The following is a 246,182-nucleotide window of genomic DNA, read 5'->3' on the forward strand; positions in this document are numbered from 1 at the left end:
TACTGAGATTTGTTTTACTTGATATGCCGTATGTCTTTCTATTTTTCCTGCCTCATCTTGCGTGGTTTGTGTTCTCACAGTAGCAGCGGGGCAGCAGAGATGCTACACAGGCTCCTGAGGGGCCCCCGTGGCCCCCCTGCTGGGAGCGTCTTGGACCGGGGACAACGCCTTTGGTCACGCTTCCAAATGTTTCCATCGACGGCCAAAGAGGATCCTCCCAAACGCCGCTGGAGCCAAAACTCAATCAGGCTCGGACTCTCGGCGAGCGGTCGGGCTCTGTTGGCAGGAGGGCGGCTCGTGTTGTGAGAGCGATTCGGCCGTGACAGTATGAGCATGAATTATTGAAGGATTAGTAATGATGATGATGGCCAAGCGTTTGTATTTGCTCCTTCCCCTCCTGGCTGTGGACAGAACCGAGCAGATGCTCCTCTGGTCCAGCTCGTATGGTTTTTTTGGGAAATGACTGTGATGATGATAAAGTGGTGACATCATCTTTACAGCTGGACAAACTGGGATTGATTGCTTTGACTCATCTTCAGGCTTGAATAAATCTCCAGGTCTCACATGAACTCTCTCTCTCTCTCTCTCTTGCTCCCCCGGTCTGTCTCAACTGAAACCAGATCTTTGTCATGTGATTAGTGAGCGGACCGACTGATGATTCAGAAGCTGGATTCACTCACCTGTCCTTTTCAATAAAATACCGTTCTCCGCTTTAGAGCAGTGAAACACATGTAGAGAAAAGTTTAGATGGTCGACAGCCGACTTAAATCCTGCAGTCAACACCACGAGCAGCCAATAAACATGAAAGTTGGCCACTAGTTACAGTTTTTCTCCATTGCTTGATCACCATAAGCAGGCTTTTGAACTAAAATTTCAAAACCATGACTCCATTTTTCAAAAAAGCACACCCATTTCCCTAAACTCTACACACAAATCCCTTCATTTCTCATTGCCTACACCAGAGGTCACTAATAGGCGGGCCGCATCCCGGCCGTATTGACCCGGACCTACAGCCGATCTATTATTGAGAATTACCACCTCGTGACGGAGCGTTTCTATTTTAAAACTTGAAGCTTTTCTAGCATTTACTGTCCTGGTTTAGCGGCCCAGGAAACTCACAGACCAATCGCATTTGTTCTAATCGTCTCATGTGATGCTGCTCAGCCAATCAAATCTTTGATTTAAGTATTGCCAGAGCAGTTAAGGGCCCTGAGCATTGCAAGTCGAGTCCGCCAGTGAGATACACAGAGGAAGAGAGGAAAGAGAGAAGAGACTTCACGTGGCTTTTAACCAAGAATGTGCAGATTCTTCCCACGGCCAGTTCAAAACCAGAATATCTCATATAGCTCCAATCTTAGCCAGAGCTCACATTTCTCACTAAACAAGAGAAAGTAGGGAAGTGGTAGCTAAATAAGAGGGAATGAAAGAGAAGAGGAGGAATTACAGCTGTTCATTTGTGGAGATGTGTTGATTATAAAACTGGTTGCGACTGAACTTCAAACACTAAAAGCTACAGTTTTTTTTATTTTTTCTGAAACTGAGTAACAAATAAAATTTATTTTAAGATGCACATTTACAAAAACGTTTTTTAAAGGCAGCCTTTAGATTACTTACATTTAGAATTTATTATTAGAGTAGTTATTAATTATTATCCCTTCAGTTTTATGTGAAAACTGACAGTAAATATTGTTGAAACAGTAGGTCTGATCTGACGCTCAGTTGTTGACTAAAAACATGTTGATACAACTAGGCTAAGCATTACGGTAGCTACTGAATGATAACGCAAGTTAATGCTCCGGACCTTTGCTTCGTGAAATTTTCTCTAACTGGACCTCTTTGAATTTTAATTGAAGACCCCTGGCCTACACCATGTGCTCATTGAGAAAGCACAAACATTCGATATTGTTCAATTAGCACACAGCTACCCAGGTGGACACAGTGAAAATTGATAACACACCCATCAGAAGCTTCAGTAGAAAGATAAAAGGGCTGGAGTCAGTTCATTCAGTTTTGGAACAATGGATCCAGAGAAATCCGAAGGAAGAGTTGTAAGACACCAGAGAGGAGGAAGAGGAGGAAACGCAGTGTGGAAAGGAGTAAGAGGTGAAGAGGAACAGTAGGAGGAGGAGATGGAATAGGAGGAAGATGAGGGGTTGGAGGAGGCAGAGTAGTCAAGAGAAGGAGGTGAAGAACAAGAATCTGTGGCCTGTTCCAGACCCAAGACAGGACGCTGGGGCAGAATAATTAGTTGTGCTGTTCAGCACACTAAAGACTAAAAAATGTGTGCAAATGTGGTGTTTTTCCTTTTGTTGTGTCAAAAAAGATGAGGGAAGAATCACAAGCAACATAACTAATAACCGTGTTTTGAATTTATCTCGCATGTCTGCCTGTCGACAAGTTTGGTTTTTCAGAACGTTTTGAGTGGAGAGCTTCATTTTGACATGAAAATAGGATGTTTGGGGAATTGGGTGAGAAGTTGTGTATTTGTGTTTAGAGTTTCGAAAAAGAGGCATAATTTCAAGAAATGTGTTTAAGCAGGGTGCGAATTATGCAATGTCAACTTTTTTTCCAGGTCCTAAAGGATTCACAGTACAGCGCTAGAGCAGGCTTCAGTGAACTGAATTCTTACTATGCTTACAATATGCTTGCTTATTAAACTAATGTGTGCAGTCTGTAGATAAGTCAAATTCACCAGTACCACACGACAGCTTCTGTAGTCAGAGGTCACTAAGTGTTCTGAGCAAAACTGCAACAAAGTCAGACCTGCACACACAACAGGTCATCAAGACCGCTCAAAACAGACCCCGTCAATGCTGAACCAGAACCAAAGACACTGGAAAAAAACAGGCTGCATTATCATCTCTAATTCCACATTTTTATCAGTTCAAGTTTTATATTAACTTTCCTTCCTTCTCTTACTCATGTGGATTGTGAATGAAATTATAATAATAATAATAATAAAGCAGTAGTCATTCGGGAATTGGAGTATAATCAGCTTATTGTCTACACTTGTTCTAAAAGTGCAATGAAATGCCTTTTGTTATGAATTGTTGCTATATAATTAAAACTGAATACATTTGAAAATAACAAACCTGGATTTCAACATTTACCTGGCCAGGTAAAACTCCTGAATTCCAGAGTAAAAACAAATATCGTGCTTATTGAAAAAAGACTCACTATATTGATGTCAAAATGTGTATCTACTATAACTAATCCTCAATTTCTCTGCTCATGCCTGAGCACCAGTGTTAGCTAACAATCTGTTTAAAAATATGACATTTTACAATAGTAATGAAATGACAGGGTGGGCTCTCAGCTAGCTAACGTCACATAGCTCATTTTTAGTAACAGAAATGCTAATTACGAAACTCTGAAGGTAGGAGAGTTAAGTGTGATAGCTCACTGCTGACATTAACCTGCAACGTCTCCACCGGCGTGTGACGCACCTGACTGGAGCAGCTGCTGTGAGGGATGTGGGCAGACGAGATGTTTAACTAACGTCAGGGTTAGGAAATGGTACGGTCCATTTTAGGGGTGTATGAAATCATATTTCAAGATTCTTAATTATAAGGCATAAATATGGGAAATATATTGTAATATTTGCAATTATAATCAAGAAAGCCCCACCTGAACTGTTGTTTTTACCTCTTTTGGGCGGGTCAAAGCCTTAACTAGGGAGGTCAGAACCCCCCCAATCAAAACTCGATTGCTTAATTCAAACCATGTGTTTAAGCAATTGAGAAAAACTGTAAAAGCAAAGTTAGTATGTGGACCACCAGGTGACCAGCATTGCCATGAGCCGAACCCCTGGGACGGCTAAAAGGAAGACATTGTGGTTATTAAGAACATTCTGGTGCAGTGACTGGAAATATTTCTTGTCGAACAGCCGGTGTAGGAAGTCCAAGTAAGAAGGTGGTTGGGGCGGACGGGTTGCTCAGAAAGCGGACCTTCACCCAGAAGATCCGTGTTGGTTTCCCGTGTGAAACAAAATGTCAACATTCATTGTTTTTAGTTTACCCTGTAAGACCTGCGGTTGTAAAATTACAACATCGCTTTTAGCTTTACCAAAAGCACATCTGCAAATGTTTTTTTACATAGTAAATGGGTCATCCAACGAAGGTTAAAATCAAGGGCAACTGGACTTGGTTGAAGATACTGGAAGACGTTTCGTCTCTCATCCAAAGGACTTCTTCAGTTCTGACTGACTGGCAGGGAAACTCAGCTATTTAACCTCAGTGGGGTCGTTGGCCCGGGTAGTAAATGGGTCCTATTGTTTAGCCTCACAATGCCATTGGATACTAAATGTGTATATACAGTGGGTACGGAAAGTATTCAGACCCCTTTTAAATTTTTCACTCTTTGTTTCATTGCAGCCATTTTCCAAAAATCAAAAAAGTTCATTTTATTTCTCAGTAATGTACACTCAGCACCCCATCTTGACAGAAAAAAACAGAAATGTAGAAATTTTTGCAAATTTATTAAAAAAGAAAAACTGAAATATCACATGGTCATAAGTATTCAGACCCTTTGCCGTGACACTCATATTTAACTCAGGTGCTGTCTATTTCTTCTGATCATCCTTGAGATGGTTCTACACCTTCATTTGAGTCCAGCTGTGTTTGATTAAACTGATTGGACTTGATTAGGAAAGCCACACACCTGTCTATATAAGACCTTACAGCTCACAGTGCATGTCAGAGCAAATGAGAATCATGAGGTCAAAGGAACTGCCTGAAGAGCTCACAGACAGAATTGTGGCAAGGCACAGATCTGGCCAAGGTTACAAAAACATTTCTGCTGCACTTAAGGTTCCTAAGAGCACAGTGGCCTCCATAATCCTCAAATGGAAGACGTTTGGGACGACCAGAACCCTTCCTAGAGCTGGCCGTCCGGCCAAACTGAGCTATCGGGGGAGAAGAGCCTTGGTGAGAGAGGTAAAGAAGAACCCAAAGGTCACTGTGGCTGAGCTCCAGAGATGCAGTCGGGAGATGGGAGAAAGTTGTAGTAAGTCAACCATCACTGCAGCAATCCACCAGTCGGGGCTTTATGGCAGAGTGGCCCGACGGAAGCCTCTCCTCAGTGCAAGACACATGAAAGCCTGCATGGAGTTAGCTAAAAAACACCTGACGGACTCCAAGATGGTGATAAATAAGATCCTCTGGTCTGATGAGACCAAGATAGAACTTTTTGGCCTTAATTCTAAGCGGTATGTGTGGAGAACACCAGGCACTGCTCATCACCTGTCCAATACAGTCTCAACAGTGAAGCATGGTGGTGGCAGCATCATGCTGTGGGGGTGTTTTTCAGCTGCAGGGACAGGACGACCGGTTGCAATCGAGGGAAAGATGAATGCGGCCAAGTACAGGGATATCCTGGACGAAAACCTTTTCCAGAGTGCTCTGGACCTCAGACTGGGCCGAAGGTTTACCTTCCAACAAGACAATGACCCTAAGCGCACCGCTAAAATAACGAAGGAGTGGCTTCACAACAACTCCGTGGCTGTTCTTGAATGGCCCAGCCAGAGCCCTGACTTAAACCCAATTGAGCATCTCTGGAGAGACCTGAAAATGGCCGTCCACCAACGTTTACCATCCAACCTGACAGAACTGGAGAGGATCTGCAAGGAGGAATGGCAGAGGATACCCAAATCCAGATGTGAAAAACTTGTTGCATCTTTCCCAAAACGACTCATGGCTGTATTAGATCAAAAGGGTGCTTCTACTAAATACTGAGCAAAGGGTCTGAATACTTATGACCATGTGATATTTCAGTTTTTCTTTTTTAATAAATTTGCAAAAATTTCTACATTTCTGTTTTTTTCTGTCAAGATGGGGTGCTGAGTGTACATTACTGAGAAATAAAATGAACTTTTTTGATTTTTGGAAAATGGCTGCAATGAAACAAAGAGTGAAAAATTTAAAAGGGGTCTGAATACTTTCCGTACCCACTGTATATACACATTTAGTATCCAATGGCATTGTGAGGCTAAACAATAGGACCCATTTACTACCCGGGCCAACGACCCCACTGAGGTTAAATAGCTGAGTTTCCCTGCCAGTCAGTCAGAACTGAAGAAGTCCTTTGGATGAGGGACGAAACGTCTTCCAGTATCTTCAACCAAGTCCAGTTGCCCTTGATTTTAACCTTCGTTGGATGACCCATTTACTATGTAAAAAAACATTTGCAGATGTGCTTTTGGTAAAGCTAAAAGCGATGTTGTAATTTTACAACCGCAGGTCTTACAGGGTAAACTAAAAACAATGAATGTTGACATTTTGTTTCACACGGGAAACCAACACGGATCTTCTGGGTGAAGGTCCGCTTTCTGAGCAACCCGTCCGCCCCAACCACCTTCTTACTTGGACTTCCTACACCGGCTGTTCGACAAGAAATATTTCCAGTCACTGCACCTGAATGTTCTTAATAACCACAATGTCTTCCTTTTCCCTGAATACTTTCCGTACCCACTGTAGGTCCCAAAGCAAATTCCTCGTATATGTAAAACATTACGTGGCAATAAAGCTCCTTCTGATTTTGATACGTAACAATATTAACATAGTAATCAGTAACAGAAGACATTTTGCTAACCTCTATGTTAATATTGTTACGTATCAAAATCAGAAGGAGCTTTATTGCCACGTAATGTTTTACATATACGAGGAATTTGCTTTGGTGGTAAGGTGCTACACGTAGACAAACATGGAGTAAAAACATGGAATGAACAAATGCAAGTTATATAAGGATAATAAAAGAGAAAATAATACAACTATTTGCAGAGTGTAGTAACTTAGTGTTTCTGCATTGTGGTCTGCAGCCACATTAAAATCACTTCATGATAAATGAAGTAACAGATTTGTCCCCCTGCCGTCTTCGGGGAGTTTGCTTTCAGAGCCAGGTCTTCCTCCAGACGGGAGCAGGTCAGAGTCACGTCTCAGCTGCAGTGTCAGACTCTTACCGCCTCGGCCCAGACGCGAAGGAACAATGTGAGTGACTGATGTGTCTATTATGGAGAACAGTGATGGTGAGATAAAAGCAAGATAAGTCTTTTTGCAGCAGACAGCTCCCAGTCGCTGCTGATGTTCTCCTGCAGGTTTGAGTGAATGGGAGGTGCTGGGAAGATGGCTGACCCATCGGCCCGGAGAGGAAAGGGGGGGGGGGGTGATGAGCATCCACACAAACTCCCCCAGCCGTTCTCCCAGTTGGTTTTCATTTGTGAATGATAGAAAAGAACAAACCACCACCCACAAAATGGATTTCAACTGTCTGGTTGGCAGCTGGGAGCCACTGGCACTTGGCACTGTGTATATATGTTTGTGTGTGTTTAAAGCAAGTCCATGATGATAGAAACCAATTTGAAAAATCTGTCTGTTTTGTAGCTTAACGCTCTCCAAACATATTGTCTAATTGAATTGCCTGATATTCTTACTTTGTAATTGTACTTTGAGAGAACCAGCAGAGAAACGGCCGTCCAGCAGCTTATTATGACCTATAATTAAGTTTTTTGTTGGGCTACCTCTTGTAGCAGAAGAAGTCAGGTGAGGCAATATAAAGAGCGCTAAAGTCGGGATTCCTGGAGTCACTGATGAGATAAACCTTGACGGTTTCCCACGTCTGTCTTTAAGGAGATAGGACAGAAATACAGAATGTGACAAAATGTGTATATTCAGTTTTGATGGCTGGATTAGTTTCAGCTGCTAGAATAATTTTGAGACAGTGAAAACTACCGCACACATGCAAGACTTTGAGAATGGAAGGTGCTAATTAACAAAACAGTATCATATGAGGTAATGTGGCCGGGATAGAGGGCAAAAGTGTGTGTGGCATCGCCAAAATTTTAAATATCGGCAAAAGACGTTATGTTTCTGTCACTGAGTGTCGGGACGTCTGGTTAGTCTGGAAGTTCAAACTGTGAAGCGTTTGCATCAGTGTTTTAATATGAGATCCGAGACGTGATCATCTGTCCACACGTGTGCATGTGTTCCTCGTGTGTGTGCAGCAGTGTTCGCATGCGATCCGCCTCACCGGCAGATCAGTTAAAAATGGTGAATGAATAAATGAAAGGTGTTTGGGGCTATTTAAGCTGAGATGCCCATTCAACTGAGAACAGCAACCAGGCTCTCTGGCAACATCTGGACCCCTCTGGCCCCCATCATATATATATATATATATATATATATATATATATATATATATAATAGATGTATTGCATCTCTGAGTGGCAAGCGTGTCGAGACCTCATGTGAGAACAGGCAGCTTGGCTCACTTATGTGCGACACGCTGCTGCAGGTTTGAGATCACGTTCATGTGAAAAGCTCACATCTTTATTTTTACCTTTTTATGAAACATCAAACCTGACGTGGCTCCTCTGGGGTGCTGAACATTAACGCAAAACCTTTTGTAAGTCCAATAAAGGCATAAAAGCAACAAGGGGGAACATAAAAACACATTTAAATACAGTTCTTAAAAGAGTTAAATAGGAAATAATTAGGAGAATAAAAGTTAGTGTAAGTGCAGTGTAAGATATAATTCAAATGTCTTATATTTGATTTAATAAAAGGCAGAGGTATAAGTTCTTTTTAAAAGTTTGCAGTTTTCTGGGAGTTAAAAACTGAACGCTGCTTCTCCAGGTTTAGAAAGCAGACCTGATCCCAGACGACCTGAGAGGTCTGGATGGTTCATAACGTAGCAGAAGATCAAATCATTTAGTGCTTTATAAACCAGCAGCAAGATTTTGAAATCAGTTATCCGTGATGTGATCCACTTTTTTGGTCTTAGTGAGGACTTGAGCAGCAGCTGTCTGATGGATTTCTTAGGGAGCCCTGTAAAGACACCGTTACAGTAGTCGAGTCGACTGAAGATAAATGCGTGGACAAGTTTTTTCCAGGTCCTGCTGAGACACAAGTCCTTCTATCCTTGACATATTCTTCAGGTGATAATAGGCTGACTTTTTAATGGTCTTAATGTAGCTGCTGAAATTCAGGAGTCCATGACCACACCAAGACTTCTGGCTTGGTTTGTGTTTTTTTTAACATTTCTGATTAAAGGTTGGCTCCAACAACAATGACATTTATCTGTAATTAAAGACAATTCTGGCACATCCAATGATTTGTTCAACTCATTTACTCAAGGCTTATATGGCATCAGTCACCCCGTGATATGGTTATGTAAATGTGTGTGTCGTCTGCATAATTGTGGTAACATATTTTGTTTTTCCATAACCTGAGCCAGTGGAAGCATGTAGATGTTAAACAGAAGAGGGAGAATGGAGCATTAAGCCCCTGACATACTTGCTTTTTAACAATGCATGGGCGTAGACAGGCGTTGGCAACACAAATGGCATTGTCCACTACTTGCCTGCGTACTTTGCGTGTACATAGAGGATTAAACGTGATTCCACTAGGGTGGAGACCAGGACAGGATCATCACTCGCCGACACCAGATCAGCTTCCTTGACAACCTCCAAATCTGCACATCGTAAACAAACCAAACATAGCCAAACTCGAGGCGGTCGTGATTTTAATGAGACATCATAACGATCTCGGTAATTGCGGACTAGCTCCAGGAGTTTTACTGTAAACATCCCCACCATAAATGTCCTTTAAGTCTGACCACCTTCTTCTTTTGCGTTTAATGGCTGTGACGGAAAGGCAAGAGCAGTAACTCCACCCGGATTTGAACCCGGGTCTACAGGGTACCAAACATGCAACTTGGTTGCATTGGTCAAGTTGCATGTTTGGTACCCCGTAGACCCGGGTTCAAATCCGGGTGGGGTTACCGCTCTTGCCTTTCTGCTATAAATGGTGTCAGAAGAGGGATGGCTTGCTGTGAGGTCATCGGAGGCAAGAAGATGAAGAAGGACCGGATTTTTTTTTTTAAATATACCCATATACAAAAAGCATGGCTTTGAGTTTTCACATATTACAAAAAGGATCAAGTGCATATCAAAAGAGAGGGAAAAACAAAAAAGATCAATGAAAATGAAATAAAAGGGAAAAGACTAGGGTTTTTAAAAAAAAATCATATTCTGCTGTTAGACTAAAAAGTCTCATTAGCTTCTTTGTTTTCATGACATTAAGGGCTTTTGTAAAGGAAAGAAACTGCTGGTTTCCCTTTCAAAAACTAGTGAATATAAAATTTCCCAAGAATGACCATGTGATTAATCAGAAAGTCGTCTTTGTTGTCCATGACACAACCATAGATAATGTCCTTCAGAGAAAAGTTATTGAGATGAAAAACCTTTGGGTGAAGCCGGTCATGTATATCAAGCCACAACGCTTCAGAATACATACAATGGAAAAATAAATGATCAGCAGTTTCATTGTCATCACAAAATACACAATTATTGGTTTCTATTCCAAAACACTGTCGAACCAAGTCTCTGGATGGATAAACACCATTTAGAATGTTAAAATCAATTTCTTTGGCTTTGGGAAATATAGGGAATTTTAAATATTTGGAACGTAACGAGGGAATAGTACATTTTGAGATTGAGTTTCTAAAGGATATTGTAGGGTATGAGATGTTATCAATCAAACTCCTAATTGTTTTGTTTGGGATTTTTACCTCATTAAAGTCCACGCCTCAACTAAAAGAAGAGAGACGAGGGGTGACAGGAGTGGATTTCATTAACACACCCTTATTTAAACACATGAAAGAGTTGGGGATGGCATTAGTGATGGAGTTCACGGTTGCCAGTTAGGTCGTGTCTTAGTCAGAAGTTCTCATACGACATGAGACAGCCATTCAGTCCTTGTTGTTAGCTGTAATTTATCTATTTTTCCCTATTGGGGAGATTCGGGGTGAAATTATGATTATATAAGAGTTTCTAATATATCAGAACGTGCTGGTGAAAAGGGGATAATTTAATGGGAGGTCTTTGAAAAGTGAAATCACAATTAAGTAAGAATTCTACACCTCCTGTTTTCTTGAATATCTCTCTGGGGATATTTCTCAGAAAGGATTTTAACCAATTGATTTTTAAGGTCGAAATCAATAGCTTGCAGGCCACCATCTTTAAATGTTTTGGTCATCTCTGCTCTCTTAACTTAGCAGGTCCCATGCAGGGTGTGTTTTCTGATTAAAGATCTTCTCCTGTGGTCTGTTTAGACTCCACGCCGCTGTATTAACGACCAATCAGGAGCTGTAAACAGAAGTCACACGGACTTGACAGGAAGCTTGTTCATTCATTCACAGTTTTGGTGACATCATGGCTGAGCCTCAGCAGAGTTAATGATTTAATGATGCTTTATTCATTGGTTTATTTAACAGGGAATAATAAATGAACGCTGATGTGAGTGCAGTGGAGTTGGCGAGTAGGCCCCTGAACTGGTAACGAGTTTTATTATAGAGGAAGGAAGTGGGATGTTCTCGTGCCCACAGAAGTCCTAAAGAGGTCAGGTTGGTAAGTTATTAGGTTAAAGGTACTAAACCACTCGGCTGAGGTTAAGAGAAGAGAGAGGTGTCTTTCTGTGCACCAAAATCACAGCTCTATAATTGTTGGAAACTTTTTGACTCTATAAACACCAAGTTTTGGACTCAGGATTGAGCAACTGAGATACAAATGTCTGTAACAAATAAGAATCAGAATCAGCTTTATTTTCCAGGTATGTTTGCACATTGCACACGATGTGCTTACTTAAACAATAATACAATTGTAGAATAAGATCAAATAAAATCAGACGCACGCCACAGTAGAGAGAACACATATATACACACACTATAAACAAAAACAAAATAGACAGATTGAGACAAAAGTGCAATGACCACAGTGCAAAGGATGCCGGAATAAATAAGTATTATGTGCATTAAGTGGTAACCAAGATCGGTCGAAACCATCCACCAAAATATCTTTGCAAAGGGCGGGGCTTTGCAGGAACTCATTAAAGACTTGTCCAATCATGATTAATATTGGGCAAATATCTTCAGTCTGTGTTTGGCATTTTGAGCCTGACCCACAGATGGACAGTATTTCACCAGTTTCGGCGCACTTGTTCTGGGAGAAAGTATTAACCAAAATCTGAAATCGCAGCTTCAGTTTTGAGAAATTAAGCTGCTTCCCTGTTGAGCGTAAAAGGGCTTGAACCCAGAAATATATTTAGTGTTTCAGATTTTCTTGTTGATAATGGTGAAAATGAAAATACTGCTAAATTTCCAGGAGCTGATATCGTGGTACAACAAATACACACATTTATGTGAATATTTAGAAAAATCTTTTCCTTGATTTAAAAAAAACAACAAAACAATGTTTCCTACAAAACTTATTCATTAGCAGTATTGTATTTAAATTGTACATAGTACAAAGTGTGTGTATATAGTGTGAATATATTTATAAAGTCATGCTGTAATTTTGCGATATTGTTTTTGGCATAGGTGTCATTTACACTGGGGACCCTGGGGACATGAAATGGCTGATTTTGTCCCCATCACTTTTTCACAGCTTGCAGTTAACTAACAAATGAAAATGCCTTTTGAAAGGTTTATTTGCACATTAAAAAACGTGCAATTCAATTTACATATAGAAGAAACAAATGTGCATTGTCCAAAAAAAGTAACTTAAGCTACTTCTTAAAACTTCTTAAAAGTTTCTTTTGGCCAAGTTTTACGTTCTCTACCTGTGAACATGACAAAATTGGAGGGAAGACTAAATCAGGCCTCAGCAGGGACAATATTACATGAAAAAAGTTGCTCTGCAGGAGAAACAGATCTGAAAGCGGCACAGAATGACTGAGAGCTGCACTCACTTAGATTCACTCCGCATTGAGGACATTTTTAAAACACTGTTTAAGGATCTTTTTGTCTCATTCTCGTGAGCCTGATATCAGGTATCGTGATGTCTTTCGTCCTCTATTCTGAGCCCCTATGTCCCCACCACTTTTCAACACAAAGAGACGCCCTTGATGCAGCAGCACAGGGGAATGTGAAAAGAAAAACCAAATAAACCAACTTGAATTTCAATAAGGAACAATAAAGGAATTTTCAGCAAAATCAAACAATAAGTGCATAAAGTCTGGCGTTGCTGGTGGTCGTTCTTTCTGAGCTGATTCTTAAAATAATTTTTACCTGTATTTAAAAGAATATTTTGCCCTATTACAACATTGTAAGATGTTTCTCTTTGTAGGAGTTTGAGATTTTACACACATCAGACAATCTGCCTCTGATCATGCTGTTTGTTCTTTTTCTCTACATCTTCACCAGCTCCTGTTGTACTTCCAGTCGGCGGAGCCACAAACCTGTCCACTGTGATCCTTTCCAGCTTCTTGTAAACTCTAATTATTATTGTAATTGCATGGATTCATGTGTGAGTGTAGATGTGTTTCCAGGCCTGCAGCAGCGTTAACTGATCAGACTGTCACATGCTGTTGTCGGACTGCGAGCTGCGACTAATGACCGCCTCTGTATTCACATGTTTCTGCAGAGCTGAGCCGCTGTGTCACATGGCAGTTGTTCAACGTACCTCCGACACGATTTCACATCAGTCCAGCAGGTTTTTTTTCTTCTTCTTTCCTTTTGGATCCAGATGAAGTGGCCTCAGGCTGATATGTGACCTAAATGAACACAGAAACCATGAAACCAGGATCAGTTAAGAATCACTGCGATAAATCTGAGTGTAAACAGTGAATGTGGGCTGGATTTGTGTAAAATTTCACTTGCAAATGAACAAGAGGGCTCCGGCATCAGCCGTGCTTGTAAATCAAACTGTGTGTGTGTGTGTGTGTGTGTGTGTGTGCAACTTGTTAGCTGGATGTTGGAGCTGCAGTCGTGTTTTCTGGCTGTTTCTGCAGGTTTGTTTCTTACTGCTGAGTCTCCTCTCTGTCATCTGAGGCTTCACCAGCAGGAGGAGCTCTGCTCATAATGCTGCAGGCCTTCACACACACACACACACACACACCCTTACAACATAATAATAAATAATAATAATAATAATAACTTTATTTATATTGAACTTATCGAACAAAAGTACAAAATGCTGCACAAAAGACAACCAGAGAAGATGACATGAAATACGACCGTGGAGATTAAAATATATTAGGTAAAATAGAAATCACAATAAAATATAACATTTGACTACACAGGATATTAGAGAAGATAAATTAGGATAAAAATCTTAAAATAAAATAGCATCTCAGATAAAATCAGACCCTCGGGGCCCCGACAGTAAAAGCTCTGTCCCCTTTAGCTTTTGACCTGGGCACAGGAAGAGGCAGAGGTTCATAAAGTTGTAAAATTTAAGCTGGAGTCAGGCCATGGAGAGCCTTAAAAGTACTCAATAACATCTTAAAATCAATCCTAAAACAGACAGGGAGCCAGCACATTCATTCATTCATTCATTCGTGGTTTGATGCTGAAGCTTACGTTTGTGTTCTTTACTTTACTGTAGAAAGCTTATCTCAGCAGACAGAAATCATTCATAAAAATCTCAGATAAAACCTTTAATTTAAGGCCTCATTGATATTAAAAGTGCAAAAAACCGATGAGTTAGATGCAGAACATGTGACAGAAAACACAAAATATACAACAAAATGATATCCTGAATAAAATATATAAAAAAAAGATCTAAAACTAAAAGCCATAAAAATAAATGAGACCAAACTAAAATATCTTGAATTCAATTATTTAAATTTACAGACAGGAGGAGTGGCTTTCAGAAAAGCTCTGGTACTGTGCCGACTTTGGGAACTGTTAAATGTTGGAGTAAATTTATTAAGTGAAAATGTTCATGACTACATTGGGGGTTACATCTGAATATTTTCTGATTTGGCTTTATGTTGAATAATATTCATTTTTGTTGCTTTGCATGTTCTTCATGTGCACAATGTCTTTATTAGCCATTTCCTGCCACAGTTTAGTAAAGTTTAATGCTGTTCTGACACTTCTGATTGGTTCTGATGTATGAATTTGCAGCACCAGTTGAACTGCCCCTCGAGCTGTCTTTGGAAAATGGATAACAGCTGAAAACAGTCATTAGAAATTTAGAAAAAAGTAATTAAATGTAATATGTAACTTGTAATTGGTATCCTATTACGCATTAACGTTCTGCTTGAAATCGCCTTATGATTGGAGATTTTTTTGTAGCAAGAAAATCTGAAACTGTTTTACAGAAATAATTTGTTTTTAAAAGGCACAAAAATTCACTCACGTCAAAATGTTTTGTTGTTTGATGCTTTTGCTTGAGTTGATTCATCATGTCCAGTCTGATTAAATGTCTGTATCAAGTCGCGTCAGTCTGTAAGGCCTTCAGGATAGAAAGTAAAAATATAACCTGCTTCCAAATTTACTAAAATCAAGTTTTTATTGCAGTACAGCAACATGCCTTATTCTTTTTTCTTTTCTAGAAAGTTTCTGCATCGGATCAGGTCTTCCAGAGTAAAGTGATTCCTAAAAAAAACGACTTGATGGTTTCAAAGATTATCTTACTTTGACAGGAACAGCTGAGCAGAGACAGGAAATGTGGGAGAGAGGAGAAAAAGTTTTTACAGATATTTTCTCCTGGTTCTCGCGCTGCAGGTTTCTGGCGGTGATGGAACTTTTTAAATCCCCTAAAGTAAGAATAAAATGTAAATTTAAAAATGACAAATGATATTAAAGGTGAAGTGATGATCCCCCCCCCCCTTCGTCAGAGTGAACAACAAAGAAACTCCTCCTCAGCTCGGGGTCATGAAGCCGCTGTGGTTCTGATGAACAGTCCGCCAGTAATTGATTAAATTAACCACCACATTAACATAATCAAGTGTTTTTATATTCTCCTCTGTGGGTGAGCGAGGCCCAGAGCTAATCCCCTCTCTCTCTCTCTCTTTCTGTATCACCCATCCATCCATCCGCTCTGTCCGTCAGTCAGGCCGTCCGCCCTGTCAGTCTCCATCAGTCTTCTTGGCGAAGGGATGCTGGTGGTAACCCGCGGTGATGGGAGGCCACTCTAATATGTAAAGCAGGCCGTCTGGACGCGGGCCGAGCTGTCAGGCGTCCCGGCTGCCTGTAGCTGCGAGGGAGGCCGCCGCTCGGGTCAACCCAAATCTATGCTAATTTGACATTTCCAAACTCATTTGCATATGTACACATCAAAGTTTTTTTTTTTTTTTCTTCCTGTAATTTCTCCCTTTTTTCTTCTTATCCTCCTTCCTTCCTGCTGCTGCTGGAAACAATTTGGAGAGATTCACACGCGTCTAAACACAAAGCGACAAATCTGAACGCAGAAAGGATGAGGAAGAGCTGGTTTGAAAACTTAATTTTAAACAAATTAAAGCTGTTAGTTTGCAGCTGCGGAATATCTCACCATTATGTCAATAGTTATTTCAAAAGAAAACAATAATCATATTTAGGATTTTACCAATAATTATTTTTTGCTGTTGTAGGACTCTACATTAATCGCATTTCTGACGGCCCAAAGGTGCTCGAAACCTCATGAAATTGCACAAAACTCAAATGTGGTGGAAATTTACGTGTAATATGGATTGTCCTCCTCCTTGTTCCTGTGGTCCATGTCTCATGTCTCAGGGAGCGATGCCCTGAACCCATCAGGAAGTTGGCCATTTTGAACTTAATAGTCATTTTTAGCGATTCACAGGGTACGTACTTCAACAAACTCCTCCTAAAGAATTAATCCGACCAACATCAAATTTTCGCCGTGTTATCTAAAGGCATTGACGATGAAAAGTTGTGCTATCTGTGAGTTTTCTTCGAAGGGCGAGTCCGTGGCGTGGCGTTGAAAATTGATGATTCGCCATGAAACAGGAAGTTGTTACAGCTTAAGTGTTCTGCATCTATTATTTTGTAAGTCTTCAAAAGAAGAGTCTCTTCTACCTTTTACTATTATTACTATTTACTATTATATTTATCAATACCATGCTCTTGTCACTGCCAGCACGGACCTTTAGCCTTACTTTTCCACCTGTCAGCCTTGTTAACCAACGCCGTTGTAAAAGCTTATTAGGAGTCGGCTGTTCTTTTTTTTTCAAAAATTGGCATCCTGGATTATATAATGTAAAGTTAACATAAAGTACAGATGCACCTAGCTAACCACGCTAGCTAGTCCAAGTCTTGTCCAAATATGGTCACAGACGGTGCCGGCTGCAGAAAATGAACATGGCGGCAGTCAAAATGCCAAACTTGAGGCTTCAAAACGGCGGTCCACAAACCAACGGGTGACGTCACGGTGATTATGTCCACTTCTTCAATACCGTCTATTTTCCAGTAGGAGAAACTGCTTTTGCTTTCAGTGCAGCGCTTTCTAAAAGCCTCTGTAACCGTTCTTAATAACAACTTTATTCACTCTTGGTGTTCACTCTGACTGTTGCTCATATTTTTGTGTATATTTAAGACTTTTGGGAGCCTTTTCTTGTTTGTCAGAAGTGTAATGTGTTCCACAAGTGCTTTTTATTAAATCATGATATGGTGTTAAATATGACGGTGGATCACCTGCAGATCATCCAGCATCCATCACAGTCTGACATGCAGCCATCTGTGGACGCATCAGTCCGGAGGTGGGCGCTGACAGAGCGCTAACAACTCTGGGCGAGGACGCCTCCTCCTACCCAGAAAACCTTGCTGCTGGTGGCGGCGAGGAGGCTCTGGCGGAGGGAGAGCCTGATACAAGTACGGCACTCAGGTACAATCTTGACTTTGAGTAGTACAATCAAAAAATAAATGACAAAGTAAAACTTTATTGATCCTCAGAGGGGAAATTCACCCAGAACAATATAAAGACAGTAAAATGAGCTCCAGCTGCAACATTAAAGATTTATGCATCAATAATTATAATCCAACTATATATATATGTATTTATATATATGGACCATTGTATATTATGTAAGTATATGTTGATGCTAATACTTTTATACTTTCACTTAAGTAAAAGATCTAAGAACTTTCAATACTGTGGCAATTTTTAGTAACTAGTACTAATTGCACATTTTTGGCTTTGAAATCTACGGGGCTCTGCAGTTCAGATATCGTCTATTCATCAGTTACTAGTAAACTGCTGATCTACTGGGATTTTCACGCATAGCCATCTCTGGGGTTCACAGAGAATGGTCTGAGAAAAAGAGAAAATATCCAGTGAGCGGCAGTTGAATTGCCTTGTTGATGTCGGAGGAGAACGGGCAGACTGGTTGGAGATGACAGAAAGACAACAGCAACTCAAATAAGCACTCGTTACAACCGAGGTGTGCAGAACACCATCTCTGAACGCAGTGTGACCACAGTGTCTTCTGATGGCTGCTTCCAGCAGGATAATGCACCATGTCACTCAGCTCAAATCAGCTCAAACTGGTTTCTTGAACATGACAATGAGATCACTGGACTCCAACGGCCTCCACAGTCACCAGATCTCAGTCCAGTAGAGCCCCTTTGGGATGAGGTGCATCGTAGATGTGCAGCCGACAAATCTTCATAAACTGTGTGATGCTATCACGTCAATATGGACCAAAGTCTCTGAGGAAGGTTTCCAACACTTTGTTGAAAGTATGCCAGGAAGGATTAAGGCAGTTTTCTGAAGGCAAAAGGGGGTCCAACCTGGTACTAGCAGCTTGTACCTAATAAAGTGGCAAGTGGCTGTTTGTTGTTGTTGTTCTGTAATGAAATACTGATTCATGTGACGGACACAGATGTGTCATTTCTGTGTGATGCTTATGGTCTGTGTGTTATGAGTGCCAGTGTTTGCTTTCTGAGGGAGAATTGCTGACAGTGTTTTGGTTGAATGAGTTTATTTTGAGGCACGTATGAAGTGTTGTCCAAGATGCATGCTGGTAATGCAGACTGTATGAAAAGTGGCTTCAGTTTTGACCGATTCTTGTTAGCACCTGAAAAAAACCTGCAATATGTGCTGATTAAAAAAAAAAAGAGCGTTTTACTGTGACGCTTCTTTTCACGAGCGATTTGAATATGACCTGAAAACCTCCTGCTAATGTTTCCTGTAACCTCTGCTGTGATGTGGTGCGCTACAGTGGACAACACTGCATAATGAGCGTGTAGTAAACAGTCGGGGGTTTGGTTTAATCCTGCGTGCTCGTGTTCGACCTCAGCACGCCGATTAGAAACATGATCACGGGTCCGTCGTCGTGTCTGTTTGACATTCAGAGGTTTATTCAGCTGCACCACGCCTCGGGGCGACCGCCACGCCGCACCACGGTATGTTAGCATTCATTAAGATCAGGACAGTGTGGACAGCGAGGCTCGCTCGGGGATTTAAAGCTGGAGAAAGCAGCAAGAGAGCGAGATTCTGAGAGTATCCAACAGGAAAAGTCCCTGTCAGGCCTCCCTCCAAAGCCACTCCCCCATAACACGTGTTCATGTGCAGTATGTGCACACAGGTGGGCAGGTAGGCCGTGATTACCACAGTTCTGCTACAGCCACAGATTCTGTCCACGTTTGTGTCAGAGCATTTGATTTGTTGATCGCCTGCCCCGGGCAGTTTAGGGTTTGTTTGTGTTTTGTGAGTGAATATATTAAATTGTGTGGATTGACTTGCCTCCTACTCTGTGAATTTCCACAACATGTCATGACTTTCACTTTAAAGGGGGCCGTGACGCCTGATTAATCACTAGAATGAACAATGATCTTGCTGCTGGATGATCAGTAACGTTTCAACAACGTGTCGTTTTAGCAGCTCCCATGGCGTCGGCGCCGGGGCTTGAGGGTAGTAGTGGCGTGTAACAATTAAAATAATCTTTATTTATAGAGCACTTTTCAGAACTGTGATACAAGACAATAAAACACTTAAAAAACAGATAACAAGAAACACTTTTTAAATTAAAATACAGCTAAAAGAGAAACAAATAAATAAAATCAGTTAGAATCAGGAAAGGTTCTCTTTAAGAAGTTTTAAGAAGGGGCTTAAAAGAGTTCACTGACCCAGTCACCATGATTCCCTCGGGGCCCCGACAATCCCAGCTGACATCGGGCGAAAGACGTGGTACAGCCTGGACAGGGCGCCAGTCCATCACAGAGAAACAAATGTTCATTGTCCAGAAAAAAAAGTAACAAGCTCAAAAAGCAAGCAGCTGATTACTGCATTATATTCCATTATATTTTATATATATTCTGAATTTTCTCCTGCCACCTGTTGCTGCCTGCCGCCCTGCAGCAGAGAGCTGTTCTGGGATTTTATAACTGAACATTTTTTGTAAAACACATAACCACAAAACAAAGATTTTGTACCCACATTTTGGTTAACTTCCATTTTTTAATAAGAACTCCTGCTGAAAATGCTCTAAATAATGTTGAGCACGAAGCCACACCGGGGATTTAACAACCACAGAATCACTGGGGATGTGAATGTGACGCCGCGCAGCTGCTGTGTTTTACCGGCCAAACTGTCATCATGAGATGTTTTCACACCTTAAAGATCTCGTTCACACACACACACACACATGCTGGCACAGTGCTGCAGCGAGCGGCTGCAGAGAGTCTGGGGAGAGGCGGCGGACGGACGGGTCAACCGACGCGGTTGGCAGCTCGGCTCGGGCCTTGGCTCTGCTCGCCGTCCGCATGCACTCATGGGGTTGGCAGGTCACACTCAACCCCCTCCCCCGTCCTTCCCTCCCCCTCCTCTCCTGGCTGCAGATTACACACCTACATGCTGGATGGGAGGTGAGGGGTGGAGGGGGGGGGCGTTGATGGGGGGGGGAGGGAAGCCCCAGCTCCCACGATACCTCACACAGTCCTGATGTCAGCTGGCTGTGAAAGGCGGAGGCTGACCGCTCGCTGTGATTAAGCACCAACTGGGCTCCGGCCAGCGGACTGGAGCCTCGCCATGCTGCCCCGTCCTGCTCCTCTACCAGCCAACATCCTCCTCCTCCGTCTCTCTGAGGACATGTGGCTGAGTCTGAATCTTTTCCTACGTCTACAAAGTATTTCACACCCAGCAACAGAGGTTTGATTCAAACTGACGGTCACCTGGTTCACAGGTAAACTCAGGAGCAGTGTGGCAGTCAGCGAGAGCGCAGGGTAGCAGAGGAAACGCTAAACTATAAAACAGGCATCAGAATTTTATAAGACATACATGAAACTGGTGAGAAATGTTACAAGCTCATGGTGGTTAGAGGTGGGAACCTGTAGGCGCCTCATGATTTGATTTAATTATGATTCAGAGGACGATTATAAAACGTTTATCAAAGCATCTTGATCTTGAGTTTGGCATTTTGGCCGCCTCCATGTGGATTATTTGCAACCAGGCAGCTTCATTTTCTCCTGGACTTCTATACAATCAGACTTCTCTTTGCAGCAAAGGCACCACTTTGAAACTTTGAAACGTGGTGGGGACATTTGAGGGCTCATATGAGGGACGTGACGAAACACTTAGAAATGTGAGAAAGCAAAATATTGGAGTCTCGAACGAGACAAGATGCTCCAGTGCTATTTAGAAGAAACATTCATTGATGAACAAGGCAACTCGATTGGGGGGTCTGGGGGTCCTGCCCCTTCCTTGCATTCTAGAGACATTTTCTGCACCAATTTATTGAGGAAATTTACATGAAAGGAAACAAAATTCATGTGGCTGGTGACAATTCATTATATAAAAATATTATTGAATATAATGCAGTAATCAGCTGCTTGTTTTTTTAGCCTAAGTTACTTTTTTTGGACAAGGCAGATCTGTTTCTTCTGTATTTACATTGCATTTGATGTTTTCTTATTGTGCAAGTAAACCTTTCTCATAGAATGTTTATTTGCTATTTAACATTTCTTGTTGCAAGTTCATTTTCAGAAAACGTTTAGCAAATGCTTTCAAAAAGTGGTGGGGACGTGTCCCCAGCGTCCCCAGCGTCCTCAGCGTCCCCGGTGTAAATGACACCTGTGCTTTGCAGCTAGTGGAGTCGCCACCCGCTGGCCGTTAGAGCAGGTTTAAGGAACTTTAGCGCTGCAGTGTTTCCCGCAGAATAGTATACTGCACGACAGTCGAGCTGCCTTTTTTTCCGGGAGTATTACGCCAATAAAAGATACGGAGCCAGAATGGGGGGTCACGTTGGTAGTAACAGAGCTACAGGTAACCTGACGGAACAGGTGTGGCGTTTCAACGCTTTCAACGCTTTTGTTTTTCACGGTCTAACCTGGAAAGCGGCATCAGTATGAATGAGCGAATGCATGTTGGCGGTTGTTGTTTCCGTGTTTGTTGCGGGATCTACGTATGAAAGCGACGAACTTTTAAGAGTTGACTTAAATTAATTTGTTTATTTAATCCGTGCAGATACTAACCAATCAACTCCGGATCGATTCAGGAATCTTCCCTGCTTGGAAACGCCGGGCTAATCACAGACGGGTCGTGTTTGTGAGAGAGAGAGAGGGATGAAAATGAAATGGCTAAAAGGAAAAAAAACAAGTCTATATGTTGCGGTCAGCGTAAACATTTGCTGAATGGACTGATTCTGACTTTTATCTTGTCTCTAATCAAACCACAATTTAACCTTAAAAATATTCACGCTGTATAAAAAACCTGTCACTGATCTAATATTCCATCAATATAGCATCAATCAAAAGGCATCGCAGCAGATCAGAGGTGAAAGCACACGTCTGTGTTACATGTCAGCGGAGAGAGGGGAAGATGGCGTCCTGTTCAAAGCAGAAACACACACACACTCAGCAGGATTCTGGCTGATGATGCATGAAGCCCACACTGCAGCCAACTCCTCTCCAGCCTCAGCGGGCTAATCTGAAGCTACTGCTCGCCTGCTGCTTCACCGAGCGTGCTCTGTAGGATACACGCCATGCAGCCCACCGCCGCCGCTCTGCCTTGCCCAGCTCTGTAGCCTCCGGTCCATCCATCCCTCCGTCCGTCTGGGCCGGGTCAGCCTGAGCCCACGCCGCCTCCGCCACGCACGATGGCACGGTTTCAGCAGGACCCCCGGGGACGGATGGAGAGCACGAAGACGTCACGTCAGAAGGAGTTTGTTGTGGTGAAGCTGACGTTGACGTGAGATGGAGGAATGAATCATTCTGAGGAGGGGACACGGGGTGAAGTGTCCTCTCAGAAGACAGAGACAGTTTTTAATGCAAATAGTTTGTCATTTTAATATCACCTGGCTGCAAAAACGTGATGCGGGGCCCCCCTGTTGACACCCCTGTCCTCTGTTGCACACAACAAACCAGCCTCACTGTTTGTTCACGGACCCCAAAACAAACAACCGGTGTTATGCTGCAGTAAAGCAAGATTTTATCTCTTAAAGACAGAATGTCACAGCACGAGCTGACAAAGTTTCACCTGTTACAGCTGATTACAAATTCGAAGTTTGAAGATTTGCAGAACCAAGTGACATGCACTGAAAACGTTTTTTGCGAAACTAACCTGCTGAAACTTCCAGCTATTTGCCCCTATTTCCAGGGAAAACGCCTAAAATAACAAACCCAAAATAAATCAGAAATATCTCCTCAACCATCAGGCCCAGATGCATAATTTTGGTCTCCTTTGAAAGGTCAGATGAAAAGGAATATAGATCCATTGTACATTAACATATTTATTTTACCATTACAGACTACATGGAGTCTGCAATAAAGAAAAATCTGATATTTTCATCCTCGCCTGGTAAAAAACCTACATTTTTAATGCAATAAACCAGGGGTATTCAATTAGATTTCAAAGAGGTCCAGTTAGAGAAAATTTCCTGAGGCAAAGGTCCGGAACATCAAAACGACGAACTTGCGTTATCATTCAGCACTATAACCTATAGTTGTATCAACACATGTTTTTAGTCAACAACGGACTGTCAAATCAAATAATATTTCAGTCAGTTTTCACATCAAACTGGAGAGATAATAATTAATAACTATTCAAATAATAAATTCTAAATTTAAGTAAACTAAATTAAAGTGCCTAATTTTTTGAACAAAAATGTAATAAAAAGTGTAGCTTGAAGTGATGAAGTGTAGTCTTAACCAATTTTATAATAAACACTCAACACATCATAACAAATGAACAGCTGTAATGCCTCCTCTTCTCTTTCATTTCCTCTTACAGAGCTACCACTTTCCTACTTTCTGTTGTTCAGTGAGAAACGTGAGCTCCAGCTCGCATATTGCAGATCTATGAGATATTCTGGTTTTGAACTGCCCGTGGGAGGAATGTACATGTAAATATCTGTACATTCTTGATTAAAAGTCATGTGGAATCTCTTTTATCTTTCGTCTCCTCAATTCAGGTGTGTTTCCAAAACGTCTCTGGTGAATCTCGCGGACTCGACTCGCAAGCATCGGTATGCACAGATTTGATTGGCTGAGCAGCGTCACATGAGACGATTGGAGCACATGCGATTGGTCTGTGAGTTTCCTGGTCCTCTAAACCAGTACAGTAAATGCTAGAAAAGCTGCGCGGGTTAAAATAGAAACGCTCCGTCACGAGGTAGTAAGTCTCAATAAATGGGCTGTAGGTCGGTGGTCCGGAGAGGACGGCGGCTGGGTCCGGATCCGGACCGCGGTCCGCCTATTAGTGACCTCTGCAATAAACCATCAAAACCATCATAAAATAGATTATAATACAACTGAATATCTTCTAATCCACCTGGAATACAGCTGTAACTGTAAATCTGATGAAAAGAAACTAAAATACAACAGTTATCATACAATATTTTCAAAATATAGCAGGCGAATGTCCATATTTTGGCCATCTTTACTGTTTAAATGTTGACTTTTATTGGGAGTTATCTTTAAAACTCTATTTATGTACATAATATCCAAATAACATAACATTGAAATGTTGGTAAAAACAGTGAATATTCATCAACATTCCTTCACCAAAAGCACACCCATGCTTTACAGGCCTGTAGTTTGAGACCGGAAACAGCGGGATGAGCCAAACTACACCCTTTATATGAAGTTTGGACAAGGTTGTTTAACTAGAAGGAAGTTTGTGGTCACTTCTCACCGGTGGGTCGTCTAAGTTCTGCTTTAATCCAAAACCCCGTCTTCCTTTGCCAACGACTGTATTTCTGTCAGAGGGAACTTTTTTGCCCAAGACATTTTTAGGCAACCAAAATGTGTTTGCAGCTGGTTAAATGTTTACTGAGCAGCGGATACGAGTCAATCAGCTTGTAGCCCCGCCCTAAAGCCTCCCCTGCTTCCTGGTCTCTGTTCCTCTAAACGGGACCATAATTTACTAAATGAACATCACGCTGTGTTGAAGAAGACTTGAAACTAGCGACTGAGACCAGAAACTCATCAGGAAAGTGTTTACTGAGGGAATAAATCAGCTGACAAGTAGAAACATTTCTTTCTGCAGCCGCTGGAGTCGCCCCCTGCTGGCTGCTAGAGAGGACGCAGGTTTAAGTCGCCCCCTGCTGGCTGCTGGAGAGGACGCAGGTTTAAGTCGCCCCCTGCTGGCTGCTGGAGAGGACGCAGGTTTAAGTCGCCCCTGCTGGCTGCTAGAGAGGACGCAGGTTTAAGTCACCCCCTGCTGGCTGCTAGAGAGGACGCAGGTTTAAGTCGCCCCCTGCTGGCTGCTGGAGAGGACGCAGGTTTAAGTCGCCCCCTGCTGGCTGCTGGAGAGGACGCAGGTTTAAGTCGCCCCCTGCTGGCTGTTAGAGAGGACGCAGGTTTAAGTCGCCCCCTGCTGGCTGCTGGAGAGGACGCAGGTTTAAGTCGCCCCCTGCTGGCTGCTGGAGAGGACGCAGGTTTAAGTCGCCCCCTGCTGGCTGCTGGAGAGGACGCAGGTTTAAGTCGCCCCCTGCTGGCTGCTGGAGAGGACGCAGGTTTAAGGGGCTTCAGCACTGGCTTCACTTTTCAGACCTGGAAGTTGTCACTTGGTGTCAATCGAATAAAGATGTTTGTGAAAATGAGAGAGTTTGTCCTTTAAAAATAAAACAAAATAAAAAACAGTGTTCTATAATATGGACTTTATTTTAGAGGCAAAACATATAAGATCAAAATATTAAAAATAGATATAATCCGGTCAGTTTAAAGCCACCCCAATTTTTTTTAAGCCTGAAAATGCAGTTAGGAGCAGAGACTGTTTGTCTGAGTTTCTGCTCATCGTCTGTCTTCTTAAATTTGACTTTGTGACGACAGAATCCATCGGTCCAATGCTTTTTCCACAGCTTTCGGAGTGTCCTTGAATGCACCTACAGGAAGAGTTTTCAGGACAGACCCTGCTGGCACCTGGTGCTGCTTCACCACATGGCAAAAAGTTTGACTGGAGATGAAGCTGAAAGAAAAATCTGCAGGAAGTTTCGAGCATCTACAGACATCAGCGGCTGCTTTATGGTTTGAATTCATTTAGTTTTTGTATGTTTAATTACTGACATCATGGACAGATCTTAGTTAAGGTGTGTACGATCATCTAACCAGGACTTTAGCGCTGCCGTCGAAAAGTCGAATGTCCTTTTACCATGTCCGTTTCCTTGACCTCGACGTCACGAGGTCAAACAAAGTGTGAAGGTGAATTCAAGAGGACCGCGGTGCTCAGAGAATCCGACTGCACTTACTGTATGCTTAAAAAAAAACAACCTTTATTTATAACGTACAGTAACAAACTCAATGCTCTACAAAAAAGCATAGCCTACATTTAACCATCACTTTAGGAAGTAACAACAAGATAGATGGTTGTTAAAAATCAAAATAAAACAAATAGGATTGAATGTTGAAATTATTAATATAATGGGGAAAGTAGAAAGTAATATACAAGCCGAAAAAGTTGAGTTATTTAAATATTAATTAAATAAAAATAAGATTTTGAGCAGGGGGCTTCAGTAGATGATAAAGTTTCCTGGCGTGGGCACTTTGGCCTTTTTAAATAATTTTATAAGTTGAGAAAATGACTCCTTTTTAGTGCATTTCACGACATTTAAGTGACGGCCTACAGAATTTTGTTACAATGATGATATTGTTAACTAGAAATTCAATATGCTTGTGATAAGACATTTCCACAAGTTTTTGATCGTTCATTTCCGTGCATCTGCGTTCTCCCTCCCCAACTCTCAGTTTGTAACGCACCGGGGATCCCTGTAGCGCAGGTATGATATTTAACAGGAAAAACGTGGAGGTGGTTGGGCTGGATTTACAAAAAGTCAACCTTAAATATTTTTATTTAAATTAGGCAAGTTACGTAATTTGCTTAAGTTACGTTAGCTGACATGTTAACCGACGTACGTAGTTATTTTAACCCAAACCAGGATCTCTTCCGAACCTTAACCAAGTAGTTTTGTTGCCTAAACCGAACCAAATTGCAATGTTTCACAACTTTAACAACGTGCCGTTTCAAAATGGCGATGTTTCGAAACTCTAGCATTTTATTTTTTAAAGTCTAACCGGACGTTACATATTTATTGTGGCTAAGCGTTGCTAACTTGAATGCGAAGCCCAAACGTCGGCCAAAATGACGCTAAAGGCGATAAAAAGCTTTGACCATAGGCGTCAATACGAGTCGGGAGTGAGAATGTGTTGGGGTCTGCTGCGGTGAAACTAAAATGTTGCCGCCGCAAAAGAAATTGTGGGACGGCGTTATCTTCTTTCCTTAGGTAAAGGATGGCCCGGTGTTCCCTATGCTGAAGGAGATAAGAAAGGAAGAATTGAAGCGCCTTTCCTCAGCTTTTAGAGAACTCGACCAGCTCTGATAACGGCTGCCGCTTAAATTCTTCCGGGTCATTTCACTCACTTAGAGCCTTCCTAAGCAGAAAAGACTATTCGACCGCAGCCTGGCTCTCCTCTCCAAACCAAAGTTCATGTAAGTTCACTTAACAGGCTGGAAGATTTCACGAAGCTATTTTAGACCGGCCCATAGTGTTAGACTAGTCTAATGCAAGTTAGACTGTTTCACAAAAATAAAGACTCACTAAGTTTAGACCAAAGAAATTCGACACCTCACCAACAGGCTGTGTTACCTTGGTAACCACCAGTTACATCACAAACGGCCACAAAAAGGGAAAATGGCTGCTGAATGCAGACGGATGAATTATCTGAAGCCCTGAGGCCTGTCTCCTCCCGATATTTCCTCTTAAATATTTCTTTTTCGGCAGCTTGTACCATGTTCTTGGATCTTTTCTGTACATCAGAATCAGAAGTACTTAATTGATCCCCGAGGGGAAATTCTTTTGTCACAATTGCACACTTGTCAAAGCTATAGATAGATAAAGAGTATATAAATATAATAGTATAAATATAAAGACAAATATAAAGGTGTGTGGGTATATACAATATTTAAAATTATTAAGAATTATTATGGTGAACCAAAAAGGACTAGTGAATAAATAGCAGCAGAGAATATTGCGCATTAATTATTAAACAGGGTTAGGGGTTAGATAACGAGGTCTAGTTTAATAACACTTAAAGGGGGAGGAGTTATAAAGTTTGATGGCCACGGGCAGGAATTACTTCCTTCGGTGAGTCTTGCACTGAAAGTTCTCCTGTGTTGGAGCAGCAAGTACACCTTTGACGCTCCGCTCAACGGTAGGGTTAACGCTGTTTACTGTTTTTATCAAATCAAGCGTTTCTCCCACACTCTCCGCTAAATGTTCCAAGTAAAATGTTGTTATAACTCCAACGAACGCCGCCTGGCTTTGCCATCCTTTCACACAAAGCAATCCGAGCTACCGCACGCCATCAGAGCAGGGGCGTCCCTCTCTAACTTCAAGAAGCTCTTGAAAACTCATCTCTTCCAAGAACACTTCCTCTTATAACATCTCTAACATGCACTTCCTGTGCTCTTCTTCTTCTATCCCCTACAATGATCTTGTTTTGATTGCACTTTTTGTTAACTCTTACTTCCTTTCCTCGGGTATCTACCCCATTGATGTGATATGTACTGTGAGCTCTTACTAGTATGTATTGTCAGTTGTAGATCTGTAGTTGATGCTCTGTTGATGCTTGTATGTTGTTCCTCAAATGTAAGTCGCTTTGGATAAAAGCGTCTGCCAGATGAGTAAATGTAAATAACTATTATACTGCTTCAACAAACACATTTTTTCAGCTGGGGTAAACTGCACTGACTGCTTGGATGCGCCTGCTCAATCAGACATTTTTTTTGTTTTGCAAAGTGTCTTATTTTACCCAGATTTCACTGCAGTATAGTCCTACTTTAGATGTGTTTGTGCAACAGTCTGATTTAGACGGCTATCTGAAGTCGGACTATCTACTATATTTAAGCCATAGTCAAAGTCTGTGTTTGTGAAACTGGCCCCGTGTGCTGCGTGTGTTTTACTTATTAATCCTACTTAAAGGGAGCCAAAATGAAACCCTTTTGGGCTCTGACCCAGAAGTGAGAAAGGAATAATTTGGTGAATGTTTTCTCCATCTGATTGATAACTGTAACGATCGCGCAGCAGGATGCGTTCAGGTCTGCAGGGAGTTTTGGCCTCTCAGTGGGATTCAGCAGGTCTCTCAGGCTACAGGACGCTATCACAACTCAAAAACACTTTAATATCATGTATGTGTTTGGTTTTGTGCCCAGGTTATCCTGCCATGTGTCTTCTGCGTATGATACTGAAAGCAGACTGCCAAGGGCCCCTGGAGGCCCCTGAAGGGCTCACTGTTAGCTCACTGCCTCTCACTAATGGCCCCCGTTCTCATATTCATCAGATCCACGGACTCCATCACCGCTGACAGGTTGATGAAAGAGCGTGTGGGTGTTCATGTGAGTGCGGTTGGTGGGTCGATGACGGGAGAGGAAAGGTCAGAGGTCATCGCTCAGTAACAGAGGAAGAGGAGGAGAGGCCGGCTGTCCTCGCGGCAGTGAACGCACCGTCGAGCCGCTTCCTCATTTCATGTGGAAAAACCAACTAATTACGTGGAAATATGATAATGTATAACGCTGGGGGAGCCGCCCGCCCAGCCCCACTCATTACCCAGACTCCCCTGCCCCCCCGCCCCCCCCACCCCACCGCCTCCCTCTCTCCTGGTATTTCTCCCAGGGAGTCTCGCCCTTTCACGACTGGAGAAACATTAGCGGCCAGTCCGGCTTGTTTTGCATCAAAACGACGCCTCATTTGCATAATCTGAGGATGAGCTCCTCCCTCCTCATCGCTGCCAGGGAAGGTCAGACCTCCCCAAACCCCCACCCGTATTCCTCAGGAGGTGATACCCCCCTCTCTCTCCTCCTCCCCCTCTTCATCTTCTCCATCCAGTCGTCTAATTCCTCCTCGAGTCCGGCTTCACCTGACGCTGCCGGCCAGGCTTCAGGCCGGCGTGTATGCGTGTGATCCATTTCCCTTTGTTGACCCCACCCGCCGCCCGACGTCACTCCGTCTTCGAGGGAGGGAGGAGGGCGTCAGTCAGTCAGTGATTCTGACATATTAAAGCTGACAGGTCCCCAGTGTGACTGTGAACCTCCCAGTGGTCACCAGTATGACTCTTTAATGGGACTGAAGAGAGAAGATCAAGCTCTACTTACACACTGAGACGCTCCGGCCAGAGTACAACGTTTCGTTTGAACCCTTTCACGCACAGCGGTCACTACAGCGGGCAGACGTTCTGATAGTCTAGTTGCACATCAGCCACTGCAGTGGACGCTAGTGTGTCATGCCCAGTGTGGGGGTAGTTACTCAAAAAAGGTAAAATATTACACATTACTAGTTTTACTACTACTTTTTTTTAAGTAATGCCTTACTTTACTAGATTACTCACTGCTTAAAGTAACTAATTACACTACTAGTTACATTACTTTTTGATTACTGCGTAACATCACCTGCGATGCACAAATGACAAGTTCCACCTCAGATATGCTCAGATCAACACAAATCCTTATTATAATGAAAATAAATAATGAATTTCATTACAACACAACATAACTTAAAATAAGTTGTCCTTCCATCCAGTGCAAATATTAATTTGTTGAAAATAATATCAATTAAAAAAATAAAACACTGGCCCTCATCACAATATCAGATGATGCTGAGACTTCAAAGGAAAAACTCAGCATATGTAATGTACTTTAAAATGTGCAGTTAACAGACCAAACCCACACAACACACTTACTGTAGCTCACCAGCCGAGCTGTGGCTTTAAAGTAGATTTGTCCCTCTGACTGGACACGCTGAGCAGGAGTTTCTCAAAGCGTTTGTCAGACAGCCTGTTCCTCCTCAGAGTCAGCACGAGACAGCCCAGGCTACAGAGCCTCGCCGTCCTTTCATTAACACAATATGAAGTGACACCTCCACCCCTCGAAAGACGTCTTTAGCAGCTCTGCCATTTCTGCGTCCTCATGAACTGGCGCTGAAGTCAAAAGTGAGGTCGGAGAAGTGTTACGCAAACACGCACGTATGATTTATTTTTCTCTCCTCCCGTTAAGCGGATAGTTAAAAGAACCAGTATGCACGTAACGTTTGTTATTAGTAACTGTAATGTGATTACTGAAGTTATCAACAGCAACGCGTTCCATTACTGCGAAATTATAATTAATCATCTGTCCGCTAAATTGGACATTATGCATCGCTGGCTATATTTCAACTACAATTAAGTATGAGACTTTGTTTTTCTTGAAAATACTTCATGTGCACCGACTGTTTTGGATGCAAATCAGTGGATTTATGGTATTAGAATGTAAAACTTTTGTAACAAAAACAACATTTTGTGCAGACTAGTTCTATTATGTGAGTTGCATTTAGTGTCCTGCAGCAAGTAATAGGAAGACATTCAGGACAGTGGAGCAAATTCCATCAGAATCAAGTGAGGGTAACACTAGTGGCAATGATGATGAATGGCTGCCAAATGCTAGCAGCAGTGATAGTGGAGCTGAGGGTGCTGAGAAAGAGAGAGGCTGAGGATTCAACTTTTTTTGCATTGCATTAAACTGTATTAGAATATGTTAATAATATGTGACCACATCAGTGCATTAAAAATATAGTTTTCACATACTATATCATTTAATTCATTGGTTTGTTAAATACATATTTCTACAGATAAAACCGGACGTGCATGCTGTCCACCTCAGTGGACATGTAAAAAAAACTTTAATTTTATTTTTTATGCCTAAAGAGCAATAAAAACACACAGGAAAAAGCTCCTGACAGAGGCTGACATGATACTTGCAGAACTTCTGCTACGTTTCTGCGGACGCTCACGTGTGGCTTCCTGATTGGCTCTTATCAGTCATGCAAAGCAGAAACACGATGCTGCTGACGGACTTTGGTGTTTTCATTAAAATATGTTGTACTGTGTAAATAACACTTCTGCACTTGTACTGTTTCCCGCCGCCACCTTCTCTCTGTCCTCCCGTGTTCCTCTCAGTAACGGTTCCACCTCGCTGTCGCTCCGTGCAGAGAAATCTCTGCTGTGGTTCTTCACCATCGCCGTTCTCCGTTCCCCTCGAGTAGAACTTTCTTCTTTAGACGAACCTCGTGATGTGCGTTTAATACAGACGGAGATCAATTCTAATACGCAGCTAAAATAGCGTGAGGGCTGTTTTTTTGTCACTTTGGTTTAAAAGTAATCAAGCTGTAATGTTGAAGTAGTTTACCGTGTGGTTCAGGTTGACCAGCCAACCCGTTCTCACTCCCCGACTCTTTGTAACGCGCTGGGGATCCCTATAGTGTCATAGTTTGCCCTGTAGCGTCAGCTTTTGACGGTAAAGGTGTGTATATGATATTTAACACAAAAGACTGAGTAAGGAGGTGGATGCAGGGCCAGAACCCCGAGTTTGAACCAGGAGACCGGGGTTTGTGTCCCCTGGGAAACAAAAACTCAACATTAAATATTTTTATTTAAGTTAGGAACTTTACTACGTTAACTTACGATCTTTTCTGAACCTTAACCAAGTAATTTTGTGCCTAAACCAAACTGCAACGTTTCACGACTTTAACAACGTGCCGTTTCAAAATGGCGATGTTTCGGAACGCTAGCGTTTTATTTTTAAAGTGTAACCAGAAGTTGCACGTTTGCTGTTGCTAAGCGATGCTAACTTGACCGCGGAGCCTAAAACGTTTAAAAATGACAGTAAATGAGTAGCCAGGGCGTTAAAAAGCGACGCCAAAAGGCCTTGATCAAGCGTCCGTATGTGGCGAGTTGAGAGTGAGAACGTGACGGACCAGTTGCAGCCTTATCGATCGATCATTAAATGGAGGATGATCAGCAGAAGCAGAGTGTGGACGTATGTTGAGTTCTACAGTTTATAGAAAAGGGACCAACAAAGATGAGGCTGTTTACGGACTTCCGTTATGTTTAGATCATTTAAGAAACATAGCCAAGTCTTTTATTTCAGATCTGGAGAAACCCATCCATGACTTTATCTCCTCCAACCTGTAACTCCCTTTATAACTGCACCAGAAATCAGTTTAACTCCTGCAGTTAGTCCAAAACGCTGCAGCTCGACTTTTTAAACACAGCATCCTGCTCTGGCTGCCTCTTTGCTTTAGGATTGATTTTAAAAATATTTGAATTACTTTGAAGGCCAGACATGGGCTGGCACCTTCATCTATCTCTGAGCTTTGATCCCCCGAGGAGCCGGGACGCAGACTCTCTGACCCTCTGGTAGGGCGCTGCTAGCTATTCCAAGGTCTAGGCTAAAAACCGAAGGGGACAGGGCCCCTGCTGTCAGGGCCCCTCACTTCTTAAGATTACATTACATTATTTGTATGTTGACGTGTTTGTTTTATTTATTGAATTCAAACCTCATTTGTTTTAATTGTACATGGATTAGTGTTTTAATGGTTGGATTTGTATTTGGCTGTAGGGCTGCAGCTAACAATGATTCAAGCTTCAATAGATTTCAATGATTCATCGATGCGTCGTTTAAGAAGTACTACACCCGGTAATGGGATCAGCCGTGCACGTTTAAAGGTGATAGATATTTATTGGTCCTTTCAGAAATTCATAGCGTGTCATACAGCAAACATCAGACCAACAACCCGACAGCTGCTTTACAAACACGAGCTGACAGCGGCTGCGTCACCCGACGCTGGTCTCCAAACCACGTTTTGTCATGAAAACACACGTGACGTGTGAAACGGGAAATGACGCGATCCTGAACACGAAACAGCTGTTTGTTATTATAAAGATACCAGTTATAAAGACAAAGACTGAAGGGTGAAAGGATGGATTAGTACACGCAGGTAGCAGGGATCATCTGAGCTACAGAAAGGTGCAGCTCCCCGACATTAACTCCTGACTTTGAGGTAAGAATTCACGGCCCAAAAAGAACAACAAACACACATTTTCTCACAGCTGAGGACTGCGGCTTACTTTGGCTTCAACTCAACAATCAGTCATGACTTCAGTTAGATGCTAAAGTTGCTGTTAGCTTGTCTGTGGTCCGCTGGCAGAACACCGGCTGCTTTCTGATCAGGCGCAGTCGTGCTGTTGCCGAGGCGACACCAGTTTGGTTTCACGGTGGACGGACGGTAACATTACAGATGTTGTTGTTGTCTTCAGCTTGAAATAATCCCGGACTTTGGAGCCTTTCTTCTTCGTCCTTCGCTGTTTTCTGTCTCTTCCTCCACTTTGCAAACAGCGCCATCATAATCACGTCGTGTTCACAGCGTAAGCTCGATGTGCGACAGTAATAAATGTCCGTGTGAAACACTGTGCTGTAAAGTTACATGGATTAAACGAAGCTTCGATGCAAAGAATCGATAAATCGTTTCAGCCCTGGTTGACTGTTTGACATTGATTGCTGTAAACCTGTATTGAAAAGTGCTTAACAAATAAACATTATTATTATTATTACCAATAAAAAGATTTATTTGAAGGATATGCGCTTATAAAACTCTAAATTTAAGGATTCATTTTGTCTGTAAATGTCAGAAAATGATTAAAAATGCCCAAAGACATCTTCAGAGGTCTCATTTTGTCCAACAAACAACCCAAAACCCAAATGATTATCAAAGTAGTCTCTGACATCAGTGAGTCAGCTCTACTCTTTTTGCAGCTAGTATGAAACAAATCTTTTTTTTTTTATATTAAGTACTTACAGGAAATGCGTTTACTGTTTCAGTTACATTGTTTTGTAGCATAACTCTGCCACCGTTAGTCTGTGCACACTACAATGGCAGCTCCAGAGGCGAGCCAGGTCAGGTGGTGACGCACGACGCATCAGATAGAACAGGATCCTGTGTGCATGTGAAGAATCTGCAAATTTTTCTTCTGCGTTGGGAAACGTGCTCTTTATATGTGTGATGGTGATGTGAGAGTTTGTGAGACTCTTAATGAAGACGTCCTCCTCTCGCTGTGGGAGGGAGGAGACCGCCTGTGGACGCAGCTCTGGCTCTTCGTGGGCTGAACGGATGCCACGAGGCTGGCAGCGGCCCGCCGCTCTGATTCTCCTGCCAACACACCGCCGGTGGAGGCTTCAGAGGACGCCTCTAAGCCCGAGCTGCTTTAATCTCTCACTTTATCTGTGGCTGTAAAGAGGCTCTGCAGAAACCCTCAGCTTCGGCTGGAAGGGTGTCGGCTGCTCACCTGATAATTACTCAACTCCAGAAAACTGTCTTTCAAAGCAGCAGCACGCACCGACTCTCACTTTCTCGGCCAACAGATCTGTTAGAAGGCGCTGGCCGCCGCTCCTTCCAACACACAGCTTCACCTCTGCAGATTCAACACCCAGAGAATCCGCGAGGACAAAATGTTCTCCAAGTTCATGGCCAACAAAGTCGAAAAGAGGATTCTTCTTCTTGGTTTCTTTCCCGCCTCCGCACTCGTCATTACAGACTGTTCCAGGATTAAATTATGGGTCAGTGAGGAAGGGGAAATTAATTTCAGGCGGTGGAGGAGTCACGGCGTCAAGCTGACAGGGGCCCCGGGGCCGAGGAGGTGGGCACGGGGCCAAACGCCATGGCAAAGTCTAAAGTCACCACGCAAAGGGTAGCAGTCAGATGTGATCAGAGAGCGCCGGACAGTCGACTGGAAGTCAGTCAGAGCTGCAGCGACGTTTCTGGCAATGAAGCCTCTGAATAAACTTAAATCCAGGGTGACAGACACGCCTCAACTTCAGAACAACTTTCTTCATCTGACCTCTCACTGCGAAGGTCACGACACGGAGACATGTGGAGGGATTTTAAAAAATATTTCTTTGTGCAATCTTAATGATATTTAATAGTTTCTAATGTTTCTATATATGGAGCCACACTGAAGCTGCTTCCAGTTCTTAAATGTATAAAACCAGTAGGAAGGACTCACAGCTCTGTAAATACATCCCTTTTATTTATTTATTTATTTATTTATTTTCTTTACATTTGTACATTTAATTATAAAAAGTTCTTAGTTATAATAAAGTAAAACATGTTAAAAGGGGGATTCTACAGCGTACATTTAAAGGAATAAATATGAATATAAAGTATTTGCAGCCAAAATATACAGCTGAAATTTCATTGACCATTTGTGTGCATGATAAACACCAATCAGCTGTAACATTATAACCGCCTGCTGCTCAGGATGTAGGTCTCCTTTTTGCCGCCCTGACCCGTCGAGGCCCGGACTTCACTGTGTGACACCTTTCTGTCAGAACCAGCAGTCTGACCTCAGCGTTTCTCATTGTTCAGCCATAGTTTCAAAATGAACTGAAAATATTTTTCACTCTTCTCACAATAACATTTAAGACCTCCAACGCGACTCGAGACGACCACTTGAGGACACAACATCGTTTGAGGATTTTGACTAAGGGTTTGAACATCTCTGCGTGTTTCCACCGTCGCTCGTTTGTGAGAACACGGTCAAGCTAGTCGCAGCTAAATTTGGAGTGCACGAGTATTCAAGCGTTTTTAATCTGTACGTCGTTCGTTCTTTGATTATTCCGTTTTTCAAAAACGAATCGGAAACACGGGAAACAAAAAATTAAACATCGGTTATTGTTTTTCTGTTTTAACCAGAGCTGAAAAATATTGATTTTTATATTTGACGTGTCTGATTTTGCGTAGCTTTTTGTCTTGGACTTTATGAACATGCAGCAAATACACGTGGGCGATGGCGGTGCCTTATGTAATGAAGATTAGCTTGAACATGTTTGCTGCGTGATATCTTGTGAGTTGTGATCTTGTTTTTAGCACTGTGGAACGTTAGAAACAGCATTTTGTTCATTTGTATACATGGTATGTGGATGAATGACAAGCATAAAACAAAATATTGGGAAATTACTTTTAAAAATATTAAACAAATGTGGCGACTTTTTCTTTCGGTGTCATCACCACTCATATCTATACGATGTGTTTACTGGAGTGCAAAATTCGTAAAGAGCGCCAGGTTCTTGATAGGTCTGTTAGGGAGCTTTCACACCTGAAAATCAGCACCAAGGTCCGAACCAAAGTTCATGTTTTGATACATTTTGATCCATTCGGAAAATGCATTTTCAACAGTCAAGATGATCAAAAATCACACATCATTCTGCTGGTTTTGGGTGTGTTGTCAATTATTTTGATGGCATTTGATCCAAAATTGAACAAACAAGAAAATGTTGTGCATACTGTACAAGTTACAGCAACATACTAAATATGACTGCAGACCCGTTTGACCGATCTGAAAACCCTTTGAAACACTTGATACTGGCCATCTAGAGAATGTCTGTGTTGATTTTGGTAGCGTTTGAAGAAAGACTTGTGGAGATATAGATGTTAATTGATTTAGCATCAGAGCGACTGACTTCTGATTTGACCATAGGTTGCAGTGAGGCAAACGTTTGTCACAAAATTTCAGCTCTCGAGCACGTACGCGTGATTTTCTTAGATTTCTTAGTTTTGAATTAGAAATGTATAGAAATTTACATTTATTGTAATAAGCCACGCCCACTTTGAGCAATCATTACCAAATTTGATGCATCAACTGAGTAGTAGTAGTAGTAATAATAATAATAATAATAATAATAATCCTTATTTGTAGAGCACTTTTCAAAGACAAGTTACAAAGTGCTTTAACAAGTGTAAAGACAAAAATACCCAAGAGACAATACAAGATAAAAGCAAGAAAACATTGAAAAGACTAAAATACAGATAAATATAAAATTAGTAAAATAAAAGGGATAAAATAAAGTCAAATAAGATCGGTAAGGCTCTCCTATAAAAGTATGTTTTAAGAAGGGACTCTAACTGATTTCCTCGGGCAGGCTGTTCCCGAGGAAGCTAGTGACCCGAGATCGTTCAAATTGAATCTTGTATGAATCCGTGCAGCGAATTACGAGGTATAAACATTTTGCTAGTGAAGCGCCCCCTAGTGGAAGAATGTCCCAGTACAGCTCAGCGAAGCTCGGGCGAGCATCTGAACAGACGCGTCAAGTTTGGTTACAATAGCTTAAGCCGATTTTGATTTACGGGCATTTATGTAAATACACAAAAGTAAAAATTTATGTCAAAAAAACAAGTTGACGTGTCCAAATTCACGATTACATGATTGCTTTTGAGCAGCGATGTCCGTAGATGATCCTCTAAAACCGTCTGGGACGAGTTTGCAAAAATAGGTTTTGGAGAAAAGTGGTAAAAAGTCACATAATTTGACATTATTAGACCAGTGAAGCAAAGATGCAGATGGATCCAGAGATTAAAATGATTTGTAAATTTGATTGTCATAGCGGCACTATGAGGTCTACCGGTGCCATTTTTTTTTTTTTTTGCCTGAGTAGTGGGTGGAATTTGCAACCCATCTGCCAATTTTGTTGAGTTTTCGTCCAGCAGTTTCTGCTGTGCAAACACTTTTAGCGGATCCCTAATTATGGTATGCCGTACAGATTGTAGAGTTGTGATTTTGGGCTGTATAAATAATGAATTGCATAAGAGATGCGTGTTGGAATGACAGAAAAGACAGAACATCCTAATTAGTGTTCTTCTGTCCAGCAGATTTCCTTCCTCCTGGATGGTTTTCCCAGCGATGGAACCCTCCACAGACCGAGCGGACGACATGTGTTTAAACAGTCAGACATTGAAGAGACTCTCTGCATGCTGATCTGAACACCAGCAAACTGCTCGGGGAGGAAGCAAAAAGGACCGTGCAGCACAGAGAGGAGGTTTTTATTAAACTTTATGATCATGATGCATCCAGATTCCTCAATAACTGATGGTTAGGTTCCCAGGAGACTTTGTGACCCCTAACTTTACCTCTAATGGACAAACCACAAGAAAGATAAAAACTTCTGTACGGTAAGTGAATCCTTTAGATACTGTTTCACCAGCCTCAACAGAAAATGGCACCTTTTTATTGAACACATTCCTGCTCTCGAGAGGATGAGCACTACTCCGCTCCAGCACGCCACGCTTTATACAACAAATGATTTTGAGAAGCCGTCATCTACGAAATGACTAATGCCTTTTTATCCTGTGTTAAGCGGCAACCTCCGGCTCTGACGACTGAAGCCAGTGAGCCTTAAACCTGCGTCCTCTCCAGCAGCCAGCAGGGGGCGACTCCAGCGGCTGCAGAAAGAAAATGTTTCTACTTGTCAGCTGATTTATTCCCTCAGTAAACACTTTCCTGATGAGTTTATGGTCTCAGTCGCTAGTTTCAAGTCTTCTTCAACACAGCATGATGTTCATTTAGTAAATTATGGTCCCATTTAGAGGAACAGAGACCAGGAAGCAGGGGAGGCTTTAGGGCGGGGCTACAAGCTGATTGACAGGTCTCTACCATGACGACCTGTCAATCAGGATAGAGGCGACTCGTATCTGCTGCTCTGTGTACATTAAACCAGGGCCGGCTGGTCATTTTTCAGTGCATTTTGTTTTAAGCCTGTTTGTTGCTAGCCAAAATTAGCATCCCAGCTAAAATTGCACCTTGCTAACCAAGCTAGCTAGCACCACCATCTCGTCCAAATATGGTCACGTCCGGTGCCTGGTTGCAAAAAATCAACATGGCAGCGGTCAAAATGCCAAACTTAACATTCGTTGTCTCTCGCCGTTGACTACCATACATATTTTTTCTAAAATAAGGTCCCACTGTGGTCGAGCGGAAGAGGAGGGGCTTAGGCTCTGACTAGAAGAATCATCTTTCACTTCTGGTTCTTCCATTCAGTTTTCTTTTTGCTGCAGAAGTTATCCACTGTGTGTGTGTGTGTGTGTGTGTGTGTTGGCTAACGGAGGTCAACAGGTCAACTCGGCTCTGCTTCTGTCGCTCACTTGTGAGCAGCAGCTCAGTGGGAGATGGACCTGGGAATTAATGAGGGCAACAGGCCATAAAGAGCCGTTTGGTCCCCTCGTTTAGTTCAGAAGGTTTCCACAGGGGGAAAACAACAGCAGCAGCATGGAGAGGTCAGAGGTTATTATTCTTTAGGTGAAGCTAAGCTAGTTGTTTGTCTGTGCAGACAGTCTTTGTGCTAAGCAGTGGTGGAATTTACATTTACTCAAGCAACTACGGGGGAGCCAGGGGGAGCTTAGCTCCTCTAAACGCATGACGTGTGATATTTTGGGGGTCTCTAAAATATTGACAGCATGCTTTATTGACATTAATGTCAATATTTCTCTGTCATCATGGATCCATGCGTAATATCAGGAGCGTCAGACTTCACGATCGCGACCGTCCGTATCTGCCGGTGTTCTGTCGATTTCTGCTTTATGATGTTATAATATAATCAAAAAACAGAAGATGTCATAATACTGTGAGAGTTATAACTTTACGGGATTGGAAAAGGAAACGCATAAGGTAGCATTTTTCGAAAGGGCAGCATATATCGGTCGCTCCGCGATCTCCTGGCCCTGTACGCTCCACCGCCCCATTCCCTCTCCGGTATGTGTTGTGTCGCTATTACGACTGACGCGCTGTGAACGGTTCGTGATCCTTCCCTCTGGCTGGATGAATATTACCAGAGATGTTTTATAGAGGAGACACGCCACTCAATCACATCCTCAATACAACTCTGTGGGGACAGCCCGTAACGGCAAAGATGGCGGTTATCCTGCCCTTCCCGCTAGAATAGGGTGACCAGACGTCCTGTTTTTAACTGTGTGTTAATCATAGACTGTATAAGGTGTTAACAGACCTGAAATCAGATTTTACGTGGCCAGAAAGACTGGACAGCAGAGCAAACATATTTCAGCCAATCATTTGGTTCCGCTGCCTTAAGGGTCTTTTTAAGTTCTACTGCACATGCGTGGAAGTGGTGACGCATGCGTGGCAGAAGTATAACCGTTCGGGAAAAACGCTTTTTAAACCTCATTTTGGGGCTTCAAACTTTTCCAGTGATTTTTATCAGATTTTAACGCTGATTCTATTCAAGTAGTTTTTGCCTGTGAAAGTGCAGCTCTGGCTCTCTGCCCATTCATTCAGACAGGAGCCTGGTCTTGTTAGTCTGAAATAGCTGCCCGGAGGCGTTGCCAAGATGGCGGCCGAGTGGCTGGACTTGCCTGTAAGGACTTTGATATTACGATTACTGCAGCTGGGGGCTCTCTGCAGCACAACTTTCTAAATTCTTCCCTCTCACGGAGAAAAGAAAGGTCAGGTCGCAAACAGCCACAGCTGCTGTTCAGATAATTGATCCTGTTTCTGCAGTTTGACTGAAGTTTAATCTAATCGAAGAAGTTGTGGAATGTAACTAAGTACGTTTACTTCCAAGTACTGTATTTAAATACACATTTGAGGTACTTGTAATTAATTGTCTTTTCTTTTCATGCTACTTTCTACTTCACTACATTTACTGTATCTAACAGCTTTAGTTATTTTACAAATCTTTACACACACAACACATGAAGACATAATAAAATGATGTTTTGGTTATAAATTAAACTCTCCAACAGTTTATCCAAGTACAGCACAAACGATTAATCAGTCACTCGCTTGACAGAAAACATTTGATGCGTCAGCGTCTCGTGTGAAAATTTGATGCTTTTCCTATGAATGATCGTAATAACTGTAATGTTTGTTAACAACGTTGAGCTTTGGACTCAACAAGTCTTGTGAAGGTGTCGCTCTGGGTAACAAACAAAACAATCAATCGGTTCAGAGAGGAAATAATCCGCAGATTGATCCAGGATGAAAATAATCATCAGCTGCAGTCCGATAACAAACAGTTCAGAACTACAGCAGCAGAATCCTGCTTAACTTTAATGATGAGGAATAATCATCTGATGAGAGGAGATATAACAAGACAGGATTTTATTGTTTTATACTGATTATACTCACATACTTTTTTACATAAGTAACATTTTTACTGTAGGATTTTACTTATAACAGTATTATTAGTACTTTTACTGCAGTAAATGATCTGAATACTTCCACAACCTCTTGTTATCATGACCAACAGTCAGAATGGATGTAAACATGATAATGACACCCACTTTAAAAAATACCAGAACGTCTTTTTACAGCTCAGGTCCCGTTCACACTACTGCACCTCCCGTCCAGACTGAAACGGTGAAAACGAAGACCTAACATGAAGAAGTAAGAAAACGCCGCCGACCCCGTTTTTCATTTTAAAACTCCTGGGAGCAAAAACGGAGGACTTTAGATACGATGACGCAGACGCTCACGCTCGGCAAAGCAGAAACACGATGCTGCTGACAGAGTTTTTGATTTGGTATTTTTATTAGAATATTTTGTACCGGGCAAATAACACTTACAGCCTACACTTGTACTGTGCATGTCACAGTATTTACTTTCCGACGACGCCCAGTCTGTCCGCCACTGCCGCTTTTAACTCCCGTGTTAGATTCCGTAACAGTCCCACCTCGTTATTGGTCCATGCAAAATAAAATCTGGTAGTAGTACTTTATTCTTTTGCCAAATCTTCTGTAACTGTTGAACCGACCATCTGCTACATGTTTACACCGGCACGTGCGTCCCCAGTGAATGTGAACGGACACTAATGTGCGTTTTCAGAGATCAACTGGTCCGTCGTTTTAAAACTCCGTTTTGTAACTAAAACGGAACAGTGTGGATGGGGCCTCAGTTCTTCAACTCTTCATGACCTCTTAATTAGAACTTTTAGTAAAGATGCTCACACAATCTCTGCATTGTTGTCACCGTTTTTACGCTGTCAGACGACTGCAGAACAATAAAACGGGAACTTCTTTCGTCCTCCTTTTGATGGTGAAAGGAGGTCAAAAACATTGATCTGCGTCACAGAGAGAGAAGTAAAGACAGAGTTGGAGGCAGGGGTCTGTAAAAATAAAAGTTCTGGAAACCTCGCAGCACATTTCCTGTCTGCTCTCTCTCTCTCTCTCTCTCTCTGTGGTTTTGGCTTCTGGACAGACTCAACCAGTTGAGGAAACTGGCTCGTCTTTTGTTCTCCCTATCTCACAGTTTACCCCTCACTCTCTCTCTCTTTCTCTGTGTTGTTGGATGCCAGACGTCTCGGGGTGACGGTGAGCTGTGGAATAAAGGGGGGGTTGGTGGCAAACAGAGAGTGTGAAGTGTGTGTGTGTGTGTGTGTGTGTGTGTGTGTGTTTGTGACAGCATTCCTCTTCCTCTGAGCGTGTGCAGAAGGTGGAGAAGACGGAGACGAAAAGAGAAGCTTCCAACAACTGGAGGTAGGTGCCAACCAACTTCACAAACACACTTGGTTTTTGCTCTCTTGCGCCGACACACACCTCCCAACAGGCCTCGAAACAGAAAAGAAACACAGATTAGAGGAAAATGAGGGGATTTCCTTCCTCTTTTATTCTCTTATGCTTCTGTGTTTTTGCTTCTTTCTAATCTGAAACACTCACACACTCGTGAACTTGTGTGTCCCTTAGGTTTCACAGGCTGAGGATGTGATTAAAGTTCAGTGGAAACTTTCTCTGCAGTATTTTGTTTAACTCCTGCAGGGCTACAGCTGCTACCTGCTGCAACAACACAGAGCTGCTGCAGACCTGCATCAGACCTCTACATCCGCTATGTAGAGAAACTCACGTACAAAAAGCTCACATACAGACAGATAAATTTATGGACAGACAAGTAAACTCAAGTATAGTCAGACAAACTTGCGTACGAACAGACAAACTTGAGTTTGGACAGATAAACTTAAGCTCAGACAGATACATTTGCTTACGTGTGGACAGAAACTCAAATGCAAAAAGATAAACTCAGGTACAGACAGATGAACTCAAGAACGGACAGATAAACTCAAGAAAGGACAGAAACTCACGTGCAAAACATAAACTCGAGAAAGGACAGAAACTCACGTGCATTAAACAAACTCAAGAAAGGACAGAAACTCAGGTGCAAAAACAAACTCAAGAAAGGACAGAAACTCGGGTGCAAAAACATAAACTCAAGAAAGGACAGAAATTCAGGTGCAAAAACGTCTCGGGTTACGTATGTAACCCTGGTTCCCCGAGAAGGGGAACGAGAGACTGCGTCGGTTACGACACTATGGGAACGCCTTTAGGCGTAGCAGGTCTGAACGTGAATGAAATCACTCCAATCCTATTGGCTTGTTGCTAGAACGGTAAGGTGTGACGGAATAACTGGAGGAGTATAAAGCACACCTGTACACACTCATCATTAGCTTAAACTATGAAGCAGGCGCTTCAGGCGGGGAGAGAGGTGCGGCGGGCCGACGCAGTCTCTCGTTCCCCTTCTCGGGGAACCAGGGTTACATACGTAACCCGAGACGTTCCCCTTCGAGGGAACTCGAACTGCGTCGGTTACGACACTATGGGAACGAGATACCCACTAAACCGTGCCGAAAACCCCGCCTGCCCCTGTGTGCAATAAAGTGGCACGACTAAGAGGAGAGCGCACGAGTGCCAGGTGCCGAAGGAAGGTCAAGACTGTAAAACCGAATGAATGTGTGCGGAGTGGCCCAGCCAGCCGCTAAACAACATCCTGCAAAGAGGCCCCGGAAAGGAGGGCACGAGAGGCCGCCTTGCCTCTGGTAGAATGAGCCCTCACAGCCACAGGTGAAGGCAAACCGCGCACCTGATAGGCCAGGGAAATAGTCTGAACAATCCAGTTGCTAATAGTATGTTTGGATGCAGGGAGTCCGGCCCTGGGAGACCCAAAACATATTAGCAGCTGGTCAGCCTTCCTCCAACGGGAGGACCTCAGAGTGTAAATACTCAGTGCTCTGACAGGGCAGAGCAGATGAAGTCTCCCGTCCTCCGCCGTCACATGAGGTGGAGGATGAAGTGCCTGCAGCACTGTGGACCCTGCCGCACAAGAAGGCACTTTAGGGATGTATCCTGAACGAGGGTGCAGGATAGCCCTAATATTCCCCGGGGCAAACTCAAGGCTTTACGGAGAAACCGAAAGCGCTTGGAGATCCCCCACCCTCCTCAGAGAGGTGATAGCAAGGAGAAAGGCCATCTTGAGGGTCAAGTGCTTAGCCTCAGCTGACTCCAGGGGTTTGAAGGGGGCCTCAGCCAACGCCTCAAGAACCACTGCCAGATCCCAAGTGGGAACCTTGGACCGAGTCGCAGGTCTCATCCTCTGGGCACCACGGAGGAAACGTACAACCAAGGGAAGTTCCCCAAGAACCCCTCCCTCAGAGGGGTGTGGAAAGATAAAATAGCTGCCACGTACACCTTGAGGGTGGAAGGGGAAAGACCAGCAGAGAACCAGTCCTGGAGGAACTCAAGTACCTGAACCACCGGGCAGGTAACCGGGTCCGCCGACCGCTCCCTACACCAAGTGGAGAAAACACTCCACTTCAGGCCGTACATCCTCCGTGTGGACGGGGCCCTGGAGCTCAGGAGGGTCTCGACTGCTCCGGCTGTTAGACCCGCCTCTAGGTACTGTGCCCCCTCAGGGGCCAGACCCACAGTCGCCATACGGCGGGGCAAGGGTGAAGAACCCGGCCCTGCGCCTGGGACAGCAGGTCTCTCCTCAGAGGGACCCGCCACGGCGGGCCGTCCAGGAGCGACATGATTCCATGACCGCGCCCCAGCCCGTGAGGGAGGCGTCTGTCGAAATAACCAGCCGGCGATAAGACCCTCCCAGCACGGGCCCCTGGGACAGGAACCAAGTTTCCTTCCAAACTGATAGGGAACGAAGACACTTGCGCGTAACCCAAATCAGACGGAGAGGATTTCCCCTCGGGGAAAAACCCTTGTTCCTCAGCCACCACTGCAGGGGTCTCATGTGCAGCAGTCCAGATGGTATTACGCTGGACGCAACCGCCAGGAGACCCAACACTCGTTGAAAGTGTTTCATAGTGATGGCGTGGCCTAACTTCACCCCTTTCACGGCAGCCAATATGGTGTCGACACGTGCCGGAGACAATTGTGCCCGCATCGTTGTCGAATCCCATGCAACCCCTAGGAACGTAGCCCGTTGGGTGGGCGCCAGCACGCTCTTCTTTGCGTTGAGCCTCAGCCCTAAATGCCGCAGACGAGCCAGAACGACATCTCGATGCCGAACCGCCAACTCTCGAGACTGGGCTAGGATGAGCCAGTCGTCGATGAAGTTGAAATCCGGATGCCCCGGAGCCTCAGCGGGGCCAGTGCTGCATCCATGCACTTGGTGAATGTGCGAGGTGAAAGTGCCAGGCCGAATGGAAGAACCCGATACTGGTAAGCCACACCCCCGAAGGCGAACCTCAGGAACTTCCTGTGAGAAGGACGGATGGAGACCTGGAAATAGGCCCCTCGGGGCTGGTGGTCGGTGTCTCGTGTGATCTTCTGGTGGACCCCTGAAGCCCCAGAAAGGCAGGGGGGAGCCGCCGAAGATCCACAGTGAGTGAGTCGGGATGCCGTCCGCCTGCAGACCCTCGGGGAGGCAGTACGGCGCGGACTCGTTGGTGGCAGGTGCGTCCTGAACGTGTAAACGGCGGGATAACATCACCTGTTGCCACGGCGGAGGGGACCTCGGTCGGCCTCCGGGGGGGGTGGGGGGGGGGGGTGCGGGAGGGGAGAAAAAACTCCCCTACCCCGGTCTTCAGGACCTCTTCCCTGAGCTCCGTCGGGACTGGATGACGGTCCTCAGATCGCGTCTCACAGAAGGCTGAGGTTGAGAGCGCCGCCTCGCTGCCCTAGCCCCTCGGGGGGGGCCCCCGAGAAGCGACACTCTGCTTCCTCTCCTCTCGGTAGGAGCTCGTAGAGGGAAGGGACCTACGCCCGGCAGCCTCAGCTGCCTGGGGTGCAGACCGGCGAGGGAGGTACCGGCGGAACGCATCGCCCTGCGTCTAACGCTCCGTGGTTCTGCGAGGCTCCGCCAGATCTTCCCTAGAGGGACCCCCCCTCTGAACCATCTCCTGTAGCAGGTCGGCTTGGTAGGCTTGAAGCACCGCCATGGTGTGCAAGCTCGCACCTGCCTGGCCCGCTGCCATGTACGCCTTCCCCACGAGCGTGGATGTGGTGCGACGTGGTTTGGATGGTAACGCCGGCTTCTCCAGGGAGGACGCAAGTCGAGGGGAGAGATAGCTCGCAAGCGCATCCTCCACCCGAGGCATCCTCCCATAACCACGGTCCCTAACCCCCATCACATTACTGTAGTTCAGTGATCGGGGTGTGGAAAGCCGTGTAGAGAAGGGTCTGCCCCATGATTTACTCAGTTCATCATGTAAATCAGGAAGAGATCGGCGTGGAGGTGGTGCTTAAGAAACCTTTCATCAAGCTTACCACTAGCCTGTGGTGTCTGCTCCTCCTGTCTCTTGGCCCTCTAGTTGATGTTGAGCTTAGCCACGGCTCTAGTCACCACCTCCAGCAGCACGTCATAGTCGGGCGCGGCCAGATGTCGCCGCCCCGACACCCGGAAGTCATCGTCCACTGCGCTGAGCAGGTCCGCCTCCTCGGAGTCGGATTGCTGCCGCGTCTCCGGATCCAAACCGCGAGCGGGAGAAGCCGAGAACGGGCTCCCGAACGAGGAAAGGAAGCGTCGGAGCCAGCGGATGAAGGTCGGGAAAAAGCCTCAGCCGTCCCGAAATCCTCTGACAGATCACGCTGTGAACCCATGAGTGAAGCCGCCGGGCTGCCTCAGCGGCCGCAGGACCCGCGCCACGGGGAAAACACATCCGACCATCCTCGGAAAAGAGAGCCATGCTGTACCTCAGTACCCGCACGGAAAGGGCTTCGCAACGGGCGCAGGCAGCCCCCTCGAGAGCTGCCCGGGCGTGCTCCATCCCCAAACATGAGACACACATCTCATGAGAATCTCCATCCGTGATGTACGGAGGGCAAGAAAAAAAACACACCTTCTGTACATCTGGTTGCCGGACATGCTGGTAGACTTCTTCTTCAGGTAAGACATACTGCTTGTAGGACTGGAGCTTTCTTCAAACAACATACAGAGCGCCTGCTGAATAGAAAAAAGCTAATGATGAGTGTGTACAGGTGTGCTTTATACTCCTCCGGTTATTCCGTCACACTTTACCGTTCTAGCAACAAGCCAATAGGATTGGAGTGATTTCATTCACGTTCAGACCTGCTACGCCTAGAGGCGTTCCCATAGTGTCGTAACCGACGCAGTTCGAGTTCCCTCGAAGGGGAACTCAAGAAAGGACAGAAACTCAGGTGCAAAAACTCAAGAAAGGACAGAAACTCAGGTGCAAAAACTCAAGAAAGGACAGATAAACTAACGTGCAAAAAGATAAACTCAAGAACGGACAGATAAACTAACGTGCAAAAAGATAAACTCAAGAACGGACAGATAAACTCAAGAACGGACAGATAAACTCACGTGCAAAAAGATAAACTCAAGAACGGACAGATATACTCACGTGCAAAACATAAACTCAAGAAAGGACAAACTCAGGTGCAAAAAGATAAACTCAAGAACGGACAGATAAACTAACGTGCAAAAAGATAAACTCAAGAACAGACAGATAAACTCAAGAAAGGACAGAAACTCACGTGCAAAACATAAACTCAAGAAAGGACAAACTCAGGTGCAAAAAGATAAACTCAAGAACGGACAGATAAACTAACGTGCAAAAAGATAAACTCAAGAACGGACAGATAAACTCAAGAACGGACAGATAAACTCACGTGCAAAAAGATAAACTCAAGAACGGACAGATAAACTCAAGAACGGACAGATAAACTAACATGCAAAAAGATAAACTCAAGAACGGACAGATAAACTAACGTGCAAAAAGATAAACTCAAGAACGGACAGATAAACTCAAGAACGGACAGATAAACTCACGTGCAAAAAGATAAACTCAAGAACAGACAGATAAACTCACGTGCAAAAAGATATAAACTCAAGAACGGACAGATAAACTCAAGAACGGACAGATAAACTCACGTGCAAAAAGATAAACTCAAGAACGGACAGATAAACTCAAGAAAGGACAGATATACTCACGTGCAAAACATAAACTCAAGAAAGGACAAACTCAGGTGCAAAAAGATAAACTCAAGAACGGACAGATAAACTAACGTGCAAAAAGATAAACTCAAGAACGGACAGATAAACTAACGTGCAAAAAGATAAACTCAAGAACAGACAGATAAACTCAAGAACGGACAGATAAACTCACGTGCAAAAAGATAAACTCAAGAACGGACAGATAAACTCAAGAAAGGACAGATAAACTAACGTGCAAAAAAATAAACTCAAGAACGGACAGATAATTTCAAGAACGGACAGATAAACTAACGTGCAAAAAAATAAACTCAAGAATGGACAGATATACTCACGTGCATAAAGATAAACTCAAGAACGGACAGATAAACTCACGTGCATAAAGAAACTCAAGAACGGACAGAAACTCACATGCATAAAGGTAAAATCAAGAACGGACAGATAAACTCACGTGCAAAAAGATAAACTCAAGAACGGACAGATAAACTCACGTGCAAAAAGATAAACTCACGTGCAAAAAGATAAACTCAAGAACGGACAGATAAACTCAAGAACGGACAGATAAACTCACATGCAAAAAGATAAACTCAAGAACGGACAGATAAACTCACGTGCATAAAGATAAACTCAAGAACGGACAGATAAACTCACGTGCATAAAGATAAACTCAAGAACGTACAGATAAACTCGCATCCAAAAAGATAAACTCAAGAACGGACAGATAAACTCACGTGCAAAAAGATAAACTCAAGAACGGACAGATAAACTCAAGAACAAACAAACTCAAGAACAGATAAACTCAAGAACGGACAGATAAACTCAAGAACGGACAGATAAACTCACGTGCATAAAGATAAACTCAAGAACGGACAGATAAACTCAAGAACGGACAGATAAACTCACGTGCATAAAGATAAACTCAAGAACGGACAGATAAACTCAAGAACGGACAGATAAACTCACGTGCAAAAAGATAAACTCACGTGCAAAAAGATAAACTCAAGAACGGACAGATAAACTCACGTGCATAAAGATAAACTCAAGAACGGACAGATAAACTCAAGAACGGACAGATAAACTCAAGAACGGACAGATAAACTAACGTGCAAAAAAATAAACTCAAGAACAGACAGATAAACTCTAGTGCAAAAAGATAAACTCAAGAACGGACAGATAAACTCAAGAAAAGACAGATAAACTAACGTGCAAAAAAATTAACTCAAGAACGGACAGATATACTCACGTGCAAAAAGATAAACTCAAGAACGGACAGATAAACTCACGTGCATAAAGATAAACTCAAGAACGGACAGATAAACTCACGTGCAAAAAGATAAACTCAAGAACAGACAGATAAACACACGTGCATAAAGATAAACTCAAGAACAAACAAACTCAAGAACAGACAGATAAACTCACGTGCATAAAGATAAACTCAAGAACAAACAAACTCAAGAACGGACAGATAAACTCACGTGCAAAAAGAGAAACTCAAGAACGGACAGATAAACTCACGTGCAAAAAGATGAACTCAAGAACGGACAGATAAACTCACGTGCAAAAAGATAAACTCAAGAACGGACAGATAAACTCACGTGCAAAAAGATAAACTCAAGAACGGACAGATAAACTCACGTGCAAAAAGATGAACTCAAGAACGGACAGATAAACTCACGTGCAAAAAGATGAACTCAAGAACGGACAGATAAACTCACGTGCAAAAAGATGAACTCAAGAACGGACAGATAAACTCACGTGCAAAAAGATGAACTCAAGAACGGACAGATAAACTCACGTGCAAAAAGAGAAACTCAAGAACGGACAGATAAACTCACGTGCAAAAAGATGAACTCAAGAACGGACAGATAAACTCACGTGCAAAAAGATGAACTCAAGAACGGACAGATAAACTCACGTGCAAAAAGATGAACTCAAGAACGGACAGATAAACTCACGTGCAAAAAGAGAAACTCAAGAACGGACAGATAAACTCACGTGCAAAAAGATGAACTCAAGAACAAACAAACTCAAGAACGGACAGATAAACTCACGTGCAAAAAGATGAACTCAAGAACGGACAGATAAACTCACGTGCAAAAAGAGAAACTCAAGAACGGACAGATAAACTCACGTGCAAAAAGATGAACTCAAGAACGGACAGATAAACTCACGTGCAAAAAGATGAACTCAAGAACGAACAGATAAACTCACGTGCAAAAAGATGAACTCAAGAACAAACAAACTCAAGAACAGACAGATAAACTCACATGCAAAAAGAAACTCAAGAACAGACAGATAAAGTCATGTATAGATTAAACAGAAACTCAAGTACAATTTGTAAAATTGTAAAAAGCAAGCTGATGTTACGATCGTAGTAATGGAAGTTTTTGTAGTGGTGAGGTAGTGACAGTAATAGTAGCAGCAACTTGAATAGAAGCATCAGCAGTTGTAGCTTTAGCGGTGTTTGTTAACAGTTACAGTGGATATTTACAGTTGTAATAGCACTAATATAAGTATTATGTGTTTTTGTGCCAAGAGTTTTAGTTTCATGTGCTGCTTCACTGTTTAAAACATAGAAATTTGAAGCAAACTATTCTCATTATGCTTTGGATTTGGGAACAGTTACCAGCTAAAGACTGAGCCTGAGACCAGAAACTGTCAGCACCAGTGTTCAAAGGCCTGTGTGGGACTAACAAACAGATCTGAAGTTAATTATCATGTTTCATTCAGAACCGTGTCACTTCACCTCAGAGCTGCCGTATGTTTCCCATTCAGAAGCAGTGAGTCACTTCCAGCCATCGCAGCAGCTGGCGGATCATTTAACAGAGGTCCTACCTCAGCCCGAGTCCTGTTGTTTGGATCTGTCCCGTCCAGCGCTCATTTCTGCCGAGACAAGACGCCAATCCACAGGCTGTGCAGGTGAGATTGGAAAATGAATTCCTCCTTTTAGAAAGATGGCAGGCAAGAGAAATGAGTTGACTCTGCAGAGGAGTCATTTGTGCGATCTGTCATTTTGTAAAACATTATTCTACCAATGCTTTTTCCAGTGTGCTAACCTGTGTATGCTAGGCTATAAACACTAAGACAGCTGTGAGGCTTTACAGCAGTGCTCTTGCGAACATGCTAACCACTAGAGGAAAAGTCAGAAAATCACCAAAGTCGTTAGGAGTCATCCTCTGGGGAACACGAATGTCTGAACAAAATATCACATCAATCCATCAAATAGTTAAGATATTTCAGTCTGGACCAAAGTGGTGACATTGCCGGTGAATGAATTCCCTTTATTTGTTGTGTAATGTACGGAAGCCCCAAGAGGCCGTATATTTATAACATTTATTTACTCAGATTTCCCTTGAAAATTAGTTAATTTAATTAGTTTTCTCGAGATTTCAAGTAATTTATGTTATTATTCTGAAATAAGAAATATAAAGTGTTGTTTTCCTAAGATAATAGGATAACTTTCTTGAGATCCCAAAACATTATTTTCCTGAGATGATGACATAATTAATTTGACATCTTAAGAAAACAATAATGAATATATGTGATAGGCCATGTGAATATTATCTGTAACAGCAAGACATATTTCAGCCCTTGTCAGGCCTTGATTGTAGAGATAATTAACGTGGTGATCAATATTCTCCTACTCCTCTGACATTGCTAAACTTACTGATTTTTCATGGAATCATTTAATGTACTAGCCTATCGTTTTGTTTTCTCGAGATCTTGAACTAATTATGTCATTAAATTATCCGAGTATCTCGGGAATCTGTTATTTGGAGATAATGACATAAATATATCAAGAAACTACCATAACGCTTTATCACGGTAAAACTGAGTCCATAAAATTTATGAATGTATGGCCATTTAGGGCTTCCGTAATAAGAAAATATAAACAATAGTTAAAACAAAACTAATTTTTTCATAAGTGACCCATCCTGCTGTTTTGATTGTATTACACTCAGTAATAGTTGTGTAGCAATTAAAAAGAGTTAAGAGTTAAGTTTTAACCTTGGCTGCTGACCATATTTGGACGAGAGGGCGGCGCTAGCTTACTTGTTTGGCAAGGTGCATCTGTAACTGCGATTTTAACTGTGATGCTAATTTTGGCTAGCGACAAACAGCCCCGCCCTAAAGCCTCCCCTGCTTCTTGGTCTCTGTTCCTCTAAATGGGACCATAATTTACTAAATGAACAACATGCTGTGCTGAAGAAGACTTGAAACTAGCGACTGAGACTATAAACTCATCAGGAAAGTGTTTACTGAGGGAATAAATCAGCTGACAAGTAGAAACATTTTCTCAGAGACTTCTATACAATCCAGTGGAGTCGCCCCCTGCAGGCTGTTAGAGAGAATGCAGGTTTAAGGCACTTCAGCACTGGCTTCACTTACTTCAACCTACTGGTTCAAACCTGTACTGAAAGCGTGTTCAAAACTGCCTGTTGAAATTTAATTTAATTCAGCATATTCACAAAGTTTTTCTGTAACAACGTCATGAAGCTCCCACATGTCCTCGACGCCATGTAAGGTCCCGTTTGCACAGAACTGCAGCTGAGCGTCGCTGCGAGCTTAACACACACACCCAGCTGAAACCTCAAATTAACGAGCCGACGCTTGTCTGGCTGGATGAGAAGTGACACGCCGGCTCCAGTTGGTGCCCCTGCTTTGATCCTGAAAACACCCTCCTCCCCTCGCCCTTCCCCCCGCTCCAGCCGTCCCATGCCATTTGCAGCACCTCTGTGGGGTCACACAGATTAACCCCTTGTTTCCTGCAGTGGGCTTTAGTTTGAAGTGAAATGGAGGGTGAAAGCGTTTTCCGGTTGGGAGTGTGAAGCAGCGGGGGGAAGAAGGCCGGGCCAGCTGCATGCTGGGAGTTTTCTTTATAAGGGTTTGGAGTATTTAGAGGAATTTTGGTGTTGCAGAAGCAGTGGTAGAGATTCAGACAGGGCCGGCCCTGGCCAATTTGCTGCCCTAGGCAAGATTTCACCTGATGCCCCAGGATTTTTGTTCATAAACTTACACAGAAACAAACTGCACAGGTTTGTCTTGTTTTTCTTTATTTTGAAAATATTTTGGAAACACAAACACACAACGTATTATAGATACAATATAAATATGTATATATTATATTATGTTATTGCAGAAAAAACTATATTACAGAAACCTTGCTTTCAGCATATGTAACATTCCAAAAATTATAAATAAGACCATTGCACAAAAAATAAATAACTATACACAAACTTGAATGCACTATGCAAAATGTTTAGCAAATGTTCTACAGCCTTACTCGCCTTGCCTTTCTAGCCGCAGTCATCTATGATATCATCATAAGACAGCTGTTGTGAGACCACATGATTTATGCTAATGACTGAAAGTCCACTGAGACGTTCTTGAGCCATTGTAGATCTCAGGTAGTTTTTAATCAGTTTGAGCTTTGAGAAGCTCCTTTCAGCAGCAGCGACTGTCACAGGTAGAGTGGCAGAGATTCTCAGAGCGACCCACATATTGGGGAAAATTTCCATCAGCTTCTTCTCGTGCAGGAAAGTCAGGAGCTCAATGTTTGTCATAATTTTTGATGGCAGATGTGGAAAGTTTTGCATTTCTAATACAAGTTTCAATTCAATTTAGCGAACGTTACAGGCATCGTGATCGTAGAACTAACTTAATGCAACACAGATAAACTGATCACACATCATTACCTACCTCTGTCTTTTTCGCGTTTTTCTTCCTCTTCTCTTCTTTTTTTCTTCCCTGGGCACCAGATGGTTTCGGTCTTTTTGACATAATGACAACTTATCAGTGTCAGTGAATTCGGCCATCCGTCACTCACAATCACACACAGGTAACGGATGGGTTTTTTTTCAGCAGGGCGGGGGCGATGGAGATTGATGCGTCACTCAGTCGGACCGGGGGGATCGGGGATTCAGGATTCCCCCCGGATTCACGATCGCTTTTTTAAATCCATAATATTTAAGTTGTATTAGTAATAAAAAAAATTATAAAAAAATAATTTGGGCGCTCGGGCCCCCCAAGGGGTGGGCGGCGCCCTTAGCATTTGCCTATTCCGCCTATGCCCAGGGCCGGCCCTGGATTCAGAGCTAAGTAGCTGATCATTTTTAGCAGTGAAAAATGTGAGTTTTAATGTGTAGAATGTTGGAGAAGGTTTAGAGCTGTTCAGTATTTTGAGCATGAGGGAAGAAGTTTGCGTGTTGGAAGAGGTCAAGGGTCAGGTTTACAGCTGTGTATTTAGCTTTTGACTGGAGAGACTCTGGAGTTGAATATTATAGATTTGCCTTTTTTTGGTTTGAACTGCAGACAGACAAACCATCGTTTTATAATGCTGATATCAAAACAAAGAAAAGTCATGTACAATCTAATCTACATGTTATCTCAGCAGTAATGAGTTGTTTCAGATGGAAGCTTTATTAATGAATGAAACAGGAACATACTTTGGGTTCTGCTGTAGATTTCAGAGTGTGGCTAGGGCAGCTGCAATATTATCTACAGTATAACTATATATATTTAACTCTAGCTGTTAGGTTAGGGCTGCTGTCATTTAAGATGATATATCGGCCTCATGAGCGCAGGTATCGGCCCGATGCCAATCATCTTAAAATGTCAGGTATCGGCTAGTTTGAATCATATTCAAACGTTTTTCTATAAAAAAAAAAATATGGTCCGAGGCAAGAAAACTGTTGTGAAGTGAAAAATAAAATGATAAATGATCATTTTTTGGTTTCTCATAAAATCTAATCATGGCTCTTTCACTGGATAAGATTACATTGGTTCCTGAAACAACAAACTCCCCCTTGCATTTTTTTAGCACAGTAAACACGGTAAAAAAAACTGGCTGAATGCAAATTTTCCACCACCTTTTTGGCCAAAATGGAGCTGTTTGACTGCTCTGTCCAGCTGCTTATTGTGTTGGAAAATGATAATGTAAATTATGAGACTGTTTCTCAGTCTGCGTTCTTGTCTGTTCTTGTGAAACGCCATCAGTCGCAGCCAAAGTACTGTTCCAATGCAAAGTCCGCATCGAGCCAAGTACAGTCAAATACCCGGTCGTGTTCTCGCTCCACCCTTTTTACCGAGCCTGCATCGGCGGTGACTTGTGTGGACTTCGGATAGCCAAGTATCCCAGAATGCATTACGCTGCCAAAAACTCATAATCCTGCTGTTCTCGTGTCACATATAGTAGTTTTAAGAGGTTTTTTTATGCGGGAATATAGTTGTTTAAACTCTTCAGACAGAGCTGATATAAAAAATCGCCACAACATTTTGCTGAATGACGGACAGCGTGCTCCCGTTCCCGGGAGTTTGTACTCCCGAGCCGAACTTGCCAAGTCCGAACTTTAAAGTACAGAAGTCCGAACTTGGCAAACTTGGTATTGAGAAACAGACTCCATGTGTGGATGGAGATGCTAACTACGGAAGCCCTAAGCGGCCATCGAACCAAATATTATTTTACTCCGTTTTCCCGTGATAACAGGATAATTTCCTCGTGATCTCGATAACAAACCATAGCTGAATATTGGGGTCGGCAGGTGCATTTCTGTAGGATAATTTAGAAATATTTCCAGTGTCACTGGTTAGCTGCAGGACTCATAATCCAAGGATTGTGTTTTTAACTCTTGCTGTCAACCATTTTTTTCCTCTTCTTTTGTGTGTTTTTTATTATCCTCTTCAGCCAGGTTGTTATGAAGAGATTCAGGAGAATCCAATCACACACTTCCCGACGGCTATTTCAAAGGTTTTGAAATAGCCATCAGGAAATGTGTAAAGTTAAATGGATTCCTCTGCCTGGGAATGATCCAGTTGTCCATACGTTTATTAGATGTGGACCAATCACCGGGATGCACATAGTCTAGCACGGGCTTTATTGTGAGCATGTGAAACAGTGTCTTCATAAGAACTTCGTTGAAGAGGATTATAAAACAGAAAAAAAAAAGAACAAAATATGTGGTCTTCAGTGAGGATTGAACACACAATTGAACACGAAATTACAATTAACAAACGCTCCTGCTGACCCTGTGTTAACTACTGTGTTGTTATGTCGAGATCATGCAAAAATTATCCCATTATCACAGGAAAACGGTGTGAAAAAATATTTGATTCGGTGGCCGCTTAGGGCTTCCGTACCTAACAGCTTAGTGTGAACATACTCTCAGTTGAATTTATTCTTAAACACATTAACTTAAACTATTCTCTCCTGCAGGTTGTAGTGACACGAGACTAAAGGAAAGGATGTGTGTGTATAAGCAATGTGAATGGAAACACTGAAGCCTTCATCCTCCATCAGCTGTGGTTCACAATAAAACTTTTTAACTGAACCTGTGCAACAAAAACAACTGCGCTAATCCAAAATGGCTGCTGTCAGCATGTTGCTGCTGCTGCTGGCGGCGGCAGCGGGCGTCTGCAGCGGGAGTCTGGTTGTGACAAACTCGGGCGTGGAGGTCAGCAGGGGTCGATCGGCGTTTGTCACAGAGAAGGAGCTGAAGATCAGCGTGGATGCGACAGCAGACTGTAAGGTGGAGGTGGTGATGAACGAACCCGTCACTCAGAGAGTGGGGAGGCTGACTCCACAGGTGAGGACGCACCTGCTGTAGCTGGAGAGATAAAAGTGAGGTCAGCTGACACTGGGTGGAGTAACTGGTGTTTGGCTCTGTGGTGTCTGTTACAGGTGTTCGACTGCAGCTTCCTAGAGGACGAGGTGAAATACGTCCACAATGGCAGTCCTCAGCTGGACGAGGACACAGTGATGCTGAGAGTCTACAGGTCAGTGAGCAAGTGTTAGCATTAGCAGCAGTAATGCCAGCAGTGGCATTAGAGCCGACACATAACATTTATCTCAAATGTACAGATCTTCACTAAGAAACCACCCAGATAGAAATCTTGTGATTAAAGGTGGGTTTGTCAAATTCAGCAAACATCTCCTGATGGTCCGCTAGCTGTCCGCTCTGTGTGCGCTGAAAATAATCAGCGCTGGATCTCTAAATAGGAACAAAAGAAAGTGCCAGACCTCCCCACACAACACTATTCTGTTCCAGCCATGACTTGCGTGTCAGTAATGTTTAATGACTCGCCCACGGACTTCAGCTTACTTTCTAGTTCACCATAACATGCTGTTGTTGTGATGTTGGCTTTAGCTGCCGGAGAGCCGTTAGTATGGCTGTCTGGAGCTGCCGTGCTGCTCTGGGACCGTCTTGTCCTCTCTGCATGTTAGCTTCACAGCAGTAACTTTAGCGACAGTCTGCAAACTCACAACTTGGCTAACATTACTTGCTGTGTCATTATTCGCTTTAGATCATGGTAAGTGCCCTAGTGTTGGATTTCTCCAGAATCGCTGACTCCACCTATTAAGAATCAATATTGTATAATCGCCCGGGAGGCAGTTTAAGGGTTTAAGGCCTTGCCCAGGTGCACCTTCTGTAGTAGTCCATGCTGGATCAAGCCAACTCCCCATGGATTTGAACTACTTGCCGTGAAAGCAAAGACTGAACGCGCTGAAATGCAAATAAGCATCTGCTCACGCACCAAAGACAAAGTAATTTAAAAAACAGTTACACTCTAGTGTTTGCATGACAATTTTGAATCATATTTGTGTCACATAAAGTTTGTATTATCTGTTTTTTTATAAATTGCATTCTCACCTGTTTTTTCTTTAAAGGAACACTCTCTGAATGTGTGTTTGAGTTTTGAGTGTTGTCTTGTTGTACGCTTAAAAAAGTGGCTCTGAAAAGTTTGTATCCTTCATGGAGAGCAGCAGTGAAAATAGAAACCACAGAAAGTTTAATTTGTTAGATGAACTCTTCCCAGCAGAGCTTCAGAGCTATGGGGAGGCAGACTATTTAAATATGTTGTGGAGAAACTAAGTGTTTTAAATAATACATGTTAAATATGTGAGTTAAACTTGTGCAGAAGCCTCTGTTCTAACATTCTGTATCTGTGTGGAGGTTCACGTCCTCGGACACGCTGGTGGAGACGGTGGTTCTGCCGGTGCGGGTGGTGGATTCTGGGTCTGGTGTGGTGGAGTTGGGCAGCGCTCCGCTGGTGGTTCCTCAGTTCTACGGTTTATCCAACGTCATCGACAGCTCCGTCCTGAACATCCGGACCACAGCCAACACGGTCTGCATCGTCAGACTGATGACCACCGACGCCAGCGTCCCCTCTCTGGGTCAGCTGGTGAGGGAGGAGGACTCCGCTCAGAGGAAGGGTACGTCACATCTCGACACAACGTCTATGTAACTTAATGACTTTAAAACCATGGCCACAAAAAATACAAGCTTCTGATTGGCTGACAGATATCCATTAAAAATACAAATAATCATAAGAAACTAAGACGTTTTATTTGAAAATCATTTCATTATTTCAAAAACATTGTCTGTGATTTGTTGAAACGTTGACATAAATTAAATGCGTGTAAACACTTGGCATTAGCTCGCTATTAAAGTCAAATAATAATAATAATTTGTAGATGTCGCACTTTTTAAAAGACAATAGCAAAGTGCTTTACAGTAAAACACAGCTAAACAGAGAAACGGTCAAATTCACTGAAATGATCAGATAAGTAAAGAAAATAGGAACAAAACTGTAACGCAGATATTTTTCAAATTAATAGATAATACAATAAAATAACAATAACAGTCAAAGAAGTAAATAACATACACAAGTAAATAAAAGCTCCTCTATAAACATTTTTTAATAAAAATTAAAATGAAATCAGTTCAGTTAATTTATTATTACCCCTAGTGGGAAACTTGATTTGCAGTCAGGGCACAAGATAAAACAGGATAATCAACACAAAAATAAACCAACTCCAGGTTTTAAACAGTGCCCGGTCAATTGTACTGACTGAAGACCTAACATGTTTTTGATGGTGGGGGGAAACCCACACAGACACAGGGAGAACATGCAAACTCCACAAAGAAAGGGCGGGACGAGGGGTTTGAACCAGTGACCTTCTTGCGGTCAGGCCACAGTGCTATCCACTGGACCACCGTACCGCCCCAGCAGGGTTGTTGCACAGGGAACAAAGGAGTTTTTGCTCCTATTGCACTTGATTCGTGGAACTTTAAATCTACGACCTGAGGGAAGAATTTCAAACTCTAGTATAGATCTGGACTTACGGAGCACCTGCAGCAGGGGAGTCTGAAAATAAAGAACAAAATACCTATAAGATATATATTTTAATGATTTATAGAAAATGTAATAAAAATAACAATTATACTAGACAAATAAAGAGAAACATTTAAAGATAAAGATTAACAATAAAAAAAGAGACAATATAATCAAATGGAAAATAAAGAACTAAATTCAAGAAAGAGGAAGAACAAGACAAAATATATTAAGTGAATTGAAATTTCAGTAAAAAATAATGCAAATAAATCAATAATAATAATAGACGAAAACACGAATTAAAGAAAAAGAAGAAAATACCGAATGTTAAAATGTGTATGCCTGATGTTTTGTTCTGCACTCGTTCTGTTTGTCGTCCTCCTTCAGGCAGAGAGACGGCGGCGCTCTGTCCAGGAAACAAACCCTGTCTTCACGACACCAAGGAGGTTCATTTCCTTAAAACCAGCTGCCAGGACTTCCTGAGCTCCGGTCTGAAGTACCAGCACCTCAGCCCTCCGTCACCAGAGCTCGACTACATCCCCATCAGCGTGGAGCTGAGGGAGCAGGGCACCAGGGCGCTGCTGGAGGTACAGGCAACATGCAGAAATAAAACGATTGATATTACTGTTATCCAACACTCACTCTGCAGCTGAGGAAACAACTTTGTTTTCAATTAAAGCACATCTAAGTTGCTAAACTGCAGGTTTAGTCATCTCCAAGGAGGCGAGATTAGCATCTCAGACGTTGACAAGTTTATTGGCAGAATGTGTTTCTCAGCTCTGTGGAGGTGGAAAGATGTGGAGCTGGAGGTTCTGCAGAGCTACAAAAACCCCTAAATGTTAAAACCACTTGTTGGCACATGAACAGCGTGCCTTTATTGCAAGTAGCTGTCATTTCTAACACATCTGATTGTTAGTTCTTGGGCATCACTTGCGTTTCTCTTCAACACCACCATAACAGTAAAGTTGTGGCAGCATGTGTTGATTTCTACGTGTTAAAACATACAGGCGTACCAAACACGAGTTGGAAAACAAAAAAAGAAAAGAAGAAAGCTGCTGAGGATTAAAACATGTAGGACCGAAAGGCAAGGCGATTTTCTTTTACCTTCACATCCCGGTACGTGTGGGATTAGTTTCTGGGTTTTGAGGGAAAGCGTTGCATCTGAACGTGAAATCAATAAATCATCCTCTCAGATTAAAAGACCACACTCTTGAATTAAGATAATGATCCCATATGTACTCCGCTCCCAGACAGAGTCAGTGTGGTTGCCGGTTCTGATCCACGGTGCGATACAGAATCAGCCGCCCCAGGCCGCCTTCATGGCCTCCTTCATCCTGGAGGTGGACCAGTTCATCCTCACCCCACTCACCATCGCCACTATAGACGCCAAGGACCACGAGACGCAGCAGGAGAGGCTGGTCTTCAACATCACCGCCCCACCCACCGACGGCTACGTCACCCACCTGGACGACCACACTAAGCCCATCCGCTCCTTCACCTGGCTGGACCTCCATGAGATGAAGGTGGCCTACCAGCCGCCCAACAGCAGCCAATCACACCGCAGGAACTATGAGGTACTGGAGGTTCTGCTAATAAAGACAAAGGTTGAAGACAGACATTAGTATCTTTAGTAGGGTTAGTACAAAATAAGTTAATTCGGATGCCATTTTTACAACTGGAGGGTTTGAGTCCAAAATGAAAAAATCAAAACAAAGTGTTCTAATGCAGCTGCAGAAATTAACCTTTAGCTAACCTGAACCAGGCTTTTTAGCTGCTACAAACATAACCTTTAGCTAACCCGAACCAGGCTTTTTAGCTGCTACAAACATAACCTTTAGCTAACCTGAACCAGGCTTTTTAGCTGCTACAAACATAACCTTTAGGTAACCTGAACCAGGCTTTTTAGCTGCTACAAACATAACCTTTAGGTAACCTGAACCAGGCTTTTTAGCTGCTAAACAGAACATTTAGCTAACCTGAACCAGGCTTTTTAGCTGCTAAACAGAACATTTAGCTAACCTGAACCAGGCTTTTTTGCTGCTACAAACAGAACATTTAGCTAACCTGAAAAGCTTGTTAAAGTGAACTGTTGGCTAACTTGAAAAACTTTTTATTTTCCACACAGATACGTGGGAGACATTCTGAATGTGCAGAAAGTTTGAACATAAGCAGATAATTTATAGGCTTTTTAGCTGCTAAACAGAACCTTTAGCTAACCTGAACCGGGCTTTTTAGCTGCTAAACAGAACATTTAGCTAATCTAAACCAGGTTTTATTGCTGCTACAAACATAACCTTTAGCTAACCTGAACCGGGCTTTTTTGCTGCTACAAACAGAACATTTAGCTAACCTGAAAAGCTTGTTAAAGTGAACTGTTGGCTAACTTGAAAAACTTTTTATTTTCCACCCAGATACGTGGGAGACATTCTGAATGTGCAGAAATTTTGAACATAAGCAGATAATTTATAGGCTTTTTAGCTGCTAAACAGAACATTTAGGTAATCTAAACCAGGCTTTTTAGCTGCTAAACAGAACATTTAGCTAATCTAAACCAGGCTTTTTAGCTGCTACAAACAGAACATTTAGCTAATCTAAACCAGGTTTTATTGCTGCTACAAACATAACCTTTAGCTAATCTAAACCAGGTTTTATTGCTGCTACAAACATAACCTTTAGCTAACCTGAACCGGGCTTTTTAGCTGCTACAAACAGAACATTTAGCTAACCTGAAAAGCTTGTTAAAGTGAACTGTTGGCTAACTTGAAAAACTTTTTATTTTCCACACAGATACGTGGGAGACATTCTGAATGTGCAGAAATTTTGAACATAAGCAGATAATTTATGATAAGTTATTTACAGATGAGCTAATAAAGTTCAGTCAGTAACTGAATTAAAATGGATTAGTTTATCACTGAGGTGAAAAGGGGCCACAAACACATTTAAATATTGAATATATATATTTTAAATATTAAATTGGTTAAAATCTTCTGAGGGAGGACCCACATACAAAACCCCACTTATTAAGTGCCCCATCCAAGAAAACCGTCTCTGGCTTCACACGCAGTTTCTGGGAGGAACATTCACTTATTAGTTAAATATAATTACTTTTCACATGGATTTTTTGTTACCTGGGAAGTAATTAATGTGTTGTTTGTCATTCAACTATGTGATTTTTAACAATATATTTTAAATTTTTAATAACAATAGTAGCAACAACAATAAAAATGCCCAGTGGGGCAGTAGCGAGCAGTAGAATCAGCACGCTACACAACACATGAACCATTCCAACACAAAAACATTTTACTCTAGATGGCTGACAGCAGCAGGGACAAGTGAGTTTTTAAATCACCTTGGAAGGTTATATCTACGACCAGATGGGAGCAAACTTTGTATATTTAGGAGAGGTCATTCAGATTTATACCTGCAATTTTACTGCACAGTCTGACAATTCCTTCCAACCTGTTTCTGTTTTGTAAGGACGAAAGAAAAGTTAGAACTGACTCAATAATTCAATTTCATAAAAGTGGTGTCGACATTAAAACCCCTTTGCTTCCGATAAAAATACATATGCTGATGGGCCTTTGCACAAAGAGCCTCAGTATTTGGTTCAAAGGTTAACTTCTTATCAATAACACTTAAATAACAGCAGGAAGAATAGGTAGAAGCTTCTTCCTAAAGTTAATTACCTGTATATGTGTATGTAGCTTCCTCATTTATCATAATGCAAAAGAATAATATTTACATTTTCTCACTCAAAATGCAGAATTTCATAAATTAACAAATATTACATTGCCTATCGTCTTGTTAATCCCATTGATCTGTTTTATGTGAGGTGGAGTTCCAGGCAATAGACGGTTCATATATGACTAGCCCGCCCATCATGGTCCACATTTCCATCAGGGTGGCTGAAACAAACGCACCCAGAGTCTCCTGGAACATGGGTACGTAAAGTCATCGCAGCATCTCTTTTCATTGTTTTAGTCTATCTAAACTGTTTAACCGATCATGTGTTCGTCCTCTGACGTCTCAGGCTTGGACCTGTTGGAGGGTCAGTCTCGACCAATCACGTGGGAGGAGCTGCAGATAGTCGACAGCGACAACATAGATGCGGTCTACCTGGTGGCCGTGGATGGACCTCTTCATGGACGCCTTAGTGTCAGAGGTGAGGTCAAAGTCACTGGGTATCTCTGCCGTAGGGGTTTGACAAGTTCCGCGAGATCTCGAGAGATTAGATTTCTTGTCGGATAAAAAGCTGTCTCGCAAGACTCACGCAATTTACTTTTTTCAAATACTGTCAAGCCGCACATTAGTTTTCTCACGGAGTGAAATACAAACACATTACTGATAAGATCGCGAAGCTAATCAACAGCATACGTCCTCACGCTGTGAATCCAGACAGCTGTGATGAGTGGTGACGTAGCTGGTAGAGTTTTGCAACATAAAACTCTAAAAACTGAAGTGCAACTTTGCTCTGTTTGGGACTGTGAGCTGCAGAAGTTAACGTATGTGGATTTGTGGTGAGGTTTCTGCCTGATCAAAAGTAATTCAGTTACTTTCGGTTTCACGTGCAGCGTGCAGTCCCAGACTGGGTTGTTCAAACGGTCTGAAGGGGATAACGTTACTACCAGCGGATCAATAACGTAACGCACAGCAGAGTAAAGGGCAGGTAGACGTCTCATAACATTCTGCCTTTTCTCTGGACCAGTCGGAGACACAGATCTGTGGAGAGATTCTGAAGTTTTGAACATGAGCAGAAAAACTTCTGAAACACAGGAGCTGTTAAAGTCCAGGAGTTTGTATCTGAATTAAAATTAAAATATAATTTCTCATTGAGGTGAAAAGGAGCCACAGTCACATTTAAAGAGGTCAGTTCCCCAAACAAAGACGCAAAAAGGAGGGAAGACTGAATCCTGACTGAGCAGGGATGAGATTACAGGAGAAAAGTTCATCTATAGGCGAAACGGATCTGAAAGCAGCACAGAATGACTGAGATCTGCACTGACTTAGATTCTGGTATAGTTAGGTTATAGATTTTGAATCATCACCTGCCATCTGAATTTTGTTTTCTCTTTATATAAATAAAATAAATCATCATAAACTGGTGCAGAAACATTCATCAGAATGCAGGAAATGAAGTGATGCTCAAAATGTTCATGTAATTTAGCATGATTTCTTAAAAATAGTGTTAAAATCTCGTCTTGTTTCGATCTCGTGGGTAAAGTCTGAGTATTAACATGAATGTGGTGAAATTTGGGTATAAAGTTCAAAGCAAGACAACAAGAAAAATCCCTGCAGCACATAAAGTGAGTGTAGCCTGAGGATGGAGTCCAGTTACTTTAAGAAAGAACTCCAACCTGATCCTGAGCTCAGGCTTGAACCTAAAAGTCTTTTAATCCCGTGCTGGTATTCCGACACACTCTGCCCTGGGAATTCCCAAAGAACGTCGTCTGGCCTTTTCCGCCCTTTTTCCTCCATGTGTTGCCCATCCGCCAGGGACCGTTGTGTGGCAGGGGAAGCATATGTCTAGTGGCCGTGCATGTGTTTCCTAATCAGGTGTAAAATGGGGCCGCGGCCACTTCGCCAGGGGCCGTGGCAGCGTGGATGCTGTCCCTTCCAGCCCAGCGCGTTGGGAGACGGCCTCTTTGTCTCAAATGGCGAGCGGGACTGAGCAGATTGGAGGGACTTATGCCATTTCATGCCGCCGTGCACAGGGAGCAGATGCACTGTCCCCAAACAGGGTTTCCATGCTACCAGCTAGGAGGAGGCAGCGAGGGAAGGAAAGGGGGGGATGAGGTGGCAGGAGTTGCAGGAGCCCCAAGGGTTTCAGGCACGGAGTTAACCTTTCATGGCTGCTTTGGACCTGTAGAAACACGGGGGAAGCTCAGACAGAGAGGAGGTGTTTGATTTTCTGTCTGGTTTTATCAAACAAGCAGATATTTAGTAATAAAATTACAGTAATCGTGACTTGCAAAAGCACCTCGCAGTGGGCTTTCACTAATCTGTGTTTCCACATTAATTCAGCTTTAACGCACTTAATAATGCACAGCTGTCTTCTGGCCAAAACTTTCTCCTGCTTCCTCTGACGTTTACAAACCATAATTAACACACAGGAGTCTTTTACACTGCGGACGCTGGGGACATGTTCCCACCTCATTTTGCAACGGATTTTGTCCCCATTACTTTTTGAAAGCATTTGTTAAAAATGTTCTGAATAATGGTTTGCACCACGAATATAACAAATTTCATTTGTCAAGAAATGTTAACTAACAAATGAGATGTTTTGACAAAGGTTACACACGGTAATCTTGAGAAGCTGCAGAGCTGCAGTCTCTATTTATTCAACTTGCACTGTAAAGTTCTCCTGTCATTCACGGGTCTTGTGTGAGTTTTGCATGCATGCCGTGCTGCCGACAGCTGCCTGCACGTCGCGGTTCCTCGCGGGTCTATTTCAAGTAGCCTGCTGTTTTAAAAACGATAAAATATTCTCTGTGTGGTTCATCAGCGGTGATAAATTATCCGAACATCCCGCGAGGTGCGAACAACATGTCTCTTTAGCAAGTCGCCACCACACACGTCCACGCTACGCCTTGTTGCATTTAAACGTTTTTATTTTTATATTTCCCTGTTGCTTTTGTGTTTTATGTAAAGCACTTTGAATTACCTTGTTGATATACAAATAAACTCGCCTTGCCTTACACATGCACACTGACGCCTCAGGGTTAGGGTTACAATTTAGGATTTATTCAAACACTTTAAAAACATTTATTGAAAGTTTTATTCTTTCTACATGTTTATTTACAGCATTAAACATTGAAATGTGTCTTGTAACAGGCTGTATATTAATTTATTGGGAGAAAACTGGTAGTTCTATGTACAATCAGACGTTGAGCACCCCCATATCTCCAGAATGGCGTGATCCTCGTTTCGCGAAGCTTCGACTGTGAGATTGACAGTCGAATCAGGCTCCGCCCATCGAAGCATCAAGTCTTCCACTATTGGGGGTCAGCCCTGATGTATTCTCTTTAGCTAACCTTGTTATTCCTTAAGTTGTTGTTATGTTTTGATGTTTTCAGGCTTGTTATCACTGGGCTGACTTGCTGTATATGTACCGGGGGTTTCGGTGTTGTTTGATTGACCTGGTGTTGCAGCTGTGGGTGTGATCGACGGTTCTTACTTTTGTGGTCAACATTGTGCATATTCTGCTGATTTATTTTTTTTTCTTTTTGACTGTAGTATCCTACTCTACGCCCTTTTGGTGCGCCGTTGAGCAATAATTTCCCGGTGTAATTTGTAATGAACTACTCCAAACTCATACTGATCCCCCGTTCCATTTTCTAAAATCACAATATGTTCATCTGAGCCCTAATGTCCCCTCCACTTTTCAACACAAAGTGTAATAAACACCACACCTGTGACTACGGCTGGGCACGGTACAGCAGAGTCGACGATGACAACACTTACACGAGCAATCTGTCCAAACATTTATAAAAAGTGTCATATCCAATCAGAGAAACCCACAGTTTTCGACAGCTCGTAGTTCATCTACCTCAGGTATGTTTGCGAGCAGCCTAGAGCCCACACAGAGTTAACTAAATAATACGAACATGATTAAAAGTAACCATTAGCCAGCTGATCGTCCAGCTGTGGGTAGTTCATAAATTCATGCAGTAAATAATTATACATTTCATTCGTTTTACCTTTTACATCATCTCAGCATTATAGTGATTTGTTAAAAATATTGCTGTTTCTTTTGTTGTAGCTTTTAATAATGTGTTTATTATTTATTTTACATTTCAGAAAATAAATAAATACATTTTTGTTTCCTTTTTTTTCTCTTAAAAACTAATAAAAAGAATGAACGTATATTTCATTTGAAGGGTTTCGGAGGCCTGAGGAATTGAGCATTTTGAATACGTCAGCATCATTTTGTGTAAAAGAAAATATGATTTGTTCTTTAATTTCACTCATAATTATCTCACGAGGGGTCTGGAGCCACGGGTTTAGAAGGTTGCCCAAAAAGTCTGGTTATGAGCCAGTGTACAGTTATTTTAGGGAAGGATATGAATTTAATTTAACTCCACAAACAGACAGAAGCCTGCATGTGTGGGTGAATGAGGGAGGGAGTGTGTTTGTAGACTGAAGGACAGAGAAACTTTTATTTGGTAATCATTGTATTTAATTCAGTGTAATTCTGTGGTTGGTTATTGGAGGGTATAAGAACGACTGTCTCATGAAATGTGTCCAGCCAGGTTTTTACTTGCATACAGCAGAAATACAGCAGTTTAACAGGTTTAATGTGATGCGTTGACCCGGAGAGTTACAGTTTGGTTTAGTTGACAACAAACATGTTTCTGTGGCTTAATTGTTTAGAAAAAAAAAGTCAACTTCCAACAGCAGATTTACTGTAGAAAAATACTCTCAAGTCATTTTGAACCAGCGTTTCTAAACGACTGTTGACGCAAGAAATACAACTTGAAATGATCTTGTGAATAATGACTTTCGTGGTCTCCTGCTGGAGAGGAGGTGAAAAGGGAAAGTTGGGTCAACAAAAGACCACTTTTCATTTTCTGTTTACTACAAACAGTCGACGCTGGTTTCTTTTAACCTTTCTGTAACCACAATCCAGTATTTTATTTCCTAAACATAACCAAAATCAGCCATCTGGACGTTGGGTTTGTGAGGAGAGGACAAAATAAATTGGACTCTTTCCCTCCTCCTGAATTAAAAAATGAACCCACCAGTTCCTCTCTTATGATTTTAATAACCTTCTTTGCCTTTTTCCTTCTTGTCGCTTTATTTTCTTTGTTCCCTGCTTCTCATCGGGTCTTTCATCTTCTCTTTAAACCACAAACCATGACAAAAACCGAGCAAACCATACATAACAGCGCAGTATAGCAGTTGGATGGTTGTTGAAACTTTTGTCCCACTAGACCAGTCCCTCCCCCCCCCATGTTGGACTGTGTCATTTTATCTCCTCAGTTCTGGACTCTTGTTAAGAAGGAACAAAGCTGACGTTGGCTCCGCTCTCCATGCATGTGTGGGGCCCTGTAGGAAGCAGTTAGTGGGTCCTGTGGTGGAGCTGTGTCTCTGAGGAGAGCGCCGCTGAGCCTCCATGCTGCGACTCGGGGGCGACGGCGCTGCAGCGCGGGGACAGTCACTGCAGGCTCGGTCCAACGCCTTCAGCCAAATGGATGGCTGCCTGTCCCGCCACACACACACACACACACACACACACACACACACACACACACAGTCTCCCATCCTTAATGGGCCTGTTGCCCAACGCCACCTTTGGGCCCAATTACCAAGTTGTTTCCATCAGTTGGACCAGTAGCCAGTTTCCCTCAGTAAAGTTGCTAATGAGGTTCGGGCTCGCGACCGTTCGTCTCTCAATCTGTCTGCTGACCTTGCCCTTCTGTCTCTCTGGCACGCGCAGGGAGGCAGGAAGCCCCCATCCTGGCAACCGGGCGGGCACCGGGAAGGACGCCATGTTTTTACCCCACCGGTGTTCACAGCACAAACCCCAGCCAGCGCCTCGCGGTGCCTTCAGGCGCTAAGAGAAACTTGTTATTTCCAAGTGACAATGGGAGAGAAAATGGAAAAACGGTGCATGTGTTGGAGACGGCGGCTGAATCAAAGTGCGAAGCTTTGGCTGAGAACGGATCCGTCCTCTGACAGCAACACATGTCCGCCAGTCATGTGACGCTGTGCTGTTAGCGTTAGCATGGTGTAGAGTGTGAGGAAGGCCAGCCAGCAGCAGAGAGCTGGCAGACGCTCACGGCCTACATTTCATTAATGTAGGACAGAGAAGTTTCTCATGTTCAACTCTTCTGACTAACAAACGCTAACAAACACTTCAGACTCCACGGTTTGTATTTGAAGCTATAATCAGCTGTTCAGGAGAGAATTCTAAAAACATCATTTTGTGGAGTTAAAACTACAAAAGAAATTTAATTATGATGATACATCTTTGAAGTATTTGTCCAAATATTTCTTCTCTGAATCTGAAGACATAAATTTACTTTTCAGCTGCCTCTATGATTGCAACGTTGGTGCGTGGTGAGATTGTTAAAATAAATGTCATGAATATTTCTCCAATATAGATCGATATAAAGCAAATGCATGAAGTCACATTAAAGACATAAATCTAATAAATAAAATTTAAATAAATGTATTTCATCCAGCGCACTGTGTTTCAAAGCTTTTCTTTAAATACATAATGTGATCGTATCATCACAACACAGTTTCACTGAAAGGTCAAGTAATGACAGCTGCAAAGTTGCTCTTGTGAGTTTTGTTTTAAAGCTTCTGATTTAACTCAAATATGAAAAGTCGAATTCACGTTTTAATGTTTACATTTGAATTTGTTCTATATCTAGATATCTATCTGTCGGTCTGTCTATACAGTATCTCACAAAGTGAGTACATCACTCACATATTAGTAAATATTTGATTATATCTTTTCACAACACTGAAGAAATGACACTTTTCTACAGTGTAAAGTAGTGAGTGTGCAGCTTGTATAACAGTGTAAATTTGCTGTCCCCTTAAAATAACACATCACACAGCCGTAGATATAATCAAATATTTACTAATATGTGAGTGATGTACTCTCTTTTGTGAGATACTGCATATCTAGATACATGCTGTATGTACCACACACAGTCACAAACTCTCGTGGTGTTTCCTGTTTTCCGCCAGGTGGGAAGGCGTTCATGTTTCGTGTGCGGGACCTGAGGGAGGGCGTGGTCGTCTACCATCACTGCGACAGCGACACCACCCGAGACCACATCGTCTTCCGCATCAGCGACGGCCGTCACAGCATCCGCCACAAGTTTCCCATCAACATCCTGCCCAAAGACGACTCTCCGCCCTTCCTCATCCACAACGTGGCGGTGGAGGTGGAGGAGGGCGGGGCCGTGAGGCTGGAGGAGTACATGCTCTTAGCCTCCGACCTGGACTCCAGCGACGACTACATCCTCTACCAGATGGTCTCCAGCCCCCGGGCAGGGCGGCTGGTCAGGAAGACCTCCACCCACGGGACAGGTGAGGGAGCGGCGTGTTTAGATTGATTAAAGGATAAATAAGAATAAATCTTTAAGTGAGTTTAGATGTGTGTAAATGGTGTCAGCAGGTCCAAAACATTGTGTAAATATCAGGCCATCAAACGCGTTATGTTTTTAATTTTACATCAGATTTATTGTTTTTTTTCACCATACAGTTATTAAGAATCTTTCGTGTAACATTAACTTTTATAGTTTATACAAATACTGTAGAAACTGCCAGTGTAAGACGTTACAAGTTCTCTCTTTGGCCCCATGTTTTATTTAGAAAAGCATAGAATCGTCCTTAAAATCGTTTCTACTCTCAGCTTAAACTTTCACTAAAGATAAGATGTTCCTTTATTGATCCCCCCTGTGGGGGAAATTCAGATTGGCCCAGCGGCACAGGGGAATGTAGTGCGAAGAGGACTGAGAAAGAACAAAATACAATAAAACAGGGTCTTAAATTAACTGCCACTAAGAAATGTTATCTGCCACTTTTGAAATATATGGACAAACTGAAGGAATAACATTCAGCTCATTCAGGCATCATTTAATGTAAATAATGTCATTTAAGCTCCATTATCTATTTAGACAAAACAATAAATGCATGTTTGCATGCACAAAAGGACAGATGTCTTTCAGTACAAGACGATCACCCCACTTTACTGAACAGCCAGGTATTTCAACTGAAGATAAATGATAATAGTGGGTAAGACACGTTCCTTTGGTGTGAGAGACCTGAGTTCGAATCCACTGTGAAACACCAGTGTGTCCCTGAGCGAGACACTTTCCTCCAGAATCTGACACATATAGCAGCAAGCGTCAGCCAAATGAATAAATGTAAAGTAATTATGTGAAGATGCACAAGCAATATAATATTATTATTATTATTATTATATATGTCAGCCATCCTAAAAAGAAAGCGGGTTGGAAAGGGACAGAGTTAAATGGGTTGCAAGATGAGCAATGGAGGAGATGACATATATTATTATACATTATGTTAATTTCACAGTAAGATCATTTGAGAGTCAAGTCATAGCATGAAATAATATCAAGCAAAGACAGGAGACAAGAAACAAAAAGGTTGTGTACATGTGTATTTCTGTTGTGCATTTTCCCGTATGGGGAAAAGTAGGTAGTAATTAAATAAAACATACAGTTGCCAGAGCTTGTTTTAAATGGTGTTAATTGTGTTGTAATTTTGATATTAAGAAAATGAAATGTTTAGCCTTAATAACAATCTATAGAATAAAATCTCTGAGTTCAGCCTCAGGTGTTGACACAACTGTAAGGTGGTTGGAATATCATGCAGGTAATTGTCTGAGAAGCACTCACACATCTTAATTCTTTTAGTTTCTTACACCACACTCTTCTTACACCTGAATGTTGGCGCTGATTCATGCAAAGGATTGGAACTCAGCTGCGTAGTTGGCCACTTAATTTAATTTAATGCACTGTTATCAGTCACTTCCACTGCCACCAAATAACAAAGTAACTATTTTTCTTTCTTCTTAGAAAGCTCATTAAATTTAACAGTTTAATAAATGTTTGTGGCTGTCTTTTCTTTTTCAGGATGGCATCATTTTACTACCTAAAATATAAATTACGATAAATAGAAACGATTACATTAGTTACCATAAACCATCAGTCTTTCGGTACAAGAGCCAAACTTCACACTCTCTCAGCCTCATTTTCCAAAACACAGATCACTTCCGTTTCACATAAATTCTCGGGTCATTTCTAAGCAAAACAGAAATCCAGATTGATGCTCGTCGTCTCATCGTTCGGCTCGATCTGTCCGTACAGGATCTCCAGTGGACAGTTTCCTGCAGAGAGACCTGATCCAGGGTCAGATCTACTACCAGCACTCAGGGGAGGAACAGTTTGAAGACTCCTTCGACTTCACGCTGTCCGACAGCCACCAGCCGCCCAACCTCTCCCAGACATATGTGAGTCAAAACTAAATCTACATCTGGCCTGAAAGCAGCGCAACACAATATCAACACTTTCCTCTCATCGGAAAAGAAAAGTCACACTAACCCCCCTCCCCTCTCTGTGGATCCAGACCGTGGTGGTCCATGTTTTCCCGGTGAAGGACCAGCTTCCGGTGGAAGTTTCCGGCAGCGTTCGCTCTCTGACGGTGAAGGAGACGGAGCTGGTTTACGTCACTCAGGCTCACCTGCACTTCACTGACAGAGAGCATCCGGACACGGACCTGACCTACGTCATCACACAGCCCTGCTTCAGCCCAATGCATCCTGGGTAAGGACGGGGCAGGACCGATTTAGCCTGTTTAGTCTAGCTTAGCACAAGGTAGGGCTGCATGATTTGAAGAAAGTCATATTGCGATTATTGTGCACGATTTGCGATTCGATTATTAACAAATGGAGTCTGCTCGCTTAGTTATCAAAATACAAAATACATTTTGAAACGTGTATTTCTCAACTTGAACAAAGGTTTTAAATAATAAACAGTATTACGGTAGGTTGTTGTCCTAACACAAGGGCTGGAAACTGATAATCAGGCTCAGTCAAAAGCTAGAAAATAAAGCTTCCTGTGCTGTGGAGAAGAAATACGTATTGGTCCTGAAATTAAACCCCCTTTTTATTCTCTTACTTGTTTAGGCTGATGGATGCAGGACGATTGTTCTACACAGACAGCACCAGCAGCATGAAGAGAGACCACATGGTGCCGGTGTTAAAGTCCTTCACACAGGTTTGAAATCCTGAGATTTACAGGCAGCACGACGCTGCAGAGATAAATGTGATAATTATTGACTAAACACTGATCAGAAAACTGACCAAACGATCTCGCCTCAAGGTCCATTTAGTAGCTGCTCTGGAGCTTTTGATCAGCAGGTGGAGTTTGCAGGTGACAGAATTGCAGGACTTCTCATCTCCCTGATCTTGGAGGTCATCTCTAAGGTTTACCAGCTGTTCTGGAGCTGTTGATCTGATTTACATCTGTCAGGGTTCTCGGTCATCCAGGTCATAGTTATCCAAGGAAGGTTAAAATCAGGGGCAACTAGTTGAAGATACACGACAACTTTTCGTCCCTCAACCGAGAGACGTCTTCAGTTCAGACTGACTGGTACGGAAACTCAGCTATTTAACCTCTGAGGGTCAAGAGGATTTATAAGAACAGCATTGTAAGGGGGGGATAAGTGGTTTCGTGGACCTCCTCACCTGTTAAGCGCAGGTTTCTAAACCCAGGTGTAAATGACTTCCTTGACACAAAACCATTCATCCTCTCTGTCTAAAATAAGAGCAAATTAAAAGCAAACACTAAAACCACAACTTTACACTAACAATGTCTATTTAGAACAATAAAGCAACAGTCCGCTTTCATACAACTGCTGTAGTTTATTTTTCAAAAGTGCTTATAGGTTTTATAAGTGGAGAATGTTCTGCAGGCTGCATCACGAGCCACATGTTCCTCGATGTACTTTAAACCTTAACTTAAAACTTTTTTAAAGCTGGGTCTCCGACGTTGCCAGTGTTGCGTTGGACAGATTAGTGCTGCGGTGTTTATGAGAGAGAGAGGATGTGCTGCGCGAATGCACTACGGCGCTGATCTGCAATCAAATAAGATTTTAAATGGGCCTAAAATAAAAACAAAATCAGTATGTGGCGGGCCGCCACAAATAAATGAACGTATAGGAAACACTGCCTTTCCTCTGTGACTGGCCGACCTGTCTAACCTCACGGGAGCTTGTGGAGTTTCTCAACCTCGAGCACATTTTCAATTCGCCTTTGGTAAAACTGCCAATATTCAAATTCTACACAGTTGATTTCTCGCCTGAAAACCGCTCACAAGTGTATTTAGTGATGAAAATGCGGACAAAACTTGTAACGAAAGCCGTTCTGCTGTTCGCCTCTTTCTCCTCGCATGAAAGCTTCTTCTTCGTGAGTCTCGCAGTCAAGCAGACAGTGGAAGCGGTACTGCCTGGTACTTCCTGTAGTGTAACGACGCGGCGTCAATGAAATTTGACGTCGACAATAAGAATTTGTATGGTTGCAGCCCTCCTGTCCTTAACCAGTCCAGCCTGCCTTGAATCTTATTTGCAAAACATTTTCCACTCTGTGTTAAAACTGCATTCCAGCGGCCCCAGGTACATATATTCTGCAAAAGTCTAAGGTAGGTGCTTCGGTATTTGCTGAGTCGAAGGCAGCTGGACTGGATTCTTTAAGATGTTTCACTTCAGACGGACAGGTGTGGAGGCCTTTAATCACCGTACAGTTGCTCACACATGCAGAGTTGTTGAGGTCAGGAGTTTTCTTTGACCTGGGTGGATCTTCAGACATACCGTCCGGTCTTTGGGGAGGTTCGTAAAGAAATCAAATCAGCTGTATTGAAGAAAAGCACTTGAATAAATATACTGAGTTACTCTGCCCTGTGCTCTCCCAGCACGCAGTGAACCACATGAAGGTGGCCTTCATGCCTCCCGTGGAGGACATCGGCCCGGAGCCGCTGTTCGTCCAGTTCGTCTTCTCCGTCAGCGACCACCACGGCGGCACCGTCTCCGGCCTCCTCTTCAACATCACGGTCACCCCCGTGGACGACCAGGCGCCAGAGGTCAGAGGTCAAACAGAGGCCGAGCTTTGAATGATGACGATCGTTTTTGATTAAATGTTCTTGCACCTTGAGTTTGAAGATCCAGATTTGCTGGTTGATCCTCTGTGTGCTCGTCAGGCCTTCACCAACCTGCTGCGGGTGGAGGAGGGCGGAGGGGCCTTCGTGACGGAGGAGCACCTCCTGGTTCAGGACCGGGACAGCCGGGAGGAGGAGCTGAGGGTGGAGGTTCAGAGGACGGCTCGTCGCGGCCGGCTGGAGCTGCAGGGCCGAACGCTGCTGCAGGGAGACGGGTTCACCCTGCAGGACCTGAGAGGACTCCGGCTCCGGTGAGACAGAGCTGGTGCTGGACTTGGCTTTAGGTTCAGATGAGGGTTTGAGCTTTGTGTTTAAGTTGAGTGGAATGACCCTTTAACCATCACAGCTACAGTTTAATACCAGCTTTTTATGAGAATCTACGTTATAGAACAGAAAAGCTGAATTATAGATTGAAGGTGTGGATTTTTACAAAGCACTAAAAAGTTAACGGAAGTGTTTTAGTTGCCTAAAGTCCTGGATATACTTGCTTTTTAACAATGAGTAGACGGGCGTAGGCGACGCAAACGGCATTGTTCACGTACTCCTGAATCCACTAGGGAGCAGATCAGGACCGGATCATCTTCCTTGACAACCTCCGAATGTGCACATCAAACCAAACACGGCGACACTCGAGCAGGTTGTGATTTTAATGAGACGACATAACGATCTTGGTAATTGCGGACAAGCTCCAGGAGTTTTACTCTAAACATCCCGCCTTAAATCTCCTTTTCTTTCAACTGACCTTCTTTTTCTTTTGTGTTAAACGGCGGTTGGCAAACCAACTTCTTACCGCCACTACCTGGGCTGGTGCGTGGAGCAGGAGTTTGCTGCTGACATACTGCCCCCACGTTCATGGGCTGAATTACATCTCGCCGACGCGTAGCGTTAATTTCTGGGGACGTGCAGAGTGCGGGATGTCCAGGGCTTTAAGTGAATCATCGCTGCCATGTTTTTATTAGATGTTAGAGAAACTTGATTGGAGATAATCTGGAGGTTTCCAGAATCTTCTAATATCAGCGTTGTTTCTGATAGTAGGGTCGATGGTCTGGAGAAGAAATGTAGGGTCCAGTGTTTTTTGTACAGTCAGACTAAAAGTGAGGAAGTCTCCACGTTTGCTGCTTCAACTCTGACAAGTGTGTTTCTCACAAAACGTTTTCATGAAGGTTTAACTCCCAAACCGTCCTCACTGCTCGGCAGAGCTGCGTCAGGTTTCATTTTTAAAACAAAGGTAACAGAAAGTTTAGATGGTTTTCTCCCCCACATCACTGGTTCACATTAAATAGTGTCATGGACTTGGAAGAAAAAAAATTTCAAATAAAACCCAGGTTTTGATAAACAGAAGAAACAGTTAAATACAGTCAGATAATGCAAAGCGGATGTTGGCAGGCATGATCAAAGCTGTGTGAATATTACAGAGAGCTAACTGTAATTAGATGCTTAGATGGTTGAGTTACATGATTAGACACTGCAGACGTGTAAACGCTGACCCACATGCACTGATTCCTCTGTAAACTGTAAGTCTGCACCTTATTTGTTTACAGTGTTCACGTCACCGCGATCCAGCAGCTGAACCCACAGTAACATAAACCGAAACCTCAGCAGGAAATAACGTTCGGAAGAGCGTATTTAAATGTAGGAGCGTGATTGGTCTCTGTGTGAGTTTATCCTTGTACCCACAAATCTTTTGAAACGTTCTCGTGTGCAGCCTCAGTTCACTCCAACAAACCTAAAGAAATGATGCTTTTGTATGGTTTTCATTTTGACAAGCTCTCTTCTGTGCTTTATAAAGAGACTAAAGAAAGACTTTGACTTGATTTAGGATTGTTGTTGAAGGCCATCGTTACGATTTTTCCGGTGAAGTTTGATGCACCAATTTGTGCTTCTGACCAAATAACTCGACAGAGCGAGCCGACCAACAGAGACACAAAGTTATGTTGTTGTTTTAGTCAATGGTACAAATACTTCTTTTTAATAAACCGTTCTTAATAAACTTCTTGTCCACTTAGCAACCGAGCGGCTCATTCATTTCCCCTCTTCACTAACTGTTTTATTGGTGAATCAACATCAGATTTCTCAGCCCGAGCCGACTGAAGCCTGTGTTGTGTTTGTTTTATCCTCCCCATAACAAAGCCTATCCTACTGTTGCAGCCATTAAAACTTAGTTCACTTCAGTTTTCAAATAGCAAAGTGGTTTTATCCCGTTTGGAGCGTTTTTGTTTGTTAAATTAATGTCGTCTTTGTTTAAATGATGACCAAGCAGCCGACAGTGAGTTGACAATCAATTTAGCCTCTCAAATCAACACACGATTTGCCTACAATAACAACACAAGCAGATCACAATGTTAGTTTAAGCTTTTATTATCACTACCAAGGCATTTCTTTATTTACATGCTGAGGCAGGCGGCAGCTGCTGCTGCTCGCAACGGCGTGCTGAAAAACAAACGGACTACAATCTAAACAATAATAAAAACATGCAGCTTGTCTTACCTCAGTGTTTCCTCCAGAATGACAGTGTAACTGTGGCGGGGGGGCCGTCCATATGGACTACCAGCTATATACAGCGTGCTAGCTTTGAAAACCCAGCTGTATTCTCACATTAGCTTAGCTCTACTTATTAACTAGGCTGCTTACATGCTGGCTAATAACTTATTTTCAGCTGTCCGACATTGACAGCGTCGTGTTGAGCGAGAGGATGTGCTGCGCAATTCTAATAAATAGCAGTTCAGCCACCAGCCTGACTGTAGTCACTGTGTTCAGACTGCAGGCCAATGTGACCCAAATCTTTTTATGACAGTGTGAACAGGCCAAGTCACACGGAATCTGATCTTTTCCAGTTCGGAATTGGGCCACTTCCATATGTGGTCCAAATCCGATCCAGATCGGATCTTTTTAAATGAGTCTGGACACTCAGGTCGGAACTGATGCGACTTTGACGTCACTCTAGAGCAGCTGTTGTCACAGTTCTGCTGCAGACGGAGCCGCGCTGAACGAAAAAGCTCCACAAAAAGTCATAATTAAACATGCGGCTCTCTTCCTCCTCTACCTCGCTGTCATCTGCTCACAAACTCCCTTTCTTCCACCTGAAATCCAGCGGACCGCCAGCTCTCTGCTGAGTTATGTGCATGCTACTTGTCCGAGCGGACACAGTGGCGAGACGGAGACGGAGTTGTGGGGCAGTTGCGTTGTCCAGCGCCAGAAAACGTAATGAAAAGAACAGAAAGTTGTGAACACTTGTCATAATCAGGGAGAAATGTGACCCGTGAGAGGACAATGAAAAACGGGAGTCTCCTGTGAGCTAACAGGATCTAACTTCTTCTGAGCATGCGGGTCACTTTCAGGCCGCGGACAGTTCACACTGGAGTCTGATATGGGCGCATTTAAACAGCAATTAACTGTCAAACAAAAAAAATAAATTAAGCATTAAGGCCTGGAGTCTGAACGCAGCCTAAACGTCTGGAATTAGTCGCTTTAGACGGTGTGACAACAACAAACGTGTCAGTTTATTTCATGTAACACCGTGTGAGGTGACTCTAATAAAATCTTGTTCACAGTCTGTGTCAGGCTGTACGATGTCTGTTTGACGCTGTCAGACTGTGAGCGCAGCAATGCGCCATCCCCTCGCGTCACCCATCTGGTACGTCTTCCGACTGTGCTCTTTGTGTCGCAGGTACATCCACGATGACTCCGAGACCACTGAGGATGAAGTGGATCTGAAGGTGACGGACGGTGTGAACTCAGCAGACGTCGTCCTGCTGGTACAGGTGAGCTTCCTGCTGCCAAAACAGGAAATACTTCATCAGTCAGCTTCCTGTCAGAGCTCCTGTTTCTATCTCACATCCAACTGGAATCCACTTGTCCTTCATATTATGCAAATGTCATATCTTATTATGAACCAAAGTATTGTTAAAGAGGTTCATAAGAACTGGGTTTTAAAGAGGAGTTTTGAATTCTGTAATAATGACTATTTGGACGCGCGCGGGCGCCATCCCGTGAAACTGTCGCCTCACGCACACCTGCTGCCAGAGTGGAATTGTCTTGAACTTTTATCTATGAGACTGATCTTGCTGTTTGTGAGTTTCCTGAATTATGTAACGGTACATAAACAGGAAATGACCTTCGCTGCCGTCTCTTGTTCAATAAAATGATGTACATTTTTTCATGCTGCGTCTGTGATGGGAACCTCGCGCCTCTCCTGGTGTCCTCAGGTCCTGCCGATGAACGATGAACCTCCCCAGCTGGGTGGGGGTCTGCGGGGGGAGCTGAGCTGCGAGGAGGGGGGGCAGGTCCAGGTGACGGTGGACTACTTGTCGGCCACAGACCGGGACAGCGATGACTCCAGACTGACCTACATGCTGGCTCGGAGTCCAGCCAGAGGGGAGCTGCGGAGAGCTGGACTCACCGTGGACAAGTTCTCCCAGCAGGACCTGCTGCAGGGACACATCCACTACGTCCACACAGGTGAGGGGCATCATGGGAGCTGGGTGGGAAGAAATCATTACTCATTTAATCAGAGTCCTTTTGTGATTGTTTTGTAGATGCATTTTTGATGAACGACGGCGGTCAGTGCTAAGCTCACTGACAAACACATTGCATTTCCTGTGACTACTTCATAATAAAAGTCAACTTCTGTTTTGCCAGTTAAATGCTTTTAATGTGAAGCTACTGCAGCAGGAAATGTTTATTTTGCATTAGCAGTAACTTAAGACAGCTTTTTCTGGGAATTTTGTGCCACAGATACACAGTTCATAATATAGCAAATATATGAATATTGCAATACTTTGATCAGTGGCCACTCTTTGGGCCGGATGTGGGCCACGGGCCGCCAGTTGATCACTGTCCTGCAGTATCATTAATAGGGGTGTGACGAGACACTTAACCCATGAGATCAAGACGAGATTTTAACAATATATTTAAGAAATCTTTAAAGCTGAATTATATGAAATTTTGAGCACTAAACACTTCATTTCCTACATTCTGGTGAAAGTTTCTGCACCAATTTATGGTGGAAATGTCTTAATTTATGTAAAGGGAAACACACAATTCAAGTAGCAAGTGACATTTCAAAATATAAACTATGAAAGTGCTGCTCTCAGATCTGTTTCTCCTGTAGATCAACATATTTATTATCATCCCTGCTGAGTCTTCCCTCCTCTTTGTGTCTTTGTTTGGGGAAGTGACCTCTTTAAATGTGCATGTGGCACCTTTTCACCTCAATAATTAATAATTCATTAAACTCCTGGACTTTAACAGCTCCTGTGTTTAAGCAGCTTTTCTGCTCTTGTCCAAAACTTTCTGCACGTTCAGAATCTCTCCACAGATCTGTGTCCCCGACAGGTGCAGAGAAAAGGCAGAATGTTACCAGACTAACGACATCATTTGATGAGACGCCTACCTGCCCTTTACTCTGCGTTATCCCCTTCAGACCGTTCGACCGATGCAGGTTGGGACTGCATGTTGTAGGGCTGGGCGATCTGGACCGAAAAGTCATATCCCGGTATTGTTGGGGCCCGTGTCCACCAAAGCGTTTTATTCTGACGCCAGCGTCTTTTTTTCAATTCATTGCAATGGGAGCGCCATGTTTTTGCAAGCTGGCAACTCTCGGCGACTGGAAAAAAACACCCAGCGCCTCATCACGCTGCTGCCGTTTAATTTCCAGTCGCCGAGAGTTGTAAAATGTTCAACTTTGGGAAAAACGCTGCGCTCGTCACTGTCACTTTTTACTCAGCCGTCCAATCACAGTAGAGGAGGGGCGGGAGCAACGGTTACTATCCTGGAACCGAGCTTCGTCCAACCTCAGCTCTTGGACCAAACTTGGACATACGGCGAGTCCGTCCTCTCTCTCTACCCGCTTCAGCCTTCTCTTCATACAGAGCGAGCGCTCTACTCTGTGATGACATTCGTACATCCAGTAAAGTTCGGTAGAACTACTGGCAACAAATGTATCGTAGCAACCAAAGCCGTCTGAAAAAACGCTGCGCCTCAAAAACGCCCCTGCTGTGCGTTTTCAGAAGAGCAGCTGGCGATTTCAGCTGGCAAAAAACACTTTGGTGGACACGGGGCCTTGGGCAGAATTCCGGTATAAAATATATATTGGTAGACCGGGGGGTGTCTGTCGTAGTGACCATGTTTTTATTATTTGTAGTAATTTAACTTGCATCTTATTTCACCATTTTAATTATACTTGATTTTCCATCTTAGGTGTCACTTATTCATTGTCCTTTCGTAGGATTTAATATATTATTTATTCACATTATAATTCACTCTGTTAGGTGTGACCCTGATGTTATAGGGCAGCACAGGTAACGTTCCTGTTGACGTCAGTGTTCAGTGCTTTACCCTCAGGACTGTGAAGTGTTCGCGATGCACGAGCTCTGGCATCCAAACTCTGGCCCATATCAGTCAGTCAGACTTGGCAAGTGTCTGAAATTCAGAAAGCCAGAGATACAAACAAGTTGGCGGACGAGGCTGAGGGCAGTGGCGCTGAGGTTGGCACAACAAGCTGATCGGCGTGCGAGCCAGTCACACTAATGGAACAGCGGAGCTGGAAGACGCGCTGCAGGTTACTGGTCAGTGAATGTTACAACAGCAACGGAGAGACAGGTGTGTTTGAGACGAGGACGGGTCTGTGTGTCGCCGTTGCGCCGCTGTTGTAGAGTAACGTTATATGAATGGAAACATCAAACTAACGCACATTAAACTACATCCCCGAGATGCATCACAGGAAAAAACAAACTGGAGCCAAACTCCTTTTCCCCCGTTGCTTTCAAGCCAAAACTATATAACACTGAATTTCAAGCAGCCTTTAGAAGCTTTACAAAAACAGAACAGGATGAATAATCACTGAAGCAGCTGCCATAATAAATTACATGACCTTATCTAGCCAAGGTGTAACTAACTCAACTCATTCTGCACAATTTGTTTGTATTTTTGATTTCACCCCTTAAGAGTTCTTAATGCACAAATATTGGATTCATTTCATAGGTGTCATTCACACTGTGGATCCTCGGGACATGTCTCCATCACTTTTTTTAAAGCATTTGTTAAATATTTCATGAAAAATGGTTTGCAACAAGAAATGTTAAAAAAAACAAAGGAAAATACTTTGAGAAACTTTTATTTGCACAATAAGAAAACATGTAATTTAAAGATAAAAGAAACAAATGTGCATTGTTCAAAAAAAGTTTAAGCTAAAAAAATCTGAATCACTTTATTTAAATAAATTCTACCATAAATTGGTGCAGAAAATGTCTCCAGAATGCAGGAAATTAAGTGTTTAGTGTTCAAAATTTTCTAGGGGAGCCCCACTTATATATTTCAGCATTGAATATTTCATCAAATAGTGTTAAAATATCGTCTTGTCTTGTTCTCGTGAAGCCAATATTGTGAATTGTGCATGTGAGCTAAGTGCATCGTCACACCACTAATCTGAACCCACCAGTTTTCAACACAATGAATCAAGGACGTCACTTGATTCATTTATCTTATCAGAGTACAGACACACCCCAAAAAGCTATAGTGTTAAATATGAATGTATTATAATAAAATGTTTTATTAAATTCATGTAACTTTGTAAATAATTTTCTCGGGTTTAAAATGAATACAGATTTTCCATTAAATGGCAGTAAAGTTGGTATTAAATTTCATCCTAGGTGGTATTAAAAGTCTTAAATTTAACTTTGAGAATCCAGGGGGTACGCTGTTATTGAATCCGCCTCCTTCAGTTCTCTTCACACTCACAGACCTAACGTTGTCTGCTGCAAACACGTCACGTCCTTTCGTTGTTGGATCTTAGCTTTTGATGCTGTGGATCACTGTATTCCTTTGGACAGAATCGAGAAACACTTCGGCATCTCTGGTCAAGTGGTTGAGATCTTACCTTTCAGAAAGATCTCAATGTGTATTTCATAATAACACATTTTCCGACCCTTCGCCACTCCAGCACGGGGTTCCACAGGGTTCAGTCCTTGGTCCACTGCTGTTTTTGTTATACTTGGCGCCATTGGGTCAGATCATTCGTTCTTTTGGGACTGCTTTTCATTGCCTGTGCTGATGATTTACAAATATACATTATTATACAGTTATTGCAGGAAATGCATCTGATTCAGTTAAATTATTGACTTGCTTGGCTGCTGTGAGGAGCTGGTTATCGGCAAATTTCTTGCTACTCAACTCAGCAAAAACTGAGATGATCACTATTGGACCAGCTGGATTAGCTCATTTGTATGACAATTTTACTCCATCCATTGATTCGGCAGCGGGGCGGAGTTGATTCGCTCCGTGAGTCTTATCAGTTTAACATTTGTATTTCACTGCATAAGAATTAATGTGTCTCGCTTTTTACCTGACGAGAATTCTCGTCACAGTTTAATCTCGCGAGATCTTGTCACACACCTAGTCATCAAGCGCCTTGATGTTCTCACAGGAGACAGAAATGTTTGTGTTTCTGTGTTCAGGCGGGGAGATCGGACCTCGGCCCGTGTTTGACACAGTCACCCTCATCATCTCTGACGGCGAGGCTGGAGGGACGGACAGCTGTTGCAACGGAGACGCCCCGCCCCCACCCGTGCCTCTCCACGGCACGCTTCCTGTGTACGACCTCAACGTCACCGTTCATCCCGTCAACAACAAAGTCCCCGCCGTCACTCTGGGTAGGATACCTCTTTTTTTACCCCTGACAGGTGACACACGTGCGGAACGGTTAACTTCCAGGTTGTTTCTGAACAAACTGAAAAGGCTTTTGAAAGTCTTTTGGCTGCAGACGTTGGCTATAAAATGTTTGTGTGTGTGATTGCGGACTCTCAGGAGACGTTACCCCTTTTTTAAGTAAAAGTTTCAGTCAGCACCATCAAACCTGCAGCAAACAGCCAACTACAGCTTTTATCTGGGCCCAACTCGTTGGTCCAGATTTACAAAAGGTTTGCGTGAGTAAAAACGTGTGCAAACTTGATATCACCAGCAAATTAGCACGTAAGCGGATCTACTAACGGCGTGCAGCAGAATGACGTCTTTCATAAGTGTTTCAGTTTTATTGTGAAAAGTAGCGGGAGGGTAACATGCAAATATATTGATTTACTACGTGCAGTGTGATCTAACAAGCCTAAACGCAGTTTCATGCGAGTGCAACAGCGTCTGTGTTTAATACGTTTGACAGGAAGGTGCAAACTGCAAAGTGCTGCAGAGGTGGCTGCTGTTATCGATGTGAGGAGACACAGCTGTAATGAAACAAGATGGAGAGAAATTAACAATATTAGATAATAATCTATATCCAATAAATTGAAATACAATTATTTTATTTATTGGATGAACTATATTAATTGAATAGTTTTTTTGTAACGCTGTTATGTTAACATTCATGTCAATAAAGCAAATTTCGTTTCGACCTGACTTCTTTTCTTGGTGAGATGGAAGAGTTTAGAAAGTTGCGTGGCGCTGCAGAGAGCCCCCAGCTGCAATAGTGCACGGATCACGCGTAAAATCCACCCAGCCAGAGATCCCCAACTGTTCACAGCGCGCCGGTCGTAACGGCGACATAACCCACTGTAGGTGTCGGAGAGCGAATGGGGCGTTGGGGCGTACAGGGCCAGGAGATCGCAGAGCGACCGGGCACGCTGCGGACGGTCGGTGGTCGTTCCCTCTGGCTGGATGAAACGCGATCTGCTGGCACTTCCTGGCGTCCGGGTCATTGCAGCGTACTGTAGCCGTTTCTGCTGGGGTTTCCCAAAGCGGTTTTCAGGGTGTGCTGTCCCAAGACGATTTCCACTGAACGAAACCAACCGAGGTTTTTAGTCAGCGGATGCTTTCCCTCCCGACTCTCCACGGCGGAAACCATTAAAACACGCGAAACCCTCATTTGAATACTGCCGCCTCCGTTGTGTTTGCACCTGTTGTCTTCTACGCAATAATTGATAGCTGATCACCCATAACAGGTCCTACAATTACACCTGCAATATTTTAGAATGCACACGCAGTTTAGTACGCTTTCTCCGGGATGTTAGTAACTATCTGACCCACTCTTTTGACAAGATCTTGGAGTTTGTCTGTGGTCGAGGTCAGGGCTCTGAGTGGGCCAGTCAGGTTCTTCCACTTTGTGCACTTTGTCATATTAAAAGAGGAAAAGGCCAAACACAAACAGCTGGAAGAACTATGGTCTAAAATGGTCTGCTGTAGTATTAACATGAACAACAGCCCCCTCACATATAGTGTAAATTATCAGGAATTATTCTTATAAACAACTGAGAGCGCCGAAATAAATCTAATAAATATTTTTATATATAACAGATGTTCAATAAATGTTCACAAATTAGGACTTCATTTTTTTTTTTTCATTTTATTTAGTGAAAAAGAACTGAAAAAAGCTTTTACTTAATTTTACTCGTGCATATTTGTTGACAAAGATTTTATCATAATTGTTTTGAATGTTCTGCCTCAGATTTGAGAAGTTATCCGCTGTTTGGAATCAAGTGTCCCATTTTGGCCATAAAGAAAAGTCGACCAACATAATTAACCATCAGGCTTCAGCCTGTAAACTCGAAAGAAATAACGATTTGATCCTCATCTTGATAATTATCGATATCGAAAGAAATAAAACTTTTTATCGTGATGACATTTTTGGCCGTGTGGTCACGTCATCTCCACACTCTCATATTTTCAGTCTTTGGAGGGTGTGACCTTGATGTTAAACGTGACTCTGTGTGATTATTTAAAAGGTTTTGAAAAAGTCTTAAATTCGACTTGGTGCCATTTTTCATAGATTTTTATTATTTCTGTTGGATCAGGTGAGAGTGGACCTGAGATGATATAAACATTAATTTCTAATGATTTGAGGAGGTTTTCTTCCTCCCCGTGCGTCTGCATGTGTCGGTCTTCCTGCCAACTCCTCCTGCTCTTCGCCGCTGACAATCCTCTTAATGCAGCGGAGCAGCTCTGACCTCGACGAAACGCCGTCACCTATCAGCCCAACGCACACTCTGCACGGGGGGGAGGGGGGAGGGGAGGTATTCACTCACACACAGTCTCTCTCTCTCCTGGGGAGGATGATCGTTCTCGCCGGAGTCGGAGCCAAGAAGAGGGATTTGGAGGAGCTCTATCAATGGAGACCAGTGACCACTGGGACACACAGTGGGACGACTGGGAGATGGTGTGTGAGAGAGAGAGAGACACACATTTCACTGGCATGTTTGTTCCTGAATTCTATAAAAATCTTTTATTTCCTAAAAGGAGAAATCTGCCAGAAGGGTGAAATAATTTCAACAGAAATCAGCTTCTGTGAAGAATATTGTCAGACTGAGGAGCATTTTCTTGATTCTTGTCTTACAGATGTGAGACAAAATGACTTGTGAGGACAGATTTTGTTCGCCACAGTGATATATGTGTATAGATAAGTTTTCGAGTCTCATTTTCAGACTATAGGCTTTGGGAAAATGTCAGAATGCTTCACAGTAGAAAGCTCAGGTTTATCAAGTGGTCTTAGTCTCTTAGGATTTTATTTCCTGTTTCTTTCTTCGTCTGCCGCATTTGGTTTTTGCTGCTGGTGCCGAGTTCTTTGTGTCGCACCTTTTAGTGAGAGAGTCGTGGTGGATGGTTTGTTGGTTGTACAAATATTTCACACAGCTGCTCACATCTCGTCTTTGTTGAACTTTAAACGGCCTTAAAAGTACCAGATAAAAACATCTGCAAGAGATCCTGCAGGTCTGAGATCCTGAAGCTCTAAAAACGTCCAGTGAAACTAAACGAGTGGAATTTTTATATTTCTCATTTTAAAACAATAATTTGGAATATTGAATTCAACCTCGAATCTCAGACCAAAATCCATTCTGTCGTGTTCTGTTTGCAGCGTGGGAGTGAATCTGCAGGGTTTAGCTTTACAGTCCAAAGGCTCATTGTTTGCACATTGCATTGTGGGTGTTTGTTGGCGTGTGTGTGTGTGTGTGTGTGTGTGTGTCATCCTCAGCTTGTCAGCCGGGCTAACGAGGTTGGCACTGACGTGTTTTAAGTGAAATCTGTCTATTGTCTGCAGGTATTACATGTTCACAAACACACACAAACAGCCGGTGAGATTATCACTCGCGCGTGTGTGTGTGTGTGTGTGTGTGTGTCCCAGGAGACGGTCGGACAATGAGCGTCTGTACGAAACAAAAGGGGGAAAGAAGCGCATCCCTCGTTCACAATAGCCGATGTGTCCTAGCTCGCCTCGCTGGCCGGATTACCTCGGCGCTACCAGCGGCGGGATGACACTCTAATCCTGCCAGCATATCTCCCCATTTACTCAACACCAGCTCCGCCGAGCAGTGCACGGTTTAGGATTTGGGGGTTTGGAGTTAGGGGGCCTCGGTCTAATTAATTAGCAGTGACTAAAAACGCAGAGTAAGAGCATTAGCGTGGCGAAACAAGAGGAATCCGGCTTTACCTTGTTTCTTATTTTTCGGCGGGCGCTGGTTTATCAGCAAGATTCAGGACTGTCCGTCGTTAATGCGCACACACACATTCACACGGCGTATACATACAGCACATGCACGTGGATTACGGCAGTATGGATCCAGGTGCAGAGGTGATTGTGTTTGTTAATTAACAGCATTAATGAAGCAGCAGCGTGAAGGAAGAGGAGCGAGTGATGGATTCATTAGCATCTGACAGAGGGAGGGAGGGAGGGAGGGAGGGACGGCGAGTGGCCGCCTGGCTCAATTCATAGTTTTCAGTCACGTGACATGCGCGGTGACCTGGAGGCCAAAACAACGGACCAACATAGCGGCTCACAGCGTGACTCCCCCGTAGAGAAGCTGCAAAAGCAGTCAGATTTTATTTGGACCTTTCAACTCAAGAAAAAGAAAGATATGAACACAAACTGCACGTGCTTCTGATCCGTCTCCTCGATTGATCAGAAAGCACGACAACCATCCAGCGTTTTGGCAACGCAAAAGTAACAAACTCAAAGTAACACTGAGTCACTTGCTTCCTGGTTGGCGAGCAGCGTCTTTTTGCCCTCCAAGGGAGCTTTTTCCTTGGAATGGGAGATTGTGATCTCCGTCCGGTCATCTCCGTCAGGTCATCTCCGTCAGGTCATCTCCGTCCGGTCATCTCCGTCCGGTCATCTCCGTCAGGTCATCTCCGTCCGGTCATCTCCGTCAGGTCATCTCCATCCTGTCTCTCCGCCGTTCCCACGTCCAGTTACCTGGCTGGATCCAGTAACATTAAGCTGGAGGAACAGGTGTCACTCGGACACGCTCGCATGTCTCTTACTTTTATACTCTTATATATTAGCAGTGTAACATACGCGTCCACTCGGAGGCAGCGTCACGTCTAGCAAACAACAAAGATATTCAGAAAACTCATGGGCAGCGATTTAAAGCGGCAGTACGACGCCGAAACGTAAGGACGCCCAATCAGCTCAGGATCGGGAGGTTGTGTGTCTCCTCCTCTGCGGTTACCCATAGACGTTTACTCAAGGACTATAGCTAGGTACAATTTGAGGAACTTTTTGTGTCCGTGATACTTTCTACGTCTACTCTGCTGCATCTCAGAGGGGAACATTGTGTTTTTCACTTCACTACGTTTATCTGGCGGCTGTAGTTCACAAATTAACACACGAGGAGCTTTTAAATGATGATTAGTTATAAATAAACTCCCCAACAGTTTCTACAAGTACAGCTGAAACGATTAGTCTTTTAATTAATGCTGCTTTTCCTTTGGAATGTGTTTAGAATAATTTAAGGGTTTTAACAGAGTGGTATTAGTGCTTTTACTTCAGTAGCGTCCTCCAGCAGTACCCATAATACCCGTCTCTGCAAAGCTAAACGACTCTTGCGGATTTCATGTGACTGTTGTTGTTGTCTCTTTCCAGGTGAGTCTATGTTGGTGGTGGACGAGGGCTCCTCCGCCTGTCTGTGTGGCGGGTTCCTGGGGGCCTCGGACCCTGACAGCCCCCCCGACCAGCTGACCTTTCACCTGGAGACTCCTCCTCGCCACGGCTTCCTGGAGAACACGCTGCCGACGCCCGGCTCCGAGAAGAGCAACGCAGGAGTCCGAGTCGGTCAGTGTGTTAGTGTGTGTTTGTTAGTGTGTGTTTTATGCATGCGCCTGACCTTTTAAACGTTTCCCAGAATCCTTCAGTCTCGTCCACTTGACCTCCGGTTTCATCAACTACGTCCAGTCGGAGAGCAAAGGGGCGGAGCCAACTGTCGACCAGCTGACCATCAGTGTGAGTGACGGGCTGCACCGCTCCGCCCCCGTCCCCTTCTACATCATCATCAGTCCAACTAATGACGAGGCGCCTTCGCTGCTGCTCGCCAACTTCACCGTACGTTCACCGTACACCCCCCCCCCCCACCTCCCCGTAGGGCTGTAGATCTGAGAGTCTTGTTCTCCGCCTCCCGCAGGTGAAGGAGGGCGGGATGAGGGAGCTGACTCCGTCCATACTGAACGGTTTTGACCTGGACGCGCCTCTGGACGTCCTGACCTTCACCGTGCTGCAGCCGCCGGCTCACGGCAGCCTGATCAACGGCATCTACGGCACCGAGATGAGCCGCTACAAGCAGATGGGAGCCGACCTCCTGCAGAGGAGCCTCCCCGTCACCTCCTTCACCCTGCAGGAGCTCCGACAGGGTGAGATAGACGCCAACTCGTCGCCCCTTCATGCTCACAAGAAGAAGACTTTTATGTTGGGATCTTGTCTCGAGGTTTAAAAACACTATGTGTAATTGAACTTTTGAGCTTGATCGTGATCTTCTCCCACGTATTCAAGGTAGATGTTTATAAATCCTCTGAACATATAAATAGCAGCATTAAAACGACACTCCTCGTAATCTTTACTGAACATCTTGCCCAATAATCACTAGAGGTGTGAATCTCTTGGCACCTCTCCATCCGATTCGATAACGGTTCAGATGCTGCAATTATAAAACATATAAAGCATCTTTTTTCGAGGTGATTTTTGGATAATTACTAAGCATTTCATTTGTACATTAAAATCGTCTCTTCATCAGCTGAAAAGGACAGATTTGCATCCCTAATTTACTTCACAAACCTCAGCTCCTCCTGCTCAACACCCACCACTTTTTCAGACTCCTGAAAGATGAAATATAATTGAACTAGTATCAGGATGTACAGTTTGTGTGCTGTACACCAGTTTACTTTGTACCTGATGACACTGTACAAGTACGTAGTAATGACATACAGCTAAGTAACATTACATAGCAGCCAAAAAACGTGCTGTACAGGGAAGATGTCGGCGCTAACCGCCTTCACTTTCCAGCAGTTGGTGAAACGACAGACTTTAATTATTGGTCAGAAGCAGAGACAGAGTCAGACGCTGTAAACATTCAGGACTTGGCCCAAACCTAGAGGGGTCCGGGAACATACCTCCCCAGGGAGAGTTTTTCCCATTAAGCCGACTAAATGCACTATTTTTAACTCTGTTTAAGATGGTAGAATGACTAAACACTATCTAGAAAAAGATGAATGTTTCTTTGGAAAATAATCGTCCTGTAGAGCTACAACCTATTTTTTATTTAATCGTTCTCCTGCTGTAGTTAATGTAAATGTTGAGGATCACTCATTTTCTCTCCTGGCAACTAAAAAGAGACAAACTGTAACTTATGTGATGTTACTATTTTAAAGTTACATAAGGTAGAAATATGGTGTAACAGTTTCTGATCATCATTGGATGAGCATCATGATTCCATTTGATAACGATTCAGAGGGCTGCGGTGCGATTTATAAAACGAAATCTTCCAATAATCTCTTTTTCTATTACTAAGCATTTCATTTGCACAATAAAATCCAAAATAAAATGTTCTCATTAGATTAAAAGGACTAGTTTGCATCCCTAATTTACTTTAAGGATTTCAGCTCCTTCATGGTCGCCACCGTCCTTCTCTGATCAGAAACTTATCATCATAAAGATGCAACAATATTAAATGCATATCTTATTCTCTAACATTTACTTCTGGCATCATTAAACATGATATTAATTAAACTAGCCTATTATTACTTTTGTTACATCAGTACGGGAGCATCTCAAATCTCAAAAAAAAATTGAATATGGTGGAAAAGTTAACTGTGAGCACCAGAGTCTCAAATAAATGATTTATTCTGAAATTCTAATAGATTCTGGGATACTAGGGTTTTGATTCCATGAGCTGTGAGCTCTAATCAGTCAAACAACACAGACACACCACCTATCAGGACGACAAAGAAGAAGAGTTCTGTTTTTCTTCTTCTTTAGTGTTTATTAGCGGTTGGCAAACCGGCTGAAAGATGCATTACCGCCGCCGCGGTAAAAGTGCTTTTGCTTCGTTGTTTTGCCGCTCCAGTCAGAAAGACGGAGGGGATATGAAACAAAGTTGAACATATTTTAAAAACCTAAAAGTTCCAGAGCTTTTGACAAAACATTTGGGTCTTAGGCCCAATTATCTGTCTAATACAAACCACGTGTGGCGCTCTCACTGTAGGTTACAAAAGGTTCTCCCCTTCATGTACATATGACAAACATATCTGCTTTGTGTTTTATTTCCTGTTCATGCTTTTTCAGGCAGTTCATCAGAATGCTGGACGTTAACTGCCAGACTGACAGCTTAACTTACTGCTAATATTTTCCTCTGTTAGCTTTCAGCATCACCTTCTGCCGCTCGCGCTCTCTCATTCGCTCGCCCCCACACACAGGACACACAGGGAGCTCGCCAAGCGTGGAGTGTTACCGTGCCCGCAGCGCATTGATATTAATGATCGTGTGAAATGTTAGTTATTCATGTAGCGGGGGTGCACGCCACAGACGGTCCGGGCGCCGCACTTCTGCACAGAGCGTTCTGTCAACATTACTTTTTGACATTTGTCAATCGATTCAGAATCTTTCACGTCCGCATCGCGATGCATCTGAGAATCGATTTTCTCTCCCACCCCAAATAATCACGTTTTCTTTCAGTATTCAAAATAATCCTGTGACTGTTTCCTACAACGTGACCTTAAATATAACAGACTAAGGGGATATAAATATAGACTAAAAGTGACGGCGGTCAAGCTGCGCTAACCCCAACCCTAACTCTCAGACTACATGGCAGCATTAAACGTCCTGTTAGCATCACCCAAAGCATGTTGGGAACTGTAGTGCCAAAACTCAGAGCATTGTTTATCCCGTATAAACAAAATAAAAAATATTAGGAGTGACAAATCCATGAATATTAGCTTTTTAGCCACACTAGCATCTCCCTCTGGGGATGCATGCATGTCAGTATAAACCAAAGGCAATGCATCCAGAAGTTGTTGCCCACACATACCGCCTGGTGGGGTTTAGAAACGTTAAACAGAAGATATACAGGAGCGCCCCAGGAAAAAAGGGGGGTTTGACAGGTGTGGCCCAAAGTGGTGGATCAACTGACAGGCAGACATTCATAGAGCCATGCTGCTAGAAACATCTATAGCACCACTGACCTGCTGACTGATGACCTCATGGCGCTTACCCACTGCTGGTGTCAGCTCAACTCGCCTCGACTCGGTTTGGCTGTCTTCTGTTTTCCATTGTGTACAGACAGTACACAGAGATCGTACATAGCGACACACACACCAGCGATCCACACACCTTCCTCAGAACGTAAAGACAGATAAGCGGTATGAAAAGCTTCCAGCTGTGTTCGTTGCAGTTAATGGGTGTTTCTCAAAACCAAGAATGCAAAGAACGGACTTGTGGTCTTGAGGAGAACGTTCTTGCAAGGTCACGAGCACGCAGAACGCTGCTGACGGTGACCTCCAGCACAGACGCCGCCTGCAGAGCTCCAGCTGTTATAACAGCCAGGCTTTAAAAGCAAGTAGCGTAAAGTTGTGGTCACAGTGCTTGCTATTTATTTGCTTTTATTTTATATAATTTTTACTTAATTTACAAATATATTTTGGTAAGTTAAAACCTACGATAAACCCGGTTCTGAGATATTTGTTTCAGAGGATGAAGCCTGGCTATTATAATAATTAACTAACGATGTATGAATAATAATAATAATAAAAAAGACAGTCCCCTTTCATTCTATTTATTTTTATTTTTTCCAAAGTTTCACAAGACCAGATATTTATGTACATCATCCAGATGTCTCTTGATTTAAGTTAAAACCTTACTCCGAATCTAATGACAGAATAACAGCGGTACACGTTAAAACCATCTTACAGCTGTGGGTCAACTCCGAAAACGTTTGCGCACATCTTCAATTCGCCATCAATGTTAGTATAACTGCCAATATTCAGCATCTACACAGTTAAATTTTCGCCTCAAAACTTCTCAGAAGTGGATTTAGAGATAAAATAACGTACGAAAATAGTAAAAAAACGTTCTGTTGTCGGCCTCTCTCAGCTTCTTTAAGCCGAAGTGAATGCTGGGATGTCTCTGCTGTCAAGTTCACACAAGTTACTAACAGATGCATCCTCGGTAAAATGAGCGTGCCGAGAACTGTTCCGGGAATTTTAACTGTTATTGCCAAAATGCAAACTTGTGTTTTGGGACAGTACAGTAGTTTCACAGTACACAGATTGAGAAAGGCCCCATATCTCACAGTCTCTGGTAAACTATTTAAAAATGGGGGGTTTGTTCAGGTCTGGCACACGCAATGATGATGCAGTGGACAGTGTCGATTCTCTCTGACCAATCAGAAGTCTGCAGTGCTTTGAGCCATATATACTGTGTCTTCCTGAGATGTAGGGACAAAATAAAGGCGAGGATTTAAAGGTAATCAATCAAAATTTGTCTTTCTAAGGCGAAGCCCTCAGCGTCCTGCCTGTCCTGCACTGTGTTGTTATGTACATGTACAGTATGTGTGTATATGGAGGTAAAACTGTTATATTAATACTATTTAAAATGTGTTTAAGTAACAGAAGCTGTGCATTTATAACGAATCCTTCTTCCTCCTCCTTGTCCTCCTCTTCACCTGCTGTCCTTAACAACCCCCCCTCCCCCCCTGCAGGCATGAAGATCGTGTACATGCACGATGACACAGAAACCCTGAAGGACGCCGTGGCTCTGCGGCTGACAGATGGCGTCCACACAGTCCAGGGGACGGCGTGGGTCACCGTGCTGCCGGTCAACGACGAGACGCCGCGACTGCTCAAGTACACACACAGGAACACACACACAGGAACACACACATAAGAACACACACACAGGAACACACACACAAGAACACACACACACATACACGCGTACCTATCCAACAGTGCACCGTCGGAGTAAACTGCCAAGTGTGGACCTGTGTTTCCAGTCCTTTTGAAGTAAAATAAATATAATACAAAATTTACTTTTACTGTCTTTTAACATAATATTACTGCAAATTTGCTTTTTTTGGCTTTTTAAAGAAATTGCCAAGAGGGGACTTAGATCCTTAAACGATAGCTACCTATCCAAGAGGGGACCTCCATTGTTATGCAGTGGAACTGTCTGTGCTCATTCTCACCTAATGAGTGTTTTTACCTTCAAAGACTTTCTTTGTTTCTTTCAAAAATGGATAATTTAACTTTAATGTGAGCGATGTGTAAACATTTCACCGTGATCCAAACTTTAATCACTTTAACTGAAAATAAATAAACTTTAAACTTTAATTCAGAAGTAACTTTGCTGCATGCATTGATATCAAGCACTACAGTATTACCAACAAAAATTACTTGATCTAGGTTTCAAATACCGTTTAAATAATAATAAAATATCTTATTACACTAGTGCACTTATTTTAACTTTCTCTTAGGGGAATTCATATTCTTCTGTGTGGGATGGTCATTTTTATGACCTGTGTGGAATGGTGATATATGCATTTTAAAGAGTTACTTTGTATTTGCTCTTAATAACTGAATCTTAGACTGGTTTTGAATCACACATCCACTACACTCTGTTAAGGCTATTTGGATATCTTTAGGGGCTAAAGTCATTTATGAATATAATGAGGTCAGACAACAGATAATGAGTTATCCTTTTTCTAATAAGGATAATTTGACATTCAAACTATAGCATGTATGACAAACGAAAGCAAAAACAATAATACTTATAAAAAATATAATCTCAACTAAGCAGTCTATTGACACATGATTTGATAATATGCTTTTGAAACAAAACTTAAAGGCTCAGCAATAGTAGATTTCCTAACTAGTATTAAGCTTCAGACTGTAAGATAAAAGGCTACCCAAATAAATTGATGTCCTGATGGGTTTTCATCAGGAATGCATGGTATTTTCATGTTTGCATTAGGCCTACAGAAAAAAGGTCCACACTTGTATGGCATTTAATGACATGAATCCACTGTTGGTTGCTACATAACAACACATGTCCCCTCTTAGATAGTATGGAGCAACAGTCACACTCCAACATCCAGCATCAATAATTATTCCGCATGATTTGTTATGTTTTTGTAATGAAATATAAAGTCTCAGCTTTAATGGATGGCTTAAACATTTTCACTCTTGACACTGTATTATAATGAAGGGCTGCCCACAAGTTTAGGGAGTCATAAGTAAAACTTTACCAACTTAAACCTTCAAGAGCCTGAAGTTTGATCCTCCACCTGAGAAGCTGCTGTCCTTTGCTAAGAAATGTGTAACCCACATTACCCATGAGAAAAAGACTATTACCGATGACATGACATCCAGAGGCAAAGTCGATCCCTTGTTGAAGTGTGGAATGAAAATGCTGGTTTAGTTACAGACTTGCAAGCTTCGATGCACCTGTGTACTTTATGGCAAGCCCTAATATAAAGGGCTACCCAAATTAATTCATGAAGCATTAATGTCCTGATGAGTTTTCATCAGGAATGCATAATATTTACTGGTCCGCATTGCCTACAGAAAAAAAGGTCCACACTTGTATGGCATTAAATGACAGGAGTCCACTGTTGGTTGCTACATAACGACACATGTCCCCTCTTAGATAGTATGGAGCAACAGTCACATTCCAACATCATTAAATATTCCTCAAGCATGATTTGTTATTATTGTTTTGTAATGAAATATGATGTCTCAGCTTTAGTTGATGGCTTAACCATTTTCAATCTTGACACTGCATCAAAATGAAGGGCTGCCCACAAGTCAGGAGAGTCATAAGTACTTTAAGATAAATAAATAAAAAGTAGGAACAACATGGTCACAGCAAGATACTTTGTATAATTTTTTATTAATTGCTAAAAACATATTTATTAAGTTTTACTAGACCTTTGAAATGGTTTAGCCCCCAAATCTTCCAAATATGATATTGACCAATTAGGACATGATTTTAATCAATTTTACAATGTACTTGTTTCTTTAATCTATATTTATAGGTGTGCATTTTGTTTGTTGATTTGCATTACAGAAATGTCCACTGTTGGCTGGTATATAATGACACAAGTTCCCTCTTAGATAGCATGAATCGACACTCACACTGCAACATGGATGAGTAAAAAAGAAATGTATGATTCTTAAAAGAAAATTATAATGTAACCTAAATAGAATCTTTAGTTATACTTGTAAATAAGGTCTATTGTTATGTAACAAGTAATAGTTTCCAAATAACTCTCAATTAAGTCTTTTCCAACTCATAATATGTTCTTCATTCAAAAGTATTGCTCATAACTAGTTCACTGGTATTTGACGCTTATTGACCCACACACATTCCCTATTCTGAACTTGCCTCCTTTCTCCAAACAAAACATTAAAGCAAAAAACTTTACCAACTTAAAAATTCAAGAGCCTGAAGTTTGATCCTCCACCTGAGAAGCTGCTGTCCTTTGCTAAGAAATGTGTAACCCACATTACCCATGACAAAAAGACTATTACCGATGACACATTAAATGACAGGAATCCACTGTTGCTACATAGGGCACATGTCCCCTCTTAGATCCTATGGAGCAACAGTCACACTCCAACATCATTAAATATTCCTCAAGCATGATAAATAAATTTCAATTAGGAAGTAAATGGTCAGCAGGAAGATTCTTAATGTTCTTTTTTTATTTGCTAAAAACAGATTTATTATGAACTTTCACCAGCCCTTTGAAAGGATTTAGCCCCCCAATTTTCCCAGTATATTGACCAATTATGACAATCACAGGATTTCAATCAATTTTACAATGTACATGTATCTTTAATCTATATGTAACGGAATGCATTTTGTTTGTTGTTTTGCATTACAAAAATGTCCACTGTTGGCTGGTACATAATGACACAAGTTCCCTCTTAGATAGCATGGATTGACACTCACACTCCAGCATGAATAAATAAAAAAGAAATTGATAATTTCTAAGAGAAACTTATAATTTAAACTAAATATAATCTGTAGTTACTTGGGGTTTGAAGAGACACTAAGTTTACAAGACTAGGCGAGACACAATATTGGGTGCAAGTGTGAAATGTTAAGTAGTTCAAGTTCAAAGGCCTAACGATCATCATTGGTCGCAAGAAACCCTCCCCACACTGCAGACAATCAGACACAGATTCTCACTGCAGACAATCAGACACACGTTCACACCCCTCACCTGCTCCAGGTCACCTCTCAGAGACCGCACTCACACTTTCTCCAGGATTTTGTATTTAGCTTAACTCTGCATTGGATGCTAATTCATAACACAGTTTCCTACAACCACAAAAAGAAAACGGTAGAAATATATGTAGAACATATGTTTAGTAAAAGTGCCCAAACACCCAATTCTAATAAAAATCTGATGATGGTACAGCCAAAGAGAGAAAATAAATACAGGAGAGAGGAGATGCATGCTAATAAGCCACAGGTTTGATTAGAACTGGGCCACTGCAGTAAGAACTCATTTGTGTATGGTGCACATGCTCCTGAAGACACACGCTCATAAACTGAAAGTTTCTTGCTCTCTTCTCTCTTAACTTTGACCCTCAATTTACTGTATACTGCACTATAATGGCCACTCTACATTTTGGGTTTCAACAATACACTTAAAAGAAATGTATGCCAGTTTGTATAGCATATTTACAATATTGGTAAGCCTGAGAGAAGTTCTCACCACTGTTAAATTATAGTATCCCTGACAAAGTGGCATGTAACACAAAATAAATTAAACACTCAATAAACACAATTAAGGCAAATAAAACAGAAGCCTTTTAACTACATAGCCTAAATACCTATGGTAGAAGCACAAAAAGCAAGGACAAATGACCAAATAATAAAAATCTGAGCAAGATAATAAGGCATTATGTTGGTTCTGAGACAGGCTGTAGGTAACTCCACCACTACACTTAATGTACGTAGAAGTTTAAATTCATCAGAAGAGAGTGACCTAGAATTTGAATGACTATGAATGCCTGGTTGACATTCATTGTAAGCCTTACATATTAAATGATTCCCACTGCTTGTAAACCTTTTCAGTGACTTTAAGCATTGTTGATCATGTGTCAGACCAATCAGAGAGACCATCAGTCTTCCTTTTTTGAGATAGATTTCCATCCAAATACACTATATGGACAAAGGTGCTACCCCTGTCCTAATAAATTTGGTAGGGGCTGTGTTTTCATGGGTTGTTAAGGGAAATCTTGCCTATGGATTTAGAATGGGATGTCATAAAAGTAATGCGTAGGTGTTGCTGTATTTTTGTCCATACTAGTGTAATAAATTAACTCCATATTATACACAATCGCTTTAAAATTAATTTGGTGATATTTTAAAAGTTATTCAACCCCATTATTTGGGGGGTGTACTAAATCGCACATATGTATGGTTATTATACTAATTCTTAGTAGATGTTTTCTGGTATAAAACACCTTATTTAGCTACTTTTTGTGAGTAGCTTGTAACATAGGGTACAATTTTCAACAAAAGTGGAGTATTGTCATCCGCTCTTTACAGTTTCAAAATATCTCCCACAAGACTCCAGAGAAGTTGCATTACTAAAGGCCAAGTCACTGGTTTGCGATCTTGACGCCCTAACGACCATCGTCAGCAACAAGAAACCATCCCCCACGCTGCACACAATGGAGAACAATGACTGAAACTTCACAACCCTCACCCAAGATGACTTCTCAGAGACAGCTCTCAACATTTCAACCTTAAAACATTTGTGAATCACATAGGCTCTAGTCACTTAAATGTAGAGGATTCTTTTAAATCTACATCATTAACTGAAGACATGTGTAACTCTTTCTAAAAAATCCACAACAATACCTTCAAGCAGTATGTCTGACATGTCTACCACAGTAAACAAAAGTAAATCAAACCTATATCTAATTGCCAGAGAACATTTGCATTACTATGCCAGCAGTAGTTAGCATTTGATGTCTTATCCTAAGAACCAATCACTGTCCAGATAGCTAGTCAGGATTGTGTATATATATTCTGGGCTCCTCAGAGAAGGTGCATGGCAGTCTTTGGTGTCTTGTGGAAGTGTTGACAAGTATGCAGTTTTTTGAAGGAGAAAACCAACTTTAAAATTTCTTTACTATTAGTAAGTAGTAGTCATCCATTTATCTGTCTATCTTAACGGTATGTAGACATATTTCACCTGTGTTGTTCTTTTGAAAAACTTTTTCATCTTTCCATCCTGAAGACCAAAGCGAGAGGTAAGTTGAACATTTTTACCAATACCCCTTGTATGTTTTCATCAAGGCTGTTTGTAACTAAACTATCAAATTTAAATATAATATATATATATATATATATATATATATATATATATATATATATATATATATATATATGTATAACATAGTATATTCTGACTGTATCAGATTGTACAGATAGTTTGTTATTGTATATTGATTGCTTAGTGTGTAAATATTTTTACACCTATGTAGAATGTTACCTGTATATTGTATATAGGGTGTATATAGTATGAATATTATTTATACTAATACATAGAATTTTAACTGATTCTACTTTTATTGTATTTTATTCCTTACATTCCTATATACATATATGTACACAGAAAAAGTACTGATAGCTTATATTGTTTTACAAAGTCACCCAAGTTATCATGCTGTTCTTCTCATTGTATAAACAATAATCTTAAATTAACTTGTTATAAGTCAAGACACCATATGATGTATAATATATTGTAAAACATTTCACTGGAAAATGAGAACCAGAAGGGTTTTTCCTAAAAAGGAAGCCTTGCAACTTCACTGCATCTGAGAAAGAAAAAGCCAAATTTCAGAAAGGATTCATCTACAAGGAGAAAGGTATTAGATCAGAACATAAGATTCTCTATTCAATACTGTATTTAACTACAACTTTCTTGGTTGCTAATGAATTATAAGGAAATGGAGCATTGTTAAGTGTGTGCATAGTATTATACACTATATATAGTTATATGTTGCCATGTAAGGTGCAACCTGAAAATGGTTTAAAGGCATAGCTTGATTTTGTGTTCAGATATGAGAACAATATTGATCTTGTCATTCAACTCTCAGCAAGTCAGTCAAGCTAAGCAGGCAACAATTAAAATAAGAAATACCCACTGCCATCATACATAGTGTACAATTTTGTGTGTATTATATAAATGTAGATACAAATCCAAACCCTTAGGGTGACATTGCATAAGATCCTCATCGAGTGTTAGAATGCTGAGATAGTGTTGGTCGTTCATGGAATTTGATGACAGACAGACTGACAGATAATTCATTTATTCAGTATAAAAATCACCACCAAAAACACTGAGCCAGGAGAATTCTTGCAGGAATATATTTGAAGACACATCACTGACTCCAAAGAAGGGGCCCGGTTCTGAGAGTACTCCTTGTTATGGTACTAAAGAAGTCCTCAACGATTACACAGTGGCATTAAAGTACTATAAAACAAATGTCTGGGTTTGATAACAAACCGATTCTCTATTCCCTCAACAGCCCAGGACCTCCACATCCAGCATCTTCACCACCAAGATTGTCTGAGACCAGCCAGCCGGACAGCTGCTGCAAGAATCGTTTAGCATCCTCAAATAATTTCTGCACAAACTGTCAGGAACCATCTCAGGGAATCTCATCTGCATGCTCGTCATCCTCTTTGGGGTCTCGACCTGACTGCAGTTTGCCATCATAACCGACTTGAGTGGGCAAATGCTCACATACGATGGCGTCTGGCACTTTGGAGAGGTGTTCTCTTCATGGATGAATCCCAGTTTTCACTGTGCAGAGCAGATGACGTGTGTATGGCTTCGTGTGGGTGAGCGGTTTGTTGATGTCCTAGTTGTGGATCGAGTGGCCCATGGTGGCGGTGGGGTTATGGTATGGGCAGGTGTGTTTCACGGACAACAAACACAGGTGCATTTTATTGATGGCATTTTGAATGCATAGAGATACCATGACGAGATCCAGAGGCCCATTGTTGTGCCATTCATCCACAACCATCACCTCATGTTGCAGCATGATAATGCACGGCCCTATGTTGCAAGGATTACAATTCCTGGAAGCTGAAAACATCCCATTTCTTGCATGGCCAGCATACTCACCGGAGGAATTGGGGCAAAAACAAAAGTGTTGCGTTTATAATTTTGTTCAGTGTAAGAACACAGAAGAGGGTGGGCACATGAGGAACTTTCAGTTTAGGAGTTTGTGTGTGTCTTAGCTTAAAAGCACATTCAATAAAGTTTGCTTCAACATAGTTCTGTATATTTTGTACTGTTTTCTATTTGTGGTTGAACAACTTGTGTTATGAATAGCCATCCAACGTTGTGATGGTTCTGAGATGATCTATAGGTAACTCATCACTATTTCAATGGCTATTAAAATCACTAACACACATTTAAACTGTACATGCTAAAGAAAGAAGTTGAAAATACTGAGATGTAAAAATCTATAAAGACAAATACCTGCCAAATATCAGTGTGAACTTAATGCAGCACTGGTTGTGTGTTCTCCAGTTGATGCAAACTCTAAGTTCCATTGTTACGATGCTGCACCATTTGACAGCCCTCAAATATGCTTCTCTATTCGCCAACAAATGTTTAACCCCACATTTCAAAAAGCTACAATGAGAACATTGCTGGTGACACTTTTCTAAAAAACAAAAACAACAACACTACAGCTTATATATTTGGTTTAGATTATAATTTTCGAATTGTCCATTTTGCTTATTTCATATTATTTGTAAAGTGTGTCTGAATGTCTCTGTGGACCTTTCTCTAAGGCTAAGAACAAATGTACTGCCGAAGCATTTTAGAAAGATTTTCAATTTTTCAGAGACAGGCTTCATTTAGCCCCTTAATTACCACATCATAAAACCTAAACACGCACATATGAACTTGTTCATTTGTAGCTAAACTAACCTTTTCAACATTTCACACTTTAGTTTGACATGATGTGATTTCAACTGTATAAAAGTAGCTCATCTCGGCCACACCTACTGACTACCAGTTATGCACAGCGTTCTAACTTTTCAGCTGTATTCTAAAACTAACATAGCTATCCTTATTAGCTAGGCTCCTTACATGCTTGCTGATAACTTTTTTGAAGGTGGGTCTCCGACATTGACAACATTGTGTTGGATAGATTTGTGCAGCGGTGTTTAGGAAACTAACTATTCAATTGACAGACAGGTCTGTTGTCAATGTGTTTGCGAGCAACAACTTCCTAAATATAGATTTAGGACACATACAAACACTGGTCATGTATCATGATAATTAACAGCATTAAATCCATTGATTAAAAATTAAGAGATCTTGCAGCTGACCTTTGTATTCATTTTGTTTTTACTTTCACTTTTTTTGTGCTTTTAAAATACTCATTCTGCTGTCTACTGGGTAGTCTATCATTTTAGTAGTCTGAAGCTTGAAACAATTTAGGAATTTCACTAAAACTCAGCCTTTGTATTTTGTTGAAAATAACTTCAATAAAAACTCAGGCTTTATATTTTCTTACAATAACAGATTATACCAAATAAAGACACTCTGTAATTAGTTTCTTCTCATAAGTATGATTAAATTTGCTTATTTATTTTTTTCTCACAAGTTGGAGTGTGATTATCGCTCCATGCTATCTAAGAGGGAACTTGTGTCATCATGTACAAGAGAACAGTGGACTCCTGTCGTTCCACACAGTGCAAGTGTGGTCCCTTTTTCTGTAATTCAAATCAATAAATAAAATGCATTTCTGTAAGTGTAGACTAAGCACATAGATATGATGACAAAATGTATTGACATTCAGTGGTTGTGAAAACTGGTCAGTTTGGTGTTTTAGGACTGAACAAGTTTAAAGCTGTAGTCAAAGTCTGATGTGAAATACTTTTTAACAATTAATTAAAACTGAATAGAAAGTATCGTACCTCTAATCATTTAATTAATAATTCAACTCTGGTTGTTTTTCTATTTTTGTTCCTTTTTTTGGAATCTACAATTCATTTTACTCTCCAGGCCTTCAGTGTAGCCCTTTATTTTAATACATGTTGATCTTAAAACACAAGACATCCACTAAAACTCAGCCTTTATATTTTGTTTTAAAAGAATGTATAGAAAATAAAGAGACTATTTAGTTAGTTTATTTTGTCTCAAAAGTATGATTAAATTTGCTTATTTATTATTTTCACACAAGTTGGAGTGTGATTATCGCTCCATGCTATCTAAGAGGGAACTTGTGTCATCACCTACAAGCGAACAGTGGACTCCTGTCGTTCCACACAGTACAAGTGTGGTCCCTTTTTCTGTAATTCAAATGCATATCTTTAAGTGTAGACTAAGCACACAAATATAATGAAAAATTTTTTATTGATGTCCAGTGCTTGTGAAAGCTGGCCAGGTTAGTATTTTGGGACAGAACAAGTTTAAAGCTCTAGATGTCAAATGTCAAATATTTTTTTATTAATTAATACATTTTTTTATAATTAAAACCGTAAAGAAAGTATCTTTATACTGACCATTTTATTTCTAATTCTACCCTGGTTGTTTTTCTATTTTTGTTCCGTTTTTTAGAATCTACAATTCATTTTACTCTCCTGGCCTTCAGTGTAGCCCTTTATTTTAATACATGTTATCTTAAAACACAAGACATCCACTAAAACTCAGCCTTTATATTTTGTTTCAAAAGAATGTATAGAAAATAAAGAGACTATTTAGTTAGTTTATTTTGTCTCAAAAGTATGATTAAATTTGCTTATTTATTATTTTCACACAAGTTGGAGTGTGATTATCGCTCCATGCTATCTAAGAGGGAACTTGTGTCATCATGTACAAGAGAACAGTGGACTCCTGTCGTTCCACACAGTGCAAGTGTGGTCCCTTTTTCTGTAATTCAAATCAATAAATAAAATGCATTTCTGTAAGTGTAGACTAAGCACATAGATATGATGACAAATGTATTGACATTCAGTGGTTGTGAAAACTGGTCAGTTTGGTGTTTTAGGACTGAACAAGTTTAAAGCTGTAGTCAAAGTCTGATGTGAAATACTTTTTAACAATTAATTAAAACTGAATAGAAAGTATCTTACCTCTAATCATTTAATTAATAATTCAACTCTGGTTGTTTTTCTATTTTTGTTCCTTTTTTTGGAATCTACAATTCATTTTACTCTCCAGGCCTTCAGTGTAGCCCTTTATTTTAATACATGTTGATCTTAAAACACAAGACATCCACTGAAACTCAGCCTTTATATTTTGTTTTAAAAGAATGTATAGAAAATAAAGAGACTATTTAGTTAGTTTATTTTGTCTCAAAAGTATGATTCAATTTGCTTATTTATTATTTTCACACAAGTTGGAGTGTGATTATCGCTCCATGCTATCTAAGAGGGAACTTGTGTCATCACCTACAAGCGAACAGTGGACTCCTGTCGTTCCACACAGTACAAGTGTGGTCCCTTTTTCTGTAATTCAAATCAATAAATGAAATGCATATCTTTAAGTGTAGACTAAGCACACAAATATAATGGGGGGAAAAAAAGTATTGATGTCCAGTGCTTGTGAAATCTGGTCAGGTTAGTATTTTGCGACTGAACAAGTCTCTAGATAACAAATGTCAAAAAATTTTTTGTTAATTCATTCATTTTTTATAATGAATTAAAACCATAAAAGTATCTTTATACTGACCATTTTATTTATAATTCTACCCTGGCTGTTTTTCTATTTTTGTTCCCTTATTTAGAATCTAAAATTCTCCAGGCCTTCAGTGTAGCCCTGTATTTTAATACATGTTGATCTTAAAACACAAGACATCGACTAAAACTCAGCCTGTATATTTTGTTAGAAAAAATTAAGAAATTGTGTTTTAAGAGACAGCTTTCTTTACTGAGTAGCTTGTATAATAGCCCCTCTACAGTCTGATAGACTCCCTGGGGCTGCAAGCCATTCACTCTATAGGGGAGTGTTAAGAACGACGTGTGTGAATGAGTCGTTAAAATCTTTGCTTGATCCACTAGAGGCACTGCTGAGTATGGACTTAAACACTCACACACCTGCAGGTCCCCTCTTGACAATAGTTTAAAAAATTTACCAGATGGTTTTAGACATGATTTTAGCATGATTTAAAGCATGTCCAACAGGGGACCTAAAAAATGTCCCCTGTTCACTTTTTAGTCCCCTCTTAGTGGGTGTGTAACGACGTCGAGGTCCACTGTTAGATAGGTTGGTAAGTGCACAGGAACACACACACAAGAACACACACAGGAACACACACACAGGAACACACACACACAGGAACACACACACAAGAACACACACACAGGAACACACACACACAAGAACACACACACACAGGAACACACACACAAGAACACACACACACAAGAACACACACACACAGGAACACACACACACAGGAACACACACACAGGAACACACACACACAGGAACACACACACACAGGAACACACACACACAAGAACACACACAGGAACACACACACACAGGAACACACACACACAGGAACACACACACACAGGAACACACACACACAGGAACACACACACAGGAACACACACACAAAGAACACACACACACAAGAACACACACAGAACACACACACAAGAACACACACACAGGAACACACACACACACGAACACACACACAGGAACACACACACACGAACACACACACACAGGAACACACACACAGGAACACACACACACAGGAACACACAAGAACACACACACACAAGAACACACACAGGAACACACACACACAAGAACACACACACAAGAACACACACACAAGAACACACACAGGAACACACACACACAAGAACACACACACAAGAACACACACACAGGAACACACACAAGAACACACACAGGAACACACACACAAAACACACACACACAGGAACACACACACAAGAACACACACACAGGAACACACACACACAAGAACACACACACACAGAACACACACACAGGAACACACACACAGGAACACACACACAAGAACACACACACAAAACACACACACAGGAACACACACACAAGAACACACACACAAGAACACACACACACAGGAACACACACACACAGGAACACACACACAGGAACACACACACACAGGAACACACACACACAGGAACACACACACACAAGAACACACACACACAAGAACACACACACAGGAACACACACACACAAGAACACACACAGGAACACACACACAGGAACACACACACAAGAACACACACACAGGAACACACACACACAGGAACACACACACACAGGAACACACACACACACAGGAACACACACACACACAGGAACACACACACACACAGGAACACACACACACAGGAACACACACACAGGAACACACACACACAACACACACAGGAACACACACAGGAACACACACAGGAACACACACAAACAGGAACACACACACACAGGAACACACACAAACAGGAACACACACAAACAGGAACACACACACACAGGAACACACACACAGGAACACACACACACAGGAACACACACAGGAACACACACACAGGAACACACACACACAGGAACACACACAAACAGGAACACACACACACAGGAACACACACACACAGGAACACACACACACACAGGAACACACACAGGAACACACACAAACAGGAACACACACACAAGAACACACACAAGAACACACACACAGGAACACACACACACAGGAACACACAGATGTGGGTTTTCAGAGCTTGTGTGAGGATTTACTGTTTAATCCGTGTTAATATGATATTTCTGGAACTACGTGACTGAGTGAGGTTTTAGGTCAGGGTCAGACACAGATGTTTGCTCTTTATGCTGATGGCTTCTATTTTATATATTTTATATATATACAGTGTGTATATATGACAGTTTACATATTAAGCTTGAATCTGTCAAACAAAAGCTTTTTTCTCAGAGGATATGTGAACCAGTTGCATGTAGGCTCAGGTTACTGGTTATGAGTGTTGACCCGTCTTTAGAGTTAAGCCTTTCATGAAACTTGCACTTTAAGCTGTTTTATATTTAATCTTAAACATCATGTGCAGAGTCAACACTGAACATATCCACTAACAAGTCCTGTGTGTCTCTTCTTCTTCTTCTTCTGAAGCTACATCCACACTGCTTCGTTTTTGTTTTCACTTCTGCTACGTTTCCGCCTCCGGTCCAGACTAAAACTGAAAAGTTTGAAAACGTCGCCGACCCCGTTTTGGTTTTAAACTCCGGGGTAGCGTGTTAGTGCTGACACGTGAAAACAATGACGCTCACGTTTGGCTTCCTGACTAGTTCTTATCAGTCTTGCAAAGCAGAAACACGCTGCTGCTGGCAGAATTTATCTTTTGGTGTTTTTATTAAAAAACTTTGTACTGTGTAAATAACACTTCTTCACTTGTCCTCTGCATGTCTCCGTATTTACTTTGCGGCGCCACCGTCTCTTTGTCCTCCCGTGTTCCCCTCAGTAACAGTTCCACCATCGCTGCTCATTGTTCGTCTCTAGTAGAACTTTCTTCTTCAGACAAATCTTCTGCAGCTGCAGAGTAGACAACCTGCTTCCTGTTTACATTGGCACGCACATGCTCAGTGTACGTGAACGGTCACATGATTTTAAAGAGGCGGTATTCTGCTTTTTGGCTTTTCCCCTCTCCTTTGAGTTTATATCTTTTTTGTGCTGTAACAGGTTTGCAGAGTGAAAAAGCCCAAAGTGAGTTCCCATCTCCCACAGAAAACTCTGCTCTGAACTGAAAACAGCTCGTTTGTAGTCCAGCCGCTTCCCTTTCAAGCTAAACGCGCCTCATATAACGCTCGCCGAGCGGCTACTCCGACACGCCTTCAGAAACAGCGAGCTGCAGCACACAGCTCTCCTCTCCCTTCCAAACACTAGCTACCCTCCAGGCAGTCAGTGGACATAAAGTTGTTCCTGTGATGTAGAGACAGAGCTCAGTTAAAACTTTATGGATACAGATTAATAACTCACCGCTCTGAAACTCTCGCTCCAGTCCGTGTTGCCGACCGGCTCGGCAACACGTACGGCTGAACCCGAGCTGTTTACCGGCTTCTCGCTGACCCGCCCTTCTCTGCTTCTGATTGGCTAGTAGTCTTTAACTAGGAACTGAGCATGTGCAACTCCCAACAAAGATCATTTAGAGACCAGATGTATCACTCCATAGCTAAAACGAAGCTTTCAACACAGGCTGAAAAGAGGAGCTGCAGCAATGTGCAGTATGACAAAAATATAACCATGTAAACTTGTTCTGGTACAAACTCTAAATAAGATCAATCTGAACCTGAAAATTAGCAGAATACCACCTCTTTAATATAGCCGGAGATCAATTCTGATGTGCAGCTAAAACGCTGGTGTGGACGGAGATCGTTTTCGTTTTAAACGTTAGTGTGGATGCAGCCTGAGCCATAGAGCTTCATTGTTGTCCAGAAACTGTTAAAAGCCATCAGTGAGCCTCACTGCTGCACTGGGTCACATGTTCCTTCATCACCATGAACACACACACTGTAGTTTATTCTGACATCCCATGTGGATTCATCCATCGCTGAAAATTGTCCCCAACAAATGCACTACTGCCTCCTATTTGTCTGATAGAACCTACAGCGAGCAGCTGTTTGAGGAAATTACTGAGCTTTTTAACCTCTTAAACACAGACACCTATTTCCAGGAAAAACGCCTAAAATAACAAACTCCTCGACCATTTGGCCTAGAGGCATAATTCTGGTGATGCAACTGAATATCTTCTAATACACCTGGAATACAACTGTAAATTTGATGAAAAGAAACTAATATACAACAGTTATCAGTGAAACAAGTTAATAATTATACAACCGATTTATCGGCCGGGCGATATTATTGGCCGATATGAGCTAATTGCATTTAATAGGCATCGACCGTTTATAACAGCAGATGTATGACTATTAAAAAAGAAACATAGATTTAGATACTTCACTCATGTCATGGGTGTTGCATAGTTTGCCCACCAGAGGGCGCGCTGCAGCTGTTAACAGCACTGCCTCACCACAAAAAACACAGAAGAAAACAATCAGCTGACCGCAGTCTGCCAGTGTTCTGTCTATTTATGCTACCTATCGAGATGCGCTACTTAGCGGTTCTGTGCATGCGTAAGACCCACAAGCGTGGTCTGTTTCCACGCCCATAAATCTGTGCAAACCTTGCTGTTGGGCACGCCGTCGAGACAGCGGCTGATCGTCAGCAACATCAAAAAATAAAATCATTATTACGGTAGTCTGTCAGAATACGCTACCCCTGAAAATGTTATAAAATATATATATATATATATATATATATATATAAAATCAAGAAGACGTCATAATACTAAGAGTTATGCCTGTATGGGATTGGTAAAGGGAACACATAAGGTAGCATTTTTCAATAGGGCAGAGCGACTCGATAGACTCTGCTATCGATTTGCGCTACAATAGCATTTTTCGATAGGGCAGTATAGATCGTCAGAACACTGTGTTTATCAGTGGAGGAGCGCTAACGTTAATGAGCCGCTAAACTATAGTTTCTGGTCTATTCTAAATATATCTGCCTGTCTGCAGTTAGTCGGCGTGTCTGAAATTATTAAACCAGCGCGGACATGTAAATAAACGTGAGCTAAACAAGAATCTAACACGGCTTCCTGTAGCTCGTCTCTGTGTGACATTGCAGATGTGAAACGCTGTAGTCTGAGCCGTAACTGCTCTGGTTGTAGTGATAACGTTAGTTAAATGAAATCTCAAAGTTGCAGACAGTCATGTTGTATTAGAGTCATTCAACAGCAGCTCACTGCATCATAGACGGCGTGATTTATAACGAGGGTGGTTAAGAAATGGTTTCTCGTAGCTTTGGTTGGAATTAAAGAGTGCTGGTAAAGGGATGAACTAGATGTTACAATGCTACATTGAAATTATGGCAGATTATGTGTAAAGTGAAAATACACATGCTTATTCTCTCACTAGTTATTGATGTGCAACTGTTTACATGTTCACCTTTTGAGACTGTAATCCATTTTATTAACATAAATCATTTAGGAAAAGGTTTTATAGCCCACATACGTACCAGCTTTCAATATCAGTGTAGTTTATACAGTAAAGGGGTCTACCATCCAAATCGAAATATCGGCTCATAAATCGTCTCCTTTTCACTTTAATATCGGCATTGGCCCCCAAAAAACCCATATCAGTCTATTACATATTACACAATATTTCTAAAATATACCAAGCGAATGTCCATGTTTTGGCCATATTTACTATTTATATGTTGTCTCTCCACACAACCACGCACCAAATAACATAAAGCTTCCAAAACACTGACATACTGATAACAACAGTCAATAATCCTGTAACCAAAAGCTCTCCCACGCTTTACAGGCCACAGCTTGAGAACAGAACGTCCTACAGGGCTGTAAGTGGGCTCTTTCTCTTCGTCTTGAAGAGACGAATTGTTGTCGTGTCTGTGTAGAGGCCGAAAAAGACCGTCTGTTCCAAAGCAGCACTTCTTCTCTCCTTCATTTTGACGAGAGAAACGAAACCTAAGAGCTCAGCTATAGTGCGATGCCATTATGGCGGCCTGCAGGGATCTTTTCACACACAGAAAACAGCAAATGTAAGTCAGCGGTTGTAACTGTAAATGTATATTGGTGCGTTTGTTGTTGTTATCTGTAATAGCTCTGTGAGTTTTGGGATTTGAGTGAGCTTCCTTGTGGTCGGTCTCGATGTGAGATGAGAGATATCTGGAAGGCAATAACTGCAGCCATGTACAGTGATTAGCCATTTATTTTGTGATATAAGCTCATTTACATGTTTGGTGTTTGATGTGTGGATAAAAATGGTCGGTTTCAGCTGACGTGGATTTCGCTGGCGAAATTCGATCTACCTACCTGATAAACCAGGCAGGTCCTTGCTTTAAACATGAAACTATAAATCTGTGAGGTGTTTTTAAAAGATTTACATCTTCAGGAGAAACCAGTTTCCTCTGAGCCAAGAGACGAACTAACAAGTTGTTGGGATTTAAGAGGAATTATTTAGGATGTCACCAGAATTATGCTTCAAAATAAGACCCTGTTTGTGATGCGAAAGCCACTGAGGAGTGAAAGATGTTTAGTAAGAAGAGAAATGATCAGATGTCAGTTAGTTGCTTTGTGGGGGGGGTCAGGGGAGTCGGCACGGGGCAGAAGGGGGGAGGAGAGGGGGAGGCAACCTGTTTGTGTGCACATGTGGCGGGTCGCTTTGCTTGAGTGGGTGTGACCCCACCTCCTCCTCCTCCTCCTCCACCACCCATAATATTTTCATTTGAAGGAGAAATTGGGCATTTGCATGCTTGACTGCCCCCCCCCCCCCCTTCGCCTGTCCTGTCCCAGTTGATCTGCGCTGTCCCCAGATCAGTTGTTGGTGTTTGCGTGGGTGCGTTGGCACAGGCCGAGCTGGTACTGTAAAGGCCACCGATGCAGAAGTAACGCAGAGACTTGGCAGATGCCGGCGTCCTTGTTTTTGCGTTCCTGCAGGATGGACGTGGCAGCTTCTCTCCTGCGTGGATTTTAGTTCCGAGTGAAGAAGCAGCCAGACGGTTTCTGATGTTAACCACCCCCCCCCCCCCCCCGATCCCAACACCACCCCAGATCTCCATGATCCCGCTGGGAAAATTCCTGCTCTCACACAAACTTTCAACTTCTTCCAGCTTTGATCAAAGATCCTGCAGGTCGGAAAACTGGGTTTTATTTTACACACAAATGCTGTACATATATTTACATACATCAGCGGACAACTTAGTGAATACGAGAACAATATTCACTAAAGCAATTGTAAATTACTAAAAAACAAGATGTTGCTGCTGAAACATTGTGTGGAACGAACCCGAAGCAAGAGGAAGATGGACTGAGGCTGCGCTCCAGTGACTCTGATTGGCTGTATTTTTCTAAGTCTGGTCAAACGCTGTTCCTGCGGCATCTTGTAATAGTTACAGCAGCTACCCAGAGAGGCTGAAAGGACAAGTACGATTTATTCTCTTTCCAAAACCTAAAATAAATCCAGAAACATGTCAACTAACTGACCGAGGTGAACTTCAAGTGTCTACCAACTCGCATAGTTCTTTAAAGAAATTAGGAAATTACAGACCTGTGAAATAAAGTGGGGCTGCAACTAATGATTATTTTCATCCACTTATTTTCCTGATTATAGATTAATTTCCTATAAAACATCAGGAAACAGAGAGAAATGTGCATCTGAGTATCCCAGAGCCCAAAGTGATGTCATCACGGGGCTCTAACCTAAGACCGAGAAAATCAGCTAAACTTATTCACAATCACACAAACTAACAGATCGAGGCAGCGGTAGACCAGAGAGGTAAAATTACTGTTTACTCTCTGCTGGACTAATCTCAGAAAATGCCCAAATTAGCCACAGAGACACAAAAACATCCCTTTTTTAGGGATTAGGATCCAGAGGACAGGTGGAGCGACGACTCGAGAGCAGACGTTTGGAGACATGTGCATCGTGGTTGGGTGATCCTGTGAAGTGGCCACTAATGGATGTTTGTTAACGAAGGACCCAGAGTCATCAGCTAAGAGAGAGGCGGCTGGTGGGCGGATCTTCCACCCATCCATCCATCGTCAGCCGCTTATCCTGCGTACAGGGTCGCGTGGGGCTGGAGCCAATCCCAGTTTACGCAAAGAAAAATCAAGTCTTAATCTGTAAAATGCATCGTATTTTATTTGTTGATCAGAAGTTTTGTGTCTAAAATCTGAACCTGCAAACTAGATAATACCTACAGCTGTCAGATGAATATGGTAGAAAGTGCAGTATTGTCCTTTTGAATATGTAGCGAGTAGCTCGAGTTCCCTTCATCATCAGCAGCAGCCATCATGTTCTAGATTTGTTGATTTCTAGTTTTGGCCTCTCTTTTTTTTCAGGAGGTTTGGTCAAATTGGTGTTTGTTACCACTTGGAGATGTGAAGGAGGTTTCAGACGCTCCTTCAGTACTTTTTACAACTCTGTTGTTGTGTTGATGTTCCCCTGTCTATTCCCACCACAGAAGAAGAGTGACTGCAGTCAGCTGAAGCTATTCTAAACCTAATCCCAGTTCTGAACCTGTTTTTTCTTCGTCGGTGCGTCAGGAACGCCGGGTTGGAGGTGGACTCTGGCGAGCGCAGGGTGATCTCCAGTGTTGCTCTGGAGGCCGAGGACCTGGACACGCCCCCAGACCAGGTGTACTACTTCCTCACTGCTGCTCCACGCTTCGGCAGACTGCAGCTCAAGGTGAGCGCTAAATCACAGATGCATAGTCCAGACAGCCACCAGGCTTGTGTCTACACTGTTTTATGGTACTTAAAGGAATATGTAGGTTTTCAATGAAATTACTTATTAATAAATCACATTTTCATTGCCTTATTGTCAGTGGGCTCAACGTAAAAAGTATATGTGAGAGATTTGTTTTCTAGCCTGCAGTGATGCAGGGCAGCAAGCTAACGCTACGTGAGCTCCGACCTGCCGCTGTTTGTAGATTTATTGTGGTTTTACCGATACTCAGGTAGACTCCAGCTTCTCCATCTGTCAGTCGCCGTAACTAACGTGACCCACTTAATATACAACACTGCAACAAAACCGGGACAACAACCCAGAGGAAGGAAGAGCCATCTGCTAACACTACAGTAAAGTTACTGACTGCGGTCTGACTGTTATAAAGTGACACAGTCTCATTATAATATTCAGTCCAGCTCACTAACAGTTTCATTATCATCCAGTACATGTAGCTGTGCCGACACTGCTGAGCCTCCGGTGACAGATTCACAGATAGTAAAGGTGGTTACTGAAAGCAGCAGGCGAGCTAACGATGTAGCACGTCGGCTAAATGCAGTAAATGTAACGTCATCATGTAACGAGCGCAGATTAGTTCAACCTGCAGCTGATAAAACTATTACTGTAACGTTATAGTGGGAGTTCAGCTGAGTTTCCAGCTCTGTCTATAGCTGCTGTCACTCTGCCTTTTTCCGGGAGGATTGTGCCGACGTTACGGCGCCGGTGTTGAGACGGGAACGTTGAAGTAACAGAGCCTGAACATGTCTGGAGAAAAGCCACAGCCTGCACGCTGGTGTTTCTGCGTTTATTGCAGGATTTCTGTTTGAGAGCGGTTGTGTTTCGGATTATACTCGCTCATGATGAATCTTAGAATCGCACGGCTGAAAACTCCATAATGCCCCTTTAAGGGCTCAGCTGAGGTGTTTCTAGTTTTGAAAAGTAGCAGTGATGTTCTGTACTTGCATTAAATTCTCAGGAATGCACCAATAAAGATCTCTAAAGACCCAGAACCCCCGACAAATGTCTGGAGAAAGTGGGCTGACCGGAGACAAATTTACCCTGTAAGCACGGTAACTTTACAGCATGGGGTTATAAATTTACATTTATTCATTTAGCCGACGCTTTTATCCAAAGCGACTTACAATTTCTTTACATGTCAGAGGTCGCACGCCTCTGGAGCAGCGAGGGGTTAAGTGTCTTGCTCAGGGACACAATGGTGGATGTGTCACAATTGAACCCGGGTCTCTCACACCAAAGGCACGCGTCCTGTCCACTGTGCCATCGCCACACCTTCATAAATGAAACATAACTCTCTTTTTGGGGATTTTGCCGCAGCTTTTCTAAAAGATTGCGATGAAAGTTCTGATGTTCTGTGGTGGGTTTTTTTTGGCAATGAAATTGTGTGAATAAGTGAAAATTGAAAAGGTAGATGTGATATTTTTAACTTTAGAATTGTAGTTGAATTATCAGGCTGTGTTGAAGAAGACTGAGACCATAAACTCATCAGGAAAGTGTTTACTGAGGGAATAAATCAGCAGCCTCATTTTACCACAGACTCACTTTTCAGACCCGGAGGTTCCCGCTGTCTCTGAACGCTCGTGTTACTGGTGTTTTTATGATAAGATTAATTGACTGAAAAGGTTGTTAAATAAGCGTAATGTTCCTTTAAGGTGGGCTCATGATGACGGCATTTATTTAGCACTTGTGATCCGCTCACTGTTGGTTCTGACTGCAGACGGACTCGGGCTGGACGGAGCTGTCTGCCGGCCAGAACTTCACTCAGGACGACGTGGAGATGAACCGCCTGTGGTACGCGCACACCGCCGCCGCCAACGCGGCCGGGTTCAAAGGTCACGACAGCTTCCGCTTCACCCTCGGCGACCTGGACAACGAGAGTCCCGCACAGAGCTTCTTCATCTCGGTCCACGCCGTGCAGAAAGGTGAGAGGTCGAATTTACAGTTCAGAAGGTAAAATTCATTAGACTGATGGAATGACGTCATGTTCAAGGAATAAGATATCCGGAGGAAGCGCCATCAATCAGAGGTTTCTTTATTAACGAGATTAAAGCCTCACTTTGAGCGGTTGTTCCCACCGTGGGACGAGTAAAGACTTCATACGAATTCAAACGTCTGGCGAACATCCTGGAGTCTTTTACAGTCGGCTTTAGACGTCAGGTTTTATCCACCACAGACGAATTAAGTGACTAAAGCTACGTTCACTCTGCAGGGCTTGATGCTCGATTCAGATTTAACTTTTTCAATGCAGCCCATATCAGACTCCACAGCGAACTGACCACGGCCTGAAAGAAAGACGTATTTCCCGCTGTATTTCATCGCCTGCTCCCGGTTTTGCTCCCGGTTTTCCTCCCGCGCTCACATTCCTCCTGATTTATGACAAATGCTCACAACTGTCGGTCCTTTTCATCGCCTTCATTACATGTTCTTACGCTGCACATCGTGTAACCACTCTGTCTTTACGTTTCCGCCTGGATCTGTACATGATGCTGACCACGGCCGCTCTAGAGAGACGTCAGAGTGGCGTGAACTCCGATCTGACCGTCCAGACTGAGGTCACATTGCAAAAAAATTCAACCTGCATCGGATTTGGACGACATATGAAAGTGGCTGAAAACCAAAAGAGTCCGACTGTGTGACCTGGGTTTGTTAAAAACCAGTGTCCTCTGTCAGAACAGCTTCGGAAACCTCGCCCCGCACAACGTTGGGGCGAGCTGTGTTCGGTAACTATTTCTGTCACTTCTCACGTTGAACAGCCGAGTGAAACGGCTGAAAAAGGAAGGATAATTATTGGTAAGCACGTTAGAAATGGCCGACTGGTTAACAATGCAGACGTTCATCACACCAGAGAAAGGAGATCTTTAGGGCTGAAACGATTCATCGATTACTAAAATGCATCGATGCTTCGTTTAATCCATGTAACTGTACAGCACAGTGTTGCACACGGACATTTATTACTGTCGCTCATCGCGTTTACGCTGTGAACACGACGTGATTATGATGCCGCTGTTTGCAAAGTGCAGGAAGAGAGAAAACAGCGAGGGACGAAGAAGAAAGTGTCCAAAGTCTGGGATTATTTCAAGCTAAAGAAAACAACAACATCTGTAATGTTACCGTCCGTCCACCGTGAAACCAAACTGATGTCGCCTCGGCAACAGCACGACGGCGCCTGATCAGAAAGCAGCCGGTGTTCTGCCAGCGGACCACAGACAAGCTAACAGCAACTTTAGCATCTAACTGAAGTCGTGACTGATTGTTGAGTTGAAGCCAAAGTAAGCTGCAGACCTCAGCTGATAATGTGACCACGCGTGTTTGTTGTTCTACTTTTTGGGCCGTGAGTTGTGACCTCACAGTCAGGAGTTAATGTCGGGGAGCTGCACCTTTTAACTCCGCTGCAGCTCTCTGTAGCTCAGACGATCCCTGTCAGGGTTGGGTGTGGTGGAAAAGGTCGGTGGACCCAAATGCAGGACACGGAGCGCAGCAGGTACAGTCCAAAGGGATTTAATCCAAAGCAACGGGCAAGACAAAACTCACGGGCAGTGGAAACGGGCAACATCCAAAATGCTCAACAGGTAGTGCAGCAACCGGCAGAACACACGTGATACGACAACGACCGGACGGGGACTAAACAGAAACACCAAACATTTATACACAGGGGCTAACGAGCAGGGCGGGAGCAACGCAGGTGACCGGGATCAAGGCTAACGAGGCAGGCAGATTACTGGGGGAACAGACATGTTACAAAATACCAGACGAGAATCTAACAGAAAGCCATGTAAACAAACACACAGAGGCAGGGAGTAGAAAACAACATGACGAGGCAAGGCAGGACTGAAACTGGGATTAGACTGAACACCAGAAAATTACAGAATAAGACAGGAACTAAGGCACCAAAAGGCAAGACGACAGTAAATAAACTCACGCTGGGCAGGTTGAGCACAAGACACAACAGACCTTAATGAGATACAATAAACAAGGCCACACAGAGAAACACAAGACAGGATCGTGACAATCCCTGCTACCTGCGTGAGCTAATCCATCCTTTCACCCACATTCTTTGTCTTTATAATAACAAACAGCTGTTTCCTGTGCAGGATCGCGTCATTTCCCGTTTCACATTTCACGTGTTTTCTTGATAAAACGTGATTTGGAGACCAGCGTCTGGTGACTCAGCCGCTGTCAGCTCCTGTAGTGTGTGACCCCCTGTCACCGATCGGTCACGCAGTGTGAACGCCACGACGACTTCAAGACTGCAGACACACGGCACGGTCTGCGGCCGAGGCTGAAGGTCGTGTGTTCTGCAGGAGCCTGTAGTAAAACTTGTAGAGCACTCGGGTGATGTTTGTGCTTGTAAAGCAGCCGTCTGGTTGTTGGTCTGATGTTTGCTGTATGACACACTATGAACTTCTGAAAGGACCAATAAATATCTATCACCTTTAAACGTGCACAGCTGATCCCGTTACCGAGGGGCCGCCGCCAAGCAAAAGCACTTCTTAAACGACGCATCGATGAATCGTTAAATTAATCTGTAGAAGCTTCGAGTGCTAAAATCGTCGTTAGCTGCAGCCCAAGAGATCGTACCTGTTGATTCCTCAGCAGAAGCATCACTTGTATGTAGTCTATCATTAATATGTCGGTTTCATCTTGTAAAAACGACGTTATAAGGCTAAAAGCAATGTGACATTGTTAAAGACCATGGACGCTGTTTAGCATTACCAGACAGTTATTTTACATGCAATATGCATAGAAGAAGAAGAAGATATACTTTATTAATTCCACAAGAGATTTCACTCTGTTGTTGATGTTAGTATTTTACACAGGTCTGAAACGCACACGCACACTAGGTGGGTTATTTTCTCCTCATTCTCCCTTTTGCTTATCACTGTGAATTCAGTGCAGTGTGAAGAGTGAAACATTCATTCTTTCATTCATTTCATTTATTATACAGGAAAAGTTTAAGAGCAACAATTTAGTTACAGTAAACGGGCCTGACTCAGTTTAAAGACTGGTTTACAGCAGGTTCCTGTTCTGCAGCAACATAGAACAATGAACACAGTTTCAACACATTTATACAGGACATTATTATTGACTAGACAGATACAAACAAGTGAAACATGAACAATCGGTGTGTGCAAGTATAGAAACAGTTTATATGACTTTTTGAAATATGTGATGGACGATAATGTTCGAATGTGATGGGGAATCCATCCATCCATCCATCGTCAACCGCTTATCCTGGAATGAGCGCCTGTGAGACTGACCTAGTGAAGCGTAGCGGTCTCATATTGTGTGTCGGAAGAAGAGCTATTTTGAATCTGAAAGTAAAATGCAATAGCATGACTGTTTACGTAGTAGCATTTTTTGGAAGATTAAGGTAAGAGACCAGATTGGAAGACAGTAGGACATTGTTGAAAACACAATGGCATGTAGGTAAGTTTCAGAAACCGAAAAGGAAAGATGTGTTCCCGATACGTAAGGTGTGAATCAAGTAGCACATCAAGGTGCTAGTAGGTCTTTGTGACGACAAGTTCTTGGTTTGCAAAAGTAATAAACTGAATCTGCAAACAAGAATCCAGGCATTCTTCACGTTGTTGAATATGAGAGTTTAGCTCACTGTCCAGCTGGGAGTTACCAGACCTCAGCGAGCACAGGAGAAGAAGTCTCCTCTCTCCAGCGTGGCCGTTCGCAACAAATATAAAGAGTTTTGGTAAATAAATAAAACAGTAAAATGCAAACATGCTGATTTTTTTACCGTGATCGCCATCTTAGTTTGGGCGAACGTACGGCAGAGGCTACACTTGAAGCACGAATCACACCTGCAGGAGCATTTAGCATTTGTTTTCAACAAGGCTGAGGAGTTGATGAGGAGCTGAGACACTTCCGGGACAACTGGACAATCAACATGATGTGTTTGTGAAATCCTGGAACAAACAAACACCCTCCCTGACTCCGCACGCCTCAGCCCTCTGCGGGCCCTCCGGCCGGTCCTGCTTCATGTATTATTGACCCCGCCCCCCCCCCCCCCGCTCACCGGCTTTGCCAGTCGGGTGAACACGGAGCGGCGAGGTCTCGGCCCTTCTGGCTCCTGGCCCTCTCATCCTGGAGGAGCGGAGGTGAGAAACTGCCGACCTCCTCAGCCGGTGAATAATTAACGGAGGGGAGGTGGAGCAGCTGTGGAGGGGCGTTGGCTCTGCTCCTCTGGGTGGGCCGCCGCCGCCGCCTCCTCCTCCATAGGGCTGCTGCTGTTTTAGCTTGCCAAGTTGAGTCAGTTTGCTTCCATCAATCCTCCTTTAACTGAAGAGGAAGGAAGAAAAGAAATCTCACTCTAACTTTGGAGGACTTAAATCCATTTTCAGGGTAAAACAGCACTTTTATTTTTAGCTTGGCTCAAGTTGGATTTTCTTCATCTTTTATTTATTGAGGGTAGATTCTCAAAAATGCTCTTTTAAAGGGACGTTCACACAGTTTCACACGTTCACTCCTGTAAAGGTGAACGCAGCTTGTTGGTGGAAGTTGAAGTGCTGCCATCGTCACCGTGTTGGCTCCTCACTTTTCTTTCACTTTATTTAGGTGCTTTTTGCCAAGAAACCTTGTCCTGCAGATCCTGCAGCACTGGTTGTATGTTGAAAATGTAATCAGAGCCCGACAGATATGGGATTAATAAATGTGCAGCTGAGATGCTTCTACATTTAATCACTGAGCCACAGCGACTTGCTCATGGACACATTGGTGGGAATTCAATCCTGATCTCCTAAACCAAAGACTTGTGTCTTATCCACTGTTCCATCGCCACCCCACTCTTCAGATTATCCCTAACATTTGTTATGTGTAGTTATGAGACCCCACAAAGTCCTTACAGGCAAGTCACGCCACTCTGCAGCCATCTTGGTAACAGACTAACGAGATCCGGCCCCTATTTAAATGAATGGGGACAGAGCCAGAACTGCACTTTCACCGGTCACCGGGACATAAAACCTGCATGTAAAGAGTCCGTAGTAAAATCTGATAATGGCGCAGTGGATACGACACGTGCCTTGTTTGATGACTTTGCCCCAAAATAAGGTTTAAAAAGCGTTTTTCCCCGCAGGTTACACGCATGCATGGGAGTCCCTTGCGTCAGTGGAACCTCACGATTGGCTTAATTTTAAGTTTCCCGTCTCAGCTGTTAAAAGCTGACGATTGGTTTTCTATTGAGGGGGGGCGGGACATGGAACATACAGCCGCCATGTTTGGTGTTACATGATTTCCCCCCATAGGATTGTATTGAGGAATCTTATTTTTATTTTTTATTTTTTTTATTGAGCAGTTGTGTTACACAGATATGACAGGAAGACGTTCTTTACTCACATTTACAGCCTGTAGCATTGGGGTCAACAGTAAGAACAAACAACAACGATAATCATCAGAATAAGCAGAACAACTAACAGAAAGACAAAAACAAAGAGTTGAGAAGGTAAATACAGTTGACCAAAATCCCCCCCATCCAGAAGTCCAACGCCCATCGTCCCCTAAAGTTCTCCGTCTTATTTCTTCATCATTCTCCACACCAGCCCTCCCTTATTCATCTCCATCCCTACTACCATAGAACTATGAAGGAGGGTTGCCACTGAAGTGTGACATTTATCGCACACAGGTGACAACTCGGGAATGATGGAGCCTGTGTATAATTTTAAATTGGACGAAACGATGTATTGCATTATTCGTTCCCCAAGCTCCTCCTCCCACTTGGCCTTGTAAGATCCAGAGGACGGGAGCCGCAGTGATAGCAGAGAATTGTAGATGCGGGAAATCAACGGACTTTCATGTGGTGATCATTTCGATGATTGCGTTTCTGTCTCAAAGCCTTTTAAATGTTTCTGTACGGAATCCCTGACTTGTAGGTGGCGGAAGAAGTTGTCCAAACTTCTTCTGTAGCTGTGTAAAGGAAGCAAAGACACCCTCTATGTATAGATCCCCGACACAGTGGAGGCACATCCAAGTTAGACGGGGGGAAAGTAGGATTCTTGGAAATGGGTATTAATAGGGACGTGGGTTTAAGATTAAAACTAAATTTAATTTGTTTCCAAGTGCGGATCAAATTATGTATAATAGGGTTACTATTATACAGTTTATTTAGTGGGATCGCACCTATGAAATACGGCTCCATCGTCAACCAGGCAGGCGGAGGATTCTTTAAGTGCCGAGTCTCTTTCTGAAAAGTCCTCTGGACCTCACCTAGATTAAAAATAAACTTCTTTTATTGTTCTACTCTGAACAAACATGCAGCTGATTGCTGATGACGCTCATAAAACGATTAAAGGATCTGTCTTCCATGTCTCTTCTCTGCTGATATACAAACACAGACTCGTATTTATCTCTTATACACAGAGCTTATTTATTAGTTGGGCTCTAGGGCCACAAAACTATAGTTTGTATGTTTTTAACAGACGCTGAGACGTCGGTCTGTTCTTTTATAAACTTTGGGAAAATGGAAAATGAAAACCTCTGCTCCGGGAAATCTGTGTAAATCAGCATCATTATGAAATCCTCCTGTTTCCATCGTTTCCTGACCCTCATCAAAACTCTGAGCATTACAGAGTCAGTATACCAGAGAAAAGAGAGAAAGAAAATAGATGCATGTATAAATATAAGAAGATTTTAGTCAAATAGAAGTTGATGACAATTAAGGACAAAATGGAGAGCAAGGTTTATTTTTAATATTTCAAGACATACTAATAAAATTACCAGATTTCTTTTGACAAATTACCAACAGATAAAAAAAGTGCTTCACCTCTTCAGAAACCATGAATGTGTTTTGACCTCCGCCCTGTGGCGTCCTGCAGGTGACCTGGTGCTGCAGAGTAAGGCGGTGCGTCTGACGGAGGGCCAGCGTGTCGTCCTGAACACCGACGTCCTGCTGGCGTCGGACTCGGCCGGGCGCCCGGAGCAGCTGGTCTACACGGTGTCTGTCCCGCCTCGACGCGGCCTCGTCCACGCCGTCCATCAGCCCGGAGTCCCGCTGATCGCCTTCACGCAGCTGGACGTGGCCGCGCACCGAGTGTGTTACACCCACGACAACAGCCACCACGCAGAGACGGACTCCTTCAGGTCAGAACACACTTACAATGCCAGTGATCACATGACGTGTTCATCTTCTCGGTCACTGAGGCCAAGATCTCCGGAGACCATCCTGGTTTAAAGTTGATATTTCAGGCACAACCAGAGGTGTGAACTCTTTGATGTTGAGCAGCTCGACTGTTTGACTTCGGCCATCTCAGTTAAGTGAAGCTATTTTGCAGCACAGCATGAAACTCTGACCGCATCAGGAGAATAAATGGCAAATTATCTGCCTACATATTGTGAGAGAAGGATGTTTCTGTCAGCACCAAGCCCCCCCCCCAACAAAAAAACACTATCACACACAACATTTGGCCGCCGAAAGAAAAACTGGGCACCGAGACGAGAGAAGAGAGAAAAATTCAGCGTCAGGAGACGAGAGGCTTTCTCTGCCGCGGTATGTTTATCTGCTTTTCCAGCCAATTTGGCAGCAGCGGGGTTTTTAAAAAGGGGGGTGGGAGCTGGAGTGTGTGCAGACCCTGAGTTTGTCACCCAGACCTCTGCTGCCCCGACCGGCTGGCTGGCTGCAGAGGAGCGGTCAGATCACAGCCAAGGCTCAGAGGCTGCGGAGGCTGACGGACCGAGAGGCAGAGAATTAATACATACCGTACTGATCATCTGCTGGTTTCAGTTCACAGCCGACAGCAATAACCGCAGGAAACACATCTACATCTACGTGTCGAAACAAAAACGTAAAATACCTACGTAAAGTGACGAGCGTCAGCCAGATTAATCATCCGTGCGCTTTAAAATCTGACATGGAGACGAGTTCTCTTAGTTTCAAGTCTTTTTGGAAGCCATTCCAAGGGAGAGGAGCAGAGCGCATGAAAGCTTTTCCTTCCCAGTTCTGTCCACCTGGAACATTAAACATGACCTTGTGATCTGAATCGAAAGCTACACTCAGATTACCCAGAATGGCTTTATACACGAAGAAGTGAGTTAAGTCTACGAAAGGTCAGAGGAGGAGAGGCAGCCCTGGAGCACAGCGTACAGTGATGAGTGAGGGCTTTACAGTTTGTGATATGCAGCATCCAACAACGTGCAGATGCATTCATGTACAACTGATCGCCGTAATCAAGAAGCAGTAAGAACGTAGCAGAGAAGAGTCTTTCACTGGCTTCAAAGGAGAAACAGGACTGAATTAAAACCTTTTAGTCTCAGCTTTTTAGGATTATTATCGACCAAGAGGTTCAAAAGAAGCCAAATGGCAAGATATGTACAACAGCAGACAACTTCTCACTTGTTTCCCTGATGCCCGGTGCATTTTCAAAACTTAGGTGATTTAAAAAAACGTTCGACACCAAGACATATTCTTGATATTTTAATCAGAAGAACGCACACACCAGACGGTATTTGGGACTTGGGATCTCGCAGAATTTCGCGTGATCAAACGTGACTTCAGACAGAAACAAACATGGAGGCAGACTGTCGACTTCTCGGCTTGAGATCGAATAGGACACAAAATCGGCTCACAAGCTTCTTCCCAGCATTTGAGAAATGCATGACATTCGTTTTATTGGCATTTAAAACCAACATTAGTTCGGTTATCTGTCTCCATGTAGTCATTTCATTTTTCTTTATGTTGATGCTGTGTGATTGGAGCTGGGCGATTTTATCACAATAAAACATTTCACATCATTCAATGTCGATAATTTGGAACGTGAAGTCATTTTTGTTCTCGCAGGATTTCAGGTGTTGACAGTCAAGTCTGTGTAGCTTGTAATAATTTAATAATCCGCCCTTTCGGTGCTTTTAGAGCGGTTTCTTTTCGGGTCAGCAGTGGAGTCTGATATTTACCTTTCACGCTTTGAGTGTCTGACGTCGTCACGCCTTTGTTGTATATGAGTGAAAAAAGAGATAAAATAATTTGCGTGTGTGGTATTAGGACAGAGGAAGAAGACTCAGGTGTGGCCACATCTGAATAACACACACCTGTGCATCATTTGCATGCGTGTGTGTTGCTGCTGTGACAGCAGATGATGAATGGGCATTATTAGGAGAATAACAACAGCGGTGGGGAGGCGGTGGCCAGAACGCCGGCCACAGACGGCCGTCCCTGGGCAAATATGGCCGACATCGGAGCCAGATGTTACACCAGGACCCGCCTGAGTGTGTGTGTGTGTGTGTGTGTGTGGCGGCCGGTGTGCTGAGGCCCCGGGCAGTTTGTCAGCTGCAGGGCCGAGAGGCAGATTGTGTTGGCAGAGGGCTGAGAGGAGGACGAAATACAGACAGAGCTCATTTTAGATCCCTGCATTGTCAGGTGTCACTATAGTGTGTGCGTGTGTGCGTGTGCATCTCAGGCCTGTCTGTGAGTGATTGATGACTGAAGCTGCCGTCAGTGTTACTCAAGAGAAAGTCAGGAGATTAATTACTGTAAATGTTTCATAACCAAACGCCACCATGAGACACTTATAATAACAACAACAACAACAACACTGGACAACTTCAGTTAAAAGCCGAGTCCCAAATAGACGCCTGTGCCGTTTACTCGCCACGGGCCTCATTTATAAAACTGTGCATAGAATCCTCACTAAAAGTGTCCGTGCGCCCAAAAACCAACAATGGCGTACGGCAAAAAATATTCAGACTTATAAAACCGTGCGTACGCACACTTGTAAGCAAGTTCCCTTTATAAATCACAATCAACTTGAAATGTGGCGCCTGTGAGGGGGCGCCATGTCCGAGCCTCCAAACGCCCACAGCTGCCTGTAAACGCTCAGTGAAGCTCATTAATATTAACATGTTCTGACTGCAGGAAGAAAAGGAGGCTGACAGAAAAGCTACAAAACGAAATCTAACTCAGTGACTCTGACGTTCCTTTTGGTGAAGCTGAAGCTGTTTGGTGGGTAAAAAAACGCACTTTCACACAACGCTTGTGCACCATAGGAAAGGGGGCCCCGGAGCTCCGCCCCTTTATAACCGATCTGCAGGAAGGGCCCCCCTCTGAGTAGTGACGTCACTGGCTGGAGGGGGCCACACAGACGGGACGACCCAGGTACTGATCTGGATTCCCCCCTTTGAAGAGAGATTAAACCAAATTACTTCAGTTACAACAGTCTGAACGAGGCTGCTGATGAGTTAAAAGCTTATTTAAGAGAATAGATTGTGCTGCATGCGAGTAGCCTATTAATTAATATGACTCCTGATTAAACTGTGCAACATATTTGAGGCGTTCTTTTGCAGAAACAGAATCTCTGTGTTTATTATCCTAAATCTGGATCTTTCTGTGGCTGCAAATGATCTTAAATTGTGTTTTTTGGGAAAAATCAAACGGGTGTTTGTTTATTCAGAAAGGCTTTAAGCCTGGAATACTCAGAGGTAATATTTAGATTTATTTTACACAGCAGTCGGCCTCTTCATTTCAAACCGTTTCACCTTTCTGCCATGTGAGGCGCCGTTTCTCTTTTCTCCTCTTTACGCATGGTTCAGAGTTTACTTACAGGACGCACATTCTCCGTCAAGTTTGTTTTTCATAGATCACAACCTTTGCTTGGGAAGTGGCGTCCGCACGTTTCCAGCCCTGTTTTATACGTACGCACCGTTTATAAATGAAGCCCCTGGTGTGGGTCCACATCTTGATAAATAAAAGCAGCTCTCATTCAGACGCCTGGCCTGGTTTTTATAGAGGTTCTTTGGATGTATAAAACCTCTCCGGGTCGCCCGCTTTAGCTGCTTCTCAGCTGCTTAGATTGTAAATTCAAGTATAAATGTTTAAAGTGCTGCACACTGTTAGATTCTCCATAATTCAGTTGTTCAGTTCATTTTACGGAAGCAGCGAGTCCCAAAGTCTGATTCATTCAGAACTACTGGCATGGTAAACGAGAGAGATGAAAAAACAGTGCTGACTCCCGTTACCTTGGAAGCGGTCGTAAATTCCTCCGAATCTGTCCGTTCCTCGATTGTTTATATTCCTTTACAGTGTACAATGTAGAGAGCTAAGCTAATAGCTACTCCACATTACATGAAGCTTCACTACACAGAAGCTACCCCTCCTGTGACATGTAGCAAGCTAAGCTACAGCAGCGTGGCAAAAGTAGTTTACGACATCTAAGCTACTTTAAATTCTTTATATATATATATATATATATATATATATATATATATATATATATCTATCGCACACACACGCACACTGTAGAGCCTAGTAGAACCAACTTCATTCCACAGTAGCAATAGAAGAAAGACTAAAAACCTGCGAGATGGAGCTAAGTCAGACACAGAAATTCTCCTACTTCCTGCCATATCATTGCAGCAAAATGTATTTTCTCATGCAACAAACGACCCTGTTGTTTGTATAAAGTGACTTAATTATCACATTATTATCATTAATATTTTTTGTTATTTTAATAATTGTTCCTTTGAAAAATTCTTGTCGAAATTGAAAGACATATTTTCAATGTAACAAAGGCCTATATTGTGTTTTTTATGTCATTTCATTTTTTATTGTTTATATGTGAATTTGTGCTCTGGCAACATTGTTTACTTAAAGATTCATGGCAATAGGCCAGAGAGAGAGAGAGAGAGAGAGAGAGAGAGAGAGAGAGATACTCGGCCAATAAGAGAGCTTCGCTACTGAAAAGCTATTTGATTCAGAAAACAGCGCCGCTACCACCAAGCTACTGAGAAATGTAGTTAAACTTGTAACGGCGCTATTTGTACCGTGTTGTTGTTTTTTTTACCTTGCTGCCTACAAAATAAACATTTAGCTGACGATTTTATCCAAAGCGACTCACAATTCCTATTTGTATCTGAGGTCACACGCCTCTGGAGCAACGAGGGGTAAAGTGTCTCGCTCAGGGACACAATGGTGGATGGGTCACAGTGGGGGATTGAACCCGGGTCTCTCACAACAAAGGCATGTGTCTTATCCACTGCACCATCACCACCCAAATAAAAGTGCCAAAGCTGTCTGATAGATCGATCAAGTGAATGATTTGCATTTGATATGTTGTTTTGATATCAAATATAATGTCCCAAATATAGACCGGATGAGTTCAGTGTTTTAAATAAAGAACAGTACAAATCTGAGCAGCAGACGTAGAGAGATCCTGACATTCAGTCCAAATAACACTGGATCCTGCATTTTTTCCAAAATGCACCGTGGCCTTTCAATAGAGCCTTTCTGCCTGGTGAACAGCCAAAACTTTCAAACTCTGCAAAGCCTGCAGACATTAATGCACCCCCTCTAAAATAAAAAGGAAAAGAAATGCCAACAAGTTATTATTAAATCGACAAAACAATATATTTAATCTTTTCTAACAAGTAGTTATTGTGTGGGGACGTACAGGGAAACAGAACAAATGTTCTACAACACTTATAAACACACAAATAAATCCATTTTCTGCCTTTTGCTCCATTTAAACTGTTGTTAAACAAAAAACAATCCTTCTGATTGGACGCCGATACGGATTCTTCTTTAGATATAATAAAAAATAATATTATTTTACTAAGTGTGACTCTTAAATAACCCTTTAATGATAGATTTAGAAACGAATAATCTCAATCTGTTTCTAACTAAATTTACTTTTGTCTTCACAGTTTTGTTGTCACCAACGGCGACTCTTCCCGCAGCGGCGTCCTCCACTTCACCATCGAGCACGGCGACCGCATCCCGCCCACCCTCAACCACAACACGGGCCTCCGGCTGCAGGACGGCTCCACAGAGACCATCACCGCCGACCAGCTGCAGCTCACCGACCCCGACACGCCCACCGCAAACCTGAGCTACGCCGTCACGCAGCCGCCGCGCCACGGTAAACTGCTGCTGAGAGGAGCGCCGCTGTCACCGCCGCTGAGCTTCACCCAGACGGACGTGGATGAGCTAAACCTAGCTTACCGACACGACCCGGGCAGCCCGGCGGACATCGACGGGTTCTACTTCCTGCCGACCGACGGGAACAACAGAGGATACCTGGAGTTCGGACAGCTGAGGGAGGAGCCCGCTGTCTTTAACATACAGGTGAGCAGCAGGGAAACAGGGCTGCAAGGTAATTCTTGCGTCAAACTACATCCACTAAAGTGCTTGTTTGTGCCGCTGACAGTCTCAGATTGTTATTACACTTGTCTGACAACTATGGCTGCAGCTAACGATCATTTTCTTATCGATTAATCCGCCAATTATTTCCTCGATCAGCATTTCCCAAAGCTCGAGGTGACGTCCTCAAGCGTCTTCTTTTCTCCACAACCCAAATATATTCAGTTTACCGTCACAGAGGAGTAAAGAAACCAGAATATATTCACATTTAAGAAGCTGGAATCAAAGAATTTGGATGTTTTTTCCTTAAAAAAATCCCTGTTACTGTTTCTCAATTGTTCCTGAATTTCTTTGTAAAATTCGATGTCTAGCTTTTGAGGATCTTTTGGTCTACTTCACTTTGTCAGGCAGGTCCTATTTTAGTGATTCCGTGATGGAGAACAGGTGAGGCAGTAATCAGGTCTGGCTGTGGCTAGAGAAATTTAACTCCGCTTTCCAAAGACGTGATAAACCACAGTTGATTGAAGTTTTAACTTTTTCACACAGGGCCATGTAGGTTTGTTTTTTTCGAAAAATGAAAAACCACTTAAAAACGGCATTTTTCATTTACTTGTGTTATCTTTGTCTAATATTTCAGTTAGTTTGATGATCTGACACAAATCAGGAAGGGGACAAACACTTTTTCACACCACTGAATGTATCGCTCTCATTAAAGGTAAAATTACATTTTTGTCAACAGTCTGGTGGCTTTGACGAAAGCGAAATAGCGAATGTTTCTGGTGCTGTGCAACTAGGGATGCAGCGATTACCGGATTTCACTATTAACCGCGCTTTAAAACGTCATGGTTAATGAAGGATAAAGGCTCCGCTACACCGAGTGTTTCTGTTGCACGTAACGAAACTTGCAACTTGCACAAAACGAAATAAAATAAAGTTACCCAAGCGGTACACCAGCTTAAAATGCCGTGCTTATCAGAGACATGGAGGCTACTACTGTCACTGGCTAACCTCCGGTAGAGGGACCAAAGCGTGAAGCTTTATTTCCACCAAAGAAGCGGCTGAAGTCGGCCGTGTGCGAGCATTTCAGGTACACCGAGACTGACCAGGGAGCGTTACTGAAGATGATGGATCACCTGTTCCAAAACAACCACCCAAGTTAAGGTAAAACATAATAACTGAGTTAAATAATGTGGCAGGTTGGTAGTGAAACAAATACAATGCGGTGAGAGTCGAGCTTTCAGTGCATCGTAAACAAACAAAGCAGGTGTAACCTTTCAGACCCACCGCTGCGCTATGACGCCCAATATTTTCAATAGCTTGTGCCATGCCACGTGCCAAGCCACTGTCAAAATAGTTGAACTTCTGCGCTGAAGCCAGCTTTCACGCAGTGCAAATCACTTCTTTTCCCAAAGAGCCTTTATGTAAGACAGAACTTAGTCCTCTGCAGACCTTCAGTCAGTCCTGTTGCCGCCTCCTGTCTGTGTTGAGAAACTGTTGCCAGGTGTAAAACGCTAACATGCATCAGGAGCTGATAAACTTGGACTACCAATAACCTGCATTTCAGTTAATAATAACACGGCACTCATTTTCACTAAAACTTATACGTTTGGATGAGAGTTGATGACAATAACAGCTCAGTTTATTCCCCTCCTTAATAACAGTTTCTGGGGGACAAACAAAGTTAAATATTCCTCTTATATTAATAATACTTACATATTATAGAAATATAATTAAATATTAAAACTTAAGTCATTACTTTTGGTGTTAAATTAATTTATGCATAATAATCGTGATTATTCCTCAAACTACAATTGCACCAACAAAATCTGTAATCGTTGCGTCCCTAAACACAACACGCTCATGAGTACTGGACCCATTGGAGAAAATTACTCAAACATTGACATGAACATGGGGAAACAGGACGCACCAAATCTCCAGACAAGTCAGCCAGCAAGTTCTAGTTCTCAATCCCATAACCTGTTCTTGACAAGACAGATGGTTTGCTCTCGTTTGCTTTGTGTTTGTCAGATTGCCCCTTCTGGTTTCACCTCTTTCTAAAATGGGATTTTATGTTGTCCTGTGACAAGATGACAATAAATTTACAGTGTACCGTTTTGTGAGAAAATTGTGAAACATGTGCATCAGTGTTTCCCAAAGTCCTCAGATGTCTTCTTGTGTCCACAACTCAAATATATATTCAGTTTACTGTCACAGAGGAGCAAAGACACCAGGATATATTCATATTTAAGAAGCTGGAATGACTCAAACTGATTAATCGATTATCAAAATAGTCAGTGATTAATTTAATAGTTGTCATCTAATTGATTATTTGACTAATCGTAGCAGCGGTTGTATGAATTAGCAGCATCTACTTTACGTGACGCTCCTCTGAACTTTGCATCCTGCTCAGCTGCTTCAGGTTCTGCTCTCTCCAGTTTCTGCTGTTAACATGTCGAGTGTTTCTTATTGTTTTAGTGGCTAATTTAACATCGGGTGAAAATTAGCCTTCTGGCTAACCGTGGCTCATTTACAGGGATGTTGAGAAAATAGTAAATGGAGATGGAAACACAAACACTCAGAGGCAGCCAGGTGGCTAAATAGCTGGCTGGACCGACTGTCCTGAGCTTTTGGGAGGCTGTATTGTGTGATTGGACGATAATGTGTGTGTGTGTGTGTGTGATATGTACAGTATGTGAGTATTTGCTGTGTGTGTTTACGTGTGTGTGTGTGTATTTGAAAGAGTTTGCTGAGGAATCCACAGTTCATCACTCTGGGGATCAAACAGCTTTTTAAAGACACTAAAATCAAATTATTTCTTCCTGAATTACACATAAAACTGAGCGGTTTCAAATAATGTGATGAAAGAAATGTAATAAAAGGTGAAAATAGATTCAACAAAAGTAAAAAGATCTGACTGTTTGTGTCACAGCAGGATGAATTGATCCATTTATATGTGGAAATATAGCTTAACACTGGTCTGCAACGTACGATTCATTTTCATTATAAATCCTGTAAACTTTCATAAAATAAGAGTCCAAGGTGACGTCTTCAAATGTCGTGTTTTTACAGTGATATTAACATTTACGCAAGTACTGAACTTAAGTATAAACTTGAGGTACTTCGCCACATCTTAGAGGTAATATTATATTTTAACTTCTCTACATTTGTCTGACAGCTTCAGTTACTTTACACAAAACACACACTTGAAGAGTTTATTAAATGTTTTTATACAGTTTATACAAGTACAGCTAAATACAGTTGGCCTATTAACATAAAATTAATTAGCAACTTGTTTTATAATGTAATAATAATTTCATGGTTCCAGCTTCCCTAATGTAAAGATTTACTTTATTTTAAATTAGTAAATTTTCCTGATCATTTTGAGTGCAGGACTTTTTACAGTGTGGTATAAGTATGTTTACTTACTTAAATGCTCTGAATACTTCAAGTTTATTGTCGTGTGCAATTTAAAATACAATGTACAATAAAATATGTTTTGCCCTGACTCTACTTAAAACAGTTTTGAGATGAACAAGCCACAAGACATGAAGCCGAATGAGAAAATAAAGGAAAAAGAGAAACTATATTAAACTAAGAACCAGCTTCACCCACGTGTAAAGGAGCAGGTTTAATAGTTTAATAACAGATTGAGTGTCAGCTGATTATTGCACACCACAGGAGCGCCACCCAGTGGCTGCAACTCAGACCTGCAGCTGTTTGAGGTCCAGCAGAGGGAGCTTTGTTTTTGATCTTCAGTCTCTCTGAATTCCTACAGCTGGTGGACAAAATAACAGGAACAGCTGCTGCTTGATCACTTGAGTGATGTGGGTTTTTTTTTTAAATGCTTCTCTTTGCACAACATTTCAGAATAAAATATTAGAGTAATGTAAGAGAAATATCTGAAAACTGAAGACAGTAATGACTGAGATTCACTTGTAACATGTTTTTATGTCTTTGTGTTTTCTACTTTAATGCTGCTGTTCTTGTTATTGCTTTTAATTTTTACTTTCTCCTTGCTTGGAAAGTGATATATGAATAAAACGAACCGAGTAAAATCAACGGCAGACGAGATGAAACTCATAAAAACAACAAAAAACTGTTCAAAGAAAGTAATGTTTCCTGTCCACCACAGAATAACACCTCTTAAGAAAGGATGTTTTCAGGTGTACATTTAACCATCAATAAAATATGATGTTAAAAATAAAAACAAAATAGAATTGAAATGTTAAAATGAATAAGATAGAGAAAGATGAGCCATTAAAATAATAATTAAATAAGGGAACTGAGCAAGAGACTGGAGTTAATTATGTTCAGACACATATTCAGAAACCGTTTGTTCAGGTGTTCATGTTTACGTCGATGACACGCAGATGTACCTGCCAGTCAGATCCACTGACTTCACTCACCTCTGTGATGTCAAAACAATTTTCCCTCCAGCTGAACTCAGTCGAAACAGAGATCCTGGTCATCAGGTCCCAGCACATGGCAAAGCAAACACTGCCATCTGCAGGTTCCCTGGTGCATCACATCAGGCCTCTTGTTGGGATCTTGGCATCTGGTTCAGCAGTGATCTAAGTTTTGAGCAGCGCAAAGCTTGTGCCAACATGTTTTTACCATCTCAGAATTTCATCAGATATAATTGATGTTACCTTTTAAGGGCACTGTGAGACTATTTTACACGCCTCCATCCCATCACGCCTGGATTACTGCAACTTGTACTTGCTTGACCCACAAAACTGTTAATCGACTCCAGACTGTGCAGAACTCACCTCTGTTTTAGCTTCACTACACGGGCTGCCAGTATGATTTAGAACAGATTTTAAAACGTTATTGATCACTTTTAAAGCTCTCCATGGCCTCTCTCTGCTCTCTCTGACCTTTTAGTCCCGTACGCACCAGCTCGTACCTTTAGATCCTCGGGCAGAGGTCTGTTCTAGAGTCCCGACTGAAAACTAAAGGGGACAGTCTCTTCTCAAAACATACTTTTATAGGAGAGCTTTTCCTGGTTTTAATTTATTTTGTTTATTTATTTTAATCTTTTCTCTTAACTGTATTTTAATTAAGTGTTTTCTTGCTTTTATCGTCTTTCTTATTGTCCGTTTGTGTGTTTTTATTGTCTTTGAACTTGTGAAAGCACTTGTAATATGTTTTTTGGAAAGTTCTCTATCAATAAAGGTTGTTATTATTATTATTATTATAATAAATATGTAATAGGGTTGGGCCGATAGACGGTGCCACCGTCCATTGTCGATGGTTGAGCTGGCAGCCCTAATCACCACAAACATTATTATTATAAATTTTAAATAAGCTTCACATGTTCCTGGAACTCTCTTCTCCCCACACTCAGACACACAGGAGGATTTCCAGACGTTTTGGTTCGTGTCACAAGCCTAAAATAAAGTGCTCTGTTATTTCTACATTTACGTGGGTCTACTGTGGTGAAACTACAACGCTGCATCACTTTAAATGTTGCTGCCGCAGGGAATTGTGGGATAGCAATCTCTCCTTTCCTTTCGTGAAGGATGGTCCAATGCTGAAGGAGATAAGAAAGGAAGCATTGAAGCATCCTTTTCTTCAGCTTTTAAAGAATTCGACCAGCTCTCATCATGGCTGCCACTTAAAAACTTCCAGGTCACGTCACTCAGTCAGAACCTTCCTAAATAAAAAAGACTTTTCTGCCGATCACTTTATCCATTAGGTGAATATAGAGGAATAGAAAAAGCAAAAGTAGTAAATTGAACTGTTTGAAAGTTTTCGCCCGACTGTCGGATCACCTCTGTCCTTCCTGCTCTTTAAAGTCTCCTACTGTGTTCAGGTGGATCGGTTAGACCGGATACCTCCCAGTCTGACCACCAGGCGGAGTCCCAGCACAGTGGTGGATCTGGGCGGCGGGCGCTACGGCATCTTCGTCACCTCCAAACACCTGCAGGCCTCCGACCGCGACAGCCCCACAGAGGAGCTGGAGTTCTCCGTCACCAGACCGCCACACTTCGGCTACCTGGAGAATGCTCTCACAGGTGTGCTGTTGGTTTGTTCTGTAAAGCTCCAGCAATGGGAATATTAACGGGTAGATGCAAAGTATACTGGGAATGAGCGAGTACAACGTTATCTGTATCTGCTCAACCAGCTAACTAGTAGTTCATTTAAGCCTGAAGTTGATACGGGTTGATCAGAAGCAGTGATGGACTGTACCTAAGTACAAATTTAAGGTACTTGTGTACTTTACTTTCTTTTCATGCCACTTTTTCCTTGTCCTCCACCTCAGAGATATTCACTACATTTATCTGACATCTTCTTTACAAAGATTTTTACACACAAAACACATGAAGAGTTAACAAAATATATTTTAAATTAAACTCAAAGTACAGCTGACGGGATTATTAGACCGACTTTGAAATTAACTGGCAACAACTTTGATGGTTTGAGACATTTTTCATGTAACAACTTTTCATTTGCCGTCTTTCCTTTAAATTCATTTGTAATAATGTTGAGCTTTGTACTGTTAGACAAAACATAGCGTTTCAATTAATGGAGAAAATAATCAGCAGATTAATCCCGAATGAAAATAATCATTAGTTGCACTTCCATACAAAATAATCAAAAATTACAACAGTAACGTCCTGCTTCTTAACGAATAGTACTGTTTTATTTTGCACTAGAAATTTAAATTGAACACCTTCTTCTTATCTTTCAGTGGCACAATATTTAGCAAGGGTATCTGTACTTTTACTCAAGTACAGGATTTTTGTACTTCGTGCACCGCTGCTCAGAAGTTGCTGTACTGAAGGACGTGTACTGACACATTTCACTCTGATACTCGTACTTGTAAAAACAAATAAGTTTTATCTGGATCAGATACTCGTTTCAACCGAGTACTTGCTCAACCTTAATGTATATGTATGTTCAGCTGGGTTGAATCTCTTGATTTCCCGCCCTCCCAGGAGCTTACATCAAAGGTCGTTTCACCCAGCGGGACGTGGACCGGCGCGCTGTGGTGTTCGTCCTCCCGGCCGACATGGAGGTGACGGCCGACAGCTTCCAGTTCCGCCTCACCGACCCGGCAGGAAACACTGCGCTGCCTGAGATGTAGGTTTGTAGAAGGAGCCGACTGATGCACTGGGACCCAAAACTGGGTTTGCTAGCAGGGACCTGGTCCAGACAATGTCCACCAGCTCTAATGAGACAAAGGTGATTAGTAGTGACATTACACTATATAGCCAGAAGTATGTGGACACCTCTTTCCAGTGTACCTTTGGTCTGGGAGCCTTGCAGCTTGAGCCTGGTTTGAACTCCTACGTTCCAAAGAATGCAAATGTTTAATGATCCCGCATACAATTTTAGTCATAGACTGTAGACATTTGTGTTTGTCCTCTTTCCCGTTTCAACATGACGGCGTCCTCGTGCACAAAGCGGCTTCATTCAGAAACGCAGACAGAACCGGCAGATATGATACAGTTCAAGGATTTCATTGTCCATAAAGGCAGGCTGACCAGTAGACAGGCAAGTAGAGAGGCTGGCGAGCAACAAGCAGGCCGGTGTTTCGGTTTAACGTGTGGCCTTGTTAACTGGTGACCGTCAGCCGAATGCGTCTGTGGTTGTCGTAGATACGACAGCTATTGAAAACAGGAAGCGAATACGTAGCTGTCCCCGCGAATGCCTCTTTCTGTAGTTGTTCATTAAAAAGACAAAACGTACCTTTCTGATTTGTCTTTGGAGGTGTGTGTGTGTGTAAACATGTGACGTACCACTTTGTCACGCTTTGAACGTTGCTTGAAAACAGGAAGAGGGCAAGTTGCTCTTCCTGTGAAGTCTGTGTCAGTAAACACGTCATGTAGAAAAACGATTCAGCATTTTAAAATGGGATTTGAACTCAGATCAATGTGGGAAAATAAATCAAAGTCGGGCTGATATTCCACTTGCCTACGCTGTCTTCACCTCTCACGCTGCTGTCGGCGTGGCATAAAACAACTTCTAGAGCAGCCATAAACAGCCAGCCATCACTCTTCAAAACGGGAGACACAGATCAACCTGTGACCGCGCTGTCTAACCAAGACCATGTCCGTATTTTACTTGTTCCCTTCACAACCAAGCCGCCGTTTAACAGAGCTGTTTACAAGATGTGGATGGGCAATATTTATGTTAGTACTGTACTGCGCGATTAAAAGTTTTAATTGTTGCCCAGGACTAAATATTTTATTCTATCAGTAATCTGCAAATTAACTTGTAACTGTAGCTTTCAAATAAATGTAGTGCTATAAAAATTAAAATATTTCCCTGAGTAGCAGAAAATGGAAATACTCAAAGTACGAGCGCCTCAAAATTGTTAAGTACAGTACTCTCAGTGTGTTTTGTGTTCGGTACGTGAGGGATTCAGCTGAGTGTCTCCTGCAGACTGGAGCTGTCCTGGTCTCGGGTGGAGTTGTCAGTGACCTGCTACAGAACCTGTGAGACTTCGGGGACACTTCAGATCCAGATCCAGCGCAGCGGGAAGAGCATCGACCCGGCGTACGTCGCCATCCAGGTACGCCGGGTCCCTCCGCTGTCTCCAGACTCTGTGAGCTGCAGGATGCTGTTGGCTTTTAAAATGAGTGTTTGTTTGTGCAGGTGGAGGAAGGATCGGCCAAACCGGGCAGAGACTTCACTCACAGCACCGCCGGGCTCATCCAGTTTGACCCAGGTCTGACTCTACTGGACTCTGTCCACTCTGCGTTATGTAACGTCTGTTAGATCAGAACTGTGATGCACATGAAACTCTCCAGGGTGAATCAAAGATTCAAGCGCTAAGAATTCACAAAAAGAGAAATAGCTTCAGCACAACCACAAGTCCCAGAGTGCATTGCTGTAAGCGTCAGATCAGCAGCTCTGGCTCCTCCTGATGACCTAAACATCCCGTCTCTCTGTATCCTGCTCAGGAGTCAGCGTGAAAACCTGGAACATTTACCTGATAGACGACGGCCTGGAGGAAAACCACGAGACCTTCACCGTCACCCTGAAAAACCCCAAAAACGCCGTCCTGGGACAGAGGACGTCCGCGAGTGTCGAGATCATCGACCCCAGAGGAGGTAAAGATCTTTTGTTTGTGAACACAGTTGTGCACTGCTTGCTGTGCAAAGACCACTTTCTGTGATTCTCCTGGGCTCCTCAGGCTGCTGACGCTGTTTGTTGTGCTTCTTTTTCATGTTTGGGCTCTTTTAATAATTATGTGCCGGGTTAATGTTTCCTCTGAACGTGTTCTGGGAGGGAAGCAGGCTTCTTTAGGGGAAACATTTCCTTTTTGTGTATTTGTCTCTCTTTAAAGAATAAAAAAGAGCTGGATCTCCTTTACACTTGCTTTTGGTCACATGTGAGTGCAGGTGTGCAGATATACAGTATAGATTTTTTTGTCTTGTACGTAGTAAATAAAGTAATATATTGCAAAGAAAAACAAAAGTACTCTCTTTGCTGTCTGATCAGGACGGTGCGATCCGGATGACCTGAGGGTGGAGGAGGAGGACAAGAGGCGACTCCCAGCTCCTCCTCGCCTCCCTGACCCTCCTAAACCGGAGGAGGAGGACCCCGTCACCGACATCGAGGCGGAGCTGCTGTGGGAGAACCAGCCTCACCCTCCCCGGGGCGACGTGCCAAACCGACGGCCCTACCTGGACTACGGAGAGGGGGAACCACAGGACCAGGCGGGCCCCAGCTACAGCCACATCCACTACCACAGCAGGCAGCTGCCAGGGACGGCCACTGGGGGCACTGGGCACAGGGTCAGACATGGAGGACTAAAGGTGAGTGTTTCTCTAAAGCTGAATGTTGAGATGTTTTGGGGCGTTGCGATAAAATTGAGGGAAAAAGTGAAAACAGCAAAGGCAGATGGGATTTTTTTTTACTTCAACATTGTAGTTGAATCATTAAACAGCCCCTCCAGGACTTGGTGACCCTGACCCTGACCCTGCACATTTAAACCAGCTGATCCTGCAGCTGATCGGATGCAGCAGCCTGTGTCTCAGTGTCTCTCTGACGTCCACCGTGTGTTTGTGACGTTCTCTCTCAAAGTGTTTGTCACAGCACTGCACGTTCTGCAGAACAGCTTCCCGCTCTGGTGAAGAACATCTGGATCCTGGTCTTCACCGTCCCCTTTGCTGTTATTTTTGTAGGTAAATGTGAGATGTTGGTGTCACCAGTGTTGGGCACTGATAGCAAACGCGACATTGCAAAATCCTGGATGGACTGTCTGCTACTGGATAATCCCAGAAAATGACAACACAAGTCTTATTTCTGTTGTCTGAATGCTTCGGTTTCTTGACCCGTCAGACGTCTTGTGATGCTGACGTGACCTTCATCTCATCTTTATTTTGCTTCAGGTGCATCTGTCAGAGAGGAGGTCTGAGGAGAAGGTCTGGACGGTAAGACTCCCGGTCTGTTTATCCACAGTTACACACAAACACACACTGTGTTAATGAGTGCCTGGTTCTCCTCCTCCTCCATCAGTTCCACAGTCTGACTCCTCTCCGGCTAGAGGAGCTGAAGCCGGGTGGTGCCGGGTGGAGCTCAGTGCCGCACAGCCCCCTCCTGCAGGAGCTCCCGGTCGGAGACCCTCCTCAGATGGATCATCCAGGACCCAGACACCATCCAGAGCTACGCCAGCGCAAGGTACAAACACACACACTGACATTATCAATTCATTTCAATCTGAAAATCAACCCGACTTTCACTTCTGTTATTAAATATGTCAAAACACTTCAAGAGCTCACCCTAAAGCCCCGGACATACTGTACTTGCCTTTTAGCAATGCGGAGGCGTAGACTGGTGTCGGCGACGCAAACGGCTTTGTTCACAGCCTGCGTTCTTTGCGTGTACCTGGAGGATTAAACCTGAATCCACTAGGGGGGCAGATCAGGACTGGATCATCCCTCGCCGACACCGGATCATCTTCCTTGACAACCTCCGAATTTGCAACAAACTCGGGCTGACCCCGAATAGTCAAAGATTCGATGCTTCGATGGGCGGAGCCTGTTTCAACTGTCAATCTCACCGAATATTTTATCGTTTTTAAATAGCCGGCTACTTTAAATAGTCCCGTGTGCAACAGTTGATGATTCTGATTCGACTAAGTAAATCCTTAGTCGGGGACGACCCTAAAACAAACCAAACATGGCGACACTGGAGCAGGTTGTAGTTTTAATGAGACATCATAACAGTAATTGCGGAGTAGCTCCAGGAGTTTTATTCTAAACATCCCGCCGTAAACCTCCTTTTTTAAGTCTGACCGTCTTCTTTTGCGTTTAATGTTGGCTGGCAAACCAACTGCACACCGCCGCCTCCTGGCTGGTCAGTTCGACACACCGTCCCCACGTTCATGTGCTGAACTGCATCTTGCGTAGCGTTAATTCCTGGAGACGCAACCTACGCTCCATAGGAACGCAGGATACGCGTGGACGCCATCCTGTGCACGCGAAGGTGTAGTTAATACAGTCCCTCCATTTTTCTGGTTTTATTCTTCCTTGTGAAGCACAAACCCCAAAGACAGCCGCTCAAATCACATTAAATCTCCCAACTTTTTATGTCTTTATAACTTGTGAACAACATTTTCACAGATCCTCTAGTTTCACTGTGAGCGTACAAAGCTTTAATGAAAATGATTCAATCAACTGACTACCCGTGTTTTCCTCATGTAGCTGCTGTCAATTGAATAGAGGATTGATAAGTGCACTGATGTTTCTGCTAAAGACAGACGTCACCAGTCAGTTCCAGCTTAACTGGGTCGCCCGCTTGAGCTGTTTCTAAGCTGCTTTGGTTGCACATACAGATGTTTAAACGCATGTAAATATGAACCCGCTGAATCAGTTAGATTCTGCACAAGTTAAACATTAAGTTACTTTTACAGGAACCATGAGCACCAAAGTAGAATTCATTCACGTTTACCGGCATGGTCGGTCTCTCTCTGTGCATGAGGTTGGCCTAGATTAAATTAATAATTCCTAACTAATATCCAATCCTAATTTTATACAAGTAATATTCATACTAGTTGAAATAAACAGTGTGATAGCAGCCTATTTCACTTCTTTGCTGAGCAAGAGTTTTGTGCGAGGCCGGTCCCGAATATAGGCCGGGTGAGTTCAAAATCAAAGCCTGGGCTATTAATTAAAGTTTTACAGTGTTAAATGAACCGTATGAAGATTAAACCAAACTAAAACGGTCATGGAGCTTCGGTAAATAGCGGCTCTCTCCCAGTTGGCCTCGTTTTAATTAGTTTGGACCGCTGGTTGTTTCTGCTGTGATAATTCTGTCTTTGTCTGCTCAGACGGGGAAGTCGATCAGCAGCTCCTGTCCTGACGGCTGGACTCACTACAGGAGACGCTGTTACATCCTCAGCTCGTCTGTGGCCAGCTGGGCCAGCGCCGAGAGGACCTGCTCGCTGGTGTAAAGAACACGAAAACACACTTTTTATCATTCCGACTTCTTTCGTCTGAACGGTTTCCTGCAACCTTATTTTCATAGTTGCATGCATCATTTCTTTTGGTTATGATAACATTTTACTCACCAAGTTTTTATCTGTGAACGACAACGACGATGTATCTTCATGTTTATCTTCTAAATCTTTAACTTTACAAAAAGTCTTAATTTTAATGACCAGATGTGTTTTTATAATGGTTTTATCACAGCTACACTAAGTTTTAAAATGCCCCCTATGTTTGTAGTTTGTAAGTAAATCTAAGTAGTTTTTTTTCCAAAAGCAAACTGCCAAAGTTAAAAACAACGTTTACGTCACCAAAACAGACATTTTCAGATCTAAAATTAACAATTAAATGAAGGAGTTTTGTTCATTATTTCACTGTAGGATCAACAGATGAGCAGCTGCTCTGTCTGCCTTCATTAATATAAATAATATATTTAATATAGTCCAGATAAAGCTTCTGAGGGTGGATTTCGGCTATTCCGCCAGTGTATGAATGAGTGTGAATGTTAGTTTCCATTTGAGCACTTAGGCTCAGTGTATGAATGTGTGTGACTGGTGAATGCAGATGTAGTGTAAAAGCGCTTTGAGTGGTCGAAAAGACTAGAAAGGCGCTATACAAGTACGGAGCATTTACATTTACATTAACAGGCTGTTCCAACTCTCAAGGCTTCATATCCTTCGACTGCTGCAGAATAACTTCCCTGAAAGTCGTCGCAGAATCTCAAAAATTTTATTTCTCAGTTTTGCTGACCTAAATTTCTTTGTTACCTTCTTTGGTTATTCTGCAGCGGTGGCAGGAAATGAAACGCATTTCTACAGTAAACACCTCGGAACAGCCTGTTGATACACCCTCAGAAGCTTTATGTGGACTTCCAGCAAAAAGTTCCAGCATTATTATAATAATTATTTTCACCGGCTCAGTCAAATAAAAAGTTGCCTTTCTGGGCAGAAAACTGTCTAATTTGCAACAGCGGCCTCGATTATGATGCTTATTTAAATTTAAGGCGCCTGCGCATGTTTTATGTAGCTGTGTTTGTATGTGTGAACACGGCCTTCAGATGTGTGTTTGACTCTCATACGGTAACATTTGTGTGTGTCAGGTTTAACAGCAGCCTGAGCAGCGTGCGGTCCAGAAGAGACACGGCCTGGCTGTGGAAGTTTGCAGGGAGGAAGCCGTTTTGGATCGGTGAGCGGCTTCTTTCATCTCAACACGCTGAACGCCCGAGTGACAGAACCAATGAAATCACATTTTTACAATTACAGGCCTCGCCCAAGAACCGCTCGTACCAAAAGATTTGCTCTTATGTGACAAGTACGAGTGATTTTTAAGAAAATTTGTTGCATTAATCAGTTTTCTGTTATAAAGAATTTTCAGTGAGTTACGAATGAAATCAAATGAGAGTCATGAGGACGCAGCCTGACTCTCTCCACAGAGAGGAAACATCTGTTTTACAAAAGAATCAGAATTAAACTGAATGAATTTTAAATATGATAAAGAAATGACCTAAAGAAAAATGAATATTCTTCTCCCCGTATTATCATCATCACCATCATGGCTGAGGTTTGTTTTAGATTTGCAGATTGTTGTTGCCGTGTTTCCTCACAGCAGCTTGACAGCTCAGTAGCTATTGGACTCACTCAGCTGCCTCAGTCTTTCTGCAGGCCTCTGTTACAGTATCACCTACTGCAGGCTGTAACATTAAGTAGTCGCTGTCACGTGACCTCATCTCATATCAGTCGTGGGCGGTTTTCCAACTCTACATCAAACATTTCCCTCACAGTTCAGCTTTTTCCATATAGTGTTTTTGAATAGTTTCAGGTTGTCTAATGCGACGACTAACTCTGCTATTGTGAACATGAAACTTTTGTGGGTGTAAGTTATACGTGTCTGTGTGTGTGTAGGCTATATAAATAACTATATTGTTTTATTTTATGTTACCATGTTTTAATAAAGGCCTACACCTTATATATGGTTTGTGTGTAGCATGAAGGAACTACAAATTTTGTTTCATTGAGCAGCCTTGTGCTGTAGAACAAGCTTGTAAACGTGGAAAATCTTCTCATCTGCTGCTTTCTGTCTGCACTTTGCTACTTGAGGCTCCGCATTTTGACATTTTTGTGAATGAAACCTTCCCACGCTCAGCCCGCTCTCTTTAGCTGCTGCAGGTTTCTGGTCAGAGGCTCCCCAAGTACAACTTTTCTGAGCAATGCTGTCCACGCCAACCCCCCGGCGATTGTTGGGGGGGGCAAATTGGTCTAATTATCATCTAGTGTGCAGTCAGCATTAGAGCACATTTAATTATTTTAATTAGGTGCCATTCCTCAGACAGAAAAGAGCATTTTACAAGAAGTTTGTGTGGTTGAGTGTTTGGTGAATCTGACCGATATGAAGAAACCTCTGCATGAATACAGGTCAGTTTCTAACTCTTCATCCTGTTCCTCAGGTCTGCCTGGAGGTTCGAGTCGCTGGATGTGGGCTGACGGTCGGTCAGCGTCCTCCTCCAGACTGAAGGGGACGCCGGCGGGCCGCGGCGAGCCCGGCGTCGGCTCGGACTGCGTGCTGGTTGAAAACCCAAGAAGCTGGATTTCCACAAGCTGCTCCCCCGAAACTCAACACGCATTCATCTGTTCATCGTCGGCTCACACTCACTGAGACGTGGTCACTGCTACCAGTCGTGGCGACCTCTGTGAACGTGTCCAAGTCATATTTAATGACACGCAATGATGCTGCTCTGTACATTAGTTTTCATATTTTTGTCATGATAAAGGTTGCTGCACAAACAGAAATGAGTCTGAGTCTCAGAATTTAAGCTACTTATTTTTTATATTTTTATTTCTACTCACCTACTTTTCACTTCGCTGCATTCATCTGACAGATTTAGTTACTTTACAAGTTAAGATTTTTACACAAAACGTATAGAGAGCTTAAAAATATGTTTGTTAAAATGAAACATTGGTACCAGAAGTCAGAGACGATGTGATGAATTACGCTTAAGCACAGCTGAAATGATTAGTCCATTAATCCGTTAATTCATTGAGAGAAAATAAATTATTTTGATGGTTGAAGTCATTTTTCCTGTGAAACATTTGATGGTTTCAGCTTCTGTCATGAAGATTTGCTGCTTTTCCTCTGAATAATTAACTGTAATGTTTGTTAGTAACGTTGAGATTTGGACACAACAAGCGTTGTGAAGGTGTCACTTTGGGCAGAATCTTTACAATCAATCAATCAATTTAATGGAGGAAAAAGATATATAATAGTACAACAGACATTTTACTGCTTTAATACATTTTTTAAATACTTTTACTTAGTGTGGAATTGGTACTTCAAATCCAAATACTTCCTCCAGCTCTGGTTTTAAATTTTTGCATGAAACTGATGTAAATTTATATTGTCATCTATACAACCTTTTATTTATTTATGGTTTATTTTATTAGGGGCAGATGCACCTAACAGATAAACTGAAAACAGCAATCCAATGTGTGCTCAATAGTGTTTTTAGCAGTTGCTAATTTGCAACGCCCGTCCCTAGAAGGGCTTTTAAAGAAACAAAACATTAAAACAGTGATGAAGTATAAAACAATACATTACAGTATAACCCAAGATAAAAAGGGTTAATACAATGGAAAACATGTGACACTAACACAATAGACTCGACATGAGTATAAGTTTGTTGCTGAACCAACCAGGACTTGGCCTCTCTTTTAAAAGTGGCGAAGTTTGCAGCAGTTTTCAAGTGTTTAGGTAACAAGTTCAGAGACTTTGCTCCTTTCACAGAAAAGGCCGTCTGAGCAAAAGGAAGTTTTGCAAAATGAAACTTTACAGTCGCCACTTGCAGCAGCTCTGGTGGATCTGCCGCTGCTCTGTAGTGTCTTAATGTACTTAAAGACAGGCTGAGGAGCACGTCCATTTAAACATTTAAATACAAGCTTTACATAATGAAAATCAAAGTTTGCAAAACTTAAAATCTTTTATTAAACTGCGACAGTGATGGTACATGACTTGCTGTTTGTCCCGGGTTTAGAGCTGCAACGATTAGTCGATTATTCAATTAAAAATGAATCAACAACTATTTTGATAATCGGTTAATCGTTTCAGGCATTTTTAAGGAAAAACGTGAAGAATTAGCTGGTTTAATTTACTTAAATTGAGGAATTGCTGCTAATCTTTGTCATTAATGACAGTTAATGAAGAGTCTTTGGGTTTTGGACTGTTGGTTGGACGAAAGAAGCAATTTGAAAACGTCACTTTGGGCTCTGGAAATTTTTGTTCCCAATTTCTTGACATTTTATAGACTTAACGATTAGTCGATTAATCGTGAAAATAGTTGGCCCTACCTTTAATCACTGACTGGTTGGACCAGGTAGTTAAACCGTAAGTATCATTGCATTTAGAAACATCAAGCCGGGATCAAATGTGAAGCATTTTATTATCTTAAAACAGGTAAGGTTAATCGATTTGTAAATCTTTTTAGTGTTCAGCTGGGAGTCTAAAATTATCCCCAGATCCCTCACTTCAGGTACTTGTAGAGTAAGCTCACCTTTAATTTTAACATTCTGTTTCAGATAGCTTTTAATAGAAACCACTTTGTTTTGTTGGTGTATTATTTATTTTTATAAAGGTTCTTGGTTTGTTTTTCAGGGTAATTTACATTTTAAATGACACTAGTGGAAATACTTTTATCTTATGAGTTAATGTTGGTGCTTTAAACCCCCTCACGATCAGCAGAGGGCAGCACAGCCCCGCAGGTTCTTCTGATGAGGAAGACTTCTCTGACTCCAGGACTGAATATGGAATGAAACAACTCTTCTTCATGGTTGTGATCTCGGCTGCTTGTCGTCCATCTTTCTTCCCGCTGCCTTAAATCAAAATGGCGGTTGCTTCCTTCACGGCCGGAGGTGAGCTGCCGTTGAACTGCGTTTAAAAGATTTAAAAGTTCATAAAAGTCGATAATTGTGACTTTGGCGTGATTAAACTGTCGTATGTTGGTTGATATTGTGTCCGACTCGCCCTGTGCGTTGAGTCTTACTGTAATTGTTGTAAATGTTTTATTTAATGAATCGCGGTAAAAAGCCTGAAGGCTAATGTTAGCATGCTAGGCGGCCCCAGTACAGAGGGGAGGAAACCCCGTTGGTCCGGCTAACGGCTGCATCCTGTCAGCTCCAGCCTGCGGAGTGTTTATGGTGATGCAGGTGTGCAGATTTCCCTTTGAATATTAATATTACTGTGTTTGTTTAATCGTGAACTTTATCACATCCAAGTTATTAAGTTCTCCTGTGTTTTTATTGTGATTGCAGATATCGTTACGGGTGATGGAGATTGAAAAACCGACTGAAAGTCCAGAACTGTGCCGGGGTTACTGATTGATGCCAGAACACAAGGTGGAGTACATCGGCAGACACACACGCCCTACGGTAACTTACATAAAAAAAAACAATAATTTAGCTTTCATCCACTTTCTGAAACATTATTCATATCGACTCACTTTGTTTTGGTTATCTAAGTTTTGTGAATGTTGTTTGCGATTGATAATCTGCTGGCCGGCTGAGAGCTGCTAAACTTGGGGGAGAGGAGCGGGGAGCAGCGCTGCAACCTTTAGACAAATAAACACCCGAAGTCGGTCAGATTCTGCTCTGACAACTACACCGTTTACTCGCGGGAGGAGCTCGGAGTTAACTGCTTTTATTAAATTAGCTTTTTACTTTAGTTTTTGGGATTACAACGTGGATTTATCTTCACTGGAGCTTCTCAGCAGCTTCCGTGCACATCCGGTTCCAGTGTTGTTGTTAGTGTCGTTAGCTCTGTATTTATATAAAAAGAACACACAAAACTGGACATTACATGGAGAAAAGAAAACAATGAGGTTGAACTACTGGTGAGATCAGGAAAAGTGTGTCTGTAACTTTATTCCAGCTGTCGTTGTACTTTACTGTGACCAAGTTAGCATAGCATAGCCCTGATCGATCCGAGCTCCATTCAGAAAACATTTTAGAAGTTGTTGTCCTGCTGACAGACCTGACAAAGCATCAATTCATATGTTTAACAAATCTGCATCATGTTGTAATTATTTCAGCATCAGTTTGATCCGTTTATTGCTATTAAATCACAGCAACATGTTTACTTTGGGTTCATACAGTTGTTGTAATGGCGAATTGTGTTTATTCACGTTATCGCATAAAAGTCACCTTCTCGCGGTGTGTGTGTGTGTGTGTGTGTGTGTGAACACTTGCAGGGAATGTACTGATCCAAGATGGCTGCTCTGAGTATCAACAGTTGGCGAAAGCTGTAGTTACTGTTTATTAGCACTTCTGTGTTATTGTGTCTCATGGAAAGTTTCGTACACAAAGTGCTGTCCAGCTGCTGTCTGTGGTAAGGTGACCAGATTTCTGAAATGAAATCCTGTGTTTAGTATGAGCAAATACTCACAATGCGTTTTTCTTTAATCAACTTTTTATTGACTTGTTACTCGGGGTGTGACGTCATTCCCAGCTCCGACCTCTGACTCCTGAGGTAAATGAAACGCCCCAGTGGACTAATGTTGAGATACTGAAGGACAAACTGTTTGAACAGTAAGCTTCATTTGAAGCTCACTAAATAATGAGTGTAGTGTGTTGGATGCCTGCAGCAGATTTCACAGATCCACACACACACTGCTGTGCTATATGGCACCAAAAATGGCAATAATACCGTTTACCGCGATGTTGAGCCACAACAAATTACCGCGGGGGAAATTACTTCACTGCGACAACCCTAGAGACAGCACTAAGTGTAAACTTGTGTTAAATAGCAAGAGTTACCATTGGTTGATTGTCTTTGAACATTAGACAATAGAAGTGATGGTAGATAATGATAACAATACGAGATTCTAAACTGACATTTACGTTTTCCTTCAGCAGTTAACCTGCAGTTAGTGTGTAGTGTAGGAAAAATAGTAAAAATGAGTTCCCGACTGGAAAATTTCACTTGAATGCCCCGTCGAGTTGGAACAACAACTTTTGGTACACGACCTGCCGAGTCGACATCATAGTACTTGGACAGCAGCATCACATAACACCCACTACCCAGACGCTATACAAAAACGTCCACATTGTTTCCACATTATGACTTAAAGCTCATGAACACACTAAAGTCGTAAGAACGACCTCCAACTCTGGAAATGGAACCATCCGAGGAGCACATGAATGCAGCATTACTCTCATTTACGTGTTGTGATTAATAACTCGGTGCAGTTCCCAAATATCCCAAGCCACACATTTCACATCCGGTAGTTTATGTTCTTCATTTTATAAAAGGGCGCTGTTAGCTATGTTTGTTTGTTAAGTGATATTAAATTCTTACTTACTCTAGATAATTACCCTTTTAGCAGTCATTCGGTGCTACTGCAATGCCAATGCTACACTTTCATACATTGTGATTTCTAGATTTTTTTGTTTAGATTATGTCTCTCACAGTGGACATGCACCTACGATGACAATTTCAGACCCCTCCATGATTTCTAAGTGGGAGAACTTGCAAAATAGCAGGGTGTTCAAATAAGTATTTTCCTCACTGTACAGTAGGCAGTTGATAAGCTACTTTTGAGCTGTTTCTAGTTAACTAGTTATTTATTTTCAACATTAGGTATATTATACAATACTAATATAGGAAATGTCCTATGCTTACCATGAAAACCATATATATATATATACAGTCTCTAGTTTTAATCTAAAGCCAGCCATAGTTACCTCAGCCCTTTGGCTATACTTGGTCAAGTTAATATTAATATGTGCATAAGCTAGGTTGTTAGTTATCAAGTCATTATTGTTGAGGGATGATTCTTAAAACAAAGATTTTTTGTTATGTCTGATTGGAGAATGTGTAAATTGTTTTTAAATGCAGGTACGTTATAGCTGATGCTTTTATCCACTACTCAGTGAAGACAACACAAAGATTCCTAAAATCAACGGTAAGGAGGTCAAAGGTCAGTACTGTACTGTGTAAATTAGGACTTAACATAGATGATTCGATCCTATTAATGATTATATCTAATTACATTGTCAATAAATCCCATGCACACAGACCCAAAAGGCGTTTCCCTATACACAATCATTGCAAAAGCAGCAATAGTAAAACTGTACATGAGCGTCACAAAAAGCCCTGGAATGAGACTCTTTACTATAAGACTTTGATGCATTCAATCCAGGAACATTTGGGAAGTCTAGAAGAGCCTTATGGCTAAATTATTTTATCTCTATTATGTGTTGTATGCTTGGGACTTTTTGTTTTACATTTCTTACTTTCTTCACGACCGAGGCACTGAAGGGGCTGACTGTCTGATCGAAATGTATTACAGGCTCCTGCAGAGTAAACTAATTGAAAATTAGCTGTGGACAGGTGCATTTCAAATAATCAGTTTTACTTTGTTGTTACCGTGCTCGTAGAGTGTGTGAGTGAAAATTAGTAGTGCATTGATATAATAGTGATTGTGTGAAATTTTAGTAGCGGCTGTCATAATTCATGCATATAGGAGAAACAAAAAAGAAGGAACCACAAGCACATGACAAATGCAATTAATTAAAATAATAATTAATATTATACTACTAATAATATCATACATTATGCAGAGCCTACATTTTGTATACACAATATTTTGATGTTTTAATCACTCCATGTCACTACTAATCTTAGATTTATACCGCTGCTGAAAATTACAAGAATGTATAAATAGATCAAATGTTTGTTAGAAGATCTCACAAATAAAACTAGACAATTGAGACAATTTATAGATTTTTCAAGGCTTGAATTGAAAAATAGATTTTAGACCTTGTTAAAGAGCTGTTGACAGCCCACAGAAATACACAGGTTGACACACCACCACGCCGCTGTGTCACAGAGCCTCATACTACAGATGTTTACCAATTTAAGGTTACAATAATTAAATACTACTAACAACAATTAAGACAGTACACAAGATAGGATTTTTATATTGCATAGTTTATGATTATAAAAACATGTAAAACTGACAAACGATAGTAAAATCTTTTTCTATAGAAAATGATGTCCACAACAATCAGGCACATTTCTCACACAAGATCAGAAGATATTGATCCCATTTGGTTACCTTCACTCATCTTTCTCCAATAATGTTAATGTTAAGCCAAACATAAAATAAAATAAATTGAGTGCTTTATCGTTCTCAGCTGGGATGTGGGAGCTTCAGAGCTTCTTGATCTCTTTGCTGGATGTATGATGTTTAGACGTGCCAGTGTTTCCCCTAGGATGGAGTTGTAGCAGCGGAGGTGAAGCTATTTGTTTTTGTGCGCGTAGTGCGCAGTATGTCTGAAGATAAAACCCCAACACAACATGTCTCAGCAGCAGTGCTCTTGTGTCCATGAGCATGCGATGAACATTAGAATAGCTTCAAATGTCACTTTCCCAATTTTATGTGAGCTTCAGATGAATGTTTTGGTGGTGTTGGTCATGGTCAGATGGGTGGGGGGTTTGGGCTCCTCCGCCAAGAAAATGTAACATTTTCCAATGAAATATGTAATTTCACATCACATTGAGACATTATTTTTACCATATCTCTAGACAAATACTTGAAATGTTTAGGGCAGATAATAAAGAAACAACGCAATGGATAAGACGCCTGCCTTTGGTGTGAGAGACCCGGGTTCAATCCCCCACTGTTACCCATCCACAATTGTGTCCCTGAGCGAGACACTTAACCCCTCGTTACTCCAGAGGCGTGCGACCTCTGACATGTATAGCAAGTGTAAGTCGCTTTGGATAAAAGCATCAGCTAAATGAGTAAATGTAAAAGATGAAATATCATAAAAAGGTTATAAAAACATTTGTACATATACAGCTAGCGCTACAGGATTGCATATAACCCTGATTCTGTCTTGCGTATCATTTGCTCATGTTTTTGTGTTTGAAATTCCATCACAGTGAGTCGTTTGCTGCTGCACCTATTTTTTTCTTGCTGTACAGTTCGTGTCTCAGCGCTTGTGTTGAGCTTGTTTGTACGATCAACTGCCCTAGTTTTCATACTGGACTTCATAAGTTGTGAATGTGCCACATCTGTGACAGTCAACAAATGGAAAAGGGATAAGAGAGGTTTATAAAAGTTTATAAAAACATTTGTACATATACAGCTAGAGCTACAGGATTGGCATTTAACCCTGGAATCTGTCTTACAGCACGGAAGTAAGTCACGGGCTGCTTCACCTAATTTTCAAACTGTACGTGTTGTGTTGCACTTGTTTCACCCACCCTAGTTTTCATACTGGATATCATAAGCAAGGGGTCCGTTAATAGCAAAACCGAGATAGAAAGAAACCTTTTCTGTGCTGAAACCACTTGTTATACCAGCAATGAGAGCTGGACGCACGGGGAATTTTAGTTTTCCATAATTTGCAAACACCTCTCCTTGCTCAATGGCTCCACTGACTCGATGAAGGCGGTGATAATCGCTTTGTCTTAAATATATCTCCATTCCGCCAGAGTTGTGCCAAAGTATCACGGCGCATCTCTTTAAAATTCTCATCTAGTTGGGGTTTAGAAACAAGCCTCTTGAGTCCCTCTTCTTTCCCCAAGTAGAGGTGGGCAACGGTGCTCCTTTTCGGAAACAGAGCCAGGTGCTTGCGAGATGAGTTTCTTATTGCTCTCACGTAGGTCCCAATTTCTGTGTTTTCCTCAGTAGGACTTGGCCACAGTAACAGCAGAGCCAGGTAGTACGGGTCTGGGAAGGGATACCGAAGTCCTACATCTTGCAGTGTTTCCAGCAGGAGAGCAGAGAGTTTGCTGTAACTCTTCACATGTTTAGATTTTGGTTTCAAAATGAAAAGAACTATGTTTGACAAAATGTAATTGATTTTTTCCTTTGTCTTTTGTTTTTTGTTGAGGAGTTGTTGTTGTTGTAAGAATGCATAGCACTCTGTGATCTTCTCAATCTCTTCAGCAGGTCTGTCCAAATGCTGAAGAATCCCTACAAATGTATCTGCATGTTTCTCTTCAAGAAACGATCTTTGTTCTTCAATATCCATTTTCAAATTGAGATTAGGATTGTTTTGTTGTTCTTTTTTCATTTCATCTGGTCCAGTGCAAAAAAGATTTACATACCTTTTAAAAAGACCACAGACAGTCCAACGATTCTTTGAATCGAATTCTGAACTGTTTGCTTTTATATACGTGAAGTAACAGTCGAGGATTTCAAACGTTTCTTTTACTTCAGTTTTCAGATTTTGGAGAAACTGCGTGTGTTCTTTGATGATCTCCACGTATCTGTTGTTGATCTCGTTGTCCTCCTTATACACGCTGGTGATTGGGATTGCTTTTTGCAGAAAACTCCGCAAGTACCTCTTCTTCATTGGGTCACTTTCATCAAAGAACGACAATCGGCTCAATATCTCAAAGACCAGGAAAGCAATTTCCAGCACACCCACGTAGCCATAAACATTGTATGACTTTCTGGGATAGTCATCTGATTCATCATCAGCAGCGTCCATCTCAGGTTCATCCTCTGTATTTGCCAGCTCTTGAGCCCTTTTAAAAGCTTTGATAGCATTATCGGCTATTTTAATGTTTGTGTTTAAGTCTTCTGGATTGTGTGATGTCTCCTGCTTTTCTCTGTGGTTGTTTGATTTTAAATTGCTTTTGTGAATCTGCCCAATTGTGTCAAATGTGTATGGGTTTTCTTTAATTTTCTTGGCCTTCTCAGCCCATTTCAGAGCCTCTGGGAAGTCACGCTCGTTGATGTACAAATATCTTGCCAGTGCCTGAGGAATAGATGCACTTTTTTCAAACCTGGTTGATGCTTTCACAAAGATTTCTTGGACAGTCTGTCTCCCTTGCTTGCTGTTGATGTTGTCTATGAGTGGAGAAAATAGTTCTCTCTCATCTCCATCTTTCTTGCGCTGCCTTTCAATCAACATCCGTTGAATTGAGAGCATGAATCTGTGTTTGACAACTTTACTGAAGAACAAATCGCAGTGAAGAATCTCCATAGAGATTTCACTCACTTTTAAATAGCAGCTTCTCTCCAACTCTTCCAGACATGCAGATGCGATGGAATGATGAAGGATTCGAATTCCTTTGTATTCCCAGTCTTCAACTGTCTCTATGATGAGAAAGTTTGAATATGGCTTCATTCTGTCCATTACACTGTCCTCCTTCCAATGTATACTTTTCATTCCCAGGAAATCCTCACAGAGAGAGAGAGAGATTTCAGATCCTGCCACATAGGTGTTAAGTAAGGCTAGAAAGGCAAAGAGTTTGGCCTCCTTTGAGCTGATATCAAAGTTCTCCAGTGTGTTATGAGCAATGTCCTCAATGTATTTTTTGTCAAAGTTGTGCTTCATGATCATGAAGCTGTAAAAGTTTTCAGGTTTTTCATGAGTTTTTTGGAGCTCTTTGAGTTTCTTTTCAAACTCCTTCTGTTCATCTGTTGTTAGTGAAGCAGTTATGTATTGACTTTGTGTTGGACCGTGCTGTCTGTATTGTTCCTTTGGGCTATGGGATCGAACACAGTTAAGGATGATGACTTTGCAGTTTTGTGAGTCGTCCACATTTATGTTAGAGAAATTCTCTACAGCTTGACCGATACAGTTTACAAGATCGTAAGGATTCTCGGTTTCCTTTGAGTCATCAACTAACAGTAAAACTGGAGATGGTTTCTCACTTTCAAGTTTCATGAGCCTTCTGACTTGGACGGCCACTTCTGTCTTCGGCAGCGTGTTGTCTTTCAGCACAGCACATCTTAACTCTTGACGGAGATCCCACATCACATGCATTGCTAAGGTTGTTCCACCACAGCCTGGATCGTGAAACAGATTCAGCAGAGCGCATATGTCTTGGGAATCTTTCAACTGAAGTCTGATCATCTTCTTCACATTTTCATACTTGTCCCGCTTGACAAATGGCTTCTCTTTGTCTTTGTCACAGAAGTAGAAGTTCCACCATTTGACTTTTCCTCCTCTGTAGAATTCCTCCTCAACTTTGATTCTCAAGGCTTCAAACTCCGGGCTGTTCTCATCATAAACGTTTTCACACTGATTCAGACACAAAATATCCAGAGCGGTCATGAAATCTTCATCCTTCTGTTTCAGGACAACAGCGCTGGAACCGGAAGAGGGAAGCAGCCTTCCAGATGACTGACTGATTGGTCCCAGAGCCATAATAGTGCCATTGATCTCACTTAGGGTTAGTTCATTTATGGATAGACGGTCAATGTCAAAATCACACTTTTGTTGAACCAGCTCCCTCCATTTCTCATACGTGCTCTGACAATCACAGAGAGTGACGATGCTTTCCTCTTCAGTGTGTTTTATGAAAGACTTGTAGGTGTCAAAAACCGGGTCTTTCTCAGTGTCCACAGGTGAAAGGAGGAGGAATATAATGAGTCTTCTTCTAGGAAGAAGAACTTCAGGGTTGCAAATGAATGAAACCAACTGCTCTACATCTCTGCAGGATTTCCTCAGCCAGTTCTTATAGTCCAGCTCCTTGTTCGAGTCGTTGTCAAGGTCATGCCTGCCGTTGCAGAAGACCCAGCTGGTCTGTTTGCAGAGGTTAAGGTTCTTTATCACGGAGTCGGTCTGTCCTTGATATTGTGATGGGTTATGCAGATTGGCCATCCTTGACTCTCTGTAGGAATGACACACTCCACCTGGAGCGGTGGAGTTAGGGTCAAAGTCTAACACACAGAACAGTTTCAGCTTACTCAAAAACTGCAGGTACTGCACTTGTCCTGGACTGCTCTTGTTCACAACAACAACAAATCTGTTATAAGTGTCCAGCAGGTTCCCACCACACGTTAATAAATCCTTTAGTTTGTCACCCTGGTTAGATTCTTTCTTCAAAACTTCGTTTGGAAGACACTGCTGCTCCGGTTGACCTGTATGAGCAGTGAAATAAATGCATTATAAGTAAAATACAACACTTATCTATTGAACTTTAAAGGTTAAGACTGGTGATGCTTACTGCCAGCAAATCCAAAGGAGAAAAACAACAATGTGTTTGTCCGTCTCTCAATATGTTTAAGACTCCTCACCAAAAAAGCGACAAGATAGGTTATTTGTGCAGCACTTTTTTATGACCCACATTAACATTTGTTGTGACTGCGATTTCGAGTGATACTGGTAAATAGTGAGAGAGTCTGCGTAAGGAGGTTGGATGGGTGACATCCCAGACTTTTACTGTAAAACCAAATGTTTTTTTTAATTTAAAATAAGTTATTTTTAGTTTTAAGTTAAATAGCCTTACTGACATCCGTCATGTAACTTCTGTGACTTCCGTCAGATGACGTAATTAACTGACTTTAACCCAAACGCTTTCCTAAACCAAACTGCGACAGTTTCACAACGTAAACCACGTGTTTAATGTATTTAAGGTCCGGTCGCCTGTAGGTAAACGATCATATGTGTTGTTTTGGGAGGCATAAATAAACAACCGTTTTGTCGTTTAGGTTAGAGGACTTGTTGACTTCCTGTCTGTGGCTCTCAGCTCCAAGCTCATTGGCTCCTAATGAAGATGTAAATCTATCTCACAAATATAATAATAAGTTTCATGTTTAAAAAGTCTCAGTAATTTCCTAAAACAGCTGGTCGCTGTAGTTTTTATCTAGCAAACAGGAGGAAATAGTGCGTTTGTTGGGGACTATTTTACATGTTTGTTATTATACATGTTGGTAGAGGTTGTCTTACCCATGTTCTTTTCCAGCTGACATGCAAGCTCACGTTGATTGATTTCTTTCAGAGTGTCAATTGTGACTTGTAAAGCTTCCTTGCTTCTATAGTGCTCAGTCATCATCTTTGCAGTGTCCATGGTGTCCTTGCCCTCCAGTTTACACCAAGGAATAGGTTTAACCTTAGATTTTTTGTGTAATTTTAAGTAGAAATGAAACTTTTTTAGGTCTTCTTTTGTAAGGTTCTCGAGAGTTTCATGGATCTCCATAGTGATCTTGGATGTGACTGTGCTCTACAGGAAGAAACAGAAGTAAATATTTAGTAAACAACACTTTAATCAATGTCTACATTTAAAAATTCTTTTAAGTTGTATAAGTTCTAAAACTGCACTAACAAAATAGATTTTTCTTGCATATCAAAAGGCTCTATTAACAGACTGGATACAATAATATTTTGTATACTAGCCTATAATGTAGAAAACAGAGAAATTTTACCACAACTGTTTCTTTTCTCCTAGCCCCCATGTTCTGTGGCTTTGGCTGCTTCTCTGAAGCTTTCTTAATTAGCTGCAGAGCCTTTTCAGATTCATTTTCCACCTTTTTGACTGGTTTTGATTGAATCGTGTTACACGATTCAGCCTGTTTGGCTGCTATGTCCTGAGCCAGACTAGCTTCCGGTTGAGCGGGTTTTGGAGTCTCTTTTTGGTCTGTGCTGGTGTGAAGGATGGGTTGCAGTGTCGGCTCTGGTTTCTTGTTTAACTGACGGAGTTCTGACAGAATCTTTACAGCAGGACCGCTTTTCACTTCCAGGTCCAGAAAATCCTGCTTCTTGAAGCAAACGAGGCAATCTCCAGATACGTCTTCCTCTTGTAGCCGTTCTGCATATTTGCTATATACTTTCACGTGCTGCAGTAACCACTGGGTCACTTGTTCCTTTGTCCAGTTTTCCACATATGCTGGGAACTGTGATTCATGTTGTGATCCTTCTTTCAGATGTTGTAGATAAGATGTGATTTTGACAGCAGGACCGTGTTTTATTCCCAGGTCCACTATGTCTGTCTTTTCAAAAACAACTAAAATGTCTCCCGACACTTCCTCTTCACAGAATCTGTCTGCACAAGTCTCATGAACTTTGACCTCTGTCATCAGCCACTGGTGGACGTCTTCCTTGGTCCAGTTTTCAATCTGAGGTGGTGGCTTTGTTGTTGAATGACTCATTTTGGATCAACTAAAAATGAAACAGTTGGGTAAAAGTTTAACATACTGAAAAGAGGAAATACTGCCCCAAGAAAGACGATGTCAATGTTTAAAGAAATGTCAGAGATATCGCACCATTGGCGTTTCATGAGAGGTGAAAACTAAATGCAAAAAACAATGCACTTAAGGATCGTAACTGATGACCAACTAACTTCTGCACATAATGCATCAAAATTCAAAAAAAATTATAGGTACAAATTACCCCTCATCATAATTATACATACAATACCTATAAAGTATTCATTCCCTTGGATGTTTCACACTTTTGTTTTCTTATACATGAAATCATGGTCAATATAATTTGGCTTTTTTGACAAGAATTTACAAAAACCCCTCTTTAATATCAAAGTGAAAATGGACTTTAACAAACTGTCAGTTAATTAAAAATATAAAAGGTAAAGAAGATAATTGCAAAAATTATCACCTCCTTAAAAGTGACTGACCTAATTCAACAGAAGTCAAGAAGAAGACTTGTGAGGGAGGCCACCAAGACACCTACGACCGCTCTGATGGAATTAAAAGCCTCAGTGGCTCAGATGGGAGAGACTGTACATACAACAACTGTTGCCCGGGTTCTACACCAGTCGAAGCTGTATGGGAGAGTGTCAAAGAGGAAAAAGCTCATATGAAATCTCATCTGGAATTCGCCCAAAGGTCAATTGGAAGAAGGTTATTTGGTCTGATGAGACAAAAATTGAGCTTTTTGGCCATTAGACTAGACGCTATGTTTGGCGAACACCAAACACTGCACATCTCCACCGTGAAGCATGGTGGAGGCCGCATTATGCTCTTGGGATGCTTCGCAGCAGCAGGCCCTGGAAGGCTTGGAAAGGTAGAGGGTAACATGAATGCAGAAAAATATCGCCAAGTCCTGGAGGATAATCTGACTCGGTCTGCAAGAGAACTACAACTTGGGAGAAGATTTATTTTCCAGCAAGACATCGGCCCCAAGCATCCAGCAAAAGCTACACATAAGCCCAGATCTCAATCCAATTAACAATTTGTGGCTGGACTTGAAAAGAGCTGTTCCTGTTCCAGAACCTGATCCTCAAGCAACCTTTATTCCATCGGAATAATATTGCCGTCAATAGGCAGCAGACCTATTTCAATCACTGACCAAATTGGAGATAGAGGCAGCAATGAAAAAGCCTGGAACTGGTTTAAGTAATAAAAAGAAAAGAGAGAAGAACTAGAGATGCACAGATTGCATTTTTCCTGGCCGATTCAGACTACTGATTTTGTAAAGGTCTGACTTGCCGATTCCGATTTAATTTCTTTCTAAAAACTGTAATTGACAGCATACACAAACATTTTATCTTTCTTAGGATCCCCATTAGAATTTGCTTTTCTGACTGGGATCCATTCAACTGTATGTTCATTACAAAACACTGACTATTAAATAGCTTTAATTATCTCCAAACTGCAGCAGGTTACAGGGCCTTCTCTCGCACATTTCAAAATAAAACGTGCTCCAGGTTAGGCTGCTGGAATCCCACAGAATGACAATGTAATTGTGGTGGTGGGTAGAGCCCGACTGATATGGGTTTTTGGGGGCCGATGCCGATATTTGGATTTTAAGAATGATTTGGATAGTAGACCCCTTTACTGTATAAACTACACTCAGAACAGGCAGATATTGAAAGCTGGTATGTATGTGGGCTATAAAACTGTTTCCTAAATGGATTATGTTTATAAAATGGATTTTTGTCTCAAAAAGTGAACATGTAAACAGTCACATCCATAAATATTTGCTACTGGAAGGGGCAACATCTGTAAACAGAGACAGAATAAGCATGTGTATTTTCACTTTACACATAATCTCCCACAATTTCAATGTAGCATATTCACATCTTGTTCATCCCTTTACCAGCACTCTTTAATTCCAACCAAAGCTACGAGAAACCATTTTTTAACCACCATATAAATCATGCCGTCTATGATGCAGTGAGCTGCTGTTGAATGACTCTAATACAACATGACTGTCTGCAACTTTGAGATTTCATTTAACTAACGTTATCACTACAACCAGAGCAGTTACGGCTCAGACTACAGCGTTTCACATCTGCAACGTCACACAGAGACGAGCTACAGGAAGCCGTGTTAGATTCTTGTTTAGCTCACGTTTATTTACATGTCCGCGCTGGTTTAATAATTTCAGACACGCCGACTAACTGCAGACAGGCAGATATATTTAGAATAGATCAGAAACTATAGTTTAGCGGCTCATTAACGTTAGCGCTCCTCCACTGATAAACACGGCATTAGCTTTGTGGCTAATTTAGCAACGGGCAGCGTTAGCTGCTGTAACGTTACGTGATTTTAGAGAATATTTAGAAGTGATGAACTAGGGACAAAAGTGGACCGTTCACTAGAACTGCCACACTGAAATAAATCTACAGTTATGTCTGTCAGCAGCTTCCAACACCCAACAACTGCTGTGAGCTGCTATGAAGCCGGGAGAGGGCAGTGAAAAGCTTTTTCAGGAGAGAAGAAGTGACTGGGTCTGTTTTTATTATAATTATTAAAGTCATGTAATTAACTTGACAAAAGACCGACTCACCGCTAACACAGCCCTCTGCGTGTTTTAACATGCTGCGGGCCGGCTGTGGTCAGCTGATTGTTTTCTTCTGTGGTTTTTGTGGTGAGGCAGTGCTGTTAACAGGGGAGCTGCAGCTGCTCGTCCTCTGGTGGGCAAACTATGCAACACCAATGTCATGAGTGAAGGATCTTATTAGCTCATATCGGCCGGTAATATCGGCCTGCCGATATATCGGTCGGGCTCTAGTGGTTTAGGGGCCAAGCATGAAACATGCGAAGTCCCATTTGGAACTGAAGGAATTTGTTTTTTTCTTTCTTTCTTTTATCTGCAAAGTTATCTCAATTTTGGAGGCCTAAACATGCTTAAAAACTTTGCACATAATTCAGACGTGGCGAAAAACTTTTATGGGTTTCCCGCATAGCGCCGCCTACGTGTACGAAATTTCTGTGGTAGGTATATCATGTCCAGGCGTACAAAAAAGCCTCTTGGAGCGATGCGCGATACCCAACAGGAAGTCGGTCATTTTGGATTTAATGGTAATTTTTGCCGATTTACACACATACTTTAACAAACTCCTCCTAGAGAATTAATCCAATCGACTTCAAATTTTCACTGTGTAGTCTAAACCATTGACGATTAAAAGATGTACAAATGGTCGACCAGTTTGCCCTTGGCGTGTTGTTGAAAAGCAATGATTCGCCATGAAACAGGAAGTAGTTATAACTTCAGTATACATGCTCACATCTGCACCAAATTTGATAAGTATAATAAGAGTCGCGCCCTGAACACATGCCAATATGTCATGTCAAAGTCATAGCGCCACCTGCTGGCAACAGGAAATGACACGTTTTACTTTGTAATGTACTACTTCTAGCAGGTTGGCCATATCAACTTCAAATCTGTCCCAGAAAACCCTTAACACATTGACGATGCCATGTTGTAAAACCTTTGAGTTTTTGGTTAACGGCGTGGCGTGGCGGAGAAGTTCCACGCTTCGCCATGACACAGGAAGTAGTTGTAATTTGACTGTGCATGCTCAGATCTGTACCAAATTTTACACGTCCCGCCCTGAATACATGTACAAGCCAACATTCACCCATAGTCATAGCGCCACCTGCTAAGAGGAAGTGAAAAGCAGCCCCCGCCGCACGTAGGACCTACATGTAAAAAATATCTGTAGCACATGTATCATGTTCAGATGTACAAAAAAGCCTCTTGGCGCGATGCTTTATTGTGAGCATGTGCAAAAGTGTCCTTATAATCAATTTGTTTAATAAGGGAGAAAAAAAGGAAAACAGGAATCCCGCGCAGTACCGTCTGAGCTAGACGTGTAGGTGAGGTAGCAAGGATTGACTTTGTTCTGGCCGGCCATGTAACGGCTTGGAAAAAATTGGCCTGATGCCAGACTTATTAAATAATATTTCTACTTAATAAGCCACTTTATTTTAGTGTTTACTTACAAACTACTTTAATCTGCTCACCTTGCTTTCCCCTTCAGACACACACTCTGTATCTGTCTGCTCCATTGACTTTAGTTGTCAGCAGTTTTATAAAGACAAAACCCGTTTGGATTTTGTTTTCAACCATGATCCCTGTTTTTTTGTTGTTGTTGTTAATTACAGACTGTGGTACTGAGACGCGGCACCAACTGCTTGGTGCTTATAAAATATCCATGTGTCAGTGTCTTCTAATGTAGCCTATTAAAAGATAACGTCTCTGTGTAATTTTCCGCAGGTTAAATTGCGAGTGTTGTTTTCACTCAACGGTGAAGAACTTCCTCGCCTACGACATGTTTTATTGTGTGTGACCATTATGGGTGTTTCAGTCAGATGCAAATTAAATCAATGCCAACCATGGACATAACGCCTTGTGTTGTAGGTGGCTGTGGCAATAAGCAAATATTTGGACATGTTTGAAGGAACAGAGCCAAATCTTTAACTGAGTGTCTGAACCAGGAGTTAGAGATAATACAATCTGAGTAAAGAAACAACATAGAAGCAAATGAAAAGCAATTGATAAAATCTGTTAATGACAAGACATTTACATAATTTAAAATTTCGCGCTTAAGTTTCATGCACCTTTTACTTTTAATCAATACAGAGTCACAAAAGCCTCTTACAAATCATGAGAAGACGCCGAATATCTCACCTTCTGAAGTCCTTGTAAGCCTCCTCAGGATTTCAGTCACCATCTCTCCTGGTTATATTTTTACTGGAGATTTTGCTGAGTTGAATACTGTGAAAATGCAATGAAAATTAAACCTTGCTGCTGTCTTCACCTGAGTGATAGCCCTCACTTGTTCTTGTTTAGCCCATCCCTGCCACATCACTTCCTGTAACAGCAGTTTAAAGCACGGTCACACCCACAAACAGACTTAGAGTTTTAAAAAAACAAACAAAACTAATAATAAAACATAAGACAAATTGAAAGCTTAACAATTCCCCCCAAACTCTGTTCCAAATGGGAACTGGTTTTAAATTAGAAAAATAGTAAAGAAGAAACAAGCGAGTCAAACAACCTTTGAAACGCAGTGTTTTTTTAGAATCTATTTATAGTCCTGGGTGTGCACAGTTTCCTTGTTGTTTCTCTTCACCTGTGCAGTCTTGCCTGTGTTTGCATGAGGGCAGGGCTGAACTTGTACACCTCACACACCGGTGGTGGGAGAAGAATTCAGATCCTTTTACATTGGTAAACATAGTGATAACACAATGTCAGAATACTCAATGACAACTAAAAGGCTTGCATTAAAAATCTAATTTAAGTGTATGTACAGTATAGTCAGAAAACTGTGATTAAAGCATCACATGAACATTTTACATTATTTTATGCTAATTTGTAAAAATGCCACAGCAACGCTAAAGTGAATCTAAAATATCAAATTAGGGTATTTAAGATGCCAGACGACAGAATGACCATAACTAGAATTGCCACTGTTTGAATACCACTGTCCTCATTCCAAACCCTTTGAAACATTATCTGTAAGTATTACATTTATTTAATCTACGTGTGTGAGGATTCTGTTTAGTTGAGAGATTTTTAACATTAAGCGATTCTAATCCAATACACTTGTTTCTGTCAAATTCAGTATCTGTGGATCAGACCGGCCCCCACAACACTATTCCAGCCGTGATTTGCATGTCAGATTTGCAGCCTTTTTTGCATTTACTAATTTTTCTGGGATTAAAATTTCACCCAGTTATCGAGATAATTCTGGCATGAACGGAAAGCAGCACAACACTAAAGATTATCCAATAAGCAGCGCAGACCGCAGAGTAATGCCAAGTAAAGGTATTTCCACCTACAGTTCCCTGTAACAAGCTTTATCTGGTGTGATCAGTATCAGCTCTTCATTGAAGCTAAATGTTGGTTACACTGATAGTTACACAGTCAACCCCACTGTCTTGGCGTGGATCACGGATTATCTTTTGGACATATCTGCATGGATGATTCCTCAAAACAGGGTGGTGAGAAACTTGGGAGTCATGATTGATGGCCGTCCCGGACCATGTTGCCCTTGACTCCCAGGTGGCTACTCTGCTCTATACAACATAGAAAAAAATCAGGCCCTACTTAACTCACTATGCTACCAAGCTTCTGGTACAGGCCATGGTTGTCTCTCGCCTTGATTATTGCACTGCCGTCCTGGTGGTTCTCCCAGCAAACTGCTACATATGGTCCAGAACGCGGCGGTGTGTCTGGTTTTCGACCAACCCAATAGGATGCATGTCACTCCAACTCATCTCTTCCAAGAACACTTTCTCTTCTAACGCCTCTAACCCCTAACCTCTAACATGCACTTCCTGTGCTCCTCTTCCTCTATCTCCCTACAACTCGATTGTCTTGATTGCACTGTTTGTTAACTCTTGTTGCTTCCCCTTAGTTTCTACCCCATTGTTGCAGTATGTGTTAATAGCTCTTGCAAGTATTGTTGCTGCACTTTGTAGTATACTGTATAATGTTACAGGTAGATCTCGTCGTTCAAATGTAAGTTGCTTTGGATAAAAAAATCTGCCAAATGAGTAAATGTAAATGTTTTCCGCTGCATTTATAAAAAGAAATACTACTTAATTATTCTCTTTCTATGTTGTACCAGGCTGGTATCAAGTGATTGGGCAGACACCCCCTGGAGGGAGGGTTGTGTTTGGGATTTAGGGCCTTGGATATCTCCCTGCAGAGAAATTTTACATTCACATTATTATGCTACACCTACCACGGGATAATCTTTATCATAGTTTATTGTAGACTATAACGTTAGTTATTATGTCAGCTGTTTCTGAAGTGATATGAAAATATCATAGAAGGCTAAAGTCCATTGATATTGCTGTAAATAAGCAGATATCAATAAAGCTTTTTGCATACCTAAAAGGAGAATCAACGACAATGGCGTAGCATTTCCTGGCAGTTAAGTGACACTTTTATGGACTGTAAAATGCTCACTGCAGTTCAATCAGGAGCTGAAATATGAAGTCTTATCCAATCCACGGTTCTTAAGAATTTTGTAACGGTTTCAACTTGGAACCGGTCCTTGATGCCCAACCCTAACCATGAGGTCAACATTTAAATTTGGTTTATGATTACATATCTGCAAAAGTAATGACGTCCCATCAGCCTCAGCTGTACTTTGTGTTAAATTTATGGCATGCTAAACTTTAATAGAGATCATGGTAAACATTATATTAGCATTATCATTGTGAGTATGTTAGCATGGGGACATTAGCATTTAGCTTAAAGCACCTATATGTTGTACAGGCTCTCAGAGGTGCTGTAGACTCTGGTTGCATCCCAGAAACGAGGCGTCCTTTCCTTCGAAGCATCACGTGAAGGTTTGTCTGCTTCTGATGATTGGGTGTGATAAATCTGTGGATAGTTTGTACTTTTGATTATTCCATTTCAACACCAATTCGGAAAAACAATCAACAATCATTCAACAGTCATCCTCTAAACACTCTTGTTGAAGCATAATGTGTAAGTACTCTTATTATTTTCAGCTGTGTTTCTGTTTCAAGTGTGTTAGTATTAAGTGATATTAAATTTGCATCTGTGAGACTTTACTTACTATATATATATATATATATATAATAAAAATAAATAAATTACCATTTTAACAGCCGGCCCTGATTGCTGTTGCTGTCAGTATGCTTTAGAAAGAAGCTGAAGAGGGGGCTGCCCAACTGAGGAGGTGAATGTGTCAAAGAGGATGCGATGGAGGATAGAGAAAAGATGCATGAGCATGTCTCTCTAAGTTTGTCTAATCATTATGCTTTTTTCTAAACATGTCTATCCACTTATATGTACACTTGACAGTCCACTTGGTACACCTAGATAAAAGTCGAATGCCGTTTAAGTTTGTAAAGCATTATTTTTTTGTGTCAGCTGTAGTTTGTGTTGCTGTTATACAGAAAGCTGTTTCTAATATTCAGTCTATCTCGATTTATACAGGATGAGCAAATACCTCTCAAACAGATCGCATAAAAGACATAAACTGGCTGATAGTTTTAATAGTCTAATAATAAAAATGGGTTATCCTACATGCCACATACATACCTACTCTCTGTCTTTTTGATACTCAGTTTGACAAGCCTTGGTACAGTAAGGTGCTCAAACATCACTGTGCATTAATGCACAAAGTACCTGTACATCATCTGTCACATAGATCAGTAGTTGGCAACCAGGGCATACTTCAACACAAACAGGACATTTTATCTCTGTGATACAGTAATCTTGTAGGCCACAGTAACTTCTTGACTCCTGGGGAGACGTTTGCTCTCTCTGCATATCAGGCAATGAAAGAAATAGAAACCTTCTTAGGCATAAGCAAGCTCCTGACCAAACAGGGCCGAGCTTAGACAGCAATTTAATTCTAGCAGACTTCAAAAATTCATATCAGACCATTCATATTTAGAAATGATCTGAATAAATATTAAAAACACACAAATAAGCAATAAATGTAAGTATGACTTTTTTTAAACAGGACGAAAGCCCTTGGAACAGCCTGAACATGCTGGTCCAGATGCTGCCCTGGCAAAGAACCCATCGATTGATCTATGAAGTTCAGGTGCTAGTCTCCTGGGAAACTCTTACAGGGTAACTTCAGATATCTTTGACAAGCCACTAACCACAGTCTGCAGGACCATACATTTCCCCAAACCAGAAGCGATGGAGTAGGCGGGACTGACTTTGTCGCCTTGCTGACCATGAGGCCTTCTGCTGTGCTGCCGGTGCCGCGTCAGGATTCTTCCTCCTGCAGAGCCACAGAAGAAATGCTGTATTTCCCCTCAGTGCTGCTGCAGGGCCTTTGTGATGCCACAGGCCCATTTCTGGATGTGTACATTGGCAATCCAGGATCTGTACAAAGTACCAACCTGTATCCACCAGCTGGGTACTTCCTGTTAGGAGATGGAGGATATCTATTGCACCACCGCCAGGTGGCAGCACTCACACTACCAGCCTCTTCTCATTTGACTGTGGGTGGGACCCTAAGCTGCTGGAAATTGGGTTTTAATGACACTGTGAAACTGTTTCCTCAGTTGTCCCTTGATTAAAATATGATTTATGCGAGTTTTAATGCACAATGTGATTGTAACATGGTACAATAGGGAAAGAAGACAATTATACATTTTGGTGGTCAAAAGTGCAAGATCAGCGCTCTTAGTACAAAGGTTAAAAAAATATAAAGTTATGAACCTTAACTTTGGCCTCAGACCAATTTCCCTGGGAGCAAATAATAGATTTAGATTTTGATCCCCAAAACTAATTATATCTCTTTTATTAGGCTGTCCTCTGTTTGGTACCAAGTTAATTTATTAAACACTTTAGGCAAAACACATGTTCAAGACATGTATAACACTAATGAACAATACAAAAACAATTTACAAGTTTAAACTGAAAAGATGAAAATTAAATTAAAAGCAAACAAATGATTTTGACAGTAGCAGGTTGGTATCAGCTGTGTGTTGGATAATAACTCAATTCTGTTTCTCTTAACTTTGAACAATTAACTGTTAACGCTTACCAGGTGACCTGAGAGGACAGAAACAGAAAACAATTTTAAACCTTTTTTGCTATCTGTAAAGTAATTGATAATGTCCAGCTGCCACTATAAAGACAGTCAGTTTAACTGACTGCTAACTCTTACTGGTTGATTTTAAAATTATGTTCCATTGCTGCCTATTTTTCAGGTTTATTTTTATTATTCATAAATGTCCTTTTCGAAGAACTTGTTTTGGTGTTTTATATAGTTGTATAGTTACAATCAGGTATGGGCAAAAATTCATACATCAAACTGTAAAAAACTAAGCCATGCTATGTATCAAAATAAAGTACTGTATTCCACATAAACTAAAAATACTTTTCAAAGATACCAGGAAGTCACTTCTCACACATTCTGTAGGTCTATTTGATTGATCCCTACACCAGAACACTGAGTCAGCTGATTATGTGGACATTGTTTGAGGGCAACAGCTTTTCTCATACAGTAAATCTGTCAGGCAACCAGTTAATAGATCTGATATTCACATTAGAGCTGCAACAACTTATGGAATAATCAATTAGTTGACGAATATTTAATTAATCGCCAATTATTTGGATAAACGATTAATCAGTTGTTTTATTTACATATGATTTGATTCCTGCTTCTTAAATGTGATTATTTTCTTTACTCTATGACAGTAAACGGAATATATTTGTTTTGTGGATAAAACAAGACATCTGAAGACGTCAACTTGGGCTTTGGGAAACAATGATCAACATACCAGGCCAAGTGAAGAAAAATCAAAAATCAATATACGGCAGTCGGCGTTGATACTGTGGCAGGCTGCCACAAATAAATCAATGTACGGGAAACACCGGCGTGATGACGTAAACGTGCTCTGGTTCGGATAGTTGTGAGCACAGGCCAGCAGGGGAGTGGGGACAATCGTGCTCGGGTCCGGTACAAGGCAGCCGGGCGTAGTGTGAGTACGCCCTTACCTCTAATCGTACAGTCAATGCTTCTAATAAACCAGACTACTACTAGTTCTTTTTCGTACATATTCAACGTAGTGATGAAACGCGCTCTGTAGAGCAGTTTGTCCGTTTGGGCTACTGTAGCAACATGGCGGCTCAACAGGGGTCCTTCCATGTAAGAGGCCCCGCAGTGTGTGTAGATAGAAATGGATCATTCAAAGGTAATAAAAACAGCAGTTCATTATGTAAGGTCTTTAATACACCACTGGAAACATAGTAATGGATATTATATTGCAAGAAAACCTGTGTTTAACTGTCAATTGACCCCTCGCTAAGCCACGCCCCCTTAGTTACTGTTGCTAAGTCCGACATACTGTCAGACTTTATCAGGTGCTGCGTCGGTCTATTACTATTACTGAACTCCCCGGAGAAATATTTTCTATTTTTTGGAAGAAGCAATCTCAGAAAGAAGCAGACTGTTTTTTATTGCTTCATACATCTGAAGAGTTTATTCAGGCTGTGTGGAAAATAAATAAAGACAGAAGCTAAAGCTGACCGATCACAGAGTAAACTACCTGACTATTAAGATCGAGGACAACAATATAAAAGATCAACACTGTTCCTGTACAGCTGGTAGGCCTCTATTTATTATTACAATCATTAAAGAGCAGAACAGCAGGACTTTATTACGTTACATTCAGTAGGAAGTTAGCTAGCGTTAGCTAACTAACATTACATTAGGAACAATCCACAGACGATATTTTTCTGGATTTGTTTTAGGATTTGGAAAAGGAATAAATCGTACTTCTCCTTTCAGCCTCTCTGGGTAGCTGCTGTAACTATTACAAGATTCCCCAGGAACAGCATTTCGCCATAACTTGGAACAATACAGCAAAAAAAAAAGAAAAGCTACAAGACTTCAGTCACTGGAGCGCAGTTAGAGAGAGACCTATACCGCGCTGTGATTGGCCAGCTGCGTATTCGGGGCGTGGCTTAGAGAGGGGACAATTGCCCTGCAGAGATCCGTCAGGAACCCTTGTTGTTTTTAAATAAACCACCTGCAGTAAGGTCTCGAAGAAACGCCAAAGAAAGGACAACCAGCTAACCTGAAACAAAGCAACAGTGTTTTGGGTCACAGAGTCCGATGGAGTTGCACCTGTACTCACCTGTAAGCAGGACAGGTGTCGGATCTACATGCTAACTAACTAGCTAGCTAGCTGTGTAGGGTTCCGCCTCCTCCTCGTTTCAAAGCGGGAGATTATGTTCACAAACTTCGATGAGAGGATGAAGCTAAACTATTCTTCTGGTCACGGAAAGAGGGAACAAACTCAAGGTGAGTAAATTGCGGGAACATAAGTCAGGTAAACTTGCGTTCTGTCCCAGTTTGATGTCGGCAGGTAACAAGTTGATGTGCTAGCTTGTCTGTCTTGCTAACGTTAGCTGGGTCTTTTTTTCTCTGGCGGTGTTTTGTAATTTTGTGTGAAATACAACAAACTACTATAATAAAAAACGTTTGTCTAACTCCAGCTAAGCGGGAACCGGTTTTTCTACAAACCGCAGCTCTGGAAAAGAGAACCGCGTCGTGCGTGAACGTGCGTTTATACGCGTGCACGATATGAAACTGGCGCCTTGAGCAGCAACACCTGTGCGGGCCAGTCCGGACAATTATATGGATGCACATAACTTATTAAACAAGACAACGATTATTTAGTCTATCAGTCAGTGTTTAGTTACAACTTTGGATACCTGCAAGATGGAAAGCAAAGAGTGAGTGACATTAAGTACAGAGGTCATATATGAACAGCTTTTTTTGTTTTTACACTCAGATATTGAAAGAACAGTGCTTAATGTTAGCAGTAAGCTTCAGAAAGCTTGGTTTATTTTTTCAAGAATTCTGACTTGTGCAAATAAAATTTAGTGAAAATAATAATCTGAATAAATAATCATCGGCTTTAATAGGTGAGGGTAAGATAAGCATATGCCTTGTGGACTACAGAAAATAAATATAATTTCCTGTGGTACAACTCCCAGTAAACCGAATTCTAACATCAAAACGCCAGATGGAGACGTGGGTGAATAGGTACCTTCCAAATGTTGAGGTTGAACAATCCTTCAACAATTGTACAGACGCTGTAAACTGAAGTGATAACTTGAAGTTCATACACCTATGTGCATTCCTGTGATGGAGCACAGGGGGCTTAAATGTGGATTTTTGCAAATGTAGAAACTCTGTGGATGTATCACTGAACAAATGTTGTCAGTTACCGTGAGGATTAAATATTTGTCTACTTTGGGTTGCTCAGTGTCCACAGTGCCAGTCAAAGATGGCGAATATTAAAGAAACGACCCAGTATAATCCAATAGAGGTAAAGGAAACGACGGCATACCCTGTCACTATCTAAACCAATCAGCGATATTATTCTCAAGTGTTTTCTTTCCCTATTTCTGTCGGGTTACAGAGCCTCTCGAACTTGTTAGGATGGCTCAGGTGGGTAAACGCGCAGTAACAGATGGTGGTTATCAGTACAGTGTGTGATCACTAAAAAGCAAAACGGCAGTTGAGGTCACTAATTGTATACTTGATTTCTTTTACAAATTTGGTGCACCTAAAAGACTGCCAACAGACCAGGGCTCAGAGTTTTGCAGCAAGGTACAGTAATGATGCCGTATGTGTCCCCAATGTATAATAAGGCGTACTGCTGTGCTGACAGTTTCATGTTTGTCTAATCATTCTGAAGGTCAACTGTGGGTTGTGTCGGAAGTTGTGCGTTGAAAGGAGCCTCTGCTCTCCCTGCCAACCGCTGACCAATGGCCTGGTGGAGAAGCAGAATGGAACAATACAGAGGTGTGTTTTGTTTTTAATACTTGAATGAATTTTTGCTTGCAAAATGTAAGCTAATGGGTTGATTAGTTGTTCGTAGCAGATAAGCTTTATTATAAATGTGAACCTAAATTGTGCATTTTGAGGTTCCTGAACGAAGTGGTGGCTGATCACCCCAAACACAGGGAGCAGTTCCTGTAGTCCACCATGTTCGCTCTCTGGACAAAAAAAATCTGCTGACAGCCAAGTGCAGCCCGTACTTTCTGATGCTTGGGAGGGAAGCGAGGTGTATCCCTCTGAGGTGCCAAAAGAGTACGAAGTAAGAGTGTCAGTGTTTCCCCTACATGCATTCTGCAGCGGCAGTGCGCCGCTACTAAAATGTCAGTCACTATTAATATAATGATGCGCTACTAAGTTTCACTCGCACACTATGTGAGCACGGTAACACTCATTGCTTGGCTTACTTCCTCTCCTCATTCTTCAAAGGACGTCTACGTGACAGGTTTTGTTATAAGAGCAGCGTAACTGAAAAAGTGGTTGTTGGGAAAAGAGGACGGTGGTGACTGGAGGAGCTGAGGTTAGTAAAGCAAATTAGTGATACAAACTAGTCCTTTTTAACCTGATGAGACGTTTCTCTTTGCTGTAGCCACTCACACGGCCCCCAGTGCTCTGATCACCACTGGCACCACTGTTGCTCTTACTCTCCACATCTTTTCTAGCTCCTCTTTCAGCCCTTGGTGTTTCTCAAGCTTCTCGTGTTCCTCCTTCTTGATGTTGCTGTCTCTTGGATCGCCACATCTATCAGTGCTGCCGCCTTCTGCTGTTTGTCGATCAACACGATGTCTGGTTGGTCAGCCATCACCAGTTTATCAGTCTGGATCTTGAAGTCCCACAGGTCATTCTCAACTACCTTAGGAGGTGTCTTCCATTTTGACCTTGGGACTTCCAGCCCATACTCATGGCAGATGTTCCTGTACACAATGCCAGCTACGTGGTTATGGCGTTCCATGTACGCACTTCCTGCCTGCATCTTACACCCTGCTGTTATGTGCCCCCAAACCCCCCTGACCATGACTACCATGACCACCACCAAAACATTGGTGTAAAGCTCACATAAATCTATAGCAACACTGAACTTTAAGCTGTTCTACGGTGCATCGCATTCTCATTGACACAAGAGCAACGCTGCAGAGGCATGTTGTGTTCCGGTTCTACATTCAGACATACTGCGGTACCTCTCCGGGAACCATCACCTTACCGTGGTGGAGAGGTTTGCGTGCCCCTGTGAGCCTGGAGGCTGTGTTGTCTGGAGCCTAGGGCTCCTGGTAGGGTCTCCCATGGCAAAGTGGTTCCAGGTGAGGGGCCAGACTGAGAATGGTTCATAAAGCCCCTTATGAAAAATCGAGGAAGAGGAGGACAGACCCTGCCCAGAGGAAGCCCGGGGCCCCCGTCTGGAGCAGGGCCCAGAGGGAGGGCTCGCCTGGTGGCTGGGTTTGCCACGGAGCCCGGCCGGGCACAGCCCAAAACAGCAACGTGGCACCCCCCCCTCCATCCTTTGGACCCACCATCCATAGGAAGATCCACAGGATGCAAACACGAGTGAGTAAACCTCCACAAAGCACACCTTAAATTATGTATGTCACAAGTAACTGACTGTCATTGATGTTTCACAGTAATCAGAGACACGTGGGCAGGAGGCCGCAAGGAGACCATATGGTCCAAGGCTGGACCAAAGTTAGAAAATTGAATGGACCTGGCCCCTGGAAGGAGTTGAAGACTGATATAGGATGCAACCATTACAGATTTTGTCCGTACGACGGCCAAATCAAGGCTGGATACAGCAGTGTCCTTGCTGAGCGACCCAGGTATGCAGTACTCAATCAGGTATGCTTGCATCAGGGTACCCGCCGGGTCTTAAAAGTATTAAAGTCTTAAATTTTACATTCTAAAAATAAGTCCTGAAAAGCATTACATTTCTAGGATTAAATAAATGCCCTAACAAGTGATGGCAGCGCGAAACCGAAGCTTCGATACGTGCTTCTAACCCCGAACATAGAACCACCGCTTCAAAGCTTGCTTTGGTGCAAAAAAGATCACGTGCAGCAATTTCTTCACTAACTGAATGAATGACCAGAATGGTTCGCGGTCCAAACAGGTGGTTCACTGGCACTGCCTCAATCGTCTCGAAATCTTTGAATGTTTCTCTTCCCCATCCCAAAATATCACCCCCTGCCATAGTTACCGTAGTACACCTAACCTGTGCCAGTCTCTCTCTCCTCAATAACACAAAACACGCATTCATCAATCTTTATTTGTAAATGGAACATGGTGTCCAGTCTTAATGTGTGTGTGTGTGTGTGTGTGTGTGTGTGTGAAAGACTTTTCAAAGTAAAGATAATTTAAATCCAAGGGTGATAAAAGCAAAGCTGCTTTACGGCTAATTGTGTTTTCTACAAAAGTAAACCACTGCTTATTGAGGTGCGTGCAGGCGTGTTGCCTGTTTTTTAAAAATGTTTTTTTGTTATTATTTACATTATTATACAAGTAGAAGAACGCCGTGATGACGAAACGCGCTCTGTTTGTTAGTTGTCAGCTATTGTAGAAACATGACGACAAAATACAGCGTTGTCCGTAGGAGGAGGTGCAAAACACCTAAAATTACAAACCCAAAATAAATCAGTAATATCTCCTCAACCATCAGGCCTAGATGCATAATTCTGGTCTCCTTTGAAATGTCAGAAGCTGAGGAATATAAATCCATTGTACATTAACATATTTATTTTACTATTACACTACATGGAGATGCAATACAGAAAAATGTGATATTTTCATCTTCACCTGGTGAAAAGCTTTATTTTAATGCAATAAACCATCAAAACCATCATAAGGTAGATTATAATGCACCTGAATATCTTCTAATCCACCTGGAACACAACTGTAACTGTAAATCTGATGAAAAGAAACTGATGTATAACAATCTTTCTAAAATACACCAGGCGAATATCCATGTTTCGGCCATATTTACATGTTTATATGTTCACTTTTATTGGGAGTTATCTTCAAAACATTATTTCTCTCCACACAACCACGTTCCAAATAACATAAAGCTTTCAAAACATTGAAATATTGATAAAAACAGGCAATATTCCTGTAACCAAAAGCACTCCCACGCTTTACAGGCCACAGCTTGAGAACAGAACACCCTGCATTGACGAATCGATTGATATCCTGCAGGTCTGTGCAGCTCCTGCAGGTCGCCAGCAGAGGCTGATAAAGACAGAAAACAGCTAGAACAGCGAAAATCGATCACCTGCCCAGTATCGAGCAGGTCCAGTACCAAGAGGTTAAGTGTATCGTCACACCCCTAATCTGAGCCACTATGTCCCCATCAGTTTTCAACACTGAGTTAAGCTCTTGCCCCTTACCTTTTCATCTTTGTTGTAACCCCCGAACGCATTTCAGGCACAGAAAATGTTGTTTTAAGCCGTGCATAACTGCTTGCCACTGAGGAAGAAATATTTACTGTTTTCAAATAGGAGTGTTGTGGTTATAAGAGGACAACAAATATAAATTTGATTGAATGAGTTTTGATAAATTCTGAGATTTCTATATACATAAGTAAATTTTAAGCGCTGTTACATGGTCCCACTTTATAGTATACTTCTGTAATTTGGCCAGTTTGATATTGTCTGACGTTCGGGTCCAGCTGATTTTCGAGATGAAACTTGAGAAAGATGTACAAAAGATTGGTACACCTCAAGTCTCTTATTACAGACTCTTACTTACTGAAGCATTAAACTAACATACTGGATATCTTGTAAACAACTTGATTTTGCTGCATAAATATTATTTACACAAATGTAGAACTCCTGTTTTTTAAAATTTTTAAATAATATACTTTATAAGACGAGCCATCTAACAACAAATTTTACTTCCTTATTTAAATTATTTGCTTTTCTCAGTATGTCACCGCCTTGTAAAACCCTGCTTCCCTGCTGCTTGCTTTTACATTGTATGTTATACAGCCTCTGACCCCTGCTGGTATACTAAAGCGGCAGGTCGAGATTTTCCAACTGTGCCACAAAGCCAGTTCCAGATCTGTTTTATAGTAATGTACTATATCACAAAAACTATTGTTTTCGCTGAGCACTAATTTATTGCATCTTTGGATGACACATTTACAGAAACAAATTATTAATGGTATTGGCATTAAGAAAGAAAGCAAAAAATAATGTTTTTAATCTTTTTAAGGTTATGATTGAATTTGGAGGCTCCTTCATTGAGCCAAAGACGAGGAGGATTAACTAACCGTAACCCCAGCTTCTTTATTTTCATAGGTCAGGCAAACATGCATCTGTTAGACAGCAGCAGCATCAGAAAGAAGTACAGCAGGGAAAGCGTCGGTGAGAGTAACTCAGACAGATCAATGTCGGCAGGAAGTGACAGCGACTGCTAACCAGTACAGCAATAAAGGCACTGTGGCAGATGATATACAGTTCACCCAGGTCCTTACCTGTGATCGCTCTTATGGCAAAACAGTTCTGGTTTTCAGACCTGCATCATCACAACCTATCGCATGTTTGAGTGCTGCAGAATAGCAGCGGTTAGAAGGGAGTTAGCTCAACGGAGGAAAACTCAAATGCGGACTACGATGAAGAGTTCAAAATAAAAAACTTTGAATGACAGTGTGATGATATTGCAGACGAGGAACTAAATCTCTCTCAGGACAAAGAGTATCGTGTCCATCCAAGGACTCTTCTGTTTGCGCCACTAGGAGGGGTTGTGGCAAAAGACTTTTCCAGCCACCAAAAACGATTTGAACTACAGCTTAAGACAGAAAACATTAATGGCCTAGACTACACCTGGACCTCACAGCCTTTGGCCAGAGGAATGATGGAGAGCAATGTTTCTATCCCTGCAGCTGCATTTTTACCACTGGCAACGAGAGCGGTCCATTTCTGGAGATCTGTGACCCCGCTGGTCTGAAAACTCTACTTTGCGCTAAACAAAGTGTGGACAAAACAAACGAGCTGTGCTGGCTGCAGTGGATTATGAACCGCTGGGTTTGTGTGGAGACTGCAGGATACGAAGGTCCTGTTTAGTCAACCAACCAGCATATCTTGTTCATTTAAATCCAGCAGTTGTCAAATTAGTTCTCAAAGTGTCAGAACAGGAGAAACGCTGCAGACTCCTCTGTATTTATGTCAGTCGTTGGGCTCATTGCAGTTACCTATCAGTCTTTTAGTTTTCATGTAATTGTGCATGGGGTCATTGCATTACCTATTTAATTTAAAATCTTGATAATGGCCACTTAGATGATTTTCATATGTTTACAAAAGGTATTGGCTGTTTATTTTTATGTTTATACAAACAAAATGGCAATTTTATCTTTTGTTTGTGTTTTGTTTCAGTACATTTAAGGGGGCTTTCACACATACCTGGTTTGATCCAGACTTTCGCACTTTTCGGTTTGGTCCGAAGCAAAATTCCAGGTGTGAAACGGACCGCGGTCCGGACCAAACAGACGAAATTTTGTCTGACGAAAAGAGGTATCCTCGGTCCGGATCAACCTGAACCTCGGTTTGTTTCTGGTGTGAAAGCATTTTTTGGATGGTTCGGACTTCCAGACCATTTACAGGAAGTTTGGTGTTTGCCCTATAAACCGGAAACAAACAACTGCACGGAGAAATGCATTGACATAAAGACACGATTATAAATCTCCTGTGACGGCTCACCTTCCAAACAGACGGCCGCTACAGAAGCACACCGCCACCCATCTCTTTGGTCTCTCTTGCTTGCTGTCCTGTCGGCGACGTTTTAATGTTCGAACGAGGACGTTTAATTGCGACTAGCCTTCAGTATAGTTGGTGCTGCAGGTAGTAATGCCATAAAAATAATATAGTAGCAAATATGCATATGTTCACTTTTTTTATTCATTCATCCTGCTGATATCTGCTGAACTTTTTACTAAACCAATCAAGTCAAGTAAAGGGAGATGCAGCCCACATAGATGATGACAGGACGCAGGTCTGTCAAGTCCTTCAGTGCGGCCGCAGAGTTGCATCAAATTGTTTGAAAATGTATCAAAAAAAGGACTTTGGTTTGGACCATTTTGGTCACTGTAATCGTTATGTAAGGTTTATACAGTTTCATCCCTAGTTTGAGGATATGTCTGTCAAGACTTTAATAGTTTGGTGTGCTGATATTTGTGATCGCTACTGACTGCCATCATTTAGGGTTGCAGGTCGACAAAAACACCAACGTACATAATATGACCTTTTGGTGCGTTTTCTGGTCTGTCAAGAAGATGTTACTTAAGGGTCACAATGTGGAGAAAGTGTGGCCGGGCTTAAGGAGATCTACATTCTCCACCACGTCACTAATGTGCATCACTGGACATGTAGTGAGACGACAAGAGGTGAGCATCCTCCAGACACTGAGGCACTGGCTCCAGCCAAACGCTACTCCCTTATTTTTTATTTTTATTTTCTTTCATAGGGACAAATAAATCCCATGGAAATATCAGTGTTCCTAAAAAGGCTTTTGTGAGCAGTAAAACAGTGAGGTAAAAAAGGTGCTGAACGGAGTACAACATTCAACAAAACACAAATTTGATAGGAAATACAGAAGACTAGACGTGTACAAGTTTGTTGCTGAATTGTTGCTAAAGAGGATTTGATAAGTCTCTGTCAAAGTGGTGAAGTTAGCATCAAATTTAAGGTGTTTCTGTAACGAGTTCCAGGACTTTGCTCCTTTCGCAGAAAAAGATGTCTTGCAGAATGAAACTTGACAGTTGAAGCTGCTCTAGTGGATCTGCTGCAGCTCTATAGCTTGATGTAATAACAAAGAGGCTGGGAAGCAAGTTTCACCTCACAGGTGAAGATGCTGATCAGACAGCATGGGGATTGCACAGGTGTGCCTTAGGCTGGTCGCAATAAAAGGACACTTTTGCATCTCTGCAAAGGAGAAGTGCTCACTAACACAGATTTTGATAGATTTGAGAGAAATGGGCCTTTTATTTACATAGCAAAAGTCTTAGATGTTTGAGTTCAGCTCATGATGAAAGGGGGCAAAAACAAAAGTGTTGTTTTTAAAAATAATTTTGTTCAGTGTAGTAACTTATAATTACTATATTTACGTACTAACGGTCGTGGAAATTATATTCCTGGTGAGGGGCTGAGCAAATAATTGAGTAACAACAAACCGTTGTCTTTGAAGATTTTTTTAACAAAAGAGAATAAACAGAAGTACTACAACACAAATCAGCTAGACCAGAGGTTCTGTTTCTTAAGACAGTCACTGACGTCTGGCCCCGAGCAAAGGGATGCATCATCATTTACACAGTCTAGGTTTCTATGTTTTGGGGAACAGAGATCCTCTCTCGGCCTTTAATGAACATTCCAGGAGAGGAGAGGAACAACAAGACGGGGAAAACGCCAAAAACAATCTCACAGCTCTGACCTAAACCCTAGTAAATGTGGACAGACTAAGATTAAATGTAAGACAATTTTCTGCAATAACACTAACAGTATACTGTTAAATGAACATTAAACTTTTTATCTAATATATTATACTTAAAATCTTTATTTTATACTAGTTCCTCCTCCAGGTTGTGGATAGAGTCTCTGCAGTGTACAGATGAAGTTTTGTTCTTAGACAGGATGTCATGGTGCAAACATGTGCTCCGTCTAGCCGTCACCTCCTGAAAGAAACATGTTTTCTTGTTCTGTTTTCTGTCTGTTTTACTGAAGTAGTTATAAATATTGTTCAGTAAACCTGTTTACATAAAGTGTGGCTCAGGTTGTGTGTGTGGTGCTGGTGTATTAATGGGTCACATTTTCAAAACCTACGTTTCAGTACTTCAGGCCAACTTCCAGATACCAGGGTCTTCACTTCCATAGTCCCCTGCTGGAGCACACACGTAGTATAAATATATTTAAACAATTGTTTTATTTAAAGTCCTAGTTGAAAATTTCATTGTGCTCGTAAATGTTTTCATTCAGGAGCACACATTCTCCTTGGGGGGGAGCTTACCGTAAAGCCCTGGGTGGATTCACTTGTATTAAACATTTTGCCAAAATAAATAATGTTGTTGCTCCTCAGTAACTTCGTGAGCTTATTTGTTAGCCACCCAACGGTTGTTCCTTCCCATCTTCCTTCCTCCTTATAGCTTTCTAAATGACAACTACATTCATAGCGTAAGAAACAAACAGACAACCACAATAAACAGATGATCAATAAAAATGTTTTATTTATAAAAAGAACTACAGGAACATCCACGAAGAAACTACAATTTGAACACACAAACGTTTTGGGGCCTAAAGGTTCCCTGCCTCAGTCTGTGTGGCGGCGTCAGTCATGTCTGCATATAAAAAAAGAATAGACATGTTTATTGTGACGTATTTTTTAAGATGCAGGACAGAAACAACACTATGCCATAAACAAATACGTTTCAAAAAGCACAAGACATTACAAGGGTTTTGTACAGATTGACATCGGGAATAATTATAGTACCAAGGCAGTTTCCCCAATTTAAGTTATAATTCTGTTAACCTGCACCCTAGCCCATTATCATAGTCCTTAAGGTTTGAGGCTGCATTCTCCATCAATAGTACGTCCAGGAAGTCTTTCAGCCAGTTGTATTTGTTAAAACAGTCCGGTTTACAGATTTTCCAGTTCATGAGAATTATCCTCTTCACAGATAAAAAGGCTAATGTAATATGTTGTGTAATTATTGCATTAATATTTTCCACTCTCTTTCCCAGTATGCATGCCACAGGACAATGTGGAATATGATCATTCATTATTACCCGTAATACATCGATCACCTGACTCCAGAATCTTTCTACCATTGGACAGGACCACAATAAATGCATTAATGTTCCAATCCTACCACAGCCGTGCCATCACAGTTCACAAGCGTTTAAGTGAATTTTGGAGTTACACTATTGGCTGTTGGTCTTTAAAAATTAATAGAAGAGAAATAGAAAATTCACTTAAACACTCTTATTCATTTTCAAAGACTTAACAGCCAATGGTGTAACTTCCATCGCTCACTGCAAACCGCAACTAAACACAAACGCTTACCATCCAAAGCATGGCTCACCTACGCCTGCAGCATTTCCACCTGCTCCTTGGCCTTTTGCAGTTTGGCCTTTAATCTCCTCCTCCAACATTGCCAGCTTCTGGTGTGCAGCCATTAGGGTCACCTCCGTAGCCTTGCCATGTGTTTAAAGCTGGTCTACAGGCACAGCTGGATCTGGGCACGCACACAGAAAATGCAATGGAGGGTATGCGCGTGACGTCACAGAACACAGTTACGCTCACTGAGTGGCAGAAAGACGAGCGGCAGTGTTAGCTTGAATAAGCTAAAACACAAACGCATCTAAAATGGGAAAGAGCTGGAGCTTGGTAAGCAGTCAGAATCACTGTTGAGTCTGACTCCCTTTAATTTGAGAAAATAATCACTTGTTTTACTCCTGGTTTGCTCAATGCAGCCATGGTAACAGATGTTTTGCCACTCGGTCCAGCGTGTTCCAGAAGGGGAAGTGACATCAACGCACACCCACTATACAACTAATACATACATCTATCATAAAACAATACCAACGACCACTGTAGAAATTTTTTTCATTTTTATAATCAAATTTTAACTCGTTGAGATGTACCATCTCGTTTTTGAGGGGGTCCTGACCAAAAACACACATTAATAAAAGACTACACAATATACAGCAAACACACTTAGTAAATAGTAAATTTTAAAAATACAAAAAGAAAACGCATTCACTCGCGTTCCATAAACAGGCCAACAATAATAGTAAAATACTACAGTATAACAGTAAGTAACAATAATTAACAGGTGCAGTCTTTGATCTGTACAAAACCCCAATCTTGTTACATATATATCAGTATTTGGAAATGTTATGAGGTATTAATGATATATTGCAAGTAAATACAAGTATCTCCTTAAATTTCATTTAATTATCATATCAAATCTATGAAAAACATGTAGTGAACAACGGTGTGCAGTCTCCAAAGACTCAAAGCATTTAATTAAGTTTAATTAAATCTTTAGTTACCTGAATATGTTTGCCTCTATTTGAGTAGTTATGTTAACTGTTGTTGCTATCCGTTGTTGATATTAGTGCTGAAAAGAAAGTTACTTGTGCAATGTTTTATTTTCAGCAAGACACTCCTTCATCTGATGTGATCAATGCTTGTTCATAATACTTTCCCACAAAATTCCTTTAGAAATGATGACAAAGGAATGTTTTACTATACTCTTAACCGCCAGCTTGAATTTAAGGATGAATCAACAATATTCCCCGGTTCCTAAGGAGAGACGATCTTTGATTAATCTAAGCTTTCCTCATGTAACCTGAGCTCCCCCAAGTGGACGAAATAAGTATTACATGCCCTCGTTGGAAATGCCGTTAAATGTATAAATATCCTGACCAATAATGTGACAATTATTTCCTGTTACCAAATGCCTAGAACAGTACAACCGTTCAACCATTGAGGTTCGATTGTGGAAAATATTTGATTAGAATACGTGCAAATAGATTTCTTTTTAGACATTAAGTTTAGAGAGGCAGTCCCTTGGGAAACCTGAGACGCCCCCTGGGGAACCACGCCCCAGGCAACAAAATAGCGACACGCGACCTCGCATGTCTCTCTTCTCTTCGCTGTTGGATCTCTCCGCTGCTCGGCTCACTGGACGCTTCGGCACGCGATGGCGTGCGTCGCCAGGCAGCGCCCTCAGAGTCGACCAGCGAAACAGGCCTTTTGTTCGCCTGAAGCTACACACCTGAAGTGCCGAGACATCGATCTGCCCTTCAGTTTGTTTTATTTTCTTTATTTCTTTTGTTTGTTAAAGTTATCAGTCCGTTAAGTTACACTGGACTAATTCAGGAACGACCAAGTTCCATTTTAAGCCTTTTTCGTCGAGCCAACTTCACCGAGGTCAGACCAAGCCACGTGGTCTCGCCAGCTACAACGAAGGAAACCTGCAAACTGCCGAATTGCCAGACGGAGGAGGCGTTTTCAATCAGACACGGAGAACCCCGGAGAATCCCTAGCAAAAAGCCAGGATTGGGCAGCTAGCGTGGGACCAGCAACAGGCCAAGCAGGCCGCTGGCAAGCAGTAACACATCTTCTGTGACAAGATATTTTCCTTTTTTAACTCCTAAAATCACAGCATTAGTTTACTTTCATTAGCTCTTCTAGGCGGTATGAGTCAAATGCTTCCCACAATCGAACCTCCAGGCTCATTGTTCAGCAAATGTTTATGTTCCCTGTATCCAACCATCTTTTATCACATTAGTTAGAGAATAAATTCACTGTAATATAATCAAGAGCTGTGTGTGTTGCCTAGTTCTACGTCCCTGCCGAGAGAATTGACCCTTTAGATATGAGACTGACTGACTGATTTAAGATAATTGAGTGATTATTAACTAACTGATCACTAGTAATAATTGTATAATTATATAATTGCCCTGAAACGAGGAATCTGGTTTGATTTTATGAATAATAAAATTCATAACTGGGTATCAATTCTCATAAATTTATTAAATTGCATAACTAAATTTTAGGATTGCTACAAACACTTATAGTCTTCTTACTACTTCCAAAACAATGGGCCCATTCAGTAATATGCCAAAAAATGGATGAAATTGTTTTAATGACTTAAAAAGAGATGGTTTAATTAAAAGCAACAATCATTTAAATTTCACAAACAATGGACTGGCAACCATGGCTTTGAAAACCATTAGCTGCCAGCTAAACTGTGCTTGGGCTTGATAGAAAGTGGATTCTAGGCTCTAATTTTATGTATCATCAAGGTGACTTGAAAAGGCAAAACAACCCAGGATTTGCTCTGAACATAAAGCAAAGTAAGAAATGAGTGTCAGACAGAATGGCTGTTTAGACCCAGCAGGACACTCTTATCTAATCTGAGGAAGCTGTCAGCACTAAGACTAGACAATGAAACACCCTGACAACAGTACTCACCATGTTAGCCACCAGAGATGAACTTCAAGAAAACAATAAACACCCTCCCTCTTCTGAGGGGCAGCCCCACCACCGAAAGCTCGTCCGGCATTGACCGTAACGGCATTACTTTATTTCTTGCTAAGGTAAATAAATAAATTGTTGCCTTTCCCAAATCAGACCCGTTTCATGCGACTAGTTTAAGTAATTGATCCCTTCATTACCCCTCTGCATTCTTTATTACACCGTGGTAGATTCATTTAATTTATTCTCCTTTGCCTCGCCTTTCTAGTAAAAGATGTCATAACTTCTTTGACCTTTAGAGTGGAATGTGAAGCAATTTTCACTTAAAACAAATTCGGCCCAATCCAGCTCTTTAAAGTCTTTTTCCAGATTTGGATGTTTGCTTTTTGGGATTAAGTCATGATGAGACGAAGCAATAAATAAATTTGAGAAGGAACGATTATGGAATATTGTTTTAGTTCATTTTCTTGCAAAGAAGTTGGTGTAATGATCAGACAGGCCAGTTAAGAAGTTGAAGGTTTTAATAATTCTTTCAGGTTTATTTGTAAACAGTAATCTATTGTTGTTTTGGAGGGGTTAGTTATTCTGGTTGGCACTCCAATTAAGTAAACCAGATTAAAATGATCAGTTTGTTTGTGATGTTTCCGGTCTTTCTTTTTATCCTAGTTAATATTAAAATCACGCGGTAGCCGAGTTAGCTGCACATGTTGAGTTGGCTGAGTGAGAACCAGGCTGGTTGTGTGCACGGGTAGTGGACCGGGATTTGTTTCTACATTCACTGTTGGGTGTACAAGTCCCGGGAAAGGGCCAAGTGTGTTGGCCTGCCGGTATTTTACCGGGGGGGTGGCGTAGCATGGCACATTGTGCAGGAATCTTGTGTACAGGAGGTGTTTGCTTTCCTTGGCTGGGAGGTAGACTTGGTTGCTATTTTCACTACTAACAATACGTGGATGTGTCGCACATAGTAATAAACACACAGATGTGATAACGGTTAGAAAGATGCCAGTTTGTGATTAAAAACAGAGGTCTTTTGATGGCTTTAGAAAGTCTTTGTTGCGCTGCGGCAGCCATCGGAAAACGCTCACGTTTGTGTTCACGTTACAATCACATATTGATTGTGTTTATTATATTTTGTAGTACAAATGTGATTTTATGCTGCAGTGTCAATAGAAAATATCGTCCAGGTTTTTTGATGAGCTAATCCTTCTAGTGCACTTACTGAAAAGGTACATTCACACGTTTGATATCTTTGTACCAACAAAAAGGGGACTTCTGGCTGTTGAGGGGTTTCTTTCTTGGAAAGTTGAACTCAGTCATTTAGATGGTACTTTAACTCTAGTATATTACCACACAGTGATCATCAGAGCACCAGACAGACACACAAACGCACAGTATGGTCTCTAAACACTTTTCTCTTTAACATCACATTTTGCTAAATAGCCAATGCCAACCTACAATCTAGCAAAACAAAATAGTGTGTGCAAGAGTGAACCAAACAGAACAAATTCACAGACTGATCAAGCAAAAACATTATTCAAAGAAAATGCTGAGTTATCAGTTAATGATCCCACGTATTTCAATGTTGATCTTTACTTTGATTTTAGCTTATTGAAAATATATTCTGAGAGAATGTTTTTCTTTTCTAATAGGGAGCCTAAGTCCCTCCCCTTCCGGTCGACCACCATGGGACTTTATTTCGGAAAAATATTGTACAGTAGTCAACGGCAAAGGACAACAAATATTTTGATCCCGTTTAAATTGTTCCCTGAATTACACATATGTGTATGTCAATTTAAAAGATAAATTTTAGAGTCAAGAAAGTTGCAGTTTGAGGTCTAAGACTGAAAATTCATAATTACAAAGAGCACAAACCCAAAAGTCACGTATGTGATGTCGTAACTGTTTCTGTCAATGACTCAAGCTAACGTTACTGAAGCTAACATCAAAAGACTTACATGAGAGGATGATGTGATAAAAGGACCAGGAGTCGTTGGATTAAACACATCAGGTGAGATATATTTCTGCGTGGAACATCACTAAGTTATCTAGCAAGCAGCAAGAAAGCAATTAACGTTAGGTAGCATCACCGCGCAAACATTTTGCCGATGTATATTGTGCGAGACAAAAGATGTAGTTCATTGAACGGTTTCACACAAAATTACATGTAACTTTACTGTTCTATGACAAACTGCGACTTTCTTGACCTGCAAAATTATATTTTAAATTCAACTACATTGGCTACCGTACATATTTTTTCCGAAATAAAGTTCCATGGGCCGGAAGCAGAAGCGTGTGACTTAGGCTCTTCGTTTGCTGGTGTAAATCGGCCTTTTGCATACATACAAACCAGAGGTGCTCACAAGTCTTTGAGCTAGAGTCCAAGTCAAGTCTCTCGTGGTTATTACAAATGTTGTATCACCTACTGCATTCAATCCAGGTGTTTTTAACTTACAGAGCACAACCGTGTAATGTGCAGTGCAATCAATGACGGCTTACAAACTACTGTAAGTCAACACATCCTCCAGACTCTCAAACAAGTGTAACGTTATAACTAAATCAAACTGTAAGGTTACATGATCAACAATAACGCTGTAACCTCTTTCTAGCCAACGGTAATAATTAACGTGATGGCAGCCAGCGGCAAGTTTGGCAAGTAAACAAACGCTCATTCATCTTTTCATAACAAACGACAGTAAGAGTTAACCTCCTGTAGGTCGTAGCTGAAGCAAGCAGCAAGCTAACGTTAGATGGCCAATGCTGAGCTAAACGTGTTCACTAACCTCAAGTTCCTAACCTATTTTGCATTCAGCGCTTCTTTGTTTGGGCCTTGATGTATGAAGTTTTAAATCCAAAGTTTATGATGAATGGCTCAGCAGCTGCCGCTGTTTGTTGTCTCTCATGCGTATCCGGGCTCAGCTGATACAACGTGTTACGTAGGCAGGTTAAAGGTAACAGAGGGAGGGAATAACAGCAAGCTCATCAGACGTTTCCTAAAAATAAACATTGTTCACGAGTCCCGCACCTCGAGTCTCAAGTCGAGTCTGAAGTCACTGTGTGCGTTAAGTTGAACTTGATTCCGAGTCTCTAACTCGAGTCCCCATCTCTGGTACGAAGTGGCGACATTGCAGGTCACACATATACTTCACTGGCTTGCTTGGCATGTACCGCCGAAATGCACATCTGCCCCTAAAAGGCACCTGTTGCTGTGCAACCCAGACCTCTCTAACTGGCTTTTAATAACAGCGGCGGCCTCCCTCCACAGATTTAGGGTGATCCTTGTTTTGTCCTATAGAAAATAACAAAAGTATCTTATTTATTTATATTATTTCTTTGCTCCCATAACCAATTGTAGTGCTGTCAAATGAAAACCTATACCGAGCACATTGAACCGTTACATTACATCAATATTACACTGCCAGTCAAGGAAATAAATATCAAGGCAAATAAACATTATTATTATTATTATTATTATTATTATGATATCTATATATATTATTATCATTAGATTAAGTGGATTATTTTCTGATAATTTACACTTCTAAGCTTCTTTTTCACAGTAAAATAAACCATATTTTGTAAAACCCCTTCAAAGTTATCGATTGGCCTCGAGCAGAAGCTGACATCAATGGTATTAATGCAATGTTAGCCTACCTGCTCCAAAGTGACTCGCCTCCCACGCTGTATCCCCTGATTACAGATCCCTGTCTCAGGGCAACTTTTGAGGACAGGGCTTCAAATATGGTGATTTAGGAAACCATGCTGCTGTCGCTAATGATAGCTATTAAATTTATTTTTTTTGGAGGTCACAGGCCTCTCCCCAAGAAATGGTCCTTTCTTCCTCCATCATTGTCTAGCGTCGACCTATTGGACCTGAACATCAACAAGTTTTGTTAATACAGACAGCTTTACGATTTTGTACTGAAACTAATTTAACTGCTAATTCGTGTAGGCTACATACTCACTTTACAATAGATTTAAGCATTACAGCACAGAGGCCATACACCGAGACATAAAGTCAAGCAATATAAATGATACATAGATAAAAATAAAAAGAGCGTCATACAACAGGGATGACAGAAAAAATAATAAACAATTAGTTGGAAATGGAACAATTCAGTAGAAATTAATATCATGCTTTAAAAAAAGGTAATCAGTGGAGAGATGCTAAAACAAAACTGATGTGAACTTCTAGTGTTTGTTAAAAGCCGAGCAGCTGCTGCATCTTCTACCCGCTGAAGCCGTGAGATAGATTTTTGGTTCAATCCTGTACGAAGTGAATTACAAAAATTTAACCTGGATGAAACTATTTTTACATCGCAGCTGACTCCCGAAGCTTTTCATTTTCGTGATGTTCTGTGCGGTAGTTAGTTTGTGGTCTTTTACTGCAACCAATTAGCGACACAGTTTGCAGATTGACGTCTTTTAAACAACATCCGTCTTCTCAAACTTATGTCAGGAATTTTTTGGCAGCTATTGCTTGTATAACTCCAGCACTTGTGTACTGCATGCATGACAAAGCGACTGAGGAGTGAGTGTCATAGCCTACTCGTTTATGTGTTACATCATTAAAACAACAATTAAGATATTTCCGTAGACGATATATATATCTCAACCGTATTTGGCGCCCCTGTTACCGGGACGAGCTGTGTAACTCTTATCTGTACGTTCCAACCCAAACTCACCAACTAACCAGTTGGAGGACAATAAACACATTTACAACTAAGAATTGTTCCTTACCTTTGCGAGCCTTTGTCTCAACTAGCAATCATGATTTACGTTAAATGCTAAAGTTACTGTTAATTTGTTTGAGGTCCACTCCGTGGACTCGATGCGTAAGATAGACCGGATGCCTCCTGCTCAGATGCTGAAGCGTTGCCGTTGTGCTGTAGGTTAGTTCTATTTTACAGAGCTGTTGTTTTCTTTTAGCTTAAAATAATCCCATACTTTGAACACTTCTCTCTCTATTTTCTCTGGTCTGTCTCTTCTTTGTCCCTCGCTATTTTCTCTCTCTTTCTTTCTCCAACTGCGCCATCAAATTGCACATTTTGCGACAGTAATAATAAAGAAGGGGAAGGGAACCTTGGTCCCATCGTCTATGCGATGGAAACTGGCAGCGGTTTTAGATGCAGCAGCCAGTTTGCTTCTTCAAACTTAGACTATAATTTTTTTCCGGCTTTGTCACTGGATAAGGAAGACAGGTTTTTTGGATTAAAGACAAGCAGACCAAGATCCGCCAGCCCTAACAACCGGACAAAGTACCTTAGCGGGTGCAGTGATCGCTCAGAGTAAAAGAAAAAGAGCCGGGAGAGTGTTGGCCCCGCTTTGACTTAAGGCTGCTCCTAAAGGTCCGGTCTGGACAAAATGGGACTCATGTTGACTAAGCGACGGAAATCAGAGACTGTTGTGTCCAGAGACCTGGTCCATCAACATCCCGGATCAAACACCCGGCGGGTGGTCCAAGTACCGAGACGTCAGTAAAAGACTTTTGTAAGATGAGAGGAGGCGTGTTTTACATTGATGATGCTTGGTGTTTACACTCAGTCAAAGATGGACTTTTTTATGTAAAGATGAAACCAGATAATCATCTTGTTGCTGCTGTTTACATTCTCCCCAAAATCAAATTTCAGAAAATGCACTGTGAATCATTTTGGGTGGACACGTCTGTATAAAGTCTTTGGTTTTATTTTATTTATTTTATGTTACCATATATTAATACTCTATATCAGAGGTCACTAATAGGCGGATCGCGGTCCTGACCCAGCCACTGTCCTCTCTGGACCGCCGACCTACAGCCGATTTATTATTGAAACTTACCACCTCGTGACGGAGCGTTTCTATTTTAACCCGCGCAGCTTTTCTAGCATTTACTGTACTGGTTTAGCGGACCGGGAAACTTCATCACTTCATCACTTCATCACAGGGGCGGCTGTGGCTCAGGAGTTAGAGCGGGTTGGCCGTTAATCGGAAGGTCGGCGGTTCAATCCCTTGCGTGTCGAAGTGGGCAAGATACTGAACCCCGATTTGCCCCTGGCGGCTGTTCCAGCCAGTGTATGAATGAGTGTAAATGCTAGTACTTAGGCTTATACTAGTGTATGAATGTGTGTGACTGGTGAATGCAGTAGTGTAGTGTAAAAGCGCTTTGAGTGGTCGAAAAGACTAGAAAGGCGCTATACAAGTACGGAGCATCACTTCAAGCTACACTTTTTATTACATTTTTTCTAAAAATTAGGCCCTGATAAAATTAGTTTACTTAAATTTAGAATTTATTATTTGAATAGTTATTATTTATTATCCCTCCAGTTTGATGTGAAAACTGAAATATTTGATTGACAGTCTAACTCTAACTGGACCTCTTTGAATTCTAATTGAATACCCCTGCTCTATATTAATATATTCTTTTTAAGTTCTGTCTGCATGAGGGGACTACAGACTTTCTTTTCGTTATTCAACCTTGTTATATAATGATGAATAAACAACCTTGTTTATCTTCCAGTCACGGCAGCAGCAGTTTGTTTGTGACCTGTGTTTTTTGTAGACTCTTGTTTCTTGTCTGTCTGTCTCTGATTTTTTATTTTTGTTCTGATGGGTCTGGTAGTCCTGTTTTTTTGGCTTTATTTCGGTTTGGTTAGGTTCAGTTTAAGGTTGGTTTAGGGTAGAGGGGAAGACTCCCGATCCTACGGCCCTTTTTGGGCTGGTCTGGAGGGCTTCCCTTTCTTTTGTTCATTTTGGCCAGCCCATCACACTTGTTTTGTTTTTGAGATTTTGGGGTTGATTTATTTAATTAACTTCGTGTTTTTGGCAACTCTTGACTGTTTTGGATTGTATTAGACCTGTTTTTAGAAGTTGTTCTGTTTTGCACTGAAACATATTAAAGGAGACCTATTCTGCTTTTCCACATTTATGTCTCATGTACAATGTTGAAGGGACATTATGGAGTTTTCTGTGCCACTAGTGGTGTGGCTCTAAGATTGCAACCAGGCGTGTGCTCGTACGCGTGCTCGCTTGAACTCATGAGCGAGCATAATCCGAAACACAACCGCTGTGATACAGAAATCCTGCAATAAACGCAGAAACACCTGCATGCAGGCTGTGGCTTTTCAGACATATTCAGGTTCTGTTACTTCAGTGTTCTTGGCTCAGAGGCAGATCTGGCAGAGCTATAAAACTATAGTATCATAAGGGATAACGTTAGCAACTTGTCGGCGTTAGCCTGCAAGCTAACATTATCTAACTTGAGCCAATTAAAATACAAAATCACATTTTTCACATGCTTTGCAGTAATGTTAGTTTACCTGTCCAACTGGATGAAAGCCAACTCTGTCGGTTTTTATACAGGGTTTCCACAGGGTCTTAAAAAGTCTTAAATTTCAAAGTCAAAATTTAAGGCCTTAAATAAAAAAAACAAAATTATTATAATAGTAATAATTTTAATCAGGTCTTAATTCTTCCAACGTCCATGTAACGCTGCCTCTAATGCTCATTTACACTCATTATTTACATCTGTGGAGAAACACACAGAAAGAGACGCTGTGGATATTGTAAAGCAACGCTGAACACAGCTGTTGCTGACAATGTCATTCATACCACAGTGGTCTCGATCGGTAATTAACAATAAGCCTCTGCTGCTCGGGAAATGGAATCGTGGGTGAAAAGATACCAAACGCCAGTTCTTTTAAATAAAACTGCTGACAAATAATGTCATAGCCGACAGATAGAGATGGACAGACAGGTTCAGGTGTGTGCTTCTGTGTCTGAGGGGAAAAGCAAGGTTAGCAGGTTAATGTAGTTTGTGATTAAACACAAAAATAAATTGGAGAATTAAGAAGAATTAAAATGGTGTGCAATTTATTTTCAGCTCCTTCCAGTGAAAATGCTAATGTTATTATATAATCAGTGTTTCATTATGACCGTACAATTGAATGGACCCCAGAGAATAGCTAACATTTATAGGCTACTGGTGCTGATGGGGATCCTAATAAAAATAGATTTTTCCAATAAATAGTTTGTGTATGCTGTTAGAAATCGGCATTGGCATTTTAAAAAATCAGTAACTGGAATCAGCCAGGAAAACTAATCTGCATCTCTTACTACAGCGATAATCCTGTATGTGAACCGATATTAGGTTGATACCGTAGATCTACGGTTGTGTTGGCTTTTGCGCATTATGATAAGTGGCAGATCAGTTGGCCTGCTCCTGTTAAATATCTAAAATATATATGTGTGTGTGTGTGTGTATATAAGATACATCCTCTATCCCAGAATAAGCCTAAATTACTATGTAGCCTAAAAGACACTAGTTATTTTGGATAATATGGCCGCGTGGTGAACCTATGACCTTAAGTCGCACTTAAACAACTATTAATTTGTGGTGTTGGCCAGATTTACGCCCATGCTTCTGTAATACCAAATTGAGAAAAATCCTCTTAACTTAAAACACTTAAGATAGGAACTTTCTGTAATACTGCCCCTGGACAGTACTGTACATCTTGATAGTTAAATTACATTAAAAAGAAACCACCGAGGAGCTGAGGTTAGCAACGTTAAATCAAATTAGAGATGCAAACTAGTCCTTTTAAAGGAGACCTATTTTGCTTTTTTTCAAATTTTATGACTTATCTACAATGTTATAATGTTGGATGTTCATGTTAAACATGACCAAAGCTTCAAATAATGAGGTTAAAGTATTTCTAAGAAATCCCTGTGAGCAAAAACCTCAGATTTCCTCCTGTTCTGAACGCTCTGTTTTCAACTTATTTTTCTACCAGCGGCTCCGTTCTACGTAATACGGAGCCGCTGTTCCATATATGGTCATGTGCTCCCACACTAACGGCACGGCAACGCTCAGTCTGCCTGTTCCGCCCAGCAACAACAACAACAGCCTGGTAACATGTTTCAGGTCTTGGCCAATCAGAAGACAGTGGGGGGCCTTAAAGAGACAGGAGCATCTACAGCTTGTTTCAGACAGAGGCTGAAATGAAGGCCTGCATGAAGAGAGAGAGTAAAAGAGGCTCAAAGCTGCTTGTTGCAGCACAATGAACTTAAACTCATTGTGGAGAGCATCAAAACTAACCACATGATCTAATGGTTATAATTCAAACCCAGTAGACTTATTTAGCATGTTTAGCTTTTGTTAGTTGTAAATGTATCTGCTCTGCCTCGACTTCTCTCTGCACTCACACCTTTACCTCTGGTCTCTCAATGCAAACACACCGGCTTTCCCCGCCTCTCTATAAAGTCGCTGAGAAAACACAGAACTCGTCTTTTTTTCTTGATATTTCCACCTGTGATCCTTTTTAACGGCAGCAGGTGCACATCATGCCAGCTTGGTAATTACGTAGCTTATCAATGTCATCGTACATCCCGAAGTTTCATTGTTGACGTCGTCCAATGCAAGCGGGGAGCTTCCAGTCACCGATCTGATGCGAACACGGAAGTCCCTGAAACCTGCATTCTATTGGACGGCCAGCAGGGGGCGACTCTTCTGGTTGCAAAAAGAAGTCCAACTCCATTAGAACTTACATTATTTCTCAGCTGATTTATTCCCTCAGTAAACACTTTCCTGATGAGTTTATGGTCTCAGTCGCTAGTTTCAAGTCTTCTTCAACACAGCATGATGTTCATTTAGTAAATTATGGTCCCATTTAGAGGAACATAGACCAGAAAGAGTCCCCACGGCACTGTGTAAATTTAACCAGCGCCGTTGAAAATGCTTATCAGGAGTCGGCTGTTCACTTTCTCTGGTGAGCACATTTAGTTTTAACTTTGTCTAGCGAACAACAGGTTTATCAGCCCTGTTAAAATGGCAGTTAACGTGAATTACAGATGCACCTAGCTAAGCAAGCTAGCTAGCTCTGCACACGGCTGTTAACATCACTTCTGGGCACTTCCTGGTTGCAAAAACTAGCGCCCTATCGGCCAAACTCGAGGCATTAAAATGGCAGTCCACAAACAAACGGGTGACTACGTCCGCTTCTAATATACAGTCTATGGTTTAATGCCAATTCTGTAGACATCACCCAACCCTAATTTGAATACATTTATTTACTCTACAAGTAATTTTGTGACCGCATTTCCTTTGTACATTTTTTTTTTTTGTCGTGATATAGGTCTTAAATTTCATTCATTGTGGCCTTAAAAAGGTGAAACCTGCAGAAACCCTGTTATATTCAAAACAAAGCGGAGGTCTCCGTGACTCAAACGCCTTTCCCATATTGACCGTGTTTTTCCTGATGTCTATTTGACTCTTGTTTGGCATGTTGTGTTGGAAGTTTTTATTTTTTTGTAGTTGGTGGACTCCCATTTTGTTAGCTGCAGTGCTGTCACCTTGTGTACGGTTCATAAACAGCACACGGATGTGACAAACTACATAATCCAATGGATTGGAAACAGCATTAGAGGCTGTAACAGAGAAAGCCGGCAAATGGTTTGTTTATGTGAGGTTCAAATCTGTTCACAATTAGGCAATCAAAATACTACATTTAGCCCCATTTTTAAATTGCTGCTGCACCACCAATATGTATTCACTACATAATAAGACATTCAGTAAGCTATTTACTGCAGTACATTCAAACTTCTGGATGAGGTTATCCTCCTCTTCCAGAGGGCTTCGGTTCTCAATCACAGGACATCTAAGAAGGACGAGTGAAAAATGTCCAGTTTGACAATCTGTCTAAACCAAGGTCAGTTCTGCAGTCACTTTATTTTACTCCCGCTCTTCTTCTCCCTTTTCCTGTTGTCTTTTATTCTCCTCCTCTCCCTCTTATCTTCGACTGTAAATGCTTCTTTCTTTTAAAAATGAAAGTTTAGACTAATCAGATGTTTTCTACTTCCAGTGCACCCAACAGGAAAATCCTTCTGTTCCCTGTGTGCAAGAACAGCCAGACAGATAAGTAAGTTTTCAGTAGTTTCTCATGCCGTCTGCTTGATGTGACATTTCTATTCCACTGGATTTGAAAGAAGAAATTTGCTTGCATGCCATCTACTCTGTCTGCTGTTGGGAGCTGCTGTAAATACAAATACCTGTTTAGGCTGGTTGCTCAGAAGGTGATTCTAACAGGAGTCGAATCTTTTAAACAGTTGCATTATCACTTTACAGTAGACCACGTCTCCAGGATGCTGAAGTGAGGATGAGGAGACAGGAGACCTCCTGGCAAAGGTGAATACAGAAAATCACGCATGTCCACTTTTGTTTCTCTACTCTTTCCACGTGTGCAGATTTAGTGCTGATCTTTGTATACATTTGCAAGACAAACACTGTAGACACGCCAAGTCTAGGTTAGGAGTTGCATAACTAGATCCCGCTGTGAACGTTTTAAAATAAACTTGAATATGGCTTTAGCTCGGGGGCGGAGCTTCATCACGGGGCCCACCTGCTACATTTAAAGTTTACATGACCCCGGACTCGCTCCAAAAGTCCACTGAGTCCGTCTGCGTCCCTGCTGCCGGAGTTGATCGCAGCCACAGTAGAAGCACAGAAAGCAAGCGCTAATCACCAAATCAACAAAATATAAACGTGTCGGCAAAACGCTCTTATTCTGAAATGCTCCCTTCGGTAGCTGCTAGACGCACCTGTCAAGACGAGGAACGAAAGCGAGCCACGGAGCGCTTTGAAGAATGTAGTAGAAACACAAAAAGGACAATAAAAACAAGTCGTTAACGTGGGGCAGGCTGCGCTGCTGAAACGCTTCTGAGAGGCTTCCAGAGGAAGTTCACGCCGTAAATAAACCCTTGCGCAGCCTACGCCCCTCCCTCGGAATTCCCATGATGCACGAGGGGGAAGGGGGTTTTGCTAAAATGTGACTGAAAACATAAAATTTGAGATACATCTTGTTTTATTATGATTTAAAGACAGAAACATTTAATGAAGTTTTTAATTGTCGATGAAATGCTGTAGGCGACACAGTCCAGCCTCCACAAACTACTGCAGTACATTCAGTTTTGTATCACTGGCCACCACATGCTGTTAGTACACATTTAATTCTTCTTTACATGAACTGTTGTTTCTGTCAGTACTGTATTTTAAACCAGAGCCCTGAGTCATCACGCTGCATTCACTTAACCTGGGAATAATCATACACATTATTTCTCAGTTAAAAGCCACACAGAAATAATTCATAACAATCAGACTCCTTTAAATCAATCAGGACCGCCATGATTGTAGTTTTCTGTACTCACTTCTGTTTGGCCTTTTCGCATCAACGATTAACATATTATTCCTCACGCTCGCCGTATTTTCCTTAAAAATATCAGACCCAAACTCAAATTCCCACCAGTCAGATTCCACCTTTAAATATGAGCTGAGCAGTTTCCTAACAAGTATTGATCATCGTGGATCTGTAAGAAGCTCGGTGGCCGTGTTGATCAGACGTCTCAGAGAAATGTGTTGGGTTTTTTAGGGCTAGAAGGCGTCATGTGTGCACTCTGCGTGGGAGATATTGATGATTATGAGTGTTTTAAAAGATTTGTTTGTGGGTAAATGTAATCATTATTTGACTGACTGAGAGACTGTGCTCTCTCCACATAAACCGACGTCCTCCTCCCAGAGAACGGGAACAGCTGTGAAACTGATGGCGTTTCCCCAGAATTATTGTTTTTTTATTTTACTCAGTTTAGCTGCGTAACGGCTCGCGTGTTACGTAACTGCAACCCAAAATAAGATTTTACGCTTCAAATCTATTTTCTTGCATTTTAGGCGCGAAAATAAAATCGTAACACGTTTTTTGACGGACGTTTAGGGGAATGGTAATTTTTTAGCAGTTAATTTTCACCAAATATAAAAACAAAGATTTGTTTCTATACACCATATTGCACCAAAAAAAAAAAGCACGTTCCCTTCGTCTGGAGAAGATTTTTTTGGCCAAAGCATCTCTCTGTAGCTTCTTCTTTTAGAAACAAGATGTTAGGACACATTAAAAAAATTGCCGCTCCTGTGATTTGGATATTGCACTTGACCATATTCCGAATTATGACCTACACTCTCAATACTGTCCCTGAACACATCAGGACTGAAGCTATGGGAGAAAACATGCTTTTAATACCAATTGTGAGTTAATTTATTTCAATAGTTCTTGAGTTTTGAAGTAGGGCTGTTTGAGGTTCTTATCCAAAGTCTCTTTCTTACAGTTTGGAGAAACTTATGCGTGCCGGCACGGAGGCGCCGTCTTTTAAATCTATAGAAAAGTGAAGTTTGATTTCAGTCTGATGTTGCAACGGCCCTTTCTGACCCAAACTGCTGATCTCCGGCGGCGTGATAAGTTGCACAGCAAGGTTTCGAAAGTTCACTGGCTTAGAAAACGTAGCTCCAAAGGAAACTGCTGTTATAACTGATATATTCATAATATAGCGAACATTTAAAGTGATATTGGTTTCTCTTCTCTCTGCTTCTCTGAAGGGAAGATGCGCTGACCGACCGCCGTCTACTGCAGGTAATACTCTGACTGTGTATAAGTACCTCGTACAGCCACACTTCAAACACCTCGAACTGTCAAAGAGAGATGTTGATATTGTAACCATGTATTTCCCAACACTGAACATTACAGGATTAAAATGCTGCACCCCCCCACCTGAGGCGAGTTGCATAACAGGTAGCGTGGGACGATGTGATTGGACAGGGCTGAATGCCAGTAGCTCGTTGGTAACGGTCTTCTGGTCTGAGCTGGAGTGAATATCAGCGCCTGCACACATGACGCCTTTGTTCCATGAACGTTTCCGATTATTATTTCAAAGCGAGCGTTTCAGCAGGACGACCATGAGACGCTTGACAAACACGGGGCCAGGTTTACTTTTTCCCCGATTGCATGTGAATGCAGCATTATTACAAACACAAACCCACAAAACAAAAATAACAAACACATCCTCAGTTTCTGTCTGTCCTCTTTGACCACACGTCAACGCTGCCCGTCTCCTGGTTACTTCCTGTCGGCCCGCAGCGTCCTAGCTGAGGATTTTGTGGTAGGGGTGTAGCGGGAGGGAGGAGGTGAAAGCTCTGATGTCGGTGATGAGCGTGGCGTCCTGCAGGGATGGCGAGGAGGTCGGCAGGAACGTCAGCTCGTTCACTTCGCCGTACGCCGAGGAGGGAGGGCTGTCGGGGCTGCAGGCAGGGCTGCAGGCGGCGCTCAGTTCAGGCGGATCGTTCTCCTCCGGCCCGAAACCAACCACCTGAACGGGCAAACAAACTCGTGTTAAAAAGATTGTTAGAAGCGATAAACTAGCACAGAGCCTAAGCCCCTCCCCTTCCTGTGGACCGCCAATGGGACCTTTATTCTGGAAAAAAATGTCCAGGTAGTGATTTGAAAGATCGCAATTAGCAAATCGTGAAGACAGCGATTAAAATGTAGGTTAACTACACAGCGCAGTTATAAATTCATGCGGTTGTCGTCCTTGTGTGGCAGATCTGTTCGCCAATCACAAACGCTGTGCGCCTCCTGTTACGGTCCTACTCACCAATCAGAGCGGGGGACAGAGCGTGTACATTTTACAACAACTGGAAAACAAAACTGGGATCATGGCGGCAGCTGAACCGACCCGGTTTTGTCCGGCGTCGACTCGCACATTTCAGCAGCAGAGCATTTAACGTCATTAACGTGTCATTTTGTGTGCTTCAACTGCGGACACCAGCTCTGTGTGAGCTAACGTTACAGAATAAGAGCGTTCTACCTGCCTGACTCGCTCAGATTTTGTTCATTTGTTTAGCTGTTCTTGTTCTTTGTGCTTCGATCGCGATCTTTTTTTAGTTGATGTACGATCGGAAGTCTGCACAGGGTGTTTTATTTTGAAAATCAACCAGGTTCTCTTCAGTGTCTGACTTCCTGCCTGGTTCTTCTGCTCTGTGCTGCTTGATATGGCTTCTGTTAAAAATAGACTGGCAGTGAATATTGAACTTTAGCAAAACTTCAATAAAAAAAAATTTTAAAAATCACAAATTGAATCATAATCACAGTATCTGGCAGAAAAATGGCAATTCGATTTTTCCGCCCCAAATCGTTCAGCCCTACTACCGTACATGTCTTTTCAAAATAAAGTCCCATGGGAGCGACTCAGGCTCTCTGTAACTTGTAAAAGTATTTTCTTTCCTCGGACTGCATTTTTAGTCCACCAATTAAAAACACACTTACATGAATGCTGAGCTTCCTGCTGTTGTTTCTGTGCTCCAGGAACCAGGAGACCAGCTCCGCCTGAGTGAAGAGCTTCAGAGCCTCGATCTGCAACAGAGACCACAATGGGTGAAAACCACGAACCACAACCAGAGACCTGAAATTTTAATCCAGCTTGTTGCTTCTTCCAAAGTTCAGAAAACGTTTTACCAAACTCTGGCCTGGCCCACCCAACGGGGTCCAGCAGGGACACGAACTGGGTTTTCTCTGATTCTCCAGTTCAGAGAAAAAGATGACATCATTAATTCAATGAGTCGTGATAAAAGGAAATCTTCAGCATTTTTAGATGCTTCAGGCTGAAACGGTGTGAACGCATTTCTAAAATGGCGTCCTCAAAAGGTAATTCTCTTTGTCACTGATGTCTCGCCTAATGCCTACTCTCGCTCTGAGTTGTTGCAGGAAGACGCCGCTGGAAACGTGAGTCAGAGTTGGAGAGAGGAGTTTGCTGTGTAGCGTTAGGAAATAGCTAGCAGCTCCTCTCCCTCGTTTCCTCAACAACTCAAGATTTCAGAGCGAGAACGATACGAGTCTTCAGTTCAGTTTTTTCAGGGGGGCTTTAAGAGGTTTTATACGTGCAGAGAACTTCTATAAAAACCAGACTCTGCTTTCAGCTCTACAGTATTAGTCATCACATGCGTCCACAAGACCTCTGGGTTCCAAACCAGGAACAAAACCAGTCGCATGTAACGCAGAGTTTTGCGTGCACCTACAGATAATAACTCTTTTTTTCAGCACAAATGAGCGTTACTGGCCGCGAGGTGCAGGAAATTCTGGGAAGGCGCGCAGAACTCTGCACGCCCGGGCAAGACGCCGACAGCAGAAACAGCTGATCAGTCGTGAGTTACTTTTTCCATCCCCCGTTTAGCACATTTACTCTTTTTCCACAAAAACCACCTCAAGCAAACAGAAAAACCTTTTTGCTAAATGAACAATTTTTTAAATTTTGCCGTTTCCTTCAACCTTTTCTAAAGCGTTGTTGGAAACACGGCTTGTGATGCAACGGTAAATATTTTACTATCAAATTAGATTAGAAAATGTAAATCAATTATTTTGTTTATGAAATGCTAGAAAACCTAAATATATTCTATTGACTTATATAAAACAGCAAAACCATTAAAAATACTTTTTTTCTTGACTGAATGATTAATTACTGGTTTCAGCTCTAAACAGATGCGACTGAGCTTCTACACCTGACGAGACAGGAAGACATCAACAGGTGCGTCTCACCTCCTTGTCGAGCCTCTTGAAGACGTACTGCTGTGTGACGACCTCGAACCAGTTGCGGTCCACCTCCTCTCCCAGGTGGGCGTCCTCGCACTCCTTCAGCTTGATGAGCGCCGTCACCTGGGTCTTAAAGGCCTCCGCGCTCAGGCCCGACAAACGCTCGCCGAAGCTGACCAGGAACTCCTCGATCTTCGCCTCAACGAACTCTGTGCTGAGAGCGCAAACGGAAGGGGGGGGGGCGTTAAAGGAGGGAAACTAAATCCAGGCTGAAACAAACAACGGGGGGGGGGGGGGTGAAAGGCTCACCTGAACTTGGTGGCCTGTGTTTCCACGGTGACGGAGAATCCCAGCACCCCCGAGGTGTTCCTGCAGGTCGGGTACACCTGGTACCTGGATGAAATGAGATGATGCAACAGTGTTTCCTGTGGCTATGAAGAACTTTGTGCTTTTGTAAACTAATGTAAAGCTATAAATGCTGATGAAACAAAAAGTCAACACATTTATTAAATGTTTTTCCAGCAACCCTGAATTAAAGAATAGAAAATAAATGTTGTTTATTTCCTGTACAGACGCCTTATTTTGAAAACCGGACGTTGTCACATGTGTTTCCTCCTCGCGCTAAATTCATCCAGTCCGACCCGGTTTGATAAATAATGTTGTAACATGAAGACTTCACAGCTTCTCTTCAGGCAGGACTCTTACGCCTAAAGTCCACTGACTCCGGCTTTCATTCTAGTCCATGTTTGAGAGTCCACCAGACCAAATCAACAAAATCTGAACGAGTCAGCAAACTCAGGCAGGCAAAACGCTGCGAGTCTGAAATGCTCCTTGTGGGATACGCAGTCTGAAACGGGGTCACCGAGGCGTGAAACCGTCGTCGTTTTAAGCTTTATACTGCAACAAAGAGAAACTGGCAGGATAAAGTCTCTAACCTGCCCGTCAGCTCGCACTGGGCCAGTGGATTTACCATAAAGGCTTGAATACGTGTGCACTTCAAATTTAGGCGCAGCTTGCTTAAACGCCTTCTCACAAACGAGTGACAGAAGCGGACCGTTAACGTTACCGTAGTTACCTCAAAAGAAAAGTGATTGTCTCGAGTCGGATGCCAAAGCGTGCGAGCTCACAACATTAGAAGTCTGAAATGTTGTTATGAGATATTTTCGGTTCATTTTGAAACTATGGCGGCACAAATTAGACTGGCGGGCCGCCATGGTCTCGTTATTAATGGGAAACACTGATGCAATAAGCAACACGGCGACCAGTTTCCACCGACTGCACAGATTAACGTCCGACACTGACCCGAGCGTCTCCTTCGTCCTGAGGAAGTCGAAGCAGGGCTCCTCCATGTGCATCTGTGGAGACGGGACAGGAGTCAGATTATTAACGCTCGCCGGACTCGCTCAGAGTTTCATGTGTTTCAGTGTTCGACACTCACCACCATCAGCTCCATCAGCGCGTGCTCTCTCAGGTTCTTCAGCCCCGACTGCAACAAGAAGTCACACAACAAGACAAACGTGACTAGAGGACGACACGAGTGAAGAACAAATACCGCACTTAAACTAATTATTTTCATCATCTTCACGTGCGGGAAGCTGCAACCATCCAATGTCTTAAAATGACCGATTAATTTTCTGTCAAGCGACTAATTGATTAATGGACTTATTGTTTCAGCTGTACTTGTAAAAATATTTTAGAGAAAAGCGTAAATTACAGTACTTTCCACTACAGTCAGTCAAAGTGCAGAAACAATCTACTTCTGGTCAGTCTTGAACTATTTAAAGGTCACTTCGCCTAAATAAAAAAGATTTTTCTACTTTGTTCTGTGCTGCTGTGCATCGTTATGATTTTATGTACTGAAAAAAAAAATTTCATCCAACCTGACACAATAAAACAGTGAATGGAGCTGTGATTTTTGCTCAGAAAAATTAAACTTCCAGAAACGTCTCAGCTAATCAAAAAAAAATATCTTTCAAAACTACACTTCACAGTGACTTCTAAGCCCCTCCCCCACCCGAAGACCACCGTGGGCGTGACGGTCGTCCTACCTGGTAGTACACGGTGACCTCGGAGTTGGCGTCTCCCTTGTTGAGAGATTTAACTTTGCAGAGATGCTGTTTCTGAGGCAGCTCCACCACCCGGAACAACACGGGGACCTCTGCTGACAGAGGCCGGAACTGCAGCGTGCTGCGGACAGACGGAGGAGACGTGTTCACATCACATTAAAGCCCTTTTTCCTCGGCACGGTACCAGATCGACTCGCCTTAGTTTGGTTTTTTCGTATCACCTCCGTCGAGGTTGCAAGCGAGCTGAGAGATACTAAAATGTGACGTGAAAACACAGCAGGCTACTGATTGGTCAGAGAGAATATTCACTATTCGCTGCATCATCATTGCTGCACCAGACAGAGGCAGCAGCAGGAAGTTTTATATTTTACTTTATATTTGTTTTCGTATGGAATTTCATCACTAAATCCTCTTCTGAGAAGTTTTGAGGTGAGAAATAAACTGTAGATTTCAAATATTGACAGTTTTACGAGAAGTGATGGAAGAACAAAAATGTGCTTGAAAGTTTTCGGAGCTCCGCAAGTGGCGAGGCCGGCCAGCCGCCGGCTCACAGACCGCTGCAGCAACAACGGCAGAGAACACAGCGGGAAGGTTTTCATATCTGTCTTTACATTCTGAGGAAGGTTGAAATGTTTTAATTTAAAAAAGAGAAAGTTGTGTGGATCGCAGCTACATTGATGGGTGCTATCTGCAATGGAAAACGGAGCACAGCCGTGCCGTGGCGAGGCGAGCTGGTACTAGTGATGGAAAAACAACATTTACACATCAGTGTGAGCTGGAGGACGAGTCGAAACTCAGCGATTCCTCTGGCGCTCCGTCAAAAGCTCAGCTAATTTCAAATATACAGAAAAACTGGACTGGCTCTTTAATTTTGATGTATTTTGAAGTTTTCTAGCTGAGATCATTTATTTATTCAGATTTTTTCCAGTCCTACATCGTGAGCGATTTATGAATTCTGTTGAGGGTCTGAACATTTGATTGTGAAAGATGCGTTTAGTTGTTTGTTTCTCTGCTGGTTGAGAATGTTTGCTGCCCATTTAAACTTATGAGTCTTGAGATCGTTTCTGACGGTGTGCTTCGATTCATTAAAAGACACTGACGCAGGTTCTAAGAAGCACATTTGTAACTTTGCACAGCTGTGATCTAGAAAGTTGACAGACGGCGCCTTACAATCAGCAACTTCCTTTTATATAATGCACACATGAGGTTTAGTCGGGATCAGCCACGGACCAAAGAACAGAAAAGCGAACATTAGTTATTCATTACACATTTCAAAATCACAGTTCAACATTCGGACACACGCTTGTGTGAAAGGGTTTACAAAGTTTCAGTCACTTAAGAGTGTTTTTTTTTTTAAATCAGATGATGTGAAATGTCACATTTGAATATAAACATGAAAGTGCGGTAAAGAAATGAAAGATACTCACTCGATGAAGTACTGCAGAAACTCTTTGGACTCCTGTTGGTGGAAAGCAGAGTGTGTGTAAGAGAGGTCTGAAGTAAAAGATGTAATAAAGCAGGAGGAACCACAGACGTCACAGAGAACAGTCTCCTACCAAACACGTAATCCACCCTGAAACTGTTGCCTGTGTGTTTCTGTAGATTTATCCAAAGTGAAATACATTTTTAAAAGAGTAACTTCACACTCGATTCTGAAATGAAGATGAGCATAAATGGGCTCAAAGGTATGTTGGACCTACGATGCATCACTGCTGTCCCGCGGGGGAAATAAGGGTTTTGTCTCCAGAGCTGCAACAAGTAAACGATAAAGAACAGGCCTGACATGATCATTACATTATCGAACGACGGTGGCGTTTTTCCCTGAAGACTGTATAACTCCAGCCAGAAGATTTGTAAGATTAGAGAACATCTTGGCTTCAAGCAGACCAAGAGAGGAGAGCCACCATTTATTGTTTTGGTTGTTCATATTTTATATTATTTAGGATATTTCAAATGTATGTAAGTCTGAATATTCTTAAGATTAAAAAATTCAGTTGCCCTTTGAAAGGATGAACTTTCAAATTATTATGCTGTTATATTATTATTATTATTATCTCAGTGGCATAAAAATGGTCTTAAAATAATATTGTTTACTGCGAGTATTTGTGGGACAATATATCGTCTGACCAAGTTAGTCATCGCCACTGGCCAAATCCAGAAATAATAGTTTACTGCTTTGTGTGTCTCATACTGCAGTGAAGAGAACATCTGCGTTTTGGACTGTTGGTCGGACAGAACGAGACGTCTGCTGACCCTCACGTGCTCTAGGAATTATTTACACACTAAACAATTAATCAATAATAAAAATAACCACTAGCAGGCGGGACAGACGCCAGAGAGACGAAACGTTTCCTGACTGGTCAAACTATTCTGCTGTGTTTGGTTTCGCCGGTGCGTCTCACCGTGCTGGTGAAGTTCCCCTGCACCAGCCCCTCGGCGTACAGCTCCGCCTTCAGCCCAGCGACGAAGGTCATGAGGTCGTCGACGGTCAGACCCTTGGTGACGGCCTGATACTTCTGAATGACCGACCAGCGACAGTGCTCCAGGATCCGCAGGCGGACGTCCCTGCAGAGACAGGAAGGACACGCCGACACTGAAACTCAGAAGCAGCCGCTGCTCGGGAAGCCGCCGCAGGTCGTTTTGTTAAAGTTTTAAACTGCAAACTTCACCGCCGTATAATGAAAAATATGTAGGAATTTCCTGCATTCTGGAGACATTTTCTGCACCAGTTTATGGTAGAACTGTCTTCACATAAAGTGATTCAGATGACAATTCAAACAGAATATAATGCAGCACTCAGCAGCTTGTTTTTAAGCTTAAGACGACATTTGTTTCTTCTATATTTACATTGCATCTTATTGTGCAAATAAACCTTTCAAAAGGCATTTTCATTTGTTGTTTTTTTTCTTGTTGCAAGCCATTTTTCAGAACATATTTAACAAATGCTTTAAACAACGTGATGCACAGTGTCAAGCGACCAGCTAGCGTTAGCTTGTCAGTAGTTTTGTTGTCTTTCCTAACTGACTGATTCAGACCAGAGTTTGGATACCAGAGCTCTTGCAGCGCCAACTCTTCACAGAGCTTAAAGCTGAACACTGACGTCACCAGTGACGCTACCTGTACTGCTGGATAACATCAGTCACACCAAACGGAGTGAATTAGAAAGTCACACACATAAAAAGTGTTTATTTATGACGTTACGGCATTAATTTAATCCTGCGAAAGGACAAGAACAAATTTAATACTTTGGTAATGAAATGTAAGACTTTTTAAATACGTACCCTGGTACACAGCTTACTGCATGTTACTGTCCTAAGGGAAGTATCTGCATCGAGACACAGCTCAGGTGTGAAACGAGGCTGTAACCTCTGCCAAAAGTGTTCTACTGAGGTCAATGTGATATTTCAGTTTGTAAATCATGCAGAAATCCTGTTTTCGCGTTGTCACCTCAGGGTGATGAGTGCAGATCCATTATTGAGGGGAAAAATAAATTTAAAATGATTTTAAGAAAGAGTGAATTAATTTAGTTCTGCTGGTGCAGCAGAAGAAATTTAAGAAAATATAAAATCCTAACCAAGGCGTCTCATAACAAATGGATCTGTATGGGTTTTGTATCAGATCATCGACATCTTGTGACTCCTAATATGTTAGTTATATAAAATACCTCATGACGACGAGTGTGCGTGTTTGTGTGTGTGAGACGTACTTGCCGAGTCTCTCTGGTTTGATAAGGATGTTGAAGTAGCTCTTCTTCAGCTGCTCAGAGAACATGGTGAAGACGCCCGGCTCGGCGCTGAACTCTGCCAGATGATCCACGATCAGCTTCAACAGCAGCTGAAACAGCAGCGAGCAGAGAGGTCATTTACTCGGGTACTGTACTTAACCCCGCAACGCCAAGAGTATCATATGTGAGACCTCTACATCATCAGTGTGATCATCCCCCCGCCCCCCAAACACCTGATGGATACAATCATATACATGCAACGCACGGATAATCCAGCAGAGGGCCGAAATTTAGACAAACAAGATGGAGGTTGTCAATCGGTGGGTGACCTACAGGTCAAGTTTAGCTAAGAAAAGAAAAACATTGTTTCGGATTTACTGGACTGAAGCAATGTACAGTTATTTAATATTTCATAACTTATTTTATGGTGAAATCTTGTTTGTGCATCAAATTAGATACAGCACATATACAAGGTCATTTTTCATTCCATTAAGCTACATACACTCTTTTCATTATTTAAGTAAACTAATTAAAGGTTTAAAATAGACATATTTAGGTAGATTTAACGCAGAAATAGAGATATTTTTAGCCTATATTGTATTTTCCTGCTGTGTCGAGATGCTAAATGTCTAATTGGATGTTTCCAAGACTCACTTCATAATAATTGTCTTTTGGTCATTGATTTTAAGTAAAAACTGACCAACTCAGAGGAGAAATACACGTAATTTGTGTTTGGTGTGTATTTTTTAAATGCCAAAAAAGTACTGCATTGAAGATATCCTGATTATGGATGTCAAGTCAAGTGACACGGAGCAGTTAGGGGAAGATGCTGCTGCTGCTGATGATGATGATGATAAAAGGCCTAAAACATGTTGTGTTCTGCATGTTTTTGATGATGTGGGCAAAACATTGCAATAAATTTGGAATGTATCAAAACAAAAGTCATACATGCAAAGAGATTTTCTTTTTTTCTTTTTTTTTTTAATATTTGGCTTTAGGTATAATAACCAGCCCATTTAAAAAAATTAAAATAAAATCTTCTGGCTGGTTCAGGCTTTACAGGGTTTTAAGTACCATTTTGATGTTCTTTTACTTTAGTATTTCCATTTTAAGCTACTCCACTACCTTTATCTGACAGAAGTTTACATTTTTCTGATTAATACAAAATAGAAATCAAATAATAAGTGATGATTAAACTTAGGGCTGGGCAATAAAGCAATAATGATAATTATCACAGTATAATTTTCCTCAACAACAAAATAATAAATGTTCAATACATCGTCAGTAAATATTTGGTTTATTTCATTTGAGTCAAGAACAAAGTAACACTTAAAATATTTATTTTGTTGAGAAGAAGAGGCCTAAAGAAAGATTTACTAATGATATTGGTTGAAAACAGATGAATGTTCTACCTCAGATGTGTGAAGTGATCCTGTGTTTGGTGTTTGTCACATTCTGACCATAAAGAAAAGTTTCACCACATAATTCTTCAACTTTCACTCAGGAGCAAAAATCAGCCTTTAAACTTGAAAGAAAGAAATGATTTGACGTATATATCGTGATAATTGTCGATCTTTTTGGCCGTGTCACCCAGCCGTCTGTATACAAAAAAGTGCTCGACTGAAACCTGAATCTAAAACCACCATGTTCTCTCAGCTGTGACGTGTTGTTTCAGCGTTACTAATGAATGAAACAGAAACACACTTTGGGTTCTGCTGTAGATTTCAGAACGCGGCTGGTGTTTAAGGGAGAGCGGGTCGAGTTTGTCAGACGTCATTTAACTGCATTTTTCTCTATAGTGTAACTAAATGTGTGTCCTCACCGGCAGTTTGTGGTTGAAGCCTTTCAGCCGGACCACCAGGCCGTGCTCTCCGGCCACCAGCTTGTACTCCAGCTGAGCCACGTCGGCCTCGTAGGCCGGCTCTGCCAGGTTGTGAGCCAAGATGTTCACGAAGAGGTCGAACAGGACCAGACTGAAAGAGGAACAACACGGGTTAAAAACGCGATACGAAGGAAGTGATGTTTGTGTTCACGTGTGTCGACGGTCTCTTACTTCTCGGGACTCTTCTGAATCATCGGGGAGATCAGGTTGAAACGGATATAAGCTGAAAGACAGAAAGAACAAAATATTAATTCCACAGACTCATTTTCGCCCAAAGTTCACCCAACTTTATGATCTCCGCTGACATTTAAGAGAATGTTTGTGGGTCTGAACAGACAGACGTCACGGACTCTTTGTCTAATCGCAGCTTTGGCAGTTCACATCACAGGAGATCTTTTTATAAAGCAGCAGTGGTTTGAACTGTCCACCAGGTGGAGCTGTTTAACAGGACCAGGCAGCAGAGAGGCGCCGCGTCCCCGCCAAAGACGAGGATACTGTTAGAAATCAAGATGTGCCCGACATGTTTTTTTTAAATTCAATGACCTCATTAAAAAGCCACCTCCTCCTTCTCCCTCACTGAAAAATCCCCATTCTCTGAAAATGATTTGTTTCAAAAGACAAAACGTGTCCGACTTCACTGAGAAGTTCATTCTCAGTGTTTGTGACCTGGTTTCCACATGACACCGCGTTTCACACTGGCACCTGATTGTTCGGATGGTCATGAAAAAAAAAAGTTATGGAATTTGAAATAGTTTTTTCGGGAAAAAATTAAATCCCAAAAGTTTTGGAGAAGTCACGGAAAGTAGTTTCCACGACACTAATCAGGAATGTGATTATTCTAGGTTTTCTAGCTTCACGGTTTGGGGCTGCTTCGCTGCCTGAAAGGGAAAAATGAAGTTATCACGAGATTCTGCAGGAGATGGGTGATGCAACAGGCCAACGATCAAGTAAATCAACACCAGAACGGCTTCAGCAGAAGAAAACACGGCTTCTGGAGGGGCCCTACAGAGTCCTGACCCCAACCCGACTGAGCTGCTGTGGCACGACCAGAGCTGCCAACTCTCACGCACTGAGCGTGACTCTCACACGACTGACACTTTTCCCACGCCCTCACGCCATGCATCAATTTTTTTCACGCATTGGAAAAATTAACGTCTCCTATAAGTGATAGCATCGACTCGGCGCGATTACACTCCACCCAGCTGGTGCGGACGCTGTGACAAGAATCAAGCGAACCCGCTCTCGCGCAGAGAATGGCAGACAGTTTGCGATCGGGTAACGTAGCAGGTCGAGTTTTGTAATATAAAACTGTATAATCTGAAGCACAGCTCTGCTCTGCTGGGAATCAGAGCTGCACAGAGCTGCTGAAGTTAACGTGAGGATTTGCGGTGAAGTGTTTTCAGTTAGTTTCGTTTAGGACAGGTTTCATCTATACAGTCCCAAACGGGTTCTGTGTCGTCTGTCTGTCTGGGATTCTATCGTATCAGCAGAGCAAGTAATGCAGATTATACAGCAGATTACAGGGCGGGGAGGTTTTAAAAAACATTGTGATTAAATGATGACGTTATTGAGATGTCAGATTACACAGATATGTGGGGTAGATGCAAAACGTTTTGAACATTCAGTGCAGGAGTTTCTAACTGAAGTAAAATTAATTAATTTATCCTTGAGGTGAAAAGGTGCCGCGTTTAAAGAGGAACTTCCCCAAAGACACAACGAAGAGGGAGGAATAAAAAATCGTGAAAGAAAAAGGAACACAGCATGCTTGAAAGCCGCACACCTACTGGATTATATTCTGGTATATTTTAGATTTTAAATTGTCACCTGCTGTCTTGAGGTTTGTTTCTGTTGACCGAGCTTAGATAAAAACATTTCCACCATAAATAGGTGAAGAAAAATTCACCAGAATGAAGGAAATTAACTGTTTGATGCTCAAAATGTATCATATAATTCAGCTTGAAGATTGTTGTATTCTCGTCTCGTGAGCCTCGTCACGCCCCTGCTATTTAATCTTGACAATATTGTACAGGGTCTTTACAGGAATCCTGAAGGAAAATTCAATACCTTTTAAGACTTCTTTCAAGACCTTCCCAACATGTTTTAAGACTGCAGCACCACTTTGAGCTGTAACCGGATAAGTCAGCAACAATGCTTTAAATGGTGAATTGTGGAGTTTTTAAAAGGAATTTCAATATATTTATAACATTTTTATTGCCTATATGTAATCAGGTTGCAACCTCACCTAACAATTCAGTTCACCAACTATATATCTGGTGGCAGATTACTTTTGTCTGTAACGCGTTGCTGTTGATAACTTCAGTAATCAAATTACAGTTACTAATAACAAAATCGTCGCGTTACTTGCGTACTGGTTCTTGAGAGAAAAATAAATCAAACGTCCCTTTTCGTGCGTGTTTGCGTGACACTTTTCCGCCCCGCTCACTCTCTCCGGTGAGCGTTGTGTCGCCAAGCGCTGTGAACGGTTCGTGATCGTTCCCCTCTCTGGCTGGACGAATAGTACGCGTGGTCCCGTGCACTTCCTGCAGCTGGGGGCTCCCCGCAGCGGCACGCAACTTTCTAAATTCTTGCATCTCACAGAGAGAAGAAAGGTCAAGGTCGCAAACAGCCGCAGCTGCTGTGTGAAGCGTCATTGGAGCAAAACGGCCATAATTATTATTATTATAATAAGACGTAGATGCCTGATTATTTCACTGTCAGCCCCAGACCTACATGCTGGCAGCTATTAATGATTCAGCAGTCTGCTGTACTCTGCCTTGTTCTTCACTTTACAAATGTTGGGCTGATGTTCACTTTGTAGTATTAAAGAGCATAAAAGAGAAAGACCCTGTGTATGATTTGTGTTGATCTGAGCATATATATCGTTATTGTGCATCACAGGTGATGTTACGCAGTAATCCAAAAAGTAATGGTATTAGTAGTGTGACTAGTTACTTTCAGCAGTGAGTAATCTAGTACAGTAAGGCATTACTTTAAAAAAAAGTAACTAGTAATGTGTAATCCATTACCTTAAAAATTTTGAGACTGTAAAACTTCACGCTCTTTTTTTGTCGACCACTGTATAAATAAAACATAATAAAAATAGGCCAGAAGGGGACAAATCTGAAGAGAATAAATCAGTAGTGTAGGCGGTGTAGCACAGACACATGTGATCAACAGCTGTTGTCTGCATCCTAAAGCTGATCTGTGTACATTTTTCTAACAATAACTTTAGTAAAACAGATGTTAAAACAGAACAAGGGGAACATGTTGCCCTCAGGAGCTCGCACGGATATCTTTTTAGGGGCATATGAGAGAGAGATACTTGCGCGGCGCCCAACGTTACAACAGCAGAATTGCACAGTCGCCATGCCCTGCCTGTCTAGTAATTTTGGCTATGCAAAATAAAGCTCACCTTTCGGGATCTTGAACTTGTTGTCCTTCTTGTACCACAGACAGCCGCGCTCGCTGTTGACTATCCTGACAGGAAACTCTGAGTCCGGACGGTCGCAGGTCTTCAGGGTGAAATCACTCGCTGCAGCACGATGAAGAAGAAACACAAGATCATGAATCTGATGCACTGTTGTTTTTAGTTACTTCATTTTAGCGTTAATAAAATAAAAATGTAATTCGACGCCTGCTTCAGTGAACTGTCGTGTTTACTGACCGATGTATTTGTTCTCAGCAGGAAGATGCAGCTCAGGGTTGAGTTCGAAGTCTCCTGCCCAGCGCTGACCCCACTCCTCTGAGATGTCTGATGAGACAAAGCAAACACACCCAAGTTTAATAGAATTGCAATTTTCTTTTACTGACATTCTGCAGGGTAAAAAACCCACACGAGGAGTTTCAAGCAGAAAGGAAGCTGTAGCTTTAACGGGGACTACGTTCCCTCCCTGAACAGGTCGTCAGTTATTGTGATAAATGAAAAGCATCATTAAATGTTTGAGTTCAACTGACAAAAAACAGCAACATTTATTTATACTCGAGTGAATTTCACGCTTAATAAATGGAAGCTGCTCCGGGAGGAATAAACAGAATACAGACCGACAGCAGAGGAAAAATAAAACTGTAAGCGAGACGCTCTGGTATCTGGTGAAAGTCGGCACCCAGGATCATCTCAGGCAGAATCTCTTTACTGTACAATAAATAATTCAGACCCTGGTCCCTCCGGTTCCTCCAAAGGTTCCTAATTCCAGGGAAAAGTTCCTGCGATGGTTCCTTGCTCTGGTTGGGTGGGTTCCCTTTCTGACACTTTTGAAACTTACTGGCTCCAAGACAATTTTTACTGTCAGTGTTACAACAAATCTAAAGAGTTATAAGTTATAAGTTATGTTATTCTGTTAACATGTTTAAATCAGTTATTAAATGCATCCTGGATGTAAAAAAACTAAAATGTGAACACAGTTAAAAAATTAAAAAGGTTAACAAAACAATTTACTTTTAAAACAAAACATACTAACAGACTCAAACATGACGTGCTCTCTCTCCTGCAGACCGCCACTGAACAAAGAGCAGCGAACAGGTCGCCATGGTAGCGGCCTGTGAATCAGCTTGTAGCCCCGCCCTGACGCCTCCCCTGCTTCCTGGTCTCTGTTCCTCTAAATGGGACCATAATTTACTAAATGAACATCATGCTGTGTTGAAGAAGACTTGAAACTAGCGACTGAGACCAGAAACTCATCAGGAAAGTGTTTACTGAGGGAATAAATCAGCTGACAAGTAGAAACATTTTCTTTCTGCAGCCGCTGGAGTCGCCCCCTGCTGGCTGATAGAGAGGACGCAGGTTTAAGTCGCCCCCTGCTGGCTGCTGGAGAGGACGCAGGTTTAAGTCGCCCCCTGCTGGCTGCTGGAGAGGACGCAGGTTTAAGTCGCCCCCTGCTGGCTGGCAGCTAGAGAGGACGCAGGTTTAAGGCGCCCCCTGCTGGCTGGCAGAGAGGACGCAGGTTTAAGGCGCCCCCTGCTGGCTGCTGGAGAGGACGCAGGTTTAAGTCGCCCCCTGCTGGCTGCTGGAGAGGACGCAGGTTTAAGTCGCCCCCTGCTGGCTGCTGGAGAGGACGCAGGTTTAAGTCGCCCCCTGCTGGCTGCTAGAGAGGACGCAGGTTTAAGTCGCCCCCTGCTGGCTGCTGGAGAGGACGCAGGTTTAAGTCGCCCCCTGCTGGCTGCTGGAGAGGACGCAGGTTTAAGTCGCCCCCTGCTGGCTGCTGGAGAGGACACAGGTTTAAGTCGCCCCCTGCTGGCTGCTGGAGAGGACGCAGGTTTAAGTCGCCCCCTGCTGGCTGCTGGAGAGGTCGCAGGTTTAAGTCGCCCCCTGCTGGCTGCTAGAGAGGACGCAGGTTTAAGTCGCCCCCTGCTGGCTGTTAGAGAGGACGCAGGTTTAAGTCGCCCCCTGCTGGCTGCTGGAGAGGACGCAGGTTTAAGTCGCCCCCTGCTGGCTGCTGGAGAGGACGCAGGTTTAAGTCGCCCCCTGCTGGCTGCTAGAGAGGACGCAGGTTTAAGTCGCCCCCTGCTGGCTGTTAGAGAGGACGCAGGTTTAAGTCGCCCCCTGCTGGCTGCTGGAGAGGACGCAGGTTTAAGGCGCCCCCTGCTGGCTGCTAGAGAGGACGCAGGTTTAAGGCGCCCCCTGCTGGCTGCTGGAGAGGACGCAGGTTTAAGTCGCCCCCTGCTGGCTGCTGGAGAGGACGCAGGTTTAAGGCGCCCCCTGCTGGCTGCTAGAGAGGACGCAGGTTTAAGTCGCCCCCTGCTGGCTGCTGGAGAGGACGCAGGTTTAAGTCGCCCCCTGCTGGCTGCTAGAGAGGACGCAGGTTTAAGTCGCCCCCTGCTGGCTGCTAGAGAGGACGCAGGTTTAAGTCGCCCCCTGCTGGCTGCTGGAGAGGACGCAGGTTTAAGTCGCCCCCTGCTGGCTGCTGGAGAGGACGCAGGTTTAAGTCGCCCCCTGCTGGCTGCTGGAGAGGACGCAGGTTTAAGTCGCCCCCTGCTGGCTGATAGAGAGGACGCAGGTTTAAGTCGCCCCTGCTGGCCGCTGGAGAGGACGCAGGTTTAAGTCGCCCCCTGCTGGCCGCTGGAGAGGACGCAGGTTTAAGTCGCCCCCTGCTGGCCGCTAGAGAGGACGCAGGTTTAAGTCGCCCCCTGCTGGCTGCTGGAGAGGACGCAGGTTTAAGTCGCCCCCTGCTGGCTGCTGGAGAGGACGCAGGTTTAAGTCGCCCCCTGCTGGCTGCTGGAGAGGACGCAGGTTTAAGTCGCCCCCTGCTGGCTGCTGGAGAGGACGCAGGTTTAAGTTCCGTCTGCATGGTTTCACTTTCAGACCCAGAGGTTTCCACTTGATTGAAATCAGAGAAATAACATTTGACAACCGCTCGTCACGTCACTACAACTCCAGATTGGACAACTGTGCGTCGATAAATGTTAAATGATTATTTCTATCAAGTTAAAAGGCAGATTTTTGCTTTTTGAAGAAATCAGATGGTTAGTTCTAAAATCTGAGGAAGGACATTCAAAACAATTAAGATAAAATCTTTTTTTTAATTATATGCTTGAGTAAAATTAAGTAAAATCTTTTCAGTCCCTTTTTCTCAACAAAATAAATATCTTAATAGAAAAAAAAAGTGCTAATTTGTTCGTGATTCACATGAATTAAATCAAACATTTATTGATGATATATTGAACCTTTGTTATTGATGAAAATTATATTGCGATAATTATCATTATTGATTTATTGCCCAGCCCTAACGGTGCGCGCCAAGAGCTGCAAAACAACTGCAGGATGTTGAGTTTCTAATTGATTGAGTTTTATTAATACTGATGTTTTTGCACTAGTCTGATCGGGCCAGAGAGTTGCTAGTTCAATATTCGGGTTCAGGTTAGAATTAGGTTAAGGCTGTTGTTAGGGGCTAAGGAATGCATTATGTCAGTGTGCGAGTGCGTCCTACCCTCCATGTTGTAGCAGGTACCGAACCATTTCTCTCTGAGCGGACAGCGACCTTCGTTCTCCGGTGACAGCAGCAGCAGGTTCGCTCTGTCGGGAGTCAGCAGGGACAGAGCAGCACTGATCACCTGAAAACACACACACATTTTAACAATTTATTTAAGGCCGCTTAAAAGAAATCATCACAGGTATGCAGGCTGATTCTGGATCAGATCTGGGTCTTGCGGTCCCGGTTACCTGCGGGTCGTACTCAAACATGAGCTGGTCTCCGGTCAGGAAGTCCTCTTTGGGAAACAGCTGCATGTTCTCACAGATGTTCTCCACAAACTCGATGGGATCCGTCTGTCAGACCAGACGAGACACGTTTAATTAATCAGGTTATTAATCTCATCTTTACGTGTGAATTAAAACACATGAATGTTATTATGGAGAATAAAAGTTTTCAAGTCTTTGCTATCTTTATAAAAACGCTTCAACGAGAGTCAGTTACTCTACATTTCACCCACTTTGAGTCAAATTAATTATTATAAGGAATAAATTTACATTTTAATACAATTTCTAACTTAAAAAATATCCAGCAGGGACAAAGCAGCCATGCTACACATCTGATTATTAGGGATGACTGACAGAGTAGAACCTGTTTTGTGTTTGTATGCCTATTTATCATCATTACAGTTTTAACGATCAAAACTAATTGCATCATCACAGAGCAGAAGCCCGTGAATCTGCACGCAGCGACATCTGATTGTTAATCACCTGCTGACAGAACAGTGCGTGTTGTTACTTTGCTGTAAACACAAACACATTTAGAGGTTTTCACAGTGTGAGCTGCAGTACCTGCTCCTGATAGTGGAACTCGTTGGCTTCGATCTTCTGAATTTCCTCATAGATCCTGAAAAAGAAGGAAGTTTGCTGAAATTTAAATCTGTATAGAACAAATATCTACGTGTTTACTTAACACGTAATGTGGTTACCGTTGGCTTTCTGGAGTCACCAGATCTGAAAGATTAGAAACTTTAGTTCTAAAATAACTTTATGTTCACTGCAGCTTTGACTTTACCAGAGTGACTTTACACGAGCGACCGAGACGAAGCTACGTAAAGTTTATCAGGATCATTTCTGTATTTTTACTTATTAAACAAGGGAGAAAGGTTTGTTGTGTACGTAGAGGAGCTGCTAGCAAGACTTTAACATTACTCCAACGCAACAAACTCCTCTCTCCAACTCTGACTCTTGTTTTCACCGGCGTCTCAACAACTCTCACGAGATTTCAGAGCGAGAACCTCATTTTCTCACGTTTGCTTGTAACCCTTTTTTTGATCCAAGCAACATTTGAGCATCACTTTCTCCTTGTTGGGAAGCGAGTTCACTGACGATGCCTGTTATTTAGTGGTTACGGTGCTTTAGTGAACTACCCACGTTCCAAGAGTTTTGACCTTTGACAGCTGCGAGCTGGGGCTGGACGATACGGCCAAAAATTTTATCACGATAAAAAGCTTCATATCTTTCGATGTCGATAATTATCACGATAAGTATCAAATTGTTTTTTGTTTCAAGTTTAAAAGCGGAGGATTTTTGCTCCTGAGTGAAAGTTGATGGTTAATTGTGGTTTAAACTTTTCTTTATGGTCAGAACACTTGACGCCAAACTGTGAATCACTTCACATATCTGAGACAAAACATTTAAAATATTTGATAAAATCTTTGTCAACAAATATCTTTAAGTAAAATTATGTAAAACCTTTTTCAGTCCTTTTTCCTCAACAGAATAAACATCTTAATAAGAATGAAAGTATGATTCACTTGAACACTTGTTATAGAAAAAAATTATATTGCGATAATTATTGTTATTGTTTTATTGTCCAGCCCTAGTTTCAAACAGCCGAGTGCTGAATGTAGCTCGTCAATGTCTCTTGTTGTGAACCGACCAATCACAGCCTGTATGGGGGCGGGACATTTAAAAGTACTGAAAGATAGGCGTCATTTACACTGTGGACGCAGGGGACAAGTCAGAATCAGACCGTCTCCAACACTTTTTGAAAGCTTTTGTTAAACAACAAATGTTGAATAACAAATGAATCAATGCACAATAAGGAAACAAGCAACTGAAATATAGACAAAACAAATGTGCATTTCCCAAAAGCGGATTACTGAATTATATTCCATTATATTTTTATATTTTGAATTGTCACCTGTCACCTTAATTTTGTTTTCCCTTCATATAAATAAAACATTTTATCATAAATTGGTGCAGAAAATGTGTCCAGAATGCAGGAAAGTAAGTATTCAATGCTTAAAGTCGTTATAATATTTACCAGTTGAGGATAGTGTGTCTGTTTTTTTAAGTCCTTTTCGCACAACAAAATAAACATAAAACATTAAGTCCTAATTCGTGTATAACATTTGTTATAGAAAAAAATCATATTGGGATAATTATTGTTAATGTTTTGTTGTCCAGCCCCACCGTGAGCTCCTAGTCCCCGTCAGTTTCACCACAAACCTCACCAAAGTCACTGATTAGTTGCATTACTGTTCTGTAATGTGTTTAACAACTCAGCTATTCACAACAAATAAATCTTCATCTAATCCAATCCATCTTTATTTATCCAGCTAATGAGACTTTGGGAGGCTGACAGCAGGAAGTATGTGTTGGGTTAAAGTGTGAGTTTCATCAAAACACTGCAGTGCAGCAGGGGCAGAGGGAAGATTGTTTCTGAACCAGAACATGTGCGTTTACCTCTGCTGGGGACCCAGAGTCTGGAGCATCTTCAGGTACTGGAACACAATATGGACCACCTGCACAGAGAAAGACAATGCTGCATTATGGGACACTGAAGAGTTAAGAAATAAAAAAACAACTTTCTTTCTTCTTTTAAACATTAATTCTGTCGTCGTTTCTGCGTCATCCCACGTTTTTAAAGTCAATTAAGATTTGAAAATCCTCTAGTGTGCACCAGGCAGTAAAAAAGTCTTCAATAATTCTTTTCCTACAAGAAGTTCAAATCTCAATCTCAGTCAAACTGTGATCAGTAAATGCCCTGCCGAGTTTTTAAAGTAGACATGTTAGTTAGTTTTGTACCATTTCTATATATATTTTTCAAGAGGCCCCCAAAAATATATATTTTTTAAAAGTCCCATTGAAGACTTTTGGGAAATCTCCTCCCTTTTGTGTGCGTGGGCGAATTAATATCAGATTTTAACCATCGTAGTGAGGACATCACTAGTTCAAAGGACTGTTTATTAGTTAGGACTTGGTTTTAAGGGACTCGTGTGACAGTGGGGGAGCCCGAGAGTTACGACCAAGGTTATTATAGTTTAGGATTTTTCATCAGTTTTTATATTTAATTCATTTTGACTTTATTTTAAATTTCAGTTTTGTTTTAATTAGTTTTTTATGTGGGTTTGCTAGTTTAGTTTGGCTTTTGTTAGTTTTAGTGTTAGTTTTAGTCTTTGTCGCTGCAGGATGCCAAGCTCAGCTCATTCACCAAACATTAAAACACAAGTAAAATCATTAGAAATAATGCAGATTTGTGAAAAGCGACAACTTTTTGAAGCTATCTGAATCTTGTACATAGGGGCCCAAACACTAAGCATGCATATATGCATATATATATCTCATCAACACTGACAAAGAAACAACTTCTAGCTCAGTGTGCACAAACGGCAGCTCCTATCACAACAGATTGATGAGGTACAACAAATATGCTACGGCAAGGGGGAGTCAGGACGACAGGTCAGCGGGGAGATGTCATCACCATCCCCAAGCCCCAACAACAACAACAAGCCCTTACGGCACAGAATCACTCAACATAAGGGCGACTGACCTACGATTGAAGATCATAACCAAGCTGGACCCCCAAGCACTACGACCAAGATTGCCAAGGCTAAGTGAAAAGTACCCTCTGAAAGTCTGCTAGAAGACGTGAATGCAGCACTACATACTATCCCTACTAAAGCCATAACCGAGACCAATGAGCTGATGTACGCCACAGCAACAGTGATCCTAGAGATGCTTGGCTATAAGATGAACACCACAAGCCACAAAGAGCATTACCCCCCCATGGAGGAGAAGGATAGAGGCCAAGATCAAGGCAACACGAAGAAAGGTTAGTCAGCTCTCAGAGCTACAGAAAGGTGCAAGGAAGGGGCTACCTAAGAAATACAACAAGCTGTCGATACCTGAGGCTCTGGAGACTGACAAACAAAGACTCACCGCTCTGGCTACCCGCCTAAAGAGATACAAGGGAGAAGCAGGAGCCAGGAGAATAAACCAGATGTTCTCCACCGAACCATCCAAAGTGTACTCTTAGTGGCAGGGTAATAACACAAGATCAGATCCACCCAGGGCTGAGACTGAACAGTACTGGAAGAACATATGGGAGAAAGAGGCATCCCACAACACCAATGCTCAGTGGCTAGTGGATCTAAGAACACATCACAGCAATCTCCCAGAACAAGATCCAGTAACCATTACAACAGCAGACATCCAAGAAAGAGTGGCAGGTATGAAGAGCTGGACAGCACCAGGCCCTGACATGATCCAAGAAACTAACTGCACTCCATGAACGCACTCCTGATGATGGATGGGACCCACCCAGAATGGTTAACCCAAGGACGGACAGTCCTGATCCCAGAAGGGAACAATCCCATCCAACTACCGGCCAATAACCTGCCTCTGCACAACAGGGAAGCTCCTGTCAGGCATCATAGCGGCTAAGATGAGTAGGCACATGACTCAATACATGGACAGAGAAGGGAATGGGTAGTAATACCAGGGGAGCCAAGCACCAGCTACTGGTTGATAGAGCAGTCACTCGAGACTGCAAGACCAGGCAGACCAATCTGTGCACCGCCTGGATTGACTACAAGAAAGCTTACGACTCAGTGCCACATACTGGAATACTGGATACTGGAATGCTTGGAAATGTACAAGATCAACAGGACACTAATAGCCTTCATCAAGAACTCAATGGGGTTGTGGAAAACACTATCACCGCTGCTGTTCTGCATAGGCCTGAACCCCCTCAGCCAGATCATCACAAAGACTGGCTACGGATACCTGTTCTGAAGTGGAACAACCATCAGTCACCTCCTCTACATGGATGACATCAAGCTGGATGCCAGAAATGAGCGAGACATCGACTCACTGATCCACACGACCAGGATCTACAGCAACGACATTGGAATGTCGTTCGGACTGGACAAGTGTGGTCGCATGGTATCAAAAAGAGCGAAGATGATCAGAACCGAGGGGACTGAACTACCAGAAGGCCACATTGCAGATGTTCGGGACAGCTACAAATACCTTGGGGTGCCGCAGGCTAACGGAAACCATGAGGAGGCAGCAAGGAAGTCCACCACGGCCAAATACCTACAGAGAGTGAGGCAGGTCCTGAAAAGTCTGCTGAATGGGAAAAACAGGATCCGAGCCATCAACACATACGCCCTGCCAGTCATCAGATACCCCGCTGGTATAATAAACTGGCCAAAGGAGGAGATAGAAGCTACTGACATCAAGACGAGAAAGCTCCTCACAATGCACGGAGGGTTTCATCCCAAATCCAGCACCCTGAGACTGTACACCAAGCATAGCGAGGGAGGCCGAGGGCTAGTGAGTGTCAAGACCACTGTCCAGGATGAAACGACGAAGATCCAGGAGTACATCAGGAAGATGGCCCCCAAGGATGAAGGGCTTAGTGAATACCTCAGGCCGCAGAAACCCGAGGGTGAGAGCAGGGAAGATGACGAACCTTCATGGAGGGACAAGCCGCTGCACAGCATCACATACCACAGACAAATAGAAGAAGTGGCTGATATCAAGAAATCCTACCAGTGGCTGGAAAATGCTGGACTTGAAGGACAGCACAGAAGCACTAATCATGGCAGCACAAGAACAGGCACTCAGTACAAGATCAATAGAGGCTGGGGTCTACCACACCGGGCAGGACCCCAGGTGCAGACTGTGCAAAGGAGAAGTGCTCACTAACACAGATTTTGACCGATTTGTGAACAATATTTGAGAGAAATAGGCCTTTGAGCCTTAGATCTTTGAGTTCAGCTCATGATGAATGGGGGCAAAAACAAAAGTGTTCATAATTTGTTCAGTGTAGATAGATCGATCTACATATTGGAGGTACAAGAACAGGCACTCAGTACAAGATCAATAGAGGCTGGGGTCTACCACACCAGGCAGGACCCCTGGTGCAGACTGTGCAAGGAGGCCCCTGAGACAGTACAGCACATAACAGCAGGGTGTAAGATGCAGGCAGGAAGTGCGTACATGGAACGCCATAACCAGGTAGCTGGCATAGTGTACAGGAACATCTGCCATGAGTATGGGCTGGAAGTCCCAAGGTCAAAATGGAAGACACCTCCTAAGTTAGTTGAGAATGACCTGTGGGACTTCAAGGTCCTGACTGACAAACTGGTGATGGCTAACAAACCAGACATCGTGTTGATCGACAAACAGCAGAAGAAGGCTGCAGTGATAGATGTGGCGATACCAAGAGACAGCAACATCAAGAAGGAGGAACACGAGAAGCTTGAGAAACACCAAGGGCTGAAAGAGGAGCTAGAAAAGATGTGGAGAGTAAGAGCAACAGTGGTGCCAGTGGTGATCAGAGCACTGGAGACTACAGCAGATTCCAGGTAAACATCAGGGGTCTCTGTCCAGAAGAGTGCAGTCCTAGCAGTTAAGATACTGCGCAGAACCCTCAAACTCCCAGGCCTCTGGTCGAGGACCTGAGCTTAAGGATGACACCACCCTGCAAGAGAGGGGGTATTTTCTATATATTTGAAGTAGTAACACATTGTACATACAGAAAACCTTAAGAGCTAAACTACCCCAATCCTAATCCTACTACCCAGTGGTCCCAAGAAATTCAAACATCAGCCTCTAGCTCCATCATTGGAAAGCGGTTATATTAAAATCTAAACCTTTATTAATCAAAAAATCGATATTAAAACAACGTGAAGCACAAAGAGACAGGCTGGCTGAGATATCAGTGAGTCCATGAAACACACACTATCTGACATGCAGTAAATATAATGACGAGCAGACACGTTAACCCAGCGCAGTGGGCAAGTTTATCCCACACTCAAGGTGAGCTCTAAGTCAGACCATCAGAACGGAACAAGGAAAAGAAAACCACCAAGACAGCGACTCTCTACCTGCAACTCAAACTAAACCAAACACAACTCTGTACAGTTGTTGCATTCATGTTATTTTGTACACGTGTATGCATAAAAGATGATAGAAAATATGTTCAAATCCCACCAACTACGCAGCTGATCCCTACCTGGGTCTAAGTTAGCCCTAACTTTACATGGGGCTCTCCCCGTTACAGCGGTCAGTCCGGACAGACCAGCTGCCCCTCTACGTCAGTTCCCCCGGCTTCATATCCACTCGAAATGTAGGCTTATTACGTCCTATGAAATAAATAAATAAACAAACAAAAACTAAGGACTTTTACTCTTTCATTTTAGTTCGTTTTAATTAGTTCTACAAACCTACAACACAGTTTGTTATCGTTTTTTTGTAAAGCCTCGTTTTTATTTTTATTTCAGTTAACGACAATATTTTTTCACATCTAGTTCTCGTTATTTCGTTCGTCTTCGTTAACGATAATAACGGTGGTTACGACTTGGTTTTGGGGTTCAGGTTACATTTAAAGTAAGGCTTAAGATTAGCCATGTAGCTGTGATGGTTAAGGAAACGTCTTCGAGTATCTTCAACAGAGTTCAGTTGCCCTTGATTTTAACCCACCTTGGATAACCTGGTTTTAATGTTTAGGTTATAATTAGTCTTCACATGTAAATAAAAGAAAAACATGTGTGTGTGTGTGTTTTGACCTGGTAGAAGTTCTGGTAGCCCTGGTCGGTGAGGGTGATGGAGATGGAGAAGATGGAGTAGGTGGTGTTCTGGTCGAAACCCGTCTCACTGTTTCCTCCAAACAGAGCCAGAGCCCAGCACCTGGGGGCGAGCACACACACGGAGTGTATACCATGAGAACCTGCTTATTTAATATTTAAATATAACAGTTTATTATATTTTATTTTAACATTTACTCACTTCTTCCTGAGCTGAGACAGGATGCTGCCGGTTCCTTCGTGTCCGATCAGCCAGGAGATGTAATGAAGAGGCTTCACTCTGACAGAATTAAAGATTATTTTTAACATTTTCAAAGCTGCACCTGTACCTTTTAATACCTTTTCATTGTTGGTGGGTTTTAAAGTTGTACTGGACTCACCTGTAGTGTTTCCCCTGCGGCGGTACGGCCCAGCTGATGGTCAGAGCGTGAACCTTCCTCACAGGAACCACTGAAACACATGTTTATATATTAGTACGTGTGCAGCGATCATAAATCAGTACTGCAAAATGATTCATATGAAAATTATAAGATTATATCTCTCAAATGAATTAAACAATTTTCATGTGATATAGAAAATCAAGTTAACTTAGGAAAACACTTTATTGATCATGCAGCATCGAACGGATCAGACCAGATGAAGTATTTACAAAAAATACTAAGTAAAATTACACCATTAAACAATATGAGGAACAAATACAGTAAGAATAATACTAATACTACTGAATAATAATATATCTGACCTCTGTAGAGTTTGTTGAAGGCTGGCGTGTCAAACGGCTGCTGGAGGTGAGAGAAGTCGACTCGGGGTTCATGGCTGGAAACAAACACACACAAAAAAGGTTTTATTCTATTTCAACTTTTATTTAGAGTAACACTGCAAACTAGATCCTGATCGATAAACCAGCATGCAGATATTATCGGCCAATAAGACATGACTGCAGATAAATCGGAGCGCTCACAGGGCTGAATCCGACCCAGTGTCCTCACATTAAAAGCAGGATAGTGGCTGACGCAAGCAACGGAGAAAACAGGCGTGTGCTTCATTTCTAACTGAGTTTTGACACTGACAGTAAGGCAATGAAAATTTGATTTATTAGCAATTAATTTAATCGAAAAACTTACATATAGCCCCCTTTAAGAAAGAAACTGAGAGACAAAAGACAGATCCTTCAATAATGTTATGAATGTTGTTGCATATTTTGTCCACCAGAGGGCGCCCTGCAACTTCCCTGCTGCAAATCCAACACAAAACACAGCAGCTGTACTTTTGTTCAAAGTACTGTTCATGACAATAAAAAATAAAATTTTAGGAACCACATTATGTCATGTTATCTTTATTAACTTTTGTGACTACACATAACAAATTAGGAAAGATCTTTGTTCATGTCACGTGTTTCGGATTTTAAAATCCTCTCGGTGTTTCCTATTTCTAGTAGCTAATTTCTTATTTCACCATTTTAGTTTAACTTCATTCTCAACTTTAGTGAGCGCTCACTAATTGAATCCGCTCCCTTTCCCTTCAGTTCTGTTTTCCCCAACACTCGCACACACCTCAAACACACCTGCTGGCCCCGCCCCTCCCCATCTGCTCTGTTGAGTCAGTGAAAACAGGGTACTCCCAGGATCCTCAATGTAAGACCTTTTTAAGACCTTTTTAATACCACCTAGGATGAAATTTAAGGCCAACTTCAATGTGTTAATGGAAAATCTGTATACATTTTAAGAAAGTTACTATTTACGAAGTTACCTTTATTTAATAAAACATACATTCACCTAAAGGATTATTAGGACACCATACTAATACTGTGTTTGACCCCCTTTCGCCTTCAGAACTGCCTTAATTCTACGTGGCTTTGATTCAACAAGGTGCTGAAAGCATTCTTTAGAAATGTTGGCCCATATTGATGGATAGCATCTTGCAGTTGATGGAGATTTGTGGGATGCACATCCAGGGCACGAAGCTCCCGTTCCACCACCTCCCAAAGATGCTCTATTGGGTTGAGATCTGGTGACTGTGGGGGCCATTTTAGTACAGTGAACTCATTGTCATGTTCAAGAAACCAATTTGAAATGATTGGAGCTTTGTGACATGGTGCATTATCCTGCTGGAAGTAGCCATCAGAGGATGGGTACATGGTGGCCATAAAGGGATGGACATGGTCAGAAACAATGCTCAGGTAGGCCGTGGCATTTAAACATCCCCCACACCATTACACCACCACCACCAGCCTGCACAGTGGTAACAAGGCATGATGGATCCATGTTCTCATTCTGTTTATGCCAAATTCTGACTCTACCATCTGAATGTCTCAACAGAAATCGAGACTCATCAGACCAGGCGACATTTTTCCAGTCTTCAACTGTCCAATTTTGGTGAGCTCTTGCAAATTGTAGCCTCTTTTTCCTGCTTGTAGTGGAGATGAGTGGTACCCGGTGGGGTCTTCTGCTGTTGTAGCCCATCCGCCTCAAGGTTGTGCGTGTTGTGGCTTCACAAATGCTTTGCTGCATACCTCGGTTGTAACGAGTGGTTATTTCAGTCAAAGCTGCTCTTCTATCAGCTTGAATCGGTCGGCCCATTCTCCTCTGACCTCTAGCATCAACGAGGCATTTTCGCCCACAGGACTGCCGCATACTGGATGTTTTTCCCTTTTCACACCGTTCTTTGTAAACCCTAGAAATGGTTGTGCGTGAAAATCCCAGTAACTGAGCAGATTGTGAAATACTCAGACCGGCCCGTCTGGCACCAACAACCATGCCACGCTCAAAATTGCTTAAATCACCTTTCTTTCCCATTCTGACATTCAGTTTGGAGTTCAGGAGATTGTCGACCAGGACCACACCCCTAAATGCATTGAAGCAACTGCCATGTGATTGGTTGATTAGATAATTGCATTAATGAGAAACTGAACAGGTGTTCCTAATAATCCTTTAGGTGAGTGTATATTATAACACTCACATTCATATTTCATACACTAAAGCTTTTTGTGGTGTATTTGTACTCTGATAACAATGAATCAAATTGAATCAAGGGCGTCACTGTGTTGTGACGATACACTTAGCTCACATGCATGATTCCCAATTTTGGGTTCATGAGAACAAGGCAAGAATTTTTGACAATATTTTAACACTATTTTGATTAAATATTCAATGCTTATATAAATGGAAGGTCTGGGGGTCCTCCCCTACAAATTTTGAGCATTAAACACTTAATTTCCTGCATTCTGGAGACATTTTCAGTAAATTCAGGTGACAATTCAAACAGAATATAATGCAGCTTGTTTTTTAGCTTTTTTTGGAAAATGCACATTTGTTTCTTCTATATTTATATTGCATGTTTTCTTATTGTGCAAATAAACCTTTCTCAAAGAATTTATTTGTTTTTTAATATTTCTTGTTGCAAGCTATTTTTCAGAACATATTTAACAAATGATTTTTTTTTTTTTTAAGTGATGAAAACATGTCCCCAGCGTCCCCAGTGTAAACGATACCTATGAAATGAATACAAGAACTCTTATGGTGTGAAACCAAAAATACAAAACTGTGCAGTTTGAGTTGTTATAATTAGCTACACCTTTGCTAGATAAGGTAATTTATTATTATATAATCAGAGATTATTCGTCCTGTTCTGTCTTTGCATCTAAAGGCTGCTTGAAATACAGTAGGCTTTTCCTCGTCCCGGTGATCGGCCCATCTGGGTGATGTAAAGTTTAATGTGCGTTAGCATGTTGGCTGTTTCCATTCATTCTGCAGCAGGTCTTCCATTAGCGCTCGCCACAGTGTGACTGACTCGCATGCCGATCCGCTTGTTGTGCTAACCTCACCGCCCTCAGCCTCGACCCCCAACTTGTCCGTATCTCTGGCCTTCTGAACTTCAGACACTTGCCCATTCTGAGTCGACGAGCTTGTTGGCACGACAGAGACGTTTGTTTTATTTCCAAACAACTGACTGACTCGCGCCAGAGCTTGGATGCCAGAGCTCGTGCAGCGAGAACACTCCACAGTCCAGAGCGTAAAGCTAAACCCTGACGTAAAAACAGTAACGTTACCTGCGCCGCAGTTTAACATCAGAGTCACATCAAAGAGAGTAAATTGTAAAGACACACAAAAAGTATTTATTTATGACGTTACGGCATTTATTTAATCATAAGAAAAGACCTTTATAAATGAAATGTAATACTTTTAAGGCCTTATTTTTAGAGTATTAAATTTAAGACTTTTTCAATACCCTGGAAAAGATACAGAACCCGTCATCTGGATTTTTTTCACCCACCATTTTGTCAATCGAAATCACCGAGACCAACGTGGCAGCAGGTCAATTCTATGTGTGGGAAACACTGTAAATTACATTTCTGCACGACCATTTCTTGTTGTTCATCGTCCAACATGCTGTGCGCACCAACATCAGTCTTGCTGTAGTTTGAAGACGAGAAACTCATTCAGAAATGGAGTGAGCTTGCAGATTTGTGTTTGTTTCGGTTTGTGTTCTTACTTGTTGGGAACGTTGATGAAGATCTCTCTCACCCACTGCTCCAGAGTGTCCAGAGTCTCTAAACAACATAAAAACACTGTCAACACGTCTCTTTACAGCTTTACATCAGCTGCCTCCTGCTCATAGGCAGCAAAGGATGCTAAAGTTAGCATTGATGTAAAAGTGTCCAACAGAGTGTGTCACTGTGACATCACTGTTGGTTGTGGTTACCCAGGGTTTTATTAGGGCTGAACAATTAATCAAAATCTTATTGAAATATGGCTTACTGCAGTTTTCAAATTGCAAGAGATGCAATATTTGTTAAAGGTTCAGTGTGTGAGTTTTAGTGGCATCTAGTGGCGAGGGTTGTGTATTGCAACCATCCGTCCAGTCTACCACTGCCCCCCTAACCTTTCAAAGAGCGACAGCTACGGTGGCTGACAACAGCACAAAAGGTGTCTCTTCTGAGACAGCAGAGAGTGGCCAGTCAAGAAATGAGGTTACTTTGGGTAGATTTATTAAGAAATTATATTTACTGAATTATTCAGTAAAACCATATGTTATTGTGACTTGGCCACTGAGAGATAACGTGGAAAATGTGAGCCAAACACTGTCACGGTTTCTGCACCACAGTCCATTATAAACCACACATTAGATAAAGTTTATACAAACACTGACAAGGGAAATACGTTTGTTCTCTCTGTGATGATGGACCCTCGCCAAAACTGCCCGCCAACAATAATATCTGGCCCGCTGCCAGATTATGGTGCTTTGATAGTGGCAAAAAACATAAATAAATAAATACAGATCTCAGTCAAGGCAGCAACAGTTACTCAAATAATCAGTTCCAGTGTAGTGGTTTTGCCTACAAAATAGAAAAGTGTGAGAAGCTTGTTTACTGTAATGTTGTATTTGGATTTAAACTTTGAAAAATTCTGACATTAAAAGAGCTGTTGCCTGCTTGACACACCTCTGAAAGAGCCGTCAGAAGACGTGATTCCCCTAAATGTGCTCTGCCTGGAGATACTGGGGGAAAAAAAGCGTCCGTAGGTTGATGGACGAGGATCAAACACCGAAACAAAAAGAGTCCAGCAGTGACCTGAGAAACATTCACTGCAGAATTCATTTGTGGAAGAGAGAGAAAATAATCCTGTGGTGGGATCGAACCCTCAGCTCTTGGGTTGCAAGTCCTGCACCTCACCGACTGAGCTAACTGAACAAAATATTGGTATAAGTCAATAATGTCTCATATTCTCATCGACCATCTAATGGTCTTATTTGCCGACCCCTGCAGTATATTATTACTATTACTTCTTCTTCTTCTAAGGTTTATTATGTAAGGTCTTTACACACCACTGAAAACATAGTTATGGATCTTATATATTGCATTTCTCTCGATAGACCCTAAGAAATATTACACACTGAACCTTTAAAAGGCAAAATGTGCGTCAAAATACCATTTTAAATTACATATTGTTGTGCTGCAGAGGCGTCCTGGCCCCTTCATTTTCTACAGACTTAAGAAAACATCTTTGTTTGGTACAGATCCTGGCAGAATTCACACCATAATTCATTTTAATATGTTTGTCAATAAAAATTATTATACCCTCCAATATTGTAAATCATATCTCTCAAAATTATCGCAATTAGATATTTTTTCAAAATTGTTCAGCCCTACTTTTTACCCAACCACAACCCGACGTACTCCTATGGGGAGGCGATTGTGCCCATCAAAATGGCGTCCACATAAAGTGCGTCTTTTGCAAGAGACAGGCTCAAAGTGTTACACCAGGTGTCTGACGCCGGTGAAAGCGAAGGGAGAGGAGTTTGTTGTGCGTGTAGAGGAGCTGCTAGCAAGACTTTATTTCCTAATCCAACACAACAAACTCCTCTCTCTAACTCTGACTCACGTACCTACAACTCATTTTGACCCCAAAATACAGGAAAATGAAATTAAAATGTCTTAGATGTACTAACTTGGCCACCGTGCAGAGGATGGACACTTCTGATGTGGCTAACAATATGACCTTTCCTCCTCAGGGCAAACTTTACATGTTTCACCCTCTGTAGCAGTAAGGATTTAATTGTTTTCATGCATCCAACACGTTAACTTTCTTAATTAGCAGACCCGCTGTGAGTTTCACATCTTCGAACCTTCAAAACAAGCTGCAGTAGAAGAAAAAGCAGACATCTTCAAAGACCCCCTGAGGGAGTGATTATCTCCGGTGAGTTTGTACCTCTGGACTGAACGGCGAGCGTCATGTAATGAGCGGAGTAATATCTCCTCCAGAAGTCTCTGAGCCGCTGGTAGGTGTTGATCTGTTTCTCTCTGGGCTCGTGCTTTAATGTCTGAGCGTTACCTGAACAGGAACAGATGATCAATATAATGAGATGTGACATCAAACCACAAAGACATCCCTCCTTTTCAGGTCCATTCACTTGGAAATAGGAAATTTATGCCTATTTCATTACTGGAAAAGTAGAAGATAATAACATTTATGCGTCACAAAAGCTTTTTTTGTTCTTCTTCTTTATTGAAACAACAGATAAAGTCTCAGGGGTTTAGTGCAGAAGGCCCAGTGGGGAGGACTGTATGTGTGTTGTTCTTACCCCAGCAGAATTTGCTCATAGGGTGTCCTGGTTTAGCCAGACTCCCAAACAGCATCTCCTTTCGATGCGAGTCGGACGGCCTCGCTAACTGGTACTCTGAACAGGAAATGATAAAGAAAGAGCCGTGCAGGAAGGCAGAAAGAGAGAAAACACATTAAAATAAAGCGTGACTCTAGATGAGAAGTCTGGTAGTAGTATTTAGTCTTAGTCCTGTGTCAAATGTCCTGGTTAGTTTCTTTCATGTTTAGTCCACTGTTTACAATTTTTTAGTCTAGTTTTAGTTGACTAAAAGTTTTTTAGTCTAGTTTTAGTCATTAACCATCATTTTATTCTTTTAAAAGTGATGCGAACAGCAAATAAAAATGTAGAGAGAAGAGTTAAATGATGCCAGGAGATGAAACCAACGGAAAGCAGAGCTTGTGGTGAGAAACTGCAACAGTGACGAACTGAGACGCAGCCGAAGGTGAGCGGCTGTTAACATCAGCATGGACTGAGCGCGTGCAGCCTTTATTATACAGGAAGGCACATCAGGAAAAAAAGGCGTAAGCTTCTCTTTCTTTCACTTTGTTGTTGGCTTGTTTGGCTGCAAGCAAAACCATACAAATAGTAATTTTTTGCCGCGATCTGGTTACCAAGAGTATCGATTGAGGTATGGGTTTGACTGGAGACGTTTTGATTCTACTCGATAGTGTTGTAGTCAAGACCAAGACCGAGGGAGGGCGAGACCGAGTCAAGACCAAGACTTTTAGGGGCTGAGAGCAGTCAAGACCAAGACCGAGGGAGGGCGAGACCGAGTCAAGACCAAGACCGAGGGAGGGCGAGACCGAGTCAAGACCAAGACCAAGACCAAGACCGAGGGAGGGCGAGACCGAGTCAAGACCAAGACCAAGACCGAGTCAAGACCAAGACCAAGACCGAGGGAGGGCGAGACCGAGTCAAGACAAAGACCAAGACCGAGGGAGGGCGAGACCGAGTCAAGACCAAGACCAAGACCGAGGGAGGGCGAGACCGAGTCAAGACCAAGACCAAGACCGAGGGAGGGCGAGACCGAGTCAAGACCAAGACCGAGGGAGGGCGAGACCGAGTCAAGACCAAGACCAAGACCGAGGGAGGGCGAGACCGAGTCAAGACCAAGACCAGTTCCCTGCATTGCATGGCACGCAATAGAAAGATCCACTTTCCCACTAAAGCACCCACATACAAACAGTAAGAGCTGAAATCAACGTAAGCATCTTTAGGGAGGGGTGACTGCCGTTAATTAGGGTTACTGGTTGCATTTGAAGCAATATGTTTTACTTCCAATCAAAGTTAGGATGTTAACAAATCAGACAATGCATAAGCAATTTATTGATATTCCCAAAGTTACTTGGGATTAATTTACTTGAAATGTTGAGTTGTCAATGTCCGAGACCGAGAGCAAATGCGGTCGAGACCAAGACCATCAAAAAGTGGTCTTAAGACCAAGACCGGTCTCGACTACTACAACACTACTACTCGATACCATAAAGTTATAGAGTAGCGATACCCAATCCTACTGTTTTGAAGCCTCGTATTTGGCTTTTAGGCCGCCGCAAAAACAAATGAACAGCCGACTCCTCTAAATGGGACCATAATTTACTAAATGAACATCATGCTGTGTTGAAGAAGACTTGAAACTAGCGACTGAGACCATAAACTCATCAGGAAAGTGTTTACTGAGGGAATAAATCAGCTGAGAAGTAGAAACATTTTCTCAGACTTCTATACAATCACACTTCTTTGTGCAGCCGCTGGAGTCGCCCCCTGCTGGCTGCTGGAGAGGACGCAGGTTTAAGGTTTCACTTTCCTGCTTGATCTCAACTCACCGCTGTCGACAGCCTCCACCTCTCTGTCGATGGCATCTTCGATCATCAGAGGACAGATGAAGAACTGAGCCCACCTGCAACACAAACACACACAGTTTCAATGGTGTGTGAGCTCTTTCTTATTTTTATCTTCAAAGATCGTGTGAAAATGGAGACCTAGAAAGAACTGAAAACGGGAAATTTTACGAACTAGTGCTGAGATTACCAGTCGAATAACCAGTCAATTTGTTTATGTCATGTAACACACAGATCGTTCTCTGCTCCCAGCTTCTCAAATGTGATGTTTTGCTCTCTTTCTCTCTTCTCTTCTGTCAACTGAATATCTTTGTGTTGAATTGACTTACGAACACGTCACCTTGAACATGTGATGGGTATTTTTCGCTGACGTTTTATCGACCAAACAACAAACTAAAATGATTGAGTGATGAGTAAAATAAAAATTTGTTGCAACCCTACAGTAAAAATAATTCCACTCTGTGCTGGTGCAAAGAAACAATCACATTAGCTTCAAATGTTCTTCTGCAGACGGAACATTTGACTCTATAAACAACAACGTGGCTGCAGAGACTACATCAGCTGGCCTGTTGGAGAGCGGCTCAGTGCTCGTGGGGATCGTTAATGAACCAGTTGACCTCCCAACAGAGAGCCATATGGCCCACAAAGAGCTGCCATCAACAGAAACACAGGACACTGGCCTTCATGATGCGGGGGCGCCCAAAAACTCATGTTCTGACAGGAAACCTTGCGCACCAGCCTGTGGTTTACTGTCAATCAGTCTAAGGACCTATTTTGTTTTTTGTCTTTGTACTGTAAACATCTGAAAATTTAATTTAACCTGCACAAAAACGAGATAATTATGGTTCAGTTTCCCAGTAGGGCTGAACGATATTCAAAAAAATATGTAATTGCAATAATTTTCACTGAAATTGATGTTGCGATATGATTTGCAATATTCAAACAAATTATCATGTTAATAATAATTAGACAAAGATATTTTCTTAAAGAGGTCACATTATGCTCATTTTCAGGTTCATAATTTTATTTAGGGGTTGCTGATTTTCATTGTTGCGCAAAATTGAATAAGGAATTCTAAAGTAGTGTATTGCACACTTTTAATTTAAATGTACTGCTATATACACTAAAGTGTAATAACATGTGGTTTAACACTTTAAACTAATTTTACCAGCAGTATCCCCTTTACACAGCAGCAATAAAGTATTTCTTGTAAATCTCAACTTAAACATTAACGTAATCAAATCAAATATTAAACCTTAGCTATTTGCCGCTGCCAGGGCGTTACCTTTTATCTAGATTGTTAAAACAAGTCAGAGTCCAGTTTTCTTGGGGGGGGGGGGGGGGGGTTTCTGAACAGGTATAAGCAGAAACATTTAATTTGTTTTTTGATCAGGGAGATAACGATAAAACAATTAGAAGATCTTGTTTTATCACATTGCGATAATATTGCAAATGCAATTAATACTTCAGCCCTAATTCAGCGCAAGTGAGCAACAGACTTTCAAAATAATAATAATAAACTTTTTTAACGTGCTATAAAATTATTTTTCGGGGTTAATTAATTAATGCGTTATTGCGTTAACGTGCCCAGCCCTAAATAAGAAATATTAAAATCAACTGTTTACCAATCTTTTTAGTTTAGCATTTTCCTAAAATTTCTCAGCTCCTCTGGGAGGCTGTTCCACAGCGGTGGACCTTTTACATCATAAGCTGCCTCTTCATATTTCTTTACCATCAGGGTTACTAGAAGGGCAGCGGCCAAAGAATATGATTTGCAGGCCAGGACTAATTTAAAATGGTATTTTAACACACGTTTCACCTTAAAGAAATATTGCCCCAGTAACAGGGGTGGAGGAAAAAAATAAAAAATCGATACAGCATAGTATCGCAATATTTTCTGTGGCAACACTGTATCCATACGCGGACGCAAAGTATCGATCTTTTATTATATAAATTGTACATGAGAATTTTACTTTTTTGGTACTATAATAATAAAATCAATTGCTTTTTCAGTCCCCTAGAAAAACACATTGTGTTTAAAGCCGCAAAAATATTGTATCGTGATAATATTGTATCGTGATAATATCGTATCGTGGGGCCTCTAGTGATTCCCACACCTAGTCAGTAAGCCACACTGCGATTTCGATTATCTGTTCAGCCCTAGCTCCCTGCGTCTCCCCGGTGAAGGAAGTGGGAAGTTCACAGAGGTAAAGTCACCTGTCGAGCGCCTCTTTGAAAAACTTCTTCTGCACGTCGAACTGGAAGATGGTTCTCTCACAGTCGGTGGAGGCGTTGTCGCTTCCGCCGTGCTTCTTCAGGAAGGCGTCGAAGCCGTTCTCCGCTGGGTATTTCTCACTGCCCATGAACACCACTGAACATCAGGGAGGAGGAAAGCAACAAAAAAAAGTGATTAATATCCAGAAACACACACAACAGGAAAACAGACGCACCAACAGACTGGCTTTTGTTCCAAGTTCTATCCAAACCTCGCTTCTCTGCTCACTCACTTTTTATCAGCAAAGAACATTAAAGAAAACATTCAAGTAGAACTGACAAATACGCCATTTAAAATAACTGTATCAGCTAATTAACATGAATTCATTAAGGGCTAAAATAAAACTTTTTATTGTTGTTTGGTTAATGTGCAGGCCAGTTTCTGAACTGCCCAAAGATAGATTGTGAGTGGATTGTGGGTTTCTGTAATTCAACAGACAGAGTGCCGACTTTTCTGCAAGTAATATTCATACTTCTCTGTGTGTATTTTTGAGCTCCAACACACATTTTGAAAGCATTTCCTTCCTCATAAAACATCTGGAAAGCAGATCTGTCGAATGTCATGTGATGAGAAAGGAGCTTAATGAAGGTAGTCAGACAGCTGTAATTAATAAGAATCTAGTCTTTTCAGACTCGGCTCTCTTCTGTTGGACTCACTGTGTTCCAGGAAGTGGGCAAGGCCGGGCAGGTCTTCTGGGTCACTGAAGCTCCCCACACTGATGCACAGAGCAGCTGCCGCCTGGAAACACACAAAAAAAGTGTGATCAGATCCACTCATTCAGGGTTATTTTGGGGTGAATACTGAGATCAAGATTATTTACTTAGAAAACTTCATGCATTTACTGAACTTTAAAAATCGAATGCTTCATTTATAAAAATTGTTTTACACTGATCAGCCATAACATTATGACCACCTGCTGGTCTCCGTTTTTAATCACCAAAATAGCCGTGACCCATGGAGGACTAGACTGCACTGCGTCTGCTCTGTGTGTTCTGACACCTTTCTGTCAGAACCAGCATCAACTTCGTCAGCAGTTTGACCAACTGTAGCTCGTCTGTTGGATCGGACCACGCGGACCAGCCTTCGCTAACCCAACATGCATCCACGACCCTGTTGCTGTTTCACCACTTTTTCCTTCCTTTGACCGCTTCTGATAGGTACTGAGCCCTGCAGAGCGGTTTGGAGATGCGTCGTCTAGCCATCACAGTTTGGCCCCTGTCAGTTACTCAAATCCTTACACTCGCCAAATTTTTCCCGCTTCTGACACATCAACTTTCAGGAGGCAGACACCATCTCCACATTTAAGAGTAGGCTTAAGACTTTCCTCTTTGATAAAGCTTATAGTTAGGGCTGGCTCAGGTGAGTCCTGAACCATCCCTTAGTTATGCTGCTATAGGCCTAGACTGCCGGGGGATTTCCCATGATGCACTGAGCTCCTCTCTCCTCTACTTTCTCTCCCTCTGTATGCAACCTCATCCCATTATTGCATGTTACTAACACAACTTCTCCCCTTTCCGGTAGTCTTGTGCTTTCTCGTCCCTCTCCTCTCTCCTCCTATCACTTCCTGCAGGTTTTCTGGCTCTGGAGCTGTGGAGTCTGGATCTGTGGTTGCGGGTCAGCTGCTGCCCCCGTGTTCCTGCTCGACACCCTCTGCTGCAACGACTATTGTTACTAGTCTTATTGTTATTATTGTCTTCATCGCCTTCATCTCATCACGCCTGGATTATTGCAACAGCCTTTTCACCTGTTTAGCCCAAAAATCTATTGATCGACTCCAGACTGTCCAGAACTCAGCTGCCAGGCTTTTAAACAGAACAAAGAAATATGACCACATTACTCCTATTTTAGCTTCATTACACTGGCTCCCAGTATGTTTTAGAATTGATCACTTTTAAAGCTCTTCATGGCCTCTCGCCTTGTTATATTTCTGAACTTTTAGTCCCATACGCACCAGCACGTACCTTGAGATCCTCGGGCAGAGGTCTGTTGTCTGTTCCAGAGTCTCGACTGAAAACTAAAGGGGACAGAGCGTTTGCTGTCAGGGCCCTGAGGCTCCGGAACAGCCTGCCCGAGGAAATCAGGTCGGCTGAGTCAGTGAACTCTTTTAAGTCCCTTCTTAAAACATACTTTTATAGGAGAGCTTTTCCCGATCTTATATGACTTTATTTTATCCCTTTATTTTATTCTATTTTACTAATTTTATATTTATCTTAAACGTGTATTTTAGTCTTTTCAATGTTTTAATGCTTTTATCTTGTATTGTTTTTTTGTATTATTGTCTCTTGGGTATTATTGTCTTTTACACTTGTTAAAGCACTTTGTAACTTGTCTTTGAAAAGTGCTCTACAAATAAAGATTATTATTATATTCTTAATCCGCAGGGTTTAATATAGAGTTGGCCCAACCTGTGCAGCAATTACAGCTTCAACTCTTCTGGGAAGGCTGTCCTCAAGGTTTAAGAGTGTGTTCATTGGAATTGTTGAACATTCTTCTAGAAGCGGATTTGTAGGTCGGTCACAGATGTTGGCCTTCTCGGCCTGGCTCGCAGTCTCCACTCTAATTAATCCCTAAGGTGTTCTATCAGGTTGAGGTCAGGACTCCATCTCCACACTCATCCATGTCTTTATGGACTTGCTTTGTGCACAGTCATGCTGGAACAGGAAGGGCCATCCCCAAACTGTTTCCACAAAGTCGGGAGCATAACATTGTCCAAAATGTCTTTGTATCCTGAAACATCAACACTTCCTGTCACTGGAACTAAGGGGCCGTGCCCAACCCCTGAAAGACAGCCCCACACCATAATCCCCCCTCCACCAAACTTTACACTTGGCACGATGCAGTCAGGAAAATACTGTTCCCCGGGCAACCGCCAAACCCAGACTCATCCCAGAACAACACTGCTCTAGTGTCCAGTGGCGGCGGGCTTCACACCGCTGCATCAGACGCTTTGCGTTGCACTTGGTGATGTGAGGCTTGGACGCAGCCGCTCGGCCATGGAAACCCGTTCCATGCAGCTCTCTACGGACTGTTCTTCAGCTCATCAGATGGCCACACGACGTTTGAAGGTCTGTAGCTATTGGCTCTGCAGAAAGTTGGCGCCAAAAATTACCTCCGCCCACAACGGGCTCTCGCATGTGCCCCTAAAAACAGATAAGCCTACGTGCAATGAGAAAAATGTTTTATGAGCAATCTGCAAGTAACTTTTAACAACCTACCATAACCCAAGGATTAAATAAATAAAAACAACCCACAGAAATGAAACGGCTGTAACTGGATTTAATATTCAACACGTGGTAAAAAGTATACTGTTATATGAAATTGTAATGAATCTAGTATTTAATATATTATAGTAAACTATACTCTTTATCTAATACACTCGTGTACAGTTCCTCCTCCAGGTTGTGAATAGAGACAGATTAGACAGACGTCCATTGAGCCGATGCCAGTGTGCCAATATGTGCTGCTTCAAGTCGCCTCCTCTGTAGAGCAACACGCTCCCCTTGTTCTGTTTTACTAGTTATTGTTATAAATATTGCTTAACTTTGTTCAAGTTGAGAAATACACATTTTAAAATGTCAGTATTTCGCACATTCCTTCATAATCAAGCAAGTAGACTCAGAGTACCATTTGTTCATTATAATCAAATCGCAACATGACTTTTTCTCCAAATCATGCAGCCCTAGTGGCAACCTATCACGGTACCACGCTTGAATTCACTGAGCTCCTGAGAGCGACCCATTCTTTCATAAATGTTTGTAGAAGCAGGCTGCAGCCTAGGTGCTTGATTTTATACACCTGTGGCTCATGGAAGTGACTGGAACACCTGAATTCAGAGGGGGGTCCTAAAGCTTTTTGGTATAATATAGTGTATCTTATTCCAGCTGAGACACAAAGACAGGAAGTCAGAAAGTACTGAGAGATGAACGAACACGTTTTTGAGGACAAAGCCTCATCACAATCCGAGACTAAACACACCCGCTGATTTCGCTCGTCACCCACCTGCTTCTCAGAGCTCCCTCTCTTCTTCTTCCCTGCGTTGTCCTCGTCCAGCTCATCAAAGTCGCTGTCCTGCTCTTCCTCCACAGCTTCCTCCTCGTCCTCCTCAGACCCCTCACCGGAATCCCCTTCTTCCTCCACAGCTTCCTCCTCCGCCGCCGCCTCCTCCTCCTCCTCCTCCTCCTCCCCGTCCTCCTCCTCGTCCTCTCCGTTTGCGCAGCCTCGTTTCCCGTCAGCCCCGCTGAAGTCCGAGATGAGGAGCGCTCGGAGGCCGTTACTCAGCTCGATGTACCTGCGGAGAGCGGGACAGGATCAATATTCAAGCATTGTCCCGTCAGTTTATGTATAAAGCACATTTAAAAACTACCAATGTTGAACAAGGCAGGAACGAAACACAGACTCACCTAAGAATAAAATCAGTTTTAAGATGAGACTTTGGGGGATGACCTGATAATAAAATAGCGTTACTTTCGTCAGATGAAACTAAACAAAATATGTTCATCAACAACCTTTTTTTCCCCTGATTAATGACGAGACAATGTCGTTAGACGCTGACTGCGACTTTATTAACATGCAATACTGTTGACGGAAAATGACGAGACAAAAATGTAATTCATAAAATAAAAACGTTAATAAAATCACTCTCTCTTTTTGTCAGTATAATGCGGAGACAAAATATTACAGTCGATACTCTGGTGATGAACACAACATGCTCGGGCGACAGAGGCGTTCAGACATTTGGTCCCGTTTCAAATACAGTGAGGCGGAGAAAAAAAAACAGAGTGCCTAATTATATCTGACGGCAATGTAGTTATAAGATTTCTGGAAAACACTACGAACTTGAAGCGGCATATCAAGGTTAACCACCTGGGAATTGAGGTAAGTTAATGTTTCCTTTGCAATAAAAATGAAAACAAAGCAACATTCAAATCTTATAAAACATTTTATCTACATGTGAGATGAGTGAAATAAAGACTAAAACGATAAATATGGTTCGAGCAGATTGACCTAAATGCTAATCAAAATTATACTAATGGGTATGAAAAGACTAAAATGATGGTTAATGACTAAAACTACTCTACAGTTCTTTTGATTCTCTTTTGAGTAACATCTGACTAAAATATACAGACTTTTAATCAACAAAAAATAAAATAAAAATTGCGTACAGTGGACTAAATATGACAAAAACTAACTAGGACATTTGACACAGGACTAAGACTAAATTTTTAAATGGCTGACAAAATTAACACTATAATAAAAGGGAAGGTTTTGGTGACTGTGGCTCAGTTTATTTTTTCCTTGTAGCCCGTATTTGTTTTTTGGCACCATTAAAAGTAGCAGAATTATGCCGTTAGCAGCTCCTGTTAGCAGTGTAACCATGGATGTACAGAAAGCTGTCACTGGATTACTGCGATACTGAAGGAAACTTAAAAGCATTCTCAGGCAAGTTCTGCAGGTTTAACAAGCATCTTTTTTATATGATTTCCTAGCGGATTTAGAGACGTTTATTCACAATGGCCATCAGAGATAATGATGCCTCAGAAAATGCATCAGAAAGTGAAATAACTTTCAGTAACCAAATATGAATTTCATGTCTCTGTTCATGTTCAGCTTTCAAGTCTCCCACATTGGGGAAGCGCCTCACAGTTTGAAAACCTCTGACCACAGGAAATTCAAAACAAATATCAACAAAGGTAATTAACTCTACTGACCCTCTTGTGTTTAAAGATGCTCTGTATTTTTAAAGTTTTAAAGTTTCCCGAAAGCACTTTTAACCTGTGTTGTTCAGATCACAGTTCTCCACCAACTGTCCAACATCACAATGGCACAAAATCAGTTTTATTTATCTTCACTGGTGTCGCAAACAAATAAACAGGTCATGATGAGCGTTACTGGTCCAGACTGTTGTGAATAATGATGCACAGGTGACATCGGACATTTAATTCAGTTTACAATACACAGCTCTGTTTGAACTGCTGTCACGCATATGTGTTACCAAATTATCTTAAATTATTGCATGTATTGCATACGTACAAACAAATGCTGCGGAGGCCGCTTTCTTCACAGTCCATACAAAAAGCACATGGATTGAGCAAATTCAACAGCTGTTTATCTTTGAATTCACACTAAAGCTCACATCACAACACCCTGTCTGACGTTTCTGTCTTGATCTCTCCCACCTGTATTTCTTCGGGTCACTGGGTGATTTGACGATCTCTGGTTCTCCCTGGTTTTCTGCAGCGACTTCTCCACGTCCATCTCCAGCAGCCACCTGGGACCTGACATCCTGTGGCGGCGGCAGATGTGGCGGTGGCGGCTCACCCTGGTCTGGGGCAGATACCTGTCCTGGCACACTGCAGCCGCTCGCTGACTTGTTGGTCTGAGGCATTTTGACAGAATCCTCTGGGTGCAGGAGTATAAAGTGTTATAGATCATGTCACATCATATTCAGCATAAATCTTGTACATTTTCTCCCCGAGTGCGAGCCAGGCGTTATCGCTAACATCAGAGTTGGACCTCACTAATGTGCTTGTGTCTGAATGACAGCAGCAATGAAATATCTATATAACCTTGTAAAATGAATATTCGGGCAGCTGGTTGGACAAAACAAGCAACTTAAAGACTTCTACTTGGATTTTTGGAACTTGTTTTTTTCATTCCTTATTGCACCCTCACCTATTATCACCAGAATGCAGGAAATGAAGTGAGCTATTATCACCTATTATTAACCATTGTGGTGGTATTTGCCTTTTATGGGTGATCTGATGTAAAGCTCTTTGTGCATTGTTTTCACAAGTGCTTCATAAATTAAGCTTATTATATTATCGTGCAGGGCATGGCTCACTATTTTCTGTGATTTTTTATTTAAAATAATAAATACATTAATTGAAAAAGTAATGAAAAGATTAAAGGACTAGTATCTCACTGGTATCCAACCACTGCAGCTGAAAACACAAACAGGGAAATTGGTAATTAAAAGGATCAGGTGAATTACTTTATCAGATATTCACCTGATCTGACTAATGCATACTGTTGAAGTATCATATTAGCTTTGGCTGACTTTACAAAGCATTTTGGCACACAACAGTGGATTCTGTCCTGTCACTTACACTGAATTCACTTTAGTAAGGGATCTCTTCACAGCCTGTGTGGACACAAGCAATGACTACAGCATTTTACTCACATGCCCTTATGTACATTAAAGAGCTAATGTTTGAGGATAGTAATGAAAAGACCATTACTAGCCAAATCCCTGCAGCCAAGTTCCAAAACCTTGTGGAAAAGCGTTCCCAGAAAAGGAAGCTGTATCACTGCCCATTTGTTTGGCAAGAAATATTCAACAGTTAACAGATAGATGTAATGTTCAGGTAGAGTGATTTTCAAAAGATTAACCTTTACAATTGTAATTTCTGGATGAAATGTATACCGATTTATAAAATGTCGTCTACTTCCTTAAAATCTATCCAAATATTTAAATTTTATAAAGTAAGCTTTGGCCGATAACAGCCAGAATATAAATGTCTGATTTTATTGCTAGTAGTTTGGTTCGACGGTCGTCGCGCGATAGAACTGAATGGAACGTTGGTTCGGAATTTTAATACCATTCGCCAGCGAACAGAACCTGCAGTTAAAATTGAGTCAGTTTAACAGTCAGGTGCAACATAGCTCAATTGTCAGGAAATGCGGGGGACGCTAGTAGCAAGCTAACTGTTAGAGCTCACTTAAAATATTCACAAACACGTCACTACAATTACTGCAACTTCAAAGACGGGTGGTGATTAAGTTTGACCGTTTAATCGGATAGCAAGTTAGTAAGTTTAGCTACAGTTAGCGGTGAATTAGCTAGCTTCCAGTAATCCTGACTGTTCAACAGCTAGTTTAGCCACACTGACTAAAATACCAGTCGTTCAGTTTTTTCGTTAGCTTGTCAGCGGCAACTGAACTCTGAAATAATGACACGGCTGTTTGGTTTGTTGTAGTTTTATCGTAAGGAAACGCTCACCTTTGTTTCCGTTAGCTTAATGTTGGTGGAAGTTCGGAGTTTCAGTACAGCCGCCTAGCTTGGGTCAGATAGCGGTTAGCAAAAACAAAGCATGTGATTCGCTGAGAGCACGTCAATCACAGGCAAACGGGCCGTCCGATTGGTCGAATTTGTGACGTAAGAGGTCAAGTTTGATTGAACGACAGTGCAACAGAGGTGTAAAGTATTAACACATAGTGATTTTATGATGTAATTACAGGTGAAACTCAGTTCATTTATTTCAGTAATTCAACTTAAAAGGTGAAACTAATATATTATATAGACTTATTACATGCAAAGTGAGATATTTAAAGCCTTTATTTGATATAATTTCGATGATTATTGCATACAGCTTATGAAAACCCCAAATTCAAAATCTCAGAAAATCAGAAATTTAATAGAAAGTTAAGTGGAAGGGAAAAGTGTGGAAGAAAAAAGGTGCACAAGCAGCAGGGATGACTGTAGCCTGGAGAGGATTGTCAGGTAAAGGCAATTCAAATGTGTGGGGGAGCTTCACAAGGAGTGGACTGAGGCTGGAGTTTCTGCATCAAGAGCCACCACACACAGACGGTCCTGGACATGGGCTTCAAATGTTGTATTCCTCTTGTCAAGCCGCTCCTGAACAACAAACAAGCGTCTTACCTGGGCTAAAGGAAGGAAGCAAATTTTGTATCTCATTTGGAAACCAAGGTCCCAGAGTCTGGAGGAAGAACGGAGAGGCAAACAATCCAAGATGCTTGAAGTCCAGTGTGAAGTTTCCACAGTCTGTGTTGGTTTGGGGAGCCATGTCATCTGCTGGTGTTGGTCCACTGTGCTTTATTAAGTCCAGAGTTAGCGCAGCCGTCTACCATGACATTTTACATTTACAATTAGCTGACGCTTTTATCCAAAGCGACTTACAATTCCTATATATGTCAGAGGTCGCACGCCTCTGGAGCAACTAGGGGTTAAGTGTCTTGCTCACCTGGGTCTCTCACACCAAAGGCATAGTCTTATCCATTGCACCATCGCCATTTAGAGCACTAAATGCTTCCTTCAGCAGACGAGCTTTATGGAGATGCTGACTTCATTTTCCAGCAGGACTTGGCACCTGCCCACACTGCCAAAAGTACCAGAACCTGGTTCAATGACCATGGGATTACTGTGCTTGAATGGCCAGCAAACTGGCCTGACCTGAACCATTGCCAAGAGAAAGATGGAAGACATGAGACCGAACAAGAAGGATGAAGCATCCTGGTCTTCCATAACACCTCAGCAGGGCCACAGGCTGATAGCATCCATGCCACACCGCACTGAGGCAGTAATTCATGCAAAAGGCCCCAAACCAAGTACTGAGTACATATGCATGATTATACTTTTCAGAGGGCTGACATTTCTGTATTTAAAATCCTTTTTTGTTTTTATTGATTTCATGTAATATTCTAATTTTACCAGAGATTTTGAATTTGGGGTTTTCATAAGCTGTACGCAATAATCATCGAAATTACATCAAATAAAGGCTTGAAATATCTCACTTTGCCTGTAATGAGTTTATATAATATATTAGTTTCACCTTTTAAGTTGAATTACTGAAATAAATGAACTTTTGCACGATATGCTAATTTTTTTAGTTTCACCTGTAAATCTGTATCCACAGAAATAATTAATATTAGTAACGATGAAAAAAATCATCAAAGCATGAAAAACATAGAAATCTAGTTTTTAGTCACAAAAAACAAACAACTCATGTTTACTAGAAACTTGTTTTGAAGCTGCGTGTAGCTAATGGATGAATCAAGAAGGCATGTTATGTACATTAAGTTAGTTAAGAGTCAAAAAAATATATAATGGGAAAAGTTAATATACCTGAATTAAAAGGGTTAGGGTCGCTTTTACTGGCCAGGTGTGGCAACTTGTTTTGACATCAGAAGATATAAAGTACTATATAGAAACCAGAGGATTTGCAACCTTTGTAATGAGAACCGTCTGGGAGACAAGTATCATCTTTAGTTTGAATGTACAAATGTAAGCATATTGACTTTCAGAGAAGTTTGAAAGGTATCTACGGTATCATCAAAGGCAGCGGTTCTCAAACCTTTTCACGTCAAGGACCCCTAAACTGACACAAATTAGACCACAGACCCCCATTTGATAAGAGTTTGTCCCATGATCGCTCATCTGATAGGACTTTGGCTTTTAGATGTTTTATTCCAAAAAGTGTATGAAATCCATGACCAGAATAGTGATATGTTCAGTCACTGTGGAACTTACGGATGGACTTGTAGTGAAAGAAAAACAGACCCCCTGGAACCTCCTCAAGGACCCCTTGGGGTTCCCGGACCCCACTTTGAGAACCACTGATCTAAGGGCGTCACTTTGTGTTGAAAAGTGGTGGGGACACCTGGGGCCCAGATTAGGGGTGTGAAGACACACATAGCTCGTGATACGCGACATCAGGTTCACGAGAACAAGACGGTGTTATCCTACATATCCCCAGTGCGTGAAATGAAATTTTGATCATTAAACACTTCATTTCATGCATTCTGGTGAACATTTCTGTACCAATTTATGGAGGAAATTCACAAAATTCAGATAGCTCGTTACAGTTCAAAATAAATATAATCGAATCTAAGTGAGTGCAGCTCTCAGGCATTCTGTGCTGCTTTCAGATCTGTTTCTCGTGTAGATCAACTTTTCTCCTGTAATATCGTCCCTGCTGAAGCAACACATATGCAGGCACGATTTAGTCTTCCCTCCTCTTTTCTCATGTTTACTGGGAGGGAACGGAAAACTTGGCCAAAAAGAAACCGTTTTAAGCAGTTGTTAAAGTTACCGATTGGTGTTGCACGTTTTTGGGTCATTTTATAATCAGCTGCTTGTTTGTTTTTTAGCTTAAACTACTTTTTTTGGACAATGCACATTTGTTTCGTCTATATGTTAATGTAGATGTTATGTTGCATTGCATGTTTTTTAATGTGCAAATAAACCTTTCTAAAAGCATTTTCATTTGTTATTTAACTGCAAGCTATATTTCATATATATATATATATATATATATTTGTTTTTTTTTTTTTTTTACAAATCATGCTTTTAAAAAGTGATGGGGACAAAATCAGCCATTTCAAAAAGTGGTGGGGACATGTCCCCAGCGTCCCCATTGTAAATGACACCTATGCACTGATTGAAGGTACCCATCTATGTACAACTGAATTTTATTGCTGCAATCAGACAAACCAAAAGTTATTGGCAAACTACAGTCTTTTTGAAGAATATTCTCACACAGAAAAAAATATATATATCAGACCCAATTTATGATTAAAGATTGTGATTTTTATTATACTAAATTGCATCTATAATATACAAACATTCACAATAATTTTGTACAATCACTTTGTGCTTCTCCCCCGGTACAGGAGTGAACTGTAAGACGACAAGTTTACATAAACTCTCTATATAATTTGTCCATGGTATACACAGCATAAAAATAAAGTCATACTCAACACCATTCTAATTTCTACATCTATCATTTACAAATTCACTTAAAAAATAATCATATGAAGACAATGTCAATATTATATTGTATGTTTTTCATCTATCTGAAGACACATGGTGGGGAGTTACACACATGCGCTGTGGTAGCTATATAACAATTTGGCAGGATATTTTTTTTATTTTCTATCTTTGTAATATTTAATATTAAACGCACACATTTTTTTTTTCTCCCCGTCTTTCCTTTTTCTTGAAGTCCGTCATAAACTCACGTTCTGTATCTCAGCATGACATGACGTTATCAAAATATCACACTTCCGCGGAAGATACCGTACACAAACACAAAAACCTTTACAACTGAACACGCAGTAAATATCATGATAACCATATGCAACAAGAGAACGAGTTGGATCTAATATCACACACACACACACACACACGCGCGCACACGCTCATGTAGGAAACACTGCGAAACACAACGGCTACGTGACTACACCTGCTAAAGGGGAAGGAGAGAACCATGTGCTCCACAATCATCAGCTCTGCTCACATGTGTGCGTGAATACAAAACACCCTCAGTATGGCGTTGGATTGCGTCGGCCAGCTATAAGCCACCATGAAGCAGGGCTGCAGCGCTCAGTGGCAGTCTGGGGTCGAGTCTCTGGCAGTCTAAAGGGGGAGGTGGGGGTCTGATCTGGGTCTTGGACCTGCCAGTTTGATTTCTGAACTTTCAGAAGGTTAGTCATTAACTTTGGTAAGTTTAGCAGTCGTTAAATCGACACGTCAAGGTTTGAGAATGTGCAGCAGGGCTTAGTTTAAGGCCTCATCATGCTTCAAACGTATTGCTCAACAGATACAGGGCTAGTGATCGATCTCATTAAGACATGTCTGCAGGCAGCCTCGTCAACGATCTCAGCTCTCCCCCTAGTGAGTTGTTGAGTTTTGGGAAGATGGTGGAAGAGTTTAAAGCTCTGAATGTCCTCAGTCACCATCGTCTTTTCTACATGTTAACATGTTTCTCCTAAATAACAGCAGATCTGATCTCACAGCATTACTGGCTAGCGATAAACGTGTGTAGTTATGCTGTAGAGAATAATGCAGCTGAATGACGTCACTTCTGACAAACTGTTCTCCACAGCAGAACCTGATGCTTGTTTCATTCATTAATACAACAACACGTTACTAGCTGAGATAACATGTTTAATAGATTGTACTCTGCAGGATTAATGGAATTATACATGATTAGTCTTTGTTTTGTGTATCGTCCATTGATGGCTTTGCTCTCTAAATATTGGCATCGACCCCTAATGACCGACGACTATATAGGGCTCCAAATAACAACTACACATATTACTAAATAATCTATAGTTTATTTCTGCGCTTATTCGACACATTTTTTTATTCTCTGAAATATCAGAAAATATCTGTCAACTGTGTCTGAAGGTTAAAATCAAGGGCAACTGGACTTCAGGTATCTTCAAC

General features: G+C 42.0%; 4 protein-coding genes and 1 long non-coding RNA gene across 11 annotated transcripts; 3 read left to right on the top strand and 2 right to left on the bottom strand.

The window, feature by feature from the left end:
- The first annotated feature begins 42,904 nt into the window (after positions 1–42,904).
- Positions 42,905–145,003, top strand: frem1b (Fras1 related extracellular matrix 1b). Of its 2 annotated transcripts, XM_038714956.1 has the most exons (37): positions 42,945–43,274; positions 51,751–51,894; positions 57,188–57,557; positions 57,653–57,747; positions 58,926–59,185; positions 60,475–60,674; positions 61,338–61,661; positions 63,920–64,028; positions 64,118–64,249; positions 70,789–71,133; positions 72,939–73,081; positions 73,198–73,394; positions 73,757–73,847; positions 75,540–75,707; positions 75,825–76,033; positions 79,450–79,543; positions 79,988–80,240; positions 84,236–84,430; positions 89,620–89,808; positions 89,879–90,075; positions 90,155–90,380; positions 94,718–94,862; positions 114,226–114,367; positions 116,142–116,346; positions 123,244–123,508; positions 129,056–129,476; positions 135,307–135,508; positions 136,433–136,577; positions 137,883–138,012; positions 138,096–138,168; positions 138,404–138,553; positions 138,945–139,261; positions 139,838–139,879; positions 139,965–140,126; positions 141,778–141,896; positions 143,034–143,119; positions 144,378–145,003. In XM_038714956.1, exons 3-37 carry the CDS (start codon positions 57,336–57,338, stop codon positions 144,584–144,586), a joined length of 6,462 nt encoding a protein of 2,153 aa, XP_038570884.1. In that variant the 5' UTR covers positions 42,945–43,274; positions 51,751–51,894; positions 57,188–57,335; the 3' UTR covers positions 144,587–145,003. The 2 variants fall into 2 exon arrangements, with proteins under 2 accessions (XP_038570885.1, XP_038570884.1); XM_038714957.1 differs by lacking the exons at positions 138,096–138,168; positions 138,404–138,553; positions 138,945–139,261; ... (3 more) ...; positions 143,034–143,119; positions 144,378–145,003 and having other exon boundaries at positions 42,905–43,274; positions 136,433–136,581; positions 137,883–138,006.
- A 1,835-nt stretch (positions 145,004–146,838) lies between these two features.
- LOC119900203 lies at positions 146,839–166,961 on the top strand. Of its 2 annotated transcripts, XR_005444025.1 has the most exons (4): positions 146,839–147,126; positions 147,232–147,348; positions 155,023–155,116; positions 166,364–166,961. It is a non-coding gene; the product is annotated as an uncharacterized LOC119900203 (long non-coding RNA). The 2 variants fall into 2 exon arrangements; XR_005444024.1 differs by lacking the exon at positions 155,023–155,116.
- LOC119900202 (sterile alpha motif domain-containing protein 9-like) lies at positions 150,887–162,693 on the bottom strand. Its single transcript, XM_038714959.1, is given in 5 exon segments — positions 150,887–152,382; positions 152,384–155,807; positions 156,616–156,889; positions 157,092–157,824; positions 162,541–162,693. Coding segments are annotated over 4 exon segments (4,614 nt in total). The 5' UTR covers positions 157,815–157,824; positions 162,541–162,693; the 3' UTR covers positions 150,887–152,189.
- Positions 166,962–172,385: 5,424 nt separating the features above from the next.
- LOC119900205 lies at positions 172,386–199,623 on the top strand. 5 transcript variants are annotated; one of them, XM_038714961.1, is made up of 8 exons: positions 172,386–172,756; positions 172,831–173,022; positions 194,002–194,058; positions 194,265–194,324; positions 196,560–196,593; positions 198,322–198,660; positions 199,054–199,157; positions 199,482–199,623. In XM_038714961.1, exons 1-6 carry the CDS (start codon positions 172,551–172,553, stop codon positions 198,619–198,621), a joined length of 849 nt encoding a protein of 282 aa, XP_038570889.1. In that variant the 5' UTR covers positions 172,386–172,550; the 3' UTR covers positions 198,622–198,660; positions 199,054–199,157; positions 199,482–199,623. The 5 variants fall into 5 exon arrangements, with proteins under 5 accessions (XP_038570889.1, XP_038570891.1, XP_038570892.1 ...); XM_038714963.1 differs by having other exon boundaries at positions 198,322–198,390; XM_038714964.1 differs by lacking the exon at positions 198,322–198,660.
- On the bottom strand, positions 194,983–241,304 carry LOC119900204 (nardilysin-like). The gene is made up of 31 exons (XM_038714960.1): positions 241,215–241,304; positions 239,392–239,614; positions 237,215–237,503; positions 233,872–233,953; positions 233,158–233,311; positions 230,926–230,999; positions 229,082–229,177; positions 228,709–228,831; positions 226,493–226,550; positions 222,744–222,817; positions 222,382–222,451; positions 222,204–222,281; positions 221,984–222,104; positions 216,870–216,928; positions 214,971–215,025; positions 214,371–214,475; positions 214,138–214,261; positions 210,879–210,965; positions 210,627–210,746; positions 207,386–207,437; positions 207,155–207,305; positions 205,315–205,442; positions 204,011–204,173; positions 203,036–203,067; positions 201,591–201,729; positions 200,981–201,028; positions 200,845–200,897; positions 199,852–199,935; positions 199,549–199,756; positions 198,283–198,369; positions 194,983–197,326 (listed from the first exon to the last, which is right to left on the bottom strand). The coding sequence occupies exons 2-31, from the start codon at positions 239,598–239,600 to the stop codon at positions 197,102–197,104; spliced, it is 3,348 nt and encodes a 1,115-aa protein (XP_038570888.1). The 5' UTR covers positions 239,601–239,614; positions 241,215–241,304; the 3' UTR covers positions 194,983–197,101.
- Between the last annotated feature and the right edge of the window lie 4,878 nt (positions 241,305–246,182).

Source organism: Micropterus salmoides, unplaced genomic scaffold (genome assembly GCF_014851395.1).
Source record: "Micropterus salmoides isolate LMB-PRFRI ecotype aquatic unplaced genomic scaffold, ASM1485139v1 Ms_hic_scaffold_13, whole genome shotgun sequence".
Classification (NCBI taxonomy): Eukaryota; Metazoa; Chordata; class Actinopteri; order Centrarchiformes; family Centrarchidae; genus Micropterus; species Micropterus salmoides.

Coding starts and splice junctions, on each gene's coding strand:
- frem1b (XM_038714956.1), top strand. CDS start 57,336: ATGGCTGCTGTCAGCATGTTGCTGCTGCTGCTGGCGGCGGCAGCGGGC. Junction 139,262..139,837: donor TCAGACATGGAGGACTAAAG/GTGAGTGTTTCT, acceptor ATTTTGCTTCAG/GTGCATCTGTCAGAGAGGAG. Junction 141,897..143,033: donor GAGAGGACCTGCTCGCTGGT/GTAAAGAACACG, acceptor TGTGTGTGTCAG/GTTTAACAGCAGCCTGAGCA.
- LOC119900205 (XM_038714961.1), top strand. CDS start 172,551: ATGAAAAATCGAGGAAGAGGAGGACAGACCCTGCCCAGAGGAAGCCCG. Junction 172,757..172,830: donor TCCACAGGATGCAAACACGA/GTGAGTAAACCT, acceptor GATGTTTCACAG/TAATCAGAGACACGTGGGCA. Junction 194,325..196,559: donor CAGGAGACCTCCTGGCAAAG/GTGAATACAGAA, acceptor GCTTCTCTGAAG/GGAAGATGCGCTGACCGACC.
- LOC119900204 (XM_038714960.1), bottom strand. CDS start 239,600: ATGCCTCAGACCAACAAGTCAGCGAGCGGCTGCAGTGTGCCAGGACAG. Junction 207,306..207,385: donor ATTCAGAAGAGTCCCGAGAA/GTAAGAGACCGT, acceptor TTCCTCTTTCAG/TCTGGTCCTGTTCGACCTCT. Junction 198,370..199,548: donor TCAAGAGGCTCGACAAGGAG/GTGAGACGCACC, acceptor TCTCTGTTGCAG/ATCGAGGCTCTGAAGCTCTT.